Here is a 288,358-nt window from a genome sequence, read left to right as displayed (position 1 = left end):
TAACGTTACCATCTGCGTCTATGACCAGCAGGACCACGACGCCAACCTCTACCATTTTCTCCAGACGGCTCAGAAACTAAACCTCACCTATAACAAGGAGAAATGCGTTTTCCACACAACCAGACTAGCCATCCTCGGCTATGTCGTGGAAAACGGAGTCCTGGGTCCCGACCCGGACCGTATGCGCCCCCTCTTAGAACTCCCTCTCCCTCATTGTCCCAAGGCCCTCAAACGGTGCCTGGGATTCTTCTCGTATTATGCCCAGTGGGTCCCTCAGTATGTGGACAAAGCCCACCCACTATTTAAGGCCACACTATTTCCCCTGTCAGCTGAGGCGCGCCAGGCCTTCAACTGCATCAAGGAGGACATCGCCAAAGCGGCCATGCGGGCGGTGGATGAATCCGTCCCCTTTCAGGTTGAGAGCGATGCCTCAGAGGTAGCTCTTGCAGCCACTTTAAATCAGGCAGGGAGACCAGTCGCATTTTTCTCCCGAACCCTCTCCGCTTCGGAACTCCGACACTCGGCAGTCGAAAAAGAAGCACAAGCCATTGCGGAGGCTATTCGTCACTGGAAGCACTACCTCGCAGGTACGAGGTTCACCCTCATCACCGACCAAAGATCGGTTGCCTTCATGTTTGACAACTCGCAAAAGGGCAAAATTAAAAACGATAAGATTCTGCGGTGGAGGATCGAACTCACCACCTATAGCTACGATATTAAGTATCGACCGGGGAAGCTTAACGAGCCCCCAGATGCCCTATCCCGGGGGACATGCATCAGCGTGCAGAACGACCGCCTGAAAGTCATCCACAACGTCCTCCGCCACCCGGGGGTCACCCCGGCTCGCCCACTACATCAAAGCCCAAAATCTGCCTTTCTCCACTGAGGAGGTAAAAGCCATCACCAGGGATTGCCCGATCTGCGCGGAGTGCAAACCGCACTTCTATAGACCAGACAGGGCCCACCTGGTCAAGGCTTCTAGGCCCTTTGAACGCCTTGCGATCGATTTCAAAGGGCCACTCCCCTCAACTAACAGGAACGTTTACTTCCTAAACGTTATAGATGAGTTTTCCCACTTCCCCTTTGCTATCCCGTGCCCCGATATGACCTCCCACACAGTCATTAGGGCCCTGCATAGTATCTTCACCCTGTTTGGTTTCCCCAGCTACGTGCACAGCGACCGGGGTTCGTCCTTCATGAGCGACGAGCTGCATCAGTACCTGCTCGACAAGGGCATTGCCTCGAGCAGGGCTACCAGCTACAACCCCAGGGCGAACGGGCAGGTGGAGAAAGAGAATGCGATGGTCTGGAAGACTGTCCTACTGACCGTCCGGTCCAGGAATCTCCCAGTCTCCCATTGGCAGGATGTCCTCCCAGACGCGCTCCATGCTATTAGGTTACTCTTATGCACCGCGACCAACCAGACCCCTCACGAGAGGCTCTTTATCTTTTCCAGGGGCACTACCACGCGGGTCTCACTCCCGGCATGGCTGAAGACACCGGGCCCTGTACTCCTGAGGAAGCACGTCAGGACGCACAAAACTGACCCCCTTGTAGAGAAGGTGCGCCTACTTAACTCAAACCCCCAGTACGCCTTCGTAGAGTTCCCTGACGGCCGTCAGGACACCGTATCTCTCCGGGACCTAGCACCCGCTGGATCCAGCATCCCCACTAACACTGCAGAAGTACCCCTCACTCTACACCCCACCCAGCCGCCCCCTCGCGCTCCTGAGCCCACTAGCTCACTACATTTCTTTCGCGCACCCGCACTGGCTAACCCCCAGCGCCCCCAGTCCCCAGTTGAACCAGACGGGTATGGAGCTCGGACGGAATCACCCCTGGAGTCCGCCATCGTACCCCAACCCACAACATCCATCCAGCCACCACAAGAGGCTGCAGCCCCGGTGCTCCGCAGATCGCAGCAGACGACTCGACCACCGGACAAACTCAATTTATGAACCACCACCCTCCCCGGACCTGATTTTTTTGGAGGGGTGAATGTGGTGAATGTAACTCTGTAATTCACACTGTGATATATATATGAGACCGTACGATTGTAAGCGCAGTTGCGTTGCCCGACCACTAGGGGGAGTAGCTCTGGGAATGCTTAGGAGTTTGTACAGAGCTTCACCCTTGGCTCCGCCCATGGCTCCTCCCCCTGGACTGCTGTATAAATATCGATGCCCAGAGCCAGCCGACCAGTTCATCGAGAGTTCAATGTGTAAGAGGCTGGCTCTGTAGTAAGTCGATTAAAACCACTGTTCATATCTCAAAGCACGTGTCTAGTGAATTCATGGTCTCATCACCCCCTCCCCCCAACTAACGTTCAATGTTATCCAGTTCTTGAAAGTGCATAATAAATAGTGCCCATGACTTGTAGAACCCCTTCCAGCTCCCTCAATCCTGCAAATCGACCCCGAAGAAACAAATCTTTTAGAGTCTTACTCCCCTTCTCTTCCCATTTCCGAAAGCTTCCGTCCCACCTCCCTGGCTCAAATCTGTGGTTCTCCCGGATCGGCATTTCCCTCGACCCTGCCCCCAACCTGAAGTGTTGGCGAAACTGCCTCCAGATTTTCAATGAAGCTATTACTACCGGACTCCCTGAATATTTCCCCGGAGCTATCGGGAGCGGGGCCGTTGCTGGTGGCTTCAGCCCCGACCCCCTGCACGAACTCTCCTCCATTCTGACCCACTGGGAATCAACCCCCCTGACCCAGCTCCGCACCTTCTCCACATTCGCTGCCCAGTGGTAGTACATCAGGTTCGGGAGACCCAAACCCCCTGCATGCCTTCCCCTCTGCAGCAGCATCTTCCTCACTCTGGCCACCTTCCCTCCCCATATAAACGAGGTAATCCTTCCCTCAACCTCCCTGAAAAAAGACTTTGGCAGGAAAATTGGTAGGCATTGAAAAATAAACAGAAATCGCGGCAGCACATTCATTTTAACCGCCTGCACCCGACCCGCCAGTGACAGAGGGAGACCATCCCACCTCACCAGGTCAGCTTTCACTCTCCCCACCATACTAGTGATGTTGTATCTGCGAAGCCTTCCCCACTCCCGGGCAACTTGCACCCCCAAATACCTAAAGTGGGTCCCTGCCCTACGGAATGGCAGCCCCCCACCCCTGCCCCCACCCCCCGGCCGAGACTCCACAAAATACTCACTCTTGTCCAAGTTCAGCTTGTACCCCGAGAAAGACCCAAATACCCGTAGTAACTCCAATATTCCTCTTATCGACGCACGCGGCTCCGACACATACAGCAGCAAGTCGTTGGCATACAAGGACACCCTATGCTCTATCCCCACCCTCACTATTCCTTTCCATGCTCCCGAACTTCTTAATGCGATGGCCAACGGCTCAATCGCAAGCGCAAAAAGCTGGTGGGACATAGGACATCCCTGCCTCGTCCCACGATGGAGAGAAAAGTATCTTGAAATGATATTGTTCGTGCGGGCACTCACCTTCGACCCCTTATATAATAACTTTACCCAGTTCACAAATCTTGGCCCAATCCCAAACCGCTCTAACACTGTCATCAGGTACCCCCATTTCACCCGATCAAATGCCTTCTCGGCATCCAATGCCACAGCCACCTCTGTTTCCTTCCCTTCCGCCTCTGCCATAACGACGTTCAAAACCCTCCTAATATTCGAAAACAGCTGCCTCCCTTTCACGAACCCTGTCTGATCCTCACCTATCATCTTCGGGAGGCACCCCTCCAGCCTACCTGCCAGTACCTTCGCCAATACCTTTGAGTCCACATTCAGAAGTGATATGGGCCTATACCACTCCGTCGGATCCTTATCCTTTTTAAGCAACAATGAAATCGATGCCTGCTCCAAGGTTTGCGGCAGCACTCCCTTCCCTATCATCCCTACCATCAGGGGTGCCAACTTATCCTTAAATTTTTTATAATATTCCACCAGAAACCCATCTGTCCCTGCCACCTTCCCTGACTGCATCCTCTCAATCGCATCCTTTATCTCCTGCTCCAGTATTGCTCCTTCTAATGTAGCCTTGTCTCCCTCCCCTAGCCTCGGGTGCTCCAACCCAGCTAGAAATTCCAGCATCTCACGGTCTCCCCAGGGTGGCTCTGATCTTTACAACCTCTTGTAAAATTCCTCAAAAACCTTGTTAATCAGCTCCGGAGCCAACACCAACTTCCCGGCCCTATCCCTTACCTGAAGAATTTCCCTTGCTGCTGCTTCCCTCTGGAGCTGACCTGCTAACATTCGCCCCACCTTGTCTCCATGTTCATAAACTGTACCCCTCACTCGTCTCAGTTGGCACACCGCCTTCCTGGTGGATAGTCGACCGAAGCTCGCCTGTAGTTTCTTCCTCTTTCCCAGCATCGCTGGGTCCCCATCCTCTGCATAACTCCTATCTGCCTCCAACATCTCATCTATTGGCCTCTGCTGCTCCAACCTCTCCTCTTTGTCCACCCTGGCCATAAACAAAATTACCTCACCCCTCACCACCGCCTTTAGAACCTCCCAGGCGACTGCCTTCGACACCTCACCCGTACAGTTGAATTTTACATATTCCTTAATTACCTTTTCAATTTTTTCACAGAATACTTGGTTCCCCAAAAGCCCCACATCCAGTTTCCACCCCGGCCTCTGCGCTACCCCCTTCTCCAGCACCATATCCACCCAATGTGGCGCGTGATCTGACACTGCAATTGCAGAGTATTCCGACCCCTTGACTCCAGCCAGCAAAGCCTTTCCCACCACAAAACAGTCAATCCGCGAGTATACCTTATGGACTGCTGAGAAAAACGAGTATTCCCGTTCCCTTGGGTGCAGGAACCTCCAAGGGTCTACCCCTCCCATTTCCACCATTAGCCCAGCCAGCGCCTTTGCCCCCCCCATGATGGGACCAGCAAGCGCGGCCGTGATCTGTCCACCCTTGGCCCCTGCACCAAGTTCCAGTCCGCCCCCCACAATCAGCTCGTGTATGTCCAAGTCGGGAATGGCCCCAAACACCTTCCTCGCAAATCCCGCATTGCCCCAGTTGGGACCATATACACTTACCAATGCCACTAATCTCTCCTCCAGCGCCCCTGCCACAATCACATATCTACCCTCCTGATCTGCCACCACCTTCTCCATCTGGAAGCGTACCCTTTTGCTGACCAACACCACTACCCCTCGAGCCCTTCCAGGCTCCAACGTCCGCAGCCCTCCTCTCCCCTCACCTCCGTTCACTTGCTGACTTTAGCTAGTGGGGGTGCCCCCCCCCCCCCCCCCCCCACAAGACATATCATCCCCTTCCACCCAGTCCCAGAGAAAGAAACAAAACAAACCCAACAATCCAACCCCTACAATTCACTAACATAAAAATTATCCGTCGCAACCCAGAACACCAATCAACCCGCCATTAACGTGAACTCTATAACAGTGCAAAGAGAAGTAAATTACAATACAAATCCGTAAAAAGAAAGTTATAAACATTTATACATTTTCGGCTGTTCAAACACAGTCCACAGTCTCTCTTCCATCTCCGCTCTTCATGTCTGTCCCAAGCCTTCTGCCTTCACGAATGCCTCAGCCGCATCCGCTGTCTCAAAGTAAAAGTCTTTGCCGTTATACGTTACCCTCAACTTTGCTGGGTACACCATACCAAACCGTAACCTCTTCTTGTACAACGTCGCCTTCACTCGCCCAAACGCCGCTCGTCTTTTTGCCAACTCCACCGTCAAGTCCTGGTAGATCCAAACCTCAGTACCATCCCATAGCACCTCGTGCATCTGCTTCGCCCAACTTAACACCTTCTCCTTCATGCAAAACTGATGGAAGCAGATAATTACTGCCCTTGGCAACTCGTTCACTTTGGGCTTCGGCCTTAATGCCCGTGGGCTCGGTCTAGCTCGTACCGGGAGGGGTTCTCACCCTCCCCCATCAGCTCCGCCAACTTCTTAACGAAGTACCGTGTTGGCCTTGGGCCTCTGTCCCTTCGGGCAAGCCCACAATTCTCAAATTATGCCGCCTTGAGAATTATTTCCGAATTTTCCAGCTTTGCTCGGAGTCCTCTCTTAACCTCCACAGCCCTCCACAACTCATCTCCCATCGAGGTGACCTGGTCGCTGTGTCATGACACGGCTTCCTCCACTTCCTTCATCTTCTCGCCCTGCTCTCTCACCTCGGCCAATGCCTTTGCCACCGCCACCTCTATCGGGGCGATTGCCTCCTCCACCAGTGACTTCAGTACGACCGCCGTCTCCTTCCTCAAGGCCTCCATGTGCCTCGCAAACTGTTTTTCCAGCTCCACCGCCATCACCTCGGTCATCTTCTCCACCGTAAGTAGTGCGGCCCTGCTTTGCAGTTCGGCTTCCGCCATCCTGTATTCGTCTTCTCCTTCAGTGGCGGCGACCCCGCGTTTCCTCCTTTCTTCGACTCTGCTTTTCGCATCCTTTAACGGCTTATTGTCTTTTACTTTCTTTCTCCTCTCCTCTCTCTCCTTCCACCCTTCTGTCCTTCATCAATCTGAATTATTCAATTTTTAAAAAAACAGTGGGGGAGGAGAAGAAAAAAAAACTTCACCAAACATCTTTAAATCTTCCAACTTTCTTCCTCCTCTGTATTTATCCAGAGCTCCCCGGGGACCAGGCTTCAGCCTTCTTTCTTCCTCCTAGGTCGGAGCCATCCGATGTGGGACGCCCCACTTACATGGTGCCCTGGACCCGGGGCTGCCTCCTCGTGGCTCCGCCCCCGCTGCTCTGGCCCCGACGCCGCGCTGGACCCAGGGCCTCAGCCTCCGCCGGCCGACACCCTCGCGGGGTTCTTCACCGGTTTTTAAACCGGCCCCGCTGGCTGCTCGTGACGCCCCCAAAGGCCAACGATAGTCGGGGGGTGCGTTCCCCAAAAACGCCGCGAATCGTGGCCCCGGCGGGAGCTCTTCGCACTGCGGCCGACCTGCATGCCCACGCCACCGGAAGTCCCAATTCATTTTTCTTTATTATTACTATTATGTTTTTTGTTGTTTTCTTTCAGTAGTGGTTTGTTAAATTTTGTAAAAATGTTGAATAAAAACAAATTTTTTAAAAATACCGCCCCCATCTCCTTCCTCATCGCTTCCATGCACTTTGTGAACTGGTTTTCAAGTTCCGCGGCCATCGCCTCAGTCATATTTCCTGCCGTGAGCAGTGTGGCCTCACCTGGCGACCCAGCCTTCACCTTCCTTCCAGTTACTGAGCCGACCTTTCCACTCGACAACGAACCTTCATTAGCTCCCTTCTTCACAGCCGCTTTCCTTTAGGTTTTGGACATCTTTCTTCTTTATATCTGTGGTGGTCACCACTAGCTGTATTATATGTATTACGGTAGGACACATATACTAGAGGTACATGGGTAAATCCCTGCCTGCTGGCTCCGCCCAGAAAGCGGTGTATAAATGTGTGTGCTCGCCAGTGCTGCAGCCATTCTGGTTCCAGCTACAGGAGGCACAACATCTTTGATCAATAAAGCCTCGATTATTCCACTACTCTCGTCTTTGTGGTAATTGATAGTGCATCAATGTCTTCCTGCACTTATTTAATCAAAAATTGCCCCTGGGACCAGGCATCAAACTCAAAAATATTAAGTCTCGGACAGGAGCCGCGACCTCCTCCTCCTACATGCCGCCACCGGAAGTCGTCATATATTTTTTCACTTTAACACAATAATCATTTCTTCTTCTTCAACATAACGGTTCTGTAGTCTTTCTGTAAGTAGCAGAGGAAGGGGAGGGAAAGGAGGTGTGATGAATTCATACTGTATTGTAATTCACACTGTATTGCATTACATAGTATTATGTCCTTGTGGGCTCTGTATGTGAGCCGTTGCTCGGCTCTGCCCATAGGGGGAGATGAGGAGCTTGTACAGGGCTCCACCCTTGGCTCCGCCCATGGCTCCACCCATGACACCTCCCACTACCGGAAGTATAAAGTGCTGCAGCCGTGAGCCTGCTCTCAGTTCTTCTGGTCGCAGGCAGGGTCAGTTGTAAGACTATTAAAACCAGTTTACTTCCAATCGTGTCTCTAGTGAATTGATGGTCACATCAGGAGGCTAGGGGAGGAAGGGATGGGGGAAGGAAGGAGGGAGGGTTCAATGTCCAGCAACAGCTGCCAGGCAAACTTGAACTTTTCTTGCGCCACCTGAAGTCTGGGCTTGGACATCTGCACAGGGGGTACATCTGCATCAGATTCCATATTGCTGTCCTCCAGCTCCTCCATTTCTGGAGGCAAATCATCTTCTGGGTGAATACTCAGTCCATGCTGAAGGGCAAGGTTGTACAATGCATGACACACTAGAACATTTTTTTGACTATCTCTGGTGTATACTGTAATGTGGCCTCTGACCTGCCCAGACATCGAAAACGTAATTTCAAAACACCAATTGTCCTCTCCACTACCTGACGTGTTGTTAAATGCACACGGTTAAATCGTTCCTGTGTTTAATTGTTGGTCCTCCGGAACGGTGTCATAAGCCATGTTCTCAATGAGTAACCCTTATCGCCCAGTAACCATCCTTTAATTTCTGGTGTTGTCATGACATTGGGCTGTCAAGGACGAATGAGTCATGGACACTTCCCCAGTTTGCATTTACAGTGAAGATCCTCATTTGTGGATTACACATTATCATCATATTTAAAGAATAGAACCACTTCCTGTTGATAAATAAAACAATGTCATTTCCCAGCACATTCATTGCAATATGTGCTCAATCAACAGCCCCGATTACTTTTGGGAAGCCAGCAATCCTGTGGAGTGCAATGGGACTTTCCTTCATCTTCACAGGGGGTGAGTCAAAGATACTAATCTCCCAAGCCCTACAATCAATTGCATTCATTACCTGGTGAATTCAGGTCCTCACAGCATTCTGTGACATGATACGGATGTCACTAATACCATGTTGAAAGAACCAGACTCAAAAGAATCCAACGCTGTCGTGAGTTTCATTTCCACTGTTAAGGCACTACGGCAGTTCGAGTTGGCTTCAGGTCTTCCTTCAACATTTCACAAAGGCGCCCATGGCTTCCTTGCAGAAACGCGGTCTCCTAGCACACATCTCCTCTGACATCATTTCATAAGATGTCCTTTGTTTGTACGATCTCACGGGTAATTGATTCGCTTCCTCACCAGAACTTCAATGATTTTAAGAAGCCAGGCTTCTTACTTTTACTTGGAGCATGACTCCAGGGGTTGGATTCTGCATTCAGGAGTCTAAGCGCTCCCACCGGAGTAGAATCGCTCCTGGTCTCCATTAGCACTCGGAGCGGCGCCCAGGAAGGATGCTCCATTCTTTTTCATGCACGTTATGCAGGGAGCGAGGTTTGCGACATTCTGTAGGAATCCCAGTATCGCCCACCATTTCGAGTGGGTGGCCCAATACCAGTGTTCAGTAGTAACAGTATTTGCTGATGGGAGGATGTGGGCCTTCCAATGGACTTTGGAGGGCACCTTGGTTACACACTGGCCCCTTTGACCCAACATGGGGTCCTCCGCATCAGGGACATGTTCCAAAATACCTGCACTAATCCACACTCATATGAACCCCGCCTGAGAGACACCTGAAGAATCAGGCATCCAGCCTGTTAATCAGATACAAATGGGTAAAAATGACCCTTTGCATCTTCCTGCTAATGTCGAGCATGTAACTTGCTGCCACTGCTGTTGGGTGACCAAAGCATCGGAAAAGTGCCAATCCCGTTTTTAGCTCAATGCTCGATTCTCCGCTGGATTGGGAACCCCGCTACCAGTGGTAGGTGGTGGAGAATCCACCTCCAGATTTTGAATCTGCATTGGATTCTGCAATACCTGTCAGAGAGATAGTTCACATTAGCTTACAGGAGGCTTGCATACATCAGCTGTGGCATTAAAGTTTTCTTAAGTATTTGAAGTATTCGAAAGGCTTGGAAGGATCAACATTACATCAGGGAAACTCTTAGACAACACAGTTTCAAATAAATTGCAATGTCCAAATGTACTTTAGCTGAATTTTTTTTTATTTAGAATACCCAATTCTTTTTTTTTTCCAATTAAGGGGCAATTTAGCGTGGCCAATCCACCTACCTTGCACATCTTAGGGTTGTGGATGTGAGACCCACGTAGACATAGGGAGAATGTGCAAACTCCACATGGACAGTGACCCAGGGCCGGGGTCGAACCTGGGGCCTCGGCACCATGAGACAGCAGTGCTAACCACTGAACCACTGTGCCGCCCACAGTTGAAGAATATTATATACACTCCAAACCCACTCTATCCATTATGGTTCCTTTAATGGAATTAACAGCCTCATGACAAAATAAAGTTTCAAAAAAATAAAAATATATTTTTCATTAATTTTTTGTGCATTTTAAACATCTTATAAACACTATTATAAAAGATGAACACACTCTAAAAACCTCTCCGATGTGCCTGCCTCCGCTCACTGATTGTGGACGAGAAAAAAAGGTGTTAAGAAATAAACATCGAGGCAAGGAGGCCTAGTTAGCGCTGGCTCGAGATTTCACATTCAGCTGCTTCAGTGGGAAACGACCTTCAAAGAACCATTTCAGAAGTTTGAACTTGGCGTGCCTTCAACGCGCATGTCCGTGCGTTGGGAATTCCGCATCGCCCCGAGGTGCATGTGAGCCAGGTGCTCTCCAAACGGCAGCATGGTAGCACAGTGGCGAGTACAGTTGCTTCACAGCTCCAGGGTCCCAGGTTCGATTCCTGGCTTGGGTGGCTGTCTGTGCGGAGTCTGCACGCTCTCCCCGTGTGCGCGTGGGTTTCCTCCGGGTGCACCAATTTACTCCCACAGTCCAAAGATGTGCAGGTTAGGTGGATTGTCCATGATAAATTGCCCTTTGTGTCCAAAAAAAAGGTTAGGTGGAGTTACTGGGTACGGGGATAGGGTGGAGGCATGGGGTTAAGTGGATTGCTCTTTCCAAGAGCTGGTGCAGACTCGATGGGCCCAATGACCTCCTTCTGCACTATAAATTCTATGATGATTCCATGAAAATTCAACGGACGTTATGAAGCCATAAGATACTGAGAGGTCTTGACAGGGTGGATGTGGAGAGGATGCTTCCTCTTGTGGGACTAGGGATCATTGTTTAAAGGTAAGGGGTCCCCCATTTATGGTCTTATTTAAAACAGAGATGAGGTAAAACTTTTTCTCTCAGAGGATTTTGAGTTTTTGGAACTCTCTTCCTGAAAAGGCAGCGGAAGCAGAGTCTTTGAATATTTTTAAGGCAGAGGTGGACAGATTTTCGGTAAGTGTGACAACCCTCATGAGATCACGGGGGAAGGAGGGCCGGGAATCGCTGATTGATCTCTTCGTGGGCTTCGTAGATTACAAATTCCCGTGGTAAGCGGGCAGAGGCCTACCCAGCAGGGGCTTGTTAGCGGGACCTGTAAATGTTTCACCCAGACCAGGACTGGTAGCTCCTGTTCGTCCTGGGCAGGGACGTTTATTTTGTGCTGTGGTAGCGGCTTTACTTTCAGTTTAAAATAAATCCGTATTGGCTTTAACTCCGCGCCTCCGGGAATTATTCCATTGGAAAGGAACATCAATTATATCCATTCCAGCACGGGATTCTGAGCAGCATTTTCGAAACTCCCCGGTGACAACTCCGGTAAGAAACAAAGTAAGAAGAAAAACTGGAAATGTTCCTGTTTGGGAAGCTCGAGCCTCATCACTGGAAATGTTCCTGTTTGGGAAGCTCGAGCCTTATCACGCGGACATGGAGGATTGGACCCAATATGTCGAACGCTACTTCAACCACACCAATGTCAGAGAAGAGAATGACAGATATAAAGTCATTCTTTTTCCAGCAGGTGGAGCCCCGACGTTCAGCATTATTAAGAGTTTAATCTATTCTGCAGTCCCTGACACGAAAACATCCAACAAGGTTGTGGATCTACTAAAGAACTGGTTTTTTAAATAAACATTTTATTGAGGTTTTTTTTGGCATTGAAACAGCTGTGATATAAACAATGTACATGAAAATATGAACATAGTGCAAATACTACCTCCCTCCCTCCTAACACCCCCCCCCCCCCCCCCCCCCCCACTCTGCTGAGGATTAATTTTCCGTGAAGAAGTCGACAAACGGCTGCCACCTTCGGGCAAACCCTAACAGTGCCCCTCTCAAGGCAAACTTGATTTTCTCCAGGCAGAGAAAGCTAGCCACGTCCGATAGCCAGGTCTCCGACTTCGGGGGCTTTGAGTCCCTCCAAGCTAATAGTATCCGTCTCCGGGCTACCAGGGAAGCAAAGGTCAGAACGTCTGCCTTTCTCCTCCTAGATTCCCGGATCCTGCGAAACCCCGAAAATTGCCACCTCTGGACTCAGTGCCATCCTTGTTTTAATACCTTGGACATGACGTCAGCAAACCCCTGCCAAAATCCCCTCAGCTTTGGACATGCCCAGAACATGTGGACATGGTTCACTGGTCCTCCCGCACATTTTGCGCACCTATCCTCCACCCCAAAGAATCTGCTCATCCGGGCCACTGTATGTGAGCCCAGTGAACGACCTTGAATTGAAACGGGCTGAGTCTGGCAAAAGTTGCGAACACATTGACTCTACTCAACGCGTCTGCCCATAGACCATCCTCTATCTCTCCTCCCAGCTCCTCCTCCCACTTTCGCTTCAGCTCCTCGGTCTGTGTCTCCTCTGATCCCATAAGTTCCTTGTAAATGTCAAAAACGCTCCCCTCTCTTATCCATCCTCTGGAAGCTATCATGTCCTGAATCCCCCTTAGGGCAGGAGTGGGAAGGTTGACACCTGTCTACGCAGAAAGTCCCGCACCTGCAGATATCTAAATTTGTTTCCTCCCACCAATGCAAACTTCTCCTCCAGCGCCCTCATACTCGGAAAGCTCCCCTCTATAAACAACTCCCCCATCCTCTCAATCCCCGCTCTCCGCCATATTTGGAACCCCCCCATCCATCCTCCTCGGGGAAAACCGGTGATTATTACAGATTGGGGACCAGACCGATGCTCCCACATGTCTCCTCCATTGCCCCCAGACTCTCAGGGCTGCCACCACCACAGGGCTGGTGGAGTACCGTGCCGGCGGGAACGGCAGAGGCGCAGTTACCAGCTCCCACAAACTTGTGCCCTTACAAGAAGCCCCCCTCCCCCCCCCCCCCCCCCCGCGTGCGCCCCCCCCCCCCCCTTTATTGTCCCGCTTAAAAAAGAACTGCGGAATAAAGATGGGGAGACATTGAAATACGAACAGGAATCTCGGGAGGACCATTATTTTCACCGTTTGGACTCTCCCAGGTAGAGACAACGGGAGCGCATCCCATCTCCGGAAATTATCTTTCATCTGATCCACCAACCGGGCCAAGTTCAATTTATATAACCGGTCCCAATCCCGCGCCACTTGAATACCCAGGTACCTGAAACTATCCCCGACCAATCTGAACGGCAGTTCCCCCAGTCGCCTCTCCTAACCCCTCGCCTGGACCGCAAACATCTTGCTCTTCCCCATATTAAGCTTATACCCCGAAAACCGGCCGAATTCCCCAAAAAGTCCCATGATTTCTTCCATCCCCGCAATTGAACCTGAAACATACAGAAGCAGATCATCCACATACAGCGAGTCTCTGTGCTCCACCCACCCTCGGACCAGCCCCTTGAAGCCTCTATAGCCAGCGCAGACAGCATGTGGGGAGAGGGGGCATCCCTGTCTCGTCCCCCGGTGCAGTCTAAAATAGTCCGAAGTCATCCTGTTCGTCCGTACACTTGCCACAGGAGACTGGTACAGCAACCTGACCCAGTCAATAAAGCCCCTCCCGAATCCGACCCGTCCCAGTACTTCCCATAAATAATCCCACTCAACCCGGTCAAAAGCTTTTCCGCATCCCTCGCGACCACTACCTCCACCTACCTACTTTCTGGTGGCATCATGATCACATTTAGCAGCCTTCTTACATTGACCACCAGCTGCCTGCCCTTGACTAACCCTTCCCACCCTCCCACCCACCCCCCCGCCCCTCCCCACCCCCCCACCAACCCCTCCCCATCTTCCCAACCAACCCCTCCCCACCCCCACCCCCAACCAGTAGTCTGATCCTCCACAATAACGTCCGGTACACAATCCTCATTCCTGGAGGACAAAGTTTTGTCCAACAGTTTGGCGTCTACATTCAACAGGGATATCGACCTGTATGACCCACACAGCTCCGGGTTCTTGTCCCATTTTAGGATATGCGAAATCGTGGCCTGTGACATCGTCTGGGGCAGAACCCCCTTTCCCTTGCCTTGTTAAACACCTTCATCAGCACCGGTCCCAATATCCCGGAGACCTTTTTATAGAACTCCACTGGGTACCCGTCCGGGCCCGTGGCCTTACCCGAATGCATGGCCTTCAGACCCTTCCCTATCTCTTCCAACCCAATTGGGGCCCCCGGCCCTTTTACCAGCTCCCCGTCCACCTTCGGAAAAGTCAGCCCCTCCAGGAAGCGTCTCATCCCCTCCGGCCCCGTAGGGGGTTCACACCTGTACAGCCTACTGTAGAAATCCCTAAACGCCTTATTCACCCCTGCCGAATCCCCAACCAAGTTCCCAGCCCTGTAAATAACTTTCCCTATTTCTCTAGCTGCCTCCCTCTTTCTGAGCTGCTGTGCAAGCATCCTGCTGGCCTTCTCACCGTGCTCGTAGATCGCCCCCCTCGCCTTTCTGAGCTGTTCCACTGCCCTCCCAGTGGTTAACATGCCGAACTCCACCTGTAGCCTCCGCCACTCCCTTAAAAGCCCTGCCTCTGGAGTCTCTGCGTACCTCCTATGGACTTGTAGAATCTCTTTCACCAGTCAGTCCATCTCTGCCCTGTCCGTCCTGTCCCTGTGAGCCCAGATCGAGATCAGCTCTCCTCTCACCACTGCCTTCAGTGCTTCCCAGACCACCGCTGCTGAGACTTCCCCCGTACCTGCAGGTAATTTTGTATGCATTTCCTCAGTCTCTCGCACACCATTTCGTCCGTCAACAGCCCTACATCTAATCTCCAGTGCGGGCTCTGGTTACTGTCTTTACTAACCTGCAGGCCAACCCAGTGTGGAGCAGGGTCTGAGATTGTGATCGCCGAGTATCCCGTGTCCACCACCCCTGCCAGCAAGACCCTACCCAAAATAAAGAAATCGATCCGAGAATATGCCTTATGCACGTAGGAGTAGAAGGAGAACTCCTTCACCCTCGGCTGCCTAAGTCTCCATGGATCCACCCCCCCATCTGCTCCTTTCAGGAAGCGCCTCAACCCCTCCGACCCCGTAGGGGGTTCACACCTGTACAGCCTACTGTAGAAATCCCTAAACACCTTATTCACCCCTGCCGAATCCCCAACCAAGTTCCCATCCCTGTCAATAACTTTCCCTATTTCTCTAGCTGCCTCCCTCTTTCTGAGCTGCTGTGCAAGCATCCTGCTGGCCTTCTCACCGTGCTCAGTTCCTTTGCCATTGCTGGCACCCTGCCCGTTTTCGAGCATGACCGATCCAGACCAGGATCAATAACTGTATTAAAGTCCCCTGCCATGACCAGCGTGTACGAGTCCCCCCACCCCTCCCCACCCCCCACCCCTCCCCCCAACCAACCCCTCCCCACCTCCCCCTCCCCACCCCTCCCACTCCTCCCCACCCCCAACCAACCAACCCCTCCCCACCCCCACCCCCCGAACCAACCCCTCCCCACCCCCCCATCCCCCAACCAACCCCTCCCCACCCCCAACCAACCTCACCCCACCCCCCCCACCCCATCCACCCCCCATCCAACACCCATCAACCCCCCCCCCCCCATCCCCCCATCCACCCCCCCCCCCCCACATCACCATCGGGACTTCGGCCTATCCGGGCTGGAGAATAGCGGGGGCCTGTGAGAAGCACATCAATTGCCCTCTTGGCGGATTCTCTGACGTGTGCGGCGCAGATCCCGATGAAGCCGTGCCCGCTGGTTGGGAGAATTGCGGGATGGCGTCGGACCGGCATAGCGCGGGAAAATGGCGTAAACATCAATTCTCCGGTACGGCGCAGCATGGGAGAATCGTGCCCTAGGTCTGAAAACTACCTAGATGTACTGAACTAACCTGATTTGCCCGTGTTAATTCACCTATCTCTGTCCATGTCTGCTTTTGCTTGCTCAATAAAACAGGCCACCCTGATTTTGCAGGCCACTTTAAATGTAATTGCTGCTCAGACCAAAAGAAAAGACAGACCATCCTGATTTTGGGGGCCATGTTAAATAAGGTAGTTTCCGACCACTCCAAACCTCGTGGCTTCTCAAACAAAAAGGGGTTCATGCATACAGTAAATATAGATGCATCAAATATTTAACAGAATAAGAACAGAAATTATGCTTAATCTCCTCAGGACAATGATGGACAATGGTGAAGATGCCACCTGGAATCTACCTCATCACATTCATCATCGAGATTAACACACAGGATGCCCCAAACAACATGAACCTTTTTGGCAAAACATAGGACCCGTGCTTGAAGCGTGGTCCCCTCTAATTCTGTAAAAACAGGAAACCCACCGAGATTGATATTTGCACTAATGTACTGTTAATACTCAATTACCTCAGACCCACGAATGTTTACTGTATTACCCGTAATATTTCTAAGAGTAGGAGTGGAACGTTTTGTGTTTGCAATTTTAAAGTTAGTATTAGAATGTTTGTCAATAATGTTATAGAATTTATTATGTAAATGCACTGGGCCCTACTTGACTGCTGAGTGACTGCGGAATGCCTGGCAGATACTGCTCCTGAGTCTGTGATCCACACGCTTCGTGTTCAGGATCAAGAGGAGGGTTATGTGGCCGAACGGCCACCTAAGATGGTGTCCTGAAAAGGATGCTGGGAGAATTTGCCAAGTATAAGGATAAGCAGGCTGCAGTTTAAATAAACATTGATGAGCAAGTTGCAGCCTAGACATCGCAATACACGGGGAAAATACTCCAGGCCATCCCAGGGACAAAGAAACACACTATCAATCACAAATGTCTCCCAGAAACTACGGCAGCTATATTCCTTATTTGGAAAGCCTACATGTCCCTAACATCTACAGACATGGCTGGCGAGTGCACATCCCGAAATCGATGTGGCAGCTCCTGATTGGACTTGATCGATCAGGGTGATCAAACCCTGATCAATTGATTGGTAATGACCCAGGAACCGCCCAAAAGGGTGCAAAATCCAGGAAGGTTAAAAGGTGCCACACCACCTTACAATCTCTCTCTGGAGCAGCCAGCAACAGAAATGGAACAAACGTGATCTTCACAGGCCACCACGAGGAGGGTCATCACGTCACCAACAGAAGGAAGACCAGAGACAGAGCATCAGACCAGACTGAGGACCGAGCATCAAGGACAATCGGAGTCAGCACACAGATAAAGGCCAATGTCTGTCGGAGTACTTGCTAGTCACTCAAAAGTTAAGTTAAGATCTAGTATGAACTTTTAGTACTCTGTAGAATAACATCTTCTTCAGAATTGTAAATAAGACTCTAATTGTTGTTTGTTTTCTTCATTTGCTTTGGAGGCCTTTGCTTCTAAGGAAGTGGAGATGGGGGATAAAAGCTCTTTGTCTTGTTTGGGTGATTGAAAGTGAGACACGAGGTGTAATTAAACGTGGAGTATATCCAATGAGATTTAGCCTGAAAATGAAAAAGCCCGTGGGAAATCCCCAGTCAAATGTCTGGAAATTATAGTAGATGGTGAAGGGTGTGCAGTGATGTGGGAAAACTGTCAGTATAGTCCCACCAGACGAATGCCCTCAAATTGCTGCAAAATGTTTCAAATAACTTTGAATTTTGTTTGCATCTCCAGGGATATATAAAAAGTATTATTAAGTTGCGATGAATCATGCCCACTAGCTACAAGCCAACATCTGCCTTCTGCGGGAAAAAGCTTCATACTGCAGTGTCCTTAATATATTTATAATTGTGAGTCGGTGATTAGTCTAATTCTGAATATAATCTAATTTTCAGACTGTTCTCCTTGTGCCTCCCCATCAGATGAAACAATGATCTCATCATTCCAATTATGGGTCCACGGGTCAAAAATAAGAAAATAAAAGAAATGGGAACAAAGGAAACAAACAGGAAGGATTCTAACATACCTCCCTCTTAGAGAGATGAAACATCATCACAAAGACATTTCATCGCAAGGTATGTGACACAAAACACATATCTATTCATCCTTCCTTTCCCACGACCTAAATTCCCCCAATTCTTATATCTGCCACTCACCAACATTTAAATCCTTTGACAAAGCATCTGCAATAATATTGCCCCTTCCAGGAATATGTACAATTTTTACATTGAACTGTTGAAACAATAAACTCCAACGGAACAACCTTACATTCCGAGGTTTAAATTTTTCTTCAAATACAAGCGGATGATGGTCGGTACAGACCTTATTATCCATATTTCCTCATTATCATATCGGACATGAACCTCAAAATGCTGAAGGGTTGGTAGCTTCCTTCTCATGGTGGAGTATTTTATTTGGCATAGACTTGGTTTTTTTGAGAAGTATCCCACTGGCCTCTCTATTCCTGACTCGTCATCCTGTAGTATCACTGCTTCTAGCCCCATCTCACTGGCGTCCAACACCTTTTTATAGGGTTTATAAAAATCAGGGGTTCACTTACCAATATGGCCCTCAATTTCGCAAAAGCTGTTTGCCATTGTGTGGTACAATACCATTTTTGTTTGCTTCCACAATACATTAGTTAAAAGCACCACTATGGAACTGAAGTTAGGTACAAATTTCCTATAGAACCTGCACATTCCTAGATACCTCATAATCTCCCCTTTCATTTTGGGACCGGGGAAATTTAGTAATGTCCTTACCTTGGCTGTTCTGGGTACCACTCGCCCCTGTCCCACAATGTGCCCTGGGTAGATCACTTTTGCTTTGGCAAACTCGCATTTGGCCAGATTGATGACGAAATCGGCCAACAGCAAGTGTTTAAATAATTCCTCCACGTGCTGCTTCCACGTGTTACTGTAAACTACCACGTCGTCCAAATCGACCACATAGTTAGACATCCAAACCACTACTTGATGCATGAGTCGTCGAAATGTAACTGGTGCATTTTAAAATCACTTTAACCTGATACAATCCCTTGGAGCCCTGTACTTTCTTAATACCCCCACTCTCTGCACACACAGACACAAAACACAGAAGGAAAAGGATGGTTGAGAGGTAAAGTAAAAATTAATAAAATAAAAGGATAAAGGATCTTTGATTCAGATTGATGTCTTCCAGTTAGTTTCTTTCTCAAGGTTAGGCCTTCAGTTGGGTGCTGTCTTTACCCTCAGCTTGTGATGATCTTCACTGCAGACAGCACTGGAGACTTCACTGGGGCAGCACGGTAGCATTGTGGATAGCACAATCGCTTCACAGCTCCAGGGTCCCAGGTTCGATTCCAGCTTGGGTCACTGTTTGTGCGGAGTCTGCACATTCTCCCCGTGTGTGCGTGGGTTTCCTCCGGGTGCTCCGGTTTCGTCCCACAGTCCAAAGATGTGCAGGTTAGGTGGATTGGCCATGATAAATTGCCCTTAGTGTCCAAAATTGCCCTTAGTGTTGGGTGGGGTTACTGGGTTATGGGGATAGGGTGGAGTTGTTGACCTTGGGTAGGGTGCTCTTTCCAAGAGCCGGTGCAGACTCGATGGGCTGAATGGCCTCCTTCTGCACTGTAAATTCTATGATTCTATGACTCACAGAGACAACAGGCAACCAGCAGCAGAGAAAGGGAGAAAACACAGTTCCTTCAAGGGTCTAGAGGCTTCAAGATGTCTTTTCTGGCAAGGTTGTTTACTTCTTCTGTAGGTTCAGGATCCTTTCAAGTTTGCGTCAAAGTTGTGCCAGGCACACACTGGTTTTTGAAAGAAAGCAGTTCTTTCAGAAAAAGTGAGAGGGAGAGCATTCCTTCTCTTACCAAGGTTTAAACTTCTGCCAAGTTCTCTTAGAAAGCATCACACAGGAACCAATTGTTGACCGCTGTCAGGCAGAACACAGTACCTGGCCAACTCATCAGTTGCCAGTTAGCCAATCGAACCGACTTCTTCCAAAACTGTTTCTTAAGATCCACCTGACACCAATGAGTCAGGGTTCTCCTCTCCAAAATACAAAACTTTGCCCTGACAAGCGTGCTAATAAATAATGATGATGACATGCACCCTTATCTCGAATAGGCTGTTGAGCCACTGCACACCTAGCCAGAGGACCCTGGTACATACGAGGTTAGCACAAAATGTATCAGGCCTGCATTTTATAAAGGCAAGGTGCTAGAGCCAGGGCCAGATGAACAGGAGGAATTTTAAGAATGCACAATAGGCCAGATCAGTGATTTTGCAATGGAAACTTGAGGGTGTGGTGCAGGAGGTGCAAGGAAGGAGAAAGATTCTCTTCACTCAGAGGGGTCGAGAGGCCCACTAGATTGAAACTAAAAAGGCAGTCAGACCAGATAGTCAATGCTGGCAGTCCAACTGTAATGACCTAGCTGCAGTGGCACAGATATACACCAGGATTTTCTGGCCCCCTCGCTATGTGTTTTACCGTGGGCAGAGACGGCTCGCCACAGGCCACCGGCGGGATCTTCCAGTCATGCTGAGGTCTATGGCATTTTGCATGGCTCGCCCATCCCATGATGACGGATTGGCTTCGGCAGGTCCGGAAGATCCTGCCAGCGGGATCGGCGGGAAGATCCCGCCCTTACTCAAGCTCAGTGAATCTTCACACGCAGTCTCCTTACAATTTGCCCCACACACGGCTGCATTCACCATTTTCACTCAGCGATCCCCATCAATCAAAACTCAAACCTCGCATTCAAAAGTTCGGCCCATCTGAACAAACAACTCATTAGAATGAAATAAATCATGTCAATAAAACAAAATACTGCCAATGCAGGAAACCCGAGATAAATAACAGACAATGCTGGAAACACTCAGCAGGTCAGGCAGCACCTGTGGAGAGACAGAGTTACCGTTTTGAGTTGAATATGACATCTTCTTCGGAACTGTAAATAAGACGCTAAATCGTTGTTTGTTTTCTTCGTTTGCTTTGGAGACCGGTGTATCTAAGGAAGTGGAGATGGGGCATAAAAGTTGTTTGGGTGGTTGAAAGTGAGACGCGAGGTGTTGTGATTAAACTGGGAGTACATCCAATCAGATTTAGCCTGAAATGTAAGAGGCCCGAGGGAAATCCCGAGTTAAATGGCAGGAAACAACAGTGGATTATGAACACCCTGCAGTGATGTGGGAAATTCCCACCAGACAAATGTCTTCAGATTGTTGCTAAATGTGTTTGAATCTACAGGGATACATTAAAAACATTATATTTGGTGCGATGAATCATGCCCTCTGGCTGCAAGGCAATGTCTCCCTTCGACAGAATAAGCTTCATATTGCAGTGCGCTGAAGGTATTTATAATGAGTCAAATTCCAAGGATTGGAATACATAATTTAGTTTTCAGGCTGTACTTGCGCGTCCCAAAAAATGAAAGAGTTTCTCTACCTCATCATTGTCAATTTATTTCATTTTCTTAACACCCCAAATAGTTCAGCCCTTAATAATCCATACCCAAAGAAATACACATGCGCAAACCTGGTTTAATGCAATATAAGCAGGAAACTGTGGGAAAACTCAGCAGCTCTGCTTGCTTCTGCGGTGAAAGAAACACGATTTAAGGTTTCCTGTCCTGTCTGTATGACTCTTCTAAATTGTATAACCTGCCCCCATAGTTCAACTCTTTTAGTCTCAGTATAATTCTGGTGCATCCGGGCCCTTCCTGAGTTGCGGTCACCTGGTATCCCAGGCAAGAGCTTTGCACAATCTGCTCAACCTTCCACGTTTGTCCCGTTTTAAAGGGGCAATTGCTGTTGTATGTTGCTGCAGTATAAAGGGGCAATTCAAAAACATCCCCAAATTGGCCATTACTATGCTTAACCCTTTGAGTGTTTACTTAGTATTGCTGAAATTTCAACAACCAATTATTGTGTTAGGATGTCCATGTAGGGAACTTCCTCGTACAGTGCATCTTCACATTAAGGTGGGCCTCTGTTCACCATGGCAACTCCGCTCTAAACTCTGTAATCCTCTCTTTGCACTCCCCACCTCCCCCGCTCCCGCCAAACCTCATTTTCCTTCTTTAAACTCTACCTCTTTGAGCACGCTTTTGGTCATCTGACTTAATAATCGGTGCAGACTGGATGGGCCAAAAAGCCACCTTCTGCACTGTAGGAATTCTATATCTCCTTATGTGACTCAGCATCTATATTTTGTTCAGTGGTACTTCTGTAAAATGCTTCGGGATATTTTATAAATCGTGCTACTTGTTTCCCAAATTTGAGCCACCAATTTTCCATCTAATTTTCCTGACTTGCTTGCCCATTTTATTTTAATTTCTTTTTATAAATTTAGAGTACCCAATTCATTTTTTACAATTGAGGGGCAATTTAGCGTGGTGAATCCACCCAGCCTGCACATCTTTTGGTTGTGGGGGCAAAACCCACGCAAATATGGGGAGAATGTGCAAACTTCGCATGGGCAGTGACCCAGAGGCGGGTTCGAACCTGGGACCTCGGCGCGGTGAGGGAGCAGTGCTAGCCACTATGCCGCCGTGCTGCCCCCCTGCTCGCCCATTCTAGTAAATTACCGTACGTGGGATTATTTACCTAGGGTTGGAATCCCTGCATAAGTAACCTGACCCTGTAATGTCGCATTGAAGTCCTCGCAATAAATTGATTTTCATCTAGAATACAGTGAGCCTGCTTTGTGGTTTATCTCCTCTGTATCTGGAGATCACTATTTCTGTTGCACCTGCAGCTGCCATCTCGTGCGCTCCTCTGCATTCTCCTGCAAGGAAGGAAATGGGTGGGGCTGAAAGCCTTTTCTGGTCTGAATAACAGCCAACAATAATGAAATTCTTACAGATCTTAGACGCAGATAACAGTTGTGAATATACTTTAAAACACATGTTGATGCTTTCACCACATCAAAAGCTCTGGACTTACGGGAAACCTTCTGCCACTTAGTTTGCTGTGCTGGTAAGTTTGCAAGTTGTATTCCTTTTGATGTAATTTTTTTTAAATTCCATTTTTAGTCCCTGTAGCTTTAAGCTTATATTTTAGCATTTTTTTTTTCATAATTACCTGCTATCATTTCTTTGTCACCTCTCTGCCTTTTGCCAGCTAGACTCTCAGCCAATGGCCATCTCTCTTGAATTTTGCTGAAGGGAGTTGGTTGCTACCAGAAAGGAGACTAATTATTAACAGGACTCTTACTGAATGGCGGAGGATGCCGAGAGGCTGAATGACCTACTCCTAATATGCATGTATGTTCGTATGGCCCCCTTTCTTCACTGATGAATATCGACCATAGTAATGAAATTTAAAAATTGACCCCACTCAAAGTTTTTGAAATAACTATTTTTCAAATATTCCTGATTTTTAAAAAAATGCCATGAAATTTTCATTGCATTGTGGACTCATCTTTGGTACTACCATTGCTGCTTCGGGTCCAAAATGGTTTCTGCGCCCTGGTGGTGTTGGCTGTTGAACACCATTTTGAGTAGGTTCTCAGTGCAGGTGTCAGAGGTATGCAGAGTAGCAGATCGTGACATGCTCCTTTAGACTCCCATTTAATGAATGAAAATGAAATGAAAATCGCCTATTGTCACGAGTAGGCTTCAATGAAGTTACTGTGAAAAGCCCCTAGTCTCCACATTCCGGCGCCTGTTCGGGGAGGCTGATACGGGAATCGAACCGTGCTGCTGGCCAGCTTGGTCTGCTTTAAAAGCCAGCGATTTAGCCCTGTGAGCCAAACCAGCCCAATGGCAGACTGCCATTGATTTTCTGATCTTCCACTGCTGAGCTCAGGTGTCGGATTTATTCTGTTTGTGCTTCAATGTAGTTGAGGCATCAACCATCAGACGATATACATCGTAGTTGCATTTACAAGTGTTCACATGGAAAAGAGTTGGTCATCACTTGCCTGCTGGGAAGGATGAGCTCCAAAGCTCTGCACAGACCCCATGTGCAAGGTCGGCACCTGCATTACCTTTCACCATGCTCTGAATGTAGGCCATTCATGCCCAGTGCCCCACCATTTGCAGAGTCCACCTCTAAGTTACTCTCTGAGTTAAAGTGGCTTCGAGTATGAGATCAAGTGATGGTGTTTCTTCAGACGTCAGCCTCTTTTTCCTCTTCTTACTCCTGTACCTGCACCACTATCTGACCAGTTGACAGTTCGTGCGTATCTGAAAGAGTACAAGGACGTGTTGTGCAGGGTGCGAAAGTGAGAGTGTAGATCATCTGCAGTTTGTAAATAAGAGATTATGGCGGGGGGAGTGGGATGTGAGAAGAGGGTGTAGGAGCACATGAGCATCTTTACCGGTTTCAGTTTCGCTAATATTGGCAGCTCTGATGATCGCCTCCTTCCATCGGTTCAAGGGCAGCACGGTAGCATGGTGGCTAGCATAAATGCTTCACAGCTCCAGGGTCCCAGGTTCGGTTCCCGGCTGGGTCACTGTCTGTGCGGAGTCTGCACGTCCTCCCCGTGTGTGCGTGGGTTTCCTCCGGGTGCTCCAGTTTCCTCCCACAGTCCAAAGATGTGCGGGTTAGGTGGATTGGCCATGCTAAATTGCCCGTAGTATCCTGAAAAGTAAGGTTAAGGGGGGGGGGGTTGTTGGGTTACGGGTATAGAGTGGATACGTGGGTTTGAGTAGGGTGATCATTGCTCGGCACAACATTGAGGGCCGAAGGGCCTGTACTGTTCTATGTTCTATGTCTATGACTCACAACAGTGTGCCCGATTTCTTGTTATGCCCCACCTTGTCCTGTAAGAGAGAGAGGGAAATGTGCCAATGAGTGTGATGTAATGTGAGTGGCATGCATCATTTAAAAAGCTGGCAATGTATGCAGGCTGTGAGATGTTTTGTTCACAGCAATGACTCGTTCACAGTGTGTGATGATGAGGTGAAGCTAGAATGAAAGAGGTCAGTCACGCTTCATCAAGATTGTTGGTACATGAGTGAAGGAGGCTGTACTTTTTTTTAAAAAAAGCAAAGTCATCAGACCTGAATTAATAAGCTGTGTTATTTCTTGACATAGAATTTTACATGTCCCTTAGTTACACTAAGGTTTGGGTGTTACATGTACCAATAATGTTACAATGGTGGAAGTTACAACTGAACCGACATAATGGGGGGAGAAAAGGTCCCAGTGTTTCTGGGGAAGTAAATGAGAAAAGCACAAGGCTTGATCTTGCACAAACATGAGTTGTTTTGATTTTAGAAGTGGCAATCTGATTGAAGATGCTGTTAAGATAGGTAATGGAGAACTACTACCTCTCACGGGACAAACCCACAACAAGGAAACCTAATCGTAAAGTTTGAGCCACTCAGGAGCGAGCTATAGGGAGAGGATTTTCCCTTGAGTGGAGTAGTGGAAATCCTCGTGCCCCCTCCCCCACCCACCCACCCTCCAGAGCAAATGTCTACATAGGACTACAGAGGATGGAGGGGAGAGAAACAGGCCATTCAGCCCAACCAGTCCATGCTGGTGTACATGCCCCACTTAAGTCTCCTCCCACTTTTCTTCATTTAAATCTATCATCGTAACCCTCTGTTCTCTTTTGCCCAAAAATGTGCATCTCGCTTCCCCTTAAACGTGGCTTTACTATTCACCCATGATAGCGTGGTCCACATTCTCTCCACTCTTTGGGTAAAGAGGTTTCTTCTGAATTCCCTATTGGACTTCTTGGTGATTATCTTATTTTGATCTTTGGTTTTGCTCACTCCCACACGAGGACACATTCACTCGATCGAAGCCTTTCATCATTTTCAAGGCCTCAACCAGGCCATCCTTCAGCTTTCTTATATAAAAGACCCAAACTTCTCACCGTTTCCGGATGGTCATATACTCACGCCAGGACACTTTGGCCAGTGCTGTAAGAGCAGAGGGGGCCAGACTTTTCAGGCTACAGGAGGAGGAAAGGAGAGTGCCGTGCACTGGTGTGTCCTGCACACACATAAAACTCGAACATCGCAATGATGGGAAAAACACTATTCGGTTCTAAAACAACCTGTGATGCGGGACAACCAAGCCAATTACACGATGATCTGGGGATGGTTGGTCACCCTAACCCACAGATTTCTGGTATTACCCCTGGAAGTCTCAGCACTCACACTGGACACTGGCCTGTTGCTGAGCATGCTGGAGTGTGGGTCAGCTTTGGGGGACACATAGCTCATTGTCAACACCTTCTTAATTGGATTTTTACTAAGTTCATACTAAATGCTATTGCATGTATTCAAACTTATTCTAAATCCCATTCAACCATCACCCCTGTGTATGCAAACCCATATTGACTGCTGGTACAGCAGTGCCTCAAATCTCAATATAAAAATCTCTTTAACTCAGACAAATAGGGCTTGCCTCAACAAAGAGAAAATTAGGTGGTGGATATGTGGCATTCAGCTGGAACTTTCCAAGAGCCTGCCAGCTTCTTTGGAAACTCTCATGATAACCTCTCCATCCTCATTTGAAGGGGAGATGTGGAGCAGAGGCTGTCACCAGGGAGACCCAAACTACCAAGTACGTAACCATGGTTTATGACAGCCAAACGCTAATAATGGATCGAAACCAGGGGCAAACTGGAAAGAAGCTCATACTGTCAGCCAGGGACATTTTCTAACATGGCTTGGGTTCCTGAAGTGGTGCTCCGGATTGATGAGAAGCAGCCCATTCCCTGCCACTCACTCCCATCAAATGTTCAGTCATAGCTGATGTCTACTTCCAGACATATCTCTGAAAAAATGTTTTGGTGTGGATATCACATGGCAAAGTAAAGGAGTAAAGTGTGGCAGTGAGGTAGCAAGACAGAATGCTGTGCAAGGAGCTGATGGCAGATGCCTCAGGGAAATTCTAATTCACAAAACAGCAAAGCAGATTTGGCAAGTACTATTATAGTCAAACATCGTCCTCCGACTTTCAAATTACACCTACTGTCATTTAAAATGGATTGCTGTTCAACTGCTACTAATAAAAGTTTTGATTCTACAGTCATTTTGCAAGTGATTAATGGAGGCAACGGAGGGGCGATGGTGGTGTAACGTCAGTATGTTAACAATCCAGGGGCCCAGACTAATGGGTTCAATTCTCTCCAGGGAAGCTGGGGGCTTTTAAAATTCAATTAATAGCACTTCTGGTGGTTGTAATGAGCTAAGTGGCCGCACACAAGGTGGCTCCAGCTTGGCAAAGTGGCTTTTGCCACTTGTTACCCGGCTGATGGGTGCATCTGTGGGAAGAAAGGGGAAGTAAGTGAAGCTTGTTGGCTTCTCCTCCAGTGTGGGATGCAGGGTATAACACCAGGCAGAGGTGGGGTACAGGCACCTCACCAGATTCCACAGTCCCTCACAGCGAAGTGGAAAAAAAATGGCGGAGCCCTCCGTGCCGTTGATGCCCCCCTAATGGCCAATGGAGAAATTGGTGGAATTCCTTATGGGGGAATTCCAGAAGCAAAGGCGGTCCATGATAGAGGATCTCTCCAAGGCAATTGAGGTGGCAGTAGCAGAGGTTGGAGGCGCAGGGCACGGCGATCCGGGAGGTGGAGGAGGTGGTCTTGGACCACAGTGACCGGATTGCCTCTTTGGAGGCTGAGGGAGCGCTAATGGCAGTGTCCCAAAACGTTTTGAAAACCAAGGTGGATGACCAGGAGAACCGGTCCAGGTGCCGGAACCTGAGGATTGTCAGGCTACTGGAGGGTATTGAAGATAAGAGTGCCACAGAATATGTGGCAAAGATATTCGGGAAGTTGGTGTGGGTCTTTGCAAACCCTCTCAAGGTGGGCCGGGCCCACCAATCACTGCGACAGAAGCAACAATCTGGGGATCAGCCACGAGCGGTCATAGTCCATCTTCATAGATACCTGGACAAGGAACGTATCTTAAAGTGGGCAAAGACTATGTGAGAGAGTTATTGGGAGGGACACTCCATTCGAATCTACCAAGATATCGGGGCAGAACAAGATCAAGCCTGTACTCTACAAGAACAAGGTGGGGTTCAGAATGTACCCGACTTGATTGTGGGTCACATTTATAGAGAGGTCTGATTGTGATTATGGGATGTTTTGGAGGTTTTGAATTTTGTATGTTCATATTTATGGTTCTTGCCTCTTTCTGTGGTTTAGCTGTTTTGTGCTCTGTTTTCTCTTGGACACAGTAGTATGGGACCATTTGTGTTGTTGAAGGCAGGTGCGGGCTCTTTCTGCCCTGTATGTACTGTTTTGGATGAGAGATTGGGGTAAGGGGGTGTTCGGTTTCTTGTTTTTTTTTCTGGTTCCAAAGTGTTTAGCCGTTATTCTAGTTAACGGGAGCAAAGTGGGGGAGGGAGCTGCGGCTAATTGCCTGCGTGGGGGTGGTTTCTGTTTTACGGGGTATGCGTCTTACAGGCCGATTTTACTATTGAATACTGATGCTAAGATATTAGCTAAGGTTCTGGCGAAGCGCCTGGAGGGGTGCTTACCAGAGGTGATCCCTAAGGACCAAACAGGGTTTGTGACGGGCTGACAGTTGTCGACCAATATCAGGAGACTTTTGAATATGGTTTTGTCACCCTCTATGGGGCAGGTGCCTGAGGTAATCACCTCCATGGATGCGGAGAAGGCTTTTGATAAGGTGGAGTGGAGGTACCTCTTCGTGGTCTTGGGGCGATTTGGGTTTGGACCAACATTTATCCCCTGAGTGAGACTTTTATTGTGCCTCTATGGCTAGTGTCCGGACCAATGCAGTGAGCTCAGGTTATTTCCAGCTACATTGGGGCACGAAGCAGGGATGCCCGCTGTCCCTATTGCTGTTTGCGCTAGTGATTGAGCTAGTGGCCATTGCGCATAGATCATCTGGGAGTGGAGAGATATTGAGAGGGAGGCGAGGAGCATAAAGTGTCCCTTTATGCAGACGATTTGTTGTTGTGTGTTTCTGATCCTCTCGCTGGTGTGGGAGTAATAGTGGAGCTGTTGATGAAGTTTGAGTTCTTGTCAAGGTACAAATTGAATGTAAGAAAGGGCAAAATCTTCCCGGTGAATCACCTGGGGAGGGGGACAGATTTAGGGAGGCTGTCATTCAACCTTCAGAGGACAAAGTTTAGATATTTAGGGATTCAGGTTGCACATGAATGGGTCGTTACACAAACTGAACTTGGTCAGTCTGGTAGAGCGTGAAAGGGACTTGAAAAGGTCCTCATGCTTTCCCTGGCAGCTACAGTGCAGACAGTGAGAATGAATGTTCTGCTGAGGTTCTTATTTGTGCTCCAGTGTTTCCTGATCTTCCTCCATAAATCTTTTTTTTTGTTATGGCTGCTAAGTTAATCTCGGCCTTTGTTTGAGTGGGTAAGATCCCAGGATCTGAAGAACCCTCCTGCAGAGAAGAGCGACAGTCGGGTGGGCTGGCACTACCAAATTTAATGTTCTAATACTGGGCGGCGAACATCAGGAAATTGCGAGGGTGGTTTGAGGAGCTGGGGCCAAGGTAGGGGAGGATGGAGGAGGCCTTTTGTGTCGGGTTGTGTCTAAGGGCCTCGGTTACGGCCACTCTTCCGTTTTCTCTGGCCAGGTTCGTGACGGGCCCGATGGTGGTGGCATCTCCGAGAGTCTGGAACCAATTTAGGCTGCATTTTAGATTAGGGGCCATGTCATTACTGTCACCAATTTGAGGGAATCATAGGATTCTGCCAACAGGGATGGATGCATCCAATGTACAAGATTTGAGGAGGGGGGGGATCGAGAGGTTTACGGATTTGTTTGTGGAAGATAGGTTTGCAGGACTGGAGGAGATAGTGGAGAAATTTCAACTCCAGAGGGGGAGTGTGTTTAGGTATCTGCAAGTGAGGAACTTTATTCGTAAAGAATTGTCTTCGTTCCTCCAGTTGCCAAAACCTACATTGATGGACAGGATGCGATCTTGGGATGAGATTATGGAAGGTAAGATTTCCGATATATATGGGTAGTTGCTAAACTGGGTAGAACATCATTGGAGGAGGTACAGGGGAAGTGGGAAGAGGAACTGGAACTGGGGCGAGAGGGAGTGGTGTGGAGTGAGATTTTGTACAGAGTGAATTCCATCTCTTCTTGGGCCAGGCTGAGTCTGTTACAGTTTAAAGTAGTACATAGGGTGCACTTGACAAGTGTGTGCATGAGTGGGGTTTTCCCCAGATTGGAGGATGTGTGAGTGTTTTTCAAGAGGGCCGGTGAACTACTCAGGCATGCTCTGGTCCTGCTGGTTGGGTTCTGGCTCTCATTTTTTAAGACCATGTCGAAGTTTGCAGAGGTTAGGCTGGAGCTGTGTCCATTGGTGGCGGTCTTTGGGGTGTCAGACTCGCTGGAGCCTCTTGAGGAAGGCTGATGTCTTGGTCTCTGTCTCTCTGGTAGCCCGGAGATGAGTCCTGTTTGGATGGAGGTCGGTGGTGCCACCTAAGGCCTTGGCATGGTTAGGGGGCGGCTGAGTTCCTGAAATTGGAAAAGATTAAATATGCCTTGAGAGGGTTGGAGGAAGGGTTCTATTCCAGGTGGAAGCAGTTCATCACCCTCTTTAAAGACTTGTCCGTGGTGGCAGCTAGGGGGTGTGGGGAGTAGGAACAGGGGAGTCGGGGGAGGGGGGAGGGAGTGGGAGTGGTCTGCCCCGGAGACAGGGGGGGGGGGGGGAGTGGGAGGGGGGCACGGTTGCGGGTTTTAGGGTTGTGCTACTTTTATTTTGTTAAAATTAAAATGACAAATTGTCTGTATAGTATTGAAATGCCTTTGTATGTGAGAAGTTAACATTGTTGGAATAAAAATATATTTCAAAGAAAATTCAATGAATAAATCTGGAATGTGAAGCTAGTCTGTGTAAAGGTGACCATGACAACCATCCTCAAAATTCCAAATGGTTCACTCATGCCCTTCAGGGAAGGAAATCTGCTGTCATACCTGGGTCTGAATTCTCCGATAGTCGAGATTCTCTTTCCCTGCTGGCAGGGCACCCCTGCTAAGCCGATTTTGCAGCGGCGTGGGGTGGTTTCAATGGGAAATCCCATTGACAAGTGGCAGGAGGATAGACTCACACCGCCAGCGAACAACGAGATGACGACAAACACAGGGCCGGGGGACCAGAGAATCCAGCCCCTGGTGTGACCTCCACATCCATATCAATGCGGTTAACTCCTATCTGCCCTCTGTAATGGCTTAACAAACCACTCATAGAATAGATCCATAGAATCCCTACAGTGCAAAAGGAGGCCATTAGGCCCATCAAGTCTGCACTGACCCTCTGAAAGATCACTCTATCTAGGCCCACTCTCCAGCCCTATCCCCAATATGTGCTTAAATTCCGATATACAGTATTTAGTGATTTCACAAGTAGCTATTGTGTTGACCACATTATAGCAGGTCGAGGGAAAATCATTGAATTTATATAGTTTTCCATGACATCACTTTTGAAAAGGTGCAAGTGCTAATCAGCTGCCAAGATATTGAGTTAGTTTGGTTGTTTGTTGAATCCCCATAATACCACCTAACATGCACATCTTTAGACATTAAGGGACAATTTTATTGTGGCCAACCCACTGAACCTGCACATCTTTGGACTGTGGGAGGGAACCGGAGCGCCAAGAGGAAATCCACGCAGACACGGGGAGAAAGTGCTAACCACTCTGCCGTCCAGTGCACTCAGTTCAAGGGCAATTGATAAAGACCCAGACAGCAACACCTATGTCACTGAATAAAAAAATATCAAGCCTACAGGAAGGCCTCTAAACAGAATTAGCATCCCTATTCTCAAGGCCTCAAGACCGTAGAGGAAGGGAAGAATTGTGAGGCTTGTGAGTTCAGGCAACAGGGTAAGACAGGGGAAGGAAAGTATCATAGAGTGGCTATAGCACAGGAAACCATTCAGCCTCTCATCCCTGTGCTAGCTCTCTGTCCCACTCCCCTGTCTTTTAGGACAATTATCTAATTTTGATAGCCACATTTGAATCTGCCTCCAGCACACTCTCAGGCTGTGCATTCCGGATCCTCACCACGCACTGTAAGGTTTCTACTCAGGTTTCATAATTTCTGTATTTTTGGAAGATAAGAGTCACAGATGATGTGACGATTCCAAATTGCCATATAATCAGGGTTACAGAACACAACAAAAGGTCCATCATTTGAAGTTTAACAAGACAAGAGAAAAGTGTATAAGGACAATAATGGTGATAAGGCAAATAAGGATCGGAATGAGTGTCATTAACATGGCACCATTAGTTTCAGGGTGTTTAGTTTATTATGACGAGGACATATGTAACGTCATGGAAAGATTTGCACGTTCAAAGAATATCTCTCAAACCATAATGTAGTCAAAAGTTCACAGTGGTTACTTATTGAATCGTTCAAGTGCTTTCAGGCTCCAAAATGGCTCATTCAAGTTGGTGCTTAAATTCCAATGTACAGTATTTAGTGATTTAACAAGTAGCTATTGCGTTGACCACATTATAGCAGGTCGAGGGAAAATAATTGAACTTGTATAGATTTCCAAGACATTACTTTTGAAAAAAATTGCAGGTGCTAATCAGCTGCCAAGATATCGAGTTAGTTTGGTTGATTGTTGAATATTCAAATTAGTTCCAAAAAAAGAAACTGGGTTAAAAATAGCTTTGTGTTCTGGTCATAATAAACTGCACATCCTGAATTAACCATTGGTATAGATTGTTTTACAACAGTGGTTATCATGTTTAATTCCATCGTCTGCTGTGGTGGGATTCAAAACCCAGATCCCCAGAGCTTCTTGGATAACTAGCCCAGTGATATTGCAACTGTGCCACCTTCCACCACCACCACCATCCCCCCCTACCCCACTATCATACAAGCAGACTTTAATATGATCATGACTTATTTTCTGTCTCAACCCCTCTCTCCCACCCATTCCCCATATCTCTCAATTTCCAGGGAGACCAAAAATTTATATATCCTAGCCGTATGTGTGGTGATTTTCGCGAGGTTGACTTCAGGATGGAAGACGTAGTGATCCTAAAGACACTTGAAGCTCTTTTCATGAACTAAACTAATTTTATTTATACTACTTGATTTAGAGTTCAACACTTATTCCTATGGGAAACAAATAGCTTATTAAACTACACTCACTTACACTTTCTCTATATTCTAACAATAACTATATTCTTTCTTCTCTAGCTCTACAATGCACTTTACTCCAGTCTCTTCTACCTCTACCCCACTCTCTCCAGCTTACTCTCCCAGAAGCCGAACAATAAGTGCCTTTTATAGTACTATCCCTTAGCTCCATCTCGTGGCTAGTTTTAACATAATATTAACTCTTCACATGCTGTACATTTGCATAATGTCACAATACGTACATGATGGAATAACCACAACCCTTTAGGGTAGAAAATTACAAAGATTTGCACTAATCTGAGTGAAGGAATTTCTCCTCATATCTGTCCTAAATGATCAACCCCTTATCCTGCCTCCATGTTCTAGTTCCCCACTCATGGTGGACAAATTCTCAGTGTTTACCCTGTTAAACTCCTTCAGAATCTAGAACATTTCAATGAGATCACCTTATTCTTCTATAATCAGAGAATTTTGACCCAATTTGCTCAGTTTCGGATCAGAAACCTAGTGAACTCTCAGTGTAACAGCTCCAAGGCAAGTATATCAATCCTTAAATATGGAGACCAGGGGAGGGATTCTCTGGACTCCCAGCCACATATTTCTCAGCAGCGGGAGTCGGCGCACCATTCACTGGAAGCAGGTTTCTATGTTCCCGCCGCTGTTGATGGGATTTCCCATTGAAGCCACTCCATTTGCCTACTCTCTATATTTTGTTGCATTCTCTCTGTGCCCTCCTCATAGCTTGCATTCCAACTATCTTTGTATCATTGGCAAACGACTGGACGGAGAATCCCGCCCAAAATCTTTCTTAATGCTTATGTAATTAAGTTTAACATCAGAACACTAGTGTGGAACCAGTTTATTGCCCTCAAACTGAATTTGAAATTCAAGCATGTAATGATCACTCTTCCCCAGAGGATCCTTTACTTCAAGATCATAAATTAATCCCATTTTATTACACAATACTAAATCCAGAATAGTCCATTCCCTCGTTGGTTCAACAATAAATTGTTCCAAGAAACAATGTCTAATACATTCTATGAACTCTCCCTCGAGACTACCCTTGCCAGTTTAATTAATCCAGATTATACGCATGTTAAAATCACACAACATTATTGTTGCAATTTGCTTACAAACCGCCAGTATTTCCTGGTTTATCCTATGTCGTACCGGGGAACTACTATTCTGCAGTATGTTCTTCCGCCGGAGCTGAATAGCACCAGTTTTACGATCCCCTTGCAACCGTAAAGCGGGATGCAATTCAGTGTGCCATGCCATGCAAATTTATGCATGGCGTGGAATACAGGGGATTCCCAACGGATCCGCTTTTGGACTGCCACCTTGAGCGGGTGGCCCGATAACGGTATCTTGCAGCTGGTACCGCCTCCCCCCCCCCCCCCCCCCCACATCACAAATCGACCGTAACCGCCTCCCCCCCACACTACAAATTGGCCCCAACTCCCCCCACAGTGCGGAAGCAGCCCCGACCGCCCACCCCCACCCTCGATTTCCAGGGTTCCCCCCCTTACTCCAAGTATGAGGGTGACCTGACCCGCCCCCCCCCCCCCCCCCCCCCCCCGGAGGGACCTCTGTAATCGGGAGACGTCACCAAGGGACGCCTTGTGGGCCCCCTTTAATAGGGGGCCCACAAGGACCACTGCAATAGGGGTACGCCCCACAGGGACCCCTGCCTAAAGGAACCCCCTTCACAGACCCCCCACACACACACAACCCCCCATATCCAGACCCCCCCCCCCCCCCCCCCATCCCCCAGATAAAAGAGTCCCCTGTCTGGAAGCTGGAGAGCAGTCCATCATGACTGGATCGTTCTTACGAGTTTTTGTTTTTCAATGGAATGCATTTTTGTTGAACATTTTACTGTCGTTCATTTACCACCATACCTTTTAGTCTATTTTCCCAATCAATCTTAGCCAGCCCTCACCTCATAACGATATAAATGGCTTGGTTTCTGCCTCACGGCGCCGAGGTCTCGGGTTTGATCCCGGCTCTGGGTCACTGTCCGTGTGGAGTTTGCACATTCTCCCCGTGTTTGTGTGGGTTTCGCCCCCACAACTTAAACGGTAGGTGAATTGGCCATGTTAAATTGCCTCTTAATTGGAAAAAATTAATTGGGTACACTAAATTTATTTTTAAAATAAATAAATATATAAATGGCTTAGTTTATGTTTCAGATTCTTGTTTTGGGTTCAGCAGTTTCACCCTCGAACTTTACATGGATTTAAATTGTATTTTGATCACCTTTTTGTAATGGAGATTTTACTACAAAATTATTGATGAACCCTGCCTCTTTGCACAACTCTAGATCTAAAATAGCTTTAATGCTCGTTGCCTCCACAGTTCCAGTTCCAGGAAAACAACAAAAAAAACAATTTACAGTATCATCTTTCAGATCACCTTTGCCAATTTGATTTGCCTGGTCAATGTGCAGCTGACCGTCTTCCATGATTATTACATTGTCTTTGTTGCGAACTTCATTCATTTCTTATTTAATGTTCTGTCCAATGGCTTGACTATTATTATGGGGCCTACAAACTACTCCCAACAACATTTTATCTTATTCCTAATCCCACCCATATTTATCCACTTATTGATCTTTGAAGACAAGATCCATTCTCTTAAGAAATTTATGTGACCCTTTATTATCTGGATATTTCTCTTCCATTTCCATAATGCCTATCTTGTTGAAAATGTTATTTCCCAATATTCATTTCCCAGCTTTGGTCACCGTGTAACCATGTCTCTGGAATGGCAGTTATTTCAAACACATTTATCTCTATTTGTGCCGCTAGTATACCTACCTATTTAAGAATACTTTGTGCCTTCAGATAAAGAGCCATTAATTTAAAAACATTTTCCACTCTGCTTTGCATGACGTCATTTCCCAATACACCATCAAACTGCCTCACTCCCTCCTAACCATTACCAGAATTGTTACACAGCTCAAATGTCTCAACTTTTCTACTTCTTCAACCCCCTTCAACCAACACATTCATGGCTCTATCCCTTTCAGTTGAAAGCCTTATCCACAGCCTTAGTTATATGATTCATAGTTATAGGATTATATGATTAGTTATATGATTCATCAGTATTCTGAGCCCACTATGGCATTTCCCCCACGAATTGGAACACCATTTCCCCATATCACTCATTGAGCAACATGTTTTATTTTCAGAAAATATCCAACAGGTTGGGTAGCATTTGTGGAGAGAGAAACGGATTTTACCTGGTGTCGGGACGAGGCTGTTGAATCTCGCGAGAGGCATCTCACAGGACTTGCGAAATCCGAAACGCCTAGTCCCGCGAGGCTTCTCGGTCTGGATCTCACCCTCACTGGGCGTGATCCAAGTAAGCATTTCTAAATGAGCCATTAGGCTCCTTTAAATATACGTTTGCGGGATTTAGGGGCAGCACGGTAGCACAGTGGCTAGCACAGTTGCTTCACAGCTCCGGGGTGCCAGGTTCGATTGCCGGCTTGGGTCACTGTCTGTGCAGAGTCTGCACGTTCTCCTCGTGTCTGCGTGGGTTTCCTCCGGGTGCTCCGGTTTCCTCCCACAATCCAAAGATGTGCAAGTTAGGTGGATTGGCCATAATAAATTGTGTTCAAAAAGGTTAGGTGGGGTACTGGGTTACGGGGACGATGGAGGTGTGGGCTTGGGTAGGGTGCTCTTTCTAAGGGCCAGTGCAGACTTGCTGGGCCGAATGGCCTCCTTCAGCACTGTAAATTCTGTGATTTATTTATTTCTGTGATTCTCCCGCCTCCCGGGGCCTAACAGATGCGCATGGGAGTCCCAACCATGGTGCTGTTTAGTTAGTACTGGCTTGCAGAAACGCGGACCAGTCGTAATGGCACCTGGGGGGAGGGGGGATGGTCTAGGACAGGGCAGGGTGGAACCCTGGCACTCTCTGTGGCTCCCGGGCATCTTTGAACTGCCAGTTGGCACCCCAGAAGTGCCACACTGGCACTGCCAGCGTGCCCAGGTGGCACTTCCAGGTTGGCAAATACACTGCAAGATAACAGTGCCAGGGTGCCCAGGTGCCTGGTTGGTACTGCCAGGGATCGGGCTCAGGAGGGCCTTACCGGGGAAGAGGGTGTGAGTTGGGGGGGTCAGAAATGGGAGGGGGAGGGGGGGGGTGCTGAAAGTGGGGAAAGATTTGGGCAGCCAGATAAAATGGTGGCCCGATCTGCAAGGAGCTAGCACTTGGCAACCGGCAATGATTATAAGTATAGCCTCAGCAGAAAGAGAGTCCACAAGGCCAAAAAAACCCGATAAAGTTCCGTTGAATAGCGGGGTGTTTCTTAGCGCTGCAGCCACCGAGAAACATTCCACTAAACGCACTCAAAACCGGACATCGATTTCTCCAGTTAAATAGTGCCCAACATTCCAGGTCTGTGACCTTTTCATCAAAGTTAGAGATGTAATACATTTTGAGCAAGGGGTGTGTGGGCAAGCACATAATGATATGTATAGTCCAAGTATAGTAAAGGGTTAACAAGAGAGACTACATGCATATCAGCACTAGATGGCATCACTGAATGATCATATAAAATCTCTAGACATGCTGGTAAAAGTTGATGGAGATTTTGATGTAGAAGGGTAGTGTGAGGTTGAGTTAGAGTGTAGTTTATATATTAGAGAAATTCTTAATTACTGTATCATAGATTCAGTTCTATTATTTTATTATCTGTTACTCAGTAATGTGTGCGAACCTAATCAAGTTAAGTCGTGTAAAGAAAAGTTCAGATTTAAACGTTTAGTTTTATGTTCTTTGTCAACACTACATCTGTGGCTATCTTAGGAGAAGACAAGGAATATAACAGGAAGGTTTGTGATAGGGTGACAGGCAGGAGAGATTCAAAGAAGTCTTGCAGGGCCAAAGGGAATGATGATGGGACAACAAAGAAAAACAAAAGAATGTCGAGATCATTTTACTGACTGAAATCAAACATAAGAGAAAAACCCAAACATGCAAAGAAAAGGATACAAAATGGGGCCAAAATCATGGCTTGGAATTGTTGAACTTAATGTTAAGTCCAAAAGTCTGTTAAGTACTTAACTGCTAGATGAGGTGATGTGCATAAGGAGTGCATTCGGCCCGAGTCAGCACTGACTCTCTGAAAGAGCACGCTACCTAGGCCTTCTCCTCCGCTTTATCCCCGTAACTCCATCTAACCTGAACATCTTTGGACACTAAGGGGCAATTAGCATGGCCAATCCACCGAGCCTGCACATTTTTGGACTGTGGGAAGAAACCATAGGATCCAGAGGAAACCCATGCAGATATGGGCAGAACATGCAAAACTCCACACAGTCAGTGACCCATGGCCGGAAATGAACCTGGCGCAGTGAGACAGCAGTGCCAGCACCGACAGTTGGTGGGGGTAGAAGGTGAGGACAAGACGAACACTGTCATGCATCTGGGAGGGAACAGGTGAGGGCAGATGAAAATGTGGCCTGCCACCACCGGATGGGCAGGGGGTGGGGGTGGGGGGTGGGGGGGTGATATCCTCAGCTGAGGGAAAGAAACAACATCTTAGAAGCACTTGTGTGGAGTTTCGTATTTTCTGAAGAGATGCGACAGAAATCGAGGAACTAGAAGCCTCTTCATTCAATCCGAAGTGTGATTCGGAACTTCAGGTAGCCTGTCATTTTAATTCTCTATCTAACTCTCATGCTCGGTCCTCAGCCTGCTGCACTGTTCCAGTTAGGCTCAATGCAAGCTCGGGAAGCAGTCCCCCATCTTTCAGGTATGTGATTTGCAGTCTTCAGACTCAACGTTTTATTTTAAATTTAGACTACTCAATTATTTTTTTTCTCCAATTAAGGGGCAATTTAGCGCGGCCAACCCAGCTAACCTGCACAACTTTGGGTTGACACGGGGAGAATGTGCAAACTCCACACGGACAGTGACCCAGGGCCGGGATTCGAACCCGGGCCCTCAGCACCGCTTCAGACTCAACACTGAGTTCAACTGTTTCAGCCATCATTTCTGACCCCATTTATTTTGTTACCTCAATAAGACTTGAAGGAAACCTAAACTACCTACATCAGGTTTCATTATTTTTTGTTGCTGTTTTTAAAATTGATTTTCTGCTGAACCCAACATGGTGACTGTTACAAATCATGTGATGATGAACTCACCTGCACTGAACTCTACTTCAAAGGAAATACCCTCCGGGCTTTAACTTTCAGGACTCTGAAAATCACATGAACTGATAGTTGTCTCTGTGGTTCTCATTTGTAAAAACTCCCTCTTTTCTATCTTCCTTGATGTGCTTGTGTGTGAGGCTGCAGACATCTCGACACTGCTGCCACTGTGCATCAATGATAAAGGAAGTGGATGGTGGATGTGGTGGATGTGGTGCCAATCACGTAGGCTGCATTGTCCTGGATGGTGTCGTGCTTCTTGAGTGTCGATGGAGCTGCACTCATCCAGGCACTCCTGACTTGTGCACTGTAGATGGGGGACAGGATTTGAGGAGTCAGGAAGTGAGTTATTTGCAGAATTCCAAGCCGGTGGCCATAAGACGATACGATATAGGATATGAATTAGGCCATTCAGCCCATCGGGTCTGCTCTGCCATTCGATCGTGGCTGATATGTTCCTCATCTCCATTCTCCTGCCTTCTCCCCATAGCCCCTGATCCCCTTATTAATCAAGAACACCAGATGTGTGCTTGGGGTGCTGTTCTACAGGGTTACAGACCAAGAGCTGGAAAGTGGAATTAGACAGAAAAGTTATTTCTTAGAACATAAGAACTAGGAGCACGTGTAGGTCTTTTAACCTCTCGAACCTGCCCCATCATTCAATACAATCATGGCTGATCTCATCATGGCCTCAACTCCAGTGTTCTGCCCGTTCTCCGTAACCCTTCAACCCATTACTAAATCTGCCTAACTCCTCCTTAACTCAGGGTGTGGTCTCATTAATGTGGGGTAGCACGGTAGCATTGTGGATAGCCCAAATGCTTCACAGCTCCAGGGTCCCAGGTTCGAATCCCGGCTTGGGTCACTATTTGTGTGGAGTCTGCCCTTTCTCCCCGTGTGTGCGTGGGTTTCCTCCGGGTGCTCCGGTTTCCTCCCACAGTCCAAAGATGTGCAGGTTAGGTGGATTGGCCGTGATAAATTGCCCTTAGGGTCCAAATTGCCCATAGTGTTAGGTGGGGTTACTGGGTTATGGGGATAGGGTGGAGGTATGGGCTTGGGTAGGGTGCTCTTTCCAAGAGCCGGTGCAGACTCGATGGGCCGAATGGCCTCCTTCTGCACTGTAAATTCTATGAAAATGTCTTGTATAGTTGCAACACATCCTTACCTTTATACTCTATTCCTTTAGCTATAAATGCCGACATTCCATTCACTATCTTTATTACCTGCTGCACCTACATACTAGTTTTATGCGACTCATGAGCAAGGACACCCAGATCCCTCTGCACCGGAGCATCCCAAAGTATAAAATCCCTTTTAGATAATAGGTTGCCTTTCTATTTTTCCGACCAAAATGGATGACCTCCGTTATAACCGCAATGGAGGTTACAGGACCAAGATCATACAGTTTTCCATGACTTTCCCGGAATATGAACTATCTCTTTAACAGGGGGGAGGGTGGGAGGGGTGGGCTTCCCCTTAAAAAAGAGAACCCCAGCTTTTATTAAAAACCCCTGCCTGGGTGCAGGTCAGAAGTCTTACAACACCAGGTTAAAGTCCAACAGGTTTGTTTCGAATCACTAGCTTTCGGTGCACTGCTCCTTCCTCAGGTGAATGAGGAGGTATGTTCCAGAAACATATATATAGACAAATTCAAAGATGCCAGACAATGCTCAGAATGTGAGCATTTGCAGATAGTTAAATCTTTACAGATCCAAATATAGGGGTAACCCCAGGTTAAAGAGGTGTGAATTGTCTCAAGCCAGGACAGTTGGTACATCTTACTGTGCTCACTCCAGTCCAACGCCGGCATCTCCACATCATGGGTGAAGGTCAAGGAAGGAGATCCTTAGGGGAGTGGAGGAGTTTTGGATTTTTATTCTAATAAACCTTGTTTATTAGGGGCTGCTTTAGCTCACTGGGCTAAATCGCTGACTTTTAAAGCAGACCAAGCAGGCCAGCAGCACGGTTCGATTCCTGTACCAGCCTCCCCGGACAGGCGCCGGAATGTGGCTTTTCACAGTAACTTCATTGAAGCCTACTCGTGACAATAAGCGATTTTCATTTCATTTTTTCATTGTTAATTTCTACTTATCGTCTATGTGTTCTGCTCACCACGGGTTAAACACTGGCGACGTGGATTCAGTGGAGCTGCCATTAACACCGGTTGCTGCACGTCTTGTTCACCTCATCTAGGCTTCGGGAGGCCCCACTACTAATCGCTGGAATGTCTCACATTTTAACGCAGGTACAGACGAACGTGATTAATGGCGATGAGAGGCAAACTGTGGTATTGCTAATGGCTTGTGGAGGGCCATCTATAATGTGATAAAGAGCCTGACTCAGCCAGAACCCCCAGATATCCGGTTGTTCGCCACCCTGGTGGTCCTAGTGGGGGAGCATTTTGACCCAAAACCACTGCTTATCGTCTGCCGTTTCCAGTTCCACACGGCTTCTCAGGCCCAGATTGAGGCAGTGAGTGCATTCCTGGCCTGCCTCTGAAAACTGGCTAAGGCTTGTGAATTTGGAGCAACATTAAATAAGATATTCCGGGGCCGCTTTGTGTGTGGACTTCACGATGTGGCCATGCAACGTGAATTACTAGCTGAGGCCCACTTGCACCTGCAATTCACAGTGGAAAGAGCCACCTCCCCAGAAAGTGCCGAGCAAGGGGTCCAGGAACTCCAGGCGATGGCGGTGCTCAGTCTGGGATGCCAAAGCGAGCATCAATCACCCAATCACATTCAGCTGGACCCCGGCAGTGGGACACCTACCGGAGGAACACGGGCCACCATTATAGAGGCCGGGAACACCGCCGGACATTCTCCCGTGACTGTGAGGAACAGGAATGACACCACCGACCAGCAGGGACTGCAACAGGCCGCAAGACCAGAGGAACAGGAGGTTCTGTGAGGATTTACCCATCCACCGACCTGCCTGGCACGATCACCCCACTCGCGACAGGGCTTACTATGTGGGAGACGGCCACAGCACCTACCAGCAGTTCCACTGCGTTGCTGCACCAAGAGTGGCGCCCACCCAGATCTCTCAGCAAATTAATGGACACTCAATTTGCATGGAGCTCGACACAGGGGCGGCAGTGCTTGTAGTTAGTCGCTGGACGTTCGGCAACATCTGGTCTGGCCTTCATTCACTGACCCTGTTGGACACCAACACAAGACTGGCCACCTACAGGGGGGAATCTGCTGGCAATAGCGGGCACATCGACTGTCCCAGTCGGGTATGGTCAAATCTTACTCTAGTGGTGGTCCACGGGAGCAGTCCAAGCTTGCTACGGTATGACTGGTTATGCCACCTGTGATTATATTGGCAGCAGGTGTGCCACATGCACCCACATGGCCCTGAAGGGGTTCTGACTAGATTTCCGTCGGTATTCCAGGATGGCTTGGGCTGTGGCCCGAATAAGGGTGGATCTGATGGCTCAGCCGTGATACCTCCATGCCTGACCCATTCCGTATGCTTTGAATTGAACCGGATGGAGAGTTTGGGCATCATACATCGGGTGCAGTTCTCCGACTGGTCAGCGGCAGTCATCCCAGTTGTGGTGATATGCCTGTGCACAGTTTTGTATATAGTTATCTATCAATGTATATAGCTATCAATACGGCCTCCAACCAACAGGTAACAATAGATATCTATCATGTGGCTCGTGATATGCGGCAGTTGGTGGTAAGTCATACAAGAGGATAGCCGCACTAGAAGTAGCTCCAGGAGAATTCACTGAATTAATTTATTTTGTTACCATTTGTATCATAGTTGGTTAGTTATCTTTTCACATGTTCATTCTGTTAATAAAGTTTCCTTCGCATCAAAGAACTAGATGTTCTGTGTTGATCTTTACCACAGCTGTAGCACAGAACATAGCACCGGTCATGAAGCTGGACGGATCAGTGTGCTTATGTTGTGACTATAAGATGATGGTCAATCATGTGTCTCGACTGAGCCATTATCCGGTCCCTGGGTTCAAGGATCTTTGCGCGAAGGTCACATGTTTATAAAATTCAACATGAATCATGCTTACCTCCAGTTGGTCCTGGACCCTCAAGTCCAGATGCTTTGTAACCATGAACACGCACATGGGGCTAAATGAATACATCCACCTGTGTTTTGGGGTTTCCTCCACATGCGTAATATTCCAGAGTGTAATAGAGAATATCCTGCGAGGCCTACCTTGCGTGGCGGTCTATCTGGACAACGTCCTGATCACGGGCTCGTCTGTCTAGGAACACCCGCAAAACCTGGTCGAGGTACTGAGGTGTTTTCAGGATGCTGCCATCCTCCTCCAGTGGGAGAAATGTGCCTTCAATGCCGCCGAAGTAACATACCTAGCCTACCGTGCAGACCGCCATGGGTTGCACCCGGCTGGCTCCCATACCAGGTGGCCCAATGGAACTCTGACCATTCCTGGGCCTGGTAAATTATTATGGCAAGTTCCTCCCGAACCTGGCCACCACCTTAGCCCCCCCTCCACCGCCTGTTAAAGAAGAGGCAACACGGGGAGTGGGCCCGAGAACAGCAGGCCGCTTTCACAAAGGTGAAATAACAGATCTCTTCGTCAAGTTTGCTAACCCACTTCGACCTATCACGACCATTCCTGTTGACCTGTGACACTTCTCCATACAGCGTCGGGGCCATGGTGGTCCACACCATGGAAGATGGATCTGAGAGTCCCATCACCTTCACCTCACAAACGTTGGCCGATGCAGAGATGTGATATGCTCAGATCAAGAAGGAGGGTTTGGCCGTCATGTTCGGGGTCAAGAAATTTCATTATATGGACCACAAGCCCCTTCTCGGGCTCTTCAAGGAAGATCGAGTGATTCCCCCCCCCCCCCCCCCCCCCCCCCCAACAAACCCCCCCCCATTGCTTCCGCCCGCATCCAGTGATGGGCATTGCTGCGTGCAGTATGTTTGGAACACTGCTCCGGGCCAAGATTCCTCATGCCGACCCGTTGAGCTGTCTGCCCCCCCATCTACACCAGCAGCAGCAGGCAAAGTCATTGCTGCCCTCCATTTTAAGGACTTGTCACTGGTCACAGCGTCCTGCATCCATGGGTGGACCCATACTAACCGTCTGCTATCCCGTGTCTACCGTATGGTGCAGTGTGGGGCTCAACATCGGGCTTTACCGCAGGGCCTGAAGGCCTAAACCACAAAGATGCAGGAGCTAAGCAGAAACTAAGTGCTCCTTTGGGGGATCCACGTGGTAGTCCCAAAACATGGACACGGCCCGATCCTGATGGGCCTTCACAATGGACACCCAAATGTGACCAAGATGAAAATGTTAGCTGGCAGCTATGTTTGGTGGCCTGGCATCGATGCAGACATTGAGCGGATGGCCCAGGGCTGCCTCACCAGAAGTTGCCTCCTGCAGCTTTATTTATGTTTGAAAATTTCCCAATCTTCCAGCCTGCCATTGGTCTTTGCAACATGGTATACCTCAGTTTTTGTCTTTAACCGCCTTCCTTGGCCATAGATGATTTTACCCCTCTTACCGTCTTTCTTCCTCTCTGGATTACATTTTAGTTATGAGGAATTGAGTATCTCCTTAAACAATTGCCACTGCTTATCAGTCGTTCTACCTTTTAGCCTTCCTGCTCTTATAACCATGGTATTTATATGGCTGGTCCAGTTAGTTTCTGATCAATGGCAACCTCCAAGTTACCATTGATAGTGGAGGATTTAACAATGGTAATGCCATTGAATGTCAAGGGGAGATGGTTGGATTCTGCCTTGTTGGATATGATCATTGCCTGGCACTTCTGTAGAGGAATGTTACTTGCCACTTATCAGTCCAAGCCTGAATGATGTCCATATCTTGCTGCATGTGGACGTGGACTCCTTCAGTGTCTGAGGAGTCCACGAATAGTGCTAAACATTGTGTAGTCTTCAGCGAACATTCCCACTTCTGACCTTATGATGGAGGGAAGGTCATTGATGAAACAGTTGAAGATGGTCAGGCCTAGGACACTAACCTGAGGAACCTCTACAGCGATGTCCTGGGGCTGAGAAGCTTTACCTCCAACAACCACAACCATCTTGCTTTGTGCCAGGTACAACTCCAACCAGTGGAGGAGTTTCCCCCTGATTCCCATTGATTCCAGTTTTGCTAGGGCTCCTTGAAGCCACATTTGATCAAATTCATCCTTGATGTCAAGGGTCACTCTTAAGTCACGACTTGAGTTCAGCTCGTTTGTCCATTTTTGGACTAGGAATGTAATGAGGTCAGGAGCTGAACGTCCTGAGAACCCAAACTGAGTATCAGTGAGCAAGTTATTTCTGAGTAAGTATGCTTGATAGCACTGTCGACAATATTTTGCTGATGATTGAGATTAAACTGATGTGGCAATAATTGGCCGGATTGGATTTGTCCTCCTTTTTGGGGACAGGACCTACCTGGACAGTGTTCCACATTGCTGGGTAGATGCCAGTGTGGTAGCTGCACTGGAACAACTTGGCTAAGGGTGTAGCTACATCTGCAGCAAAAGTCTCCAATACAACTGCTGGAATATTGTCAGGCCCTATGGCCTTTGCAGTATCCAGTGACTTCAGCCATTTCTTGATATCACATGGAGTGAATCGAACTGGCTGAAGACTGAAATCTGTGATGCTGTGGACAGCCAGAGGAGGTTGAGATGGATCTTCTGGCTGAAGATTGTTTCGCATGTTTCAGCTTTGTGTTTTGCACCGATGTGCTGGGCTCCTCCATCATTGTGGTAGGAATATATGTGAATCCTCCTCTTCCAGTCAATTATCCACCACCATTCACGACTGGATGTGGCAGGATTGCATAGGTTAAATCTGATCCGTTCAATGTGGGATCACTTAGCTCTGCCTATCACTTGCTGCTTATGTTGTCTGTTACGCATTAGTCCTGTGTTGTTGCTTCACCAGGTTGATACCTTGTTTTTGCATGTGCTCGTGGTATGCCCTCCTGCACTCCTCATTAAACCACGGTTGATCAGTTGGCCTGGCAGTAATGGTAGAGTGGGGGATATGATGGGTCATTAGATTACAGATTGTGATTGAGTACAATTCAGCTGCCTTTGATGGACTACAGCGCCTCATGGTTGCCCAGTCTTGGATTGGATTTGTATTATTGTCACATGTACCGAGGTACAGTGAAAAGTATTGTTCTGTGTACAGTCCAGACAGATAATTCTATACATGAAAAAAACATAGGGCATACATAAATACACAATGTAAATACATACATTGTATGTATGTATGGGGGCAGCAGGGTAGCATGGTGGTTAGCATAAATGCTTCACAGCTCCAGGGTCCCAGGTTCGATTCCCGGCTGGGTCACTGTCTGTGTGGAGTCTGCACGTCCTCCCCCTGTGTGCGTGAGTTTCCTCCGGGTGCTCCGGTTTCCTCCCACAGTCCAAAGATGTGCGGGTTAGGTGGATTGGCCATGCTAAATTGCCCGTAGTGTCCTAATAAAAGTAAGGTTAAGGGGGGGGTTGTTGGGTTACGGGTACAGGGCGGATACGTGGGTTTGAGTAGGGTGATCATGGCTCGGCACAACATTGAGGGTCGAAGGGCCTGTTCTGTGCTGTACTGTTCTATTCTATAGGCACAGTCATCGGGTGAAGTACTACTCATTAGAGAAGATGTTTAAAGAGATCAGATCAGTCCATACAAGGGTCATTCAGGAATCTGTTAACAGTGGGGAAGACGCTGTTTTTGAATCTGTTAGTACGTATTCTCAGACTTTTGTATCTCCTGCCGATGGAAGAAGTTGGAAGAGTGAATACCCTGGGTGGGAGGGGTCTTTGATTATGCTGCTCACTTTTCCAAGGCAGCAGGAGGTGTAGACACAGTCAATGGATGGGAGGCGGATCCATGTGATGGACTGAGCTGTGTTCCCAATTCTCTGTAGTTTCTTATGGTCTTGGGCCGAGCAGTTGCTACCAGGCTGTGATAGGATGCTTTCTATGGTGCATCTGTAAAAATTGGTGAGTCGATGTTAATATGCCGAATTTCCTTAGCTTCCTGAGAAATTATAGGACTGTTGTGCTTTCTTGGTTGTAGCATTGACTTGGATGAACTAGGACAGATTGTTGGTGATGTGCACACCTAGGAATTTGAAGCTATCAATCATCTTCACCTTGGCACCATTGATACAGACAGGAGTGTGTACGATACTTCGCTTCCTGAAGTCAATGGCTGGCTCTTTAGTCTTTCTGACATTGAGGGAGAGATTGTTGTCATTGCACCACTCCACTAGGTGCTCTATCTCCCTCCTGTACTCTGACTCATCGTGGTTCGAGATCCAGTCTACTACGGTCGTGTCATCAGCAAACTTGTAGATGGAGTTGGAGCCAAATTTTGCCACACAGTCATGTGTGTATAGGGAGTATAGTGGGGGACTAAGTACGCAGCCTTACGGGGCCTTTGGTATGAGTTTGGTTGGGATTATGGTCTTGAAGGTGGAGCTGTAGTCAATGAATAGGAGTCCTTGTTGTCGAGATGCTCTATGGGTGCCTGTAGGGCCAGGGAGATAACGTCTGCTGTGGACTGGCTGTGGCAGTATGCGAATTGCAGTTGATCAAGGCATTCTGGGAGTATGGAGTTGATGTGTCTCATGACCAACCTCTCAAAGCACTTCATAATGATTGATGTCAAGGCCACCGGACGGTAGTCATTGAGGCACGTTGCCGGATTCAACTTTCTTGAGTTGCTAGATCTGTTCAAAATCTTTCCCATTTATCACAGTGGTAGTGCCACACAACATGATGGAGAGTATCCTCAATGTGAAGGCAGTGCTTCATCTCCACAAGGACTGTGCAGTGGTCATTCCCACCAGCATTTTCATGGACACATGCATCAGCGACAGGTAGATTGGTGAGGATGAAGTCAAGTAGGTTTTCCGCTCTTGTTGGTTCCCTCACCATCTGCTGCACACCCAGTCTAGCAGCTATGTCCTTCAGGACTTGGCCTGTTGTAGCGCTACTGAGCCACTGTTGATGATGGAAATTAAAGTTCCCCACACCCAGAGGGCATCAGTGCCCTGGCCACACGTGGTGCATCCTCCCAGTGATGTTCAACATGGAGGAGTACTGATTCATCAGCTGAGGGAGGGTTGCGTTGGTGAGCAGGAGGTCTCCTTATCCTTGTTTGACCTGATGCCATTAGATTTCAAGGGGTCTGATATAGATGTTGAGGACTCCCAGGGCAACTGCCTTCCTGTTTATCACTGCATCGCTACCTCTGCTATATCCGTCCTGTCAGTAGGACAGGACATAGACAATGATGTGATGGTGGTGATTGGGACATTATCTGTCAGGTATGATTCCATGAGTATGATTATGAGAGGCTGTTGCTTGACTAGTCTGTGGGAAAATGTTCCCATTTTACCTACAGCCACCAGGTGTTGGTAAAGAGGACTTTGTCGGATTGACAGGGCTGGGTTTGCCATTGTCATTTCTTGTGCCTCGGTCGATGCTGGGTGATGTACCATCAATTCGACTCAAGACACATTTAGGATCCGAACTGTGGCTTTAATCAGCTAGTTGTTAGCCCGTTGTCGACTACAGAGAATGACCGACCGCCGGAAACTCTGGGTACTTATACCCCGCCTCGGAGGTGGGGCCTACTTGCTTCTTGACCAATTGGAGAGCAGTCACATGGCTAGTCCCAACCAATCGGACGAGAGGCACATGACCAGCCAGAGCCAATGGGAAGCCAGTGTTCTGCACCTATGGCAGTACTCATATCCATACCACCACACTGGGTGATCCTCCATCCGGTTTCAAAGAACAAAGAAAAGTACAGCACAGGAACAGGTCCTTCAGTCCTCCAAGCCTGCGCCGACCATACTACCTATTTAAACTAAAACCTTCACACCTCTGGGGTCTGTATCCCTCCATTCCCATTCTATTCATGTATTTGTCAAGACGTCCTTAAACATAAGAACTAAATAATAATAATAATAATCTTTATTGTCACAAGTAGCTTACATGAACACTGAAATGAAGTTACTGTGAAAAGCCTCTCGTCGCCACATTCTGGCGCCTGTTCGGTTACACTGAGGGAGAATTCAGAATATCCAAATTACCTAACAGCACATCTTTTGGGACTTGTGGGAGGAAACCGGAGCACCCGGAGGAAACCCACACAGACACTGGGAGAACGTGCAGACTCCACACAGACAGTGACCCAAACTGGGAATCGAACCTGGGATCCTGGAGCTGTGAAGCAGCAGTGCTACCCACTGTGCTACCGTGCAGCCCGAGGCATTAGAACTAGGAGCAGAAATAAGCCATCTGGCATCTCGAGCCTACTCCGCCGTTCAATAAAATCATGGCTGATCCTTTTGTGGACTCAGCTCCACTTACCCACCTGCTCACTTATGACCCTTAATTCCTTTGCTGTTCAAAAATATACCTACCTTTGCCTTAAAAATATTCAACAAGTTAGCCTCAACTGTTTGACTGGGCAGGGAATTCCACAGATTCACAACGCTTTGGGTGAAGAAGTTTCTCCTCAACTCAGTCCTAAACCTGCTCGCCCTTACTTTGAGGCTATGCCCCCTAGTTCTCATTCTAAACATCACTATTGTACCTGCTGCCACCACCTCCTTTGGCAGTGTGTTCCAGGCACCCACTACCCTCTGTGTAAAAGACGTCCCTCACACATCTCCTCTAAACTTTGCCCCTCACACCTTAAACCTATGTCCCCTAGTAATTGACTCTTCCACCCTGGGAAAAAGCTTCTGACTATCCACTCTGTCCATACCCTCATAATTTTGTAGACTTCTATCAGGTCGCCCCTCAACCTTCATCATTCCAGTGAGAACAAAACAAGTTTATCCAACCTCTCCTCATAGCTAATGCCTTCCATACTAGGCAATATCCTGGTAAACCTTTTCTGTACCCTCTCCAAAGCCTCCACATCGTTCTGATAGTGCAGCGACCAGAATTGAACACAATATTCCAAATGTGGCCTAACCAAGATTCGATACACCTGCAGCATGACTTGCCAATTTTTATACTCAATGCCCCGGCTGATGAAGGCAAGCATGCCGTATGCCTTCTTAACCTTCTCCACCTGTGTTGCCACTTTCAGTGACCTGCGGACCTGTACACCAAGATCTCTCTGACTGTCAATATTCTTAAGGGTATTTACTGCATATTTCCCACCTGTACTAGACCTTCCAAAATGCATTACCACACATTTGTCCGGATTAAACTCCATCTGCCATCTCTCCGCCGAAGTTGGAGGGGCTGGTTTAGCTCACTCGGCTAAATCGCTGGCTTTTAAAGCAGGCCAGCAGCACGGTTCGATTCCCGTACCAGCCTCCCCGGACAGGCGCCGAAATGTGGTGACTAGGGGCTTTTCACAGTAACTTCATTGAAGCCTACTCGTGACAATAAGAGATTTTCATTTCATTTCAAGTTTTCAACTAATCTGCTGTATCCTCTGATAGTCCCCATCGCAGATAAGTAAATCAGCAGATAAGACTAGATTCGAGAAAAATAACAAAATGCCCAAACTAAAGGTTCTGTACCTAAACAAGTCTCTCACCATCCGGCAAGTTCCCGGACAGGGGCTGCAGTGGCTGGTTTATTACTATACCTCATCAGACAAGCTTTCTCTTATTTTATAATTTGCCCGACCCTGCAGTTACAATTAGCACGGCGGCATACGAGTGCTGTGTGTGACCTCTTGCCTCCTCATATTTCATCTTAACGCTAACTGTAATAGTGGTCTCCTTAACATCTGTCTCATCTGAGTAATGCGTTAAAATAAGCATCAAGTAACAGAGTCACCCCTCCATATGTTCCCTATTTTCTATCCTTCCTAAATTCTACAAACCGTTAACTGTTAAGGTCCCAATGCTTGTCGCTCTGTAGATATGTTCCTGTAATGGCTGTCAGTTCGTACTTGCTAATTTGTATTAGCAACTTTTTTAATGCCTTGGTGTGTGCTGAGGTACAGAACCTTTAGTTTGGGCATTTTGTTATTTTTCCCGAATCTAGTCTTATCTGCTGATTTACTATTTGATCTACTCTACATATTAACGTATGTACATTACCGCTATACGTATTTTACTGGTGCCTTACACGATAAACGGTGCTACAATATAAAATTACATCAACCTACCTATGGAGGTTTTAAAGCAAATAATGACACACTTAGTCAACGTTATACGATTGAAGCAGTCTCTTTTAATATGAAATCGAAATTGATTCGAGCTGTCAGAGAAGTACAGAACATAAGAACCCGAGGGCTAAAGATAATAGCAAATTCGTAAGGAAACAATATCAGACAGATCATGACGTCTGTAACAGAGCAGTGTATGAGTTTGCGGGAACTTGCCGGATGGTGAGAGACTTGGACAATAAAAACTACTCACGGGATAAGAAAGTCAGCAACAAACTGAGAGAAATGAACTCAGTAAACAAACCAGCTCCCGGACTGTTGGATTCCTGTTGGCGGCGCCAAAAAGGCCAACGGCAAAACAGAGCGCCAAAAGATCAGCGCCAAAACGTACCCGACCCCATTAGTGAACCAGATGAGTTTTACAGCAATTGACACTGATTCACACATGTTTGCCTGTGTGTTACGCGTGTGACCGCACATTTGTGTGTGCACGTGAATGCAATGTTTGTATGTGTTAATATGGATATGTGCATATACGTGCTTCATTTTTTTCCCCACACCAATCTCAGTATGGAATACTCCCCTTTCTTTCTCTCTCTCTCTAATTTTCTCATGCTCTCTCACTTCTTTTAGTGCTTTATCTATTGTGTTATCTTCTGCCTAACTGGAAAATCCCTACAAACCACCAGTTGCAGTTCCCCTTTGAACAGCCCTGTTAGCAGCACAACAGAGATGACACAGCATTGAGAGAAATGTTAACCTGCATTGTCCAATCAAAGTTAGTACCGCAATTGCAAAGTCTGAAGCAGTTCCATTGACCTCAGAGTGCTGAGGAATTCCCATTGATATCAATGGTACTGGGGGAGAAACATTCGCTAACTTCCCTGAATTGACACGGTGACACGTGGGGATTTAAACGCGAAGAGTGAAAGTTCATATCGTTCAGAATAGCTAACTAAAACACTCTTCATATTGATGTATCCATTCCAGAATGTCCTGGACTTCTGAAAACCCCCAAAAAACATTTAATATAGGTGGGATCAGTCACTCTGTTTTCCAAATAGACAGAAACTGGCCTGGCATTGTCTAATTAGATATTCAAAACAGATGCTTCACAATCGTATGTTGCTGATCCCACGAGAGGAAATCATACCGGCAACTAAACCTTGAACTTTCCCAGTGGGACCAAGACTTCTTCCTGTTCCAGATGTCCCAAGCCTGCCCAAAATCTCTGGCTGTCAAAGCTGAGGACAGTCCTTCCCCCTCCAGCTCGTATAAATGTCTGTTTGATGGTGCCCATTTATTGATTTGATTTTTAAGCTTTTAGTCAATTTTCAGCTCTCGACAGTGGTGACTTTAATTTTGTTCGGCAAGGGCGTTGAAGGTTACAGGGTGGGTGGGGGCATAGATAGGAAAGTGGAGCTGGGACTACGGCCAGATCAGCCATCATTAGTCATATCGTACTGTCCCTTAGTCCCCTCTAGTGCCTACTTGTAACATAACATTAACTCTTCACATGCTGTATATTTGTATAATGTCACACCCCTTAGTGTCCAAAAGGTTAGGTGAGGTCACTGGGTTACGGGAATAGGGTGAAGGTGTAAGCTTAAGCAGGGTGCTCTTTCCAGGCCGGTGCAGACTCAATGGGCTGAATGGCCTCCTTCTGCACTGTAGGGATTCTTATGATATTCTATGAATGGTGGAGGAGGCTCGAAGGGGCTACTCCTGCATTCCTATCTTCCTAATCAGTGATCCAGAGTCCCAAGTACAACCCCAATTGTCGACACACTTACTAGAACATGCAAACCTAGCAAGACATGTGGAAGGTGTGGGATCCTGCACGCACAGAGGAAATGCGCAGCTTTCATCAGTTTTGCCAAATATGTGGCAGAAAGGCAGCACCAGTACACTAGAGCAGACTGATGTAGCTATGATGAGCCTTGCACTGATCCAAACAGACCTTACACAACAGCCACCTTCAAAAAAAGTGAGCATCCGGCAACATAGATGTGAGATGTCTGACAAACAAAGAAAATAACCATGATGTGTATGACAAGACAAAAGGCGGTTAACAAATATTTCACACCATCAATCTGATGGTAAACATAAATATCACCACACCATCTAAAATGTTTGTCAAGAGTAAAATGATATGAACTAAGAAAGTTGCCAACAACTCGTTATAGGCTAATTTTGCAAATTAATAACCTGGGGGCATGGGTTCAAATCCCACCATGATAGATGATGGAACTTAAATTTAATTCCTAAAAAAATATCTGGAATTGAAAGCTTGTCAGTAATCGTGTCCATGGTGACCTCCACTGGATGTTGTAAAAACCCCTCTGCTTCACTGATGCTCTTTCGGCATGGGGGTAAAGGTTCTGGTCCCTCCCACTGCAGGAATCGTCCTGGGCTGGACAGAAGGCTTGGCGGACTACTTAAAGGCCCGTTGATCTCGGGTGGGAATTTCAGGGTGGGAGCGACTGGAAAATCCCGCATCTGGTCTGGCCTTACCCAGTCTGGACCACAAGCCATCTGAAATGGCCAAGCAAGCCACTCACTTCAAGGGCAATTAGAGATTTCCAGCAATGCCCACATCCTAATAAAGAGCTTAAAAAACCTTCTTTGATGTGGGAAGGTGAGTAACAATCACGAGTATTTTGCTGCAGTTTCCGCAGTGCTCCTGGATCAACCTGCAACAGCTGATCATTGCAAATTCTGATTCTGGATGCAAAGTGCAAAGAGGCCCATTCATATCAATAACTGCAGCTGAACAATAACAAAACAAAACCATCCAAAATAGCTATTTTTTCACTCTTGTGATTTCTCACTTTTTCATTCACTAAACCCCAAACTTCCTTCCTTGCGCTTATTTTCACTTGTCAGTTGACAGAATCACAGATTTGTTACAGCGCCATTTGGCCCATCGTGTGAGGACTGGCTCTCCGAATGAGCATTTCACCGAGTGCCATTCTCCTTCTCGCCATATCCCGTCACATTGCTATTTTTCATATAACCACCTAATTGCCTCTCGAATGCCTCGCTTGAACCTGCGCTCATCACACTCTCAGGCAACACATATCAGAGCCAAACCACCCGCTGTGCAAAAACAGTTTTTCTCACATCGCATTTGCTTCTTTTACCTAATACCTTAACTCTTTGCCCTCTGATACTCTGGCCGGGATTCTCCCCTACCCGGCGGAGCGGGTGATCCCGGCGTAGCGGAGTGGCGCCAACCACTCCGGCGTCGGGCCTCCCCAAAGGTGCGGAATTCTCCACACCTTTGGGGGCTAGGCCCGCACCGGAGTGGTTGGCGCTACACTGACTGGTGCCAAAACCGGCGCCAATGGCCTTTGACGCCCGCCGCCTGGCGTCGGGGCTGGCCGAAAGGCCTTCGCCGGTGCGAGCATGCGCCGGTGTGTCAGCTGCCGCTGACGTCACTACCGGTAGGGGGGTTCTCTTCCGCATCCGTCATGGTGGAGGCCGTGGCGGCAGCGGACGAAAAAGAGTGCCCCACATGGCACTGGCCTGCACGTCGATCGGTGGGCCCCGATCGCGGGCCTGGCCACCGTGGGGACACACATCTGGATCCGATCACCCTCGGGGGCCCGCTCGCGCCGCCAATCCCACCGCCACCAGAGGTGGTTGAAATCACGACGGCAGGAGAGGCCTCTCTGCGGCGGGACTTCGGCCCATCGCAGGCCGGAGAATCACTGCAGGGGGTTCGCCGATTGGCGCGGAGGGCACGCCGATCGGCACGGCGCGATTCCCGCCCCCGCCAATTCCCAGGTGGCGGAGAATTCCGGCCACGGCGGAGGCGGGATTATCGCCGGGCCCGGGCAATTCTCCGACCCTGCGGGGGGTCGGAGAAGTTCACCCTCTGTCTTTCACTTCTAAGTTTTGATGTGAATTTACTGTCCTGAGCCAATCACTTCAAAATTCAAATGCTTGCCAACTTGCTAATTTAGTCAATTTCGATATCAGAAAGCAAGTTTCAACCTGTCTCTCTTCACAAATATTACATTTATCGCTATATCTGATTCTACAGATTGCTCTGTCATTTTAGATTGGGGTGGAGGACTAAAATTAACTTGTAGGTTTCATATTACAGATGATAAGATAAACAAAAAGCTTGTCTGCCTTCCTAATTGTGGGTGGAAAGGATCCCGCTCCAATATTTCAAAGGAGCTATCCACAATGTGCTGGTGGTTATTAATCCTTCAATCAACACCATAAAGACAGATTATCTGATTAATATCTCATTGCGTGGGCAGCACGGTAGCACAAGTGATTAGCACTGTGGCTTCACAGTGCCAGGGTCCCAGGTTCGATTCCCTGCTGGGTCACTGCTGTCTGTGCGGAGTCTGCACGTTCTCCCGTGTCTGCGTGGGTTTCCTCTGGGTGCTCTGGTTTCCTCCTACAGTCCAAAGATGTGCAAGTTAGGTGGATTGGCCATGTTAAACTGCCCTTAGTGTCCAAAAAGGTTTGGTGGGGTTACTGGGTTACGGGGATAGGGTGGTGGTGTGGGCTGCGGTGGGATGCTCTTTCCATCACTGTCCAAAACGTTGCAAGACAGGCTGGTTTGCGGCAAGTACAATGCAGCAACCCAGGGAAAACTGTTGTCCGAATCAGAATTAGGCCTGAAGAAGGTCGTCAAAATAGCTCTATCACTGTGTTGGTTAGTTATTTATTATGTGATTTCATGTGCGTTTTCTTTTTAGTTTCGGTTGTATATATATATATAAATGTCTTAATAGAAACATTTTTAAAAGCTCTACCCGCAAGAACGCAGAACAGGAACTACAGTATATAGAAAAGGTAAGAGAGAGGCAAGAATAGAAATTGGACCACTGGAAAATAAGGCTGGGGAAGTAGTAATAGGAAACAAAGACATGGCAAGGAACTGAATAGTTACTTTGCATCAGTCTTCACAGTGGAAGACACCAGTGGGATACCAGATATTCAGGAGAATCAGGGGGCAGAGGTGAGTGTAGTTGTCATCACTAAGGAGAAGGTTCTGGGGAAACTGAAAGGTCTGAAGGTGGATAAATCACCTGGACCGGATGGACAACACCCCAGGGTTCTAAAAGAGATGGCTGAGGAGATTGTGGAGACGTTGATGGTGATCTTTCAGGAATCACTGGAGGCAGGGAAGGTCCCAGAGGACTGGAAAATGGCTAATGTAACAACCCTGTTTAAGAAGGGAGGGAGGCAGAAGACAGTAAATCTTTTTTTTTAAATAATTTTTATTGAAATGTTTACAAAATATAAACATCTCAACTCTATTAACAAAACAACCGCGGTAACACCCCAAGAACAATATCCACCCAACTTCAAAAGCAACTACAAACAAAAGAAAAAAACAAAAGAACACCCAAACATCAAAAGGGAAAGTGATAACACCCGCCACATCCCACAAACCCATGTACACAGTTCTCCCTCCCACCGATCCAAACCCCCCCCCCCCCCAACTCCCTCCATCCCCCCCCCTCCCCGGGTTGCTGCTGCTGCCGGCCTATTTCCCTACCGTTCCGCCAGGAAGTCCAGGAAAGGCTGCCACCGCCTAAAGAACCCTTGTACTGATCCCCTCAGGGCAAATTTCACCTTCTCCAATTTAATGAACCCCGCCATATCATTGATCCAGGCCTCGATGCCTGGGGGCCTCGCATCCTTCCATTGGAGCAAGATCCTCCGCCGGGCTACTAGGGACGCAAAGGCCAGAACACCGGCCTCTTTCGCCTCCTGCACTCCCGGCTCCACTGCCACCCCAAAAATTGCGAGTCCCCAGCCTGGCTTGACCCTGGATCCCACCACCCTCGACACCGTCCTTGCTACCCCCTTCCAAAACTCCCCCAGCGCTGGGAACGCCCAAAACATATGGGCGTGGTTCGCTGGGCTCCCCGAGCACCTAGCACACCTGTCCTCGCCCCCGAAAAACCTACTCATCCTCGTCCCAGTCATGTGGGCCCTATGCAGCACCTTGAACTATATGAGGCTAAGCCTCGCACAGGAAGAGGAGGAATTCATTCTCTCCAGGGCATCCGCCCACGTCCCCTCCTCAATCTCCTCACCCAGCTCCTCTTCCCATTTACCCTTCAGTTCCTCCACCGAGGACTCGTCTACCTCCTGCATCACCCAGTATATGTCCGAAATTCTCCCTCCTCCAACCCACACCCCCGAGAGCAACCGATCCCACACCCCACGTGGGGGCAGCAAGGGGAACCCCTCCACCTATTGCCTGGCAAACGCCCTCACCTGCATGTACCTAAACATGTTCCCCGGGGGGGAGCCCAACAAACTTCCCCTCTAACTCCCCCAAGCTCGCGAACCTCCCCTCCACAAACAGGTCCCTCAACCTCCTAACCCCTGCCCTGTGCCAGCCCAGAAATCCGCCATCAATGCTCCCTGGGACAAACCGATGGTTCCCCCGTATCGGGGCCTCCATCGAGCCCCCCACTTCTCCCCTATGCCGTCTCCATTGCCCCCAAATTTTGAGGGTAGCCGCCACCACCGGGCTCGTGGTATACCTCGTTGGAGGGAGCGGCAACAGTGCCATTACCAGCGCCTCCAGGCTTGTGCCCACACATGACGCCGCCTCCATCCTCTTCCATGCTGCCCCTTCCTCGTCCATTACCCACTTACGCACCATCGCTGCGTTAGCAGCCCAATAGTACCCACAGAGGTTGGGCAACGCCAGCCCCCCCCCCCCCCTTCCCCATCCCTGCCTCATTCCAGGAACACTCTTCTCACCCTCGGAGTCCCATGCGCCCACACAAATCCCGTGATAGTCCTGTTGACCCTCCTAAAAAAGGCCTTCGGGATAAGGATGGGGAGGCACTGGAACAGGAACAAAAACCTCAGGAGCACCGTCATCTTAACGGACTGCACCCTTCCCGCCAGTGACAGCGGTAACATATCCCACCTCTTAAACTCCTCCTCCATCTGCTCCACCAACCTTGTGAGGTTGAGCTTGTGCAGGGCCCCCCAGCTCCCCGCCACCTGGACCCCTAGGTACCTGAAACTCTTCCCTGCCTGCTTCAGTGGGAGCCTACCAATCCCCTCCTCCTGATCCCCCGGATGCACCACAAACAACTCACTCTTGCCAAGGTTCAACTTGTACCCAGAGAAACCGCCGAATTCACTAAGAATCCTCATTACCTCCGGCATCCCCCCCCACCGGGTCCGCCACATACAGCAACAGGTCATTCGCGTACAGCGACACTCGATGCTCCTCCCCACCCTGCAACAGGCCCTTCCAGTTCCCTGACTCCCTCAATGCCATGGCCAGGGGCCCAATCGCCAACGCGAAGAGCAAGGGGGACAGGGAGCACCCCTGTCTCGTCCCCCGGTACAGTCGAAAGTACTCGGACTTCCTCCTATTTGTGGCTACACTCGCCATCGGGGCCTCATAGAGCAGCCTCACCCACCGGATAAACCCCTCCCCAAATCCAAACCTCTCCAACACCTCCAACAAATTCTCCCACTCAACCCTATCAAAGGCCTTCTCCGCATCCAATGCCACCACTATCTCCGCCTCCCCTTCCACAGCCGGCATCATAATAACGTTGAGGAGCCTTTGTACGTTTGTAGTCAGCTGCCTTCCCTTCACAAACCCCGTCTGGTCCTCATGAATGACCCCGGGCACGCAATCCTCTATTCTAGTGGCCAGGATCTTTGCCAGCAGCTTAGCGTCGGCATTTAGCAGCGAAATCGGCCTACATGACCCGCACTGCAGAGGGTCCTTGTCCCGCTTCAGAATCAAGTAAATCAGCGCCCGTGACATAGTTGGGGGCAAAGCCCCCCCCTCCCTTGCCTCGTTAAAGGTCCGGACCAACAGGGGGCCCAACAGGTCCAAATACCTTTTATACAATTCCGCCGGAAACCCGTCCGGCCCCGGCGCCTTCCCCGACTGCATGCTCCCTATCCCTTTGACCACCGCCTCCAGCTCGATCGACGCCCCCAGTCCCTCCACCTGCTCATCCTCCACCCTCGGGAATCGCAGCTTGACCAAGAAGCGCCCCATTCCACACCCCTCCACCGGGGGTTCCGACCGGTACAGTTCCCCATAGAAGTCTCTGAAGACTCCATTAACATCTACTCCCCTCCGCACCACCTTCCCAGCCTTATCCATCACTCCCCCAATCTCCCTGGCCGCATCCCGCTTTCGGAGCTGGTGTGCCAGCATCCTGCTCGCCTTCTCCCCATACTCATACACCGCCCCCTGTGCCTTCCTCCACTGAGCTTCCGCCTTTCTGGTAGTCAATAGGTCGAATCTGGCCTGAAGGCTACGCCTTCCCCCAGCAATCCCTCCTCTGGAGCCTCCGCATATCTCCTATCCACCCGCATCATCTCCCCTATCAGTCTCTCCCTCTCCCTCTGCTCCCCCCTCTCCCTATGGGTTCGGATGGAGATCAATTCCCCCCTCATCACCGCCTTCAATGCCTCCCAGACCGTCCCCACTCGGACCTCCCCGTTGTCATTGGCCTCAAGGTACCTCTCGATACACCCCCGAACCCCCTCGGCCACCTCCTCATCTGCCAGCAGCCCCACCTCCAAGCGCCAGAGCGGACGTTGGTCCCTCTCTTCCCCCAGCCCGAGGTCCACCCAGTGCGGGGCATGATCCGAAATGGCAATGGCGGAATATTCCACATCCTCCACCCTCGAAACCAACCACCTGCTCAGGACAAAAAAATCAATCCTCGAGTAGGCCTTATGTACGTGGGAGAAAAACGAGTATTCCCTGGCCCTTGGCCTCGCAAACCTCCAGGGATCCACCCCCCTCCCCATCTGGTCCATAAATCCCCTCAACACCTTAGCCGCCGCCGGCCTCCTACCCGTCCGGGACTTGGATCGATCCAATGGGGGATCCAGTACCGTGTTGAAGTCCCGCCCCCATGATCAGGCCCCCCCACCTCCAGGTCCGGAATGCGGCCCAACATACGCCGCATAAACCCCGCATCGTCCCAATTTGGGGCGTAAACATTCACCAACACCACCCGCTCCCCCTGCAGCTTACCACTCACCATCACATATCTCCCGCCACTGTCAGCCACCACATTTAACGCCTCAAATGACACCTTCTTCCCCACCAGGATCGCCACCCCCCCTACTCTTCTCATCCAGCCCCGAGTGAAATACTTGGCCCACCCATCCCTTCCTCAGCCGAACCTGGTCCGCCACTCTCAGGTGTGTCTCCTGGAGCATGGCCACATCCGCCATCAGCCCCTTCAGGTGCGCAAATACCCGGGCCCGTTTGACCGGCCCATTCAGCCCCCTCACATTCCAGGTTATCAGCCGGATCAGAGGGCTCCCTGCCCCCCTCCCCTGTCGATTAGCCATACCCCATCCCTTGCCCACCACCGGCCAGCGTCCCCCACTCTGCCAGTTTCCCATGGCGGCAACTCCCCCCCTCCAGCACCCCCTGCGTCCTCCAGCTCCTTCTTGACCGTTTCAGCAGCAACCCGGTACCCCCCCCCCCCCCCCCCCCCCCCCAGGCTAGGACCCCTCCTAGCCGCGCCCCTCACTCCATAGCACTCCCGTGAGCCAGCTAACTTCTGCTGACCCCGGCGACTCCCGCCCTACCTCCTACTCCTCCCCACGTGGGACTACCCCTCCTCCATCGTGCCCGTCAATGGGTCCTCCTCCCCTCCCCCCCTGCTCTTGCGCGGGAAAAGAAAACAGCCAGCAACGACCCGCGCTTCTCAGCCCCGACCCCGCCCCCACCATCTCCCAGCGCGGGAAACCCGCAGAAAGCCCGCGCTTTCGCCCTGCCCGGCCCCGCCTCCTTTAGGGCAACTCCCATTGTCAGTCCCCCCCACCAGCTCCCCGAACCCGTCCACCAAACCCCTACAGAAAAACCCATACAGAAAAACCCATACAGAAAAGACAAATCGACATCACCCCACCCACCCTAAGGCCAACCCACATCTTACATTAAACCAAGCAAATGCAAATACAGTATAATACAGCATCCCCCATCTTAGACCCTCAGTTTGAGTCCAATTTCTCGGCCTGCACAAAGGCCCACGCCTCCTCCGGGGACTCAAAATAATGGTGCCGATCCTTATAGGTGACCCACAGACGCGCCGGCTGCAACATGCCGAACTTCACACTCTGTCTATGGAGCACCGCCTTCGTCCGGTTAAACCCGGCCCTCCACCTCGCCACCTCCGCACTCCAATCCTGAAAGATCCGCACCTCCGTGTTCTCCCACTTGCTGCTCTGCTCCTTCTTGGCCCACCGGAGCGCACACTCACGATCCACGAACCGATGAAACCGCACCGCCCGCGGCGGCTCGTTCGGCTTGGGCCTCCTAGCCAGAATTCTGTGGGCCCCCTCTAACTCCAGGGGCCCCTGGAAGGGCCCAGCTCCCATCAGCGAGTTTAACATAACCGCCACATAGGCCGCCAGGTCCGACCCCTCCAGCCCCTCCGTGAGGCCCAGGATCCGCAAATTCTTCCTCCTCGACCAGTTGTCCAGCTCCTCGAACCGCTCCTGCCATCTTTTATGGAGCGCCTCGTGCATCTCCACCTTCCCCGCCACGGCCACGGCCTCATCCGTCCCTTTCGGAGGCCTGCTGCTGCAGCTCCCGGATCACAGCCCCCTGGGCTGTCTGGGTCTCCATCAGCTCCCTGGTGGTTACCTTCAGCGACTCCAGCAGCTCCAACTTAAGCTCCTGGAAGCAGCGCAGCAGAGTCGCCTGCTGCTCCTGCGCCCACTGCCTCAGCTCCTCAAGGCCTCCGCCGGCCGCCATTTTGTCTTCCTTCCCCCGCTTTTTCAGGGGTGCTTTCTCTGTTTTTCTCCTTACCCCACTCTTGGTCCGGACCATAGGACCGTTGGGGTCGACTCCTGTCCTCTTCCCACGTCGGGATTTGCCAACACAGCTCCGTTGGGGGCCCTGAAAAGAGCTCCAAAGTCCGTTTTCAGCGGGAGCTGCCGAATGTGCGGCTTAGCTCCGCATTGCCGCCACCGGAAGTCCCCAGAAGACAGGAAATTATAGGCCGGTTAGCCTGACTTCGGTAATTGGTAAGATTTTAGAGTCCATTATTAAAGATAAGATTGTGGCGTACCTGGAAGCGCATGGTAACATAGGACTGAGTCAGCACGGCTTCGTCAAGGGGAGGTAGAGTTCTTTGAGAAGGTAACAAAGGAGTTAGACAAAGAGGAACCAGTGGACGTGATTTATTTAGATTTCCAGAAGGCCTTTCATAAGGTGCTGTGTAGAAGGTTGTTAAATATGTTAAGAGCCCATGGTGTTAAGGGTTAGATACTGGCATGGTGACTGGCAGAAGGCAGAGAGTGGGGATAAAGGGATCTTTTTCGGGATGGCAGCCGGTGACCAGTGGTGCGCCTCAGGGGTCGATGTTGGCACCACACCTTTTCACAATATTCATGAATGATCTGGAAGAAGGAACTGTTTGGATTGGATTTGTTTATTGTCACGTGTACCTAGGTACAGTGAAAAGTATTTTTCTGCGTGCAGCTCAAACAAATCATTTAAGAACAAAGAAAAGAACAAAGAAAATTACAGCACAGGAACAGGCCCTTCGGCCCTCCCAGCCTGCGCCGATCCAGATCCTTTATCTAAACCTGTCTCCTATTTTCCAAGGTCTACTTCCCTCTGTTCCCGCCCATTCATATACCTGTCTAGATCAGGGGTGGGCAAACTTTTCCGTGCAAGGGCCACATTCAGAAATTCACAATTCACAAAGGGCCGCATAGTATATTAAGTAAAATAATTACTCCACCCGGTTATGATTCTGGGCGCCTCATATAGAACATAGAACAGTACAGCACAGAACAGGCCCTTCAGCCCTCGACGTTGTGTCGAGCAATGATCACCCTACTCAAGTCAACGTATCCACCCTATACCAGTAAGTAAACCAACAGCCCCCCCCATTAACTTTAAAAAAAAATTAAAAAAAAAAAAAAAAAAAAATTTTTTTAAAAAAAATTTTTTTTTTTTTTAATGACTTGGTGGGCCGCAGAAATACCTTTGGCGGGCCGCATGCGGCCCGCGGGCCGTAGTTTGCCCACCCCTGGTCTAGATGCTTCTTAAATGATGCTATCGTGCCCGCCTCTACCACCTCCGCTGGTAAAGTGTTCCAGGAACCCACCACCCTCTGCGTAAAAAGCTTTCCACGCACATGTCCCTTAAACTTTCCCCCCTCCCACCTTGAAATCGTGACCCCTTGTAACTGACACCCCCACTCTTGGGAAAAGCTTGTTGCTGTCCACCCTGTCCATACCTCTCATAATTTTGTAGACCTCAATCAGGTCCCCCCTCAACCTCCGTCTTTCCAACGAAAACAATCCTAATCTACTCAACCTTTCTTCATAGCTAGCACCCACCATACCAGGCAACATCCTGGTGAACCTCCTCTGCACCCTCTCCAAGGCATCCACATCCTTCTGGTAATGTGGCGACCAGAACTGCACGCAGTATTCCAAATGTGGCCGAACCAAAGTCCTATACAACTGTAACATTACCTGACAACTCTTGTTGGCAGTACATGAAAAGAAAATACATAATAGGGCAACACAAGGTACACAATGCAGATATTGTGATTTGGCCTCCACAGCCTTCTGCGGCAAAGAGTTCCACAGATTCACCACCCTCTGGCTGAAGACGTTCCTCCTCATCTCTGTTGTAAGGCGATCAGGGCAACCTTTCAAAATGGTGACTCGATCTCTGAGGAGCTGGTCTGGCCAGTGAGTTCAGCTCCCCAGTGATGGAAATAATTCAATGGATTTGATTTACTGGAAAGGTTTCTAAGTGTGGTCGTGAGCATGAAATGCCGCAAGCTTCCCGACGCTCGACCCGGTGACGTTTTCACCTGTATCAAATGTTGATTGGTCCACTTAGTGAGGCCCCATGGGTTTTACGCTGCAAATTATGGCTGTGCCGGCTGAGTTGCTGCGGGACCAGGCCCGCCAGATTCCCGCTAACAATGGGGAGCTGTACTTAAACTGAACCTGCAGATTAAACCCCACACAGTTCGCAGCCATGCCACAACTGGGGGTTGCCGCCTGGCCAGATTATTGGATGTGGTTCCCATGAGAGGCTCGCAGGGTCAGCCACAGGATAGCCAGTGCAGCCTGGGGAGCATCACCAGGAGGACCAGCACCCATTGCTGTAAGAAGATCAATGACCACCACAGTGCCACATGGTTGAGTTGGCACCAGCCCCTGGCACCACCGACGCCCGCCCCCCCCCTTCCCCTTCCCCCTCCAAGACCATGCACCTGGCACCACCTCCCCTCAGCACCATACCATGCCCCGATCCACCCATGTCCAGCAGTTCCTCCCAGAACCCCCGCCCTCCCCTCCCTCCATCGCCCCCAAATACACCGCATCCCTCAATACTCCCTTTCCCCCCGCACACCCACGATGAATGAAGCATGCGGTTCATGCAAGAGAGCATCCAGATGGTCGGTGCGGTGTGGCGCTGGACATCAGAGTCCTCACCCCCCTATGAGGAACAGGTCCTAGAGGCTGCGGGAGTGGCTGAGGTCAGATCGGTCACCGATGTAGAGGTTGGCATACGGCTCAAAGGTGAGGTTACACCGGCCACCACCAGATGACCTGTCACACGTGAGTTATTAATGCCATGCATACTGACCCATCCCTCCCACTGACCACATGTCCATTCTCCCGGAGAATCTCCATCCGAAGTGATAGCCCATCCGTGGTGAACCCTCATGCCTCCCATGAGAACACGTCGTAGGAGAGCTCCAAAGAGACCGCCATAATCGCAGCACAGCTGTCATCCCCATCCTTCACCAGCGCAGAAACACACATCCCGGCTTGGGTCACTGTCTGTGAGGAGTCTGCATGTTCTCTCCGTGTCTGGGTGGGTTTCATCCGGGTGCTCCGGTTTCCTCCCACAGTCCAAAGATGTGCAGGTTAGGTGGATTGGCCATGCTAAATTGCCCTTAGTGTTCAAAAAATGTTAGCTTGTGTTACGGGGATGTGGTGGAAGTGTGTGGATAGAGTGGAGGTATGGGCTTAGGTAGGATGCTCTTTCCAAGGGCCGGTGCAGACTCGATGGGCCGAATGGCCTCCTTCTACACTGTAAATTCTATGATCTATGATATGCAGAGGGACAGGTAGTATTGAGGAAGCAGGGGGGCTACATGATGACTTGGACTGGCTAGGAGAGTGGGCGAAGAAGTGGCTGATGGAATACAATGTGGAAAAGTAAGGCTATGCACCTTTTTTAGGCATATACTATTTTCTAAATGGGAAAAGGCTTAGGAAATCAGAAGCATAAAAAACCTTAGGAATCCTAGTTCAAGATTCTCCAAAGGTTAACGTGCAGGTTCAGTCGGCAGAAAGGCAAATGCAACATTAGCATTCATGTCAAGAGGGCTAGAATACAAGAGCAGGGATGTACTTCTGAGGCTGGATAAGGCTCCGTTTGGAGTATTGTGAGCTGTTTTGGGTCCCATATCTGAGGAAGGATGTGCTGGCCTTGGAAAGAGTAGAGCCTTATACAGCCTCTGAAATGAAGAGCTTGTCGTATGAGGAGTCTGGATCTGTACTCGTTGGAGTTTAGAAGGGTGAGGGGGATCTTATTGAAACTCACAGTATGCTGAGGCCTAGATAGGGTGGACATGTTAGAGGTTGTTTCCAGGAAAAACGAGAACTCGAGCCACAGCCTCAGACTGAAAGGACAATCGTTTAAAACTGACATGAGGAGCTCTTTGCCACAGAAGGCTGTGAAGGCTAAATTACTGAGCATCTTTAAGATAGAGATAGATAGGTTCTTGAGGGGGCAGTTAAGAGACATCCACATTGCTGTGGGCCTGGAGTCACATGTGGGCCAGACCAGATTTCTTTCCCTGAAAGACGTCAGGGAACTCGATGGGTTTTTATGACAATCGAGAATGGTTTCATAGTCATCATTAGATTTCCAGACTTTTATTGAATTCAAATTTCACCATCTGCAGTGATGGGATTTGAACTTGGGTCCCCAGCACATTACTCTGGGTCTCTAGTCCAGTGACAATACCACTACACCAGTGCCCCCCCCCCCCCCCCCAGCAGTGACCTAATAGATTAACATTTATGAAAAGGTTTACTTGGGGAGGTGTAATGCATTTGTTTCCACTTTTGAGACCAAAACACTCGGCTATAAAAATAAAAGACAGTCACTAAAATAAAACAGTAGGGAATTCAGAAGAAACTTGTTTCTTGTAGTCGAGGAGATAAGGAATGAAAGGTTTATGCTGAAATAGGATTGGAAGGATGATTGTGAGGAGCATAAACACCAGTTAGGCAGAATGGTCTGTTTTTGCACTTTGAATTCTAGGGCTCCGAATTTCATGCTCCGATTACTGGGCGACCAAAAATAAACTGGCAGGGTTATGGGAAGCGAGCGGGGAGTCGGCTGACTGGATTGCTCCATGAGGAGCCACATACACTTGATCGGATGAATGGCTGCATTTCCCTACCCTATCCTGGCTTTCAACTCTCCATCTATCCTGGCCAATTTAAAGGATCAGATTCATCTCCTTCTTTTGAAAAATCATTCACAGATGGCAGCTACAGCAATGGCTACTGAGCTGGGTCAGAACGTGGCCTGCTTCCTTGGAGTCCTGCCTCCATTCCCACTCACCCTCCTCCTCGCCCCTGCCTCTTACCGTTAATAGACCATCACTCTCACCAATTAGGTTTCCACCTTGACGAAAATGCCAAGCAGTTTCCGGTTCATGTCGAATGCAGGTTTATGTACCCCGGGGAGGGGAGGGGAGGGTGGCGGCGTAGCGGCATTGTCATTGAATTAGTAATCCAGGCAAATGCTCTGGGGACTTGGGTTCAAATCCCGCCATGGTAGATGGTGAAATGTGAGTTTGATAAAAATATGGAATTAAAAGTCGTGAAACCATTGTCGATTTTGTAAAAACCCATCTCCTTCACTAATGTCTTTTGGGATTAGAATAGTCGGTGATCGATGGCTGGTGCTAGGCACGATGGGTTGACAGGCCTCTTTTTGTGCTGTGAATGCCTACGACTAAACCTGCTTCTCAATTCCTACGTCCCCAGTGGAAATCCTGCTCTACGTGCTTTTGCTACGTGTCTCCGTAATTAACATGGCCCATGAAGACTCCTGTGGACACGACCACCGAGATTCTTTTAGGATCAGGAAATCAGACACCTTGTTTTTTCAGGCCCACGGATATTGCTGGGACCGTTACCATTTCTAATCTGCATCAATGATTTGGAACCTGATACCAAACATCGAGATTTTTGGAATAGCTGTATCAGAAAATCTAAAGAACAATTACAAACATGATATACAAGACAGGGAATGATATGGAACAGGTAAATTCCGTAAATGCTTGTGAGAGTAGTTTTAAATTAGACGTGGCAAGAATTTCCCCTTTTCCATTCTCATATCGCTGTTAAATCCCCTTTTTAAAGTTACACCCTGCTCAATCAGACACAACTGGGTCTTAAATAATGAGCTGAGTAACAAATAGCTCTGAAATTTTTTTTTACATTTGAGTTGTGTTGTTTAACGTCTCTGTATGATGTTTAAATGAAGTTATTTTGAATTTTGTTTTCCAAAATTTTCAGCTTTGATCTTCATCCCATATAAATATCACAATCTTTATTTTCACTATTCAACATTTTTTTGAAGTAATTTGTTCATTTAGTGTCTCATATTGCCTGGTTATCTATCTGTGAGAATTCCTTTTTAAAAAGTATTTTATTCAAGAAAAATTATCATCATATCAAACCCACCAACAATACAATCCCAACCCAATCCTTAAACTACACCCAGCTGCCCCCCGAACCCCTTTCCCCCCATTAAGAGAACACTTAACGCGACTAAGAAGACAAATCTCTTCCCCTCACCAACTCTCTTAAAATAAAATGAAAGGCTGCCACCTCGAGTAGAACCCTACCACCGACCCCCCTCTTGGTATACTTAATCTTCTCCAGGTCCAGAAATTCTATCAAATCCCCCAACCAAACTGAGGACTTAGGTGGCACCTGGGACCTCCAACCAAATAGAATTTGCCTCTGGGCTATTAGCAAGGCAAAGGCTAAGACATCGTACCCGTCTGCAGCCCTGGCAAGCCAGACAGTCCAAAGATGGCCACCAACGGGCATGGCTCCAACTGAACGTCCAAAATTCTTGATTACATCTCAAAAAGGACACCCAGAAGCTGACAAGCGTAGCGCAAGACCAAAACCTGGATGCGTGTGATTTGCCGGTCCGCTAGAACACTGACTGTTCACACCTATCCTCCACCCTGGAAAGAATCCACTCAAATGCACCCTAGCCAGATGCACCATGCACACCAACTGCAACTGGATCAGACTCAACCTCTCAAACAAGTACGTAAAGTTGATCCTATGCAGAGTCTCGCTCCACATCCCGTCCCCCCTCGAGGAACAAACCCTCCTTTAATGTGATTGGCTGCTTTGGCAGCTTGACGACATCACTGAAGCTCCAAACTGGAATGCTCCGATCCACTCAATGGAGGAAGAGGGCAAGCTTTCACCACAGTGATCACCGGGTTTCCCAGAAAGGCTTTCTACGGGGTCAATGACAAGCATCGTTGCTGTGCCATTGACCACAAAGTCTGGCCCAACATACATAAAATTGATATCAGGAAGTTTATTTTCCCACATAACGGGGGTTTCCAAACAGTGTAAAGGGAATTCCCAAACAGTGTCACTTTATTTTTTTCCATGTCTAATGGCTGTAACATGCTGTTTTCAACTTCCAGCAGCTCATACTCTGAGTTGTTTCCCTCAGAACAATGTTTCTTTGTGGATAGGTCGTTAGCTTGCAAGAAACCAACCTGCCAAAGGGACGGATGAGATAGGATGGGGAGGTATCTCTTAGACACCAGTATCCCACCTGATGTCAACCCAATGGTCAAAGACAAGAGTTCATGTTTTCATTCATGGTGCAGTATTGTGGTAATGTCACTAAACTAGTCATCTAGGAGCCCAGGCTAAGTCCCTGGGATCAACAGTTCAAATCCCACCATGGCACCATTAAATTAAGAAATCTGTAATTATAAAGCTAGTCTCATTAGCGGTGACCGTGTCAACAATCATTGGTTGTTGTGAAAATCCATCTGGTTCACTAATGTCCTTAAGAAATGGAGCTCTGCCAATTTTACCGAACCAGATGGTGCTCTGTCCCAGCCACACAAATTCTGGAGACAAGCATTGAGGGATAAGGAGTCAGCCTGGAGGGGCCTCCAGAGATAGAGCTCTCCCCAGTGTGTGACCCTCTCCCCCGCAAATGGCGTCATTCCAGGTTCTTTTCCAGAGATGTCACGTCCAGTCCCCGAAAGAAAAGAGGTGGGGGGATGGTGAGGAAATCCCAGCAGCTGCCGCTGTCCCCCGAGCAGGGTGCTTCAGGGTCGGATGGGACCCTGGAGGGCCCGTTCCACCCAGTACAATTTAGCAGCCCAGACTTGTTCAATTTCTCAGGGGAGGGAGTCAGCGATAACCCCCTGCTTCTCAGGTTCTTACAGTTTTATTGTTTGGAAGACCATCTGTCCCAACCGCTGTCTTCGGGCACCTCTGCCACCATCCCAGACCTGTTTCCGAGTTATTTGCGGGACCTTCCGGAGATCAGGCCGCTGGGGCGGAGCAGGCATCTGCACCACCCCCTCCCGCTGGCACGGGGCCCCGGGAGAAGACTGAGGAAATCCCATATGTCGATGATCCCGATGGTGGGATCAAGGCAGGCACTGGGTTAGTTGGTGGTCCCGTGTGGCCCGCCGCGGTCAGTGTGATAGAGGCTTCGGGCCCGGAGGGCAACAATCCGAAGGCAGTCAGCCGCCCAGTGTCGGGAGCAGAGGGTGCACATGAGGGTCTCTGCAGTGGGGTGCAGGGTTCACTCGTGCCTGACACTGTGTTGCCCTTCAACCCCTTTGGGGGACTCCCGGAATCTGGCACATCATAACAGAAGGTTCTTTTGTTTTTCTGCCTCCGTAGATAGTTCAGGCAGTGTCCTATTGTACCCCCCCCCCCCCCCCCCCCTCCACCTCCACCAACACCCCGACTCCCTCCCCACCACCCCCTTCCTTTCCCTTCTGTTGGTATAGAGGCGAGGGTATCTGGTCTCTCCAGTGCAAAGTTCAGTGCTTGTACCGTTGTTTTTTGTACAACTATGTTGTGAATTGTTTTAATAATAAGAGTATCCGGGCAGCACGGTGGCCTAGTGGTTAGCACAACTGCCTCACGGCGCTGAGGTCCCAGGTTCGATCCCGGCTCTGGGTCATTGTCTGTGTGGAGTTTGCACATTCTCCCCGTGTCTGCGTGGGTTTCACCCCCACAACCCAAAAATGTGCAGAGTAGGTGGATTGGCCATGGTAAATTGCCCCTTAATTGGAAAAAATAATTGGGTAATCTAAATTTTTAAAAAAATAAAATTAAAAAAAAAAATAATAAGAGTATCCTATCCCCCTCCCCGTATGTTGGTACTGAGGGGAGGGCACCCTGTTTCTCCAACACAAAATTAGTGTTCGTACCATTGGGCCTTGTATATATTTTTTGCTGTTTTAATAAAAAGATATGGTCTGGGTGCATGTGACTCCAGACCCACAGCAATGTGGCTCTTAATTGCCCTCCGAAATAGCCGAGCCACTCAGTTCAAATTCTGCCCTTCTTGTGAATGACACCCACACCCCAATAATAATAATAGCTTATTGTCACAAGTAGGCTTCAATGATGTGACTGTGAAAAGGCTCTGGTCGGCACATTCCTGCGCCTGTTCGGGGAGGTTGGTATGGGAATTGAACCCATGCTGCTGCCTTGCTCTGCATTACAAGCCAGCAGTTTAGCCCACTGTGCTAAACCAGCCCCTGTAAACAAATTAAAAACTCCAAGAGAATGGAGTGAAAAACCTGGAATCATTTTAAGAATCAACTGAACAATTCAATGTGGGGATTTTATTTAGGGACATTCTGGATGGTAGAACAAAAATAGCCTCAATTACCTTCCTCATTTGTATTAATTTTGTCAACATGATAGCTGTGTTGAGTAACTATTTGTCACAAGCCAGTTAAATACAGATGGTTTCACTTTCTAATTGCTGCTAGGCTTTCCTAATTGTTCTGTATTTGTTGAAATGTAATTGCATATCTTCCCTCTTTAATCCTGCCATTATCAGGGGAGTGCTGTAATATAGATTATGAAAGCATTTATTGGCATGATAATATCTGATAATAACCTTCAAAGCAATCTTATTGTTGCTGCATTCAAATAGTACAAAGCGAGGCATTTAAAATGGCTCTTCTTACCTTGTATCCATAATATAGAGCGCAGTTAAATTATGGAATAATCTTATAACTGGTTGTTAATCGCAGAATCAAGTTTGTATTTAATTTTCATGCCCAGAGAACAGGTAGGCAATCCGGAGCTCATCACATGAGCAGCTCCTAATTTTGATTAATCAATGTTCACATTTAGAATTCCTTCAGTGCAGAAGGAGGCCATTTGGCCCATTGAGTCTGCACCGACCCTCTGAAAGAGCACCCTACCTAGGCCTACTTCCCCACCCTATAACCGTAACCCCACATCTTTGGACATCAAGAGGCAATTTAGCATGGCCAATCCACCTAACCTGCACATCTTTGGACTGCAGGTATGATACACCATCAATAATAGACGACGAGTGATAAATGTAACTAAGGCTTTAATACTCTAAACAGCACCCAACTGGGTCCAGAGGCGGAGACTTGCCACTTTTACACAGATGCCCCAAGGGGAGGAGCCACAGCAGAGCCAGCCTGGTCAAGCCCAGACATGTATGTACGATACAGTGCAATGTATATAATACAATAACCTGGTTTATCACATTCATCCCCTGTTTAAAAAAAGGAGTCCAGCAGGGGTGGAGTGGTCTTAAAGGTCAAGTCTGTCGGGGGCCTTGACCTTCTGCCGTGATCGCCTCAGTCCCGGCTGTGGTGTGGGCGCGGCGTCGAGACCTGCGTATCCGGGAGCGTGTTGTCATCACATCCTCTTCACCCAGATGTTGAGTCGGCGAGGGGGGGGGGGGGGGGCGGTGTACGGGCGGGGGTGGTGGCTTGGCGCCGGTGGGTCTGCGGGTGTCAGTTCGCGAGGGAGGTAGGCGGAAGTGGGGGAAGATGGTGTAGGGTGGGGGGGTGGGGGGGGGGGGGGGGGTGATGGTCTCCGGGTGACAATCCTGATTCTTTTGCTGTCAGTCTGGTCTCAGTAAAATTTGAGACGGATTTGCAGGTATCAATTATTGTTTATTTTAACCAGCTAGCTGGGGTGACTCACTCTATTGGGAGAGCAGGACACAACCAGCCACCTGCCTCTCCAACAGCCAGAGTGCACAACGGGACAAAACATTTCTGTGCAGATACATTCAAGTTGCATCAAATTTCACATACATACGACTGAATAAGGCAACAGTAATGAATGCAACATTCCCATAGGCTATCCCTATACATTGCCTGACCTGGCCATTTATCCTGATTGGCTCATTTCACATTCCTCAGCCCTGGGCTCACTTCACATTCTTCAGCCCTTGGGGGGCCCCTTTCACTCCGCATTCTCGTTCTAGCAATTACCCATTTTGTATCACATTCGTTTGTTCAATTCCTCACGGGGAGCTTGCAGGAGACAAATCCCGAAGGGAGACCGTGTCCTGCTGCCCGTCCTGGCATGCCACGTAGGCATATTGGAGGTTTGCATGGAGCAGACGGACTTTCTCGACGAGGTGGTCAGTTTTATGACTGCTCGCATGCCGCCGGAGAAGGACGGGCCCTGGGACTGTCAGCCAGGACGGAAGCGAGACCCCGGAGGTGGACTTCCTGGGAAGGCAAACATACGTTCATGAGGAGTCTCGTGAGTAGCTGTACATAGGAGCAGCCGGATGGAGTGAAGTGCATCGGAGAGGACCTCCTGCGAGCGAGAGACTGGGAGACTTTTCGACCGTAGGGCCAGAAGGAGGCCTTCCAGACCGTCGCATTCTCCCTCTGGGTTATAGCTGGTTGTACTGCTGGAGGCGATGCCTTTGCTGAGCAAGAACTGAAGCAACTCGTCGCTCATAAAGGAGAAGCCCTGACCACTGTGGATGTAGGCGGGGAACCCAAACAGGGTGAAAAGGCTGTGCAGGGCCTTGATGACGGTGGCGGAGGTCATGTCAGAGCAGGGGATGGCAAAGGGGAATCTGGAGTACTCGTCAACGATGTTGAGGAAGTACACGTTATGGTCAGAGGAGGGGAGGGGCCCTTTGAAGTCCAAGCTGAGGCGCTCAAAAGGGCGGGAGGCCTTTACCAGATGTGCTCTGGCTGCCCGATAGAAGTGCGGTTTGCACTCCGCGCAGACCTGGCAGTCCCTGGTCATGGACCTGACCTCCTCGATGGAGTAGGGCAGGTTGCGATAAAGTGGAAAAAGTGGGTGACCCCCCCCCCCCGGGTGACAGAGGTCGTTGTGGAGGGCACGGAGTCAGTCTACTTGTGCGCTGGCACATGTACCGCGGGATAGGGTAACTGGAGGGTCATTGAGCTTCCCGGGTCGATACAAGATATCGTAGCTGTAGGTGGAGAGCTCGATCCTCCACCACAGAATCTTGTCATTCTTAATCTTGCCCCGCTGTGTATTGTTGAACATGAAGGCAACCGACCGTTGGTCAGTGAGGAGAGTGAATTACCTGCCGGCCAGGTAATGCCTCCAATGTCTCACAGCTTCTACGATGGCTTGGGCCTCCTTTTCAACGGAGGAGAGTCTAATTTCGGAGGCATCGAAGGTATGGGAGAAGAAAGCCACTGGCCTGCCCGTCTGGTTGAGTGTAGCGGCCATAGAAAAGTCTGACGCAGCGCTCTCCACTTGGAAAGGGATGGACTCGCCGATAGCGTGCATCGCGGCTTTGGCGATGTCTGCTTTGATGCAATTGTAGGCCAGTCGGACCTCAGGCATCAGGGGAAAATTGGTGGACTTGATCAGTGGGCGGGCGGGTCTTGTCCACATAGTTGGGGACTCACTGGGCATAGTAAGAGAAGAACCCCAGGCATCTCTTCAGGGCCTTGGGGCAGTGGGGGAGGGGGAGTTCCAGGAGGGGGCGCATGCAGTCGGGGTCGGGCCCTGGGACTCCGTGTTCCACGATGTAGCCGAGGATGGCGAAGCGGGTTGTGCGAAAGACGCATTTTTCTCTATTATAAGTTAGGTTTAGGAGTTTTGCGGTGTGGAGGAAGTGTCGGAGGTTCTCGTCATGGTCCTGCTGGACATGGCCGCAGATGGTGACGTTGTCTAGGTATGGGAACGTGGCCCACAGCCCGTACCTGTCAACCATTCGGTCCATTTCTTTTTGGAAGACCGAGACCCTGTTGGTGACGCCGAAGGGAACCCTGAGGAAGTGATAGAGGCAGCCATCTGCCTCGAAGTCAGTGTATTGGCGGTCCTCCAGGCGGATAGGGAGCTGGTGGTGCGCAGACTTCAAGTCGACTGTCGAGAAGACTCGATACTGCGCAATCTGATTGACCACGTGAATGAAATTAAATTAAAATCGCTTATTGTCACGAGTAGGCTTCAATGAAGTTACTGTGAAAAGCCCCTAGTCGCCACGTTCCGGCGCCTGTCCAGGGAGGCTGGTACGGGAATCGAACCGTGCTGCTGGCCTGCTTGGTCTGCTTTAAAAGCCAGCGATTTAGCCCAGTGAGCTAAACCAGCCCCTGAAGTTACTGTGAAAAGCCCCTAGTTGCCACATTCCGGCGCCTGTCCGGGGAGGCTGGTACAGGAATCGAAACGTGCTGCTGGCCTGCTTGGTCTGCTTTAAAAGCCAGCATTTAGCCAAGTGGTGGTAATTAAATACACGGTTTAGTTTTAGAAAATGTATATTAACATTATGCTTGTGAGAATGTGCCGTTCAATTAACAAGCCTTTTGAAGCTGTAAAATGTTCACTGATATCAGTATATGTGCGTCTATGAGCATCAATGAAAAAAATACACAGAAATCCATAGATGGGTCCCTTTTTGTTTTTCCCTATTATTGACATTTCATACATTGCAACTCTTATTGCAAATTTTGACTAAATTGGACCAGAAATGGCTCTTCTTGTTATTTTGAATCAATGACACTAGCTTTTCACAGAACCCACACAAAAGATCATTGAATTTTATGCACAAGCTACATTCAGTGTAACTGACATTTTTGTGATCTTTTGCACTAGATTAAAAGACATTGCACTCGAAGCAGGCCCTGCCGACAAAACTGGCCACATTCACAGGGTGAATGAATCACCATTAGAAGTTTCTGCTAAGTGTGCTGTTTTTTGGTCCTTTGGTTTAGGAAGCTCCAGTATTTAAACTGGAAAGTTTGACTCCCATCGGAACATTTTAAACACTTTTCATGATAATATTTTTTCTTCAATTTACTCAGAAATTACCCATTGTACCAGTAAACCATTATTACCCATATAACCAGTAAATGAGTCTGCATATTTTTAACACTGACTTTCACAATCTCACATCAGGGGCGGGATTCTCCGACCCCACGCAGGGTCGGAGAATTGGCGGGAAGCGGCGTTATTTCCGCTCCCGCAGGTTTTCGAATTCTCCCGCCGGTAAAAAACCGGCGTTGTGCAAATCCCGCCGGCAGCCTGTGAAAACAGCTGGCGCCAGCGGGATTTCATTTTATTTGCACTGACCTTAAATCTCCGACCCGGATGGGCCGAAGTCCCGCCGACGTGGCCACGGGTCACGTCGGCGAAAATCACAGTTGATTTAAAACGGCGTCAACCATTGATGATGGTTGACGCCGTTCAGTGTCGGGGGTGGGTTGCGGCATCAGGGGGGGGGTGGGTTGCGGCATGGGGGGGGGGGGGTGGGTTGCGGCATGGGGGGGGGTGGGTTGCGGCCATCGGGGGGGGGTGGGTTGCGGCCATCGGGGGGGGTGGGTTGCGGCCATCGGGGGGTTGCGTTGCGGCCATCGGGGGGTTGCGGCCATCGGGGGAGTGGGTTGCGGCATGGGGGGGGCATCGGGGGGGGGGTGGGTTGCGGCCATCGGGGGGGTGGGTTGCGGCCATTGGGGGGTTGCGGCCATCGGGGGGGTGGGTTGCGGCCATCGGGGGGGTGGGTTGCGGCCATCGGGGGGTTGCGGCCATCGGGGGAGTGGGTTGCGGCATCGGGGGAGTGGGTTGCGGCATCGGGGGAGTGGGTTGCGGCATGGGGGGGGCATCGGGGGGGGGGGGTGGGTTGCGGCCATCGGGGGGTTGTGGCCATCGGGGGGTTGCGGCCATCGGGGGGGTGGGTTGCGGCCATCGGGGGGGTGGGTTGCGGCCATCGGGGGGGGGGTGGGTTGCGGCATCGGGGGGGTTTGGGGGCAGCGGCGGGCAGAGAGGGGGGGCGACGGATGCCCGGGGCCAACGCACCGTCGCCCCCCCCCCCTCTGTACGCCGCTGCCCCCTACCCTAACCACCCCCCCTCACCACCCCTACCTCCCTCCAACGCCCCTACCCCCCTCCCCACCACCCCTACCCCCCTCCAACGGCGCCCCCCATCTCTCGCAACGCCGCAACCCCCCCCCCCTCACGCCGGCCCCCCCCCTCAACGCCGGGTCCCCCCCCCTCAACGCCGGGTCCCCCCCCCCAACGCCGGGTCCCCCCCCCCTCAACGCCGGGTCCCACCCCCCCCCCTCAACGCCGGGTCCCCCCCCCCTCAACGCCGGGTCCCCCCCCCTCAACGCCGCAACCCCCCACCCTCAACGCCGCAACCCCCCACCCTCAACGCCGCAACCCACACCCCGTCCCCCTCCCTCTGAAGGCCGGTACCCACACCCCCCCCTCTCTCCTCCTCCCCCCCTTCCTTCCTCCTCCCCCCTCCTCCCCCCTTCCTTCCTCCTCCCCCCTCCTCCCCCCCTTCCTTCCTCCTCCCCCCCTTCCTTCCTCCGTTAGTGGGGGGGGGGTGCGGCGTTAGTGGGGGGTGGGTGCGGCGTTGGAGTGGGGTAGGGGTGGTGAAGGGGGTAGGGGTGGTGAGGGGAGGGGGTTGGGGTAGGGGCAGCGGCGTGCAGAGGAGGGGGGCGACGGATGCCCGGGGCCAACGCACCGTCGCCCCCCCTCTGAACGCAGCTGCCCCTACCCCAAACCCCTCCCTTCACCACCCCTACCCCCTTCACCACCCCTACCCCCCTCCAACGCCGCACCCCCACACCCCCACTAATGCCGCACCCCCCCCCCCCCCCACTAACAGAGGAAGGAAGGGGGGGGAGGAGGAGAGAGGGAGGGGGGGGAGGAGGAGAGAGGGAGGGGGGGAGGAGGAGAGAGGGGGGGGGAGGAGGAGAGAGGGAGGGGGGGGAGGAGGAGAGAGGGAGGGGGGGGAGGAGGAGAGAGGGAGGGGGGGAGGAGGAGAGAGGGAGGGGGGGAAGGGGGAGAGAGGGAGGGGGGGAGGAGGAGAGAGAGGGAGGGGGGGGAGGAGGAGAGAGGGAGGGGGGGAGGAGGAGAGAGGGAGGGGGGGAGGAGGAGAGAGGGAGGGGGGGAGGAGGAGAGAGGGAGGGGGGGAGGAGGAGAGAGGGAGGGGGGAGGAGGAGAGAGGGAGGGGGGAGGAGGAGAGAGGGAGGGGGGGAGGAGGAGAGAGGGAGGGGGGGAGGAGGAGAGAGGGAGGGGGGGGAGGAGGAGAGAGGGGGGGTGTGGGTACCGGCCTTCAGAGGGAGGGGGACGGGGTGTGGTACCGGCATTGAGGGGGGGGACCCGGCATTGAGGGGGGGGGGGACCCGGCATTGAGGGGGGGGACCCGGCATTGAGGGGGGGGACCCGGCATTGAGGGGGGGGGACCCGGCGTGGGGGGAGGGGGGGGACCCGGCGTTGGGGGGGGGGGGGGGGACCCGGCGTTGGGGGGAGGGTGGGGGGACCCGGCGTGAGGGGGGGGGGAGACCGGTGTTGGAGGGGGGTAGGGGTGGTGGGGAGGGAGGTAGGGGTGGTGGGGAGGGGGGTAGGTGTGGTGGGGGGGGAGGTAGGGGTGGTGAGGGGGGGGGGTTGGGGTAGGGGGCAGCGGTGTACAGAGGGGGGGGCGACGGTGCGTTGGCCCCCGGGCATCCGTCGCCCCCCCTCTCTGCCCGCCGCTGCCCCCAAACCCCCCCCCCCCCAAATGCCGGAACACACCCCCCCCCCCAAATGCCGGAACACACCCCTCCCCCGAAATGCCGGAACACACACCCCCCCCCCCCAAATGCCGGAACACACACCCCCCCCCCCCCCAAATGCCGGAACACACACCCCCCCCCCCCCCCAAATGCCGGAAACACACACACCCCCCCCCCCCACCAAATGCCGGAACACACACCCCCCCCCCACCACCAAATGCCGGAACACACCCCCCCCCCCCCCCCCCCCAATGCCGGAACACACCCCCCCCCCCAAATGCCGGAACACACCCCCCCCCAAATGCCGGAACCACACACACACCCCCCCACCCCACCCACCCACCCAAATGCCGGAACACCCCCCCCCCAAATGCCGGAACACACACACCCCCCCCCCCCCCCCCCCCACCCACCCACCCACCCACCCACCCAAATGCCGGAACACACACACACCCCCCCCACCCACCCACCCAAATGCCGGAACACCCCCCCCCCCCAAATGCCGGAACCACACACACACACCCTCCCACCCAAATGCCGGAACACCCCCCCCCCCCCCCCCCAAAAGCCGGGTCTGTCTCTCTCCTCCTTATCCTCCAAAAAACGCCGGGTCTCACCACTTCCACAGCTGGTGAAACTGACGCGTATCGCGTCAGTCAGCTGCTAGCCCCTCCGGGAACGGAGAATAGCGGCCTTAAAGAAGGCCCCGACGCCGGAGTCATTAACACCGATTTTTCTCGCAGGCAACCCGCGTTACGAAGGGCTACGGAGAATCCCGCCCCTGGTCATTTATAGACGGGGTGGATTGACACTAAAATTGAGAATGTTTACTTTTTGTGCTAATCCCATTTTCAGAATGACTAATTAAACTTCACCAGGTTACCCTTCAGAAATATATTATCAGTCATTCTTTAAAACAAATTTGGAAAGAAGTGGCACTTTAAAATATTTCTTAATGGCACTGGCTTTCGATTTTGTATTTAATATAAATGACTGAAAATTTTGGGATCAATTTAGGCACGTTTTTATGATTGTTGCTTCTACTTTCACGCATTCTTTGGTAAATATCCCAATCTGCATTATTAGACATTGAGGGATTCCCTCAATAACCTTCTGCTCCAGCAAGAGTTCAAAGGTCAGAGTAATCCCAGATAAACAATTCCTGGTTTTTATTGGGATAGTTTCAGTTGGACAAGATTGAAAATCTCCTGTTCATGTCACACATTCCTGAACTGAATTTTGAAAAGAATTTCAAATTCAATTCCAACTTTTGGCCCGGTGTAAAACAGGCAAAAGCTAATTGGCCACTGGTTACACACAGCCAATGATAGCACAGGGAGGCCCATGGCTGACAACATTAATACTCTGGGATAACACAGGCTACAACTGGATGCAGCTTTAACCAAAAGTTACTCCAGACCTTGAAGTTAGTTCAATCGGATTTATTGAACCAGAAGCACAGTTAGCACAGTTCTTTATGAGTTCGACTCTCTGCTAACCTAAGTGTGGTTACTCTGTCTGACTGAACCAGACTAGCTCTTACCCACGTGCTGGAGGCTTGATACTGTACATACACCCTGACTCACTCTGTAGATGTTCATCAGCGGAAAGAGGCGGAGTGTGAGGCCTCGTGACTTTTATAGTGAGATACCATCCCTTAGTGTCCTGCCTGCTCATTGGTCATGTCCTGTTCTCTGTGTTCATTTTCTGCATGTCTGCATACCATGACAAATACAGTTAATCTGGTCATCATCTCATACCGGTGGGAGTTTGCTGTGTGCAAATGAGTACTTCCGATTTTCTATGTCACAGCAGTGACATGGGAAAGTGTTCAAAAATACTTCAGTGATTGTGAAGGGATTCGGGATGGCCTTTATGATGGTCTTGAAGATGCACAAAATAGTTCCTTCTTTCTTTCCTTACCTCCTCCCTTCCTTCCTTCCTTCTTTCACCCTGCTCCCACATCTTATTATCTCTATTGCCGATACTACTATACATTGACCTCCACAGTGGCACGGCGGCTCAGCGGTTAGCACTGCTGCCTCACAGTGCCAGTACCCAGGTTCAATCCTGACTTTGGGTGACTTTCTGTGTGGATTTTGCACATTCTCCTCATGTCTGGGTGGGTTTCCTCCGGGTGCTCTGGTTTCCTCCCACAGTCCAAAGGTGTGTAGGTTAGATGAATTGGCCATGCTAACTTGCCCCTTAGTGTCCACAGGTTAGATGTGTTTACAGGATGTGGTGGGATGTAGGCCTGGGTAGGGTGGACACTTGATGGACCAAATGACCTCCTTCTGCACTGTAAGATTCTATGGAAAGCCCAGGAATCTGGCCCCTAGCTGCAGATCCTGACAACACTCTCCCAGATAAGATCCTCCACTTGGTCTAAAATAATTATGCCTATTTGGTATCAACGGCACTTAACAACTTGGATGTTGTTCCACTAAATGTGGCAACACCTTTATTATCACCACTAAGCAATAGTATACGCTCACAATACTGGTTACTTAGTAGCCCTATAAATCGCAACTTGTCTACATGAGTAACCTGCCGATGAGGTCTTTGTGCTCGACTTTGGAGCGGCTGACCAAATTCTTTAACCCACTGCAGCAGTGATGTCATTGTCTCTCTTACTTCATACTGGTTTTGGCTCTGACCTTGCGCCATATTACCTGTTTTTAGCACATTTAGTTGGTTTTGAATTTCCAGTAAGAAGTCTTGCAACACCAGGTTAAAATCCAACAGGTTTGTTTCAGATCACTAGCTTTTGGAGCACTGCTCCTTCCTCAGGTGAATGAAGAGGTATGCTCCAGAAACATATATACGCACATAGTCAAAGATGCCAGACAATGCTTTGAATGCGAGCATTTGTAGGTAATTAAGTCTTTACAGATCCAGAGATCCTACCAACCATCCTGGCTTGAGACAATTCACACCTCTTTAACCTGGGGTTACCTCTGTCTGTGGATCTGAGGTACCGATGAGGTCATGCCCACCACGAGGGCACAATTGTCAAAGGGTGGATAGGCCCTCCCTCTTCCTGGTCTGGGACCAGGACATGTGTGCCACACACAGCCCTGTAACATGGAACGCAATGGCCCAGGATTGTCTCTGCTTTCTGGCCCCAACCAATTGCAACCCCGCCTCCCCCCACTGCCCCAGTCATGTGTCTTTGTCCTCTCTTTGCCTGGATTCAATCACACCCCACAACCTCAGCACCAGTCACGCATGTGCCTTCCAATCCATTCCCTTGCCTCTCATCTCATGATCCCCTTCCCTTGAGTTAAACCCTTGCCTTCCAAAGCCCCCGTTTCCCACTGGTCTTGCCTGAGGCACGGAGTCAGAGCAGCCACGGGCGCAGTGCAATGAAAGGTGAGCGCTGTGCGCACAAACCTCGAGATTACCAAATGTTGGCTGTTTTATCTGGTTGTGATTCACATCTGTCTAATTGGCCACCAGCGTGGCCAGTTGATTTGAGAGGGAGGTGGGGCTCTGTGGGGAGGGTCATGATTCTGGCCACTTGGGAGCGGAAAATGACAAACCATTTTTAGGCTGGCGGGAAACAGACTTTTGGCCGCACTCCAAATTTGCTGCTCCACCCGCCATGATACCTGCCGCTGGCAAGACATGGAAATTCCAATCTTGGCACGAGTGTTGGTAATAATAGCCGGTGGACCATTTTACCATGGAAAAGCATCATGGACAAACTGCTCCCTCCTCTCGCTCTGAATGTGTCCTTACTTTCCAGCATGATGGTGCACTATCAATTGTACTAAAGACTCGGATTGGTACAACAGAGGCTTTATTACAGTCAGATGCGTGGCCTCCTAATGCAGCTGGCAGAATGGCTGATCAGGAGGAGTCATGCATATTTATACGGCTCCTTGTGGGGGGAGCTAGCTGGCAGGGGCTACTGGTGAACCTGTAGTATAGGTACTACCGTACATCCCCTAATGGGCGTCCCGCCCGTTCAAAGGGGCGGGACGCATTCACCAGGCACGCACAGTCTGGCCGGTAGAAGTGCGGCTTGCACTCCGCACAGACCTGGCAGTCTCTGGTGACTGTCCGTACTTCCTCGACGGAGTAGGGCAGATTACGGGCTTTGACGAGGTGATACAAACGAGTGACCCCTGGGTGACAAAGGCTGTCGTGAAGGGCACGGAGCTGGTCTACTTGTGCGCTGGCTCATGTACCTTGAGAGAGGGCGTCTGGGGGCTCGTTGAGCTTGCCGGGGCGATACAAGATCTCGTAATTATAGGTGGAGAGCTCGATTCTCCACCGCAAGATTTTATCATTTTTGATCTTGCCCCGCTGCGTGTTGTTGAACATGAAGGCTACCGACCGTTGGTCAGTGAGGAGAGTGAATCTCCTGCCGGCCAGGTGGTCAGTGAGGAGAGTGAATCTCCTGCCGGCCAGGTAATGCCTCCAATGCCGCACCGCTTCTACGATAGCCTGGGCCTCCTTTTCAACAGACGAATGTCGAATTTCAGAGGCATGGAGGGTGCGGGAAAAGAATGCCACGGGTCTGCCAGCCTGGTTTAGAGTGGCGGCAAGGGTGACATCTGAAGCGTCGCTCTCTACTTGAAAGGATCTGCCAGCCTGGTTTAGAGTGGCGGCGAGGGCGACATCTGAAGCGTCGCTCTCTACTTGAAAGGGCAGTGTCTCATCTACTGCGTGCATCCCAGCCTTGGCTATGTCTGCTCTAATACGGGTGAAGGCATGTTGTGCCTCGGCCGTGAGGGGAAATTGAGTGGACTGTATAAGTGGGTGGGCCTTGTCCGTGTAGTTTGGGACTCACTGGGCGTAATAGGAGAAGAACCCAAGGCATTGGGGCAGTGGGGGAGAGGAAGCTCCATGAGGCGGTGCATGCGGTCGGGGTCGGGCCCCAGGAGTTCGCTTTGGACTACGTAGCCGAGGATGGCCAGGCGGTTAGTGCTGAACACGCACTTCTACTTGTTGTAAGTGAGGTTGAGGAGAGAGGCGGTGTGGAGAAATTTGCCAAGGTCGGCGTCGTGGTCCTGCTGGTCATGGCCGCAGATGGTGACCAGGTACGGAAACGTGGCCCGCAGTCCGTACCGGTCAACTATTCGGTCCATTTCTCTTTGGAATACTGAGACCCTGTTAGTGATGCCGAAGGGAACCCTAAGAAATTGATAGTGGCGACCGTCCGCCTCGAAGGCAGTGTATGGACGGGCCGATTTATGGATGGGGAGCTGGTGGTAGGCGGATTTAAGGTCAATCATCGAGAAGACCTGGTACTGTGCAATCTGATTGACCATATCAGATATGCGAGGGAGGGGGTGCGCGTCGAGCTGCGTGTACCGGTTGATGGTCTGGCTGTAGTCCACGATCATCCTGTGTTTCTCCCCAGTTTTAATCACTACCACGTGGGCTCTCCAGGGGCTATTGCTGGCCTCGATAACTCCCTCCCAAAGCAGCCACTGGACTTCGGACCTGATGAAGGCCTTGTCCTGGGCGCTGTACCGTCTGCTCCTGGTGGCGACGGGCTTGCAATCCACAGTTAGATTGGCAAAGAAGGAGGGAGGGTCAACCTTGAGGGTCGTGAGGCCGCAAACGGTGAGTGGGGGTAGGGGCCCGCCGAATTTGAGGGTGAGACTCTGGAGGTTACATTGAAAATCCAGACCCAGCAATAGTGCAGCACAGAGGTTGGGGAGGACGTAGAGGCGGAAACCGCTGAATTCTACACCTTGGACAGTGAGATTGACCATACAGAAACCTCGGATCGGGACAGCGTGGGACCCGAAGGCCAGGGAGATCCGTTGGTTGGTGGCATGGACCGCGAGGGAGCAGCGCCTTAGCCTTACCGTGTCCGGGTGGATGAAGCTTTCGGTGCTCCCGGAGTCCAGTAGGCAGGAGGTCGCGTGGCCGTTGATTAGCACTGTGGTCGAAGCGGTGGCCAGGTTGTGAGGACGGGACTGGTCCAGCGTCATAGAGGCAAGCAGCGGGTGGTCGTCCGAGGAGTCAGATGGGGAGCGACGGCGACCCAGGTCCAGTTTTCCAGTCCCGAGGGGGAGACAAAATGGCGGCGATGGCGACGTCAGGAGGACCTGTGGGGGGAGAGGATGGCGGCGCCCATGCAGCGCACGTTGTAGGGGCGGGGCAAGATGGCGGCATCCATGGAGCGCACGTTGCGGGCGCGGGGCTAGATGACGCCGCCCATGGTGCACATGTTGTGGGGGCGGGGCAAGATGGCGGCACCCACGAGCCGCACGTGGACCTGGGGGGAGAAGATGGCGGCGCCCATTGTGCGATCGGCTGGGGGAAGGGAGCGAATTCGGGCGCGATAGCGGCGTCTGCGCGGACCTGGCTCACCGCCGCAAAGTGGCCTTTCTTGCCGCAGGATTTTCAGGTGGCGGCGCGGGCTGGGCAGCGCTGGCGGGGGTGCTTCTGTTGGCCACAGAAGTAGCAGCGGGGACCCCCAGAGTGTGTGGTGTGGCGGGCAGCGCAGGCATACTGAGCAGGAGTGTCCCCAGTCGGGGGGGTCGTTTGCGGGGTCCAAGAGGAGTAGGAGGGGTGGACCGCGCGGCGAGTGGGGTAGACTGGACGTTGCGAGATGCGGCCGTCATGGAGAGCGCTAAAGCTTTCGACTCCGCTAGGTCGAATGGGCCACCCCTTCCAGCAATCGTTGTCCGACGGGGTCCGACGCAATCCCCGTCACGAATGCGTCACGCATGAGGAGATTGGAATGTTCCGTGGCCGTGACGGCCTGACAGTCACAGTCCCATACGAGTGGGATAAGAGCCCGCCAGAAGTCTTCGATTGAATCACCAGGTAGTTGTACGCGTGTGGCAAGAACGTGCCTTGCGAAGAGAGTGTTCGGCTTCTGAACGTAGTTCTCTTTAAGAAGTGCCATGGCGTCTGTGTAAGTCGGGGCATCCTGGATCAGCGGGAACACGCTGGAGCTCAACCTGGAGTATAGAACTTGGATCTTCTGAGCTTCCGTCGGCGCGGGGGTCGCTGAGGTGATGTAGGCCTCAAAGCAAGCCAGCCAGTGATTAAAGTCCTTTCTGGCGTCTGGTGAGTGCGGATCCAGCTGCAGGCGATCAGGTTTGATCCTGATGTCCATAATGCAGAAAATCTGACTGTAATAAATTGATGCACTATCAATTGTACTAAAGACTCGGATTGGTACAACAGAGGCTTTATTACAGTCAGATGCGTGGCCTCCTAATGCAGCTGGCAGAATGGCTGATCAGGAGGAGTCATGCATATTTATACGGCTCCTTGTGGGCGGAGCTAGCTGGCAGGGGCTACCGGTGAACCTGTAGTATAGGTACTACCGTACATCCCCTAATACAGGTGCACACAGTTAACACAGTGGATCACCACACATGAGTCACCATATTATGATCAGAACCAAAAGCTGCAAGCATGCCTCCAAACACCAACTAGGATTAACCAACATAACATTAGCCACAGGTTGAAGCCCCACCCTTCTTACTCTGCTTAGGAACATCACAAGACACCATATCACACAGACATCAATATCCGCCAAGAAAAAGAGGCATTGGAGAAACGAGACAGAACATTAGTTGGCAGAAACGTGGGGAACAACGCTTCATACTTCCAGATTCATATTAGGCAAGACGTATATTAGGTCAGCAGTTGAGTCACATTGAGGACACGCCCATGCCAGAATCCTACTTAAATGCTTACTGGATGTTTCATTTGACTGTGCTGTGCGAGTGGTTCAACAGCCTGCTTCTCTGTAAGTAATTTTTAAAGTGTGGTTTGCAAATGCGTGGTTAGGTTTCATTTTGTATAATCAAGCTCACATTTTAGAAAAATCGGCAATATTTTGCTGGGTAGGAGTGAGAAATATCTTGCCAGTGTCGATTGAACCGCCCGTCCGACCAAACACTTGCACAAGGTTCTCTATCTTTCCATCTTATTCTTGTGATGCAGAATATTGGCTATATAGTAAGATAGGTTGCAAGACCACAAGACAGGTTGAACATCAACTACCACCTTGCTGGTCTGAAGGATTTTTTCAAGAATTGTGCTGCTTTTTTGGAGTTTAGGTTGCTTGGTATAGTGCCTGGTCAGGATTTGGTGGAGTGCATTGTAAAGCCTTTGTGCAGGTCTGTAGAATATTCTCACAGGCACAGATCAGGAGAGCAAAATTCTTTCTCCTTGTACAAAATTTGCCACTCCCAGGGGCCTTACGCCAGCTGCAGACAAAATAGCTATGAAATCACTTCTATTCTCACTCAAGTCTTTGAGCTTGTTTGTCTTCCCTTTCATAAAACGTAACAGAGAGTTAGCCACATATAATACCAATGTACAGCAAGTATGGGGAAAGCTAGCTAATGAACAAACCATCATGAACAATTCTGTGGTCCCTCTTCAGTTAAATAGAGGGCTCCTCTATAACTGCGATGGGACATAACTGCAGAAACATCCGTGCCTGACTTGGGCTTTGTAGCCTTAGGGTTGTTCATTGTAGGCAATGTTATACACATGGATATGTTGCATTGTGATCTAACTCGCTCTGTGATTTTATTTTAAGATACAGGAGTATGACTCAATGATTTCTTAACTACCAAATTAAAAGTTACAGGTGCAATGTAAACGTTGTTGTATTTTCATTTTGAAGAAAAATAAATCCTAAGTTTCCATGGAGATTGTCTGTGTTAACTTTCTCCTACTTCCGAATCACTCCTCGTGGCAGCATTGTGCCTTTGAGCAAGGTCACTCTCTCTTTTAAAGTCATCTCCAGAAAGTGTAGTCTTGCCACTTCTGGGGCACTGACACGTAATAGTTTGGTGGTTTCTGAGTGTTTGTCATGAAGGGAGGGAGGTACCATTTTAAAATGAACATGTACAGACACTGGGTGGCAGCAGGCACGTGGGAAGACCACACCCACCTGCAAGTTCCCAGCCAGGCTGCATCCAGATTTAGAACAATCACTGTTCTTTCCCACCTGCAAGTTCCCAGCCAGGCTGCATCCAGGTTTAGAACAATCACTGTTCTTTCCCACCTGCAAGTTCCCAGCCAGGCTGCATCCAGGTTTAGAACAATCACTGTTCTTTCACTGTCGCTAGGTCAAAATCCTGGAACCACCTTCCTGACACCTGTACTCCACATGGACTGCAGCGGTTGAAGAGGGGGACTCACCACTACCTTCCGGATGGGCAGTTAGGGGTAGTCAACAAATGCTGACCTTGCCAGTGACATTCACTTCCCATAAATGAATAAAAAATCAAATTGAGTAGGTTGGAGAGAAGCGACCGTTTCCAATCTGTGATCCTTTAAGAGTAGTCCCTCTGAGAGGACAGTGTCAGTGAATTTAAGCTTCAATGTTTCTGCAGGGTTGTCCTAAAGTTTGAAATGTCTCCCTCACAATAAAATGAAACAAAGATTTGAAGATCTCAACCTCTGTATCTTTACTCTCTTTCACTCTCCTCCTTATGCTCTCTTTTTATCTTCCCCATCTCTTTCTCCAATACTCACGTCCTTTGCAGTGTCTCTGCCACTCTGTTTTTGCTTTGTGGGGCTGAGTTTTTGTCACGGAGATGGGAAACATTAGCTGGGGGTTTGGTTTTGTTCCCGGTTAGAAATCTGCCTCCTGTGGGGAACTGATTAAAGTTCCGATTTAAATTATACCAGCTGCCATTGGCACGATTTGAACCTGGGTCCCCAGAGCATTTGTCTGGATTATTCTGGCCCAAAAATTCAGTCCCTGATCTTTGTGCGTCTCTCTCTCTCTCTGTCTCGCGCTCTTTCTGCCTGTGTGTCTCTCTCTCTCCGTGTCTCTCTCTCTCTGTCTCAATGTGTCTCTCTCTCTGCTTCTCTCACAGAATCACAGAAGATACAGTGCAGAAGAGGCTTTTCAGCCCATCGATTCTGCACCGACACATGAAAAACACCTGACCTACCTACCTAATCCTATTTGCCAGCACTTGGCCCATAGCTCTGAATGCTATCATAGATCATAGAATTTACAGTGCAGATGCTGGCTTGTGGAGCCTGTGTGCTGGGAGAGCTCCAGGGTCGGATGTATCTGGCAGTACTGAAAGCGATGTCATCCAGGTGACTTCTGGTGACAGTCGCGCAACGCTTTTGTCTGTTTCTGTTTGTGGCCCTTTCGTGATGCCGGCTTGCTGTGGCGGAATGGTTTACTGGGGAATCCTTATTGGAGTTGACCGCTGCCCCTTTGGACTATTGTTAGGGGTCGTGAGTGTGATGTTGATTTTGAAAGACTGTTCCATGATGGTTGGGACTTTGAGATGGACTACAGCAGTATTTAACATGAGCACTAATGTTACTGCATGGCTGCAATTTTTGTACCTGCAGGCACAGTTGGGGTGTGTGAATGTTTTTTTTGGATCAGTACTGTATAAATTCTGAGGGTATGGTGCTCCCTGAGCATTCTGTGGGTGTGGTTCATTCCCCTTCTTTTTTTTGGTATGTTGATGCTGTGGTGAATGTTTGTGGGGTACATGGGGTGTAGTGTTGGGCTGATGATACCAGTCCCCTGGGATTAGTTATGTGGTGCTGGTAAGGCCTTGGGTTGATGGGTCAGATGCTATGGTGCGCTCACTGTCCCCAGATTCGGCTGTTAGCACCCTCGGCGTTTGTGGGGTGTTAGACCTGACGTAATGTTTGGCGGGGTGTAGGCTGGTCTGTCCCGTTCCTTGTTTTTTGGTGCCTTGTTGGGCCTGAAATGTTTTTTTTTTGTCGTCTGGCCATTGCAGTTTTGGTGTATTGTTCTTTTTTTGTTGTTGTTGTCCTCCATGGTCATTTGAGTGAGTTTATGGACTTGTGGAGGAGTTGGGGGTGTTATAACCCTGCATGGGACTCAACCAGCTGGGGATGATTGTTCCCTCGTGCTGATTGGACTGTGAGTTAACTAGCATTAGTATAACAGGTCAGCTGCTGTAGCAGCTAACAAAAAGGTGTGAGGACTCAGAGATGTGTAAGCACCACTGGTATGTTAAATGAATGATTTGGACTCTTTCCCCCTCCCCCTCCCCCCCTCCCCCCTCCCCCTCCCCCTCCCCCTCCCCCTCCCCCTCCCCCTCCCCCTCCCCCCTCCCCCTCCCCCTCCCCCTCCATCTCATCTCATCTCATACACCTCAAATCGGGTCACCCCTCAGTCTCCTCTCCTCTCCTCTCCTCTGCTCCACTCCAACGAAAACAACTGAAGCCTAAACAACCTCTCTTGATAACTTAAAGTTTCACCCAGGCAACATCCTGGTGAATCACCTCTGAACCCCCTCCAGTCCAATCACATCCTTCATACAATGTGGCAGCCAAAATTATGCACAAACTCCAGCTGTGGCCTCACCAACATTTGTGACCTTTATGCTTTTGTAATCCATGCCTTGATTGATAAAGGCAAATGACTCGTCTGCCTTTTTCACCACCCTCCTGCCTTCAGAGGTCTATGGACAAACACACAAGTCCCTTTGTTCCTTGGAGCTTCCAAATGTTAGTGCCTTTCTCTCTGTTTCTGTGTCTGTGTGTGTCTTCTCTCTCTCTCTTTCTCTCTCTTTTTTTCTCTTTCTCTTTTCTACTCTTTTTCTCTCCCTCTTTTTTTTCTCCCACTCCTTTTTTTAATCTCTCGCTCTCTGTCTCATTAGTCCAGTGACATTGCCACTATGCCATCACATACCCAGCTTAAGCCCCATTCCACTTTACCCCACTAAGCTTCTGCTGTGGTCAGACTGTTGAACCATAACTGGCTCCCCCAATCCATACCTGCTTGCTCAGAAATGGAAACACGTGCACAAACCCCTTAAATATTTCACCATCCCTTTCAATATGTTCCAAGCAAGCTAATTAATGAGTTTAATTGTCATCCATGGGGACGAGAGCAGGATTCCTGCCCCAACATCACTCCATCCTGGTGATTATTGTCGATGCTGGGGCTGGTGCTTTGAAATTGACACACTGCACAGAATTGGTTTTAATGTTCCTCCTTCTAGGGCCCTAAGATTCAGCCACGATCTCTGTCTCTGTCTGTCTCCCTTTATTACTCCTTTGTTCTCTTGTTCGCTCTCTCTCTCTTCCCTTGCTGCTTGAATATCTTTGTTTGGAATTTAAAAAATTACCATGTAAGGAAAGACCATGGGCCATCTCGTTCAGCCTCTAAAATCTAGTGTTGAGAAATCATAACAATACATGTCTATGATGTGGCCAGACACAAGAAAAATGACAGGCCCACCTTTTTCTCCTGGATGTAATCTTGTATTCTATCCCAACATATTATAGTGTTTTATCAGCACTCAGTGGTCAAGGGAAATGCAGGCCTGATGATTATTTTTGTCAGCTGCGTTCAGAGTGTGCACAAGAATATAAAACAGGCATTTTCCCAGGAGCAAAAGCCGTTTGGACCTGTAGAGGCCTCAAGATTTGCGATGCTCAAAGCGCCTCTTGAGATCTTGCGGGACCTTGCGATCTGGATCTCGGCCTCGCTGAGAGAGATCCAGAGTAATATATTTAAATGAGCCATTAGGCTCATTTAAATATGTCTGCATCTGATTCTCACGAGGCCCTGAATGAACCCCCGTGCCTGGGAGACCACAACATGGTGCCGTTTAAGTATTCATCCCCACAAATCTGGATCAACTGCACCTGGGCGAGGGGTCTCTGAGGCCATCGGCGGGCTCTGGGCATGGTCGTACCCTTAGCACTGCCACCCAGGCACCCTGGCAGTGCCACCTTTGCACATAGTCATTTTTCTGTTCCAAACAAAGATATTGCCTGGGGGCACTCAGAGTGCCAGGCTGGCTTGCCAAAGAGCAAGGTTGCCATGTCAGGAGTCGGGCCTGGGGGTGCCTTGCCCTCAAGAGGTGGGGTGAGGGCAGGGTGAAAAATAGGGTCGAGAGATCTGGGTTAAAATTAGTGACTATTCTGCCTGGACTGTGTGGTCTTTTAATGTTCTCAGAAATATAGAACTCCTTTTAGACTGGGTGTGATGCAAGAAAACACCTGAATGATTAAACGAGAGAGATGGAGGTTTGGCTTGGTTATGTGACAAACCCTGTGAGGAAGTGAAAAATACCCTCCAGGACTACCATGGCTGACTCATGAGAATTTGACAAGCTGTTGTTCAGACACAGCCGGGGAAGCATTTAAAAATGGTGCCCCGATCTTCCTGCACTAACTAACTGAGTTTGTCAGTGCGGGGAGTGAGGTAAGTGCAGCCTGGGTGAGGAACCAAAAACAAAAGGTCCCGTTTAGTGGGGTTGCAGTGCTGAGAAACACCCTACTAAACACATGGGACCCTGTTGGTGGGACGGGGGGAGGGGGAGATACCTGTGTGCGCGGACATGTGCTTGTCAGTACTGTGCTTATAGTGGCTGACATGCTGAGGGACCATGTGACTGAACTGCCCGGCCACTCTGGCTCCTATTCGTGTTCCGGTGAACAACGATATTTGACTGAATCTGCATGAATTCCATTTGTCTTCGACTGCCCGCCTAGCCAGTTGTCTATCGAAGGCTCCGTCCTCACCCCTGTGACCTCTCCTCGTCTCACCCCACCTTGCGGTGCAGGAGGACGGCCCCTGTCTGCTCAGCCATGACTGGTTATACAGGCTGTGCCTTGACTGACCACAGATACTCCAAGTGGAATCCGTGGGTTTGAAGGTTCTGTTATGGAGGTTCCCTGACGTTTTTGGGCTTGAAAATAAAATAGAACGCCAGGCCTTGAAAATAAAAAGGGCTGAAGAAAAGATCCGCAGGCTGAACTTCATTTTTTTTTTTGGTGGCCTGTCTCCTACGAGCTTGTGGCAAGGTCTAGGATGAATTGAGATGTTTGAAAGGCCTTGCAATCATTTGGCTGGTTCAGTTCGCCGACTGGGCAGTGCCGGTAAACAGCACCGGTGGAACCAGTCCATCTGTGGCAATTATAAGCTCACCGTTAATACAGCATCTTGTCTAGATCGTTATCCACTCCCCCCGTATTGAGGACATCTATGCCATGTTGGCAGGAGGTTCCGCCTTTACCAAACTGGATATGAGTAACGCGTACTTGGTTCGCACTGTTACTTCACAGGGCCAGGGACCTGGGTTCGATTCCCGGCTTGGGTCACTGTCTGTGCGGAGTCTGCACGTTCTCCCCGTGTCTGCGTGGGTTTCCTCTGGGTGCTCCGGTTTCCTCCTACAAGTCCCAAAAGATGTGCTTATTAGGGGAATTGGACATTCTGAATTCTCCCTCTGTGTACCCAAACAGGCGCCGGAATATGGCGACTAGGGGCTTTTCACAGTAACTTTGCAGTGTTAATGTAAGTCTACTTGTGACATTAATAAAGAGTATTATACTTGCAGCTAAGCTCCATGAAGCCTCCAGAAGGTTTGTCACAATCAATACCCACAAAGGTTTGTATGAATATACTCCTCTCCCATTCATCATCTCTTCAGCCTGCATCATCTTTCAGTGCGTGATGGAAGGGATTCTACGCGGCTTTTTCGAGTAGCAATCCCTTGACGATGTCCTCCTCGCAGGTGCAATGGAGGCTGAACATCTTCAGAATTTTGAGGTGGTGCTGCAATGCTTTTATGAGTATGGTGTCCCCCTCCTTAGGGAGAAATATGTGTTTCAAGCAAGGGACATTGTTTATTTGGGGTACCAGGTCAACCGCGATGCCCTCCACCCGATCCATGAATGCGATGCAGTTCCGTTCACTATTGGGCCTGGTTCATTATGATGGATGGCTCCAATTGAGTTTGATCCTTGCCGCCCGCCCCCCCCCCCCTTCCCCCCATTAATTGCTGCAAAGGGCAGGCCCTGATCGTGGGGCACAGCACAGGATTCTGCCTTCCAATTGGTGAAACGGGCATTGGCCTCCTCCAGTTATTGCGCATTCCATCGCCACCAGGCCCATATACTCGACAGGCGATGCCTCACCTTATGGGATTGGTGCACTATTCTCACACCATATGGGTGAGGGCCTCGATCGGCCCATCGCGGCACAGTGGTTAGCATTGCTGCCTCACAGCTCCAGGGACCTGGGTTCAATTCTGGCCTTGGGTGACTAACCTGTGTGGAACATAGAACATACAGTGCAGAAGGAAGCCATTCAGCCCATCGACCCACTTAAGCCCCCACTTTCACCCCATCCCCGCAATCCAATAACCCCTCCTAACCATTTTTGGTCACTAAGGGCAACTTATCATGACCAATCCACCTAACCTGCATGTCTGTGGACTGTGGGAGGAAACCGGAACACCCGGAGGAAACCCACGCAGACACGGGGAGAACGTGCAGACTCCGCACAGTTACCCAGCAGGGAATCAAACCTGGGACTCTGGCACTGTGAAGCCACAGTGCTAATCACATGTGCTACCGTGCTGCCGCGTGGAGTTTGCACTTTCTCCCGTGTCTGCGTGGGTATCCTCTGGGTGCTCTGGTTTCCTCCCACAGTCCGAAGATGTGCAGGTTAGATGAATTGGCCGTGTTAAATTGTGGTGTCCAAAGGTTAGGTGGGGTTACGGCTTTGTGTGGGGGGGGGGATGTCGAGATGGAGTGCTGTTTCAGAGGAATGGTACAGACTTGATAGGCCGAATGGCCTCGTTCTGCACTGAAGGCATTCTGTGATTCTATTCTATGATTGCTCATGTCTACAACACTGACAGTCCGGAGCGCAACTGTGCTCATCTTAAAAAAGAGGGCATGGTGGTTATATTCAGGGTCAAGCGCTTTCACCAGTATGTTTATGGTCATCATTTTCTTTTCTAACAGACCATAAACCACTGCTGGGCCTATTTTGGGAAGACAAAGCAGTAGCACCAATCGCCTCGGCCATCTTTCTGGGGGCATATCAGTACTTTTTTGAGCACTGTCCCAGAACTTCGATTTCGCGCACAGGTGCTTTTGAGTTGCCTTCTGTTGCCCGAACAGGCAGCCCCTCCAAGGTGGACAAAGTCACGATGGTCCTTAATTTCAAGGAGTCCCTGCAAGTAATGGCCACGTGCATCCACGACTGGATGCAGTATGATCCTATTTTATTCAAAATTCGACATTTGGTTTTGACTGGTGGCCCACGTCAACAACAACTCCCAGTAGAGCTGAAGGCTTTTTCAACAAAGATAGCAGAGCTGATTGTTTTGAGGACAGTGTCCTCCTCAGATGTCATCATGGGTTGTCATTCCCGAGATAGATCAGTTGCTGATCCTGAAGGGCCTTCATGCTGTGCATTTGGGAATTTGGCCTGGAGCGATGTCTGGTGGCCCGGCATAGATATGGACATAATGCTCGCTCACTTATAGGTATGGGCATATCATACCATTCCGCATGCAGTCACGGGAGTGGCCCAGGCCGAGCTGATAATGGGTCACTGTCTTTGCACTCGTTTGGGGTTATTGCTCCCCAACATAAGGGCAGTACGGTGGCGCAGTGGTTAGCGCTGCTGCCTTGCAGCGCTGAGGACCCAGGTTCGATCCCGGCCCTGGGTCACTCCCGTGTGGTGTTTGCACATTATCTCTATGTTTGCGTGGGTCTCACCCCCATAACCCAGATATGAAGGGTAGGTGAATTGACCACACTAAATTGCCCCTTAATTGGAAAAAAGAATTGGGTACTCCAAATTTATATATTTTATTAAATTGCCGACAACATCGGCACTAAGGTGCACAACTTGCCGAAAAAAGGCAGGGGCATTCCCCTCATTGGGCGTCGCCTGCTACGCTGTTTCACAGGTGACCAGGAGATCTCTGTTCAGAACTTTGATGAAGTCCTCCTGACTTCCAGAGGTCACCATTTGTCAGACCGATCCAGTCTCCTATCAGGTCCGTGTGTGCGGCCAACTAATGAAGCGCACCTTGATCACATCCTCCGTCCCCTTGACAGCCCTGTCCGCAGTCTGACAGACCACTGTCACGCCTCTTCATGAGCGATCCGCCCCGCTATTGCCAACTCCAGCACCTCCGCTGCCTGCTCTGCTACGCCCCTCATCTTCTCCTCAGGATACCAAAATGCCAGATGCATGGTCCTCTGATTCCGATAAGATAAGTAGACCTCTTGAGGTCTCCGACCTGGACATCGTCACCTGGACACCACCTGCAAGTTCTCCATCCTGACGTTCCAGCAAGTGTCATTCTCTGGCTCGCTATACTCCGTCTACTCCAGTTCCACCACAGGGGTGCAAAGTGCCTCATCCAAAGCGCCTGCGGGGCCAGCGCTGGATTCTTCTGTTCCTCCGTCATCGGTCTACCTGATTTCTTTGTCTTCTCGTCATCTTTATCGTCTCTTCCCCTGAGGGGTCTTTGGACTTTGAGGGCGGGATGGGGGGAGGGGGGAACTAACCATAGCATGCTCCCAGGGAGAAGGTCATTGATTTTTGATCTGGAGATAAATATTAGCTAGATCCTGGGGAAAGATCCCTTGTATGTCTTCCAGAACGTCCGCTGACCATCTGTTTGAGGGCAGATGGGGCCTCATTTTAATATTTCATCCAAAGCCACTACCTCTGACAGAGCAAATTCCCTCAGTACTTTCCCTGGTGGGAAGCTGCTGGTGCAGTGGTATTGCCCCTGGGTTGGTGATCTGGGTTCAAATCCAGCCACAGCAGATAGTGAAATTTGAATTCAATGAAAGCCTAATAATGACCATGAAGGAAATCAATCTGTGTGCAACTTCAGACCCACAGCAATGTGGTTGACTTTTAAATGGCCTAATGAGCCACTCACTTCAAGGGCAGTTGGGGATGGGCAACAAATGCTGGCCCAGCCATCGATGCATACATCCTGTAAATATAAAAACATTGTTTTTGGTCTCGAAACTGGGGTTTGACCTCCAACCTTTACGCTGCAGAAGCCAAGTGTGAATACAGAGACAAGCCACAAATTCTAATTGTCCTTGAATGATTCTCCGTTTTCTGCTGCAGATAAGTAGATTAAATCAGATCCACTGATTTTGATGCTCCTGCCAAAGGCGAACTCTCGTTCCCATTTATAATTGAACAACCCTAAAATTATTTTTGCAATCCCACATCACACATGGATTGCATGATAATTACAGTAATTAAACCACTCCACAAAAGTAACAACATGTTAAACAATCTTCCCCTATGATTTTCTAATTGATACATGTATGGTAGTTTGTGGTTTCAGGCAGTAGGAAGCCACTATATCCCATTACAATGATGGAAAAACAACATGAAGGCAAGGAACCCGTTTCTCTGGTCACAGCTACTGAGTTCCTCAGGAGTCAAATGCATTTTACCCAGAATATACAGCAGGAACAGACCAGCCGACACAGCTGGTCCATGCTGGTGTTTATACTCGACACAAGCCACTGCCCATCCTTTATCATCTCACCCTGAGGTAGCACACCCTCAGCGCTCTGAGTAAAGATGTTTCTCTTAAATCCTCTACTGTGATAAGTTGTGTTTATCTTATATTTGTGGCTCCTAGTTTTTAAACCCTTCACGTCACTGGAAAGGAACTACCTTCTCACATAGCCACTCTGTAATTTTTTTATTCTTTCATTGGATGTGAGCATCACGGGCCAGTACTTTTATTGCTCACCCCTAATTGTTCTTGGGAAGATGCCCTGCTGAACCACTGTAGCTCATGTGGTGTAGGTACATCCACAGTTATTGAACTGCTGCAGTACACGTTGTGTAGGTGCACCCAAAGTGCTATCGGGCTTAGACTTCCAGGATTTTGACCCAGCGACAATGAAGGAATGGCCGATATATTTCCAAGTCAGGATGGTGTGTGCTTGTAGGGGAAATTGCAGGTGGTGGTGTTTCCACCAGAGGCTACGGCGAGTCACTCACCTGCTGAATCTCTGAAGCTTGTCCACCACCGACAAGTCAGGAGTGTGGTGGAATATAGCACAGACTACAGGAGGGAGATAAATCACTTGGTTGCATGGTGTGCCGAAAATAACCTCTCTCTGTCGGAAAGAGCACGGAACTGATCATCGATTTCTGGAAGAGTAGCAAGACACACACTCCGCCTGCATCAATGGCTCCGAAGTGGAGATGAAAAAATGAAAATCGCTTATTGTCACGAGTAGTCTTCAATGAAGTTACTGTGAAAAGCCCCTAGTCGCCACATTCCGGCGCCAGTCCGGGGAGGCTGGTACGGGAATCGAGCCGTGCTGCTGGCCTGCTTGGTCTGCTTTAAAAGCCAGTGATTTAGCCCAGTAAGCTAAAGCAGCCCCAGATGGTCGATAGCTTTAAGTTCCTGGGGTCACCATCACCAACAGTCTGTCCTGGTCCACTCACGTTGCTGCAACAGTCATGAAAGCCCAACAATGTCTCTCGCTCCTACGGAAGCTAAAGAAATTTGGCATGTCTGCATCAACTCTCTCAAACTTTTACAGATTTGTGATAGAGAGCATCCTATCGGGTTGCATCACAGCCTGGTCTGGCAACTGCTCGGTCCAACATCGCAAGAAACTGCAGAGTGTGGTGAACTCCACTCAGCTCATCACACAAGCTTGCCACCCCCAGATTGATTCTGCATACACTTCCCGCTGCCTCAGGAAGGCAGGCAGCATTATCAGAGACCCTTCCCACCCAAGCATTGCCTTCTTCCAGACCCTTCCATCAGGCAGAAGGTGCAAAAGTCTGAAGACCCGCACGTTCGGACATAGGAACAGCTTCTTCCCCACAGCTACAAGACTCCTCAATGACTCCCCCTCGGACTGATCCCTGTAAGAACACTGTTCACGACGCCCTATGGTGCTCTTGCTCATGTATTTGCTTTATTTGGCCCCTTGTTCCGCACTGTAACCAATCACTGTTTGTCGATGTACCATTTGTCAATGTTCTGTTGATTATTCTCTTTGTCTACTATGTACGTACTGTGTACGTTTCCTCAGCCACAGAAAAATACTTTTCACTGTACTTCGTTATATGTGACAATAAATCAAATCAAATACTCTCCACTTGCCTGGATGAGCGCAGCACCAACAACACTCAAGAAACTTGGTACCGTCTAGGACAAAGCAGCCCGCTGGATTGGCACCCCACCCACTAACATTCACAGAGGTAGCAGTGTATATGATCTACAAGATATATTTTAGAAACTCTACATGGGTCCTTAGACAGCACTTTCCAAACCCACTACCATCTAGAAGGGAAGCACAATGGCTAGCGCTGCTGTCTTACAGCACCAAGGACTCGGGTTCAACTCTGACTTTGGGTGACTGCGTGGAGTTTACATGTTCTCCCCGTTTCTGTCTGTGTTTGCTCTGGTTTCCTCCCACTGTCCAGGAGGTTATGAGGGGATAGGGTGGAGGAGTGAGCCGAGGTAGTGTGATCTTTTGGAGGGTTGGTGCAGACCCGATGGGCCAAAAAAGCCTCTTTCTGCACTGTAGGGATTCTATGACCAGGGCAGCAGATACATGGGAACCCCACCACCTGGAGGTTCCCCTCCAAGTCACTCATCATCCTGACTTGGAATACATCGCCGTTCCTTCACTGTCACTGGATCAAATATCCTGAAACTCCCTCCCTAAAAATACTATGTAGCTGCACCACGTGGACTACAACAGTTCAAGAAGGCAGCTCAGCACCACCTTCTCAAGGGCAATCAGGGGTGGGAAATAAATGCTGGCCTAGCATTTTAAAAATATATCTTAAAAATTACAACTGTTTGAAGGTGTGCAAGAGAACGAGTGAACAATAAAATGTTTGAATTATCACCTCTGAAGTTGTGTGGTTCCACAGCCAGCACTAAGATCATTGCCTTGTTCATCTGTCACTGTTGAAGGTGTTGATCGAGATTATTTTTATCTTTATTTTTTCATGGCGTGTGGGCATCACTAGCCAGGTCAGCATTTATTGTTCATCCCTAATTGCCCTTGTACTGAGTGGCTTGTGTTAGGAAAATAAAGGTTTTAAGGGATTTATATTTGTATTGGTAAACATTAGAATATGGGGCGAGATTCTCCGCACTCCCGACGGTGCGGAGAATAGCATGGCTCGTAAAATTTTACGGCCACGCTGTTCCGACGCCCTCCCGCTATTCTCCCCCCCCCCCCCCACGCCCAACTCCCGACACGAATCGCTGCCGCCGTTTTTTTAAGGCCGGCAGCGATTCTCAGCTGATAGATGGGCCGAGTTCCCAGCCCTTTACGGCTGTTTTTACGAACGGCAAACACACCTGGTCTGGCCATTCGTAAAAACGGCCGTAAACACTCGCATTTTATAACCATGGCACCGATTGGCACGGCAGTACCACGGCCGTGCCAAGGGTGCCATGGGCCCGCGATCGGTGGGCACCGATCGCGGGCAGCGGGCCCAATGCCCGCGCACTATTTCTCCTTCCGCCGCCCCACAGTATCCATTCGCGGGGCGGCTGAGGGGCAACCCGGCCCGCGCATGCACGGGTTTCGCGCAAATGCGCGATGACGTCATCCGCGCATGCGCGGGTTGGAGTCTTCCAATCCGCGCATGCGCGGCTGACGTCATATGATGCGTCAGCCGGCGCTAACTCCGGCAAGCGGGCTTAACGAAATTCGTTAAGCCCGTGATGCCGGAGCTTACGGCGTCGGGCTGCTAGCCCCGACCGGGGACCAGAATCGGTTCCCGGTCGGGAAGGGGGGGGGGCTGGCGTCAAACCCGCCCGGGTTTGACACCAGCCTTACGATTTCTCCCGTTTTGGGAGAATCGCGCCCATGGTAACATTTCAAGTGGGTTTAATTTAATGTTTCTGTGCCTGGAAAGACAACCCATTAGATTCATGCTGGTATGTTGGGGGTTAGTTTCAATTCCAACTGTGATTCTGTTCTGCAGGTAACTGGGAAGACAAATGGAATGTAAGCCTTTATTTCAAAGGGACTGGAGTATAAAAATAAGGAATTCCTACTAAATCTATACAAGGCCCTAGTTAGACTACTCCTGGAATACAGATGGTGCGACTATATCTTAAAGACTTAATTACCTGCAACGACATTCAAAGTATCATCTTGTATCATTGAATTTGTCTATATATGTGTTTGTGGAACCCGCCTCTTCATTCACCTGAGGAAGGAGCTGCGCTCCGAAAGCTAGTGATTTGAAACAAGCCTGTTGGACTTTAACCTGGGTAAGACTTCTTACTGTATCTGCCTCAGTCCAACGCCGGCGGGGGGGGAGGCGGTGGCGCAGGGCGGGGGGGAGCGGTGGGAAGGTCCTTTATTTGGCCATTAGTGACATTAGGAACCTTAATTGGAGCTGGGGCTAGTTTCTGTTCCAAGTCCCTGCCCCATCCCAGCATAAAATCACTGAGGCGGAAATCTAGAGGAAGCCCAATCCATGCAATTTCACACTTGTCACCTTAAACACCCATTTCTTAAAGAAATTTACCTTTAGGAAATGGAGCTGCTCATGTTACTGGAGTGATGTCAGAGTGTGGGTGGAGCTGAGCTCTATTTCTGCTTTTTAGTTTCAGTTTTGAGAAAAAGCTTGGGTGTGTCTGTGTTTTTCAGTGAGCTGCATCTGATGTAGAGCTGTACTGTTGATCTCTGCCATCCAAAGACTATCTATGGATCATTTGATGAACCCAGAATTGTAAAAGGCCTCAGTATTGAATGTAAACCTAATGTGCTCCTGTTTGAAGGTTTGTTAAGTATTTTGGATGTTAAAAGGACAGCTTACTTAGGGTTGTAGTCTTTGGAGTTGTATTTGAATTAACGGTTGCTTAGATGTTTAGTGTTTGTTTTAAAAAAGGTTAACTTGCATTCATAGAATAAACATTGTTTTGCTTTAAAAAATACTTTCCCATTTCTGCTGTACCACACTTGTAGAGTGGGCCGTGTGCTCCCCATACCATAATCTATTAAAAGTTCTGGGTCAGGTGAACTCACGATACACTTTGGGGTTCTCTAAACCCTGACCATAACACACTTACCCAGTCTCCCTCAGAACCCGGAGTGTAAAATTCTGGTCTTTGTGTTCTGGGAGAGGCAACAAAACAAACAAGGAAAAAAAGCACCCAAGGTTATTTTTGTGTAACGATCTCTGAAACATTCCTCTCGGATGCCCTTGGGCAGTCAGAATTAATCTGGGTTTACATATGATTTGATTATTATTCCACCTATCTCTTTGTAGGTGGTCCCAATCTTAGCAATTTGTTCTCTTTTGTAACCAGCTTTTGAAGGTTTGCAGTGAATCAGCCAATAAGGGGTGGCACGGTGTTACAGTGGTTAGCATTTCTGCCTCGGCTCCAGGGACCCGCGTTTACTTCCACCCTCGGGTGACTGTCTGTGTGGAGTTTTCAATTTCTCCCCGTGTCTGCATGTGTTTCCTCCGGGTGCTCCGGATTCCTCCCACAGTCCAAAGACTGTTCTATGTTCTATGTGCAGGTTAGGTGGGTTGGTCATGCTAAATTGCCCTTAGTGTCCAAAAAGGTTAGGTGGGGTTACTGGGTTATGGGGATAGGGTGGAGGTGTGGGCTTAATTAGAGTGCTCTTTCCAAGGGCCGGTGCAGACTCGATGGGCCACATGGAATTCACGGAATGGAGGCGTGGCAGGCAGTGTCAGTAATTATTGTCCAACACCAGTTGCGAGTGACATTAATTCACACAGTCCTTTGGTGTGATCCAACTATTCCTTTGCATGCCTGTGGGATTGACTTGTGATCAATCAAGTGTGACTAGATGATCCGTAATTGTAATGAGTGTTGCTGCCAGCTGCTTAAAATTTGGATTCACCTCACTGACGGGCTACCCGGGAGGCTCAGCAGGCATATGAAGCACACTGGCCTCACCTAAATAAGGCCCGAGCTCCAATATCGGATGAGCCTGTTGCCAACCCAATTCAGGGACAGGGGTCCCAGGTTCGGGTGAACCAATTTCTAGGCCAATGTTCTGACTTCCAACCTCATGGTACATCAACTTTGACACTCACCAGATAAAAGCAATTATCCTTGGCACAGAAACTGTATTCATACATATATAAAATTCAGTGAATACTAATATGTTCTCTATTAGCGGAACACAACATACAATTGAATAACATAAACATATTGGACACAAATTATAGGTGCATATATATTATACTACTCAATATTTTAAACATACAAGTTAATCTGACATAACCCCATTTCTTTCCTCTACAATTATATAAAACTTTGCAACATACAATTTCATGTAGTTTTTGAAATTACTTTTATTTCAAATTCTGTGCATTTCTATCCAGAATTGATTCTACTTTCCATTCCAATTCTCTTCCCACTCTTGTGATGCACTAAGGCAGACTTTCATCTGTTTCCATGGCTAGTAATTCCTGGAACAGGTGACTAGCCTGTCGCTAGTGGCTTATAGCTTGAGGGGCACCACTCCACATCAAGCGTGGCTGACCAAGAGTGTCTCCTGCTCTTACCGCCAACCATTGGCGAGCTGGAAGGATTTGCAGGTTGACACATTCAACCTGTTTGAACACACCTTCCTTGCCCATCAGGTCCTGGGGTGGGACTCAAGGACTCAACCCCAGTTTTTCTGGCTCAGAGGCAGGGAACTACCCACTGCGTCATAAGACCTTCACAACCTACTTAATATTTATATTTATATTTACATGCCTCTCTTTTGCCTCCCCCCCCCCCCCCCCCCCCCCCCCCCCCCCCCCCCCCCCCCACTCCCCCAGCTAACTAAACTGTATATATTCACCATTGGCACATTCCATCTTTTCTCTTCTCAAACACATCATTCTACCTTCAATGTGTCACGGAGGCACAATATATAGATACACCAAATTTTTTTCCAAGACATGAGATGGAGTCTAGATGAAGTGACCGTGAATTGACACCATACCAGCTACCACTTCGTAGAGTTGATCTAAAGAATTTTTGATGGGGCCAACGGTGAGCAAAGTCCCGACCATAGAAGACCCCATCAAAAAGAAAGACTTGATGAAAAAAGATTTGCACCCTTTACAATTTCAGGAATCCCAAAGTTCTACAGCCAATGAAGTAACTGGAAATATTTTGTAGGAAATGCCATGGTCAACCTGTACATTGCAAGTTCCGGAGCAGCAATGTGATAATAAGAAGATCATTTTGTTTTGGGCAGTTTTACAATATATACAGAGACCCTTCGGCCCATTGTTTTTTTGAATTAATTTACAAGATGTAGTCGTCGCTGGATAGACCAGCATTCATTGTCCATCCCTAGTGGCCCTTCAGAAGATGATGGCGAGCTGCCTTCTTGAACCGCTGCCGTCCCTCAGGTGTAGGTACACCCACAGTGCTGTTAGGAGGGAGTGCCAGAATTTTGCCCCAGCAACAGTGAAGGGATGGCAATATATTTGGACAGGAATCTTGAGGTGGTGGAGTTCCCAGGTATCTGCTGCTCTTGTCCTTCTAGATGTTAGTAGTCGTGGGTTTGGAAGGTGCTGCCTAAGGAACTTTGGCGAGTATTATAGTGCATCTTGTTGATGCTAGGCATGGTGTTGGACGGTTTGAATGTTTGTGAAAGTGGGAGCATTCAATGGTGAATCCCAGGATGTTGATTGTAGGGGATTCAGCAATGGTAATGCCATTGAATGTCAAGGGGCTTTGGTTAGATCCTCTCTTGTAGGAGATAGCCATTGCCTGACACTTGTGTGATGCAAATGTAACTTGCCACTTGTGTCCACACTGGCATTCCCTCAGTTCTACACTGGAGTGTCAACCTAGATCTTTGTGTTAATTTCTTTGAAATGGGTATTGAATCCAGAGCCTTGTGACTGGGACCCATGAGAGTCCAGCAGCAGGGCGTAGAGTTGTCTCTCTGTAGGACCAAGAGGAGCATTCGTGACCCACAACTGTCAGGGCCACGCATCTCTTTCCAAAGTTTCAGAGCAGCCTCTTAAACTTTAAGAGCTATTGGATAAGCTGCCCTGCACAGTGGTGCAATAGACTGTGATACACGGCGTGTGTTCTCCATCTCTTGTATCACCAAAATGTTATTGTCATCTGAACAATTTTCATTTTTGAATAAGGCTCCCTCCCATGGACCTGTTATGGGCAATTTCAAGGTCCATCCAAATAAAAGCAAGCTGCAGATGCTGGAAATCTGAAATAAAAATTGAAAATGCTGGATAAACTCAGCAAGTCTGGGAACATCTGTGGAGAATAGAGTTACCGTTTCGGATCTAAATGACCCTTCTCCAGAGCCCAACCACTCTGTTTTCAGCAGGAATGATGAGAGACACATGGAAATTTTAGTCCTGTTCCCTGAATATTGCTTAAGGGCATAAGAAACCGGAGCCATTCAGCCCCTCAAAGCCTGCTTAATTAATCTTACTATTGACTATTTCAGTGTCACAGCAACTCTCGGATCGTGGCCGTGCGTGGCAAGGCCAATATTTATTGCCAATCCCTAATTGATCTGAAGCAGATTGTGTTAGAACATAGAACATAGAACAGTACAGCACAGAACAGGCCCTTCGGCCCTCAATGTTGTGCCGAGCCATGATCACCCTACTCAAACCCACATATCCACCCTATACCCGTAACCCAACAACCCCCCCCTAACCTTACTTTTATTAGGACACTACGGGCAATTTAGCATGGCCAATCCACCTAACCCGCACATCTTTGGACTGTGGGAGGAAACCGGAGCACCCGGAGGAAACCCACGCACACAGGGGGAGGACGTGCAGACTCCACACAGACAGTGACCCAGCCGGGAATCGAACCTGGGACCCTGGAGCTGTGAAGCATTTATGCTAACCACCATGCTACCCTGCTGCCCCTAAAAGGACATGGATAGCAAGTCCATAGGAGCACCATCACCTCCAGTCTCCCACCCACCAAGTCGCCACACCATTTCCATTTGGGCATGTGCCACCACTGCTGGTCAGAATCCTAGAACTTTTTTTGAACCTTTCTGGACAGTCCCTCAGGGTCGAGGATGACTTGTTTCCACTTCGGGATGTGGGTTGTGTGGTGACTGAATAGTTCAATCCTGGATGCGCCGGATCTGCCACAGTTTTGGCAGGTGGTGTTTGATGAAGTGGATGGGTGGGACGCTCAGGATTTTGCACACTCCTTCCACTGTTTCCACTTGGCCACCGAGTGCTTCACCCTGATGCTCAAGGTGATTGGCATCTTCGCGGATGCTTCTACTCTAAGGCAAATGATTCCCGTGTGTTGATGGAGGTGTTGCATTTATTTAGGGAGGCTTTCAGAGTGTACTTGTAGCATTTTCTCTGCCTTCCTAGTGATCGCTTGCCATTGCGGAGGTCCGAGTAGAGCACTTGGTTTGGGAGGTTTGTATTGGCCCTGTGGACAAGATGACCCACCCATCACAGCTGGTCAAGTGTGACCAGTGCCTCGATACTGGGGATATTGACCTGGGCTAGGACGCTCACTTTGGTACGCTCTCGGGATGTGGCTGTGCGTGGCAAGGCCGATATTTATTGCCAATTCCTAATTGCTCCTGAGCAGGTTGAGATCTTGAACCACTACATTCTGGATGGTGACGGTATTCTAATAGTGCTATCATTTAGGAAGTTCTAGGATTCTGACCAGCAGTGGTGGCACATGCCCAAATGGAAATGGTGTGGCGACTTGGTGGGTGGGAGACTTGAGGTGATGGTGCTCCTATGGACTTGCTATCCATGTCCTTCCTACCCATCTTTGGGTTGTGGGGGTGAGACCCACGCAGACACAGGGATAATGTGCGAGCTGCACACAGACAGTGACCCTGGGCTGGAATCGAACCTGGATCCTCAGCGCCGTAGGCAGCAGTGCTAACCACTGTGCCACCGTGCCGCCTGAAGTGCACATTCGCACATGTGAACATGGGGAGGCATGGCGTAGTGGTATTGTCACTAGACTAGTAATCCAGAAATCCAGAGTAATGTTCTGGGAACCCTGGTTTGAATCCCATGTCAGATGGTGAAATTTAAGTTCAATACAAATCTGGAATTAAAAGTCGAACGGTGGCCATGAAACCATTGTCGGTTGTTGGAAAAACTCATCTGGTTCCCTAACGTTCTTTAGGGAAGGAAATCTGCCATCCTTACTTGGTCTGGCCTACATGGGGCTGGTTAGGGGCATCACAAGTGGCCAGCACTGTGGCTCCACAGCGCAAGGGACCCAGGTTCGATTCCCAACTGGGTCACTGTCTCGGAGGAGTCTGCACATTCTCCCAGTGTGTGCATGGGTTTCGGTTTCCTCCCACAGTCCAAGACATGCAGGTTAGGTTGATTGGCCATGATAAATTGCCCTTAGTGTCCACAATGGTTAGCAGGGGTTATTGGGTTACGGGGATAGGGTGGAGGTGTGGGCTTAAGTGGGTCGGTGCAGACTCAATGGGCCGAATGGCCTCCTTCTGCACTGTATGTTCTATGTACATGTGACTCCAGACTTACAGCAATGTGATTGAGTCTTGATTGCCAGCAGGGATGGGCCAAAACCAGCGAAGTTCCCATCCCATGAACACATTTTTTAAAAAGCATCCATTCTCTCAGTGCAACTAAAAATGATGTTTAAAATAGTCAGTTGTGTGTAATTGCTGCAAGTCTGCAGATGTAATATTCTTATAGTACTTTATCCAAAAGTCTTTATTAGATTCAAATTGATTGCATCCAAAAAGGGACAGATTGCTCGTAGCCACAAGATTATACACCCCTCACCACCTACAAAGCAACAGAGGGTTGAATCACACCACCAATTTCCTCAATCTCTTCCAGCTCTATGTGCTTCTTGCAAAATAGACAGTACCTTGTACCCATTCTTCAGGAGCAGTAATGCATGTAGAATATCACAGAATTTCACAGTACAGAAGAGATCTTTCGGTCCATTGAGCCTGCACCGACATGTGAAAGACGCCTGACCTACCTTTTCTTTTTGCTGCTCCATGTTATTTAGATTAATTGGGCAGATTAGCAAATTTACAGACTCCATCATCAGAATGTGTTTGTTACAAGAGGCAATGCTCCATGTGGCTTCAGTGGTCAGGAAATGAATGACATATGTTAGGAAGTAGTCAAAAATAATTTACAAGACATGACTTTGATAAACAACATCACTGCAAACATAATGATTTATTTTTGTTCTTTTATCGAAAGAGTTTCAATTTATGACAAACAAACATTCACTAATATACTCTGACTATACAGTTGCACCTGCCAAGAAAAACAAAACAAAAATAATGATTTTTTAAAAACAAGAAAGTAACAGAAATAAATATCTTTGAATTTTTCACCATGCTGTTAAACTATACACTTGCACAATACATTTTGCCAGGATGGTCTACATTTGTGGATTGTCACCGGTATGGTAACTTTATGCTTGGGAAAACAAACAACCCTGATGTCACCTGTGTGAGGCGGGTAATCCCAATGCACTATACCCTCGGGCAGGATCCACCAAGGGTGGTGAGGGCTCGTCTGGAGATTTTGCCCTTCTTTTGGTCTCTTGCTTTCTCCCTTCCAGTCCCTCTTAGTTACTGGTCACAAACAGGTCCTCGAAGTGGTCCATTGCTGAATTGCCCCCATGTGTAGTGGAAGCCTTCCTCCAACCCCCGATGCCGAATTTTATAATCTCCAGTTTCGGGAATTCCGGTGGTCAGATAGCCAGTCCACGGCCTTCGGTGGTGCTACCAACCTCCATCCGAGCAGGAGTCTCTGGGGGGCAATCAGGGAGGCAAAAGCCAGAGCGTCTGCCCTTTCCGCATAAAGAGCTCTGGCTGCTTTGTCACCCTGAAGACCACTAAAGGGCATGGCTACATCCTCACCCCCACGACCTTGGACATGGCCTCTAGAATCCGATCAGCTTGTGCGTGTGGTTGGCCGTTCCCCCCCCCCCCCCCCCCCCGACCCTCACCTCCCACCCTTCGCACTTACCCTCCACCTCCGGGAAAAACACGGCTATGTGTGTCCTGGTTAGGTGCACCCTGTGCATCACCTTTAGCTGTGTTAGGCTCAGCCCTGTGCATGAGGAGGTGAAGTTCACCCTCTGCAGTGCTTCGATCCAGAGTCCTCACCCTATCTCTATGCCTAGCTCTTCTTCCCGTCTTTCTTGTGTCTTGTCCTGTGTGGCCCTTACCTCTTACAGTTGTCCATATATGTCAGCACATTTACCATCCCCTAATTTGTCCACCACAAACAGTCTGTCCAGTAGGCTGTATCCGGGTAGCTGGGGGAATGTTGCAGTCTCCTTGTGGAGGAAACCCCACAGTTGTAAGTACAAAGCTTGTTCCCTTTCAGATGTTGGAGCTATTCTACCATCTGTGTACAGGTCTTTACTGTCAGCACCCAATCGTCCTTTCTCCACTTCTGTAGGTGGTGTCTATTTTCGCCTGGATGAATCTATGGTATCTGCAGATGGGGGCCAGAGCAGACATGTCACTAAGTTTGACATGTGCATCACCTTTAGCTGTGTTAGGCTCAGCCCTGTGCACGACAGGTCGGAGAATAGCGGGAGGGCCTTCCCTACATTTTTCCCGATCTCCCGCTATTCTCCCTCCCTCCCCCCCCCGAAAATGAAATGAAAATCGCTTATTGTCACGAGTAGGCTTCAAATGAAGTTACTGTGAAAAGCCCCTAGTCGCCACATTCCGGCGCCTGTTCGGGGAGGCTGTTACGGGAATCGAACCGTGCTGCTGGCTTGCCTTGGTCTGCTTTCAAAGCCAGTGATTAGCCCTGTGAGCTAAACAGCCCCCCCCCCCCCCCCCACGGCCGCCCCATGACACGAATCGCTGCTCGCCGTTTTTTTTACGGCAAACAGCGATTCTCCCCTGGCCGATGGGCCGAGTTCCCAGGCCTTTACGGCCGTTTTCACGAACGCAAACACACCTGCTCTCACCGTTCGTGAAAACGGCCGCAAAGTGCCGTCCCGGACAACCATGGCACCGATTGGCACGGCCGCACCACGGCCGTGCCAAGGGTGGCATGGGCCCGCGATCGATACCCGCGCATGCTTTGTTCCTCCGCCGCCCCACAGGATCAGTCCGCGGGGCGGCTGAGGGGCATGATGGCCCGCGGCTGCGTGGGTTTGACGCATATGCGTGATGACATCATCCGCGCATGCGCAGGTTGAAGCCGTCCAACCCGCGCATGCGCGGCTGACGTCATCGTGCACGTCAGCCGCCGTGACGCTTGCCGCGCGGGCTTAGCGACGGTCGCTAAGCCCGCGATGCCGTTCTTCACGGGGCCGCACTGCTTGCCCCGACCGGGGGGGAGAATCGGGTCCCGGGAGGGGGCGCGGAGGCTGCCATGGAACACGGCCAGTTTCACGGCAGCCTTTACGACTCCGCATTTGCGGAGAATCGCGCCCTAGCTTTTGGAGCGCTGCTCCTTCCTCAGTCCCACCTCCGCAGGTCCCGCTTCACCTCCTCTACCAGGCTAGAAAAGTTCCACTTTTGGAGCCGTGCCCAGTGGGTGTTGTGTTATGTACTCTGGGATAACACAGGCTGAAACTCGATGCAGCTTTGACCAAAAGGTACTCCAGACTTTGAAGTACGTTCAATGTGATTTATTGAACCATTAGCACAGTTCTCTATGAGTTTGACTTTCCTGCTAATCTTGCTATAGTAACTCAGTCTAACTAACCAGTCTGCTCTAAGCCACGTGGTGGGTGTGATGCTTCTGATTTTCCCTGTCCTACTGTCTAATTGCTTATATATGGGTTGTGTAATGCCCCTTTGTGGTAGTGTCACCTCTGGGTGTCTTGACTGCCCATCGGTCGTGTCCTATTCTATGTGTTCATTAGCTGTATGTCTGCATGTCATGACATCTCTGGTGCTCCCTCTAGTGTTTAGTTAGTCATAGTGTATTTACATTAACCCCTTGTGTATTTACAGTGATGCATATCACGACATCACCCCCCCCCCTTTATTCGTGTTACATATTTTCTGTACAGTGTTAAAGAAAATTGAACAAAAACAGGTAAATAAATTACGACACGGGGCAGCACGGTAGCATGGTGGTTAGCATAAATGGTTCACAGCTCCAGGGTCCCAGGTTCGGTTCCCGGCTGGGTCACTGTCTGTGCGGAGTCTGCACGTCCTCCCCGTGTGTGCATGGGTTTCCTCCGGGTGCTCCGGTTTCCTCCCACAGTCCAAAGATGTGTGGGTTAGGTGGATTGGCCATGCTAAATTGCCCGTAGTGTCCTAAAAGGTAAGGTTGGGGGGGGGGGGGGGGGGGGGGTTTGTTGGGTTGCGGGTGTGGGGTGGATGCGTGGGTTTGAGTGGGGTGATCATTGCTCGGCACAACATCGAGGGCCGAAGGGCCTGTTCTGTGCTGTACTGTTCTATGTTCTATATGTACAAGTTATGATGACTGTGATGACGATACAAGATCAAAGAATAGTTATGATGACGTTGAGGATTATACAATACCAAATAATAGTTATGAGTCCAAAATTCATGAATGTACACGGTCGAGTGGCTTTCTTGTGCTGTTATGGAAGTGTTAATGTTGATGTTATCATTCCCTTGTGAACGCTGTCAGTGTCCTGGTGTTTACATAACCAAGAAGTCATCAGGAGGTGTTCAAATGGCCACTTCATTGTCTGAGGCGGACTCTTTTTTATGCTTGTGGTAGCAATTTTTCTTTTCATATTTTTTATTCTCTTTTTTTCACATTTTCTCCCAAATTTACACCCACCAATAATAAACAATAATCAGTAACAAATATGTCAATCCCCATATCAATAACAACAATCCCATCCTCCCACCAAACCCCAAACATTAGCCCGCATGTTCACATGAACAAATGACAAAAAGGAATCGGGAATCACCCATAGTCTCCATTAATACACGCAGCCCCCCTCCCACCCACCCCCGCCCCAACTAATGTTCGATGTTATCCAGTTCTTGAAAGTGCATAATGAATAATGCCCATAAATTGTAGAACTCCTCCATCCTTCCCCTCAGTTCAAACGTAACCTTCTCAAGAGTCAAGAATTCTAACAGATCCCCCCCGCCACACCAGGGCACAGGGTGGAGAGGCTGCTCTCCAACCCATCAGGATCCGCCTTCAGACGATCAACGAGGCAAAGGCTACAACATCTGCCTCCACACTCGTTTCCAACCCTGACTGGTCTGACACCCCGAATATGGCCTCCCGGGGACCCAGGTCCTGTTTCACATGCACCACTTTAGAGATTACCCTAAAAATCTCGTTCTGGTAATCCTCCATCTTTGGACAGGACCAAAATATATGAACGTGATTAGCGTTCCCCCCCCCCCCCCCCCCTCCCCTTCCCACCCCATCCCCCCACAACATTCACACACATCTTCTACTCATGGTAGAAATTCTTGATGACATCTTTCCTGAAAGCTGGTTTGCTTGCCCGTAGTATAGCAAACGTGAATTGGTAAGATGCGTTGACATGCCATGGTATGTTTCCACTCTCCCCATTGTTCTGAGCTGAACGGTGACATTGTCCTTCATGGGCAGAGTTGTACCATGTCATACCAGTTGTTCTATTGTTGTTGTTATTGACCATGATGTGGAGATGCCGGCGTTGGACTGGGGTGAGCACAGTAAGAAGTCTTACAACACCAGGTTAAAGTCCAACAGGTTTGTTTCAAACACGAGCTTTCGGAGCACTGCTCCTTCCTCAGGTGAATTGTTGTTCACCTGAGGAAGGAGCTGCGCTCCGAAAGCTCGTGTTTGAAACAAACCTGTTGGACTTTAACCTGGTGTTGTAAGACTTCTTACTGTTGTTATTGACGTGCTCGTTGTTGTGTTTGTTGCGCTCAATGACCACACCGAGTAGAGAATTCGAGTCCTTCACAAAGTTACTTGTATCAGTGTCCTTTGTAGCATCTGCTGTTTCATTGAGTGTGCCGACTCTGATTCCTCGGTGCTCCCCGTCTGGAGTCATGTCCGGTTCACTTGAATCATCTTTGGCTTGTAGATGCTCCTCGTCTGGAGCCCTTTCTGGTTCACCTTTGGTTTCTTGATGCTCCCCGTCTGGAGTCATTTCTAGTTCTTGTGGAGAGGCTCGAGTAGATGAGGTTTGAATTAACGTGGTGTCACTGGAGTCACTAGTAGCCTCACTTTGATTGTCAAGTCCCCCTGTACATACTAGCTGAGACCTGTCAGTCTCGCTGAGATGTCGCACATCTTGTATGGAAATTGTGAAGTCTTTGTCACTTGCCTCACATACAGTGGGTAGACATTCAGTGTCTTCTTAAAGGTCAGATGAGCTAGGTCAGGGGTGGGCAAACTTTTCCGTGCAAGGGCCACATTCAGAAATTCACAATTTTAAAGGGCCGCATAGTATATTAAGTAAAATAATTAATATTTAAAATAGCCAAAATAAAAGGTTTTTAAAGAAAAAAAAGCAATTAATTTTTATTAATTAATATTTTAAAGTAGAAACTTTACATGAAACACATTTATTTGAAAAACAAAGTAACTCAGTTTAAAGAAAAAAAAGCAATTAATTTTTATTAATTAATATTTTAAAGTAGAAACTTCACATGAAACACATGTTGTGCCGAGCAATGATCACCCTACTCAAGTCAACGTATCCACCCTATACCAGTAACCCAACAGCCCCCCCATAAAATTTAAAAAAAAATGGTTAAAAAAAATTGTTTTTTTATGACTTGATCTTGGTGGGCCGCATAAAGACCTTTGGCGGGCCGCATGCGGCCCGTGGGCCGTAGTTTGCCCACCCTTGAGGTAGGTAGACTGTCAGAGTCTTCTTCTAGTGGCTCAAATAATCTGGGTAGACTGTCATAGTCTTTTTGTTGTTCACGGGAGCATGGCAGACTGTCGTAATTGTCTTGCTGTGCACTTGAGCGTGGCAGACTTTCATCGTCGGCTGCTGGTTGCTCAGATAAGTTTGCTAGATCTTCATGGTCTTGTTCATGCAAGGATTGCGCTCTGGAGTCTTGCGTTGCTTCCATCGTGGAGTCTGTCAACGAGCTCGCTGTGGAAGCTTGTACTGCTCTCTGTCTCTTGGCGTCAGGCCGCAGTAGAATCCTGTACTCATGGGTCGGGATGTCGTCTATGCTGGGCTGAGGATCCTCAAATCCGAAGAATTCGCCCATGACTGTGTCGGATGCTGCAATGTACAACACAACTCGTTGTGGTTCGGATTTGGTACTGAGGTCGCCATATCCAATGGTGAAATCATCGTCTGAGTCGTAGTCTTCAAGGACTAAATCATCTCTTAGGGTGGTGCTAACTGCTTGTTGCAGGGTTCTGTGGAGGTTACTTTCAGCTACTGGTCGAAGTTCAGGCATTGTGCTGTCGTTACAGGTGAAAGAATCAGGTTTTCTGGCTTTCAAATTTTTTTTCACTATTTTCGGACATTTCCCCTTTAAGTGGGCGTGGTCCGGGGCCTCTGATGTCCTGACGCTTGTGACGTAGAGTGTAGGAATGGATTGCGCATGCGCAGATCGCTTTTCCTTCACTGCGCTCTTTTCGCAACTGCGCATGCGTGGCTTCTCGCGCATGCGCAAAACACTTTCGCCGGTTTGCGTCTTCTTGGGAACTGCGCATGTGCGGCTCCTTGCACAAGATGGCTGCCAATCAAAATTGCCGTTTGCTTCTGTTGCAAGCCTACCTTTGCCTTGTGGTACGTTTAGGCGCCAGTTTAACCGATTTCTGTTGTGTTCACCTCGCAGTGGGCGGTATTCTCCGCTAAGGCCAAAAATCGCGGAGGCCGTCGTGAACTCGGCCGTGGTTCACAATGGCCTCGGGGCCCGCTCCCCACACCTAATTCACCCCCACCCGGGGGGCTAGGAGCGGGCCCCCGTCGTTCCCGGCCGCGACCTCGGCCGCCAGAAATGACGCGCGAATGGCGCTTTTCATGATGTCATCCGCGCATGCGCGGGTTGCCGGTTCCAACCCGCGCATGCGCGGATGACATCACTGCACAGACGGCACGAACCCGTGCATGCGTGGTGCCGTCTTTCTCCACCTCCACCCAGCAAGACGTGGCGGCTTGATCTTGCCGGGCGGCGGAGGAGAAAGAGTGCGTCCGTTTTGGACGCTGGCCCGACGATCGGGGGCACTGTCGCGGTGCTCCTGTCTAAATCGGGCCGAGCATCTGGCGCCTGTTTCACGAATGCGGCGACCAGATGTGGTTGCTGCCGTGATGAAACGGGCGTGAAGGGCCAGCCGCTCGGCCCATCGGGCTCGGAGAATCGCCGTTCGCCGTGAAAAACGGCGAGTGCCGATTTGTACGAGGGGGGGGGGGGGAATCGCGGGGGTGCCGGCGGGCGTAAAAAATGTCAGGAGGCCCTCCCACGATTCTCCCACGCCACGTGGGGAGCGGAGAATTCCGCCCAGTAGTTTTCAAACTTGTCCTGGACTGACTGGAAGTCTCTCTTGTCCTTCCTTTTGGAGTAGTTGAAGATTTCTGTTGCACTTTTGCCTGCAATGGTGAGTAGAAGATCTATTTTCTCAGCATCGGCCACGCCATCTAGGTCGGATGCTACCATGTAAATCTCAAATCTCTGCTTGAAAGCATGGCAGTTGTCACTAAGATTGCCGTGGTACCTGAGCTGCTGAGGAACCGGAATCTCGATCATCTTGCCTGGGTGCTGTTGCTGGTAGTCACGGATCTTGCTGAGTTGAACTATATAGATTCAACAGGCACTACTGGTACCATGTTGCGTTATGTACTCTGGGATAACACAGACTGAAACTTGATGCAGCTTTGACCAAAAGATACTCCAGATGTTGAAGTAAGTTCAATGTGATTTATTGAACCATTAGCACAGTTCTCTATGAGTTCGACTTTCCTGCTAATCTTGCTGTAGTAACTCAGTCTAACTAACCAGTCTGCTCTAAGCCGCGTGGTGGGTGTGATGCTTCTGATCTGCCCCTGTCCTACTATTTAAGTGTCGCCTGTGGAAAGAGCATGTGTGCCCTGTCCTTACATATGGGTTGTGTAATGCCCCCTTGTGGTAGTGCCACCTCTGGGTGTCTTGACTGCCCATTGGTCATGTCCTATTCTATGTGTTCATTAGCTGTATGTCTGCATGTCATGACATCTCCGGTGCTCCCTCTGTTGTTTACTTAGTCATAGTGTATTTACATTCACCCCTTGTGTATTAACAGTGATGCATATCACTAGAGTGGGCTATCTGGATCTCCAGGTACTTGAATTTGGTTTGACCTGCTTGAACAGCAGTGTTCCCAGCTCTGCCCGCGCCCCCATCCCGGCTTCACCTGGGAGATATCGCTCTTGCTCAAGTTGAGTTTGTATCCCGAGATACTGCGAACTCCCTCAGGAGTTCCATTATCTTTTCCATGCTGGTTAGGGGATTTGAGACGTAGAGGAGCAGTTCATCTGCGTAGAGTGAGTCTCTGTGCTCGCTCCCTGCCCCCTCTGAATGCCTCTCCACCCCTTTTGCTGATCTGAGAGCAATAGCCAGTGGTTTGATTGCCAGAGCGAACAGCAACGGGGACAATGGGCATCCTTGCCTCCTGCTGGAATAGCCAGAGCTGATGGTGTTCGTTCGCACTCTCGCCATGGGAGCACTGTACAGCAGTTTCATCCATGAGTTGAAAGCTGGCCCAAACCCAAATTGTTCAAGCACCTCCATTAGGTACCTCCATTCAAAGACTTTCTCTGCATCCAGGGAGATGATCACTTCTGGTGTCTCCTCTCCGGGTGGGGACATGATCACATTGAGCAGGTGTCTGATGTTCGCCGTTAGTTTTTATCCTTGACAAAGCCGGTCTGATCTTACTTCTGGCAAGCAACTCTCCAATCACTTCAACAGGACTTTGGCATCAGTATTCAGGAGCGATATGGATCTGTTCGACCCAAACTCTGTCGGATCTTTGTCCTTAGGGGTCAATGAGATCGAGGCCTGTTCCAGCGTGGGTGGCAGGACCCCTTTCGACAGCAAGTCATTGAACATCTCCCGCAGATGCGCGGCCTGTTCTGCCGCGAACGTCTTGTAGAAGCCCACTGAGAATCCAGTCCTAACGGTGCTTCAGTTCCTGTCTCTTTTCCTCCCTCCACAGCCAATGGCCCGAATCTCCATCTGGGACTTGGTGTACCATCCCTGATAGGAAGTTGCGGCCCTGATGATCTCATCATGACCGACCTACCATTCCCGTCCCTCACCTGCCCTATCTCTCTTGTGGCTGCAGGCTGGCCTTGTCCCCATGCTCATAAAAGGTACAGCGTGTCTGGTGGTCCCGGTTCACTGCTTTCCAAGTGGCGAGCAGGTCAAATTCTAATTGTAGATTTTTCTCTCCAATACTGCCAGTCCACTTCCAAAATGGAGTCCATCAGCTGCTGCCTGGTCACCTTATCCTTCCTGTCCCTGAGAGCCGTATAGGCTATTATTTCCTCCCATGATCAGTGCCTCCCAGAATGTACAGGGGAGAGAACTCTCCATTCCGGTTGAGGGTTACAAACCCATCGATGGCCTGTGACATTTGTTCGCAGGATGCCTTGTCGCTGAGGAGACCTGTGTCCAGTCTCCATAAGGAGGTGCTGGACCCGGCCCCTCCAACTTCGCATCCACCTGGTATGGTGCGTGGTCCAACATTACTATTGCGGAATATTCCTTCCCTACCACCTCTGAAAGCAGCAACCTCCCCACTATGAAGAAGTCTATGCGGGAGTAGGCTTTGTGTACCTGGGAGAGGGAGTTTTCCCTCTCCCACAGATGTTTGAACCTTCACGGGTGACCCGACCCCCCCCCCCCCCCCCCCCCTCCCCACCATCTGCTCCGTGAAGGCGGTTAGCTCTCTTGCCATTCCTGATTTTAGCCCCCAATTTAGGGCTGGACTTGTCTGCTTGGGGACCTGCCAAACAACTGAAGTCTACGCGACCCTCTGGCTTTTTAAATGGTGAAGACTTTGCATCTTTTCACTAACACCTGACCTATCTACCTAATCCCATTTACCAGTACTTGGCCCAGTGCCTTGAATGTTATGACATGCCAAGTGCTCATCCAGATCCTTTATAAAGGGTGTGAGGTAACCAGCCTCTACGATCCTGCCAGGCACTGCATTCCAGATCACCGCCACCCTCTGGGTAAAAAGGTTTTTCCTCACACACCCCCCCCCCCTCCCGAAACCTCCAGCCCCTCACCTTGAACTTGCGTCCCCTCGTGACTGACCCTTCAACTAAGGGGAACGGCTGCTCCCTACCTACCCTATCCATACCCCTCATAATCAAAAGACAAAATTAAACCCACAGTTTAATTAATTGATTAACTTTTTATTTTATTGTGGAAAAATATTCAGCTGGATATTTAAGATGTTGATCAGATTATGTCATCCACATTTATTATAATAACTAGATCGCCTCAAGAAATTCTCACAGTTGGCCATCTGGGGGAAAAAAAAAGCACCTAGAGTGATGGCTGGTAGTGAGAGCGATATTCTGTTCAAAACAGCTTTTTAGCTTACCAGAGCTCGTTTTGATTCAGTAAGCATGACCAGTTATGTTCAATACAATAGATAAAATCTTGGGAGGGAGTTTAGTTTCTGCTATTTACAATTGGCCCATCACAGTTTACCAAAACTAACGGTTGTCTTGTGGGATGGTTGCAGACAATAATGTGTGAAATTCAGTTTTAAAAAGCAACCTCAAAAAACAATACGTCATCATCTAACCAATACTGACATCCTTCTGCTGCTTCAAACTATCGCAATTGAAAAATAAGGAACTAAATTGTAATTGAATTGAGAAGCTCAGATTGTGGCATCCAATACATTCACCACTTGCAACATGTGGCGAATTGATGCTGTGTTTTTAGAGCCACGCAGTACTAAGTTGTGTTAAAGTGGAAGTGGGGGGTTATGAGTGTTGTGCAGTAGCACTTCAGGCGTGGTCGAGATACTTCAGATTTCATTAGGAACAAACAAAATGTATTCATTAATAAAGAGAAATTATGTAAAGAGGTTTGCAGCCTCCGAATGCCTTGGAGGAGCAGCCCCTGCCTTCTCCAGTCTTTACCTGGCTTCCAGATGTATTCTGCCCAAGAGAGGACTCCACACTCTGGGGTGATCACTCGCTCTTGGTCCCCATTGGTCCCTCAAGCCAGGTGACCCTCTTCTGCTGTGCTGTCTTAAAGAGACAGACACTATAATCATTACATCTCTCACCATTTAACTTCTTTATGCAAGCTTCAAAATTAATCTACTCAAATTCTAAAGAAACGTGGTACACCCGATATGGTGATTGCTCAGTGATGAGTGATGTGTTGGGTAGGCTGGGTCTACGAGGATTGCGTTTACTGCAGTGGTGAGAGAGACAGGCTTCCAACACTTGAAGAAATGCAACTTGATTTTATTGAACACTTAACTATAATACATGCTTTAACTGTGGGTTGACACTATGCTGACTTGACCGGAGACCTGAGGCTAACCTGACCAGACTATCTTACTACCACATGGTGTTTGTTCTAGTTGCTGCTCACGAGCTCGGACTGTCTCAGATGCTGGATCCCGAGAGAGTGGGAAAACTAGTGCCCTCTGGCTTTATAGTGGTCGTGTCCTGTCTGGTGATTGGCTGCTGTGTTCTGTGTGTTCACTGGTCATCCTGTGTTTCAATCACTGCCTGTCTGCGCACCATCATATAACTGGATGTATATTATGACAATGAGATCTTCAGGTTTGCATTTAACATAACACTTATACTGGTAGGCTTCAACTATGCACACTTCCAATTATGAGGTGCGATTCACCCAAAATATAATTAAGGGTGCAATTCAGCTCCGCGCGCAATGTGTAAATCGTGGGAGATCCCCAAATTGGGCTTCGCGCCAGGCCGATTGCGAGTCACCTGACTCGCTCTGCCTGGCGCGATCTGGATCTCTACCTCGTTAGACAAGATCCAGATCTGCATATTTAAAAGTGTCTAATGGCTCATTTAAATACCTGGATGCCTATTCGTCGGGATTCAATGGCCGCGCCTGCGAGACCACGCCAGTGCGCCGTTTATTACTGGTCTAAACAACCATGGACCCGGCATAATGGCACCTCGCATCTCAGAGACCCCCAGTGGTCGGGAACAGGGGAAGGTGGTACCCTGGCACTGCAGCCTGGCACTGTGGCAGTGCCTCCCTGCCTGTCGGAGTGCTTGGGTCTCACTGCCAGGGGAAATTCCAGGGTGCCAGGCTGGTAGTACCTGGGTGCCTGAATGTCAGTTTGGCACTGCCAGGGCCAGGCCCGGAGGACCTCTCCAATTATAGGGGAGGGGTTCCCAGAGGCCTCGCCAAGTTTAGGGGGTGAGTAAGGCAGCACGGTGGCGCAGTGTTAGCACTGCAGTCTCTCAGCGCCGAGGTCCCAGGTTCGAACCCGGCTCTGGGTCACTGTCCGTGTGGAGTTTGCACATTCTCCCTGTGTTTGCGTGGGTTTTATCCCCACAACCCAAAGATGTGCAAGATTGGTGGATTGGCCACATTAAATTGCCCCTTAATTGGAAAAGTGAATTGGGTACTCTAAATTTATTTTTAAAAAAGGAAAAAAAAGAGGTTAGGGGGTGAGTGGAGGGCTCGATAAAGATGGGGAGGGGAAGACTGGGGCTGCCGATCAAAATAGAGCCCCAAATTTTGAATACTGCCAGGGTGTCAGATAGCTAAAACCAGGGTCACAGCCAAGGGTCTGGGCCTGAGCAGGGCCATGCTCATGAAGGGGGGGGGGGGGGGGGGGGGGGCGTGAAGGGGGATATGAAGGGCATTATAAAGGGGGATGCCTGAAGGTTGGGGGGGGGGGGACCCTCAATGACACCATTAAGGTGTTCTCACTTGGGGGGTAATGCCCATGTTTGTGGAGGGGTTGCACTGTACGTGGGTGGGGGGGGGGGGGGGGGGGAATCCTCAAGCTCACGTATAGGTCGGGGACCCTTTCAAAATGGTGCCCCAATCTCCTTTGGCGGTGCCAGGGAGAGTGCCAGGGCACTGCCATGCCCTTCTCTGTCCCCGACCACCTGGGGCTCCAATCCCTCCAAGACTCCGGGTGCGGCCATTTCACCTGGTCTCTGCTTATTGAAACCAGGGCTGAGGCTTCTCCGGTGTGGCCGGTGACCCCCGGGAGCCGGGAGAATGCCGCCTCAAACAGGCTACACATAGGTAAATTAGCCTAATTCTCTAACCATTGGGAGACTCTGTTCCCGCTGGCAGAGCACACATGCCGCTGGTTTCTGGCAGCGTGCGGTGGCTTTAATGGGAAATCCCATTGACAAGCGGCCAGAAGAGAGAATCTCACTGTCAGCGAACGCTGTGCCGCCGAAAAAGACGTGGCTGCGGGATCGGGGAATCCAGCCCCATATTAGTTCTTGTGCATTTCTATTCGTGTGACCATTTCTGCGATCTCTTACTCAATTGAGAGCTAAGAGCTAATTTTTTTGTATCCGATGATCACCCTGTTCTCCTTGGTTTCTGATTCTTCTCAGCTTGTGCAAGTTTTACTCCGAGTGCAATTGTCCCATCAGCATTCTAACCTTGACTTTGTGCTGTTTGTGAGAAATTCCCAATCCGCTGACAATTTTCACCAACTTAACACTGCTAGTGAACATTTTGGGGTACTTCCTCAATCACTGTAGCTTTCTTTCTGCCATAACAACTTTCTCTTGCCGAAAATAATCACAATCATTCTTTAGTCCATCACTCTGCTTTTGCAGTCTATTCAGCTTGCCCGTTTCTGAGTTGTACTGTTTCTTACTGGCCTTAATAGATTTCCGAGCTACTTCCACCTTCTTCACCGTGTTCTAAAAAAAAATTGTTGGTTTTGATGTAACAGGGCTGCTTCTCGTTTAGGCCCATAAACTTTTAACTCATTTTCCATTTGCTGCTTCTCATTGAGATTAAGGTTACAAACTAACTAAATTTCCATTTGCTGTAATTTTTGGTTAAGTTTATCCAACTCTTTCTTTTCACTGAGTTCTTCGGCTGTGGTTAGTTTTACTTTTTGACGAATTACTGTTTTATTGTTTGCTTGTAGTTCATTGCTAAAACTTTCAAGGCGTTTCTCATTACAATACAAAAGGATGGGATGCAACTGACTCTTGTTGCCATCAGCTTTTCATTTAGTCCATTAGGGTCCTCTGTTCTCATTCTGGTTTCTCTCCATGTCTTCCCTCTGGAGTCTTTCGGTACTCTCTCAGTGCCCTCTTTCTGGGTCTTTCTGTGCTCCTCCCTCTCCGAGTTTTAAAAAAAATGCCTATTTGGAGTCTGGTGTTGCCTCTTCCTTGAGGGTATATAACCTCCTCTGACTTCCTACGTTGCCTCTTCTTTTGAGGTCTTGCATTGCTTTTGAGAGTTGTCCTCTATCTGGGGTCTTCTCTGATTTTTCCAATCCCTTGTAGTTTGTTCCTTCTTGTGGTGGTTGTGGTAAATGTTGTACAACTTTAGAACAGTACAGCACAGAACAGGCCCTTCGGCCCTCGATGTTGTGCCGAGCAATGATCACCCCACTCAAACCCACGTATCCACCCTATACCCGCAACCCAACAACTCCCCCTGAACCCCACCCCTTTAGGACACTACGGGCAATTTACCATGGGCAATCCACCTAACCCGCACATCTTTGGACTGTGGGAGGAAACCGGAGCACCCGGAGGAAACCCACGCACACACGGGGAGGACGTGCAGACTCCACACAGACAGTGACCCAGCTGGGAATCGAACCTGGGACCCTGGAGCTGTGAAGCATTGATGCTAACCACTATGCTACCGTGCTGCCGCATTACCACTTTAAGACTGTCAACCTTTTCTAACTGTCCACAGCTGCTGCCTCTCTCTCTGGGCTGGTTTAGCTCATTCGGCTAAATCACTGGCTTTTAAAGCAGACTAAGCAGGTCAGCAGCACGGTTCGATTCCCGTACCAGCCTCCCCGGACAGGCGTCGGAATGTGACGACTAGGGACTTTTCACAGTAACTTCATTGACGCCTACTCGTGACAATAAGCAATTTTCATTTCATTTCATTTCTCTCTCTCTGTGCTTTTCCCGCGCTTCTGGAATTTTGCCGCAAAACTGGCAGGTCCTCCTTTGAATCTTTTTTTTAAGCTTCTGAAGATTTCTCCTTAACTGTTAGAAAACTCTCTCCGCGATCTCTGCAACTTTTCTTTCTTTTAGCTGCTTTGGAGAGTCCGCTTTTTCTTCTTTTTGATGTGCCCATTCCTTGTTTTGTTAATATCACTGCAATATCCGGCGTTGTCCATTTGGAATCTTTTTTTTTAAAGTTTTCAACTTCTTCACTTACAAACAGATGGAGGTCTTCTCCTCTTCCAAAATCTTCAAAACCTCGCTGCTCCCCCCCCCCCCCCCCCCTCTCCCAAGCACAAGGACCGCTACCAGGGACCCCCAGAGGCTCAGCTCAGATTGGGAGCCGAGAGTCTCAACCCCTTCATTTTCCCGTGCTTATTGGACATGTCCTGCAGCTCCCGAAGGCTTTTATTGCCCTTTGTTTGTTCTTTTTAGCCTCTGATCTTATCTAACTGCAGCAAATCTTTGCCTTCTATCCAAATTTATTTTTTTACTTCAAAACTGCTGTATCCTTTGTTTTCTTCTCTTCCAGGTGAAAAAATAAAACTGTAGCCACTCCTGTCCATTTCTCTTGAGCTCAAGTTTTATGTCTCTTGCTCCTGAAGGCTAATCTCTCTTCATTTAAATTTTCTTTATCTTGCCAAACATCTTGACTCGCTGGCCACCCATCTGCGCTTCATTTGCGCCTCAGGGTCTGGCACGACCTCGACAGCTCTCTCTGACTTTTTCGCCCCAAAACAGGCATTCTGGTGAGTATCCATCTTTGCCAAACATTAATTAAAATAGGATATTCATGGGTAAGCTGTGCCATTTATCCCATCCTCATCGCCAATATGTTATGCAGTGGCATTTCAGGAATCGGCAAGATCCCAAAATGTATGTATTAAGAAAGAAAATCTATGTACAAGGTTTTGCAGCCCAAGGCTCCCTTGGAACAGCATCGCCGGGCTCCTCCAGTTCTTACATGCTTGCTGCAAGGCTTCTAGATGTATTCGGCCCCGAGAGGACTCCACCCGCTGGGACAGACCCCACGATCATTACATTGAGTATGGGTACCACTCTGCAGACTGCTATTTGTTGTCCATCCCTAATTGAGTAATGAAGAATCAATCACGTTGCTGCTGGACAAGAGTCATGGAGACAGATTGTGACCATGTTTATCAGAATATACAATAGGTTTCTAGTGACCTGCAAGTTGTTCAAAGAAGCAAGAAAGATAGTCCGCCGTTTTTTACCTTCTCTTGTCCCAGTTCTATCTGGGTCTCTCTAAACAGTTAGATCTGCGGAACCGCTCTGTGAAGTGCTGTGAAAGCAGAGCCGACCTTTCAGACAGTGGTCCAGTTGGTCTCGAAATTCTCTTGGGGAAACTAGGTGACACAAGGGATACAAACTAAAAAGGTTGGTTTTGGTTAGCTGCTAGTTGGTGGTTAAGGCACATGAGTGATGGACAACCACTGCATGGCTGCCTATAAGGATTGAAATGTCTTGTTTTGCCGAGCTGAGATGGTGTAGCAATATCCAAACATATTTGGCCTTCACATTAGCGAGTCTATTGAAATGAGCGATTAAGAGGAATAGAGCGTGAATGATGTAAAAGGAGAGATTACAGGAGGCTTGTCACGAGCCAAAGACCTATAAAATAATTGGTCACTGTTTGGAAATGGGGGGTGACAGAGTGAGTAAGATTCAAAGTGCCAAAGCCACTGCATGGGGATCTGAGGATTTTATTTTCCCTCTTCTAGTCTCCTACTGATACAGTAGAGACCGTTTACTCTTGAAGAAATGTACTTTCAAAATAAGGAGCATTGTGTCAGAGACAGAACACTTCAGCTAACAACGGGACACAGTAGCACAATGTTCAGCAACGTTGCTTCACAGCTCTAGGGTCCGAGGCTCGATTCCTGGCTTGAGTCACTGTCTGTGCGGAGTCTGCACGTTCTCCCCGTGTCTGCGTGGGTTTCCTCCGGGTGCTCCGGTTTCCTCCCACAGTCCAAAGATGTGCAACTTGGGTGGATTGGCCATGTTAAACTGCCCTTAGTGTCCAAAAAGGTCAGGTGGGGTTACTGGGTTACGGGGATAGGGTGGTGGTGTGGGCTTAGGTGGGATGCTCTTTCCATGGGCAGGTGTAGACCCAATGGCTTCCTTCTGTGCTGTAAATTCTATGATTCTATGTTGACACAGCTCTTTAAGAGTCTATACAACTGGCTTGTTTTGTTGGTCAGTTGCAATACAAAACTCTTCTGAAGCTGTTCTCCTCGCTCAGTTAGTCAGCACATCAGTGTTGATTGCTCAGTTTTAAACTTGAAGCATCCTTTCAAAAGATTGTGCATTTGTTTTATTAATATTGCCTATATTTTGTATCCTGTATTACCATGCTTCAAAGAGAGCTGCAGAGAGTCTTTGAAGCATTTTCTTTCTCCTCCCCCAGAATATTGGTCACCATTAAACCTCGGATTTCTGGGAATCTGCACTGCACCCTTCCTCTGAGGTCAATATTTCCACCCTGGGGGGAGGGTTAGCCAGAGCTCTGTAAAGCTGCAATATAACTTCAAGTCCTTTGTAATCGTAGTCTCTCGAGAGTAATTTTGCATTAAATGATATTATAGTTGGCCAAGCAAGACTCATTGGATGACTAAACATTGTTTCATAGTTACGAACAAAACCGTTGCACGTAAAGAAAAGCAATAACAACACAGGGCAGATCACGATGCTAATGGTAATATTTCTAGTCCAGAAAAAAAGAAAGAGAAATCCACCAGAAGTGTAAGCATTATATGTTGAGGAAAACAACCTTCGGACAAAATAGGAATTAAAAAATATATTTCACAGGGTGTGGGCTTCGCTGGCTGGGCCTAATTGTCCTTGAGAAGGTAGAGGTAAGCTGCCTTGAACCGCATTTCTTTGATTTTGACCCAGTAAAAAATGAAGGTGCTGTCAAAGGAGCCTTGCTGAGTTGCAGCAGTGCATCTTGTAGATGTTCCACACTGCTGCTACTGGGTGTTGGTAGGAGAAGGAGTGAAAGTTAAAGGAGGTGGGTGGAGTGGCAGTCAAACGGGCTGCTTTGTCCTGGATGCTGTTGAGCTTCTTGAGTTTTGTTGGAGCTGCACTCATCCAGGCAAGTGGACAGTGCGTTGCAGATGGTGGGCAGGCTTTGAGAAGTCAGGAAGTGAGTTACTTTCCACAGACTTCCTAGCCTCTGACCTGCTTTTGTAACCACAGTATTTACATGGATGGTGTAGATTAGTTTCTGGTCAATGGTAACCCCCAGGATATTGATAGAGTTGCCCAAGTTCTCTATCCAAATACATGTCGAGTAAGGAACATTAATAAAAATTAGAAGTAGTAATCTATCCATGATGTAATGGATCTCGCTGGTTAGAAACTGGGTTTGAATGGAAGGTGAGTATTCCAGTTATATGCCTTTAGAAAGGAAAATTGGAAAAAGAGGGGTAATAATATTGATGAGGTTCTACTGCAGCATTAGAAATAATGATATCATGTTTACTTGCTGTAACCTGTTTTGATACATGTTTGTAATAAAATGCATTTAAAAAAAAAAAAGAAATAATGATATCAGACCAGCAAGGAGATACACTTTGGGCCAGATTTTCAAACGTCAGTGGAGTCAGGATCTGGTGTGGGGGCAATTTGAAAATGGGATCCCAGGGTTAATTTTGGGATCTAGATGCCTTTAAATTTTCAAAGTGCTGATGATGGGGAGGGAATGGGTAACCCACTTACGGCCAATTAATGGCCCATATAAGCCCCTTAAAGAGCTTCTTAATGGGCGTGCGCAACTGGGAATGCAAATTTTAAAGTTTATTTAAAGTATCTGGTGCAATTAGAGCCCACGTTGGTTTCGGTGTAGGGACATCAGAAAGATTTTCTACTTGTGAAAACAGGTTTGATGGTCAAACCATTGCCTTGTCCAGCACTGTACTTTTTCTTTGTTTTACCTTCTGGCCTTTTAAGGTTCTCCTTCCCCTGTCGAGCAAGACCTAACTTTCCTGACCCCGCTTTGAAAATCCGATCCTGTGGGGAGAATCGATGCACGACTTTGGTGCAAATTTACAGGCCACTTGACAGCAGTGATAAAGTGATGCATAAACACAAAGAGCAGCAGCTTATTGCAAAATACAACGTGGCTACAGAGGAAAGATTTCATTTTCAGACCAGTTCGAGTCCCAAATATAAGACATTTCTTGTGTTTGTGACTGTTTCCAGGGGAAAAAATATGAACCTAAATTATTTTTGATTGAATGATACTTAAGAGCAATTAATACTAACTACTAATTGCTAGATAAATACTAGCAATTAGTGACAATAACATGATTGAACTCAATATTAGTTTAGAGATGGGAGATTTTAAAATGAGGAAGTCTATATAAAGTACAGTCACATAAACCGATTTACATGTGTAATTAAAAAGAGAAGTGAGAACTAAAAGGGCTTAAATGAATGCAAATAACAGAACAGATACAAAGAGCAGCAAAAGGATATCATAGAGTTAGTAAGAACTGCAAAGGGGAATATGAAAAAAAGAATTGCGACGATTGTTAAAGGTGTTAACAATTTTTACAAGTATATTAAGAGAAAAGGATACGGAGTCCATAGGGACAGATACAGCTCTTGTAATTGGAGATCAGGAAATGTCAGATTTGTTTATGTTCTATTCACACAAGAGGAAGAGGATAAAATACTAAAGGCAACAAGAAAAACTAAAAATAAATCAGGAGGAAGTTTGTAGTTTTTAATATAACTATACTGGAGAAAATAGTAAGATTAATGATAGAAGTCTACAAAACCTTTTTGTTCCTACCCCAAGCTATTAAAAGGAGCAGATGAGGGAATGCTAAATATTTTAGTCATGATTTTTCACAAATTGCCTGAGTCAGAAATTGGCTGCATGAATTGGAACATTGTCAATGTTACTCCGTGATGCAATAAGATCCAGTTGTAGGGTTTTTGACTGGACATACTGTGCTGAGTGTCATTGGAGAAGGTTTGAAAGGTTTTTGGAAACAAAGAGTGTGGTGTTGGCCTTTGCCAATGTAATAAGGTCACCATAGTCCTAGATGACAATAGGCTGCTTTCCCCTTTGAGGGGGAAAGCTGGCTGGTGGTCATTTAATCTGAGGACTACCACACCTCAGGCGAGGGGCAAGGTACAAAAGGCGGGGCCCTCATGAATAACCTTAGCTGGTCGGGAGTTGATTCCGTGCTGTTGGCCTTGTTGTGCATCCCAAACCTGCTGTCCTGCCAACTGAGCTAAACAAGCCTGAAATGTAATAACCCTCATGAGGCCCACGGGGGAACCATAACTGATCTCCCCGTGAGGCTCATGGAATTCGATCTTCTCCGCTAGTGGGCAGAGGTTCACCCATCTGGGGCTCATAAGATCCGGCCCAAAAGCCGGCCCGGACAGGGACCGATATGTTGATTGTCCCAATAGGATTATGTTGTGTAAATAGTTACTGCTGTGGGCAGACTTTACGTTACCTGAATTAAACTCTTATGTTCTTCTTACCACTGGCTTCCTGGTCATTGAAGCCAAGAAGGTCAGAGGAGTTGGAAAGAGTGTCAAGAGAAAACTTGCTGTCAGGAATGGGGGCTGTGGTTGCAGGATTACAGGGACGTGGAGTACAGGCAGAAGAGACAGGAAGCCGAAGACAGAGGGAAGAGGAATGTAGGACCGTCTTCAAGGTCTAAAGTTCTTGACTCTTCTCTGGGTATCAATGACAAACAACTACTTAGTTATTGTTCCATTAAATGTGATACACTTTTATTAAACCTCTAGCACAGATTCACGGCAACAGCAGTTGCTTAGTTTCCCTGTGAGCCAGAGTTCATTACTGGTCAGTCTGCCAACATGCCTGTCATGTGAGAGTACCTTTGAGAAATGGGTGTTTATAAATGGATGTGTATATAAATATCTATAGTGAGAGTACCTTTAAGAAATGGGTGTTTATTACTGCAGTGATGTCAGAGACTGGGCTATCTGTCAGCTTTTTACTTTCATTTTAGGTTCTTTGCTGCAGAGTGTGTTTTAGTTACATTTTCAGTGTTGGAGCTGAAGCCAGGCAGAACAGGTGTACTGTTGATCTCTCTGCCATGAAAAGACTATCTCTTGATCATTTGGTGAATTCAGAAGTATAAATGTTCTCAGTAGTGACTTTAACCTGATGTGCTTCTGTTAAAGGTGTTTTAAGTCTTATGGATGTTAAAAGGAAAGCTTAAAGGATCACTTAGTGTTGTATTCTTTGGAGGTTGTATTTGAATTAATGGTTGCTAAGATGTTCACTGTATGTTTTAAAAAGGTTAACTTGAGTTCATAGAATAAACATTGTTTTGCTTTAAAAAATACTTTTCTATTTCTGCTGTACCGCACCTGTAGAGTGGGCCGTGTGCTCCCCATACCACAATCTATTAAAAGTTGTGGGTCAGGAGATCTCCATGATACACTTTGGGGTTCTCTAAACCCTGGCCCATAACACGCCTTCCATGTGACTGACTAGGTCATTCCAATGACTCTGGAAAAGATGCTCCTACAGGTTTTTTCTTTATATCTTTGCTATTTCCCTGCGCTACATCAGGTGAGAGCTGTTTTTAGTCCACTTAATTGGTTTTCAATTACATCACTGTCCTTTTCCAGGCCTTCTCCAGATATCTCCTGTGTCGGCTCCATTAATGTTCGTGCTTCAAGTGCCTTAACCATTCCCATGGTGCAATTTAATTCTGCGATAATAAACCTGCAAGCCAACTCACCAGGCTTTTCCATCCAGTTAGCTTTTTAAGGATGACAACCTTCCAGATAAGTCCCGATTCACTGTACATGGTAGGATACCATGATGTTGCACACAGTTCTAAAAATACAATATCCTGAACCCTATATACATGAGTAGTGTCACCCCGTGCAATCACCCTGTGCAGTATTACTAGAATGTACACCTATTTAATATTTTCCCTTTTTATAGGATATACCTGTACCAAATCTCGGGGCTGACACACAATGGCCTTGTTTTCATATTTAGCAGGTTTCAATGTACACCCAAAATGTGGATGACTAACCGATGTCTTTCACACATTGAATGCCCCTATTCCAGCCCGATAATGCTTTTAAAATGTAGCTACCGGTCGGAACCATCTGTTAATCTCCTGTATTAAGAATGGCACCTAAACCCAGTGTCTGTAGCTACACCTGGTGCTGTCTGCAAATCCTACATTAACTTGACAAAAGCAACCTAACACGCTTCATCCGGGCAGCACGGTAGCATTGTGGATAGCACAATCGCTTAACAGCTCCAGGGTCCCAGGTTCGGTTCCGGCCTAGGTCACTGTCTGTGCGGAGTCTGCACATCCTCCCCGTGTGTGCGTGGCTTTCCTCCGGGTGCTCAGGTTTCCTCCCACAGTCCAAAGATGTGCAGGTTAGGTGGATTGGCCATGATAAATTGCCCTTAGTGTCCAAAATTGCCCTTAGTGTTGGGTGGGGTTACTGGGTTATGGGGATAGGGTGGAGGTGTTAACCTTGGGTAGGGTGCTCTTTCCAGGAGCCGGTGCAGACTCGATGGGCCGAATGGCCTCCTTCTGCACTGTAAATTCTATGATAATCCCAATCCCACTTCACCCCCATTTGTAGGAGTCTCAACAGATGTAACTGCATATCCTCCAATAAATTCTCTGTAACATCTCGTCAGTCCCAAGAATTATTTTAGGGCCGTCACTGATGCTGGTCGGTTTAACTCCTTTCCTTCCTCTCCCCATGCCTGATCATCAGAAACAAAAACTGTTTCCTTTGGATATATGTAGTGCTGCTGCCGTTTGACATGGGATCAATATCAACCAGGTTTAGCACACTGGGCTAAATCACTGGCTTTTAAAGCAGACCCGGGCAGGCCAGCAGCACGGTTCAATTCCCGTACCAGCCTCCCCGAACAGGTGCCGGAATGTGGCGACTAGGGGCTTTCCACAGTAACTTTATTGAAGCCTACTTGTGACAATAAGCGATTTTCATTTCATTTTCAACCTGCACCTCTGTCTTTACCCATATGCCCACAATCATGTGGCTGGGATGCTGTGCAATATATTGCAGTATGGAATCAACTTGAAAGTTCCCAGTTTGCACTTCTACCTCAATGATCACCCCACTCGTAACATGTACATGTAACATGTACATGGGCGAGGTTCAGTCCCGCCAGTTTTTGTCACTTTGCCCTGCAATCACCTTGTGGAATTTCCCCTGCAAAACTGCAAGCTCTTTTAATCACTTAGTCAGACATTGTACCAGTTACATTCCACAGTGCTCAGGCTCCTTCAAGTTGTCATTTCTAAAGGGCATGTTTTCAATTTCACATATTTGCCTTTTTGGCATGCTGTCATAACCCGCACAGGACTTACCAAGTGGCAATGATTAAACTCCCTGTGAGTCTCGTTAAATACAAGCTCCCCCATTAAAGGGGACGAGGACCCCCAAACCATGTACAGCTACACTTCTGTATAAAGTCGACCACATTCAGTACCGACAGACAAGAGACCTGGCTGGGACCTTTTGTGTCGTGCAAATAATAGTTACTGTAAATAAAATTTTATTTCTTTCTGCAAGCCAGTGTGAACTCCCTTCATGGTCTACTAAACTGGCAACTAGGATTTTTGTCGACGCTACAACTCTGTCAGTTAAGCCACCTTATTAACCCTGCTGGATACAGGTCGGACTTTCATTTACCATGTCGCTGTTCGGAAGATTAGATGTATTTGATGCCAATGTGGAGGACTGGACTCCGTATACGGAAATAATGCGCTACCTTTCACCTCCAATAGTTTCACGGAAATGCTCATCAGACAGTCATTTTGTTAACTGCCTGTGGCACTCATACCCACAGTGTGATTATGGAGCTTCACCTACCCTGCAGTGCCTGGCACTCATACTTTCAAGCAGCTAGTAACGCTAGTGGGGCAACAAATTTTTTTTTAAAATAATTTTTATTGAAATTTTTACAAAATATAAACATCTTAACTCTAGTAACAAAACAACCGCGGTAACACCCAAGAACAATACCCACCCAACTTCAAGAACAACTACAAACAAAAGAAAAAAAAACAAAAGAGCTCCCAAACAACAAAAGGGAAAGAGATAGCACCCGCCACATCCCACAGACCCATGTACACAGTTCTCCCTCCCGCCAATCCAAACCACCCCCCCCCCCCCCCCCCTCCCCACCCCTGGTTGCTGCTGCCGGCGGCCTATTTCCCTACCGTTCCGCTAGGAAGTCCAGGAAAGGCTGCCACCGCCTAAAAAACACTTGTACTGATCCCCTCAGGGCAAATTTCACCTTCTCCAATTTAATGAACCCTGCCATATCATTGATCCAGGTCTCCACGCTTCCTTCCATTGGAGCAAGATACTCCGCCTGGCTACTAGGGACGCAAAGGCCAGAACACCGGCCTCTTTCGCCTCCTGCACTCCCGGCTCCACTGCAACCCAAAAAATTGTCCCCAGCCTGGCTTGACCCTGGATCCCACCACCCTCGACACCGTCCCTGCTACCCCCTTCCAAAACTACCCCAGCGCTGGGCACGCCCAAAACATATGGGCGTGGTTCGCTGGGCTCCCCGAGCACCTAGCACACCTGTCCTCGCCCCGAAAAATCTACTCATCCTTTTCCCAGTCACGTGGGCCCGAAGCAGCACCTTGAACTGTATGAGGCTAAGCCTCGCACAGGAAGAGGAGGAATTCACTCTCTCCAGGGCATCCGCCCACGTCCCCTCCTCAATCTCCTCACCCAGCTCCTCTTCCCATTTACCCTTCAGTTCCTCCACCGAGGCCTCTTCTACCTCCTGCATTACCCGGTATATGTCCGAAATCCTCCCTCCTCCACCCAACACCCCCGAGAGCAACCGATCCCGCACCCCACGTGGGGGCAGCAAGGGGAACCCCTCCACCTGCTGCCTGGCAAACACCCTCACCTGCATGAACCTAAACATGTTCCCCGGGGGGAGCCCAAACTTCCCCTCTAACTTTCCCAAGCTCGCGAACCTCTCCTCCACAAACAGGTCCCTCAACCTCCTAACCCCTGCCCTGTGCCAGCCCAGAAATCCGCCATCAATGCTCCCTGGGACAAACCGATGGTTCCCCCGTATCGGGGCCTCCATCGAGCCCCCCATTTCTCCCCTGTGCCATCTCCATTGCCCCCACATTTTAAGGGTAGCCGCCACCACCAGGCTCGTGGTATACCTCATTGGAGGGAGCGGAAACTGCGCCGTTACCAGCGCCTCCAGGCTCGTACCCACACACGACGCCGCCTCCATCCTCTTCCATGCTCCCCTTCCTCGTCCATTACCCACTTACGCACCATCGCTGTGTTGGCAGCCCAATAGTACCCACAGAGGTTGGGCAACGCCAGCCCCCCCCCCATCCCTGCCTCATTCCAGGAACACCCTTCTAACCCTCGGAGTCCCATGCACCCACACAAATCCCGTGATACTCCTGTTGACCCTCCTAAAAAAGGCCTTCGGGATAAGGATGGGAAGGCACTGGAACAGGAACAAAAACCTCGGGAGCACCGTCATCTTAACGGACTGCACCCTCCCCGCCAGTGACAGCGGTAACATATTCCACCTCTTAAACTCCTCCTCCATCTGCTCCACCAACCTTGTGAGGTTGAGCTTGTGCAGGGCCCCCCAGCTCCCCGCCACCTGGACCCCTAGGTACCTGAAGCTCTTCCCACCTGCTTCAATGGGAGCCTACCAATCCCCTCCTCTTGATCCCCCGGATGCACCACAAACACCTCACTCTTGCCCGGGTTCAACTTATACCCAGAGAAACCCCCAAATTCACTAAGAATCCTCATCATCTCCGGCATCCCCCCCACCGGGTCCGCCACATACAGCAACAGGTCGTCCGCATACAGCAACACTCGATGCTCCTCCCCACCCCGCACCAGGCCCCTCCAGTTCCCTGACTCCCTCAATGCCATGGCCAGGGGCTCAATCGCCAACGCAAAGAGCAAGGGGGACAGGTGCCCCGGTACAACCGAAAGTACTCCGACCTCCTCCTATTTGTGGCTACACTCGCCATCGGGGCCTCGTAGAGCAGCCTCACCCACCGGATAAACCCCTCCCCAAACCCAAACCTCTCCAACACCTCCCACAAGTACTCCCACTCAACCCTATCAAAGGCCTTCTCCGCATCTAATGCCACCACTATCTCCACCTCCCCTTCCACAGCCGGCATCATAATAACGTTGAGGAGCCTTCGTACATTTGTATTCAACTGCCTTCCCTTCACAAACCCCGTCTGGTCCTCATGAATGATCCCGGGCACGCAATCCTCTATTCTAGTGGCCAGGATCTTTGCCAGCAGCTTAGCGTCGGCGTTCAGCAGCGAAATCGGCCTATATGACCCGCACTGCAGAGGGTCCTTGTCCCACTTCAAGATCAAGGAAATCTGCGCACGTGTCATAGTTGGGGGCAAAGTCCCCCCCCCCCCCCCCCCCCCCCCCCTTGCCTCGTTAAAGGTCCGGACCAACAGGGGGCCCAACAGGTCCAAAAACCTTTTAAAAAATTCCGCCGGAAACCCGTCTGGCCCCGGCGCCTTCCCCTACTGCATGCTCCCTATCCCTTTGACCACCTCCTCCAGCTCGATCGGCACCCCCAGTCCCTCCACCTGCTCCTCCTCCACCCTCGGGAATCGCAGCTTGTCCAAGAAGCGCCCCATTCCACCCCCCTCCACCGGGGGCTCCGACCGGTACAGTTCCCCATAGAAGTCTCTGAAGACCCCATTAACATCTACTCCCCTCCGCACCACCTTCCCAGCCTTATCCGTCACTCTCCCAATCTCCCTGGCCGCGTCCCGCTTTCGGAGCTGGTGTGCCAGCATCCTGCTCGCCTTCTCCCCATACTCATACACCGCCCCCTGTGCTTTCCTCCACTGAGCTTCCGCCTTTCTGGTGGTCAATAGGTTGAATCTGGCCTGAAGGCTACGCCTCTCCCCCAGCAATCCCTCCTCTGGGGCCTCCGCATATCTCCTATCCACCCGCACCATCTCCCCTATCAGTTTCTCCCTCTCCCTCTGCTCCCCCCTCTCCCTATGGGTTCGGATGGAGATCAATTCCCCCCTCATCACCGCCTTCAATGCCTCCCAGACCGTCCTCACTCGGACCTCCCCGTTATCATTGGCCTCAAGGTACCTCTCGATACACCCCCGAACCCTCTCGGCCACCTCCTCAGCTGCCAGCAGCCCCACCTCCAAGCGCCAGAGCGGACGTTGGTCCCTCTCTTCCCCCAGCCCGAGGTCCACCCAGTGTGGGGGCATGATCTGAAATGGCAATGGCGGAGTATTCCACATCCTCCACCCTCGAAACCAACCCCCTGCTTAGGACAAAAAAATCAATCCTCGAGTAGGCCTTATGTACGTGGGAGAAAAACGAGTATTCCCTGGCCCTTGGCCTCGCAAACCTCCAGGGATCCACGCCCCCCCCCCCCCCCCCCCCCCAAAAATCTGGTCCATGAATCCCCTCAGCACCTTAGCCGCCGCCAGCCTCCTATCCGTCCGGGACTTGGATCGATCCAATGGGAGATCCAGTACTGTGTTGAAGTCCCCCCCCCATGATCAGGCCCCCCGCCTCCAGGTCCGGAATGCGGCCCAGCATACGCCGCATAAACCCTGCATCGTCCCAATTTGGGGCATAAACATTCACCAACACCACCCACACCCCCTGCAGCTTGCCACTCACCATCACATATCTCCGGCCACCACATTTAATGCCTCAAACGACACCTTCTTCCCCACCAGGATCGCCACCCCCCTACTCTTCTCATCCAGCCCTGAGTGAAATACTGGGCCCACCCATCCCTTCCTCAGCCGAACCTGGTCTACCACTTTCAGGTGTGTCTCGTGGAGCATGGCCACATCTGCCCCCAGCCCCCTCAGGTGCGCAAATACCCGGGCCCGTTTAACCGGCCCATTCAGCCCCCTCACATTCCAGATTATCAGCCGGATCAGAGGGCTCCCTGCCCCCTCCCCTGCCGATTAGTCATACCCCATCCCTTCCCCACCCCTGACCAGCGTCCCCCGCTCTGCCAGTTTCCCACGGCGACAACTCCCCCCCCCTCAAGCACCCCTCCAGCTCTTTCCTGACCATTTCAGCAGCAACCCGGTACCCCCCCCCCCCCCCCCCCCCCCCCAAGGCTAGGACACCTCCTAGCCGCACCCCTCCCTCCATAGCACTCCTGTGAGCCAGCTAACTTCTGCTGACCACGGCAACTCCCGCCCTACCTCCGACTCCTCCCCATGTGGGACTACCCTTCCTCCATTGTGCCCGTCAATGGGTCCTCCTCCCCCCACCCCGCGGGAAAAGAAAACAGCCAGCAATGACCCGCGCTTCTCAGCCCCACCATCTCCCAGCGCGGGAAACCCGCAGAAAGTCCGCACTTTCGCCCTGCCCGGCCCCGCCTCCTCCAGGGCTACTCCCATTGTCAGTCCCCCCCACCAGCTCCCCGAACTCCCCGTTTACCCCTCTGCCCGAACCCGTCCACCCGACTCCTGCAGAAAAACCCATATAGAAAAGACAAATCGACATCACCCCACCCACCCTAAGGCCAATCCACATCTTACATTAAACCAAGCAAATACAAATACAGTATTATACAGCATCCCCCATCTTAGACCCTCAGTTTGAGTCCAATTTCTCGGCCTGCACAAAGGCCCACGCCTCTTCTGGGGACTCAAAATGATGGTGCCGATCCTTATAGGTGACCCACAGACGCGCCGGCTGCAACATGCTGAACTTCACACTCCGTTTATGGAGCACCGCCTTCATCCGGTTAAACCTGGCCCTCCGCCTCGCCACCTCCGTACTCCAGTCCTGGAAGATCCGCACCACCGTGTTCTCCCACTTGCTGCTCCGCTCCTTCTTGGCCCACCGGAGCACACACTCACGATCCACGAACCGATGAAACCTCACTAACACAGCCCGCGGCAGCTCATTCGGCTTGGGCCTCCTAGCCAGAATTCTGTGGGCCCCCTCTAACTCCAGGGGCCCCTGGAAGGACCCAGCCCCCATCAGCGAGTTTAACATAGTCACCACATAGGCCGCCAGGTCCGACCCCTCCAGCCCCTCCGGGAGGCCCAGGATCCGCAAATTTTTCCTCCTCGACCGGTTGTCCAGTTCCTCAAACCGCTCCTGCCATCTTTTATGGAGCGCCTCGTGCATCTCCACCTTCCCCGCCACGGCCACGACCTCATCCTCCCTTTCGGAGGCCTGCTGCTGCAGCTCCCGGATCGCAGCCCCCTGGGCTGTCTGGGTCTCCATCAGCTCCCTGGTGGTTACCTTCAGCGACTCCAGCAGCTCCAGCTTAAGCTCCTGGAAGCAGCGCAGCAGAGTCACCTGCTGCTCCTGAGCCCACTGCCTCAGCTCCTCGAGGCCTCCGTCGGCCGCCATTTTGTCTTCCTTCCCCCGTTTTTTCAGGGGTGCTTTCTCCGGTTTTTTTCCTTACCCCACTCCTGGTCCGGACCATAGGACCGTTGGGGTCAACTCCTGACCTCTTCCCCCGTCGGGATTTGCCGCTACAGCTCCGTTGGGGGCCCTGAAAAGAGCCCCAAAGTCCGTTCTCAGCGGGAGCTGCCGAATGTGCGGCTTGGCTCCTCATTGCCGCCACCGGAAGTCCCGTGGGGCAACTAATTTTAACCCGACAACATCTGTAAGGGTGCAGAGATATCGCTTTAAAACAACGGGAAGGACCCTGGGTGAGTCGGTCACTGATGTTTTCGTCGAGATTACGAAAAATAGCCGAATTCTGTAAATATTGTGCATCCCTGTCAGAAATGCAGCACGATCGCTTGGTATGTGGCATCAATAATGTGGCCACTTAAAGAAATTGTTGGCCGAATCATCCTTAAACCTGCCTGCAGCAAGCTGTGCAAATTTCCCAATCACGTGAAAGCGGCGAACGAAGGGTGCAGGAAATCCAGGGAACACCTTAGGGTGTCCAAACCTCCCCCTACCCCCCCCCCCCCCCCCCCCCCCCCCCCCCCCCCCCCCCCCCCCCCCCCCACCATCCCTTCCAGCCCAGATTGGGGAAAATTTAAGGGTGCTGTGGCCAAATTCCATGTCGACACAGCTGCGCAGAAAAGATATTTCAGGGCCTGACCAGTTCCTTATGCATTGATGGCAAAAATGGAGATTGAGCTCAGTCGGCTTGAAGACTTTGATGGTCACGTTTGACTTTGCTTTGTTATATCTAATACTGTCAATCTCCCAAACTGGGAGAAGGGGGTGTGTTTATTATCCCTTAATGAAGCACAGTCTGTTTTTCTTCGGTGGTCAGTTTAATTCATTTTTCGGAACTTGCTAATTTTATCAAGGCTCAGTCTTGGCTAAGTTTCCCATCCTGCCTTGCATCCTCATGCCCATAGAACAGTTCAGTTCTTTAGATATCTTTGGTCTGGGTTCTCCTTTCATCTTGATGTTATCACCATGAGACAGACTCCACGACATTAATTAATATAAACATAGGAACATAGGAATTAGGAGCAGAAGTGGGCAATTCAACCCTTTTGAGTGTGCTCCGCCATTCGATCTTATCTCTTCCTGGTCTCAAATCCACCTTCCTGCCTGATCTCCTATCCCTTTAACCCGTAATAATATGTTGGTTTACAGGGGGAGATCTCAGGAGATGACTATTCCCACTAATGGTCTTCAGGGAACACTGCTCCTATATTCACTTCAGGCAGTAGTGTCCAATATCCAAGGTGACAAGGCTCACCATGGAGGTGGTCACCATGATGTACAAGGTTCAAACTCCTGTTTCCCCTTTACTGATGGTTCTTGATGTTAGGATTTTATAAAAGACCAAATTACACAGACACGATGTTTGGCTCACCCACAAATATATTGCTTATACAACTCCTAACACCATAATACAAGGAGCTCAAACTATTTTAAATGACTCAACACTTAATCGGTTAGTCTGACTGAAATAGATTTAACCTCGGCTTCCACTTAAACACTTAATAACACCATGATTTATTAGAAAGCCTCTACTTATAAAGCGTAGACAACAGCTCACGCTTCAGCCCAAACCATCCTCAATTCAAACCCAAATCCTCCCAGGAGTTGGTTGTTACCCTTGAGTTACTTTAAAAGCCTCAACCCCAATACCCCTCGGCATAGCCGGATTTACAGTTAGTGAGGCCCGTGCTCAGGTTCATTTCAGAAAGCAAAGGCGGTAGCCACAAAAATACACAAATGATCACTGCTTTTTCACTTGTACAAACATGCCTGTATGAATAATTGCTGAGTTACTGAAATCCAAGCATGCCACTTGTCAGAATGATGGTAAAGGTAGTCAATATTGCAATGTGAATTTTGAAGTGAGCAAACATGGAACTTGCCGATGAACAACATGATGGAAAAAAAAAATCAGCCAAGGACATCTCTGCAGCCCAGGTCAGCGCAGGACAAGATAAGCTAGTCTAGTGCAGGAGCAAATACTCCAATGAACAAGGGGCATGCGCTGCCATTCCGTATGGGTGCGATCTACCGGCCATGTTGCAGCTGACCAGAAGCACGACATGGCTGGTAGATGCCTCCAGCGGGCTTCCCAGCAGCAAAGACGCCTCGCGGGATCTACCCAAGTCCAACTAGGCGGCTCGACCAGAATCCCGTCCCAGGCCGCGCGTGGTAAGCGTACTTACCCATGATCCAAGGGCCTCCCAAGATTTACCGGCCTCACCAGGGAGGTCACAGCTGGGCACCATTCAGTACTGATCCACACAAATGTGAACCAGGTGGAATGGTACCCAGGGGGGTCTCCCGGGCTATCGGAGACCCCTGTATTGTATTGTATGGTATTGTATCCTTGTGGGCTCTGTCTGTGAGCCGTTGCGCGGCTCTGCCCATAGGGGGAGATGAGGAGCTTGTACAGGGCTCCACCCTCGGCTCCGCCCATGGCTCCGCCCATGGCCCCATCCACTACCAGAAGTATAAAGTGCTGCAGCCGTGTGAGCCTGCCCTCAGTTCTTCTGGTCGCAGGCAGGCTCAGTTGTAAGACTATTAAAACCACAGTTTACTTCCAATCGTGTTCCGAGTGAATTGATGGTCACATCAATGTAATAGTCTTAGAAAACTTGAAGAAACCTACTATGGAATCAGCCCTCAAACCTGATCGACTAGAACTCGACCCGCTGGCTGCAGAGGCGAAGGAAATCTTCCTACACTGGCTTCGGTGTTTCAAGGCCTACCTGGCTGAATCGAGCATCTCTGAGGCTACAGAGGAGCAGAAACTCAGCCTACTGCACGCACGGGTGAGCCATCGCATCTCTACGCAACTTAATTGTACCAACTCCTATACTGAAGCCCTTGCTATGCTCGATCGATTGTACGTACGGCCGATAAACGAGGTCTACGCGCGGCACATTTTCACTACCCGCCGCCAGCGCCCCGCAGAGTCGCTAGAGGACTTCCTGCGCGATTTAAAAGCCTTTGCTCGGGACTGCAAATTTCAGGCTGTAACCACCTCCCAGCATATGGAACTCGCTGTCCGTGATGTATACGTTGCCGGGCTCCGGTCTAACTATGTGCGGCAGCGATTACTCGAGAAAGGGGCCCAGAACTTGGAGGACATGGTAGAGCTGGCAACTACCATGGAGGTCGCGTTCCGAAATCTAAACTTATTCCCCGCGGACCAAGCGACCCCATCGTGGGCCCCCGACCAGCGACTGCCCCAGGCCTGCGCCGGGCGGCCACCCACTCACTATGGAGTGCCAGCGTGCCATTTTTGTAGCCAGCCCCAACACCCACGGCAGCACTGCCCGGCCCGCAATGCGACCTGCAACAGCTGCGGTCGCAAAGGACATTATGCCAGAGTATGCCTGGCGAAATCAAAACCCTCTAACTCCCCCGCAGTCCAGAACAACCGCTCCCCCAACTCGCAGGCCCGCAGACCCCGTAATGTTGCAGCGTGTCTGCCGACTCCGCCTCCGCCCAACATGTGCGACTCATGGGGGCCACCATCTTGGCAATCCTCCCCCATGCGGCCGGCCATGTGCGAGTCATGGGGGCCGCCATCTTGGACGCCATCTTCCTCGCCACCCGCCACGTGCGATCCACGGGGGCGGCCATCTTGGACGCCATCTTCTTCATCACCCGCCATGTGCGATCAACGGGGGCCGCCATCTTGGCCATCACCCGATGTTCACCTTGACGACTACGACCTCAGCGGACAGTCATCACGGGGCCACAACAGCACTGCTGATCGAGCCGCCGACTACCCGCAACTCAACGCAGTCACGTTGGACCAGTTGCGTCCAAAGCACCTCCAGAACTCGATGTCCTGTCAAATCAACGGGTACAGGACACCGTGCCTCTTTGACTCCGGGAGCACCGAGAGCCGTACATCCTGACCTGGTAAGACGCTGTTCGCTCCCTATCTTCCCTGCGTGGCAAACTATCTCCCTCGCCCCGGGCTCATACTCAGTCCAAATACAAGGGCGCACCTTCGTGACTCTAACGATTCAGGGCGCCAGCTACTCTAATTTCCAGCTGTACGTACTCCCCGACCTCTGCGCCCCACTCTTACTCGGGCTCGATTTCCAATGCCACCTCAAGAGCCTCACACTCAGCTTCGGCGGACCACTACCTCCACTCCCTATATGCAGCTTAGCGACTCTAAAAATTGACCCCCCTCCACTCTTCGCTAACCTAACGGCTAACTGTAAACCAGTAGCCACTCGTAGCAGGCGGTACAGCCTGCAGGATAGAGTATTCATCAGAGCCGAAGTCCAGCGGCTCCTACGTGAGGGAGACATAGAGGCCAGTAACAGCCCCTGGAGAGCTCAGGTGGTGGTCGACAAGACCGGGGAGAAGTTCCGGGTGGTGGTTGATTACAGGCAAACCATTAACCAGTTCACGCACCTCGATGCGTAACCCCTCCCCAGATTTGCAGACATGGTCAACCAGATCGCCCAGTACCGCATATTCTCCACGGTGGATCTGAAGTCTGCTAACCACCAGCTCCCAATCCGCCCGGAGGACCGCCACTACACGGCGTTCGAGGCAGATGGTCGCCTCTTCCATTTCCCCCGAGTTCCCGTTGGCGTCACGAATGGGGTCTCGGTGTTTCAACGAGCAATGGACTGAATGGTGGACCAGTACGGGCTGCGGGCCACGTTTCTGTATCTGGATAACATCACCATCTGCGGCCATGACAGCAGGATCACGACGCCAACCTCCCCCGATTTCTCCAAACCGCCCAGAAACTCAATCTCACCTATAATAAGAAGAAATGCGTTTTCCGCACTATCAGACTAGCCATCCTCAGCTCCCTCTCCCTCATTGTCCCAAGGCCCTCAAGAGGTGCCTGGGATTCTTCTCTTATTATGCCCAGTGGGTCCCCCAGTATGCGGACAAAGCCCGCCCACTATTTAAGACCACACTCTTCCCACTGTTAGCTGAGGCCCGCCAGGCCTTCAACTGCATCAAGGAGGACATCGTCAAAGCCGCCATGCGGGCGGTGGATGAATCCGTCCCCTTCCAGGTGGAGAGCGACGCCTCAGCGGTCGCTCTCGCCGCCACTCTGAACCAGGCAGGTAGGCCAGTAGCTTTCTTCTCCCAGACCCTCTCCACTTCGGAACTTCGACACTCCTCAGTTGAAAAAGAAGCTCAAGCCATTGTGGAAGCTGTACGGCACTGGAGGCACTACCTCGCAGGTAGGAGGTTTACCCTCATCACTGACCAAAGATCGGTTGCCTTCATGTTCGACAACTCGCAAAGGGGCAAAATAAAAAACGATAAAATCTTGCGGTGGAGGATCAAACTCTCCACCTATAATTATGACGTCATATATCGACCGGGGAAGCTCAACGAGCCCCCAGATGCCCTGTCCCGCGGCACATGCGCCAGTGCACAAGACGACCACCTGAAGGCTATCCACAACGACCTCTGCCACCTAGGGGTCACCCGGCTCGCCCACTACGTCAAAGCCCGAAATCTGCCTTTCTCCACTGAGGAGGTAAAAGCCATCACCAGGGATTGCCCGATCTGCGCGGAGTGCAAACCGCACTTCTACCAGACAAGGCCCACCTGGTAACGTCATCCCGGCCCTTTGAATGCCTAAGCATCGATTTCAAAGGGCCACTCCCCTCAACCAATCGAAATGTGTACTTTCTCAACGTCATAGACGAATTCTCCCGCTTTCCCTTTGCCATCCCATGCCCCGATATGACCTCCCATACAGTCATCAGAGCCCTGCACAGTGTCTTCACCCTGTTCGGTTTCCCCAGCTACGTACACAGCGACAGGGGTTCGTCCTTCATGAGCGACGAGCTGCGTCAGTACCTGCTCGACAAGGGCATCGCCTCGAGCAGGACTACCAGCTACAACCCCAGGGGGAACGGGCAGGTGGAGAAGGAGAACGCGACGGTCTGGAAGACCGTCCTACTGACCCTCCGGTCCAGGAATCTCCCGACCTCCCACTGGCAGGAGGTCCTCCCCGACGCGCTCCATGCAATTAGGTCCCTCCTGGGCACCGCCATCAACCAGACCCCTCACGAACGATTATTTGTTTTCCCTAGGGGCACTACCACGGGGGCGTCGCTCCCATCTTGGTTGAGGACACCAGCCCGGTTCTCCTCTGGAAGCACGTCCGGACACACAAAACAGACCCCCTAGTAGAGAGGGTACTACTGCTCCATTCGAACCCACACTAGGCCTTTATTGAATACCCCGACGGCCGTCAGGATACCGATTCCCTCCGGGACCTGGCGCCTGCTGGATCCACCACTATCACCATCACCACCACCGCCGAGGTACCCCTCACACTACACCCCACCCAACCCCCCACGACCTGCGTCCCCGCGCCTATAGGTTTCCTGCCCACGCCCCGCGCCCCCGCGCCTATAGGTTTCCCGTTGCACCCTTTCCCGTCGCACCGGTCAGGAACGGAGCTCGGACTGAAACAACCCCGGAGTCCACACCCATACCCACACCGACCGTCACCACCCAGCCACCCGAAGAGGCTGCATCCCAAAAGACGACTCGGCCACTGGACCGGCTCAACCTGTAGACCCGTCACCCCCGCTGGACTTGATTTTTTTTACAGGGGGTGAATGTGGTGAATGTGATTCACACTGTATTGTATTGTATGGTATTGTGTCCTTGTGGGCTCTGTCTGTGAGCCGTTGTGCGGCTCTGCCCATAGGGGGAGATGAGGAGCTTGTACAGGGCTCCACTCTCGGCTCCGCCCATGGCCCCATCCACTACCAGAAGTATAAAGTGCTGCAGCCGTGTGAGCCTGCCCTCAGTTCTTCTGGTTGCAGGCAGGCTCAGTTGTAAGACTATTAAAACCACAGTTTACTTCCAATCATGTTCCGAGTGAATTGATGGTCACATCAGTGCCCTGATCCAGACAGACTCATTCAGCCTGATGCTGTTTCCTTAACTGAAAATAACAGACTCCTTTAAAATCTCTGGCTCCAAAGTTGGTATACCCCTTCCTCGAGTGTTGTGAATGCTTGTGTGATGACTGTTGTCGCCAGCAATTGTAACAATGGTGTCCTCAGATTCTTAATTGGGTTATCTGATGGCCGCTATCTTGTGCCATGATTGTGATAATGTCTCAATGTCCTTTCACAGTATCAGTTCGGCTTCGATATTGGAATGCTTGAAATTAGCTCCTCACGGTATAGCCCGCCTCTTTTTTTTTTGTTGAGGTTTAGCTTTTTTATTTACGGTACTTATGTACATGAGTTTTGGGTCTTTTCATGTTTCATAAAGTTCATCTGGAGCAGTTTTTGATCCTCCAATATTTACCAGATCGGTTAACTGCATTGTAGGGCAAGGACAATGGCACTGCCAGTTTCTGTGACGATCATCATGGCTTTCAATTTCTGCCCCAGTGGATGCTTCCAGACAGGAGCAGTCGATAGTGCCAACACTTAACAGTTTTTCATGTATCATTGCATGAGGGAGGTGACAGATGCCAGGAGAGGGGGCTCAACGCATTACACAAGCTTCCACTCCCACATTGATTCTGTTTACACCTCCCGCTGCCTCAGGAAGGCAGACAACATTGTCAGAGACCCCTCCCACCCAGGCTTTGCCCCCTTCCATCAGGCAGAGGTTACAGAATCATAGAATTAACAGTGCAGAAGGAGGCCATTCAGCCCATTGAGTCTGCACTGGCTCTTGGAAAGAGCACCCCACTTAAGCCCACGCCTCCACCCTATCTCCGTAACCCCACATCACCTTTTTTGGACACTGAGGGTAATTTATCATGGCCAATCTACCTGACCCGCACAGCTTTGGACTGTGGGAGGAAACCGGGGCACCCGGAGGAAACCCACGCACACACGGGGAGAACGTGCAAACTCTGCACAGACAGTGACCCAAGCTGGAAATCGAACCTGGGACCCTGGAGCTGTGAAGCAACTGTGCTACCATGCTGCCCTGTGTTTCAGAAGTCTGAAGACTTGCATATCCAGACATAGTAGCAGCTTCTTCCCCACAGCTACAAGACTCCTCAATGACTCTCCCTTGAACTGATCTGTTCCCTGCAAGAGCACGAGTATTGCGTGCAGTTCTGGTCGCCACATTATAGGAAGGATGTGGAAGCATTGGAAAGGGTACAGAGGAGATTTACAAGGATGTTGCCTGGTATGGAGGGAAGATCTTATAAGGAAAGGCTGAGGGGCTTGAGGCTGTTTTCGTTAGAGAGAAGGAGGTTAAGAGGTGACTTAATTGAGAAATACAAGATGATCAGAGAATTAGATAGGGTGGACATTGAGAGCCTTTTTCCTCGGATGGTGATGTCCAATACGAGGGGACATAGCATTAAATTGAGGGGAGATAGATATAGGACAGATGTCAGAGGTAGATTCTTTACTCAGAGAGTAGTAAGGGCGTGGAATGCTCTGCTTGCAACAGTAGTGGACTCGCCAATACTAAACGCATTCAAATGGTCATTGGATAGGCATATGGACGATAAGGGAATAGTGTAGAGGGACTTTAGAGGGGTTTCACAGGTCGGCGCAACATCAAGGGCCGAAGGGCCTGTACTGCGCTGTAATGTTCTAACACTATTCATGACACCCTATGCTGCTCTTGCTCATATATTTGCTTTGTTTGGCCCCTTGTTTTGCATTGTAACCAATCACTGTTTGTCGATGTACCATTTGTCAATATTCTCTGTTGATTATTCTTTTTGTCTACTATGCACATACTGTGTATGTTCCCTCGGCCGCAGAAAAATACTTTTCACTGTATTTCAGTACATGTGACAATAAATCAAATCAAATCTTATCCCTGACCAAGGCCTCCAGTGCCACATCGGGGACAGGCTCCTTGGCTTGTTGCTCCATTACCTACCTTCTTCCTTCCACTCAATACATTTTCAGACTTTTCCACCGGATTCTGTAGCCGAAGTGCACCACCCATTTAAGAGCGGCAGGTTATCTAAGAGGTGCAGGCTTGTTGTACATTTCGCTAGCCCTGCACGCACCTGGACCCTCTGCTGAGCATGTAGCCAGTCATTGGCGTGTTTCACAGGGACGCGCACTACAGTCATGTTGCTGAGCTGTCAGAATAAAGTTTGTGAGATTCCTGCCTTAACTGAACCAAGTACAGGGTGAATGTGCATCATACTCCTCACAGCCGCTAACAATCCAACCAAATTCTTCCTCGAGAGAGGTGGAATGATGAGACAGTTGATAACAGTGACGAATGGTAATCTTTCGAGGATTAGAACAGGGGTATCAGATTTCTATTATATTTCGAGGCTGCAACATGGGGGCGTGGGCACCATCATCTTGAGGCACCCAGGAGGACCCAAGGTTTTGGGGGGAATCCAGGGTTAGACAGGTAGATCCTAGTGATTGTCGGAGGAGAGTCTGTGGGGCAACAGCAGCAAGTTGGATGCAGGAGTGGCCATTGCAGCTGAGGGGTCCGTCCATGGGCCATGAAGCACCCCACCAAGATGGAGACCCCCCCCCCCCCCCCCGCATCCCAGGAACATGCTGGGAAGCCATCATGTTTTACCGCTAATCCCTCACACGGTGAGGGTGGTCCCTCCTAACACAGGCGAAAGACACACAGGGCAGAAAGCACCTAGTAATTGGGCCCTTAAATGGTTCAGTTGGCCGATTCTCCTCACTGGCAACATGCCACCAGGAAGACAATAAGCTCCCTCCCCGATGCCAACTATCGCCCACCATTATGTGGTCAATCCTCTCAACTCCCAGCCCTGACCAAAGGGCTGAGAAACTTCAGCCCATGGAGTATGAGAGTGAGAGATCATTCACTTTGGACCAAAGGAAGATATATCAGAATATTTTCAAAATGGCACAGTTGTACAGAGCTCAGGTTCCACCCCATCTGGGATAACTGCATTCAGTTCTGGGCACCGCATCTCAGGGAGGAAAAACTGACGTCAGAGTGGCTACAGCACAGATTGACCAGAATGACGCTGGGGCTACAAAGCATTAAATATAAGGTAGAGAAGCTTTCAAATTTTACTTTAGCTAATTTCATTGCAGATGAAGATGCGTATTGAGAGAGAAGGCATCGCTCAAAGCTCTACCAGAAACAATTGGTTTAGAAGGCTAGAGAGAGGGATCATCTCTCAGTTTTGCTGGAAGAAAAGCCATACCAGGGAGCAATGATTGAAAAAACAACCACAGAGATTTGAAGAGCAGATAGTTAAGGAAACTAGAGAAATTAAGAGATGTTTCCAAGATATCTGAGGTTAAAGGTACTACAACAGAGAACTGTTCAGTAAAGACAGACAGAGTTGAAAAGAAACCTGATATGCCAGAAAGATACCTGAAGTGATTTTCAGGTTTGAGAGATTTTACTACAGCCTGTGGAACTTGAGTTTGTGATGAATGTTGAAATGTGTATATCGATTGTATTATATATCTGGTGCAGTAGTGTTATTAAAAACCAGGGTTAAGGAATATTAGTAGGGTGGCACAGTGGTTAGCACTGCTGCCTCACAGGGACCCGGATTCAATTCCGGCCTTGGGTGACTGTGTGGAGTTTGCACATTCTCCCCATGTCTGCATAGGTTTCCTCTGGGTGCTTCTGTTTCCTCCCACAGTCCAAAGATGTATAGGTTAGATGGATTGGTCAGGATAAAATTGCCCCTTAGTGTCAAAAGGTATGCAGGTTCGGTGGGGATATGGGGGGTGGGTGAGGGTGTGGGCTTAGACAGGGTGCTCTTTCAGAGCAGTAGTGCAGACCAGATGGATTGAATGGCCTTCTTCTGCACTGCAGAAATTCTATTCTATTCTGCATATATCTGTTGCAACAAAATAAATCCTGGTTTAACATACGGACAGGCTCAATGCCTGCAAAAGGTACAATTAAGATGTGGTAAAGGAATGATCATTAATTTTTCCAACTGTGTGTGTATACCTACAGAAGGCTTAATTGAATTTTATTATGATTACTGGAGATTCCCTTGGAGTAGATAATTTGACACACTGCGTTTAAACTTAGATAGAGCGACACAGTGGCGCAGTTGTTAGCACTTTGCCTCACAGCGCCAGACACCCGAGTTCGATTCCGACCTTGGATGACTGTTTGTGTGGAGTTTGCATGTTCTCCCCATGCCTGCTTGTGTTTCCTCCAGGTGTTCTGGCTTCCCTCCACAGTCCAAAAATGTACAGGTTAGGTGGATTGGATATGCCAAATTGCCCTTTAGGGCGAGGTTACAGGGTGGGGAGAGGGCCTAGGTAGAGTGGTCTTTCAAAGAGTCGGTGCAGACTCAATTGGCCACATGGCCTCTTTCTGTACTGTAGGGATTCTATGATTCTAAGCAGGTCAGGGGATATGAGTGGGATAAAGATGAAGTAATTAATATAAGGAGCCAAATCTGTAGTGGGCAGTTTAGTTTTCGACTGCCAAAAGACAGCAAGGCTTTCAACCAGTGTCTGAAAGGATTTCTCTCTCTTCAGTCTTTGTAAGTGTTTGCTAACTTTATTTATATATGGCTTTTGCCTTGTGATGTGCTTTGCTTAATTGGAGATAGGGAAGCCATAGTTAGAACTTAAAGTGTTTCCTTTTATTGTTAAGAATTGTTTTACTGTTAATTATAAAATATTTTCTGTGATAATGTAATTTAATACCGTGTTAATAATGTTTGTTTTAATATAAAAGATACCTTTTGGTCACTGGAATCACCCCTGGAGCGAAGAATGCTTTTCTCACTGTTTTACAAATTTTAAAAAATGTTTGAGGTTCTTGTCCGGTAGCCTAACAATTGTTGTGGTCTGGTCTGAGAGCTTAACAAGTGAAATAACTATGGAAATCAATGACTGGGTCTAGGAGTTTGTGTAAAAGCAGTTAAGTAGTTAGGTGAGGTTACTGGGTTACGGGGATGGAGGTGTGAGTTTAAGTGGGTGCTAATTCCAAGGGCCAGTGCAGACACGATGGGCCGAATGGCCTCCTTCTGCACTGTAAATTCTAAATTCTAACATCTGAGGATTAATCGACAAACGCTAACTTGGGTTAAGAACGGAGTGCGTGTATTTGACTACAGTTACCTTGTGTGCTTAAAGGGGACTTTTTGTGTTAATGAGACCATTGTAGCTTAAGATATACTTTGTAATCCATGTTAATCTTGATTATTTGTTAAACTAAGGGGGAAAGTAAAGGAATATATAATAATCCAATTTTTCATGTTTATACGTTTATAAAATCCCTACAGTGCAGAAGGAGGCCTTTCAGCCATTGGGTCTGCACCGACCCTCTGAAAGAGCACCCTACCTAGACCCACTTCTCTACCCTATCCCCGTAACCCCACCCATCCTTTGGTCACTAACGGGCAATTTATCACGGCCAACCCACCTAACCTGCACTTCTTTGGACCGTGGGAGGAAACCGTAGCACGCGGGAAAACCCACGCAGACATGGGAGAGAACATACAAACTCCACACAGTCACCCTAGGCCGGAATTGAATCCGGGTCCCTGGCCCTGATGCAGCAGTGCTAACCACTGTGCCACCATGCCACCTAAAATGTTTTTACTAAATGTTAATATAAAGGTACTGAATGTACTGGTTTGCGAGTAAAGTCTGTCGTCACTCTACTATTAATCCAGTTGCCCAATGTCCTTAAATTTTAACTCCTGGTTGAATAATTTTTGAGTGTTTATCTTTTTTTTTTATCTGTCAGAAAGAGAATCAAAATGGAAATGTCGAAATCTGACAAGGTAAGAATATGACAGATATCTTTGACAATGTGTTCCACAGACTTTGACTTACTTGTTTAAAATCAAAATTGTGTTGAAAACTGGCAAGTGAAATAATTTGCGAGCCTTTTCCCTTCTTAGATAGTGTTCTGGGTAGTTTCTTTTCAGTCAAAAGCAAAATGTTGGGCAAATCGGAAATAAAAAGAGGAAGTTCCATAAATACTCAGCAGGTCAGGCAGCAGCTGTGGAGAGAGAAGCAGAGTTGACTTTTCAGGGTTGGTGACTTTTCATCGGAAGTGGAAAAGGAAGTGAGGGCCGGGGGAAGTTGAGAAACAAACAAAAGGAAAGATGGAAGACAGGAGAAAGATTAAATGACAAAAGCAGCTCGAGGTTCAGGACCAAAGGGACAATGGGCAAGGAAAGGAAAGATGTGTACCCCGGATGTGGACTTCCTGGGGAAGGTAAAAACACGTTCATGGGGTGTGTTATTTGTGGCGGTGCAGAGTAGAGACCGTATGGAGTGTAGTGCATCAGGGAGGACCTGCTGCCAGCGAGAGGCTGGGAGGTTTCTGGACCGTAGGGCCAGCTGGACGGCCCTCCAAACCATCCCGTTCTCCCTCTCTACCTGCCCGTTTCCCCGGGGGTTTGTCGTCCTGCTAGAGGCGATACTCCTGCTGAGCAGGAACTGACGCAGCTCATCGCTCATGAATGAGGATCCCCTGTTGCTATGGACGTATAGTCGGGGAAACCGAACAGAGCGAAGATGGTGTTGAGGGCCTTGATGACGGTGGCAGACGTCATATCGGGCCATGGGATGGCGAAGGGGAACCTGGAGAATTCATCAACCCCACTGAGGATAGATGTGTTGCGGTCGGTGGAGGGGAGGGGGGCCCTTTGAAATCCACGCTGAGGCATTCAAAGGGGCGGGACGCTTTCACCAGGCGCGCGCGGTCCAGCCGGTAGAAGTGCGGCTTGCACTCCGCACAGACCTGGCAGTCTCTGGTGACTGTCCGTACTTCCTCGACGGAGTAGGGCAGGTTGCGAGCCTTGACGAGGTGGTACAACCGAGTGACTCCCGGGTGACAAAGGCTGTCTTGCAGGGCCCAGAGTTGGTCTACTTGTGCGCTGGCACATGTACCTCGGGAGAGGGCGTCCGGGGGCTCGTTGAGCTTGCCAGGGCGATACAAGATCTCGTAATTATAGGTGGAGAGCTCGATTCTCCACCGCAAGATTTTATCATTTTTGATCTCGCCCCGCTGCGTGTTGTTGAACATGAAAGCTACCGATCGTTAGTCAGTGAGGAGAGCAAATCTCCTGCCGGCCAGGTAATGCCTCCAATGCCGCACAGCTTCAACGATAGCCTGGGCCTCTTTTTCAACGGATGAGTGCCGAATTTCAGAGGCATGAAGGGTGGGGGAAAAGAATGCCACGGGTCTGCCTGCCTGGTTTAGAGGGCGGCGAAGGCGACATCTGAAGCGTCGCTTTCTACTTAAAAGGGCAGTGTGTCATCTACTGCATGCATCCCGGCTTTGGCTATGTCTGCTCGAAAACGGGTGAATGCATGTTGTGCCTCGGCCATGAGGGGAAATTGGGTGGACCATATGAGTGGGTGGGCCTTGTCCGCGTAGTTTGGGACCCACTGGTCGTAGTAGGAGAAGAACCCAAGGCAGCGTTTGAGGGCCTTGGGGCAGTGGGGGAGGGGGAGCTCCATGAGGGGGCGCATGCAGTCGGGATCGGGTCCCAGGAGTCCGTTTTGGACAACATAGCCGAGGATGGCTAGACGGGTCGTGCGGAACACACACTTCTCCTTGTTGTATGTAAGATTGAGGAGAGTGTCGGTGCGGAGAAATTTAGAGAGGTTGGCGTCGTGGTCCTGCTGGTCATGACCGCAGATGGTGACGTCCAGGTACGGAAACGTGGCCCGCAGACCATACCGGTCGACCATTTGGTCCATCTCCCTTTGGAAGATCAAGACACCGTTAGTGACGCCGAAGGGAACCCTAAGGAATTGATAGAGCCGACCGTTCATCTCGAAGCCAGTGTATGGACGGTGGTAGGCGGATTTCAAGTCAATTGTTGAGAAGACCTGGTACTGTGCAATCTGATTGACCATATCAGATATGCGAGGGTGGAGATACGCATCGAGCTGCGTGTACCGATTGATGGTCTGGCTGTAGTCCACGACCATTCTGTGTTTCTCTGTGTTTCTCCCCAGTTTTAAGCACTACCACTTGGGCTCTCCAGGCACTATTGATGGCCTCGATAATACCCTCCCGAAGCAGCCGCTGGACCTCGGACCTGATGAAGGCCTTGTACTGGGCGCTGTACCGTCTGCTCCTGGTGGCGACGGGCTTGCAATCCGCGGTTAGATTGGCAAAGAGGGAGGGGGGGGTCAACCTTGAGGGTCGTGAGGCCGCAAATGGTGAGCGGAGATAGGGGCCCGCCGAATTTGAGGGTGAGGCTCTGGAGATTACACTGGAAATCCAGACCCAGCAATAGTGCAGCACAGAGGTTGGGGAGGACGTAGAGGCGGAAACCGCTGAATTCTACGCCCTGGACAGTGAGATTGACCACACAGAACCCTCAGATCGAGACAGAGTGAGATCCGGAGGCCAGGGATATCCGTTGGTTGGCGGGGTGGACCGAGAGGGAGCAGCACCTTACCGTGTCTGGGTGAATGAAGCTTTAAGTGTTCCCGGAGTCCAGCAGGTAAGACGTCACATGGCCGTTGATTTTCTCTGTCATCGAAGCGGTGGCCAGGTTGTGAGGACGGGACTGGTCCAGTGTCATCGAGGCGAGCTGCGGGTGGTCATCCGCGGATTCAGGTGGAGAGCGTCGGCGACTCGGATCCAGTGTTCCAGTCCCGTGGGGGAGACAAAATGGCGGCGTCCGGAGGACCTGTTGGGAACAAGATGGCAGCATCCGTGGAGAGCACGTTGTGAGGGTGGGGCAAGATGGCGGCACCCACGGGCCGCCCGTGGCCCGGGGAGGAGAAGATGGCGGTGCTCATTGTGCATTCGGCTGGCGGGAGGGGGCGATTGCGGGCACGATAGCAGCGACTGCGCGGGCCTGGCACACAGCTGCGAAGTGGCCCTTTTTAACTGCAGGATTTGCAAGTGTCGGTGCGGGCTGGGCAGCATTGGCAGGGGTGCTTCTGCTGGCCGCAGAAGTAGCAGCGGGGACCCCCAGGGTGCGTGGCATGGCGGGCGGCGCAGGTGTATTGATTAGGAGGGGCCCCAGCCGGGGGGGGTCATTTGCGGGGTCCAGGAGGGGCAGGAGGGCTGGGCTTCGCGGCGAGTGGGGTAGGCTTGGACATTTCGAGATGCGACCGTCATGGAGAGCGCTAAAGTTTTCGTCTCCGTTAGGTCGAGCGTGGCCCCTTCCAGCAGTCGTTGTCGGATGGGGTCCGACGCAATCCCCGTCACGAATGCGTCACGCATGAGGAGATTGGAATGTTCAGTGGCCGTGACGGCCTGACAGTCACAGTCCCGTACGAGTGGGATAAGAGCCCGCCAGAAGTCTTCGATTGAATCACCAGGTAGTTGTACGCGTGTGGCGAGTACATGCCTTGCGAAGAGTGTGTTTGTCTTCTGAGCGAAGTTCTCTTTTAGGAGTGTCATTGCTTACGCGTAACTTGGGGCGTCTTGGATCAACAGGAATACGCTGGAGCTCAACCTGGAGTATGGTACTTGGATCTTCTGAGCTTCCGTCGGCGGGGGCCGCAACATTGATGTAGGCCTCAAAACAAGCCAACCAGTGATTAAAGTCCTTTCTGGCATCGGGCGAGTGCAGATCCAGCTGCAGTCGATCTGGTTTGATCCTGATGTCCATAATGTAGAAACATCTGACTGTAATAAATTGATGCACGATCAATTGCACGAAAGACTCAGATTGATACAACTGTGACTCACCACATAGAGGAGGTGTGAGTGACAGAATGATAAACAGCTGCCATCCAAAATGCAAAACAAGAGCGAGATAAGAATAACACTGAAACCTGCAAGGTGCAAGGAAACAAAATGGGGCAAACACGACGGTCTGAAATTGCTAAATTCACCATTAGTCTTGAAGGCTGCAAGGTGCCTAATTTTGTTTTTAATATGGTGCCATTTCCAAAGCTTATACCAATCTTTAATGAGCACTTTAAAAGGTTGAGGGCAGAGCCTGAGAGACAGGTGGCGAATGAAAATGACAGGTGACTGCAAGTTTAGCATCATTGCTGACTGGAGGTGTTCGGCAGCGTGGTCACACAATCCACGTTTGGTCTCCACAGTGTAGCATATGGACCGCATCGTGAAAAGCAAATACAGTTCTCTCATTCTTTGTTATAGCATATGATCTTTCGTGCCTGAAAGTAGGACAAAAAGTTTTTGTTAAATCATCCAAGGCCCCAAACACTCCTTCCAGGTGAAATATCCATGTACTTTGTTCAATTTTGTGTCGGGGTGTGGAACAGGGAACCCTTGGTGTGAGGGGGTTCAGTTCATTTCCTGTTCCAGCTAAGACAGACCTATAACCTGCCTCCCCCCCCCCCTGCTCGATGCTTGATGCACAACGGTCCCACTCAAACTGTTTGACTCAAACTTTTCCTCTCTCAAAAGAGAGACACAGTGGCTAATTACCTTCCTACCTTTCTATTTAGTATACTGTATTCACTATTCACAATGCAGTCTGTTCTACACCAGGACGTCCAAACATAGATTGGGTGACCTTCATTCAGTCCGCAAGCGTGACCCCCATCTGTCATTATAAATCTCCATCTTACAGTCTCACGCTGACCTTTCTGCCCTAGGCCTGCTGCAGTGTTGCAATGAAACACAACCTAAGCTCAGTGAGCAGTAAGGCATCTTTTACTTAGGCATTTTATAACCTTCCAGACTCACCATAAAGTTTCAGGTTGTAATCTCCGCCCCCCATTTTGTTGCATTTTCATTACAGCTTTCAGGCGGCAACTGTGCTGCCAATCACACCTCCTTTCGACACATCTTTTGTGTCTTTATTTATCCAATTTCCACTCCCATTGGCTTCGTACCGCGAATGTGTTTGTCATGCAGTCTCCCCCATCTCCCACCCTGTCACAGAATTTCCAGTTTGTTGTTTGTTCAACTGTCCCCTCTGACTTGTTTAAAAACGGCTGCATTTCTAAGTTTCCGAGCTTTGATCAACCGAACGTGTGTGGTCATTGCTGACTGGAGGTGTTCGGCAGTGTGGTCACCCAACCTACGTTTGATCTCAACATGTATAGCATATTTCTCTCTCCAAAGATACTGCCAGATCTGCTGAGTTTTTCCAGCATTTTCTGTTTTTAATCCTTTTTTAAGTGTCATGACCCCCTGGGTTAGTGTGCAGTCAATTCCAGCCACAGAGTCACAACACAAGTTAAATTAGATGTTATTTTTTAAATCCCTGAGGTCCTTGGTTGAGCCCAATAAACTGCAGTCACCAGGTCTGTCAATTTAACTCAAATAACCTTTTATTATTTAACAGTAAAATATTAAGCTGACTAAAAAGATAACTGCCGACCTAATACTCCTTTCCCAACACATTCCCTCCGTTCTACAACTTTCCCCACTCTACAGACACGTACACACAGACATATACACACACACATACAAACACACACGTAAAACATAGAAAAAAGGATGCGCAGCTGTGCATGTGCCGCCAGCAAGTGCACCGGGGCCCCATCCGGTCCCAGAGCTCCCAGAGGACATCTGCCAGGGACATCGAAGGCCACAGGATGAGGTACGTAGCTTGCCACCTCCACCTCTGATGTGCGTCCTGGGGAGACACCTAGAAGTAATAGTAGGGCTACGAAAGCCAAGATCATTGAGAATCACTCAGGGCACCGGGGGAGGGGAAAGCAGAGTGGGGGAGGGGGGAGGGGGTGAGGGGAGTAGAGGTTAGTAGGATGGGGGGGGGAGCACCATTGGGAGAGTGGGGAATTATATTACACATTCAACAACCCGTGTGCACAACCATTATGACGTCTCTGTCACTTTTGTCCGCAATGTGGGCCGATCTCCGAAACATTGGTCTATCTCTCCAGACAACCTCCCCTTCCCTGGGCACAACGCGTACAGGCAAGGGTCAGACTGTTGCATAGATTGAGGAGCACTGCCCTTCAGTTCTCTGCAGGTTACCATCACCCTCCTGCCCTCGACAGTGACCAGCTGACGGTGCTGACACAATCCCAGGACCCTGGAGTGATGTGACACATACCCTGGGAGGGTGGGAATTGGAAGTGAGGGGTGATGGCCCAGGCCACGTTCTAACTGAATCGGGCAAGTGTGAGCGCCTGGCCCTAAGGGCTTGTCGAACCCTCACCTCTGCCGCCTGTCCTGTCGCCTCCGGCTGGTCCTCTGGTTCCTCCCTGGCCTCCTCCTCCAGCCCCTTCTGGTCCAGCACCACCTCATCATCCTCGTCCACCTTGTTCTTGGAGTTGGCCATATGTTCTTCATCACCAACCTCGAGCTTGTCGCCCCGCTGTGTGCGAGGTTGTGAAGGGCACAGCAGACCACCACAAAGCAGGCGACTCTCCAGGCACCACCGGTGCTGTCGTGGCATCGGGATCACATCTTGCAAAGTCCGATGCACCGCTTGATCACAGCCACATGGCCCTCATTGTACTGGGTCTCTGCTTTGGTCACCCGCCTCCGTACTGGCATCATTAGCCAGGTCCTCAGTGGATACACCTTATCTTCCAAGAGCCAGCTGCCTATCCTGGGTGGTCCTCGAAGAGGTGAGGGATGACCGATTGCCCCAGGATGTAGCTGTCATGCACACTCGCTAGGAAGCGTGCACACATGTGCATTATCTTCATCTGGTGATCGCATACGAGCTGTATGTTGAAGGAATGGAACCCCTTTCAGTTCACAGAGGGCACCCCCAGGTGGCCCAGTGAGCACAGGACAACATGCGTGGCATCTATGTGCCCCCTGGACCTGGGGCATCCTGGCAATGGCAGGGAAACCTGTTACCTGGGCTTTTTGTTGGGCCTGGTCCATGTCAAAGACGATGTAGTTTTCCGCCCGGGCATACAGGGCATACGTTACCTGTTGGATGCAGCTGTGGTGTGTCGCCTGCGAGATACCACAAGGGTCCCCACTCGAGCCCTGGAATGATCCTGAGGCATAAAAGTTCAGGGTTACGGTGACCTTGATGGCCACCGGGAGCGGGTTTCCTACTCCTCCATGTGGTGCCATGGCACAGTTTACTCACTGTCTCCTTGTTGAGGCGGAGCTTCCTGCGGCTTGCGCTGTCTGATATCTGTTCAAACAATCAGCTACGCCTGTACGCACTGGGCCGTCCTTCCCTGGCCTAATAGGCAGCCGGGTCCTCAGGATGTTGAGCCGGATCTGGCACCTAGGCCGCTGCCTCAAGCATCTGCAGACGCTGCTGCCGCCGCTTGGCCGCCCGACATGGAAGCAGCACCACTGGGGCAACAAAGGATCCCACAGCGTCCCCGGGCTCTTTACCTGTGAGGAAAGATGGCTACTCACCTTCTCAGCTCCCCACCGAAGCCCTTCCGCCAGGTTCATGTTTTGCAAAAGGAGTACTAATCGGCGCCGGCGTGACCACTTGCTGGGGAGGCCAATGAATGACAGGAGACCATTGGATATGGGGTGGCTCTCGTTCATTGTATGGTAATGGGGCTTAAGTGATGATAATTTGTTTGTCACCACGCTATTCACCAGATCCCCATTTCGGCTATGGACCGATTCCGTGGGCCAGTTGCATCGCAAACTGTTTGGATTGGATTTGTTTATTGTCACATGTACCGAGATACAGTGAAAAGTATTTTTCTGCGAGCAGCTCAACAGATCATTCAGTGTATGGAAGAAAAGGGAATTAAACAAAATTTAAGAAAATACATGAGAATACATAATAGGGCAACACAAGATATACAATGTAACTACATCAGCATTGGCATCGGATGAAGCATACAGGGTGTAGTGTTAATGAGGTCAGTCCATAAGAGGGTCATTTAGGAGTCTGGTGACAGTGGGGAAGAAGCTGTTTTTGAGTCTGTTCGTGCGTGTTCTCAGACTTCTGTATCTCCTGCCCGATGGAAGAAGTTGGAAAAGTGAGTAAGCCGGGTGGGAGGGATCCTTGATTATGCTGCCCGCTTTCCCCCGGCAGCGGGAGGTGTAGATGGAGTCCATGGATGGGAGGCAGGTTTGTGAGATGGACTGGGCGGTATTCACAACTCTCTGAAGTTCCTTGCGGTCCTGGGCCGAGCAGTTACCATACCAGGCTGTGATGCAGCCCGATAGGATGCTTTCTATCTTGCATCTGTAAAAGTTGGTAAGGGTTAATGTGGACATGCCGAATTTCCTTAGTTTCCTGAGGAAGTGTAGGCGCTGTTGTGCTTTCTTGGTGATAGCGTCGACGTGAGTGGACCAGGACAGATTTTTGGTGATGTGCACCCCTAGGAATTTGAAACTGCTCACCATCTCTACCTCGGCTCCGTTGATGCTGACAGGGGTGTGTACAGTACTTTGCTTCCTGAAGTCGATGACCAGCTCTTTAGTTTTGCTGGCATTGAGGGAGAGATTGTTGTCGTTACACCACTCCACTAGGTTCTCTATCTCCCTCCTGTATTTGGACTCATCGTTATTCGTGATCCGGCCCACTATGGTCGTATCGTCAGCAAACTTGTAGATGGAGTTGGAACCAAGTTTTGCCACGCAGTCGTGTGTGTACAGGGAGTAGAGTAGGGGGCTAAGTACGCAGCCTTGCGGGGCACCGGTATTGAGGACTATTGTGGAGGAGGTGTTGGTGTTCATTCATACTGATTGTGGTCTGTTGGTCAGAAAGTCAAGGATCCAGTTGCAGAGTGGAGAGCCAAGTCCTAGGTTTTGGAGCTTTGATACGAGAACGAGTATAAGTTAAGTTAAAAGTGGATCTGTTGGGGAGAGCTTGCAGAGAGTCGCCTCGCTCCGGCGCCATCTTTGGTCAATTCGGCGTCTGGCACGGTTCTTGTTTTTAGCCTCTCCCACTATTCGCCGGCCTCCACCCCATCCCCGTAACCCAGTAACCCCACACAACCTTTTTGGACACTAAGGGGCAGTTTGTCATGGCCAATCCACCTAACCTGCACATCTTTGGATTGCGGGAGGAAACCGGAGCACCCGGAGGAAACCCACGCAGACACGGAGAGAAAGTGCAAACTTCACACAGACAAGTCACCCGAAGCCGGAATTGAACCTTGGAGCTGTGAGACAGCAGTGCTAACCACTATGCTACCATGCCACAACTGTGAAGGCAGACTTCAGTTAGGTCATTCAGATTTCCTGCAAAGCCGAGAAGTGTTGTTGCCCTCCGCGGAGGCCCCTGCCCATGCCCCTGAGTTATATCCACTGGCCAACCAGACAAATGTTACTGAGGCAAAAGTTAATGAAGTTTTCTCTCAAGGCAAATGGAACAACTGTTAATGAGTAGGAACCAAAATCAGATTGTCATGAGTCTCTCCTGGGAATTGGCATAGAATATAAGGGGGCCAGCCTCAATAGGTTATGTCTGGTTTGCATGTTCTGTCCAAAATGAAGTTCAGTTGAATTAACAGATAGTCTGTTCTGTTGTAACCGACACAAAATGGAGGAACAATTCAAAATGTAGGAAAACCCAAATTCATAATCCTTCACTGGGAAGCCATTCGGTTGCACCACTCTTGGGCAAGTGTGGATGAGAAATGATAGTGGCCCTGGCAATCCAGAAAGCCACAATTTCTCAGTTCTATATTTAAACTTCTCTCAGCGCCACCACCTCTCCAGTTACCATTGGACCACTGGAAAATATGCCTGCAGAATTAATAATAGGAAGCAAAGTAATGGCAGAGGAACTGAATAGTAACTTTGCATCAGTCTTCATGGTGGAAGACACCAGTGGGATTCCAGAGCTCCAGGAGAATCAGGGGCCAAAGGTGAGTGGAGTGGCCATCACTAAGGAGAAGGTTCTTGGGGAAACTGAAAGGTCAGAGGTGGATAAATTACCCGAACCAGATCGATGACACCCCAGGGACCCCAGGGTTCTGAAGGAGATAGCTGAGGAGATTGTGGAGGCATTGGTGGTGATCTTTCAGGAATGACTGGAGGCAGGGAGGGTCCCAGAGGACTGGAAAGTAGCTAATGTAACACCACTGTTTAGGAAGGGAGGGAGGCAGAAGACGGGAAATCATAGGCCCATTAGCCTGACTTCGGTCATTGGCAAGATTTTAGAGTCCATTATTAAAGATGAGATTGCGGAATACTTGGAAGTGCACGATAAAATAGGACTGAGTCAGCACAGTTTCATCAAGGGGAGATCATGTCTGACAAATCTGATACAGTTCTTTGAGGGAGTAACAAAGAAGTTAGACAAAGGAGAACCAGTGGACATAATTTTTTTTGATTTCCAGAAGGCCTTTGACAAGGTGCCGCATAGGAGACTGTTAAATAAGTTAACAGCCCATGGTGTAAAGGGTAAGGTCCTGGCACGTATAGAGGATTGGCTGACTGGCAGAAGGCAGAGAGTGGGGATAAAGGGATCATTTTCAGGATGGCAGTCGGTGACTAGGGGTGTGCCTCAGGGATCTGTGCTAGGACCAAAACATTTCACAATATACATTAATAATTTGGAACAAGGAACTGAAAGCACTGTTGCTAAGTTTGCAGCTGATACAATGATAAAAAGATTATTATTATTATGACATGTAGAGAGACAGGTAGCATTGAGGAAGCAGGGGGGCTGCTGAAGGATTTGAACAGGCTAGGAGAGGGGGCAAAGAAGTGGCACATGGAATACAATGTGGAAAAGTGTGAGGTTATGCCCTTTGGAAGGAGGAATGGAGGCACAGACTACTTTCTAAATGGGAAATGCTTCGGAAAGCAGAAGCAGAAAGGGACTTGGGAGTCCTTGTTCAAGGTTCTCTTCAGGTTAACATGCAGGTTCAGTCGACAGTTAAGAAGACAAATACAATGTTACCATTCATGTCGAGAGGGCTAGAATACAAGACCAGGGATGTACTTCTGAGGCTATATAAGGCTCTGGTCAGACCCCATAATGGAGTATTGTGAGTGGTTTTGGCCCCGTATCTAAGGAAAGATGTGCTGGCCTTGGACAGAGTCCAGAGGAGATTCAGAAGAACGATCCCTGGAATTAACAGGGATGAGGAATGGTTAAAAACTCTGGGTCTGTACTCGTTGGAATTTAGAAGGATGAGGGGGACCAATTGAAACTTACAGGATACTGCGGGACCTGGATAGAGTGGACGTGGAGATGATGTTTCCCCTGGTAGGAAAAACTAGAACAAGAGGGCACAATCTCAGAGTAAAGGGACAATCCTTTAAACAGGGATGAGGAGGAATTCCTTCAGCCAGAGGGTGGTGAATCTGTGGAACTCTTGCCGCAGAAGGCTGTGGAGGCCAAATCACTAAGTGTTTTTTAAGACAGAGATAGATAGGTTCTTGATTACTAAGGGGATCAGGGGTTATGGGGAAAAGCCAGGAGAATGGAGATAAGAAAAATATCAGCCATGATTGAGTGGCGGAGCAGACTCGATGGGCCGAGTGGCCTAATTCTGCTCCTACGTCATGGTCTTATCATGGGCTCTCTGAGCTGGGTCACCACCACTTTCGCCTTGTTACTCTGTCATTCACAATGCAGTGTCATCTGGTGGTCTACTGCCTTGCACTTCAACCTAGCTATGAACCAGGTGGATTTTTAAAAAATCATTTTTGTGGCGTGTGGCTGTCACTGGCTGGGCACAGTAAGAAGTCTTACAACACCAGGTTAAAGTCCAACAGGTTTGTTTCAAACACGAGCTTTCGGAGCACGGCTCCTTCTTCAGGTGAATGGAAAGGCTTGTTCCAGAAATGTTTATATAGACACAGTCAGAGATGCCCCGGAATGCGAGCACCTGCAGGCAATCAAATCATCAAAGATGCAGAGAGAGAGGTAACTCCAGGTTAAAGAGGTGTGAATTGTCCCAAGCCAGTTCAGTCGGTAGGCCTCTGCAAGTCCAGGCTTGTTGGTGGGGGCCGAATGTAATGCGACATGAATCCCAGATCCCGGTTGAGTCCGCATTCATGCGTGCGGAACTTAGCTATAAGTTTTTGCTCAGCAATTTTGCGTTGTCGCGTCTCCTGAAGGCCTCCTTGTAGAATGCTGACCCGGAGATCAGAGGCTGAATGTCCTTGACTGCTGAAGTGTTCCCCAACTGGAAGGGAACAGTCCTGCCTGTTGATAGTCGCACGATGCCCGTTTATTCGTTGTCGCAGTGTCTGCATGGTCTCGCCAATGTACCACGCTTCGGGACATCCTTTCCTGCAGCGTATGAGGTAGACTACATTGGTCGAGTCGCACGGGTATGCGCCGCGTACCTGGTGGGTGGTGTTTCCACGTGTAATGGTGGTGTCCATGTCGATGATCTGGCATGTCTTGCAGAGATTACCCTGGCAGGGTTTTGTGGTGTTGTGGTTGCTGTTCTGAAGGCTGGGTAATTTGCTGCAAACAATGGTTTGTTTGAGGTTGCGCGGTTGTTTGAAGGCCAGTAGTGGGGGTGTGGGGATGACCTTGGCAAGATGTCCATCCTCGCTGATGATGTGTTGGAGGCTGCGAAGAAGATGTCGTAGTTTCTCCGCCCCAGGAAAGTACTGGACGACGAAGGGTACTCTGTCAGTGGTGTCCCGTGTTTGTCTTCTGAGGAGGTCGGTGCGGTTTTTTGCTGTGGCGCGGTGGAACTGTCGATCAATGAGTCGAGCGCCATATCCCGTTCGTACGAGGGCATCTTTCAGCATCTGTAGGTGTCTGTTGCGCTCCTCCTTGTCTGAGAAGATCCTGTGTATACGGAGGGCTTGTCCATAGGGGATGGCTTCTTTAATGTGTTTCGGGTGAAAGCTGGAGAAGTGGAGCATCGTGAGATTATCTGTGGGCTTGCGGTAAAGCGAGGTGCTGAGGTGACCGTCCTTGATGGAGACGAATGGAACTGAATTTGGAGAATAGTCCATGGTGAGTTTGATGGTGGGATGGAACTTATTGATGTCATCGTGTAGTCCTACTCATTGATCGACAGCATCTTTGATGATTTGATTGCCTGCAGGTGCTCGCATTCCGGGGCATCTCTGACTGTGTCTATATAAACATTTCTGGAACAAGCCTTTCCATTCACCTGAAGAAGGAGCCGTGCTCCGAAAGCTCGTGTTTGAAACAAACCTGTTGGACTTTAACCTGGTGTTGTAAGACTTCTTACTGTGCTCACCCCAGTCCAACGCCGGCATCTCCACATCCTGGCTGGGCCAGCATTTATTGTCCATCCCAAATTGCCATTGAGAAGGTGGTAGTGAGCTGCATTCTTGATCTGCTGCAGTCGATGTGATGTAGGCACACCCACTGTACTGTTCGGGAGGGAATTGCAAAATTTTGACCCAGCAACAGTGAAGGAATGACGATATATTTCCAAGTCAGGATGGTGAGTTGTTTGGAGGGAACTTCCAGGTGGTGGCGTTTCCAGAAATCTGCTGTACTTGTCCTTCTAGGTGTAAGTAGTCAAGTGTTTGGAAGGTGCTGCCTAAGGAGCCTTGATGAGTTCCTGCAGTGCATCTTGTAAATGGTACACACGGCTGTTACTGTGCGTCGATGGTGGACGGAGTGAATGTATATGGAAATAGTGCCAATCAAGCGGGTTGCTTTGTCCTGGATGGTGTTGAGCTTCTTGAAGTGTTATTGGAGCTGCATTCATCAAGGCAACAAGAGAGTATTCCATTATATTCCTGACTTGTGCCTTGTAGGTGGTGGACACGCTTTGGGGGATCAGGAGGCGAGTCATTTACCATAGGATTCCTAGTCTCTAATTTGCTACTGCTAGCCACAGTATTTATATAGATTGTCCAGTTCAGTTTCTGGCCAAATATACCTAAGGATGTTGATGTGGGGGATTCAGTGATGGTAAAGCCATTGAATGTCATGGGGTGATGGTTTGATTCTCTCTTATTGGAGTTGGTCATTGCTTGTAACTTGTGTGGCACAAATGTTACTTGCCACTTGTCAGCCCAAACCTGGATATTGTCCAGATCTTGCTACATTTGCACGTGGACTACTTCAGTGCCCAAGAGTCAGGAATGGTGCTAAACATTGTGCAATCATCAGCAAACATCGCCACACCTGACCTTATGTTGGAAGGAAGGTAATTGATGAAGCAGCTGAAGATAGTTAGGTCTAAGACACTACCCTGTATAATGCCTGCAGTGACGTCCCAGGACTGAGATGACAGACCTCCAATAACCATGAGCTTTGTGCCAGGTATGACTCCAACCAGTGCCGAGGTTTCCCCCTGATTCCCATTGACTCTAGTTTTGCTCAGGCTTCTTTATGCCAAACGCGATCAAATGCTGCCTTGATGTTACGGGCAGTCACTCTCACCTTAACTCTGGAGTTGAACTCTTTGTCTGTGTCTGTCGCCTTTGGCGAAACCCAAACTGAGTGTCAATGAGCAGGTTATTGCCACTTGTTGATGACCCCTTCCATCACTTTGCTGATGATTGAGAATAGGTTGATCGGGCAGTAATTAGTCAGGTTAAATTTGTCCTGCTTTTTATGTGCAGGATATACCTGGGCAAGTTTTTACATTGCTGGGTGGATGCCAGCATTGCAGCTGTACTGGAACAGTATCCAGTGCCTTCAGCCATTTCTCGATATCACGCGTGGTGAATTGACTTGGCTGAAGACTGCCATCTATGATGCTGGAGACCTCCGGAGGAGACCGAGATGGATCATCCACTTGGCACTTCTGGCTGAAAATCTTTGCGAATGCTTCAGCCTTGTCTTTTGCACTTAAGTGCTAGGCTCCTCCATCATTGGGGATGGGGATATTCTGGAGCCTCCTCCTCCAGCGAGTTGTTTAATTGTCGACCACCATTCAAGGCGGGAGGACTACAGAGCTTAGATCTGACCTGTTGGTTGTGGGGTTGCTTAGCTCTAACTCACTGCTTGTTGTCTGGCATGCAAGTAGTCCTGTGTTGCAGCTTCATCAGGTTGACACCCCATTTATTTCTCTGGTACTGCTCCTGGCACGCTCTCCACTCTTCATTGAATTAGTGTTGATCCACTGGCTTGATGGCAATGGTAGAGTGGGGGATATGCTGGGCCATGAGGTAACAGATTGTAGCTGAATACAATTCTGCTGTTGGCCCACATGAATGTCCAGTCTTGAGCTGCTAGATTTGTTCTGAATCTAACCCATTTAGCATGATGGTAGTGCCCACACAACACGATGGAGGGTATCCTCACTGTGAAGACAGGACTTTGTTCCCACAAGGACTGTGCGGTGGGTACTCTTACCGATACTATCATGGACAGATGCATTTGCGGCAGGCAGATTGGTGAGGATGAGGTCAAGTATGTTTTCCCCTCTTGCTGGTTCCCTCACCACCTGATGCAGACAGTCTAGCAGCTATGTTGTTAGGACTTGGCCAGCTCGTTGAGTAACGGTGCTACTGAGCCACTCTTGTTAATGGACATTGAAATTCCCCCACCCAGAGTACATTCTGTGCCCTTGCACCCTCAGTACTTTCTACAAATAGTGTTCAACATGGAGGAGTACTAATTCATTGGCTGTTGGTCGATGGTACGTGGTAATCAGCAGGAGGTTTTCTTGCCCATGTACGACCTGAAACCATGAGACTTCATGGGGCCTCTGACCTGAGGAAGGAGCAGTGCTCCGAAAGCTAGTGATTTGAAACAAACCTGTTGGACTTTAACCTGGTGTTGTAAGACTTTGTATATAATAGGATTGAGGGGCTGAATGGTCTAGCCCAGCTCCTGACATCTAACCTACTCCTGGCCTGACATATCTTAGGATTGCGATCTCAAGTGATTCCGAACCTATTCATTATTTACAGAAAGACAACTTTCAGCATCTTGTTAATCTCAATGAAATCATCAACACGTGCTTCTCTAGAATATAGAGGCCTGGCTCGGTGAGCCATCGAAGATGTTTATACTGGGAATTGACCTTGTCCTCATCTGAACCTATTCTAAAGCTTCAGTATCACATATAGTGTAAAATCTGAAAGTGTATAAAATATTCACAAACATCAGACATTTGTAACAATGATTCCAGCAGCTACCTGCATTAGCATTCTCTATCGGAGCACTATCGGCAAGGTGACTCATCATGAAATATGTGGCAACAGTTATCAATGTGCAGGTTCAGATTTACTTATAAAGAATAGATTTGGCATACTCTACATGTTTAAACACACCTTCAGGAGTTCACTGTGGTAATTGGCTGTCTGCTTATTGGTTTGGATTTTGCTGCAGTGTATGCAAAACCCTTCAGCCCCAGGCTTACGAAATTGACAAGGCAGAAATCGATGATTTCTGAAGCCTACAACACACTGGTGATGGTTGGAACTTTACGACTAAACACTTCTTAGCCACCATGCCCTTCCTGGACTTTAACCTGGATTCCCGCCTTGGGCAGCACAACTGGATAGCACTGTGGCTTCACAGTCCCAGGTTCGATTCCCCGCTGGGTCACTGTCTGTGTGGAGTCTGCATGTTCTCCTCGTGTCTGCGCGGGTTTCCTCCGGGTGCTCCGGTTTCCTCCCACAGTCCAAAGATGTACAGGTTAGGTGGATTGGCCATGATAAATTGCCTTTAGTGACCAAAAAGGTTAGGAGGGGTTATTGGGTTACGGGATAGGGTGGAAGTGAGGGCTTAAGTGGGTCGATGCAGACTCGATGGGCCAAACGGCCTCCTTCTGCACTGTATGTTCTATGTTTGTCTGCAGCTTCCAAGACCACCCCTCCACACCATCCCCACCATCCCCACCACCCCTTCCTCGAGCATCCAGTTACTCTAGCATCCATGGGTGGCAAGGTAGCACAGTGGTTAGCACTCTTACTTCACAACACCAGGGTCCCAGGTTCGATTCCCGCCTTGGGTCACTGTCTGCACGGTCTCCCCCTGTCTGAGTGGGTTTCCTCCCACAAGTCCTGAAAGATGTGCTTGTTAGGTGAATTGGACATTCTGAGTTATCCCTCAGTGTAGCCGAACAGACGCCGGAGTGTGGCGCCTCGGGGATTTGCACAGTAACTTCATTGCAGTGTTAATGTAAGCCTACTTGTGACAATAAAGATTATTATTATTATCTAAACTCCTGGGAGTGGTAATCCAACTGAGAAGTCATGGCCAATAAGGAGAAAGTAATTCTGGAAAGTTCCTCTCCAACCGCCTCAGCAGATCAAAACTGTCCAGGACACCATGCAGATCATGGGGCTGTACGGCAGGAGGCAAGAGCCCAGACTGTTTCTCAATCCTGAACTTGCCCTTGGGCGGGAAACTATCACTGATTGAAATTTTTGACTCGGGTGTCCCTTTAATTGCCCTGCACAATTAAGTGGGCTCTCAAAGCCAAAGAGCCAATCAGAGACCTTTGAGTTTAAGAGAAGCAACCTGTTGCAGTTGAGTTTGAGTAACTGGCAGGACACTTGGGGGGGGGGGGGGGGGGGGGGGGCAGAATGGAATCACTGTACAGGGTGGCCTTTGGCTGCACCCCCACCTAACCCAGTTGGACAGGGAGGTTCCCGTGTTCTTTTACGTTCATTTGACATATTTGTACTCAAAAGCAATCATCTGGCCATTATTATCATCTGGCCATTATTTTATATAATTTGTGCCCAAAAGTAATCATTTAGCTATCTTCCACACCCCAATCTCGACCAACTGACCTTGCTTCTATTTTTGGGCCCTGTTCTCTGTTCCCAGCCTCAGTGGTGCCTGAGAATCCTGTCCTAAGGATTATCCATAAAGCTTCTTTCTAATTGTGCTAATATTTGACTCTGTTGTCCTGGTGACCTGTCAGGAATGAGAAAGCAATCGGAAATATTATTAGTTATTTGTTCATAACTTTCCTCTCTCCTAGGGAAGGCATTTTGAAGAGGATTCCAATGCAAGGTACCTTACCATTATTATTATTGAATCAATAAGATTTCAAGAACAATGCAGATTTAGATTGAGTTTTTTAATGAATTATCAGTGCATAGAATTAAATTAACATCATGTAGGAAACGGAACTGGTGTCAGCAAGCCGTAAGATAAAGATAATTGCATTATAGCACCTTCCATGACCCCTAGAAATCCATAAGCACTTCACAGAATCACTGAATTGTGAGGATGCAGAAGGAGGCCATTCAGCCCATCTTGTCTGCACCGCTCAGCAAATGAGCATTATGATTTAACACCATTCCCTTGCCTTTTCCCCGGACCCCTGCATATTGTTTCTATTCAATGTCTAATTAATAATCTAATGTCCTCTTGAATGCCTCAATTAAACCTGCCTCCACCATACTTCCAGCCAGTGCATTCCAGACCCGAACCACTCGCTGTGTGAAAAGGTTTTTCTTCACATTACCTTTGCTTCTTTTGCAAATCACCTTAGATCTGTGCCCTCTCTGTTCTTGATCCTTTTACGGGTGGGAACAGTTTCTCCCCATCTACTTTAAGAATAGGAAGCACGTTTTGAAGTGTGGTCACTGCTTGAATGTAGAAAGTGCAGCAGCCACTTTGTGCTTTGCAAGCTACCAAAAAACAGCAATGACCTGTAGAGACCCTAGGGAACCATATGTTAAGTGTCTTGTTCTCATTAAAACTCAAGTAAATCCAACAGACAGAAAAGTTTCCATTGGGCTGTTCCCACAGTTGAATATAAACCTCACAAAGAGGCAAACACATTGTTTCTTACTTTGAGATTGAGCAAATTTGCTTCTTAACTAACAAAATCCCATAATTGGTGGGTTTTAAGAGGTTGCCAAGCGCGGCCAGTTGATATGTCAAGATGTTGGCATCAATATGAAGGGTAGGCCCCAGCCTGTTTCCTGGTTTGAGGCCTGACTCTACTATAGTTTGATTTTATCAATTTTACAGGATTCCTGTGCAAGAACAAGGCTGTTTGGCCAATCCTAGTGGAACTGCCGGTCCTAACCAGTAAGTAAAGGCCTTTTACTTTGTTACCATAGTCAAATAGAGTCAATCTTAGGGTTGCCAACTCTGATTGGATGGTATTCTTGGACATCCCATCGCATCGGCTCATACCTTCTGAGCTTCCAGGAGTCGTAACTGAGGGGTACCCCAAAGATGCCCTTCCTCCCCCACCCTCTCGATCCGCAGGAAAGGATTACCTGGCAATTGTCCAGGAAGTTAAAGACTTTCGGAAGGCAATTGCCTGCAGTTGGAATCAATTGAAAGTATACGTCAAATTGTAAACTTCAGATGGTTCTGACTGTCCTACAATAATAGTACCCAGGAAAAGTTAGAAGAATTAAAACCTGAGTATCTATAGTACTTACACACAGGATTTCCTCTGCACTAACCCCCAATCTTCTGCAATCCCCTGACCTCCCCACACCTCCCATGACCACCGACCACTCCCCTGAACCCCACTGACCGGCTGACCCCCCTGAACATTTGACTCACCCCCATGCCAAACAACCGACCCTCCCTCCCGAACATGACCCCCCCCCCCCCCCGCCCCGCACATACTGGACACCCGACCCCCAATCTCTCTCATATGCGGGGGGGGGGGGGGGGGGGTAGAATGGTGGTAAACCAATATTTTTCTGATTGGGACGAAGCAAAGGCAAAGCAGCCTCTGGTCATCTGGGTCTATGGTGACTTTACCTATTACTTATTCACAAGCATTTTGAAGATGGTAGGGCAAGTTGATGGGGTGGTTAAACAAGCAGATGAGATGCTTAGCTTAGTAAATACGGGAATTGAATATAAACAATGGGATTTTCTGGGCGTTCCTGCCGGTGGGAATGCCCAGTTCCATAGTTCCCCAATGGGAAGCCCTGTTGATAGCAGCAGGATGGGGTGACTAATGGTGGACTGCCTCTGCTGTTGCAAAACATGCCTGGAGGGCGGTGGGGGTGCAGAAAATCCCGCCCATAGACAAGAAAGAAATGGTAATATTTGGAAGTCTCTAGATAGGCATCAAATGGAATGTTGGCCGGAATTTTCCATTGCAGGTGTGGGCACCTGACAACCCAAATGAGCACAAAATGGCATGAGTTTTAATTGGGCAGGCGTCATAATATCATTATGATGTCCTCCGATATTATAGTCAGCAGGCACACACGTGTTCCCCACATGCACAGTATCGACTATATCGTATGGCCATCAAAGCACCATTGGATGAGTCAGGTGCCTTCGGGATCAGAAAGGTATGCCACTCCATGATGGTACAGATAGTTTGCGATTACACGACACAGATTATAGAAGTCTGTGCAAGATACCCTGGCAGCTTCTATGATGCCTACCTCCTGTGAGAGTCCCAGATGTAAAGGCTGTTCGTCGGTCCAGCTCATTTGGATGTTTGGCTCCTGCGTGACAGAGGTTATCCCATGAAGAGGTGGTTCATGATGCCACTCCAGCACCCAAGGACAGAAGTAGAGGAGAGGTACAACAGAGTAAGTCATGCCACCACAAGGGCAGTGATTCGGACGACCATTGGGCCTCTGAAGATGAGGTTCAGATACCTGGACTGGGCAAGGGGTGAACTGCAGTATCATACAAAACGTGCGTTGCTCATAGTCATCATGCAGAATGCTCACCAGGATTATGGTTCCTCTTCTCCCATATGGGCAGAAAAAATTCATTAGTGCACCTCTACCTGCAGCACCATTCCAGCCCATCTGACCACCTGCTGAGAACCAGGTAGCAGAGCACGTCAGAGTAGCAAACCTCACCCTTCATTACACCCAGACCAAGGGAACAGATTTCCCAGCTTTGGCCAGCACAGGTTTCAGTGCCAGTACACACATACACCCCTGAGCACCACGAGGAATGGCCTTAACACATCCACGCAGTCTCACACTAATTCGATACTCACCCTTGCGGAGCACAGAAGATTGTTGAACCTTTTGTGGCACTGCGCCCATGTCATAGATTATCATAGAATTTACAGTGCAGAAGGAGGCCATTCGGCCCATCGAGTCTGCACCGGCTCTTGGAAAGAGCACCCTACCAAAGGTCAACACCTCCACCCTATCCCCATAATCCAGGAACCCCATCCAACACTAAGGGCAATTTATCATGGCCAATCCACCTAACCTGCACATCTTTGGACTATGGGAGGAAATCGGAGCACCCGGCGGAAACCCACGCACACACAGGGAGGATGTGCAGACTCCGCGACAGTGACCAAAGCCGGAATTGTACCTGGGACCCTGGAGCTGTGAAGCAATTGTGCTATCCACAATGCTACCGTGCTGCCCTTAAGAGCAAATTAATCCACACCCCATCATTCTACCATAATCCATGTACCTATCCAATTGCCGCTTGAAGGTCCCTAATGTTTCCGACTCAACTACTTCCACAGGCAGTGCATTCCATGCCCCCACTACTCTCTGGGTAAAGAACCTACCTCTGACATCCCCCCTATATCTTCCACCATTCACCTTAAATTTATGTCCCCTTGTAATGGTTTGTTCCGCCCGGGGAAAAAGTCTCTGACTCACTACTCTATCTATTCCCCTGATCATCTTATAAACCTCTATCAAGTCGCCCCTCATGTGCGCCAGACCGCGTCATGCCCGCTCACCTCGGATGCCACCTCCATCCAGGTCAAGTGCAGTGGCTCCTCTTGCCATCCCTGGATATTACAATGTATTACCTGGCACTTACTGCCTGGACAAGAATGCCCACCAGCCTTGCCATCCTAGCTGGAATTCCCAGCAGGTGCAGATGCCAATTTTTCAGCACAGCCAGTAGGTGCCTTGTTTGAAGCTCCCTCCATTGAAGGTCCCAGCCTTTGGGAAGCTGGCTTTGTGCCCTTTGAATCCGCTGCCTGGTCGCCATAGTACCCAGCGCCTGACACAATTTATGGACACAATTTATGTTGGCCTTAATTGGGCAGCGTAAAATCCTGTTCCCACATCCGCTTCTGCCCCTCCCTCCCCAGGTTCACGTGCACCAAACAGGCACAAAGTACGGGCCTTCATATCTAATTCTAGAGTCCGCACTTCAGGAAGCACCAACTCGGTCTTGGAGAGGACCGAAAGGAAGGAAGATACCAGATCTGAGGGAGTTTAATTATGAGGAAAGACTGAAGAGCAGAGAAGCTTTTTAAAAAAAATTTAAAGTGCCTAATTTTCTTTCCCGATCGAGGGGCAATTTAGCATGGCCAAACCACCTACCCTGCATATCTTTGGGTTGTGCAGGTGAGACCCAAGCAGACACGGGGATAATGTGCAAACTCCACACAAACAGTGACCCGGGTCCTCAGCACCATGAGGCAGCAGTGCTAACGTGTGTAGCACCGTGCCACCCCAGAGCAGAGCAGGTTAAGGGGAGGCCTAATAGATGTATTCAATGAAGAGGGCTTTTGATAGAGCAATGGGAAGCAGTGGCATTGTGGTATTGTCACTGGACCAGTAATCTGGGCTCCGGGTATTGCTCTGGGGGCCCACTATCCCACTACAGCAGAGGGTGAAACATGAATTCAATGAAAATCAGGAATTAAAATCGAATGATGACCATGGAACCATTGTCGATTGTTGCAAAAAACCATCTGGTTCACTAATGTCCTTTTAGAGAAGGAAATCTACCGTCCTTACCTGGTCTGGCCTACATATGACTCTAGAGTCACAGCAATGTGGTTGACTCTTAAATGCCCTCAGGAATGTGCAATAAATGCTTCCCTAGCCAGCAATGCCCACACCCCATGAACAAATTTTTAAAAATAGGTAAAAACTCTTTCCTCTGGAAAATGGGCAATAACCAAAGGTCATAGAATTAAAATAATTGGCAAAGAAATTGTGGAAAAGTAAGAAGAAATGTTTCACACACAGGTTTATTAAGATGTAAAACTACATGAAACATAATCATGTTATGTTAAAAGTATTTTTGCTGCTCATTCTTAAATTAATCTCCTAATTAACTATAGGGACCCAATGGCCCGTACTCAAGGAAGCATGGAAATATTTGCCAACTGCCTCCGTATTGCACTCCAGTAAGTACAATATATTTTGGGTGATTAAGACTACCCTTAGATGTTTTACAATTACTGCTGTTCTGATCTTGGATTATGGGGTCTGCAAATCCAGACAGATCAACATACAGAAGAACCCACATATTTGCCTTGGCTTGGTGGGTAGTGTAATGTTCTTGTTGGATGGCCCAAGTTATTGCAAGAACATTTGTAGTTAAAATTATAAATGATTTATTAACACTAACCAAGGGTAAACAAGACAACAGATGGACAACCGCAAAATCATGCACAGCCAAGCTTCCTCTTTTACTTCCTCCAGCCAGTATCTGGTCAACTGATTTTGCATTTACTTATATACTTGTGAGACTCCTAGTGGTCAGTCAGTGAATTAAAACACAACCATGATATCATTACAGGTAGCTCTCACATCTGAATCAAAAGGTTGAGACTTTATAGCCTGTTTGCTAGACATCAGCACACAAGCTAAGTTGATGCCTCAATGCGGTACCGGTGAAGTGCTATGGTGTTGGAGGTGCCACATTTCAGATTAGACCAAGGCTCAATGGCTCTCACACAGGCAAGTGAAAGATACCCAAGGCACAATGGAATCCTAAAAAACAGAGCAGAGGCCATTCAGCCCATCACACTTTTGTCCACTCTCTGTAACACTGCAAATTTCTGAAATGCAGTTGCTTATCCAATCCCTTTTTGAAAGCCACAAATGAATCAGTCTCTACCATGAATCTGTCTCATGCATTCCACATGCTAACCACTCCCTGAATTTAATTTTTAAAATCCCCATGTAGTCATTGGCTCACCTTGAGTTGGTTTCCCCTGGTTCTTAACTGTCTACCAATTCTCTCTCACACTTTGCTCTTGAATAACAGTGGTGCATTTGCTGCCCTCCAACCCACTGTGGGCATTCCACAAGATAGAAAATTTTGGAAGATCCCAATCACTGAATCTACTATCTCTGCAACTAACGCTTTCAAAACCCCAGGTTTTAGGTCGATAGTAACAGGGGATTCATTGGTTTTCCACCTCCAGGACTTTGTCTTCACTAATATTAATTACTTTAAGATCTTCACTCTTGGAGTCTTTCTTTCTCATTATTTTAGTTTAGTGACTAGTACTGTGAAGACAAACACAAAATATTTATTTAACAATGCTGCCATTTCCAATCTCGAGATTTAGCACATAATCCATGTCGGCACTTTAATACTGAGGGAGTACTGCACTACTGCAGATATGCTGTTTTGGATGTTAAGTTAATCAATGATAGAGACGTTCTTTGCTGGAGTCTTGGCAAATATGCATCCCTCAACCAACCTGAAACAAATTATGTCATCATTTATCCCTTCAGTGTTTGTGGGAACTTGCTGTGCACAAATTGGCTATTAAAGTTCCTACCTTACAACAGTGACTGAATTTCAAAAATACTTCACTGTCTGCAAAATGTTTTAGGACAACCCGAGGGCAAGCGAGATGCTATAAAATGCAAGTCTTTCTTAAATAATTCATTACTATGATTCCCAATAAAATCTCTCTTTCTCGCAGCAGCATATCAGCTGTGAAGGACATGCTTGGTGGGTAGATGGATTAACCTATTTGCAGGTCTCTTTATTGAATAAACCTGACTGCTTACTCGGCGCAGGTGACGATTTCACTATCTGATCCACCAGTAGCCCAGTGAGTAACTCAGTTGCTCAGTGTAAAGTTCAACCAGCAAAATCCCAGATTCAATCCCTAATTTGTCCTCAGTTAGCTAATAGAACATAGAACGTACAGTGCTGAAGGAGGCCATTCAGCCCATCGAGTCTGAACCGACCAACTTAAGCCCTCACTTCCACCCATCGAAGGGAATCGAACCTGGGACCCTGGCGCTATGAAGCCACAGTGCTAATCACTTGTGCTACCGTGCTGCCCTCTAATCTTAGCCAAGGGGATGTAGCTAGTACATTACAGTGTTCAGTGATTTGAAATTACAGAAAAATTCTCTTCTGGAACATTATTTATAGAGGTTTACAGCCAGGGGAAAGTTATTTGCCCACGATATCTGTGTCAGCATTTTATTACATCAAACCCATATCAACTGTGAAGGAGATGTGAAGGAAAAGTCAGCACGGTAGCACAAGTGGATAGCACTGTGGCTTCACAGCACCAGGGTCCCAGGTTCGATTCCCCGCTGGGTCACTGTCTGTGCGGAGTCTGCACGTTCTCCCCGTATCTTACGTGGGTTTCCTCCGGGTGCTCCGGTTTGCTCCCACAGTCCAAAGATGTGCAGGTTAGGTGGATTGGCTATGATAAATTGCCCTTAGTGACCAAAAAGGTTAGATGGGGTTATTGGGTTATGGGGATGGGGTGGAAGTCAGGGCTTAAGTGGGTCGGTGCAGACTCGATGGGCTGAATGGCTTCCTTCTGCACTGTATGTTCTATGTTCTAATCCCATTGCCATATTCTCACTTTGAAGCCTTACTCCAATTTGAATATTTATTCCTTAACAGATGCAGGAGATCGCTGACTCATACTTGGCTCGACCACACACACTGCAATGACATAGTAACAAATTTTCCTCACTCTCTTCATAATAAGTGTCTCTTACAGGAAAGTGCATACAGATAGAAACTGGGTGCAAGCGGGTCGGTTCTGGTTCATGGTAATCCCAACAAGACAGAATAGTTTGTTAGTACTCTAACCAGGCCATGGAGCACTTGAGCAAGATTGGAGGCAGCTAACACCTGTACAAAAGCATCACAGAATGAGAGTCCAGAGGAATAGAGAGAAGTAAATTTAGGACTGGGACAGCATCCCTCCTTCCCAACTTTCCCACTCTCCTCCACCCCCACGCCCGGCTCCCCCACTGACAGCAAACTGAACCTACCACCCCCAAATACAGTCCGCTCTGCAACAGCACTGTTGAGGTCAGGAGACAGCGATATTGTCTGTGGGGGGTGGGGGGTGGGGTAGGAAGGCATTGTCTGCCTTGGAACACCGTAACCATCTTACTATTCATTCTGAAAGGACTGACTCTTTGCAGTGGTCAAAAGGCTCAAATAAAATGTTTCACCTCCCCCCACTTGTCTTTAAATAGAGTAACGAACCAGCAAGACAAAGAAGTGGGCGTTCCCAATGATCGTCAGGCAGAGTTCTACATGTCTGTGCTGATTCAGTCCATTAGGTATGTTTTGCAAAATTTGTGCTCAACTAATGTATCTCTATGTGCTTCCTTCTGACTCATCTTTCTGTAACAGTGAGGCTGGCTTGTGAGTGCTTCCTGTTTCGTGGTGATACTTTAATTACTTTGCAGGAGAGTGCCAATTAAACCATTTTACTTTTACAGTTTATACCTCTTGTCATTGTGAATAGGCAACAGTTCCGAGTTAGTTTCACGATTTAATGTCAGTTCATTCACTCAACAACATTCTCCTCACCACCCGATCAGATGAGCTCTGTGACCTTCTCTTAATTACTCTGCCATTTTACTTTTGCTACAGAGGTGTGCGAAAGCCTGATATTAAATTGCAATTTCATTGTGCTGGATTCACTCATGGAACTTTTTTGTAAAAGGCAGTTACAACAGTTTGAAACAAGGACACTGACTTACGATGGCTGTCAGAGGTCCCCTGACCTGCAAGTTGGTCAAGCTTCTGGAAGCTTCCACCTTTTGATTATGACTGGACAGATGTAGACAGCCTTCTCATGGAATTTCACACCTAATGTCAATGGACTGAAACCTAGATTGGCTGCCTCAATTTTCATTGCTATGCAGCAGTATTATATTTTGTCAGGATGGAGCTAGAGCCTTTCGAGACATTGGTTCCCTTGAGGTGTTGATATGCTTTTCCTACCTTACCAAATAGAAGAATGGACTATACAGAAATGACTGCATGCACGTTAAAAAAAAAAATAACTTGCTCCAAGTGTCCAGACATGAGCTTATCAACTACCTTCTGTGGATGCACCATCGTCATGGATAGATCGTGTGATCGAAATCACCCCCAATTAGACTCTGCTTGCTCTGCAGAAGTGGCCTCTAGAAAGCAGACATAACATCAGAAAGCTGCTGGCCTCTCTCTCTCTGTGACATTTTATCCTGCGGGAAGCAGAAGAGAAATTCTAAAGAAGACACTGATTTCCACAGCAGCAATCCAGGAAAGAAGAAATAACAGCTACAGCTTTAAGATTTACCCTAGGCGAAACCAAAACTTTTGGGTTGCAGCCAACCACTTACAATTCTATGTACCTTATCATTTAAAAAAAAAAAATTTAGATTACCCAATTATTTTTTCCAATTAAGGGCCAATTTAGCGTGGCCAATCCACCTACTCTGCACATCTTTGGGTTGTGGGGGCGAAATCCACGCAGACACGGGGAGAATGTGCAAACTCCACACGGACAGTGACCCAGAGCCGGGATCGAACCTGGGACCTCAGCGCCGTGAGGCAGTTGTGCTAACCACTAGGTCACCGTGCTGCCCTGTACCTTATCATTTCTGATTGAAACTTAATTTGGCTAAAAGTTAACCTCCCTTACTTTTTGCGTGTGTGTGTCTGCATGTAAGCGTGTGTGCACGTGTGTGTTGCAGCCTTTTAAATATTTTTTGATAACTTTACCTTTTAGCACAATTAAAACTAACCTTTACATGTTTCAACTGAAGAAAGACTATGTGACTGAGTTCTTTGTAATCAATGTGCACCATCTACAAGATTCATTGCAGTACCCGCCGAGGTTCCTTAGGAAGCACCTTCCAAATCCATGATTGCTGCCATCCAGAAGGACAAGAGCAGCTGATATCTGGGGACCCCACCACCTGGACGCTTCCCTCCCAAGTCACTCACCACCCTGACTTGGAAATGTATTGCTGTTCCTTCACTGTCACTGGGTCAAAATCTGGATCTCTCCTTCTTCTCTCCCTAACAGCATTGTGGGTGTACCTACACCACATGGACTGCAGCAGTTCAAGACGGCAACTCACTCCCACCTTCTGAAGGACAACTAGGAATGGGCAATAAATGCTGGCCCAACCAGCGACGTCCACATCCCGTAAATGAATTTTAACAAGCATGTAGACAGTTAAATAGATACGCTGAATTGCATCTTTCTAAATTTCAATGCCCTGTTATGATCGGTTGTGAAGTGGGAGAAAGAGGGTATTCCTCCTGTTTTTCCTCATCACAGGATAACCTATTGGACTATCATTCAGTCATGGGCCAAGATCAGAAGATGTGAAGGAGTTTTGGAACTCCAGCAGGTTTGGAGCACAGCCAGATTCAAAGTTCCAAACTGGTTTATATTTGCTTTCCCTCCAGCATTTCCCTTCCCCCTTCCATTTCAATCAAGAGATGCCTTTACCTCTGTACTAGCATCAGCAGCTTCCTTCAAAGCGACTGCATCTCCTGTGTTATATTACGCTTTATGGTAATATGCCTTTGACTTGTGATCCAGAATGGTCGGATAAGTTGATGATAAAGAAACCACCAATCGTTAGATTGAAGCAAAACTGATTTATTGAATAGCACTTAAATTAAATAGTTTGCACACTTTACAGATCTATAACTGCCAATAAAGTAAGATTGAGTCTGTTAAACTGATCTAGAATCTAGAATTAACTAATAATGCCCTTGAGCTGCTTCCCTCTAATCTAAACTATTCCTTGAGCTGTGATCAATACTTCTGCTCTGCTAACACACTACCCAAGATTCCCTGAGGTCTGATATTTATACTGGGAACTGGTGGTGCCCTCCAGTGTTTGAATTACACTGAGATGCAATAATTAACTTTTCACTGATATATACATATCATTACATCCCCCTTTTTTAATAATTTCTTTTCTATGTACAACAAAGGAAATATATATAATATTATTACAATACATGATATGTATATAATTTTGTAAAGTAGTGAAAAATCAATAATGATAACAAAGTCCAATGTAAATGATTCACAAATCTAGTCGTTCGACTTTCTACTTCTCCTGGTAGATCTTCTTAAAATGGTGGGACCCTGCGGTGGCTGGTGTCTGTGGGCAGAAACTGGGATAGAGAGTAAAGCTAGGATGGTGATAAAATTGGGATAATTGGGAGGCAATGGCGTAGTGGTATTGTCACTGGACTAGTAACCTAGAGTAATGATCTGGGTTCATATCCCATCGGGTCAAATGATGGAATTTGAATTCAATACAAATCTGGAATTAAAAGTCTAAAGCTGACTGTGAAACCGTTGTTGATTGTCGTAAAAACCCATCTGGTCCACTAATGTCCTTTAGGGAAGGAAATCTGTCATCCTTACCTGATCTGGCCTACATGTGACTCCAGACCCGCTGCAATATGGTTGATTCTTAAATGCCCTCAGGGATGGGCAATAAATGCTGGCCCGGCCAGCGATGCCCATATCCCATGAACAAATTTTTTAAAAATTGGGAGAGAGGGGGCAAAGCTGAGGAGAGGTCAAATCTGGTGGAAGGCCAAATTAGGTGGGGCCAAAGCTGGAGTGGGGGTTGGGGTGGCAAAGCTGGAAGGAGCATTCCTAAAAGTTAAAAAGCATTTAAGCCAGGGGTGGGCAAACTTTTCCGTGCAAGGGCCACATTCAGAAATTCACAATTCACAAAGGGCCGCATAGTATATTAAGTAAAATAATTACTTCACCCGGTTATGATTCTGGGCGCCTCATATAGAACATAGAACAGTACAGCACAGAACAGGCCCTTCGGCCCTCGACGTTGTGCCGAGCAATGATCACCCTACTCAAGTCAACGTATCCACCCTATACCAGTAAGTAACCCAACAGCCCCCCCCCCCCCCCCATTAACCTTAAAAAAAAATTTAAAAAAAAAAAAAAAGTTTAAAAAAAAATTTTTTTTTTTTTTAATGACTTGGTGGGCCGCAGAAATACCTTTGGCGGGCCGCATGCGGCCCGCGGGCCGTAGTTTGCCCACCCCTGATTTAAGCAGTTATCAATTTGTGTATTTTTGTGGCCGGGAGGGCGAGGGGCGTGATGTTATTGGGGGATGGATATGATATCATTGGTGGTGGTCTCAGAAATGAAGGTGTGCATGGTGCCCCACAAAGTAAGTTCGCCAATGTCTGAAAAAGAGGCTTTGAAGTTGTCTGTGGTCAAATTCTACATTACTCTCTGCTCGAAACAAGTACTGACTGAAATATTCGCAAGCAAAGACACAAGCCAGACACCTAATCTGTGTGTAACGTCATTCAATTTGTATAAATGCTGTGGGTGCAATTGTCTTGCTGCGTGAGGGATGCTCCACGTCCTCATTCACAGGCATCAAACTGCACGATAATCTCATTGTTAATATCGTAATACCTCAGAACTGGCGAATATTATAGTATCTCAGATCAAGTGTTGTCGTCCCTACTTGTTTGATGAAAGTTTCTTGTTCTGTGCCCCAATACCACTGAACATCTTTTGCGTTGAACTTAGATAGAGGTTCACACTCCAGTGACACAGTCGCCAGTAACTTGGCTAGGTAGTTCACACATGTAGCACATCATTGCACCATCTTCATATCTGTTGGTTGCTGCACCTTATCAGGGTCAGGGAATAGTCCTTTCATTATCAATACATGAGTGTACTTGACATCAGTCAACTTCAGTTTCTGTGTCTTTTCATTCAGCTTCAGGTTCACCTGGTGGCCTCTGACTAGCAGACCCACTAGACTTTGTTCAATGTCTGCGATAGCTTCTTTCATCGTGTCCCTGCATCTGGAGACTGGTGGATCATCCACACTCCTGGATAATCATTGACTATTTCAGGAAGAGGAAGATAACATTGGTCTTTATGTAACTGCACAGATACGTCTGGCTGAACCTTGTGAGTTTGAGCAGCTGAAGGATGATCTGATCTGACTTGGGTTGTCTTTAGAACAAGAGATCCCACCACAACAGCACGCCTTCTGACGTCAGAGAAACTTATTCCCAAGGAAGATATCGATACGTACAGAAAGTTTGAGGCTGTCAATTATCAATTGGAAATATTTGGCGAGCGATCTGACAAGGCTTTGCGCTAGGCTGAGAGGGAATCCTGGCCCTCCAACTGCAAGACAATGGAGAAAAGGGAGAAGTATTTACAGAAAAGCCAGCAGAAAGATCAAGGCCAGAGTATTGGATATAAATATTACAGAGGACACCATGCCAAGGAAAGGTATGAATGTGTAGCGAGGGGAGACAGTGCTCTAACTGCAGGAATCTGGATCACTTTTCACACAAGTGTTTGGCTGGAAAGCAGCAAAGCAAAGCTATAAAGATTGTTGGTGGAGAGATGTCAGACGATTATACTGACAAATCCCTCTACACCCGAGGGCAGACTGGTGTAGTCAAGTCTCAAAGTTAAAAACTGATTTGTGACTGTTGGAATGGTGATTTCAGAAGGAGAGCATCATGTTTTTTTTATGAATTTAGAGTACATACTTCTTTTATTTCCAATTAAGGGACAATTAAACGTGGCCACTCCACATACCTGCACATCTTTGGGTTGTGGGGGTGAGACCCACGGAGAGAATGTGCAAACTCCAGCCAGCAGTGAGCTGGGGCCTGGATCGAACCCGGGTCCTCAGCACAACAGCAAGTTTATATGAAGTATCAAATAGACACGGGTGCCTAATGCAACATCATGAGCTTCGGAAATCTGTGTGAGGTGGAGCATGATGGTGACTCAAAGGAAAGGTTGAGGCTATTTGATGGAACACACAGGCCGGGATTCCCCATCCGTTTACGGCAACGGAATTCTCCGGTCCCACTGCAGTGAATGAAAGATTTGGCTGAGCACCAAAATCTCAGCCCTCGCTAGCAGTGGGACCGACTCGCAATGGATAATCCCAGCATCAGTGTTCAGTCCTGTCCTCAATGTGGTGAACTCTAAAAATTAAATTCTTGTTCTCGGAGCAGAAGGAGTCAAGTTCAGAAGGGGGAGAATAGTTTCCTATCAACTCTAAAGACAATCTGAGTCCAGTCCAAACTGCTCAAATCCTTATTTATTCCACTGTCTCATTGGTAAAGATAACCTCGCTCCTATTCCGGGCTGTCACTAATTGTCACCACTCAGTTATTGTCGACTAATATTCCCTCCGGGCAGCTCATTCTCCTGTTCCTGTGTGTAATAGATATCTTGTCTGTTTCTTTAAGGCTGGCTCAGTTGTGTCGTCACACTCACCAGGAAGAGTACAGAGCTCACTTTGTGCAACTTCTCCAAATAACTATGAGGTAAGTGGTGGAAATTGTTCACAATTCATTCCTACCCACTTCCAATATGCATTATTGGCAACAATAATGGTGAGAGCAACTTGTATGAGTCAACGGGCAGGAGTGACCTGCAAACAGAACAGGTACAAAAGGATGGTTTGTTTGCCCCCTCACTGGAGTGGAGTGGCAGACCGGTTCTGTTGCTGAGGACTCAGGTGAGGGTGGGGCAGCAAACAGGAGAATGCTACTGCACATTGAGATGTTGGGCACATTGTCTGGTCTACCAGGCAGACCAGTGAGCTTTATGGACCTCCCGTGACTTCTGTCCTGTCTCTCTGACGTACCATAGAATAGAATAGAATCCATTGAATTCCTACATGCAGAAGGAGGGCATTTGGCCCATTAAGCCTGCACAGACCCTCTGAAAGTATCCTACCTATGCCCCTCCCCTGCCCTATCCCCGTAACCCCACCTAACCTGCACATCCTTGGACATAAGAGGCATTTTATCATGGCCAATATACCAAATCTGCACATCTTTGGACCGTGGGAGGAAACCCACACAGACACATAGAGAAAAAATGTTAAGTCCACACAGACAGTCACCTCCAGGCTGGAATAGAACTTGGGACCCTGGCCCTGTGGGGCAACAGTACTAACCACTGTTTCACCGTGCCATCCCGTGCCAGTTGCAGTCTTTGTGCGCAGGTCACCTACTCCTCTGCCATCTCCCTGTGCAGTTGCAGCAACATTCGGGAGAATGCTGGACCAAAACACCTCGGAAAACCACTCGTCATCATACCGTATCATCACATCACTTTGTAATAAAAAATAAGGTGCAAACGATTAACCTGCCAACAATTGGAGTATCTGGCTCTTTAAACAATACTAATGCCAGGGCTTTACACTGGTAGTGTTACTTCGGATTTCTCCTTCAAGAGTAAATAACACAGGCATCGCTAGGACCTACGCTACCCAGATTTGAAATCCTGGTATCATATCAACCGGTTGTGCTATGTGGCATGAGGAGAGCACCAATTCAGTGTATTCAGGCGCATACGGAGGGTGCAACTACTTTCACTCATATCCTCTGAGAATGCCACATGGGCTGCACAGGAACATAGGAATTCTGCTATTCAATCAGATCATGGCTGATTTCTTCCTGGTCTCAATTACACCTCCTCACCTGTTCCCCATATCCCTTTAACCCATTTTAAAAATCCGAAATATATCTCTCTCCTTCTTGAAACCACACTATGGGGCAGCGAGTTCCACAAATTCAGCACCCTCTGCGAGTAGTTCCTCCTCATCTCAGTTCTAAATCTACCGCCTCTCAATCTATATCTGTGACCTCTCGTTCGAGATTGTCCCACAAGGGGGAATGTTCAGTCTATGTTCCTTTATCAATCCTTTTGGTATATTATACACTCAATCTGATCCCCTTCTCATCCTTCTAAACTCCAGCGAGTAAAATCCCAAGCTATTTAATCTCTCCTTATAAATCACCCCTTTCATCCACGGAATCAATCTGGTGAGCCTCCTCTGAACTGCCTCCAAAGCCACCACATCCTTCGTCAAATAAGGAGACCAAAACTGGACATAATACCCCAGATGTGGTCTCACCAACAGCCTATACAATTGCAACAACACTTCTCTACTCATGTTGGCCTGGGAAAGCCATGTTGGCCATTGTAGTTATGTAGGCAAATTTTATATCCATAGGCCAAAGTTTTCCAGCTGCTTCTGTCGGTGGGATCTCCCGCCGACGGCAAACACCCGCCATGAGTTCCGCGGCAGTGGGAGGGTGCGAACAACAGGAAAACCTGTTGATAGCGGTGAGAACGGAAGATCCTGCCACTGGCCAATGGCAGGTCGCCTTTGCTGCCACGAAACACGCCATGAGAGGGTGGGTGGGAGGGTAAACCCACCAGTACATTTCATTCTTTATTTCCTCTTCGCAATAGCAATTACGTTTAAGATCATTTGACTTTGAGAAACCAAGCACAGTTGCAATGTCAGGCAGCACCTGTGGAGATGAAACAGAGTCGATGATGACCCTTGATCAGAGCTAAGGAAGGATGGAAATAATAGATATTTAAATATCTCTCCACAGACATTGCCTGGCCCGAGTATTTCTGGCATATTTTGTTTTTATTTCAGATTTCCAGCATCTGCAGTATTTTGCTCTGCTGCTGGTCCAATCTCATTGTTTTTCCTGCATTAAAACAGTGTCTACACACTGGTTGAAACATTTTGAGATGTCTGCGAGCTGCCAAAGGTGCTAATAAATGCATTTTGTATCTTCACACTTCGCCTAATGCAATGTCTGAGCAGCGGACATCCAGAAAAAAAATGCAATTATCCTATTTTCTCCTGGGTAGCAGCATAACTTTCATCAATCCTGACCAAAAACCTTGATCATGTGAGATTAAAGCAAATCCTAACCCTACATATGTAGAAATGATTAGCGGACATCAATCTCATCCATTGCTATTTTCTCCACTGTTTTTTCTGATTGATTTTATATTTTCTGCCATCATCTTGTTTAAATGATTCAACATTTCCCTATTTTGCAAGTACATTTCATGTTCATATGTAAGCACAGTTTAAGCTCTGGCGCTGTCGTCCCTAGTACTCGAAAGGTGAATATCCATTTACTGAATTAGACGGCAGCAGACATTCTGATGATTCACTCCTGTTCTATTGTGATAGTATAGTTCAGTGCAGATGCTAGCTTCCACTCTTTCCTTCTGGATCCCCTACCTGTCTAGAAGCAAACCCTCCCCCGCAGAAATTGGGCCCAGAACAAAGCCCTCAGGAAACCTGTTGGATTGTTTCCCTCAAGCGCTTTTCTCATCACCCATATGCACCCTGGACTGTCTACCTCGGAGTAATAGTTCGATGGCATCAGTAACCCCTGGAGGAAGGACTACTCTTGACAAGGAGGCTGATGTGCCAGATCATGTCATGTGCTGCAGTGAGATTAAGAATGGCAGCACCTTTTTGAGGTTATTTTCGAAACCAGTTTCAATGAAGGTGGTCAGAGCAAGGACCTGGTCGCATGTGCTTCAGCCTCACCGAAAACCAGCTTGTTCGGCTTTCAAGATTCGTAGGCCTCAGGAGAGCCAGCGCTCCAGACACCCTGGTTGAGGTAGGCCTCAGGAGAGCCAACGCTTCAGACACCCTGGTTGAGGTAGGTGTCAGGAGAGCCGGCACCCCAGTTGAGGTAGGCCTCAGGAGAGCCGGCACTCCAGGCACCCTGGTTGAGGTAGGCCTCAGGAGAGCCGGCACTCCAGGCACCCTGGTTGAGGTAGGTGTCAGGAGAGCCGGCACTCCAGGCACCCTGGTTGAGGTAGGCCTCAAGAGAGCCGGCACCCCAGACACCCTGGTTGAGGTAGGTGTCAGGAGAGCCGGCACTCCAGGCACCCTGGTTGAGGTAGGTGTCAGCCCTGGAGCAGGGCCTTGCATCTGGATGACCCAGAAGAAGCCTGAGGCTGAGATGCAGCTGACCTGTTTGGTAGCGTCCCACATGGCCCCTATTCATGTTCCAATACAAGCAAATGGTCAAAAGCTCCATATGGAGCTGGACATGGGAGCAGCTGTTTCTGTGGTGGCACATAGCACTTTTGATTTTACCAAGCAAGGAGTGCATACTTTGTCTGGCATGGCTTCTCATTTAGCCTCTTGCACAGGGGAGCGACTAAATATCATTGGGGTCCACCCTTAGTTCAGTAGTTTATGTGCAACAATCAGTTTGGCTGCCACTCATGGCTGTGCAAGGAAACAGCCCGAGCCTGTTGGGGTGCGATTGCCTACACCAGCTGCAGCTGGTTTGGCAGCATATCCTCCAAATGGGGTCTGACAGTCTGTGTACCGTATTGAGTAAATTCCTGGAGGTTTTCCAGCCTGGTTTGGGTACCATTAAAAGGCCGTGGCCAAAATCCAGGCGGACCCGGAAGCCCAACCCCAATATTTTCATGCCCATCTGGTTCTCCAATACTATAGTGGAGACGGTTGAGAACGAACCTCAGCGTTTTGAAAGTTTGGTCAGCATTAGGCCTGTACGCTTTGCTGATTGGGCGGCGTCGGCGACCCCTGTAATGAAGCCAGATAAGAACCCTGCATTGAGAATTTGTGGGTAACATTGGCTGGTGGCTGTACATACATGAAATTGGACATCAGCTACGCTCATCCACAGCTGGAGCTCGATAAATCCTCGCAGAGGTTCATCGCAATTAATACACACATCCGGCTTCCGTTCGGGGTATCCTCGGCGTGCGCAGCCCTCCAGCGCACCACGGAGAACATCCTGCGTGGTTTGCCACCTGTGACGGTTTACTCAGACAACGTGATAGTCACAGGGGTCACCCACAGGGCATGAACGTCTGCCGAACCTCGAGGTGTTGTTGAAGCGGTTTTTCGAATATGGGGTCCGCCTGCACCGCGTGAAGTGTGTGTTTCACATGAAAGAAGTGGTATATTTAGGTTATCAGGGGAGCCGAGACAGCTTATACCCGGTCCCTGAGAGGTAAGGGCAATCAAAATGGTCACTGCTCCGCGAGACACCAAAGAGCTTTGATCTTTTCTATGGACAATTTAATCCGATCTGGATTTAGCCACCATCCTAGCAGCCCCCCCCCCCCCCCCCACCACACACACTCTCTCTTGGGGAAGCGCCAGCCCCGTGTAGGTTTGGGAAGCTGAGGGCGAAGGAATTCTCGTTCTCCCATGTGCGCAGGATTGATTATTTTGTGGTGGACAGGACGCTGCTGGCGGGGCGTCAACTTTGGGGTATTCGGCGATCGTTGTTTCAGACCACGCCTCGCACTGGGTGGACTTGCAAGGAGGGGGGGTTTCGGCGCCCAGCACCCGCAGTGGGGTTTCGGCGCCCAGCACCCGCAGTGGGGTTTCGGCAGCCACGCTATGGGTGGCGCTGAAGGCAGTGGCCGGGGGGAAGTTCATATCGATCCGGGCACATAGGGAAAAGGTGGGATGAGCAGAGTTGGCAAGACTGGTGGACGAGATTTTGCGGGTGGTTGGGAGGTATTCGGAGGCACCGGAGGCGGTACTGTTGAAGGAGAGGCAGAAGCTCCAGGTGTAGTTTGGGTTGGTGTCGACGAGGAAGGCAGCGGGGCAGTTATGGAGGGCCAGAGGGGCAGCGTACGAGCACGGGGAGAAAGTGAGCAGGATGCTGGCCCACCAATTTAGGAAGCAGGAGGCAGCGAGGGAGATTGGATGTGTGAAGGACGGGGGGGAGGAGGTGGGGGGGGGGACCAAAGTGAAAATGGACCCGATGGGGGCGAATAGGGTTTTTTGAGGGGTTTTATAAGATGCTCCACGAATCGGAGCCCCCGGCCGGGGGGGGGGGGGGGGGGAGGGAATGTGACGATTGCTAGATGAGTTCCCCAAGGTGGAGATGACCTGGTAGAGGGGCTGGGTGTCCCCATTGGACTGGTGGAGGTGATGGAAGGCACATGGTCGATGCAGGCAGGGATGGCCCCGGGCCTGGATGGGTTTCCTGTAGAATTTTATAAGACATTTGCTGGGGATCTGGGGCCCCTGCTGGTAAGGGCATATAATGAGGCAAGGGATAAGGGGGAGCTCCCCCTTACATTATCACAGGTGTCCATATACCTAATATTAAAGAAGGATAAAGACCCGGAGCAGTGTGGGTCCTAATGCCCGATGTCGTTGTTCAATGTGGACGCCACATTGTTGGCAAAGATCTTGCAGCTGGTGGAAGGAATGACATTAGAGAAAGATGAGGTGATCAATTGTGTCAATGGCTGCAGGCAGGTCGCGGCAGATAGCTTCATGAAAAGAGCAGTACCAGGCATACCTAAAAATGAAGTGAAGGGACTGCCAGTGGCAGCCGTGGAGTGAGAAGTCACATATTGGGCAGCTCCTGCTCATGGTGGTCTTTTTGTGGCCTTTACGCCAGTTTGTTGTAGGAATTTTATAAGAAATAGGTGCAGTAGTGAGAGCAAAAGAGAGTGACCCCTAGTTAATGGAGCTGCGGTCCAAAGGTGCCTGGAAAAATGCGGACCAGTGGGTTGAGGCGAGCGAGAAGCAGGCACCACATGCAGAGATGGCGGATGTGCAGGGTATGGCCCATCCGGCTCAGTGGTCTATGAACCAGTTGGTGAGCTTCCTGAATGAGAAGTTCACCCAACAGCAGAAGGAAAGTTCGGAGGACCTGGCCCAAGCTATAGACTCGATCAAGGTGGTGGTTGACCACATGGAGACGAGACTGGCAGCCCAGGGACAGGCGATCGAGATTGGAGGAGCAGGCAGAGGAGCAGGAGGAACTGTCCACCTCGATGGCACAGTAAGAAGTCTTACAACACCAGGTTAAAGTCCAACAGGTTTGTTTCAAACACGAGCTTTCGGAGCGCAGCTCCTTCAGGTGAATGAAGAGCATGTCAGGCTGGGAATTCGGTGGCGAGTAATCCCTCTCCTGACTTCCTAAAGCCTTTTCACCATCCAGAAAACACAAGTCAGAAGTGTGCTGCAATACTCTCCATTTTTCTGGATGAGTGCAGCTCATCAACACTCTGAACTCTGCACCATCATTCACCTGAGGAAGGAGCAGTGCTCCGAAAGCTAGTATTTGAAACAAACCTGTTGGACTTTAACCTGGTGTTGTAAGACTTCTTACTGTGCTCACCCCAGTCCAACGCCAGCATCTCCACATCATGGCTACCTTGATGGCAGCAGAAGCGACTGATGGAGAAAGTGGAGGACCTGGAGACCGTTCTCGAAGGCAGAACATCAGGATCGTGCGCCTGCTGGAGGGAGTCGAAGGATCGGATGCAGGTGCGTACATTGAGAAGATGCTGGAGAAGCTGCTTGGGGAAGGTGCGTTCGACCAGCCTTTGGAGGTGGATTGGGTCCACAGGGCACTCATGCACAAGCCCCAGGTTGGGGGAAGGTGGGGGGGTGGGGGGGGGGGGGGGGGGGGGGGGGGGGGGGGGGTCGCTGAGGGCGATGGTGGTGTGACTGCATCGGTTCCTGGACAGGAAGCACATCATGAGGTGGGCTAGGCAGATGAGGCGATACACCTGGGAGGACATCGAGATTTGGGTGTACAAGGACCTGGTGGCCGAGCTGGCAAAGAGGAGGGCAAGCTTTAATAAGGTCAAGTCGGCCCTGTACAAGAAGGGCATAAAGTTTGGACTCCTGTACTCGGCCCGCCTATAGGTGACCTATGGGGGCCGGGAGTTGTACTTTGGATCGGCAGAGGAGGCAGCGGACTTTATGAAGGGGAATAGACTGGCAGGAGAAGGATAACCTTGAACTTTGATTGAGGAGAGCTGAACTATACTGTGAAAAACTTTGGGTTTATGTGTGGATTTCTTTCGTTTTTTTTTTCTCCGTTATTTGGTTCTGGTTGGGGTTTGGCCGGTATACTGTGCTTTGTTAAGGAAAGAGGGGTGGGCCTTTGTGTTTGGACCTTGGGAGGGATTGTTTTTTTTTTACTTCTTCCATTTGTTTTGACTGTTTGCACTAAGAGCGGGGGTGGGGAATCAGTGGGGGGGGGGGGGGGGGGGGGGATGCTAGGTGCCATGGGGCGGGGGCTGCCAGGCAAGCTGGGCAGGCTAGTTCACGGAAGCAAAGTGGAGGGTGAGCTGAAGGACGAAGTGGGCGGGGATTGGGGGGGGGGGTTGGGTTGGGGAGGGATTACACTGCTGATTGGGTGGGGAGGGACTTTCGAAGTGGGAGGAGGGTTGAGACGTTAGTTGCCCGAGGGCGGGCCAGGGGAGGTGCGGGACAAGGGCTGCAGACTGGCCTAGGAGAGTTTATGGTTGATCAGCAGGCGAGGGGAGCAGTGTGTACCCAGGACCAGGCTGGTCACGTGGAACAATTGTGGCTAATAGCAGATGGCATTCAAGGTGGGGAATATAGAAGCGGGCCCGGGTGTGGAGGGGGAGGGGGGGGGGGGGGGGGGGGGGGGATCGTAAATTGTATAAATCGGAAACCCCAACCTGCTTTTAGAAGAGGAGGGAATTAAGCGATTACTGGGAGGGCTGGAGTTCCCAAGGATAGTTCAGGATTGGTGGAGGATCTGGGAGCCCCAATTGGGCTTGGGGAGGTTAGAGACGGATTGGGGGAGATACAATCGGGCAAAGCCCCGGGACCAGACGGATACCCGGTGGAGTTTTATAAAAGGTTTTCCGGGCTGTTGGTAAAGGCTTTTAATGAGTCAAAGGAGCTGGGAGTGCTCACCCCAATGTTATCGCGGGCATCGATTTCCCTTATTTTGAAGAGGGTTAAGGATCAGGAGAGCTGTGGCTCATATAGGCCAATCTCCCTGCTAAATGTAGATGCAAAATTGCTGGCAAAGATCCTGGCCACACACATAGAGGATTGTGTTCTGGCAGTAATAGGGGAGAACCAGATGGGATTTGTGAAGGGACGACACCTGACGTCCAACATTAGGTGGCTCCTAAATGTAATAATGATGCCTGCGGAGGGGTGCAAGGTTGAGGTGGAGTGGAAGTACCTGTGGGATGTTCTCGGAAGGTTTAGGTTTGGGCAGGGGTTTGTGGATTGGGTCTGGTTGCCATATCAGGTACTGGTGGTGAATGTGAGGACAAACTGGGTTCGATCAGAATACTTTAGTTTGTGCCGGGGGACGAGACAGGGGTGTCCACACTCCCCACTACTGTTTGCCCTGGCCATGGAGCCTTTGGCAATGGCGCTGAGAGCATCGAACATTTGGTGGGCGATAGTGAGAAGGGGATGGAACATAGGGTCTCGCTCTATGTGGATGATTTGGTCCTTTATATAACAGACCTGTTGGGGGGAATTGCAGGAATTATGGGGATACTGGAGGAATTTGGCCGGTTCTCCGGTTACAAACTGAATATGGGCAAGAGTGAGGTTTTTGGAATCCAGGCAAGGGGGCAGGAGAGGAGACTGAGAGAGATGCGGTTCAAAGTGGTGGGAAGGTGTTTTAGGTACCTGGGGATTCAAGTGGCAAAGGACTGGGGTCAGCTTGATAAACTAAATTTGGGCAGGTTGATTGAGCAAATGAAAGGGGACTTCTGTAGGTCGGACGGGGAAGGTACTGACTGTGAAAATGATAGTCCTCCCGAGATTGCTATTCGTGTTTCAGTGTGTTCCATTCTTCATACCCAAGGCATTTTTTCGGAAAATGAATAAGACAATCTTGGGTTTTATATGGGCCGGGAAAACCCTGCGGGTGAAGAAGGTCCTTCTTGAACGGGGACGTGGGGAGGAGGGCCTGGCCTTTCCGAACTTTATTAACTACTACTGGGCGGCTAATATATCGGTGGTTAGGAAATGGGTAGTGGAGGAGGGTCCGGTGTGGGAGCGATTAGAGGTGGCATCTTGCAAGGGCACGAATCTGAAGGCTTGTTAACGGCAGCTCTGCCATTCTCACCGGCTCAGCACTCCAGAAGCCCGGTGGTAGCGGCAGCCCTGAGAGTGTGGGGACAATGGAGGCAGCATCGGTGTGGTCACTGATCTGTGATAACCACCGGTTCGTTCCGGGGGAGGGGGGGGAGGAGGAGGGAGGGGGGAGGGGAGGGCTGGGGGGCGGGCTTCAGGAGGTGGATGCGAGCAGGGATTTATAGATTTGGGGACCTCTTCATTGAGGAGGGTTTCCCGAGCCTGGAGGAGCTAGAGGTAGAGTTTGAGTTACCGGGAGAGAATGGGTACTGGTACCTGCAGGTACGGGATTTTGTCCAGAGGCAGGTCCTGGGCTTTCCTTGCCTCCCACTAAGGGGGCTACAGGATAAGGTGATGTCTAAAATAGGGGTTGGGGAGGGGTGGGTCTCGGAAATATACAAGGAACTGATGGAGTGGGAAGAGGTCCCAATCGGAGAGGTGAAGAGGAAGTGGGAGGAAGAGCTGGGAGGGGAGTTGGAAGTCGGGTTATGGGAGGAGCCCCTGAGGAGAGTCGATGAATCCTCGTCATGTGCCAGGCTCAGTCTGATCCAGTTCAAGGTGGTCCACAGGGCTCATATGACTGTGGCCCAGATGAGTAGGTTTTTTGAGGAGGTGGAGGACAGGTGTGACCGGTGTAGGGGGGGGGGGGGGTCCTGTGAATCATGTACATATGTTCTGGGCGTGTCCGAGGCTGAGGCGATTCTGGCAGGGGTCCTGGAAGGAAGGGTGACTCCGAGTCCAGAGGTGGCAATATTTGGAGTGTCGGAAGATCTGGGAGCCCAGGGTGGCGGAAGAGAGGCCGACATTTTGGCCTTTGCCTCCCCCTGGTGGCCCGGAGGCGGATTTTGCTGGGATGCAGGGACTCCGAGCCTCCAAAGTCGGGGGTTTGGGTCAGTGACATGGCAGGGTTTCTTAGGCTAGAGAAAATTAAGTTTGCCTTCAGGGGTTCGTTACATTCGTTCGCTCGGAGGTGGCAGCCGTTCATCGACTTCTTCAAGGAGAATTGACCGTCAGCAGGGGGCGGGGGTGGGTGGAGGGGGCGAAGGAGAGGCATGGAAGGGACAGTTAGGGGCAGGGAATCTAATATATGGGTAGTTAAGGTTTAGGCATGGGAGGAGTTGGGTGTGTTATTGCAGGGTTCTTGCGTGTGTTGCATCTCTGTTTAAAATGTTAAAAATGTTAAAATTCTAAATGTCACAAAATATTTTCTAAAAAGAAAAATGAGGTGAAGCTAAAACACAGGATTTACTTGCGTGCCAAACAACATTTAAGAAGCATTTAAATGAGCAATTGAAACACCATAGCATACGAGTCAAGTGCTGAGAAATGTGATTAGAATAGATAGGTACTTGTTGGCATTCGTGGACACAGTGGGCCGAGGAGCTGGGTGTACAACTGCAGAACACAGGATCATTGGTCGACAGTCCTATATTGCAGCATCTTTCTCAGCTGCTTCCAACACCCACATTCCACATGTTAACACTCTGTCTGCGCACCTCACTGAATTAATTGAGTATTGGTGTTGAGTATTGAATCAAGACTTGGCAGGTTATAAATAACTCACGGAACATTAGGCTCTGATTTGTCTTACATTCCTCCTCAATGGGGACTCCAGGCCATTTAATGGCGTCTCTGTATCTGGCAATGTTCAGCAGAAATTCTGACACTGGAGATTAAGGATAAAATTCTCTAAACTCTCATCTAGTTCCAGGTTTCTTAATGACCATGGCAGAATCATTTACTATATCGCAGTGATGAGCCATCAATTGCACGAGAGATGAGTTGCTATACAAAAGTTAGGCTTTAATAAGCTAGAACTTAGCCATGCTGTCGACTACAATAAAATGGACGACCGCTCTGACTATTTATACCTCGGTATGGAGGCGTGGTTAACTCAGCCTCTCGACCAATCGTAGAGCCGTCACATGACTGGTCTCAACCAATCGGTCGAGAGGCACATGACCAACCAGGGCCAATGGTAAGCTGGTGTTCTGCACCAATGGCAGACAGCTATGCAAATCATACCACCACACGCAGCAGTATTGAAATTCTGAGAAATGTAAGTGACAATCCCAAGATCTCTGACCTCAAAATATACCCACACTTTTGCCTCCTTCATCTTGGTGTACCAACTGTTAAGGAATTCTTACTTTTAAAAATGTATAAGTTATCCCACAAGTTAGTAAAATGATATGGGGTAGAATGAGGCTATTCAGTGCATTATGCCTGTATCAGTAGTTTAAGAGGCCAACAAATAAATCCCACTCTCCCGTTCTTTCCCCAAAGCCCTGCAAATTTTGCCCTTCCCAGAGATGCTGTTGAACCTGTTTTCAATGCTCTATCATGCAGCACATTCCAGATCAGAACAGGCAGCGGCACAATGGTATTGTCACTCAACTGATAGGCCCAGAGTAATGCTCTGGGGGCCCGTGTTCGAATCCCACAGATGATGAAATGTAAATTAAATAAAAATCTGGAATTGAAAGTGACGCCCATGAAACCATTGTTAATATGTGACTCTCCAGTTGCACAAACCAGTTTTGTCTCCCGATATTGAGCCCCTGAGTGGAAAAAATGAGTGGGTGTGGTTTACGCCGTCACTCCGGTGGTAGGGGGCCTCATAGAGCCCCCAACCAGTGCCACAGAGATCGGGGCACCATCTTTAAAGGGCACCCCAATCAGCACTGCAGCCAATGGCTCCCTGCCCCCATCACCAGATATCAGGGGCTCTCCCACCAACAATATTCCATCAACCCCCACCAACACCACGGAAATATTGCCGGCACTCTCTGTCTGTCCTCCTCACCCCCAACCTGCACAAATGCAGCAACCCCCCCCCCCCCCCCCCCCCACACACACACAATGGGGCTCCCACCTAGGCCTGCCTCTGGCTCTGCCCCCAGGCACAGGTTGGCAGTGTCAGGTTGGTACTGCCAGCTCGACACTGACAATCTATGCCAGGGGACCGGACGTCCCTCTATCTCGGGGGCTATACTTACCTTTGCACCCCTGGAGGAATCCTTTTTACCGTTTCTCATTTTGCCAAACCTATTGTGAGCCCCATGTCAGTGAGGCATGAATATTTAGTGAGGAGGGATCGTGCGGCAGGTCCCCCTAATAATATTGAAATACATGGAAATCTATTAAAATGAGGTTCATGCCCTTTGTGGGAATGAACTGAATGACGTTTCCGGTAAGGGGCGGAAAAATTGAGAAACTTGATCTCTCTGGCGAGAAGTGCGTTTCCCAATTCTCGTGAGATATTTTGCCCATGTTGCCCATCCCGCACACGGCTGGTGGGGGCTCAAAATCACCCCCCCCCCCCCAGCATTCTGCTCTTGAGGCAGAGACTGTACACCCTATCAAAGGGGAAGCGGATAGCAACAATGAGAGTAAGAACCTGCATTTCTATAACACCTCTAATGTAGCAAAACATCCCAAGGTGCTTCATTGTGACACTAGGAAACAAGATATGAAGAATAGAGTATTAAAGAAAAAGCAGAATAAACAGCTGTAGAATTCAGAGGTGCAAAGGTGATCTTGTGTATTACAAGAAGAATTGAACATAAAAGTAAGGATGTTCTGCTTTAGTTACACAGAGCATTGATAAAATCACTTCTCAAATATTGGTGGTGATTTTGGACCCACTTTAGTCGTGAGCGCAAATGATGAGGTTGTTGCAAAATCTTGCGTGATTTTCCCTGCCCTTACCAGTGACATAACGAGGTTCCCACCCTCCTTCCCATGAATTCTAATGCAATTGAAGGACTTCCCGCCATATGTTCCCCCATATAAGAAACTCCCCCATGGCAATCATGATGTCATATCGGTGACATTTACAACAGCTTTGAAGAATGAGAGCCAGATGAAGGGAACCAGCCAGGGGCGCAAAGGTAAATATAGCTCCGAAGAACATGCCCTATCACTGATCCCTAGCACTGTGCCCGGCTCTGCTGTACTAGGGGACAGTGCTGGGAGGGGGGGTTCTCCTTATGTGTTGTGGAGGGGTTGTGTTGTTCCAGTGCTATCATAGAATTTACAGTGCAGAAGGAGGCCATTCGGCCCATCGAGTCTGCACCGGATCTTGGAAAGAGCACCTTACCCAAGATCAACACCTCCACCCTATCCCCATAACCCAGTAACCCCACCCAACACTAAGGAAAATTTTGGACACTAAGGGCAATTTATCATGGCCAATCCACCTCACCTGCACATCTTTGGACTGTGGAAGGAAACCGGAGCACCCGGAGGGGTGCTTGTGTGAGGATACTTCCCCTTATCTGTGGGTTGGGCATCAAGTTCCCTCTAGTGCGCGTGGAAGGAGGTTCCCGGTGGCCTATTGGGGGGGGGGGGGGGGGGGGGGTTGCCCCAGTATGTGTGTGTGCGGGGGGGGGTGATTGTGTGTGTGTGCGAGGAGATGGTTTATTGGAGTTGGTTCAGAGGAGGTTTACTAGATTGATGCCTGGAATGAGCAGGTTGGCTTATGAGGAAAGGTTGGCCAGTCTAGGCCTGTTTTCACTGGAGTTTAGAAGAGTGAGGGGTGACTTGATTAAGTTTATAAGATCCTGAACGGTCTTGACAAGGTGGACATGTAAAGTATGTCTCCTGTTGTGGGTGAGTCCAGAACTAGGGGGTACTGTTTTAAACTTAGCTATTTCCCTTTATCGGACTGAGATGGGGAGAAATGTGTTTCACTCAGACGATTGTGCAACTTTGGAACTCTCTGCCTCAGAAGCCAGTGTCAGCAGCATCGCTGAATATTTTTAAAGACTGATGTTAAGCTTCGATGGTAACTTCAAAATAAGAATTAGGGAACAAGTCTGACTTCTTCAACTCCAAGTTTATTGTGTTCAGTAATCACTTCTCCAACAACAAAACAGTGTCACCTGTATCCCCTTTATGTATTGGTGCAGCCTATTAAACAATAAGTGCAATCTATTAAACTGTTAAAACCCCAATTCCAAATTTAAATACTAGGGAACATTGACTCTTTCCTCACAGATTCTCTATCTTAAAAATAAAAACAATCAACATAAATTACAGTGTACCATAACACTAATATGTTTATATTTTTTTCTTTAATAAATGCACCCTATTTACCCCAGCATCTCTCAATTTGCATTGCCAAGTTAGCAGCTTCCCCCCACCCCAAAACTACATGCCCCCCCATCCTGTAACACAATGCCCTCCCATGTAACACACATCCCCTCCCCCGTAACACACATCCCCTCCCCCGTAACACACATCCCGTCCCCCGCAACATATATCCGCTCCCCCTAATGCACATACCCTCCCCCCTTTAACACACTTTGCCCCTTTCCCTTCCTGCCTTCCCATAAATATTGCAGCCTGTGTAATTCAAAGTATTTTGTAGAGAGGGTGATCTTCTGACCTGTGACACAAATTATCAGGAAAATATAAGAACCAATTTACCAGTTGCTCTGACCAAGCCTGTGTTTGACAAAATGTAAGTCGTTCCAATCCACAGCACTGCTATTATTGTCAAGCCCATAATCAACACCAATTCTTGATTTTTTTTTATTGGTTAATCTTTATTCTTCAGAAAATGTAGTTGTTCATTCATATTGTACGTGTTTTCCTAACATATGTTTATTTTCTTTCCAAGGACACTGAATTACTTGAATCAACGCAGACGGCGAGTTTGGTGAGTTAAAAAAGTATTTTTAAAATCCCTTCATTGAAAGAGGCCATTTGTCCCATTGAGTCTGCACTGACCCTGCCGTAATAGCACCTTACCTGGTCCCACTCCCTGCAACCCCGTAACCTCACCTAACCTTTGGACACTAAGAGGCAATTTAATATGACCAATCCACCTAACTTGCAAATCTTTGGACTGTGGAAGGAAACCGGAACACTCGGAAGAAGCCCACGCAGACACGGGGAGAATGTGCAAACTCCACACAGACAGTCACCCAAGGTCAGAATGGAACCAGGGTCCCTGGTGCTGTGAGGTAGCAGTGTTAACCACTGCATCACCATGCCGCCTGATCTTCAAAAATCAGAGCCGTGGAAGTTTCTCAGAGGTACTCAGAGGGGCATAGGAACAGGAATAGGCCAACTGGCCAAAACCACAATTCAATAAAATAATGGCTGATCTATAACCTCACTCCAATTCACCAGCTTTGCCCCATATTCTTGGATAACGTTGGATAAAGCCGATCAATCAATCACAGATTTAAAATTTGCAATTCCTCCATTACCAATTGTCATTTTCAGAAAAGCATTCCAAACTTTGAGCACCCTTTGTGCATTTATTTCACTCCTGAAAGGTCGGGCTCTATATTTGCCCTCCGTCCCAGACTGGGATTTTGCAGAACCAGGTGGCAAGTTTTCCCACAGTGAATGTGCTGAGCCATTGGACAGTCCCACCAAAGTTCCCAGGCTTCCTCATGACCCTCGCTGCTGGGGAATTGCCACAGTAGGGGGTTGACTTTGGTGTGACTAGAAGATCCCGTGGTCTGAAGGGTTGGAAAATCTCACCCCTAGTCTCCCCGACCAACAAAACGTATTTCTCGATCTGCCCTATCTATTCTCCTGAGCATTTTGAAAACTTCAGTCAAGTCACCCCACAGCTTTTGCTATTCGAAGGAATTCAATAGTAGTTGTGTGGTGTTTTCCCGAATTTTAACTCTTGGAATCCTGGTATCATTTTGGTAACGATACATCATACTCCTTCTGCGGGCGGCACATTAGCATAGTGGTTAGCACTGTTGCTTCATTGCACCAGGGTCCCAGGTTTGATTCCCAGCTTGGGTCACTGTCTGTATGGAGTCTGCACGTTCTCCCCATGTCTGCGTGGGTTTCCTCCCACAGGTCCCAAAAGATGTGCTGTTAGGTAATTTGGACATTCTGAATTCTCCCTCAGTGTACCCGATTAGGCTCCAGAATGTGGCGACTAGGGGCTTTTCACAGTAACTTCATTGCAGTGTTAATGTAAGTCTACTTGTGACAATAATAAAGATTATTTTATTAATAATAAAGATTATAACGGTGCCAAGTAGGCCCAGCCAACCACGCCCACATGTTCTGGTCTTGCCCCAGACTTGTGGAGTACTGGACAGCCTTCTTTGAGGCTATGTCCAAAGTGGTGGGTGTGAGGGTGGAGCCATGCCCAAAAGTAGCGGTCTTCGGGGTCTCGGACCAGCCAGATCTATTCCTGAGGAGGAGGGCGGACGCCCTTGCCTTTGCCTCCCTGATCGGCCGCCGTAGAATCCTGTTTGGCTGGCGGTCAGCAGCACCACCCAGAGCTGCAGACCGGCTGTCCGACCTCTCGGAATCTCTCCAAATGGAGAAAATCAAATTCGCCATCCGAGGGTCAGACGACGGCTTCCACAGAACGTGGGAGCCATTCACGTGACTGTTCTGGGACCTGTTTGTGGCCAACGAGCAAAAGGAAGAATAGCCAGGTAGCCAAGAATCAGGGGAAAGTAGCCAAGGCATGAAGGGGAGCGATAGACTGGGAGGGAGGGAGTGGGGGGTGAGACAGCTAAACCTGAGGAAAGAAAGGCGAACCGTGGAGGGGGGGGGGGGGGGGGAGGGAGGGGGCAGGGAAATGGTAGCCGGAAGGAAAGCACGGGATACCAAAATGTACATGACATCTCCAGGAACGGGGAACAAGGAAAATAAAGACGGAGGACGGGAGGAGCAGCAGAAGCGGAGGCGAGCGCGAGACGGCAGCGAGATCCGTCCGGGAGAAGCAGGCGACAACAACACGAAACACAGCCAAGTATCGCACGCTGTAATTATCTTATCTCCCCGGCACTCAAACGTACATTTGCCTCCCAAATCCCCCCCCCCCCCCCCCCCCCCCCCCACCCCACCGCAAACAGTTGCCTACTTACATGGTGTAAATAATTTTGCCAGGTGCACAGAGCTGCCGCTGTCGAGCTGGTGCTCAATACCCTACCAGTTATTCTACTTCATATTTTATTGTATTTTTTTTTTACTATGTACTATTTTCTTCTCTTTGGTATGTTGGGGTGTGCCCTTCTCTTCTATATATGTGTGTGTATATATATATATATATATATATATATATGTTTCTTATCCTGTGTACATAACGGTAATTATACCTTGTTCAAAAACCCAATAAAAAAACATTTATAAAAAAATAATAAAGGTTATTGTTGGATTGGATAGGATTTGTTCATTGTCACGTGTACCGAGGGACAGTGGAAAGTATTTTTCTGCGTGCAATTCAAACATATCATTTAGTACATGAAAAGAAAATACATAATAGGGCAACAATACCTAAACACTGGCATTGGTAGGGCATACAGGAGTGTAGTATTAATCAGGTCAGTCCATAAGAGGGTCGTTTAGGAGTCTGGTAACAGCGGGGAAGAAGCTGTTTTTGAATCTGTTTGTGCGTGTTCTCAGACTTTTGTATCTCCTGCCCGATGGAAGAAGTTGGAAGAGTGAGTAAGCTGGGTGGGAGGGGTCTTTGATTAATAATAAAGATTATTATTATTCCCCGAGAAACCTCTCGTGAGATTCACCAGCCGTGTCATGCCCCAGTTCGGGGAAGGCGCAGCCATTAGATTTCGCCCTTTATCAGGTTAATAATTTACCTTCAATTTCTTTACTTTAAGTTTAGCTATCAATCTCTTCTGAAAGACTTAATCAACTGCCTTCTAGAACTTCATTAAGGAACATCTATTGACATTCTGCTGCCCACTGCTTTAATCACCTCTTCAAAAAAATTTCAATCAAGTTTGACCAGCTTTGAAACGCTAACTTCATCATCACCAGGGCACAAACCCTTTTAAACGACGACATCGTACATTTGTAGAGCACCTTTAATGTAGCAAAGCACCACAAGGTGCTTCACAACCTTTAATCAAACCAAAAACAGATACGAGGGTAAAGAAGGAGACATTAGGAGCAGTGACCAAAAGAAACAGGCAGGTTTTATGAAGCATCATAATAGGTATTATGGGCCAGGGTTTAGAGAACATCAAAGTATATAATGGAGTTCACCTGATCCACAATTTTAAATAGATTTTGGTTATGGGGAGCACAAGGGCCCACTTTACAGGTGTGATGCGACAGAGAGATAAAGTATATTTAAAACAAAACAATGTTTATTCTATGAATCCAGTTCACATTTTATAAACGCACAGTAATCAGTTTATCAATTACCAACCCGCACAAACCCCCCAAAAGATACAGTACTCTATAGATAACCCTTAATAACCTTCCAAACAACATCCACAAATTAAACCCTTTTTAAATAAAGACAATAAGTTTAAATGCTCTACAGAAACAGGTATTACTTTGAAATCATAAATGATCTGGAGACATTCTTTAGCTTGTACAGAGAGAGATCATTGCACAGTTGCTTTCTTTGAATGCAGCTCTCCACCTCTGAAAACTAAACCAAAAACACACTGCAGCTCCCAGCTCAAAATAAAAGTGAAAGACAGACAGCCCAGCTCCACCCACACACTGACATCACTGCTGCTATTTGATAAACACCATTTCTGAAAGGTACATCCACCTGACTTGGGAAGGTTCAGGGAGGCAATCAAAAACTTAAGACCTAGATATAAAAATAGAAAATGCTGGTAATTGCAGCAGGCCTGGCATCATCTGTGGAGAGAGAAACAGAGTTAACGTTTTGAGTCCATTTGACTCTTCTATAGATCTGAAGAGGGATTGAAATGTGATGGATTGTATAGTTGGAAAGGGGAGGGTGGAGGAGGGGGATGCAGAATTGAATTTCAGGGATAGGTTGGAGCTAAGGAGCGATTGACAAAAATGTCATTGGCGCAAGATAAAGGGAGAAGGACTAAAGAAGTGCTAATAGCCGTCCATGTCCAAAACTTCCCTTACCTTTCTTTCCTTGACCTCTCTGTCTCCATTTATGGTGACTGGGCATCAATATTCATTATAAACCCACCAACTCCCACAGCCACCTTGACTATAGTTCTTCACACCCTGCTCCCTGTAAGGACTCCATCCGATTTTCCCAAATTCTTCACCTCCACCTTAGAAAACAGCTCTTCTGACATGTCAGCCTTTTCTTTCAACCAAGGATTCCACCCCCACTGTAGTTGAGAGGGCTGTCAATCATGACCGACCCATCTCCTGCACCTCTGCCCTCACATCTTCCCCTCACCCCCAGAGACATGACTTGGTCCCCCTTGTCCTCAATGTACAGCCCTCCAGTCTTCACATTCAAAGTATCACCCTCTACTATTTCCGTCAATCCAGCAAGATGCTACCACTTAAACACATCTTCCCCTCAACCACCACCACCCCATCATATTCCATAGAGACCACTCCCTCCGTGACACCCCCCAACACCTTCCACACTTCATCTCCTTCCCATATAATCGCAGAAGGTGCAACACCTCCTTTACCTCCTTCCTCCTCACTGTCCAAGGCACCAAACACTCATTTCAGGTCATGCAACGTTTCACTTGCACCTCCTTTAGTCTACTGTATTTTCTGCTCCCAATGCAGTCTCCTCTACATTGAGGAAACTAAACACAGACTGGTGACTGCTTTGCAGAATACTTTCACTCAGCCCTTAAGCATGATCCCAACCTTCCTGTCAGTTGCCTTTTCAACTCAGCTTGTATAATTGGAAGAACAACACCCCATCTTCCCATTGGGCACGTTACAAACCTTCGGATTTAACAGTGAGTTCAACAACTTTAGTTTGTGAACTTTCTCCTCTATCTTAACCCCCTTTTGATTTTGATTCCCTTGGTTAGTCCCAATGCAAACACGACGTGTCTCTCTCTCTCTGTCCCCCTCCTCCTTCCCCGCCCCTCCAGGCCATCTGTCACTTCTACTTGGGTTTTGCTTTCACTTAGCACTGCCTTTTGTTCTACCGACACATTCTGCTATCTTATCTTTATGTCACTATTTGCAGCTCCAGGCTAGGAGATATTTACTTTGGCTGTCTAATGATTTTTACTCACCTTGTCTTTCAGGAACAATTCACATCCCTCTTCAAGATAGAACATGAAGCTAAAATCAAGAAACAGTACTTCCTACTTCTCGAACACTTTTGGAGTACTGAATAGCAACTGTGAAGGTTGACTTTGCTTATTGATCATGAACTTCAGAAACTGGATCTTCCGTCCTGTCAACGTCAATGGATGTTTGAATGGCTTCACAAGTCCAACAAGGTCAACCTCCCATGGCATGGCCAGAAGATCTAGGCCATGGTATGACTGATGATAGATGTGAAAAAGAACAAGAAGTTCATGAATCATCAGCTACCCAACACTAGAAAAAGTGTCCTTAAGCTGTGCTAATAATACAACTTTATAATTTGTCCCATGATAAATAAGGAAATGCACTGACATTTACATTTGTGTAAATTATGGAATATCCAATCTTGCACAACACTAATTGACTGAGAAAGGATATTAGGTTATGTATCAGTCCAATATTCCACAAATCCTATTGGCTTCCTAACAAATAAAAAGAAAATAGGAGCAGGAGTAGGCCATTTGGTCCTTCGATCCTGTTCCATCATTTATTATGATCATGGTTGATACTTTATGCCAACACCATACTCCCACCCCAAACATCCTACCTCATATCCTGATAATGTGATTTCCTTGTTCCAACAACCCCCCCCCCCCCCCCCCCCCCGCCCTCCACCCCTCTGTTGGCCAGAGCAAACAACAAATCTACTTCCAACAATTTAACATAAAAAAATTAAACAAACTGAAGGGGGCCAGTGGGGGGTCTTCCCACTTGACTGCCAACTGAGGCACTTAAGTGTCTGATGCAAGCCATTAGCCAACACACTTGTTGCCTCCAGCAGACATATGGGAGCACCACCACCTTGAAGTTCCCCTCAAAAGTCACTCACCATCCTGACTTTGAAATATATCGCTGTTCCTTCATTGTCACTGGGTCAAAGCCCTGGAACTCCCTCCCTAACAGCATTGTGGGTGATACCACACCGCATGGACTGCAGTGATTCAAGAAGGCGACTCACCACCACCTTCCAAGGGGCAATTAGGTACAGGCAATAGACAGTCAAGCCCATGACCATTAAATTAATAAACAAAAAACATCCATTTTGCATTACAAAAAGCACTTTGTAAAATATAATTTGTCTAACTCTAAATCCTGTCCACTGCAGCATACAAAACACAGAGCATTCCTATGTGAAGGTTTAAATTTTCTCACTGGCATTACAAACACAAAAAACCTTCACAAAAATTGCACAGTAGGAACAGATGAATGCCTGCTGATGGCAGGAATTTCCTGGAAACACCCAAGGATACATAGCCAATGTAACTGAAGTTCTTAGTTGATAATGAAAGCCTACTTTTCTCTCTGTTTTTTAACCTTTAAGCTTTGGCCATAGTGTAGTTTGCAGGTACTGTCCTGGCATTGTTAGATGCTCTCTGTCTGTTGGGTATGAGCCTCCACCAATTGTGTGCGTTCTGTGAAACCCATGGACTCTGTCTTGGTTGCATCTGTCATTTAGTTTGTAGCACTGTGTATTCGACCACAGTTCAACTGTTGTCATCAGATGCACCTCATACCTATCCCAAATGTTACAGTATAAAATGTATATGATAAATTATTTTACTTTCTGAACTTGTATAGGGACGTTTGTTTTTTGTTTGTTCAAAACCCATGGAATTGAGTGGATTTAAAGCAGATATCATGAATCCCCACCTTTATCTATTTAAAACAAAGCATTAGTGGTCCCGTCTTGACCTCTGGAGTGCCCCAGTATGACAGATGTCGGGCTGGATTCTCCGTTATTGGAACTATGTTCCCACGTCGGCATCAAAACTATGGAGTTTCATACCAGAAAAACTGACATGAAAGGGTTACATATTCCTAGCGCTGCAGGGGGCTCGCAGGGACCCGGCATAAATCTAGTAGCTTTTGCTGAAGATACGGGCCCCAGCACTTCCGGGTCGGTGGCCGTGCATGCACAAGGTGGTGGCCTCCAGCGGATGCGCCATGCTCCATGGCGGACTCAGACCGTGGAGCTGGACCCTAAAAATAAAACCCCCCGATCGGCCACGCGTCCGACCCTGTCCGCCTGCACAAACATTTCCTGGCCGCCTATAAAGCCCCCCATGCCCTCTGATCGGCCCGCCCCCAACCAGTGTGGCTGCAGACTGAGTCTGCAGTCGCCAAGCGAGCATCCCGATTGGCTGGACCACATTAGATCCACGCCATTGGTACTTCGGCCGTTCGAGGGTGGAGAATGGTGGCGCGGGCCTCTGGCAATGGCCCCAGGTTAGTCCTAGGTGGCGCAGCGTACTCCCCGTGTATGCGCTTTTTGGGGCCCGCAGAATCAGGAGAACCACCGCCTGTCCCAATTCCGTGTGGGAAAATGGATTCTCCGCCCCGCGCCAGCCACGATTTTGGCATCGGGGTGCGGAGAATCCAGCCCGTCATTCTTCAGCCAATTTGACTCACTCCGCCTGATATCTAGAAATGGCTGAAGGCACTCGATACTGCAAAGGCATGGGGCCCTGACAATATTCTGGAAATGGCACTGTAGACTTGTGCTCCAGAACTTTCCGTGCCCGAGCCAAGTTGGTCCCGTGCAGCTGCAAAATCAGCATTTACCCGGCAATGTGGAAAATTTGCCATGTATGTCCCATACACAAGATACACGACAAATCCAACCCAATCAATTATCACCCCATCAATCTACTCTCAATCATCAGTAAAGTGATGGAAGGGGTCATCAACAGGAGTATCAAGCTGCACTTCCTTAGCAAAGAACCTGCTTACTGATGCTCAGTTTGTGTTCCGCCAGAGTCACTCAGCTCCTGACCTTACAGCCTTGGTTCAACATGGCCAAAAGACCTGAACCCCAGAGGTAAGGTGATAATGATTGTCCTTGACATTACAGTAACATTTGACTGAGTATGGCATCAGGGAACTCTGGCTTTAATGGGATTAGGGGCGAAAACTTTCCACTGTTTGAAGTCTCACCCAGCACAAGGGTAAATGGTTGTGGTTGTTGCAGGTCAGTCATCTCAGTTCCAAGACATAACGACAGGAGTTCCTCTGGGTAGTGTTTTGGCCGTACCATTCGCAACTTCCATCAAAGGGTCAGGCAATTGCTTTGCATTCAGCGCCATTTAGATACTGAAGCAGTCCATGTCCAAACGCAGCAAGACCTGGACAAGAGGTAAGTGAGGTTGGCATCACACAAGTGCCAGGCATGGCCATCTCCAACAAGAGAGGAGCTAACCATCATCCCTTGACATTCAATGACATTACCGTCACTAAATTCCCCACTCTCAACATCCTGGGAGGTATCATTGACCAAAAACTGAACTCGACCGGCCATATAAAATACTGTGGCTATGAGAGCAGGACAGAGACAAAACATCCTGTGGCAAGTAACTTCCTAAACCCTGTCCACCACCTACAATAATAATAATCTTTATTAGGGTCACAAGTAGGCTTACAGTAACACTGCAATGAAGTTACTGTGTACATTGGGTACATTGGGTACATTGAGGGAAAATTCATGAATGTCCAATTCACCTAACAACACATCTTTCGGGATTTGTGGGAGGTAACCGGAGGAAACCCACACAGACACGGGGATAACTTTCAGACTCCGCTCGGACAGTGACCCAAGCTGTGAATTGAACCTGGGTACATGGTGCTGTGAAGCAACAATGCAAAACACAATGCAACCGTGCCGCCCAAGGCATAAGTCAGGAGTGTGATGGAATTCTCTCCACTTGCCTGGATGAGTGCAACTCCAACAACACTCAAGAAGCTTAACACCATCCAGGACAAAGTAGCCTGCTTGATTTCACCCCATCCGCAAAGGCAGAACCTTCCAAACCACAACTTCGACCATCTAGAAGGAGAAGGGTAACAGGTGCATGGGAACACCACCAGCTACAAGTTCCCCTCCAAGCCACATACCATCCTGACTTGGAACTATATCTCCGTGTATCACTCCCACCTTAACAGCACTATGGGTCCACATAAACCCCAGGAATTGCAGCAGTTCAAGAAGGAAGCTTACCACCACATTCTCGGGACAACCAGGGATGTTCAATATATTTTGGGCTGGCCAGCAATGCCCACATCCCATGAAGGAGTTCTTAAAAATCTGTATCTCTCCCACGTCCCGGGGTCTAGTCAAGGTATGCATCACTTTCATATTCTGAACATTGAACTATTTTTCTTGTTTAAAACGATCCAATAAAGTGCGACGCGGTGATGCAGTGGTTAGCACTGCTACTTCACGTCGCTGAGGACCTGGATTCGCTCCCGGCCCTGGGTCACTGTCCGTGTGGAGTTTGCACGTTCTCCCCCGTGTCTGCATGAGTCTCACCTCTACAACCCAAAGAGGTGCAGGGTAGGTGGATTGGCCACGCTAAATTGCCCCATAGGAAAAAAAATGAATTGGGTACTCTAATTTCATATTTTTTTTAAATGACGCAAAAAGGCTGAAAAGGAGGGCCATTCAAGTCACCTGATTTATTTTTGTGGGTTAGAGCTGCTCCCCTCAAGAGGAAACAAAAAGCACGTTCCAAACTAATGTGAGTCGGTGCCCTTCCCTGAAACCAATCAGAAGGGCATTATCTGATTTGAATGGAGCATTCTAAAGCAAAGACACAACGCGATTCTCCACTGGTGGGATGCTCCATTTTGCCGGCAGCCAGGGGGTTTCCCAACGTCGTTGGGTTGCCCCACACCCACAATAGGAAACCCCATTGACGAGCTGGCATAACGGAGCATCCCGTTGAGGGATGCTTTACTGATCACCGAGCCCTTGACTTGTGGTAATCGTCTGTGACGGTTGTTCCCAGAGTTTTGGCTGATAACGCTTCAGATCCCTGGTTCTTTATATGAATTCTTCCAGCTTTTCAAAGGTTCTATGTGGTCAGTTTTACGATCCTCTGGCTGTTGAGGTTGTGTTTCATAGATCCAGTAAACAGGATCCATTTGTTCCAGTCTGCCAGAAAACAGTTTCCAGATTAACAGTTTCTGTCAATACCGAGGTTATATGCCCCTTTGCTCAATATCTACGAATGGCTGCAGTCATCTGGTTTCATCTATCCGCCTGCTTTCGTTACCACATAGCTGTTATTTTTTGCTTTAGCACATAGCTGCTATTGATCCCCTTTTGAAGCCAGGGCCAGCTGCTGTCATAGAATCTCAACAGTTCACAAAGAGGCCATTCGGCCCATTGAGTCTGCACCGACCCTCGGAAACAGCTCCCTACCCATGCCCAATCCCTCACCCTATCCCCCTAACCCCACCTAGGGGCAATTTAGCATAGCTGGGCAGCACGGTGGTTAGCACTGCTGCCTCACGGCGCCGAGGTTCGATCCCGGCTCTGGGTCACTGTCCGTGTGGAGTTTGCACATTCTCCCCGTGTTTGCATGGGTTTTGCCCCCACAACCCAAAAGATGTGCAGGGTAGGTGGATTGGCCATGCTAAATTGCCCCTTAATTGGTAAAAATGAATAGGGTACTCTAAATTTATATATTTTTTAATTTTAGCATAGCAAATTCACCTCATCTGCATACCTTTGGACTGTGATGGAAACCGGAGCACCTGGAGGAAACTCACGCAAACACGAGGAAAATGTAGAAACTCCACACAGACAATCACCCAAGATCAGAATCGAACCCGGGTCTCTAGCACTGTGAGGCAGCAGTGCTAACCACTGTGCCACTAACTTTCCAGAATGTCTCCAGGAAGCCTCTGTGATACCTTTAGCATCTTTGTAACTTGGCCACATTTCCCATCAGGCTACAGTGCCTCTTGTAACTTGGCTATATTTTTCCCAGTAGGCTGAGGACCAGGCATAACTGGTCCCTCCTTTCAAACAAATTTCAATTTCCAATATTCGCGACTGCCCCAGATTTGAAAGAAAAAGTTTTTAAAAGTGTCATTAATATGAATTTTAGCAGTCCAATTCATATTTTTGGAAATGTCTAGATGGGATTACTGCCAAACTTTGTCAAGGCCTCAGGCATTTCCTTATATTTTGATGACAAATCCTATTGCTTTGTTGAATTCAGCACAGAAACTCATTTCTAATATTATTAGCTTCTTCCTTGATCTTTTAAAAATCTTTGAAGTTTGCGAATAGCAGTCTGCTTAACAACAAATTGACTCAAATGTATTCCCTCAAATGGGTAATGGTCCTCCTTCATAGGGTCAGGGTAAGGATCGTGGTTGACAACAGTGAAGGAGTCAGATATCTCTGCAAATACACTCAGGCTTTTGGTAGGGACCTGTTTGATGCCAACCAGGACCTCATAAAAAAATCAATGTTCCCTTCCCTTCAAGCCCAAACCCCACTGAGGTTGTGACCTCTTCAGTTGCCATGGAGGGTGGTTCTTCACTATTCCCCTCCCCCTCTGTCCTTGCCCTGGCTTGGGTAACCCCGTGCATATTCCCTCATCACATAGGAGAAGTGGAGCAGAGGAGGAAGTGCTTTCAACTATATTATTGCAGCAAAGCCTGGATTTACCCGCCCTGGTTTTGGAGACAGAAGCTACAACTTCTCACTGTTCACCTGTCTGTGTCGAACATATGTGTGGTAGTATCCACTGCTGTATATATTAGGGTATGTATGGTAAGGCCCTGTACTACAGGTACGGGTGTAGTCCCTGCCTGCTGGCTCCGCCCAGTAGGCGGAGTATAAATATGTGTGTTCCTCGGAGAGCCGTCATTTCGCCAGCTGCTGTAGGAGGCCACACACCTTAGTGTAATAAAGCCTCAGTTGTATTCAACTCTCGTCTTTGTGCAATTGATCGTGCATCAATATGTACGTGAAATAGGAACAAAAGTAGGCCGATCGGGCTCTCAAACCTGCTCCGTCATTCAAACAGATCATGGCCTGTTTGTATTTTGAATTCCACATTCCCCATCTAAACCCCCCCCCCAATAATCTTCGATCCCGTTGCCTAACAAGAATCTATCTACCACTGCCTTAAAAATATTCAATGATCCCGCTTCCATCGCCTTCTGAGACAGCGAGTTCCAAAGGTGCACAACCTTCTGAGGCAACATTTCTCTTCATCTCTTACCTGAAAATATGACCCCTAATTTTAAAACAGTGCCCTCTGGTGCTAGACTCACCCAGGAGAGGAAACATCCTATCAACGTCCACCTTATCAATATCGATCAGAGTCTTATAAACATCAATCAGGTTTACCCTCACTCTTCTACACTCCAGTGGAAACAAGCACAGTTCATCTAACTTTTCCTCATAAGTCAACCTGCTCAATCCAGAGGCCTGGTGTTGTTTGATGTTAGCTAAACAGAGGAGTGGTCTGTTTCAGGGACAGCGACACTTTGTGGCCGAATTAACTTCTTCAAAGTCTCTCCCTCTCCCCCACCTTCCTTCATCTTCGAATTCCTCACTGACCCTGGTATTTTCTGACTGTACATAAATGTTTTGTTCCAGCGTTTGGTCATGTGGAAGATTTTTCTTAGCATAACGCACTATATTATGTGTCTCCTGTTCCCAGCATAACCAATTATTCAGCATATCGTGGCACTCCTCTCCTCCTTTATGTAACCAACCTATCAGGTCCCTTAATTTTTGCACTTTTTACTCAACCATATGGCACACAGATGCTCACTGTCAGCTGACTCATTCCAGACTGTCTCCAACTTACTGTTCTTTTCTGAACTTCATTAGAAGCCCTATCAATTTCCAGCACACTGGTCTACAGTTCCCAGGTTGCTCATGAAGATCCTGCCTCCTGTGTGAAATTGGCTATTATTTGTATTCTAGCTTATGCCAACGCCATTGTGACTTCACTTAATATCTACACCATGCGTTTAACTGATAACTAAGAGATCTGCTGCCAACTCTCCTGTTTGCAGAAACAGAATGTTAGCAATCAGCCTGAATTTACAGGGTGCTCAGCCCCCTCCCCCATCTGAAGAGTCAGCAGGAAACACATCCCCACCAGCCCCAGCAGCCTCTAACAAGCGTTGATTGGCAGATGACAAGACTTCCACCCAGCATCAGGAGGAAGTCATGTCATGGAGAGCTTCCAGCCAATCTGACAGCTTTCAGTCATTCCCAGAGCATTCCTGCAGTGACCAGAAGAGGCACTGAAGCCAGCTACCTGGGAGCAAGTACCAGGAACTGGAAGAAAGTTGAATGCCAGGGGTCAAGGCGGTTGGTGGGGAGTGTGGGTTGTAGGAAAGGCCTGTCGGGTTGCGAGCAAAGACGATCACAGTCTTGGTCGATAGGTCGAGGGCTGGGGCCCTGTGGGTAGGGTGCACCCAGTCAGAAGACTTCCTGCCCGAGAGCTGATGTGTTATCTGTGTGGGTCTAACATCGACTGCAACTGGATGCAGTAAAATGAGAAATAGGCTTCCGACACAGGAGATGGTCCAACACTATTTTATTGAACCTGTTGATCGCTGTACATAATCTGCTGTGGGTTGACACTCTATTAACCAAACTGATAAACTCCTACTGGCTTGACCAGACTAGCTCTCTATCACATGGTGATGATGTTCATTGGCCTGTGCACTGCGACTATCTCCCTAGCCGTGTCCTGTGAGAGAGGGAGGGTCTTAATGCCCTGTGGGCTTTATAGTGGTGGTGTCCTGTCTGGTGATTGGTTGTTCTGTGTCGTGCGTGTTCATTGGTTATTCTGTGTGTCAATCACTGCCTGTCTGCATCTCATGATATACATGAGTGGATAATATGACAAGAGCAACATTGAAAACCCTGATACTGATTGGTTGGTGTGTTTACATCTGATCACCACGTTCCCAGGCCTGAATCATTGAGGTCAAGTTTCTGAAGCCTTTATGGTGTGCTTCAGTTTGAACAACTGTTGGGTTCACTTGGAGATGGAAACCATCATCTTTTCTTTTAAAAAAAACACAAACAAGCAACTGCAGCTCTAACTAGGAGGGTTTAAACGCCCAATCCTATCTGTAAATTCTGAATCTTAAAATCTAATAATACCCGATATACATTTAGCAACCCGAAGGTTGTGTGATGAATCGAAAAGGAAGCAGCTGTGAGCACTGTGTGTTTGAGGGGGCGGGCATTATTGCATCACTTTACATACTTTCTCAAAATCCTTCCATCGCGAAGTCCAATCAAAACCAAACTTTCTTTTAGACTTGCTTTATTAAATTATTTTATTATCTTTACTTCAGCTTACTCCAAATTCCAGTTTAAATGCCAACCGTTTTGAAACCTTTGAGTATTTTGATTATTTTGAGTATTGTGAGTACTTTAACACTGCTGCCTCACAGTGCCAAGGACCTGGATGGCAAATATTCAGCCTAGAGCCCAGTTACCAGTGGCGTACTGCAGGGATCAGTTCTGGGTCCTCTGCTGTTTGTGATTTTCATTAATGACTTGGATGAGGGAGTTGAAGGGTGGGTCAGTAAATTTGCAGATGATACGAAGATTGGTGGAGTTGTGGATAGTGAGGAGGGCTGTTGTTGGCTGCAAAGAGACGTAGATAGGATGCAGAGTTGGGCTGAGAAGTGGCAGATGGAGTTTAACCCTGACAAGTGTGAGGTTGTCCATTTTGGAAGGACAAATATGAATGCGGAATACAGGGTTAACGGTAGGGTTCTTGGCAATGTGGAGGAGCAGAGAGATCTTGGGGTCTATGTTCATAGATCTTTGAAAGTTGCCACTCCAGGGGATAGAGCTGTGAAGAAGGCCTATGGTGTGCTACCGTTCATTAGCAGAGGGATTGAATTTAAGAGCCGTGAGGTGATGATGCAGCTGTACAAAACCTTGGTAAAGCCACATTTGGAGTACTGTGTGCAGTTCTGGTCACCTCATTTTTGGAAGGATGTGGAAGCTTTGGAAAAGGTGCAAAGGAGATTTACCAGGATGTTGCCTGGAATGGGGAGTAGGTCATACGAGGAAAGGTTGAGGTTGCTCGGCCTTTTCTCATTAGAAGGGAGAAGGATGAGAGGCGACTTGATAGAGGTTTATAAGATGATCAGGGGACTAGATAGAGTAGACAGTCAGAGACTTTTTCCCCGGGTGGAACAAACCATTACAAGGGGATATAAATTTAAGGTGAATGGTGGAAGATATAGGGGGGGATGTCAGAGGTAGGTTCTTTACCCAGAGAGTAGTGGGGGCATGGAATGCACTGCCTGTGGAAGTAGTTGAGTCGGAAACATTAGGGACCTTCAAGCGGCTATTGGATAGGTACATGGATTATGGTAGAATAATGGAGTGTAGATTAATTTATTCTTAAGGGCAGCACGGTAGCATTGCGGATAGCACAATGGCTTCACAGCTCCAGGGTCCCAGGTTCGATTCCGGCTTGGGTCACTGTCTGTGTGGAGTCTGCACATCCTCCCCGTGTGTGCGTGGGTTTCCTCCGGGTGCTCTGGTTTCCTTCCACAGTCCAAAGATGTGCAGGTTGGGTGGATTGGCCATGCTAAATTGCCCTTAGTGTCCAAAATTCTATGATAATCTATGATTAACCTAGGACAAATGTTCGGCACAACGATGTGGGCCGAAGGGCCTGTTCTGTGCTGTATAGAAATATGTTCTTTTTCCAGCCTCGGGTGACTGACCGCATGGAGTTTGTACATTCTCCCCAGGTCTGCATGGGTTTCGTCCCACAGGCCAAAGATGTGCCAGTTAACTGCATTGGTTATAGTAAATTGCTCCTCGTGTCCAAAAGGATAGGTTGGGTTACGGGTATAGGGTAGGGATGTGAGCCTAGGTAGGGTGCCCTTTCGGTGCAGATTTAATGGGCAGAATGGCCTCCTTCTGCACTGGAGGGATTCTATGATTCTTCTCATCCACTATCACTTGTGTTTATATATTTTTTCCTTTCAAACAGATTTCAATTTCTGATATTCGCTACTTCACCACTTTTCTGCAATTTATTCACTTTTAACTCTTTGCACTTTTCATTCATCTGTGTTACAACCAGTCCCAAGACTGGGTTCCCCAAGTTTAACCTCGATGAAATCCCTCGATTTGTTAACTTTCGTCTGGGATATCCCCAAATTGTTTTGCCCCAGGTGAGGAGAGGCCGAACTGACTCCCTTTCTTTATTCACATCCCTTCATTGGTCATTAGAACATAGAACATAGAACAGTAGAGCACAGAACAGGCCCTTCGGCCCTCAATGTTGTGCCGAGCTTTGTCCAAAAGCAAGATCAAGCTATCCCACTCCCTGTCATTCTGGTGTGCTCCATGTGCCTATCCAATAATTGCTTGAAAGTTCCTAAAGTGTCCGACTCCATTATCACAGCAGGCAGTCCATTCCACACCCTAACCACTCTCTGAGTAAAGAACCTACCTCGGACATCCCTCCTCCATCTCCCACCCCAAACCTTATTGTTATGCCCCCCTGTAACAGCTACATCCACCCGAGGAAATAGTCTCTGAACGTCCGCTCTATCTATCCCACTCATCATTTTATAAACCTCTGTTAAGTCGCCTCTCATCCACCTTCGCTCTAATGAGAAAAGCCCTAGCTCCCTCAACCTCTCCTCATAAGACCTACCCTCCAATCCAGGCAGCATCCTGGTAAATCTCCTTTGCACCCTTTCCAATGCTTCCACATCCTTCCTATAGTGAGGTGACCAGAACTGCAGACAATAAACCAGAACTGCACACAATTGTAACCGGCTAGAGAGAAGACCATTAGCGAACTACTGATGCTGTGCAAATATTAGTGTAAATAAAGTGAAGTTTTGTTTGACTCACAAACTCATGTAGGACTCTTTACAACCTTCACAAAAGTCGCAACAAGATGAATCTAACAAAAAAGGGTCACTTTTGGCGCACCTGGAACCGTGGGAATATTACGCCAAGGGGTCCTTCCAGGCACTGAGTGGGGACCTGTGTGGGTTCTCGCAGACCTCAGTGCATAGGTCCATCCGTGCCATCACTTAGGCCCTGTATGCCCAGTCAGCACAATATATCAAATTCAATGTGGACCGAGCCCACCAGGATGCCTGGGCAGTGGGATTCGGCATCATCGCTGGGATGCCTCAGGTCCAGGGGGTGATCAATGGGATGCATGTCTCCCTCCGACCACCGGCTCATGACAGGCCGGTCTTCACAAACCGAAAGGGGTTCCACTCGATGAGCGTGCAGCTGGTGTGTGACCATGAGGCTGCACAGCATGCAGTCTGCGCGTGATACCCTAGCAGTGTGCACAACACCATCATCCTGGCACACTCGACAGTTCCTGACACCTTCGAGGCGCACCCTAGGGTGAGGAGTTGGCTATTGGGCAACAGGGGTTATCTGCTGCGGTTGTGGCTGATGGCGTCTATCCAGGGGGCACAGGCTGGCGCAGAGACCTGTTACAACGATGCTTATGCTGTGACCAGGGGTATGATCGAACGGTGCTTCAGCATCATGAAGATGCAGTTCAGGAGCCTGAACCACTTTGGAGGGTCCTCCAGGATAGCGCTAGGAGAGTCTCCCACATCATGGCGGCCTACTGCTTCCTCCACAACATCGCGCAGCAGAGGGGCAATGTGCCGGAGGAGGGAGATGAATACCAGACCTCATCCGATGAGGATGCGGGGAGGGCAAGGATTGGCAGGACATGGGTCCCGGACAGGACTCGGCCGTCGCACATCGGACGCTCTAATCGCCTCCAGGTTCAGCGGGTAGGGAGCCTGGCCAGCAGCATCATGGCAACCAACCCCTCCCATGACCACCCTCTCTGCTCCCCCCCCCTCCCACCCGCATGCCCCCCCCCCCCCCCCCTTGCAACCTGCTCCGTGATTCCTACATGCCTCGCTACAGGCTGCGGTCCCTGGCTTGGCAGTATCAGCGGGCCTGATCCATGGGATGGAGGATGATGACGGGCCGCTCTGTGATGAGCTCTGATGCTCCGCATCATTTGAGAACTCTGACTCCTGTCCATTTTAGCACTTTCCATCGTCCACCTGGGTGATTGATGCCTGCGAGGTGGCCATTCCATCACATGGTCCCAGCGACCCTTGGGATCGCGGAGGTGGGACAGTGGGGTGGGGTGGTGTTAGACTGGAGAGGGATTGGGGTTGGGAAGGGTACCAGGGCGGTGAGCGGTGGATGAAATGGGATTCCTGGCTTGTGTTTATCTCCAACATTGATAGGACTCATCCAACTGTATCTGCAGGTTCTGGATGGTTGCTGGCACTCCCTCATGTAGTTCCTGGCTCTGCGTCTGCATCTCCAGAAGGGTCCGCCTCATCACCAGTTCATCCTGCAAGACACAAGACAAGGCACATGATTAGGTCACATGTTGGAGTGGTGGGGGGTGTGGGGGCGGTGTGGGGACCGAGTCACACGTGCCACGGATACCGCAACTCAGTGGGGACTTATTTGCTCGCCCAATGCCTACCTCTGCCCCAGTGACTGCCCTCTTTCCAGGCCCACCAGCGAAGTCCACTGCCCAGCTACTCCAATGCGGGGAGGTGCTGCAGATCTGGCGGTCCCCCTCTGGTTTTCTCTCTCTCCCGGCGGTTATGCGCTGCCTTCTTCTGGGGAGGGGTGTCAGACAGGGCAAAGTATTAGGAAGTCGGATGCACGCAGCACAGTGGATGGGCAGCTTGTGGCCAGGGCACCAGGCCATGGCGATCAGTACTGGTGCTGGCATGTGGGCAGCACGGTAGCATGGTGGTTAGCATAAATGCTTCACAGCTCCAGGGTCCCAGGTTCGATTCCCGGCTGGGTCACTGTCTGTGCGGAGTCTGCACGTCCTCCCCGTGTGTGCGTGGGTTTCCTCCGGGTGCTCCGGTTTCCTCCCACAGTCCAAAGATGTGCGGGTTAGGTGGATTGGCCATGCTAAATTGCCCTTAGTGTCCTAAAAAATAAGGTTAATGGGGGGGTTGTTGGGTTACTGGTATAGGGTGGATACGTTGGCTTGAGTAGGGTGATCATTGCTCGGCACAACATCGAGGGCCGAAGGGCCTGTTCTGTGCTGTACTGTTCTAAGTTCTAAGGGTGAGTTGGGGTGCGTGCATACTGCCAGCGGCTGGGGGAGTCCAGTCCCCTTCTGGGGTGTGGCGGGTGGGGAGGAGTGGGTGGGGGGGGTGGGATGTGGCTTAATGCCATGGGCACGATGCTGCCTACTCACCCTGGCCGCACTGAGGAGGTTGGGCAGCTTTTTGCGAAACTGCTAGCCGTTCCTGGCGATGGGCCCCAAATGCTCACGGCCTCAGCCATTTGTGCACCCAGGCTTGGTTGTGCCCAGGTATGGTGGGTGGCAGCCTCCTTCCCATGCCCGAAGTACAGAGTAACCCGCCTCTCCTCCACGGCATCCAACAGGGTCTCTAGATCGGCATCTGCAAACAGGGTGCTGTCTCCGTGCTGCCATTTTCTTGGCTGGAATGTGTGTTTGCGAGGGGTGGAGTGCTAATGTGTGGCTGCAGCTTGTCAGCCTCTCGAATTGCAATCCTGACCCTGGCAAATCGGACACAGTTTTTCATTGGATCTAGGTGGTCCTAGTGCTAACCACTGCGCCACCATGCCCCCGTGGCTGACATTTTTCTTGTAAATGTCTTGGACTGGGGTCAAGTGGCTGATTTACAAATGATTCTTTCAATATTTGAGTTCCATCTTCTTTAATCTAAATCAGTGTTCTTCAAAGTCGGGGGCGCGACCTGCAGGTGGGTCGCGGACGGGTGTCTAGAGGGTTGCGGAGCCGTTGTCCGCGGCGCTCCCGATCGCGCAAATCCCCGCGCACCAGCCGGGCTGCAAGGGACCGCGAACATGTTTTTTAAAATCGGCCGCATTGCGCATGCATGCCCGATCATCTGCACTGCGGCAAATTCTTTTTTAAACATGTTCGCAGAATGCGCAGCGCGCCGATAATCTGGCATGCATGCGCAGTGCGGCCGCTATTTTTTAGACGGTTGCAACTTTTTGGTTTACAAATTCTGTAGTGGTTTTTATTCATTTATTCATTTATTTTATTCATAAATTTTTTTTTTCATTTATTTTATTCATTTTTTTACAAGTTCAGGGAGGGGGTTTATTCATTTTTTTTCATTTATTTTACTCATTTTATTTTTTATTTTTTTACCAGTTCGAAGGGGGGGGTTTATTTGATAAAAATTTACAGGAAAAATATGCAGAACTTTGGACAGATGGAGACTCTATGCTTTCCGACACCGGAAGGCTTCACCTTCATCCAACTGGTTCCATTGGAGGAGTGTGTACGAGGGCCAAAGGGACCCAAAACCACTTCCTCCATTTTTGTCAGCAGCAAACAAGGTAAGAGAAAATTGGTGGGTCGCGCAGGTCGGCCGGCGTGGGTCGCGAAGGTCGTCCGGCGTGGGTCGCGAAGGTCGGCCGGCGTGGGTCGCGAAGGTCGGTCGGCGTGGTTCGCGTCGGTCGGCCAGGTTGGATCCTGAAGGTTGGCTGGTTGGTAAAAATGGTTCCCCGGAAAAAAAGTTTGAAGAATACTGAACTAAATGACTGCCAAGGTAATGTCAGAATCCACATCTTCCACAAAAAAACAAAATACCGCAGGTGCTGGAATCTAAAATTAGAACAAGGATACTAGAAAATCCTTCTGGGCGGGCCCATCGCAGCCCTCGGGAGTCAACGTTCCATTTGGCAGAGTAAGTATGTGACCTTTTTCCCCATCTTAAAACCCTTCTTGTGCATATCCCATATGTGTATTGCCTCAATGCAAACCACCAAGCCCCACCCCACAATACACACACACACACACACTCATACCAGGTCACCTGTCATTTGTTCTTAAAGTTACTCCATTTCGCTGCAACCTCTCACGGCTTCACTTTAAAATCCAACACATTCTGCCTCTTTTCAATTCTGACGAAGAGCCGAAAGGACTCGAAATGTTGGATCATAACTTCTGCTGAAAATTCTAGAGTATGAAGAGCACACACCGCACTTGCACACCGGGACGATGTGGAATTCCCGACGCACTGAAAACGTGGCAAGTTCAAATTTGCGACCCGATTCTTTGAAAGTCTTTTGCGCTGAAGCAGCCAAAAGCGAAATCTCAGGACGGCGCTAACTAGGCCGGCTTGTCCCCAATCCAGGTCAATATTTATGCTTTTCTTCTCAAATCAGCGAGTGGAGGCAGGGGTCATCGGAGAGGGAGTTTTAGGTGGATTAATCTTTTACAATGGTGTTTATAAAATGTTTAAAATGGACAGAATGTGAGAGATATACATATTTTTAAAACTTTGGTTTGTTGATGTTGCTAATTCCATGAACTCCATTACTGGATGAAATGGGTTTGGAGAGAATGTAGTAAGCTTCAGCTGAAGCACATTTTGGAAGTGCATTGTTTCAGAGTCTCCCTGATGTAATGTTGATCCTTAGAAGCCTCAGTGATTACTTCAAATGCTTTAGGAAGGTTTGATGCCGTTGCTAACATATGCACACCTCCTGCAATGTGAACTATCTATCTGACAGGTATTGCAGAAGCCAGTGCAGATTCAAAATCTGGAGTCATGCTCCATCACAGCTGGTGCACCAAACTTTTAGCTTGGTTTCTTCAAAGTTATTTTGTGGCTCCTGGTACAGGTTGCAGGCCCAGGCTCCAGGTGACACAAGGATAGTTCAGGTTTGCTTGGCAGCTGCTACCTTTGGACACTGAACTCTCCCTCCTTCCCCTCCCCCCACCCCCTTCAGTACCTTTTGCTCCCCCTCCCCAAGACCCTAAGACATAGGAACAGAATTAAGCCATTTGGCCCATCAAGCCAGCTCCGCCATTCAGTCGTGGCTGATATGTTTCTCATCCCCATTTCCTGACTTCTCCCCATAACCCCTGATCACCTTATTAATCAAGAACCTATCTACGTCTGTCTTAAAGGCACTCTGTGACTTGGCCCCCACAGTCTTTTGCAGCAAAAAGCTCCACAGATTCAACACCCTCTGGCTGAAGAAATGCCTCCTAATCTCAGTTTTTAAGGATCGTCCCTTCAGTCTGAGGCTGTGCCCTTGGGTTCTATTTTTTCCTACTAATGGAAACATCCTCTCCGTATCCACGTTATCTTCCTCCCCTCCCTGTGCTCTCTACCCCCCTCCCCTCCCTCCCCTATCTACGGAAAGACAAAAGAACCATTGTGTTCAAGTAAAAAATATATTTTATTGATCGCTGTGTTAAAGTGAAAAAATATACTTTATTGAAAGAAATTTGGAAAAGTTGAGGTAGTTATTAAACAAAATGCTATACAGCAGCTGCTAATGTTAACCATTAAGTTAAAAGTTTTGTATTTCTAATGGTATTTGTGTTCATAAATGTTTTCTATTAACCTTTACAAGCTTCTACAGATATATTATTGAAACATCAAAACACTCTGGATGTGATCTTCTGGGATTTACCCAGCTCGCCACGCCTTGCAAGATCTTTAAAAAAAAAAAAATTTAGAGTACCCAATTCATGTCTTCCCATTAGGGGGCAATTTAGCGTGGCTAATCCACCGAGCCTGCACATCTTTGGGTTGTGAGGGTGAAACCCACACAAACATGGGGATAACGTGCAAACTCCAAACGGACAGTGGACCCAGAGCCGGGATCGAACCTGGGACCTCGGCGCCATGAGGCAGTAGTGCTACCCACTGCGCCACCATACTGACCCTCGCCTCACAAGATCTAACGGGATCTCATGCGATGTTGTGATCTGAATCCCACCCACAAATCAGTATCCGGCATATCTGCATATTAGAGTGAGGCAGCTAGTCTCAATCTAATAAGCAGCTCACCTGATCTACCCAAGACATTGGATCCACAAAGGGGGACAAGATGAAACAGCACTTGGGGTGTCTCCCAGTGGATTAGAGACCCCTAGGTAGTTGCTCTCTGGGCACAGTGGCACTCTGGCACTACGGATGCCACCCAGGCACCTTGGCACTGCCAGGCTGGTACCCTGACAGTGCCACCTAGGTGCTAGCCTGGCAGGGCACTGACAGGCTTGCAATACCAGAGTGCCAGGCTGGCATTTTCCCCGCACTAGGCATCAGGCCCAGGGTGTCCTGCCCATGTGAGGTGGGGTTCGGTTGGCCCTGAGGACCCCCTGATAGGTGAGCTAGGGCTTTTGGGGTTCCAGGGGTTGCATCCGGGAGGGTCGAGAGATTAGGATACATGCCGTCTGATCTCCTCTTGCTCTGAGGAGTTCTGGGGAGTGGAACTCCTCAGTGCAGGAAATGGGGCTAAGCACGGCCTCGGTTGGGCGTTCCCCACTGAGGCCCCAAACTGCAACAAAGTCCTATTCGGTAGCGTGGATTTTTCAGTGCTACAAGCCTCGCAAAACACCCAGCTAAATACACGCGAGACAGAACTCTGTTGAAACAGTTAGGTCGTGCCCTATAATTAATTGTGAGATAATTATAAACGAATAAGAAAATTTAAGTAAACAAGGCTGAAATATAATAATGATAAACACAAATCCCCAAAAATTCAGGGGTGCAATTAACTGGCCTGAACATGCCCGGCTTGGTGACAGCATGAGGCCATTGGATCTCACAAAAGGCTTCATGCGAGATTCGTGATGCTTGAGATGACTCATGAGATTCAACCAAACCTCGTGAGACTTTGCGGCCTAGATCTCGCTGCGCTAGCTGAGATCCAGATCAGCATATTTAAATGAGCCATTAGGCTCATGTAAATATACCTGTGCCGGATTCCCCTGGCAAGCAGGAACTAACGGCCTCTCCGGCAAAGCTTGGACCGGGTGCCGTTTAGTACTGGTCCACAAAAATGTGGACCAGGCATACCGGCAGCTGGGGAAGCTCCCAGGCCATTGAGATGCCTGGGAATTCGGAGACAGGGCAGGGTGGCACCCTGCCTCTCCCTCTGGCACCCAGGCATCCTGGCATCTAACGAGGTCTTCTGGAGTTAATGTTTCCAGCTGAATTGCATGCATATCATAGTATGTCTGTTGACGAGTACGTTGCTGTTCCATTTTCTTCAACACTGGCAAGTGATCTGGATATTGCAGTTGATGGGATGGTAATGTCGTTCTGAGATACCAATTTATCAACATTTGTGCCGGTGAAAGTCCAGTTGTTAGTGGAGTAGCTCTGTAGGATAAAAGCGCAAGTTGGATGTCTGACGCAGAATCCACAGCTTTATTAATTAGTTGCTTCATGATGTGTACACCCTTCTCTGCCTTGCCATTGGACTGTGGGTAGTGCGGACTTGATGTCACATGTGTGAAATTGTACTGTCTTGAGAACTCGGCTCATTTGTTGCTGTCAAAACATGGTCCATTGTCTGACATGACAGTAGTGGATATCCCATGTCTTGCAAAAGTTTCTTTGCTGGCTTTTATGACTAATTTGGATGTTAGATCTTGTAGCTTCATGACCTCTGGATAGTTGGAGTAGTAATCGATAATTATACATAGTCGCGACCATTCGAGTGAAATAGGTCAATACCAACTTTGGCCCAAGGAGAGGTGACTAACTCATGGTGTAGTTATTAACTCTGTATATATCTATATATATACATATCACTACAGGGTACATCCTGGGAATGGGTTCTCCCGGTTTCTAACGGCCACATTTCTTTTCAGGCACAGCATGGCCGTTCGATCGCGCCCTGAGTGTGGGTGAATACAAAAGCTGGCGGGAAACACTTCACCAAACTCACCCAAAATGGCACTTAGAAAATATTTTGTTAAATCGCGCCCCAGATGTTACAAGGACAGTGAGAGCTAAGAGTAAAAAGTCCTGGGGGACACCCAGGTCAGAACCATCTTGTAACCACATTTTATGACCCCTTCTGCCCGTCTGTGAGGAGATGGCGTTATTTACATTTTGTCCTGCTTCCAGAACCTCCATTATTAGTCATCCACGAAATTCTGACTTCTCTTCTTCCCAACTAAATTTTCAGGTGCCATATTCTAAATTAAAACGTAAGTACACTTTTAAGCATACCACACGTAAAGTTATATAATAATATAGTGCACACTATAATGGTTTCGCAGAATTTAAACAAATAACCTAACCAATGTTCATTTATGAATGGTTAAATAAAGGGCAGCATGGTGGCGCAGTGGGTTAGCCCTGCTGCCTCACGGCGCCGAGGTCCCAGGTTCGATCCTGGCTCTGGGTCACTGTCCGTGTGGAGTTTGCACATTCTCCCCGTGTTTGTGTGGGTTTCGCCTCCACAACCCAAAGATGTGCAGGGTAGGTCAATTGGCCACATTAAATTGCCCCTTAATTGGAGAAAATGAATTGGGTACTCTAAATTTTTTTTAAAATGTTAAATAATAATCATCTTCTATTATAAAAAGTAAAATTTAAAATTCTCAGACTAAACTTACTGAATAAAATAAAGTGGTCAAAGGAAGTTATTTTTGAAGTAACGTGTGCTTCCTTGAAAGGATTCGCTTTATATATCATTATACTGACAATGAGATAGACAAGCCGCAACAGCGGGTTTTAAGATAGTAAACCTCAATTAATTTTAATTGAAGATATTTGGCGAATTAAGCTATTTTAAAATATTTGACTAGGTCCCCTTTGAAAAGAAGTATTTTGATAAAATACGTGACACTGCAATTTTGAAACACTTCTTTCAAGTCCAACATAGTTATACAATGTATAATTGTGCACTGAAAGGTGAACCAGTAGCATCAAATATACGAGCAGTATGCCTATTAATGCCAATCAAAGATTTAATCCTTGGTCAGTAAAAAGATGCAGGATGTCACAGAAGATAAATCAATGTAGGTTTATTTAGGTCTAACGTGAGTTGTACAGTCATCTATTAACATAACATCCCGTGGTGCTAAATGACTGGGGTAGTTTCTCCATGGTAGTCCTCCAGATAGTAGTGGACATCCAGAGTGTACGTCCAGCCATTTCGAGTGGGCATCAATGAGGGCAGGAAACAGCGACTCCATGAAAGGCCCATTGATCTGCAAACACACCCAGGGGCACCCTGGCCATTCCCAGGGGTGGAGCAAAGGCGATGGAGGGAGCTTCTGGTGTTCCGGGCATGCTGAGCACCATTTTGGCATGCTCTCAATGTCGTCATCGATTCAAGGCCACCACACATCACGAAGATCTGCATCTTCGAGATCCCAGGATGTCCACGATACAAGTCCTGCAGGATTGTGAGCCAACCCAGTTGGGGAACAATCATGCAAGCTCCCCACAGGGGGATATCATCCTCCAACTGAGCTCTTGATGCTTCGTGAGGTAGGGCTGCAGCTCCTTTGGGGGGGGGGGGGGGGGGGGGGGGGTCTTCCTTGTGACCCGCCGTGCAGGACAATGTGGCATTGTTTCGCCAGGAAAGGATCCCTCTGAGTCTACATACAGATCTGCGAGGACGTCATGGGCAGAGTGACCATAAAGTTCAGAGTCGCCACGGCTCTGTCTGTTACTGGTAGAGAGGAGGGACTCACAGGCAGTGGAATTCAACTGAGGGTGTCTTCATTTGCTCTCTGCACCCCCGGGAATTTCCCAAACTTGTAAGCCGCTAATAACAGCACCCAGTGTTGAGTCTGGGCCAAGGCTATTGGAGGAATCCCCTTGTCCTCCTTGAAGAGTCCCAATAGGGTTCATGGTCTGTGATGATTAAAAAATGCCACCCATAGACATACTGGTGGAACTGTGTATCACGGCCAATCCCTTTTTGTCTATTTGGACGTAGCAAGGCTCTGCGTTGGATTTAATTAATTTGATGGACATTAGTGAATTTTAAGTAATGACCAATGCTTGGATAACAAATCATGTTCTAATTGACAGACATTTGTTGGAATAAATCTGAAAGCCTCAGCTGAGAATTAGAAACCAATGAGAGTAAATAAGGGGTTAGACCATAGATATGGATTCATTTAAAAGTAAGACCTCGAGGGTGAGATTTCACTCTTGAATTCCTGCCTTCCTGAGTTCTTGAATCATCTATTTCTTTATACTTTTCTTATGCTTTTATGTTTTCCGCTTTTTGCTATGTTCGGACTAGCTAATGTATTATTTGATCTATGTTTTGATTTACTTCTAATGCCATTGCATTAAAGTGAATAATTGGCAATAAAGTTGTATTTTGGACATCTCCTGTCAACCGTATGTTGACTCTTATTTGTAAGATTAATAAGAGATCCTACAGGCAGGATGCCCATGTGAAGCCGACAGAAGCTTTGTTGACCAATGACGGAGAAAGCAGTCCCTGTATCAGTCTTCATTACCAGGGGGTGATCGTTAACTTGGATACTAATTCAAACTGGTGCCACTTTCGGAGCAGTGATGCAATTCAGCTGCATCAGATCATCCTCTTTCGGCTGGGCCATGAGCAAGGCCCCGGTTTGGGGCGGCCTTGCCATCTGCTCTGGACGGTGCATTCTCTGCCAATTCTGGTGACCTTGGCTGCCGCTCGTTCTGTGACAGCAAGTGCAGCAACTCTGCGGGTACTCCCCGTCGTTCTCTGGGGAGGCGTCCGTTGGTCAGTGGTGACCTTTGGCCATTGTGTCCAGACGCGACATTGTAAACTTGGTTGCTGCTTTAGTGCCGATTGGGTCACGCGAGCACTGCCCTTAGAGGATGCCACACTATTGTACGAGGGCCACCAACGCTATGGATGCTGTAATCAGGGGAACCCTGGATCTCCTGGTCTCCTTTCTTAGCATTCTCACGTGGCAGGGCCAGTTTAACAGCTCTTTCCAGGTCTAAGGTTGTCTCTGCCAATAACTTCCAAATAGTCCCTTCGCACTTCGGAGAGAGATGGACCAAACTCACAGTGGTCTGCCAGCCTTCAGAGCCATGTCATAAAGTCTGTCACCAACTCCCCAGAATCGGTACAGCTGTGTTAAACCAATACCGTTGCATTATCACTGATGTTTTGGGTCGTAATGATTCCCCACTAACTGCATGAATTCATCAAACTATTTTGAGTCCAGGGCTGCTGGATTGGGCCCTGCAGGCCGTCAGGAGAATTATTTCCTTCGGTCTTCTCCATCGATATCATTCACCCAGAAGAAATACTCGGCTTCGCTCGGCTTATTAGGCCCAATCCTCCAAGCCTGCATCAGAGGCCTCTAATTTTCCAAAGAGCGGCACTTTCAAAACCCCTTCGACCTCCAGTATTCTGGTATGGCTGCGACGTCCAGAATTGCACCTATTATTTTGCCTCATCGCCTGGAGGCACGAGAAGGTAAGTTAACTGGAGTTTATCTAAGGTCAAAGGAACAGCCACTGAGGCAGCACACAACACAATAGGTCCTAGTCAGGACTACAAGGATGCCAGTCCCTGACCAGGAGCAAGGTAACGAGTCCTAGCTGGGTGGGCCTCTACCCATAGCAGGGAAGCTCGAATTCCACCGAGTCCCACGGATATCAATTGGTGTATCCCAGTGGGCCTCATAACGGTTATCACAATCAGTAAGAGAACTGGCATTATTAGTTTACCTTAGCAAGCTACATTTGTTTTTATATTTAAATTAAGATAACTCGCTAGAATTTTGTAGTTTAAAACAAACAAGATAAATCTACACTGATAGAATATACGTGGCCATGGAAACAACGGGTAAGAACCATTAGCAGCTGAGACCGAGATTAATGAACTCCTATGGATAGTTTTGCCCCAGTCCAGAAGTTAAAGGCACAATTCTGGTTTTGAGTATGTTTGGCGGGGAGTTTTTCGGTGGCTGCACTGCCAAGATTCACACCGATATTCAATGCCACTTAACGATTTTTTGGGGCCTATGGAGTTTCTACACTTTGAGGCCACACGTAGGCACTTTTCCTGCATCCATCCCCCTGCCCCCATTTTTAGGACTCCCTACTTTTAGGACCAACCCCCTCCTTCCCTCCCAACCATTCTGCGGCCCCCATAAACTTCCCCTTACCCCCCATTCATGGGCATGGCCCCAACCCATAGTGGTGCCAACATAGTACCCAGACACCTTGGCACTGCAGGTCCTGCACCCGGACAGTGCCAACATGGCACCCTGGAAGTGCCCCTGACACCATGGCAGTGTCAGCTGGGCAACCTGGCAATGTAATGGTGCCCAGGTGCCAAAGGGAGTTCCAGGGTACAGTATTAGCCTGCCTTGTCTCTGGCCACTGATGGGGCTCTAATGGCATGCGAAACCCCCCAATGTGCCATCGCTGCCTGATACACATTTGTGGAATCCAGTGCTAAATGGCACCTGGTTGAGGCATCGTAGACACGTCCATTGACTCCAAGCCACTGGTGAACACGGTGTCCTGATATTTAAATATTATTATCTTGCGTGATCCAGATCATGCCGTGGGTAGCGAGTCGTGTGACTTGCAATTGGCCAGGCGCCCAGCGTGATGCCCTATTTAGGGCTCTCCCAGGATTCACCCATTGCCCCCGGCTCCACACTGGGCAGAACACAGTGGCTGAATCACGTCCGAAGAGTGAGTATCAGTTATAATTGAATAACAGTTAATTAATTTGTCGCTTTATCACAAGATTGATTTTTAGATTAATACGAGGTATGTTCCTAAAGAGATTAGGGGCGAGATTCTCCGCACTCCCGACGGTGCGGAGAATAGCATGGCTCGTAAAATTTTACGGCCACGCTGTTCCGACGCCCTCCCGCTATTCTCCCCCCCCCCCCCCCCCCCCCCCCCCCCCACGCCCAACTCCCGACACGAATCGCTGCCGCCGTTTTTTTACGGCCGGCAGCGATTCACAGCTGATGGATGGGCCGAGTTCCCAGCCCTTTACGGCTGTTTTTACGAACGGCAAACACACCTGGTCTGGCCGTTCGTAAAAACGGCCGTAAACTCTCGCTTTTTATAACCATGGCACCGATTGGCACGGCAGTACCACGGCCGTGCCAAGGGTGCCATGGGCCCGCGATCGGTGCCCACCGATCGCGGGCAGCGGGCCCGATGCCCACGCACTATTTGTCCTTCCGCCGCCCCGCAGTATCCATTCGCGGGGCGGCTGAGGGGCATCCCGGCCCGCGCATGCGCGGGTTTCGCGCAAATACGCGATGACGTCATCCGCGTATGCGCGGGTTGGAGTCTTCCAATCCGCGCATGCGCGGCTGACCTCATATGACGCGTCAGCCGGCGCTAACTCTGGCAAGCGGGCTTAACGAATTTCGTTAAGCCCGTGATGCCGGAGTTTACGGCGTCGGGCTGCTAGCCCCGACCGGGGACCAGAATCGGTTCCCGGTCGGGAAGGGGGAGGGCTGGCGTCAAACCCACCCGGATTTGACGCCAGCCTTACGATTTCTCCCCATATGGGAGAATCTCGCCCTAAATGTTTGATATAAAGCCTTCTTACAGGTGGGTAATGTGGTTTGTTCCTAGGGTCTTCAGTTGGGTTCTACACAGTCGTTTGTAAGGAGGCGGACACCCTTTTTAACAGCACAAACTGCATAAAGCAGGTAAACTTTAAATGTCCAGCCACCTTCGTGCCAGGGAGGAGGTAGGTTTGTGGGAATGTTGGATGGTCCAATGGGGGAATTGCAGGATATGGGGAGTCAACAGGCCCCAACAAATGACTAAGGAATTGAACTAGCCTTACTTCAGTGGTTGAAAACTGAGAGTTAAAAATAATTTGCTCGATTCCTTTTGGAAGCCATCCAGTTTCTTGTACTTTTTTTTAATAAACATTTTATTAAGGTATTTTTTGGTATTATAACAATACAATAAACAATGTACATGAAACTATAAACATAGTGCAAAAGCCGTCTCCCTCCCTTACAGGTCCCACCTTTATTAACCCCCTACTCTAAGCTCAACGAACCACCCACCCCCCCCCCCTTCTGCTGACGATGAATTTTCCGCGAAGAAGTCGACAAACGGCTGCCACCTCCGGGCGAACCCTAACAGTGACCCTCTCAAAGCGAACTTGATTTTCTCCAAACAGAGAAAGCTAGCCATGTCTGATAGTCAGGTCTCCAACTTCGGGGGCTTTGAGTCCCTCCAAGCTAATAGCATCTGTCTCCGGGCTACCAGGGAAGCAAAGGCCAGAACGTCTGTCTCTTTCTCATCCTGGATTCCTGGGTCTTCTGACACCCTGAAAATCGCCACCTCTGGACTCAGCGCCACCCTTGTTTTTAACACCGTGGACATGACATCTGCAAACCCCTGCCAAAATCCCCTAAGCTTCGGACATGCCCAGAACATGTGGACATGGTTCGCTGGTCCTCCCACACATTTTTCACACCTGTCTTCCACCACAAAGAATCTGCTCATCCGGGCCACTGTCATGTGAGCCCAGTGAACGACCTTAGATTGTATCAGGCCGAGACTGTCACATGTTTCAGACGTGTTGACTCTACTCAACACGTCTGCCCATAGACCATCCTCTATCTCTCCTCCCAGCTCCTCCTCCCACTTGCGCTTCAGCTCCTCGGTCTGCGTCTCCTCTGACCCCATAAGTTCCTTGTAAATGTCCGAGACGCTCCCTTCTCCTACCCATCCTCTGGAAACTACCCTGTCCTGAATCCCCTTTAGCGGTAGGAATGGGAAGTTTGACACACGTTTATGTAGGATGCCCCGCACCTGCAGATACCTGAATTTGTTTCCCTTCGCCAACCCAAACTTCTCTTCCAGCGCCCTCATACTCGGAAAGCTCCCCTCTATAAACATATCCCCCATCCTCTCAATCCCTGCTCTCTGCCATATCTGGAACCCCCCATCCATACTTCCCAGGGGCAAACCGGTGATTATTACAGATTGGGAACCAGACCGATGCTCCCTCTTCTCCCACATGTCTCCTCCATTGCCCCCAGACTCTCAGGGCTGCCATCACCACAGGGCTGGTGGAGTACCGTGCCGGCAGAGACGCAGTTACCAACGCCCCCAAACTGGTGCCCTTGCATGAAGCCGCCTCCATACGCTCCCATGCCGATCCCTCCCCCACCACCCACTTCCTGATCATGGCTATATTCGCCGCCCAGTATTGTTACTAAAATTTGGCAGAGCCACCCCACCCTCTCCCCGACTCCGCTCAAGCATTACCTTCCTTACTCACGGGGTCTTGCCCGCCCAAACAAAGCCAGAGATCACTTTGTTGACCCATTTAAAAAGGACCGCGGAATAAAGATGGAGAGACATTGAAACACGAACAGGAACCTTGGGAGGACCGTCATCTTCACCGTCTGCACCCTCCCAGCTAATGACAATGGGAGTGCGCCCCATCTCCGAAAATTATCCTTCATTTAACCTACTAGTCGGGCCAGTTTTCATTTATGCAGCCGGTCCCATTCCCGCGCCACTTGAATGCCTCGGTACCTAAAGCTTCCCCCTACTAATCTCAATGGCAGCTCCCCCAATCGCCTTTCCTGTCCCCTTGCAAGGACTGCAAACATCTCACTTTTCCCCATATTTAACTTATACCCTGAAAACCAGCCAAATTCCCCATGAATCCTCATAATTTCTTCGATCCCCTCTAATGGGTCCGATACATACAGAAGCAGGTCGTCTGTGCTCCACCCCCCCCCCCCCCCCCCCCCCCCCCGGATCAGCCCCTTGAGGCTCTCAGAGCCATTGCCAACAGCTCTATAGCCAGCGCAAACAACAGTGGGGAGAGGGGGCATCCCTGTCTCGTCCCCCGGAGCTGGCTAAAAAATCTAAAAAATGTTGTCCAATTCATCCGTACACTTGCCACAGGAGCCTGATACAGCAATCTGACCCAATCAACAAAGCCCCGCCCAGGGCAGCAAGGTGGTGCAGTGGTTAGCATTGTGGCCTCACGGCGCTGAGGTCCCAGGTTCGATCCCGGCTCTGGGTCACTGTCCGTGTGGAGTCTGCACATTCTCCCCGTGTTTGCGTGGGTTTCACCCCCACAACCCAAAGATGTGTAGGGTAGGTGGATTGGCCCCTTAATTGGAACAAAATAATTGGGTACTCTAAATTTTTTTAAAAATAAAATAAAATAAAGCCCCGCCCAAATCCAAACCATCCCGGTACCTCCCGCAGATAATCCCATTCTAACCGATCAAAAGCCTTCTCTGCATCCATTGCGATCACTACCTCAACCTCCCTACCTTCTTACAACCTTCATTTAACAACCTTCTTACATTGACCTACCCTTAACAAACCCCGTCTGGTCCTCCCCAATAACATCCAGAACACAATCCTCAATCCTGGAGGACAACATTTTGGCCAGCAATTTGGCGTCTACATACAATAGGGATATCGGCCTGCAGGACCCACAAAGCTCCGGGTACTTGTCCCGCTTCAGAATCAGCGAACTTGTGTCCTGTGACATCGTCGGGGGCAGCACCCCTCTTTCCCTTGCCTCATTGAACATCCTCATAAACACCAGCCCCAATATCCCAGAAAACATTTTATAAAACTCCACTGGGTACCCGTCCGGCCCCGGGGCTTTACCCGCCTGCATGGCCTTCAGACCCTCCACTATCTCTTCCAACCCGATCGGGGCCCCCAGCCCTTCTACCAGCTCCCTGTCCACTTTTGGGAAGTTCAGCCCCCCCAAAAAATGCCTCATCCCCACCGGCCCCGAAGGGGTTCCCACCTGTACAGCCTACTGTAGAAATCCCTAAACGCCTTATTCACCTCTGCTGAATCTCCAACTAGGTTCCCATCTCCGTCATTTACTTTCCCTATCTCCCTGGCTGCCTCCCTCTTTCTAAGCTTCTGTGCAAGCATTCTGCTGGCCTTCTCTCCATACTCCTAGATCGCCCCCCTCTCACCTTTCTCAGCTGCTCCACCGCCCTCCCTGTGGTTAACAAGCCAAACTCCGTCTGAAGCCTCAGCCATTCCCTTAAAAGCCCTGCCTCTGGGGTCTCCCTATACCTCCTATCAATCTGTCGTATATCCTTATCCAGTCAGTCCATCTCTGCCCTGTCCATTTTCTCCCTCTGGTCCCGTATCGGGATCAGCTCCCCTCTGACCACCGCCTTCAGTGCTTCCCAGACCACCGCTGCTGACATTTCCCCCGTGTCATTGACCTGTAGATAGTTCTGAATACATTTCCTCAGCCCTTCGACAGCCAAAAGTCCCACATCTAATCTCCAGTGCGGGTGCTGGTTACTGTCTTTACTAACCTGTAGGTCAACCCAGTGCGGAGCATGGTCTGAGATTGTGATCGCCGAGTACCCCGCGTCCACCACCATTGTCAGTAAGGCCCTGCTCAAAATGAAGAAATCAATCCGGGAGTACACTTTATGCACATGTGAGTAGAAGGAGAACTCCTTCACCCTCGGCTGCCAAAATCTCCATGGATCCACCCCCCCCCCCCCCCCCCCCCCCCCAACCATCTGCTCCATGAACCCTTTTAGTTCCTTTGTCATTGCTGGCACCCTGCCAGGTTTCGAGCTTGACCGGTCCAAGCCAGGGTCAATAACTGTGTTGAAATCCCCTCCCATGACCAACCTGTGCGAGTCCAGGTCCCGTATCTTCCCCAGCATCCTCTTTATAAACTCCACATCATCCCAATTTGGCGCATTCACATTTACTAATACCACCTGCACCCCCTCCAGTTTCTCACTAACCATTATGTACCGACCTCCCACAACCAAAACTATTCTTCCGTCTCAAACACCACCCGCTTATTGATCAGGATCGTGACCCCTTTAGTCTTTGAGTCTCGTCCCGAGTGAAAGACCTGACTGACCCAGCCTTTCCTCACTCTAATCTGGTCAGTTACTCTAAGGGCGTCTCCTGCAACATTACCACGTCCGCCTTCAGTTCCCTAAGATGCGTGAACACACGTGCCCTCTTGACCGGCCCAGTTAACCCTCGAACATTCCAGGTGATCAGCCTAGTTGGGGGGGGGGGGGGGGGGGGGGGCTCATTGCCCCCTGCCCTTCGCCGTTCAGCCATCCCATTTTTTGGGCCCGCTTCCAGCCCATACTCTGTGCCTCCACCGGCCTGCCCTCAGGCAGCCTCCGCCCCTAACCTCCTCTCTGTCCCTTGGCCCAAGTCCCTCCCTCGTCAGCAGAACATTCCTCCCCCCCCCCAGTGACAACACTCTGTAACCCAACCCCTATGATAAACCGAATATATGCACACCCCACACTGCGCTTCCATAAGCTAGCCCATCCCTAGTGCCGGATAGTCTCCCACCTATTGTTTCCCCCCCCCCCCCCCGCTCATACGAACATACTCCAACATCAAACAATCCCCACACAATTGCCCGACAAAAAAACACCAAAATCTAAACAACCACACCTCCATCCCCCAACAATGCAAATGAAAACCTTAACTCACTCAGCTCTGCCACTGGTCCCAAATCAATACAGAAGGCATTACAAACAGCTTCGACAAAACGAAAAGCGAGAAACTCTTTTTTTAAAGATCAGAGAAACAAAAAGAAAAAAAAAACAATGAACACTGCAGCAAAGTTCAAACTTTCTCAGTCCACCACCAGTCCTTTCCTTTTGATGAAGTCCGGCGCGTCCTCAGGCGACTCGAAATAAAAGTGCTGTTCCTCGTACGGGATCCAGAGACAGGCCAGATACAACAGTCCAAACTTCACCTTTTTCTTAAAAAGGATCGACCTAATCTGGTTGAAGCCTGGCCACCTCCTGGCCACCTCCACACTCAGATCTTGGTAAACCCGCAGGTTACTATTGTCCCACTTACAGCTCCGCGTCTGCTTGGCCCACTGTAGAATTTGCTCCTTATCCAAGTACCTGTGGAATCTCACCACCATTGCCCTCAGGACGTCTCCCATTCGCAGATTCCTCACCGGTGCTCTGTGAGCTCTGTCCACCTCCAAGGGCCAGGTTTCCCAGCATCCACACTTCCAACTCCACCGTAGTCTGATATTCCTCCTGCTCAGCCAGCACCTTCTCCACCTTCTGGAACGCCCGATCTTGGGCGTCCAATCTAAGCTCCAGCCGCTCAATCAACTCTTTTATTGGGTCCAAGCAGTCCCGTTTCTGCTTAGCAAAGCCTTCCTGAATAACTTGCATCAGCTGCTCTGTTGACCGCTGGGTCGACAAACCAGAGGTCTGGTCCTCCGCCATGCTGTCTCCCGCTGCAGCTTCAGCCCAAGCCTTCTCTATCTTTCTGTTTCTGCCTTTACGAGCTCTTCTAGTCCTTCTCTCCATGCAACGATGTGGGAATTCAGTACACAATTGTCTCTGTCTTCAGTTTGGGGGAAAAGGCCCAAAAGTCCGACCCAAGCGGGAGCCACCAAATGTGCGACTTACTCCTTCATAGCCGCCACCGGAAGTCCAGTTTCCGATACTGTTGACCTGCTAGATCTATTAAAACAGCAACATATAGTGTCAGTTGTGCATCAGCTGGTAGTACTCTCATCTCTGGGTCACACGCTTCTGCATTCAAGTCCCACTCCGGGACATGAGGACAAAAGTCACGGCTCAGACTTTTCAATGCATGATTTAGGAATGATGTGGAAGGGTGTGATGGTCAAGGAAGGAGTAAGGAAAGCAAACCACAACAGTGTCCTCTGCCTAACAAGGTGTCTGGGCCATCACCCTGTCATAACCAACATGCTCCTCCAGTATGACAGGTACAAGAGCTTATGGCAACACATGGCATTTGGTCAACTATACTGTTATCATGCAGTGGATTATAATTGTAGTTCTTTTTAGGACTATTCAGGTTGGGGCGTAAATCCTCGGATCATCACTCTCACTTGAGGTTGATAAAAACAGGCCGCACAGACACTTAATGGGCCTGAAGGCCTCATTCAACTCTTCCCAAAGGAAAGTAACAACTGGAGGATATTAATGTCCTCCAGATAGCCTTGTCAATGGGTTGGATTCTCCGGCCTCCCAGCTGCGTGTTTCCCGGTGACGAGAGATGCCACGCCATTCACTGGTGGCAGGATTCTCTGCTCCCATCATTATCAATGGGAATTTCCATTGAAGCCTCCCCACGCTGGGAAGAGAGCACAGTGGGTACAGCAAACAGCCAACAGGTTTCAGCCAGATTCTAAGGGTCTGAGCTCAAATTTTGATACAGAAGACTATATGACACGATACACTTGCTAAAGCTCGGGCAGTTTCATGCTCCTCCTGTAGGATGTGGGAGGTAAGGGAAACCACTAGTGTCCCCACTGACCACAACTGCGGGAAGTGCAGCCAACTCGAGCTCCTTGGAATCCGGGTTAATGAACTGGAGCTGGAGCTGGATGAACTTCAGATCATCTGGGAGGCAGAGGGGGGTGATAGAGAAGAGTTACGGGGAGGTAACCACACCCAAGGTACAGGACAAGAGTAGCTGGGTGACAGTCAGGGGAAGGAAAGGGAACAGGCAGACAGTACAGCGATCCTCTGTGGCCGTTCCCCTTTAAAACAAGTATACCGTTTTGGATGCTGTTGAGGGGAGAGGGCCTACCAGGGGAAGGCCATAACAGCCAGGTCTCTGGCACTGAGCCTGGCTCTGTGGCTCAGATGGGAACATGGGAAAATAGAAAAGCGATAGTGATAGGAGACTCAATGGTTAGGGGAACGGATAGGAGATTCTGTGGTTGCGAATGAGACTCCTGGAAGCCATGGTCAGGGATGACTCAGATCGAGTCTACAGGTTTCTTAAGGGGGAGGGGAAGCAACGAGAAGTTACGGTGCACATTGGCATCAGCGACATAGCTAAGAAAAGGGATGAGGATCTAAAAAGTGATTTTAGGAAGTTAGGTTGGAAACTAAAGAGTAGGACGAGCAGAGTAGTAATCTCAGGATTGTTACCAGTGCCACGTGCTAGTAAGGCAATGAACAGAGATTGAGTGCAGCTACGTGGCTACAGGGCTGGTGCAGGGCAAGCTTCAGATATTTAGATCATTGGGATACCTTCTGAGGAAGGTGAGACCTGTACATGAAGGATGGGTTGCACTGGAGGGGCACCAATATCCTGGGCAGGAGGTTTGTTAAAGCTCTTCGGGAGGGTTTAAACTAGTTTGGTAGGGGGGTGGGAACCAGAGCTACGGATCAGAGGATAGGGTAGCTGTTGAACAGGCAGAAATACTATGCAGCAAGTCTGTGAGGAAGGATAAACAGCTGATCGGGCAAAGTTGCACTCAGTGGGATGGGTTAATGTGTGTCTGTTTCAATGCAAGGAGTGTCAGGAATAAGGGAGGTGAACTTAGAGCATGGATCAGTACTTGGAACTAGGATGTTGTGGCCATTACAGAGACATGGATTTCACAGGAGCAGGAATGGTTGTTAGATGTTCTGTGTTTTAGATGTTTTAAGAAGAATAGGGAGGGAGGTAAAAGAGGAGGGGTGTGGCACTGTTAATTAGAGAATGCACCACAGCTGCCGAAAAGGAGGTAGTTGAAGAGGGTTTGTCTACTCAGTCAGCATGGATGGAAGTCAGAAACAAGAAAGGAGCAATCCCTTTACTGGGAGTTTTCTATAGACCCCCCAATAGCAGCAGAGAGGTAGAGGAACAGATTGGGTGGCAGATCTTGGAAAGGTGCAGAAGTAGCAGAGTTGTTGTCATGGGTGACTTCAACTTCCCTCATATTGACTGGAATCTCCTTAGTGCAAATGGTTTAGTGCAGATGTTGTCAGGTGTGTACAGGAAGGATTCCAGACTCAATATGCAGGTAGGCCGACTGAGGGGGAGGCTATATTGGATTTTGTGCTTGGCAACAAACCAGGCCAGGTGTCTGATGTCTCGGTGGGAGAGCATTTTGATGATAGTGACCACAACTCCTGGACTTTTACCATAGTTATGGAGAGGGATAGAAACAGATAGTATGGGAAGGTATTTAATTGTGGGAGGGGAAATTATACTATTAGACAGGAGCTGAGGAGCATAAATTGGGAACAGATGTTCTCAGGGAAATGCACAACAGTAATGTGGGGGTTGTTTAAGGAGCACTTGCTGCGAGTGCTGGATAGTTTTGTCCCATTGAGACAAAGAAGGAATGGGAAGGTGATGGAGCCTTGGATGACAAGAGAAGTGGAGTTTCTAGTCAAGACGAAGAAGGAAGCTTACTTAAGGTTGAGGAAGCAAGGATCTGACTTGGCTCTAGAGGATTACAAGGTAGCCAGGAAGGAACTCAAAAATGGACTTAGGAGAGCCAGAACGGGGCATGAAAAAGCCCTGGCGGGAAGGGTCAAGGAAAACCCCAAGGCTTTCTACACTTAAGTGAGAAATAAGAGGATGATCAGAGCGAGAGTAGGGCTGATCAGTAATAGTGGAGGGAACTTGTGCCTACAATCTGAGGAGGTAGGGGAGGCCCTAAATGAATACTTTAGCTTCAGTAGTCACTTGAGAGAGGGACCTTGTTGCTCGTGAGAACAGCCTTGATATTAAGAAGGAGGATGTGCTGGGAATTTTGAAAATGCATCAGGATAGACAAGTTCCCTGGGCCAGATGGAATATACCCAAGATTACTACAGAAAGTGAAGGAGGAGATTGATGCGCCATTGGCGAGGACCTTTGCGTCCTCACTCTCCACCAGAGTAGTCCCAGATGATTGGAGGGAGGCGAATGTTGTTCCCCTGCTTAAGAAAAGGAATAGGGAAATCCCTGGGAATTACAGACCAGCCAGTCTTACATCTGTGGAAAGGATTCTGAGAGATAGGATTTATGATATGTAGAAAAACATAGTTTGATTAAAGTATGGCTTTGTAAAGGGCAGGACATGCCTCACAAGCCTCATTGAATTCTTTGAGGGTGTGAAGAGACACATCGATGAAGGTTGGGCAATGGATGTGGTGCATATGGATTTCAGTAAGATATTTGATAAAGTTCCCCATGGCCGGCTCATTCAGAAAGTTAGGGGCCATAATACAGGCACGTTTGGCTGTTTAGATACAAAATTGGCTCACCAAAAGAAGACAGCGAATGGTAGTGGATGGAAAGTATTCTGCCTGGAGGTCGGTGACCAGTGGTGTTCCACAGGATTCTGTTCTGGGACCTCTGCTCTTTGTGGTTTTTATAAATAACTTGGATGAGGAAGGGAAAGGGTTGGTTAATAAGTTTGCCGATGACACAAAGGTTGATGGAGTTGTAGATAGTGTTGAGGGTTGTTGCAAGTTACAACAGGACATTGACAGGATGCAGAGCTGGGCTAAGAAGTGGCAGATGGAGTTCAACCTAGATAAATGTGAAGTAATTAATTTTGGAAGGTCGAATTTGAATGCTGAATACAGTGTTAAAGGCAAGGTTCTTGGAGTGTGGAGAAACAGAGGGATATTGGGGTCCACATACATAGATCCCTCAAAGTTGCCACCCAGGTTGAGAGGGTTGTTAAGAAGGCATATGGTGTGTTGGCTTTCATTAACAGGGGGGTTGAGTTTAAGAGCTGTGAGGTTTTGCTGCAGCTTTAGAAATCCCTGGAATATTGTGTCCAGTTCTGGTCGCCTCATTATAGGAAGGATGTGAATGCTTTGGAGAGGGTGCAGAGGAGATTTACCAGGATGCTTCCTGGACTGGAAGGCATGTCTTATGAAGAAAGGTTGATGGAACAGGGCTTTTCTCCCTGGAGTGAAGAAGGAAGAGAGGTGACTTGATAGGGGTTTACAAGGTGATGAGAGGCATGGATAGAGTGGATAGCCAGAGACTTTGCCCAGAGTGGAAATGGCTGTCACAAGGGGAGATGTCAGAGGTCGGTTCTTTACACAGAGAGTGGTGGGTGTGCGGAATGCACTGCCAGCGGAGATGGTGGAGTCAGAGTCATTAGGGACATTTAAACGCCTCTTGGACAGGCAAATGGATAGCAGTAAATTGAAGGAGTGCAGGTTAGGTTGATCTTAGATTAGGACAAATGGTCGGCACAACATGGTGGGCTGAAGGGCCTGTACTGTGCTGTACTGTTTCATGTTCTATAAACCAGAGAGAAGTTTATTAAAGAACCAAACATGCAATTCACTTTTAATGGTAATTCAATCGCAACATTGACAGTTCTTGGAAAGCTAAGTATAATCTTCTCTCTATTTGAGAATCCAGATCTTATTTATGTTACAGACAGAGTTATGAGATACTCCCAAGTAAAAATCTACTAGTCTAGCAAGATACCTCTATCTCAATTAAGAGAGAACTCTCATTACTACACACAGCCCGATACTTTTATCTGAGAGACGCTAAAATTAAACCAACAAATCTAAAAATCTTACTGTCAACCTCCAATATTTATTCTCACAAAGAATTAAACCAGCAGAAAGCCTGCTGAGCACTCAACTGGAAAACATCCTTTGTTTTTCATCATTATCCTTCAGCGACAGGATACTGAGGGGTGAATTTATTTGTTACTTCCTTGTAACGCCCTTTTTCTAAAATTCAGTTTACCCTTTTTCTAACGTCACCATCAGGTCTTCTATTGCGATATCTTAGAATTCATCAATGACTGACGTGACGTTACAATCAGTTTCCTGTTTGTCACAACTGCCTTGCTTTAGATGATATGTCACAGTGTCACCGAATATTATTGCATAATTATACCCAAGCATGTTTGCAAGCTTTTTCAAAATTTTTCCTTTATCCAGCAGACACGCTCTGCTTTTCATTTTCAATCCATACTTCACAGGAGAATCCCTCTTTTTAATTTCATAGCTCTAGATTTCTAGCTGGGTTTCCTTACAACTTCATATCTATAGCTGCATTACTGTACCATTTAAAAAATAAATTTAGAGTGCCCAATTCATTTCTTTTTCCAACTAAGGGGCAATTCAGCCTGGCCAATCCACCTACCGTGCACATAACAACATAAGAACTAGGAGCAGGAGTAGCCCATCTGGCCCCTCGAGCCTGCTCCGCCATTCAATGAGATCATGGCTGATCTTCTGTGGACTCAGCTCCACTTTCCGGCCCGAACACCGTAACTCTTAATACCTTTATTCTTCAAAAAACTATCTATCTTTATCTTTAAAATATTTAATGAAGGAGCATCAACTGCTTCACTGGGCAAGGTATTCCATAGATTCACAACCCTTTGGGTGAAGAAGTTCCTCCTAAGGTCAGTCCTAAATCTACTTCCCCTTATTTTGAGGCTATGACCCCTAGTTATGCTTTGACTCGCCAGTGGAAACAACCTGCCCGCATCTATCCTATCTATTGCCGTCATAATTTTATATGTTTCTATAAGATCCCCACTCCGCATCCTTCTAAATTCCAACGAGTACAGTCCCAGTCTACTCAACCTCTCCTCGTAATCCAACCCCTTCAGATCTGGGATTAACCTAGTGAATCTCCTCTTCACACCCTCCAGCACCAGTACGTCCTTTCTCAGGTAAGGAGACAAAAACTGAACACAATACTCCAGGTGTGGCCTCACTAACACCTTATACAATTGCAGCATAACCTCCCTAGTCTTAAACTCCATCCCTCTAGCAATGAAGGACAAAACTCAATTTGCCTTCTTAATCACCTGTTGCACCTATAAACCAAGTTTTTGTGACTCACGCACTAGCACACCCAGGTCTCTGCGCAGCAGCATGCTTTACTATTTTATCATTCAAATAATAATGCCTTTTGCTGTTATTCCTACCAAAATAGATAACCTCACATTTGTCAACATTGTATTCCATCTGCCAGACCCTAGCCCATTCACTTAACTTATCCAAATCCATCTGCAGACTTCCAGTATCCTCTGCACTTTTCACTTTACCACTCATCTTAGTGTCATCTGCAAACTTGGACACATTGCACTTGGTCCCCAACTCCAAATCATCTATGTAGATTGTGAACAATTGTGGGCCCAACACGGATCCCTGAGGGACACCACTATCTACTGATCGCCAACCAGAGAAACACCCATTAATCCCCACTCTTTGCTTTCTATTAATTATCCAATCCTCTATCCATGTTACTACTTTACCCTTAATGCCATGCATCTTTATCTTATGCAGCAACCTTTTGTGTGGCACATTGTCAAAAACTTTCTGGAAATCCAGATATACCACATCCATTGGCTCCCCGTTATCTACCGCACTGGTAATGTCCTCAAAAAATTCCACTAAATTAGTTCGGCATGACCTACCCTTTATGAACCCATGCTGCATCTGCCCAATGGGACAATTTCCATCCAGATGCCTCGCTATTTCTTCCTTGATGACAGATTCCAGCATCTTCCCTACTACCGAAGTTAAGCTAACTGGCCTATAATTACCCGCTCTCTGCCTACCTCCTTTTTTAAACAGCGGTGTCACGTTTGCTAATTTCCAATCCGCCAGGATCACCCCAGAGTCTAGTGAATTTTGGTAAATTATCACTAGTGCATTTGCAATTTCCCTAGCCATCTCTTTTAGCACTCTGGGATGCATTCCATCAGGGCCAGGAGACTTGTCTACCTTTAGCCCCATTAGCTTGCCCATCACTACCTCCCTAGTGATAACAATCATCTCAAGGTCCTCAGCTGTCATAGCGTCATTTCCATCAGTCACTGGCATGTTATTTGTGTCTTCCACTGTGAAGACCGACCCAAAAAACCTGTTCAGTTCCTCAGCCAATTCCTCATCTCCCATTATTAAATCTCCCTTCTCATCCTCTAAAGGACCAATATTTACCTTAGCCACCCTTCTTTGTTTTATATATTTGTAGAAACTTTTACTATCTGTTTTTATATTCTGAGCAAGTTTACTCTCATAATCTATCTTACTCTTCTTTCCAGCTTTTTTAGTAGCTTTCTGTTGCCCCCTAAAGATTTCCCAGCCCTCTAGTCCCCCACTAATCTTTGCCACTTTGTATGCTTTTTCCTTCAATCTGATACTCTCCCTTATTTACTTAGATATCCACGGTCGATTTTCCCTCTTTCTACCGTCCTTCCTTTTTGTTGGTATAAACCTTTGCTGAGCGCTGTGAAAAATCGCTTGGAAGGTTCTCCACTGTTCCTCATCTATTTCAACATACTATCTTTGCTCCCAGACTACCTTAGCTAGCTCTTCTCTCATCCAATTGGAATCTCCTTTGTTTGAGCACAAAACACCAGTGTTTGATTTTACCTTCTCACCCTCAATCTGTATTTTAAATTCCACCATATTGTGATCGCTCCTTCCGAGAAAATCCCTAACTATGAGATCATTAATCAATCCTGTCTCATTACACAGGACCAGATCTAGGACCGCTTGTTCCCTCGTAGGTTCCATTAATACTGTTCTCGGAAACTATCACGGATGAGTTCTATAAACTCCTACTCAAGGCTGCCTTGACCGACCTGGTTAAACCAATCGAGATGTAGATTAGAATCCCCCATGATAACTGCTGTACCATTTCTGCATGCATCAGTTATTTCTTTGTTTATTGCCTGCCCCACCATAATGTTACTATTTGGTGGTTTATAGACTACTCCTATTAGTGACCTTTTCGCCTTACTATTCCTGATTTTCACCCAAATGGATTCAACCTTATCCTCCATAGCACCGATGTCATCCCTTACTATTGCCCAGATGTCATCCTTAAATAACAGAGCTCCACCAACTCCCTTACCATCCACTCTGTCCTTCCGAATAGTTTGATACCCTTGAATATTTAACTCCCAGTTGTGACCATCCTTTAACCATGTTTCAGTAATCATAGTCATTCACGATAATTTGCGCCATCAACTCATTTACCTTATTGTGAATACTACGAGCATTCAGGTAAAGTACACTTATGTCGGCTTTTATACCTCTGTTTTGAATCTTAACACCTTGATCAGTAACCTCTCCTAAGTTATTTTTCCTCTTAACCTTTCTCCCAATTTTCCTTGTCGTTGAACCCATATGTCCATGTGACAACCTGCCGCGTTGCTTTCCATTTACATTTTTACTTCCCGTTTTATTCCTTTTAGTATTACTGGGCCTATTCACTGAGGTCCCCTCAGTCACTGAACCTTATACTGTCGCCCTTTTTGATTTTTGACCATGGCTTCTCTGCTTTACACTTTCCCCCCTTACTGCCTTTTGTTTCTGTCCCTATTTTACTACCTTCCGACTTCCTGCATCGGTTCCCATCCCCCTGCCAAATTAGTTTAAACACTTCCCAACTGCTCTAGCAAATAGCCCCCCGAGGAAATCAGTTCCAGTCCTGCCCAGGTGTAACCCGTCCAGTTTGTATAGGTCCAACCTCCCCCAGAACTGGTCCCCAATGGCCCATGAATCTGAAACCATCCCCCTGATACCATCCCTTAAGCCATGTATTCATCCTATATATCCTGTCATTTCTACTCTGACTAGCACGTGGCACCGGTAGTAATCCTGAGATCACTACCTTGGAGGTCCGATTTCTTAACTTCCTTCCTAGCTCCCTGTATTCTGCTTTTAGGACCTCATCCCTTTTTGTATCTATGTCGTTTGTACCGATGTGTAACACGATCACTGGCTGTTCACCCTCCCCCTCCAGAATGTCCTGTACCTGCTCCGAGACATCCTTGACCCTAGCACCAGGGAGGCAACATACCATCCTGGAGTCTCATTTGCGGCCACATAAACGCTTGTCTATTCCCCTTACAATTGAATTCCCTATAACTATTGCACTGTCACATTTATCACCCCTCCCCTCTGCAGCAGAACCAACCGTGGTGTCACGAGTTTGGCTGTTGCTGTTTTCCCCTGAGAGGCCATTCCCCTCGACAGTATCCAAAGCGGTATATCTGTTCTGCAGGGGAATGGCCACTCCTGCACTCCCTGTCTGATGGTCACCCATTCCCTTCCTGCCTGCAGAGTCTGAGCTTGTGGTGTGACCACGTCTCTATACGTGCTATCCATGATGCTCTCCGACTCGTGGATGCTCCGCAGTGCCTCCAGCCGCCGCTCCAGCTCTGAAACTCGAGCTTCCAGGAGCTGTAACTGGAGACACTTCCTGCATACATGCTGACCCTGGGGACTGGAGCTGTCCCCAGCCTGCCATATGAAGCAAGAGGAGCAGACCATGCCTTGGAACTGTCCTGTCATGATTTATTCCTTTAAACTTTTGAAATTAAACTTTAGACAGATGTTTTTTGTCGGTTTATATCCAATCTCCTGTATACTATTTAATTAGCTTTATCCCTGAGTATTTACCTTGCTTGATCTGACAACAAATTAAATAGTTATTTAACTAAAATTTATAAAGTTATTTCATTAAAATTAAAAAAGTTATTTAAATCAACTTAAAAATAGTAATTTAAGTGAGATTTAAAAATAAAAAAATAGTAATTCAAATCAACTTAAAAATAGTAATCTAAGTCAAATTTTAAAAATAGCAATTCAAATCGACTTAAAAATAGTAATTTAAATCAAATTAAAACTAGTAACTCCACAAATATTCAAATTTAGCCCTTTGGGTTGTGGGGCTGAGGCCCACGCAGACAGGGGGAGAATGTGCAAACTCCCCACAGACAGTGACCCAGAGTCGGGATCGAACCCGGGATCTCGGCACAGTGAGGCAGCAGCGCTAACCACTGCCCAACTGTGCCGCCCCTGCATTTCTTTACCATTTAAACAAGTGATACAGCATTAGTAGGGAAAATGCTAGAATCTATTAGAAAGGATGTGATAACTGGACACTTCGAAAATAATAGTAGGATTTGACAGAGTCAACATGGGTTTATGAAAGCGAAATCATGTTTAAAAAACCGATAGAAACTTCTTGAGGATGCATATAGCTGGATAGATAAAGGGGAACCAGTGGATGTGGGGCCTGACCTAACCGAATTGCAACAGAGTTCCGCACTGAGCACGTTTAGTCGAGTGTTTCCCAGCGCACACAGCACCGAGAACGACCACACAATCTAATGGGACTTTGTTGCAATCCGTGGCCTCAGCGGGGAATGCCCTGCCGGGACCACACTAAATCTCATTTCCTGCACTGAGGAGCTTGGCGTCCCGATCTCTCGACCCCACACCTCCCCGACGTGACCTCTGAACCCCCCCCCCCCCCACTCACCTATAAGGGGGTCCTCAGGCCCACCTACCCCTACCTCACATGGGCAGGGCACCCGCCAGGTCCACCCCCAGCAGTGCCAAGGTGCCACCCTGCCAAGAAGGCAATCACATGTGGGTCTCCAATCTCCTGGGACAGTCCCCCAATTGCCGTTGCATCTGGTCCCCGTTTGTGGGGACCAGTATAGAGGGATCTTCTGGCCTCTACTGGCCACGCCCCCGTTCACACAAATGGGGATGCAGCCGATAGATCTTGCCCATGGTGTATCTATAAGCAGTCTGGAAACAGCTTTTAAAATGAAGGTTTTCAAGAGGGTCCCACACAAGTGGTTAGGAAGGAGAATTAGAGCACATGGGATTGGGGTTAACATACGGGCATAGATTGAGAATTGGTTCATGGACAAAAAGCAGAGTATAACTGGGTGATTCTCAAGTTGGCAGGCTGTGACTAGTGGGGTACAGCAAGGAAGATTGTTTGGGCCCCAGCCATTCACGACCTATATCAATGACTGGGTCATGGGAACCAAATTTAATATTTTCACGTTTGCTGATGATACAAAAACTAGGTGGGAATGTGAGTTGTGAGGGTGATACAAAGAGCCTTTTCAAGGAAATGTAAACATTTTGAATTTAGAAGGGAATTTAAGTAGGTGGGCACGAACAGATGGAATATAACATTAAAAAATGTAAAGTTATCCACTTTGGAAGGAAAAACAGTAATGTAGAATATTACTTTTTAAATGGTGAGGCATTGGGAAGTGATGATGTCCAAAGAGCCCTGTGTGTGCTTGCTCATGAGTCACTAGCATGCAGGTGCAGCAAGCAATTAGGAAGGCAGATGATATGTTGGCCTTTATTGCAAGAGAATTTGAGTACATGAATAAAGATGTCTTGCTTCAATTGTATGTAGGATTGGTGAGACCACACCTGGTGTATTGTGTACAGATTTTGGTCTCCTTATCTAAGGAAGGATATACTTGTGGTGAGGGAGTGGAATGAGATTTTCCTGACTGATTCCTTGGATGGTGGGACAGCAGAAATGCTTATGGGGATGTCCTCAAAGAATTCATGGGAGGCCTTGGCCAACGACCGACCAAAGTGAACGCATCGGAAAACTTAATTCAGAATATGCAGGGGTGACGTTGTAGTATCAGAGGGAGATCACAAACCCCCTAACAATCCACCTACCCAATCGTACAAGCCCGCTTGCCCCACATGTGGCAGAGTCTGTAGATCACATATTGGACTTATCAGCCCTCTCAGAATTGTCATGGGAGTGTCCCTTTAAGAAATGCTTTTGTCTTATCGCATGGCTTCAGTAATGTCTTTTGTGGGTGGAGCTGGGCTGTGGCTCTGGGGGTTTTTACTTTTGTTTTGGTTTTGAACTGGTTTTGTACTGCACAGGTTGAAAAGGGGTTCTCTATCTTCATTTTAAAAGCTGTATTCAGACTGCTTATAGAACATAGAACATAGAACACACAGTGCAAAGGAGGCCATATGGCCCATCGAGTCTGTACCGACCCACTTAAGCTCTCACTTCCACCCTATCCCTGTAACCCAATCACCCCGCCCAACCTTTTTGGACACTAAGGGAAATTTATCCTGGCCAATCCACCTAACCTGCACATCTTTAGACTGTGGGAGAAAACCGAAGCACCTGGAGGAAACCCACGCAGACACGGGGAGAACATGCAGACTCCACACAGACAGTGACCCAGCAGGGAATCGAGCCTGGGACCCTGGCGCTGTGAAGCCACGTTACTAACCACTATGCTACCGTGCTGCCATGCTTGATAACTTTAAAGAGATAATTGCTTTCTAGAAGAAATTCAAACCTGCTGTTTTGGAAAGGAAACAAGGGTATCAATACCAAGTCTTAAATATCAGTAAGAAATGCCGTGTGCTGGGCCGCACCATTGAAAAGGGGTTTCTGGTTTATGGGATCTTGTTATTAAATTAGAACAATTAAAGGGGAAATTCATTAAGGGTTTTACATAGATTACTGGAGCTGAGTGGGTCTTTATGTTTGTAGTTGATTAAAGATGCTTACTGTGTGTGTTTATCAAAATGTTAACTAACTTTGTAGAATAAACTTTGTTTTTGATTAAAAGCACCTACGAACTCTAGTCTGAGGATAGTGAGCAAGAGCGTCATAGTCGAAGGCTTGGTGGGGATCTATTTAAATATGTCCAAACATTGCCAAGGTTTGATGAGAAGGATGTAGATGCCTTTTTCATTTCATTTGAGAAGGTAGCTAAACAAATGAAGTGGCCACATGACATGAGAGTATTGCTGATTCAAACAAAGTTGTTAGGTAGAGCCAGTTACGTTTTGCATCACTATCAGAGGAGGTATCTGGGACGTATGAGGAGGTAAACAAATCCACCTTAGGTGCATGAGAACTAGTGCCTGAAGCCTACAAAGTTTTAGAAATTTAATGAAAGAACCTGGTCAATCATGCATAGAGTTTGAAAGGATCAAACAGAGTAATTTTGATAGATGGATAAGGGCACTGAAAATAGACCAAACATATGAAGCTCTCAGAGAAATTATAATTTTGGAGGCGTTTAAAAATTCAATTCCTGATGTTGTGAGAACTCATGTGGAAGAGCAGAGGGTTAAAACGGCGAGATTAGCAGCAGAAATGGCAGATGATTATGAATTAGTTCAGAAATCAAAGTTTGGTTTCACACATTAGTTTCAGCCTGTGAGGGTTAGAAACTGGGGAAAGGAGTACCTCAGAGTAAAAAGGAAATCCAGGAGGGTGGAAGAGAAATGAAAAGTTTCAGATGTTTTTACTGTAATAACTAGGCCATGGAAAGTCACAGTGTTGGGGGTTGAAGAAAAACACTGGGAAGGTGGATGTGGCAAAACAGGAAAGCCAATGGGGTTTGTTAAAGTGGCAAAGGAAAGCCCAAGTGAAGCAAAGGAGGTGCAAAAGATTGTACAGCCTGATCAAAAGGTGATTGATAAGAAGGTGCCACATCTCTTTAAAGAATTTACTTGTGTGGGTAAAGTTTACTCATGTGAACCAGGAGGAGTAGGTAATGAAGTCAGAATTTTAAGAGATACGGGAGCTAGTCAATCTTTGATGGGAAGAGATGAGGAGTTATGTCATTTGGGAGGAATATTGCCAGAAAAAGTGATGATATGTGGAATTTGGGGTGAGAAGAGTATTGTTCCATTATATAACGTGAGGTTGGAAAGTCCAGTGAAGAGTGCTGAAGTGGTAGTAGGAGTAATAGAGAAACTATCTTGTCCAGGAATACAGTTTATTTTGGGTAATGATATAGCTGGATCGCAGGTGGGCATGATGCCTACGTGGTTAATAAGCCAGTGGAAAATCAAACAACTGACGTGTTGAAGGACAAATATCCTGGGATTTTTCCTGATTGTGTAGTAACAAGGTCACAAAGTCACAGGTTAAGACAAGAGGAGAAATCAAAGAGTGAAGATAAAGTTGAAGTTGAATTGCCAGAAACAATTTTTGATCAGATGGTTGGAAAAGAACAAGAACAGATGTAGGAGGAGGCGCATATTTTTTGTTCAGGAAAATTGGAGTTACAACAGAAAGATATAGAAATAAAACGGATGTATCAGTAAGCATACACGGAAGAGGAATCTGAGGGTATACTAGAATGTTATTACCTTAAAAATGATGTCTTAATGAGAAAATGGAAACCTTTACATATGCAACCAGATGAAAAGTGGGCAGAAGTTCTTCAAATGGTATTGCCAGTAGGGTATAGAAAGGAATTGTTGCAAGTAGCACATGAGGTACCAGTAGGAGGTCATTTGGGAGTAAGGAAAACTCAAGCTAAAATACAAAAACATTTTTATTGGCCTGGACCACATAAAGATGTATTTAACTTTTAACGATCATGTCACACATGTCAAGTGACAGGGAAACCTCAAACGGTGATAAAACCAGGGCCCTTAATACTCATTCTAGTATTTGAGGAACCTTTTACAAGGGTCTTAATTGATTGCGTATGACCGCTTCCTAACACGAAAAATGGGAATCAATGGGCGGAATTCTCCGCTCCCCACGTAGCGTGGGAGAATCGTGGGAGGGCCTCTCGACATTTTTTACCCCCACCCCCCGGCGTCCCCGCGATTCTCCCCTCTTCTCGGAAAAATCGCCGCTCGCCGTTTTTCACCACGGCAGCAACCACATCTAGTTGCTGCATTCGTGAAACGGGCGCCGGATGCTCGTTTGGGGCATCCAGGGGCCCGATTGGGACGGGAGCACCACGACTGTGCTCTGGAGCGGACAGGCCCGCGATCGGTGCCCACCGATCATCAGGCCGGCGTCCAAAACAGACGCACTCTTCCCCTCCGCCGCCCGGCAAGATCAAGCCGCCACGTCTTGCTGGGCGGCGGTGGAGAAAGACGGCACCGCACATGCGCGGGTTCGCATCGTCTGCGCGCTGATGTTATCCGCGCATGCGTGGGTTCCTACGCATGTGCGGATGACATCCGCGAAGTGCCGTTCGGGCGTCATTTCCGGCGGCCGAGGTCGCGGCCGGGAACGATGGCGGCCCGCTCCTAGCCCCCCGGGTGGGGGTGAATTAGGTGCGGGGAGCGGGCCTCGAGGCCGTCGTGAACCTCGGCCGAGTTCATGATGGCCTCCGCGATTTTTGGAGCCGGCGGAGAATTCCGCCCAATATCTTTTGACTATAATGGATGTGAGTACTAGGTTTCTAGAGGACATTCCAGTACGCAATATTACAGCTAAACAGATTGTGGGGAATTACTTAAATTATTTACTAGTTATAGACTACCCACAGAAATACAATCAGATCACAGATCAAATTTTACCTCGAGGTTATTCAAGGAGGTTCTGGATACCTCAGGAGTAAAGCAATTTAAATCAATTGCGTACCGTCCAGAATCACAGGGAGCATTAGAACAGAGGCATCAGACATTAAAGCCAATGTTGAGAGCATATTGTCAAGATTATCCAGAGGATTGGGATAAAGGAATTCCATTCGTACTGTTTGCAATTAGGGATGCACCTAATGAGTCAACCAAATTCAATCCCTTTTAACTAATTTTTGGTCAGAGGTAAGAGGACGACTTAAATTGATTAAGGAGAAATTGGTGAGCGAGCAGTCCGAAATTACATTATTGGATTATGTGTCAAATTTTAAGGAATGATTAAATAGAGCAAGTGAACTGGCTAGACAACATTTAAAAGTTGCACAGCATGTGTTGAAACAGGTAGCGGACAAGAAAACAAAAGTTTGTAGTTTTGCCAGTGGAGAAAAGTTTTAGTATTGTTATCAATGCTAGGTGAACATTTAAAAGCAAGGTTTGTAGGATGTGTAGGTTGGAGGAGTAGGCTGCAAGGGTTGGGCACACTGGATATGTGGAGCTTGTTCAAGGAACAGCTATTGCATGTTCTTGATAAGTACGTACCAGTCAGGCAGGGAGGAAGGGGTCGAGAGAGGGAACCGTGGTTTACCAAAGAAGTGGAATCTCTTGTTAAGAGGAAGAAGGAGGCCTATGTGAAGATGAGGCGTGAAGTTTCAGTTGGGGCGCTTGATAGTTACAAGGAAGCGAGGAAGGATCTAAAGAGAGAGCTGAGACGAGCAAGGAGGGGACATGAGAAGTCTTTGGCAGGTAGAATCAAGGAAAACCCAAAAGCTTTCTATAGGTATGTCAGGAATAAAAGAATGACTAGGGTAAGAGTAGGGCCAGTCAAGGACAGTGGTGGGGAGTTGTGTGTGGAGGCTGAGGAACTAAGCGAGATACTAAATGAATACTTTTCGTCAGTATTCACTCAAGAAAAAGATAATATTGTGGAGGAGAATGCTGAGACCCAGGCTATTAGAATAGATGGCATTGAGGTGCGTAGGGAAGAAGTGTTGGCAATTCTGGACAAGGTGAAAATAGATAAGTCCCCGGGGCCTGATGGGATTTATCCTAGGATTCTCTGGGAAGCCAGGGAAGAGATTGCTGAGCCTTTGGCTTTGATTTTTAGGTCATCATTGGCTCCAGGAATAGTGCCAGAGGACTGGAGGATAGCAAATGTGGTCCCTTTGTTCAAGAAGGGGAGTAGAGATAACCCCGGTAACTATAGGCCGGTGAGCCTAACGTCTGTGGTGGGTAAAGTCTTGGAGAGGATTATAAAAGATACGATTTATAATCATCTAGATAGGAATAATATGATTAGGGATAGTCAGCATGGTTTTGTGAAGGGAAGGTCATGCCTCACAAACCTTATCGAGTTCTTTGAGAAGGTGACTGAACAGGTAGACGAGGGTAGAGCAGTTGATGTGGTGTATATGAATTTCAGTAAAGCGTTTGATAAGGTTCCCCACGGTCGGCTATTGCAGAAAATATGGAGGCTGGGGATTGAGGGTGATTTAGAGATGTGGATCAGAAATTGGCTAGTTGAAAGAAGACAGAGAGTGGTAGTTGATGGGAAATGTTCAGAATGGAGTTCAGTTACGAGTGGCGTACCACAAGGATCTGTTCTGGGGCCGTTGCTGTTTGTCATTTTTATAAATGACCTAGAGGAGGGCGCAGAAGGATGGGTGAGTAAATTTGCAGACGACACTAAAGTCGGTGGAGTTGTAGACAGTGCGGAAGGATGTTGCAGGTTACAGAGGGACATAGATAAGCTGCAGAGCTGGGCTGAGAGGTGGCAAATGGAGTTTAATGTGGAGAAGTGTGAGGTGATTCACTTTGGAAAGAATAACAGGAATGCGGAATATTTGGCTAATGGTAAAATTCTTGGTAGTGTGGATGAGCAGAGGGATCTCGGTGTCCATGTACATAGATCCCTGAAAGTTGCCACCCAGGTTGATAGGGTTGTGAAGAAGGCCTATGGTGTGTTGGCCTTTATTGGTAGAGGGATTGAGTTCCGGAGCCATGAGGTCATGTTGCAGTTGTACAAAACTCTAGTACGGCCGCATTTGGAGTATTGCGTACAGTTCTGGTCGCCTCATTATAGGAAGGACGTGGAAGCTTTGGAACGGGTGCAGAGGAGATTTACCAGGATGTTGCCTGGTATGGAGGGAAAATCTTATGAGGAAAGGCTGATGGACTTGAGGTTGTTCTCGTTAGAGAGAAGAAGGTTAAGAGGTGACTTAATAGAGGCATACAAAATGATCAGAGGGTTAGATAGGGTGGACAGCGAGAGCCTTCTCCCGCGGATGGAGGTGGCTAGCACGAGGGGACATAGCCTTAAATTGAGGGGTAATAGATATAGGACAGAGGTCAGAGGTGGGTTTTTTACGCAAAGAGTGGTGAGGCCGTGGAATGCCCTACCTGCAACAGTAGTGAACTCGCCAACATTGAGGGCATTTAAAAGTTTATTGGATAAGCATATGGATGATAAGGGCATAGTGTAGGTTAGATGGCCTTTAGTTTTTTTTTCCATGTCGGTGCAACATCGAGGGCCGAAGGGCCTGTACTGTGCTGTATCGTTCTATGTTCTATGTTTTGTGGGCCTGATCAGATTTAAAGGAAATTGAGTGAGGTAAATTATTTTAAGAATGCCCGATGGAAGGAAAACTCACCGTGTGTCATATGAATATGCTTGAAAGGTACTTTGAAAGGGAAGGAGAGCAACAGGAGGAGGTTTTAGCGATTCTAACTCAAAGATAGAATCAAATCGAGGTGACTCTGAATTTCACATTCCTCAAATTAAATTGGATAACGTGGATGTTCTTAAAAATTGGGATTAAATTGTTGAATTACCTTCCAGGGGGAAAAAAAACTGACCTGAAAGAGTTATTAATATGACATGGGCAAGTTTGTGGAGGTAAGTTGGGAAGTACTAAAATGGCTATACATGATGTCAATGCGGGAAATATTGTTCCAATTAAACAACATCCATATAGACGTAACCCTTTAGAATTGGCACAGGTTCAAAAAGAAATTGAAAGTATGCTTAAAGATGGCATAATTAAAATGGTTTACAGCCAATGGAGCTCATCCATAGTGATGGTACTGAAACCAAATGGTTTGAGAAATGGATAGATTGTGCAGAGACTTTCTTGTCCAAAGAGGGATTCCTGTTGCAGGAAGCACTAAAATGGACTGCATTATTATCAATATTTGCCTGTTTTGTTTTTGTTTAAAACATATATGTTTATGATCAATTGATATTAATGGGCAAGTGAAAAGGTGAAAAATAAAACCATCTTTGAAGTTGATGGTTTATTTTTTTTCTTTGGAGAGGTGTTATGGGACTGTTCCTTTAAGAAATGTTTTTCTCTTAAAACATGGCTTCAGTGAAGTTATTGTGTGGGTGGATCTGGGCAGTGGCTCTGTGAGTTTTTATTTTCATTTTGGGTTGGGAGCTGGCTGTGGCCCTGAGTTTTTTGCTTTGAGTTTGAACTGGTCTTGTACTGCACAGGTTGAAAAGAAGGGGTTCTCTATCTTCATTTTCAAAGCTGTTTCCAGATTGCTTGACAATTTAAAAGAGATCATTGCTTTCTGGAAAATTTCAAACCTGCTGTTTTGGAAAGGAAATAACGGTATCAATACCAAGTCTTAAATATCAGTAAGAAGTGGCGTGTGCTGGGCCGCACCATTGAAAAGGGGTTTCTGGTTTATGGTATCTTGTTATTAAATTGGAACAATTAAAGGGGAAATTCATTAAGGGTTATACATAGATTACTGGAGCTGTGTGGGGTCTTTATGTTTGCAGTTGATACAAACTACATGTTTATAAAAATGTTAACTAAATTCGTAGAATAAAGTTTTGTTTTTGATTAAAAGCGCCTCAGACCTCTGTTGAGTAATACCGGATGGGTATCATCATAACCAAAATCAATAAACAGTTATAGGTCTGGTGAATTCCATGATATATTTTGGAGTTTTCTAAACCCTGGCCCATAACAGAATCAATCGAAGTGGGTGCAAGTGATCGTTGATCCCAAGGGACTGCCTATGAAGAAGGAGGCTGAAGGAAAGTCCAAGATGTGAAGTGGCTGAAAAACATTTCTGGATGTCTTTAAATTAGGAGCTCTAAATATAAATAACACAAGACTCATAAATTGTAATCCTTAAAGACTGAAACTGAAAATGTTGAATAAAATCAAGAGTGACAAAGTGCCTGTGGTGTACCACAGTAATATATACTGTTTAGAAACGGCAGTCAATCCTTGGGAATTTGAACACTTGGTGTTGGATTTTTGGCAATTGAAGTTTTGGCTTTGGTGCATAAGATGGAGGCCTGAGAATCACTGGGAATTAGGCCTTAAGCATCAGCCAGGCCAACACCTGCCTTAATTTCAAAAATAGCTCACATTTGCAGGAGGAAATCATTTTTGGTCATTTGCCTTGTCAACATCAGCCCTTTGTTGCACAGAGGGAGGGGATAAATTTAAACAACACTCAATTTTCCCCTGACTATCCATCCCTAAACAGAAAGGTATTAGTCTCCCCCCTTATAAGTGGTGGGAATATTTCCCAACCCCTCGGTTTTTTTGTGTGATCCAATTTTCTATTCATTACCCCACAGCAAACTTAAGATAGGCTAAACTTAAAGGGTTTAGTTTATTTGCACACACCCCAAATGTGAGAGGAGGGTTCGCAGCACTGCCTCTGCACTCAAACAAAGGGATGAAGAAAAGAAGGATTTACAGTACAGAGACCATGGAGTAAATAAATATTGCTTCACGTAGGTTCCAGAGTTCAGAATCAAAGTCCAATGAGATATTCCTTCACGGAGGTAAGGGGTTGAAAACCGAGGCTGCGTAATTCATTTTTCCAGTGGTCTTGACTTTGCAAAATGAGATAGGCACACGGAGATGAATCTGTCTTGTTGGCACTGACAGAGAACTTCCAACAGAAGCAGGGTAGCCAGGGCCAGTTCAACCAGGGCAGAGCCCCTTTCTGTGAGACTGCTGGTCACATTTAATCAGCAGGCTGAGTTATTCAGCCCTGCAAGGAAATAAACCATGCAGTGCAGATTCTGTGCAATGGTTTTGGATCTTTTCTCATGAGTTTGATTCCAGGTTTTCCATTCTTGAGCGCACCTTGGAAATGTCTGTGTCTGAGGTGAGAGTTTACTTAACTAAGCTACAGCTGACACTGTTTATGACTTCAATGTTGTACCATGCCGAGGAGCAGTGAACAGCCAGAGTGTGTCCCGGGGGCACCTACATGAACCAATAACGGATACGGGGGGAACATAGTGATGAGAGCAATACCCCTGCGTACACACGGGATGTTACTCCAATACAAAAAAAATGGGAACGCCCCAGCTTTAGGGCAGGATTTTCTGGCCCTTCCCGCTGGCAGGATCTTCTGGTCCTGCCAAAGTCAATGTGGATTTGAATGGTTCGCCTCACTCGGCATGGGAAAACTCACCACTCTAGGGGAAGAATGTCTTGCTGTTAGTCTCCAATTTGTGCTGTTTCGTGACCTCGACCAGACGTGTTGAAGCCACTACATCGGGAATCAGTAGGGTTCTCATTGAGAAGGCGGAAAGACCATTCTCCAATTGCTCGTCTAACACCCGCCATCGACAGTACAGCTATTGAATGAGGATGGGATTAGGTTCAGTGTGTTTTGCTGCTGGACAGGTTCCAGTGTTTGAGATTTATGTACAGACTCAAACCAGAAATCAATGCAGTTTCATTTTCAGAATGTCACCAGGGGAATTCAAAAATGTACTGTGAATGTATCAGTGGTTTGCACTTCTGCCTCACAGCGCAAGAGACCTGGGTTAAATTCCGGTCTTGGGTGACTGTGTGTAGTCTGCACCTTCTCCCCGTGTCTTTGTGTGTTTTCTCCGGGTGCTCCAGTTCCCTCCCACAGTCCAAAGATATGCAGGTACGGTTGTGGATTGACCATGCTAAATTTCCCCTTAGTGTAAAAAGATGTGCAGGGTGAGTGGGGTATTGGGGATGAGGTGGGGGAGTGGACCTAGGCAGGGTGCTCTTTCAGAGGGTCGGTGCAGACTCGATGGGCCGAATGGTTTTCTCCTGCACTGTAGGAATTCTATGGGACATCCCAACGGATGGTGATGATGGTGTTTGAGATATTGGCCGTCAGGGATGTGGGGCGGAATTCTCCGACCCCCTGCAAGGTCGGGGAATCGCACGGGGCCGGCGTAAATCCCGCCCCCGCCGTGGCCGGAATTCTCCCCCAACCGGGAAACGGCTGGAGCGGGAATCACGCCCCGCCGATCGGCGTGCCCCCCGCGGCGATTCTCCGGCCTGCGATGGGCCAAAGTCCCGCCGCTGACAGGCCAATCCCGCCGACGTAGTTTAAACCACCTCTGTGCCGGCGGGATTGGCAGTGTGAGCAGGCCCCCAGGGTCCTGGGGGGGCGCGGGGCGATTGGACCCCAGGGGGTGCCCCCACAGTGGCCTGGCCCGCGATCGGGGCCCACCAATCGGCGGGCAGGCCAGTGCCGTGGGGGCACTCTTTTTCTTCTACCGCCACCACGGCCTCCACCATGGCGGAGGAGGGAAGAGACCCCCTCCACCGCGCATGCGCCGGTGGTGATGGCAGCGGCTGCTGACGCTCCGGCACATGCACAGACCGGTGAAGGCCTTTCGGCCAGCCCCGACGCCGGGCGGCGTAGCGCCAAAGACCATTGGCACCGGTTTTGGCGCCATTGGCAGAGCGGGAGCCACTCCAATGTGGGCCTAGCCCCTAAAGGTGCGGAGAATTCCGCACCTTTGGGGAGGCCCGACGCCGGAGTGGTTGGCACCACTCCGCTACGCCGGGACCCCCCGCCCCACCGGGTAGGGGAGAATTTCGCCCAAGATCTTGATTGTTAATTATCTAGTCTATGGGGCTGCTTTCCCAATTTTGGCACAGGTCCCCAGATGTTAGTTAACAGGCCTTTGCAGTGTCACTAGACCTGGGTGTGCTAATAATAATAATCGCTTATTGTCACAAGTAGGCTTCAATGAAGTTACTGTGAAAAACCCCTAGTCACCACATTCCGGCCACTATTTGGGGAGGCTGTTTGGGAATTGAACCCACGCTGCTGGTCTTGTTCTGCATTACAAGCCAGCTGTGTAGCCCACTGTGCTAACCCAGCCCCAGCCCAGCTGTTGTCATTTCTGGGGCTTAGGTCACTACCGGGTAGTTTGTCTGGTTTTATTCCTTGTGAAATGACGCACTATTGAAGAACAAACATGACATCCAGCATGATCTACATGGAACTATTTTGAGGGGAATGCAAGAAACAAGGCACCTGGAGGCGCATGTGCACAAATCCGTGAAGTTGATAGTCAAGTTGAGAAGGATTTTAAGAAATTGAATGAGACACTTGGCTTTGTAAATAAGTTAATTGAATTATTTTTGTTTATTCAAGGGATGTGTGCTTCGCTGACTAGGCCAGCATTTATTGCCCATCCTTAATTGCCATTGAGAAGGTAGTGGTGAGCTGCCTTCTTAACCACTGACATGACAATAGGGTGATTATGGTAGTGGACTCCAGTATTAGATACAATATGGTACACGCCGGTCACGTGGGGTCACCTGAGCTAGGGACCGAAGGTCAGATAGCACATGTTAGGGAAGTTTGGTCAAGACTGTAGATGCCTTGTAATTGTGTGCTTGTGTTCTGAAAATGTGTTAGTAATAGTTAGTTTATAACAATGGTGTTGGCCACCCTGCATCATAAAAACAAGGCAATCGCTGCAGTCCATATGGTGTAGGTACACCCACAGAGCTGTTTGAGAGGGAGCTTCAGGATTTTGACCCGGTGACAGTGAAGCAACAAAAATACAGAGATACAGAATTGTTGCAGCACAGAAGGAGGCCATTTGGCCCATCGTGTCACCACTAGCTCTCCAAATGAGCATTGTAACGTAGTGCCATTCTTGTGCTTTCTCCCCCATACTCTGGCACATTGTTTCTATTCAAATAATCATCTAATGTCCTCTTTAACGCCTCAATTGAAGCTGCCTCCACCAAACTTCCAGGCCGTGCAGTCCAGGCCTGAACCACTCGCTGTGTGAAAAAGTTTTTCCTCACATCACATTTGCTTCATTTGCAAATCACTTTAAATCTGCGCCCTTCTGTTCTTGGTCCTTTCACAAAAGCAGGGACGTCAGGCTAAACTTTTACAAATCACTGCTTAGGCTTCAGCCGGAGAATTGTGTACAATTCTGAGCACCATACTTTAAAAGGATGTCAAGGCCCATGAGAGGGTACAGAGGGGCTTATGAGAATCATACTAGGGCTGGGTAGGTTCACCGATATCGAGAACCTGGAAAAACTGAGATTTGAGATGAGCGATGACTTGTAATCATTGCCTGATTTATGCATGTGAACTTTAACCATTTTGTGTTTGGTGGCGAAATGGGAAGACAAAAAGCAGATTGTCATTGAATCATTGGACTTAGAGTGGCACGGTGGCGCAGTGGTTAGCACTGCTGCCTCACGGTGCCAAGGACCCGGGTTCGATGCCGGCCCCGGATCATTGTCAGTGTGGAGATTGAATATTCTCCCCATATCTACTTGGGTCTCACCCCCACAACCCAAAGATGTGCAGGGTAGGTGGATTGGTCACGATAAAGTGCCCTTTAATTGGGAAAAAATAATAATTGGGCTGGATTCTCCGCCTCCCCACCATTCGTTGGTGGTGCAATTCTATCATCCCCCCGCTTGTCAATGGGATTTCCCATTGTACCCACCCAATGGTGCCAGGAACTCGGTGGGCGGGGTACACTGTTAGCAGGAAAAATGAATCGCAACAACCAGAGAATTCCAGCCATGATCTTGAAAACCTAGAACTTTCTTTCAGGCCTGTTGCGGTTGCAATATTGATAAATCCCAGTTTTATTGGAACTCAGGAATGAGAATGAGCCATTCAGCCCCTGGAATCTGTATTGCCATTCACCTGCCTTTGTCCAAGATCCCCTCTGGATAACAGAACTCTAACCATCTCACATTTATCATTTGCAGATCATCTAGCATCAATTGCCATTTATGGAAGAGAGTTTCAAACCTCTGCCTTCCTTGGTGTCTCGAAATGTTTTGAACTCTACACGTGAAAGGTCTGGCGTTAACTTTTAGATTGTGCCCTTTGCCCTAGACACACAAACAGCTGGAAATAGCCTTCCTTCATCCACATTTCCCTTAATATCTTAAAAACAGGTAGATACCCGATATAATGAGGCCCATGTTGCCATCTGTGATGTTGTTGAGTGGTGCATCAGACTGTTCAACATGCAGTTCCGATGTCTGGACCGCTCTTGTGGTGCACTGCAGATGGTCTCCCACTTTGTGGTGGTCTGCTGTGTCCTCCACAATCTGGCAGAGTAGCGGGCAATGTGTTGGAGGAGGAACAACATGCTGCATCGTCGTGGAGGAGGAGACAGACTAGTAGGGCATGGAGGTCAAAACTGATACCAGGGCAGAGGTGGTTACTTATCCTTGCAATGCATTGGAGATTGTTTGTCTTCTTCCTATATTGGATGGCGGTCCTCTTGGCCATTCTGCCAAAACTGACAGCTGCTGCCACTGCCTCCCAGGCGGTATTGGTAGTCCAGCTTCTGGTCCTCCAAACTCCTCGGGGGAACTGGATGTCCTGTCTCGCATCAACAGCGTCGAGAAGCCTGGTGAGGTCGGCATCCCCAAAGCGAGGAGCAGGTCTGTGTGCTGCCAGGCTTGTGTGTTGACTGGGAGTGAGTGGTGAGGAAGTGTTTAAAAGCAGCTCCCCCTTGTTAGCAGCCAGATGCTGAGACGCGAGTCTGACGAATCAGAAGTTGAGATAACCAGTAATGGCAAGAAGCTCAAGGGGGCTCATTTCTGGCATTGTTCAGTTAAATACGGAATGCGACCATCAAAAAACACCCCACCAATCGTGCCCAAAATGACACTTAGAAATGTTTCCGTTAAATCGTACCCAATGTCTCAAATTATCTACCTTTCATCGAATCTCTAGCAATCATAAATTCCATTAAGCCACTCGTTGTAACTGCATACTTGGTTGGGATAAACGATGATCTCACTTTTATGACATCTTAATTGTGCCTTTTGCAGCCACCGAGTGTGGATAACTTAACCTAGATTCTTTACTAATATTACTGCAACAGATATATAAAATTGACCTCAGGTTTTTAAAAACATTATATAATTTGTTGGAAATCTTTATATAATTTGTACTTCATACGTGTTGCAGTAAAGATTTCCAACATCTACCACCTCCTCCCTCAATCCACTGCAGATCCTAATACATGAGAACATGTGCCCACTCTGTGTCTCCTGACATAAGCAACTTGAGGAGGTAACAAGGAAATTACACAAAGGAGAACCAGTGGACATGATTTATTTAGATTTTCAGAAGGCCTTTGACAAGGTGCCACATAGGAGACTGTTAAATAAGTTAAAAGATATGGGGCGCAATTCTCCGCACTCACGACGGTGCGGAGAATAGCGGGGGTCGTAAAATTTTACGGCCACGCTCGTCCGACGCCCTCCCACTATTCTCCCCCCCCCCACGCCCGACTCCCGATACGAATCGCTGCCGCCGTTTTTTTACGGCCAGCAGCGATTCTCAGCTGTCCGATGGGCCGAGTTCCCAGCCCTTTACGGCTGTTTTTACGAACGGCAAACACACCTGGTCTGGCCGTTCGTAAAAACGGCCGTAAAGTCCCGATTTTTAAAACCATGGCACCGATTGGCACGGCAGTACCACGGCAGTACCATGGGCCCGCGATTGGTGCCCACCAATCGCGGGCAGCGGGTCCGATGCCCGCGCACTCTTTGTCCCTCCGCCGCCCCGCTGTATCACTTCGCGGGGCGGCTGAGGGGCATCCCGGCCCGCGCATGCGCGGGTTTCACGCAAATGCGCGATGACGTCATCCGCGCATGCGCGGGTTGGAGTCGTCCAATCCGCGCATGCGCGGCTGACGTCATATGAAATTCGTTAAGCCCGCGATGCCGGAGTTTACGGCGGCGGCATGCTAGCCCCGACCGGGGACCAGAATCGGTTCCCGGTCGGGGAGGGGGGGGGGGGGGGGCTGGCGTCAAACCCGCCCGGATTTGACGCCAGCCTTACGATTTCTCCCCCTCTGGGAGAATCGCGCCCATGGTGTTCAGGGTAAGATCCTGGCATGGATAGAGGATTGACTGACTGGCAGAAGGCAGAGAGTGGGGATAAAAGGTTTTTTTTCAGGATGGCAGCCGGTGACTAGTGGTGTGCCTCAGGGGTCTGTGCTGGGACCACAACATTTTACAATATACATTAATGATTTGGAAGAAGGAACTGAAGGCACTGCTGCTAAGTTTGCAGATGATATAAAGATCTATAGATGGACAGGTAGTATTGAGGAAGCAAGGGGGCTGCAGAAGGATTTGGACAAGTGAGGAGAGTGGGCAATGATGTGGTAACTGAAATACAATGTGGAAAAGTGTGAGGTATGCACTTTGGAGGAGGAATTTAGGCATAGACTATTTTCTGAATGGGGAAATGCTTAGGAAATCAGAAGCACAAAGGGACTTGGGAGTCCTTGGGCAAAATTCTCCCATCGGGAGACACTGGGCGGAATTCTCCGCTCCCCACACCGGGTGGGAGAATCGCGGTAGGGCCGGCGACTCACGACATGCCCCCCTGGCGCCCCCCCGCGACTCTCCCACCCCCCGCTCGGAAGAATCGTCGCTCGCCATTTTTCACGGCGACCGGTGATTCTCCGGCCCGAATGGGCCGAGCGGCCTGCCGTTCCCGACCAGTTCACGACGGCGGCAACCAAACTGGTCGCTGCCGTCGTGAACATGGCGCCAAAAGCTGGATTGAAGCTTGTGGGGGGGCGGAGAGGGTAGTGAGCACCACGGCCGTGCTTGGGAGGGGACTGTTCCGCGATCGGTGCCCACCGGTCATCGGGCTGGCGTCTCAAAGGGACGCACTCTTACCCCTCCGCCGCCCCGCAAGATCAAGCCGCCAAGTCTTGCAGGGCAGCGGAGGGGATGACGTCAGCCGCGCATGCGCGGGTTGGTGCCGGCCAACCTGTGCATGCGCGGCTGACGTCACATAGGCGCGCCGTCGCGTCACTCTCGGCAAGCCGCCCAGCGGCCGAGAGTCACGGAGCGCCGCTCCTAGCCCCCCGGGTGGGGGTGAATAAGGTGGTGGAGCGGCCTCCGAGGCCGTCGTGAAACTTGGCCGAGTTCACGACGGCCTTCCCGATTTTTCGCGGGAGCGGAGAATTTCGCCCTAAGTGCCGATGCCGGAGTGAAAACCAGAGTGTTTCACTCCGGCATCGGAGGCCGCTCCTCGACCCCTATTCTCCCACCCCCAGGGGGCTAGGAGCGGCGGCGCGTCACTTACACGCACCGGGCCTTGGCGCTGCGTGAAAGTACCGCCGCGTAAATTACGCGGTCGCGCCACATAAATGACGTCACCCGCGCATGCGCAGGTTTGCCGGCGCCAACCCGCGCATGCGCGGTAGCCGTCCTCCCTGCGAGCGCCCCGCAAGACATGGAGGATTGATCTTGCGGGGCGGCGGAGGAAAAGAGTGCGTCCTTCAGAGATGCCGGCCCGCTGATCGGTAGGTACCGATCGCGGGCCAGAAACCTACTGAGCGCCTCCTGGTGCTCGATCCACACTCCCACCCCCCCCCCCCCCCCCCCCCCCCCACAGGCCACACACGCAGCGTTCGCGCGCTGTTCACGCCGGCAGCGACCAGGTGTGGTTGGCGTCAGCGTGAACCCGCCGGATTGGGCAGGCCGCCCGGCCCATTCGGGCCAGAGAATCGCCGCTCGCCTGCTACAAACGGCGAGCGGCGATTCTCCAAGCGGCCTGTCGTGAAACGCGGCACGCTGTTTTGGGGGGGTGGGAGAATCGCGTGCGGGTGCCAGGGCAGCGTGGCGGGAATCGCCCGGCACTCCCGCGATTCTCCCACCCGGCGTGGGGGTCGGAGAATTGCGCTCCTTGTTCGCGATTCTTTTTTTAAAAAATATTTTTATTCTCCATTTTCACATTTTCTTCAAAATTTACATCCCACCAGCAAACAGAAAACGGTAACGAATACAATGTCAATCCCCCGACCAACAACAATGATCCCATCCTCCTACCACCCCCCAAATAAGGCCCACCTGACAATATCAGCAATGAATAAAACAAAACCTCCTGAGGAAAAAAAAAGAAAAAGGAATCAGGAATTGCCTATGGTCACCATTCACATATATAGTCGACCCACCACCGTAATATTCAACTCCATGAGGAACGGTTGAGGACTCGGGTCTGTACTCGGAGTTTTGAAGGATGAGGGGGGATCTTATTTTTTTTAAAATATTTTTATTCTCCTCCTTTTTCACAATTTTTCTCCCGCATTTACACCCACCAACAACAAACAATAATCAACAACAAATATATCAAACCCCATAACAATAACCACGATCCCATCCTCCCACCAACCCCCAAACCTCAGCCCGCATGTTAACATAAACAAATGACAAAAAAGGAATCAAGGATTACCCATAGCCATCTTTAATAAACACAGCCCCCATCTCGCACCTCACACCAGACCCCTCCTCTAAAACCTCTCCCAGCTCTTCCTCCCACGTTGCTTTGATCCAGTGGTGCCTTATCCTTTTCCAAAATAGCTCCGTACACCACTGACACTATCCCCTTGTCCAGTCCACTTGCCGCCAGCACCTCCTCCAGCAACGTGGAGGCCGGTTCCTCCGGGAGCTCTGTATCTCCTTCCTCGCAAAATCCCGAACCTGCATATATCTAAACACTTCTCCGTGCTCCAGTCCATACTTCGCTTCCAGCTCCCTCAATCCTGCAAAACGACCCCGAAGAAACAAATCTTTTAGCGTCTTAATCCCCTTTTTTTCCCATTTCCAAAAGCTTCCGTCCCACCTCCCTGGCTCAAATCTGATGTTCTCCCGAATTGACATTTCCCTTGACCCTGCCCCCAACCCAAAGTGTTGGCAAAACTGCCTCCAGATTTTCAATGAAGCTATTATTACTGGCCTCCCTGAGTATTTCCCCGGAGCTATCGGGAGCAGCGCTGTTGCTAGTGCTTTCAGTCCCGACCCCCTTCACAAACTCTCCTCCATTCTGACCCACTGGGAATCAACCCCTCTGACCCAGCTCCGCACCTTCTCCACATTCGCCGCCCAGTAGCAGTACATCAGGTTCGGGAGGCCCAAACTCCCTGCCTGCCTTCCCCTCTGTAGCAGCATCTTCCTCACTCTGCCCACCTTCCCTCCCCATATGAACAAGGTAATCCTTCCCTCAATCTTTGGCAGGAAAATCGGTAGGCATTGAAAGATAGACAGAAACCGTGGCAACATATTCATTTTGACCGCCTATAACCGACCGGCCAGTGACAGAGGGAGACCATCCCACCTCGCCAGGTTGGCTTTCACTCTCCCCACCCAACTAGTGATAGTCATGAACCCCCTTTTTCACGGTAGCATTGTGGATAGCACAATCGCTTCACAGCTCCAGGGTCCCAGGTTCGATTCCGGCTTGGGTCACTGTCTGTGCGGAGTCTGCACATCCTTCCCGTGTGGGCGTGGGTTTCCTCCGGGTGCTCCGGTTTCCTCCCACTGTCCAAAGATGTGCAGGTTAGGTGGATTGGCCATGATAAATTGACCTTACTGTTGGGTGGGGTTACTGGGTTATGGGGATAGGGTGGAGATGTTGACCTTGGGTAGGGTGCTCTTTCCAAGAGCCGGTGAAGACTCGATGGGCCGAATGGCCTCCTTCTGCACTGTAAATTCTATGATCTAGTGATGTTGTGATGGAACCATCAATTCACCAGACACATGTGTCCGATATGAATATAGGCTTTAATCGACTTACTACAGAGCCAGCCTGTTACCCATTGATGACTCTCAGTGAACTCTGGACAAGGGTATTTATACAGCAGCACTAGGGGGAGGCGTCGTGGGCGGAGCCAAGGGTGGAGCCCTGTACAAGCTCCTGAGCATTCCCAGAGCTACTCCCCCTAGTGGTCGGATAACGCTACTGCGCTTACAAAGATATAGTGTGAATTACCATGTTACATTCACCACATGTTGTATCGGCAAAGCCTTCCCCACTCCCAGGCAAACTGCACCCCCAAATACCTAAAGTGGGTCCCTGCCCTACGGATTGGCAGAACCCCACCACTGCCCCCAGCCCCGGCCGAGACACCACAAAATACTCATTCTTGTCCAAGTTCAGCTTGTACCCCGAGAAAGACCCAAATACCCGTAGTAACTCCAATATTCCTCCTATCGACGCACTCGGCTCCGACACATACAGCAGCAAGTTGTCGGCATACAAGGACACCCTATGCTCTATCCACAACCACCACCCCCCCCCCCCCCCCCCCACACTATTCCTTTCCATGCGCCCGAACTTCTTAATGCGATGGCCAACGGCTCAATCGCAAGTGCAAACAGCAGGGGGGACATAGGACATCCCTGCCTCGTCCCACGGTGCAGAGAAAAGTATCTCGAACTGATATTGTTTGTGCAGGCACTCACCTTCGACTCCTTATATAATAGCTTTACCCAGTTCACAAATCTTGGCCCAATCCCAAACTGCTCCAACACTGTCATCAGGTACCCCCATTCTCCCCGATCAAACACCTTCTCGGCATCCAATGCCACAACCACCTCTGTTTCCTTCCCTTCCGCCGGTGCCATAACAACATTGATAACCCTCCTAATATTCAAAAACAACTGCCTCCCTTTCACGAACCCCACCTGATCCTCACCTATCACCTTCGAGAGGGACTCCTCCAGCCTACCTGCCAGTACCTTCGCCAATACCTTTGCGTCCACATTCAGAAGTGATATGGGCCTATACCACTCCGTCGGATCCTTATCCTTTTTAAGCAACAGTGAAATTGATGCCTGTCCCAAGGTCTGCGGCAGCACTCTCTTCCCTATCGCCTCTTCAAACATCCCCACCATCAGGGGTGCCAACTTATCCTTACATTTTTTATAATATTCCACCGGAAACCCATCCGGCCCTGCCACCTTCACCGATTACATCCTTCAAATCGCATCTTTTATCTCCTGATCCAGTATTGTTCCTTCTAATGTTGCCCTGTCCCCCTCCCCTAGCCTCGGGTACTCCAACCCATCTAGAAATTCTAGCATCTCACGGTCTCTGACCTGTACAACCTCTCGTAAAATTCCTCAAACATCTTGTTAATCAGCTCCGGAGCCACCACCAACTTCCCGACCCTATCCCTTACCTGAAGAATTTCCCTTGCCGCTGCCTCCCCCCGGAGCTGACCTGCTAACATATCTCCATGTTCATAAACTGCACCCCCTGCTCATCTCAGTTGGCGCACCGCCTTCCTGGTGGATAGAGGCATCTAGACAGGTATATGAACGGGCGGGAACAGAGGGAAGTAGACCTTGGAAAATAGGAGACAGGTTTAGATAAAGGATCAGGATCAGCGCAGGCTGGGAGGGCCGAAGGGCCTGTTCCTGTGCTGTAATTTTCTTCGATAGTCGGTCGAAGGTCGCCTGTAGTTCCTTCCTCTTTTCCAGCTTCGCTGGGTTCCCATCCTCTGCACAACACCTATCTGCCTCCAACATCTCATCTATTAGCCTCTGCCGCTCCAACCTCTCCTCTTTGTCCACCCTGGCCTTGAACGAAATTACCTCACCCAAAGCCAATGCCTTTGCCCCCCCTGATGGGACCAGCGAGCGCGGCCGTGATCTGTCCAATCTTGGCTCCTGCACCAGGTTCCAGTCCCTCCCCCACAATCAGCTCATTTGTGTCCAAGTCGGGAATGGCTCCAAACACCTTTGTTGCGAATCCCACATCGTGCCAATTGGGACCGTATACACTTACCAACGCCACTAACCTCCCCTCCAGCGCCCCTGTCACAATCACATATCTACCCCCCTGATCTGCCACCACCTTCTCCATCTGGAAGCGTACCCTTTTGCTGACCAACAGCGCTACCCCTCGAGCCCTTCCATCAAATCCAGAGTGAAACACTTGGCTAACCCAGCCCTTTTTAAGTCTCACCTGGTCCTTCACCCTCAAGTGAGTCTCCTGCAGCATTGCCACATCGGCTTTCAAACTTTGAAGATGCGCAAGCACCCTTGGCCTCTTGACCGGACCTCCTAACCCTTCTCACGTTCCACGTGACTATCCTTACTGGGGGTCTCTCCCCCCCCCCCCCCACCTTTCTTATCCACCATCATCATACCCCCGGGCCCTGCCCCATAAGCCTGACCCGCCCCAGTCCATTGTTTTTTTTTGGAAATAATTTTTATTGAAAAATTATGAATTTATACAACAACAACAAACCATAATAAAATACCAAAAATAACAATAATATTAGCAATCATAAACATTCGCCCCACCTCCATGAACAACTTAGCATTTTGACAACAACGCAAATTAACACAATATTAAGTTACATAATAGAAACCCCCCTTCCTCCCCCCCCCCCCCCCCCCCCCCCCCCCCCCCGGGTTGCTGCTGCTATTGACTAAGGTACCTATCTTTGAGCCAGGAAGTCCAGAAAAGGCTGCCATCGTTTATAGAACCCTTGTATTGATCCTCTCAGGGCAAATTTGACCCTTTCCAATTTTATAAATCCCACCATGTCACTGATCCAGGTCTCCAGACTTGGGGGCCTCGCATCCTTCCACTGTAGCAAGATCCTTCGTCGGGCTACTAGGGACGCAAAGGCCAGGACACCGGCCTCTTTCGCCTCCTGCACTCCCGGCTCTACCGCAACTCCAAAGATCGCGAGTCCCCACCCTGGTTTGACCTTGGATCCAACCACCCTCGACACCGTCCCCACCACCCCCTTCCAGAATTCTTCCAGTGCTGGGCATGCCCAGAACATATGGGCGTGGTTCGCTGGACTCCCCGAACATCTGGTGCACCTGTCCTCACCCCCAAAGAACCTACTCATCCTAGTCCCGGACATGTGGGCCCGGTACAGCACCTTAAATTGGATGAGACTGAGCCTCACACACAGGGCCGGCTCAAGGTACCGGCAACTCGGGCAGTCGCCCGGGGCGCCATGTGCTAGGGGGCGCCATCAAGGAGTGCGGGTCCCGCGCATGCGCAGTTGGGCCGGTGCCAACCAGCGCTTGCGCGGTGGCCGCCCTCCCTCAGGCCGCCCCGCACAAACATGGCGGATGGATCCAGGGTTGCCGGTGGTCACTCCGGCCCCCCCCCCCTCGGGCCCCCTCCACCCCCCCGCCTCCCCCCTCCAGCCCCCCCCCCCCCCCTCCGCCCCCCCGCCGCCCCCCCCCCCCCCCCGAAAGCACTCTGTCCATCGTCCCCCGTGAGGGCAGCAAAGGGAATCCCTCTACCTGTCGCCTAGCAAACGCCTTTACCTGCAAGTATCTGAACACGTTCCCTTGGGGAAGCCCAAATTTATCTTCCAGTTCCCCCAGGCCCACAAACCTCCCGCCAATAAACAGGTCCCTCAATTTACTGATGCCCACCCTCTGCCACCCCCTAAATCCCCCATCCCTGTTCCCTGGGATGAACCGATGATTGCCACCCAATGGAGCCTCCATCAAGCTCCCTGTTTCCCCCCGATGCCGTCTCCACTGTCCCCAGATTTTTAGGGTCGCCGCCACCATCGGGCTCTTAGGGGAGAGCGGCAACGGCGCCGTTACCATGACACCCAGGCTCGTACCTCTACATGACGCCATCTCCATTCTTTTCCACGCCGCCCCTCCCCCCTCCATCACCCATTTACGCACCATTGACACATTGGCCGCCCAATAGTATCCCAGAAGGTTGGGCAGCGCCAGCCTGCCTCTATCCCTCCCTCGCTCCAGGAACACCCTCTTCACTCTCGGAGTCCCATGTGCCCACACAAAGCTCAAAATACTGCTAGTCACTCTCCTAAAGAAGGCCCTGGGGATAAAGATGGGCAGGCACTGAAAGAGGAACAAGAACCTCGGAAGCACCGTCATTTTGACGGACTGCACCCTCCCCGCCAACGACAATGGCAGCATGTCCCACCTCTTGAACTCCTCCTCCATATGATCTACAAGCCTGGTGAAATTATGTTTGTGGAGAGTCCCCCAGTCCCTGGCCACCTGCACCCCCAGGTACCTAAAGCTCTCCCCTGCCCGCCTAAGCGGGAGCCTACCAATTCCTTCCTCCTGGTCTCCACCTCACTCTTGCCTAAATTTAGCTTATAACCTGAAAAGGTCCCAAACTCAGCTAGCAGCTCCATCACCTCCGGCATCCCTCCCACCGGGTCCGCCACATACAGTAACAGGTCATCGGCATACAACGACACCCTATGTTCCTCCCCACCTCGCACCAAACCTCTCCACCTCTCTGAATCCCTCAACGCCATCGCCAGCGGCTCGATTGCCAGTGCAAACAACAAGGGGGACAGGGGGCAACCCTGCCTGGTCCCTCGGTAAAGCCGGAAGTACTCCGATCTCCTCCCATTCGTGGCCACACACGCCATCGGGGCCTCATATAGCAGCCGTACCCATCTAATGAGCCCTTCACCAATTCCAAACCTCCCCAACACCTCCCATAAGTACCCCCACTCCACTCTATCGAAGGCCTTCTCCGCATCCAGCGCCACCACTATCTCTGCCTCCCCCTCAATCGCCGGCATCATGATGACATTCAACAATCTCCGCACATTCGCGTTCAGCTGCCTTCCCTTCACAAAACCTGTCTGGTCCTCGTGCACAACACCTGGCACACAGTCCTCTATCCTGGTGGCCAGGATTTTTGCCAGCACCTTGGCATCTACGTTGAGGAGAGATATGGGCCTGTATGAACCATACTGCTGGGGGTCCTTGTCCCTCTTTAAAATTAACGAGATCAGCACCCGCAACATCGTCGGGGGCAAAGTCCCCCCTTCCCATGCTTCATTAAGTGTCCGCACCAGCAAGGGGCCCACTAGGTCCACAAACTTTTTATAAAATTCCACCGGGAACCCATCCGGCCCCGGTGCCTTCCCTGACTGCATCTGCCCGATCCCCTTAGCTAGCTACTCCAGCTCAATCGGCGCACCCAACCCCTCCACCTGCTCCTCCTGCACCTTCGGGAAAGAAAGCCCGTCGAGGAACCTCTCCATTCCCCTCCTCTCCCCCGTTGACTCCGACCGGTACAGTTCCCCGTAAAAGTCCTTGAAGACCTCATTTACCTCTACCCCCTTCCGCACCACATTCCCACTCTTGTCTCTCACTCCAGCAATTTCCTGAGCCAGCATCCTACTCGCCTTTTCACCATGTTCGTACACTGCCCCTTGTGCCTTCCTCCACTGTGCCTCCGCATTTCTAGTTGTCAGCAAATCAAATTTAGCCTGCAGGCTGAGCCTCTCCCCCAACAGTCCCTCCTCTGGTGCCTCTGCATACCTCCTGTCCACCTCCAGCATCTTTCCCACCTATCTATCCCTCTCATTCCTCTCGGTTCTCTCCCTGTGTGCCCGGATGGATATCAGCTCCCCACGAATCACTGCCTTCAGGGCTTCCCAGACCACCCCACCTGAACCTCGCTCCTGTCCATTGTTAACATGGAACCCCCTCCGCCCCCTCCTGAGAACCTCCCCTACATTTCCCCCTGAAACAACATCCCCCAACACCCATCCCTTCCCCCCCATCTCGCTCTCCTCGTAGGCCCATTGAAGCCTGCTATCTAGGCCCAAACATCCGCAGCCCTTCTCTCCCCTCACCTCATTCACTAGCTGACTTTAGCTAGCTAGTGCGGGTGGCACCCTCCCGCCAAGACATATCCCCTTCCACCCAGTCCCAGAGAAAAAAACAAAACAATCCAGCCCATACAATTCACTAACATAACATTTAACCATCGCAACCCAGAACGCCAATCAACCCGCCATTAACTTGAACTCTATAACAATGCAAAGAGAAGTAAATTCCAATCCAAATCCGTAAAAAGAAAGTTATAACATTTATACATTTTCCGGCTGTTCAAACACAGTCCACAGTCTCTCTTCCAGTTCCGCTCTTCATGCCTGTCTCAAACCTTCTGCCTTCACGAACGCCTCAACTGCATCCAGTGTCTCAAAATAAAAGTCTTTGCCATTATACGTTACCCTCAACTTTGCTGGGTACACCATACCAAACCATACCCCCTTCTTATACAACGTCGCCTTCACTCGGCCAAACGCCGCTTGTTTTTTTGAAAACTCCACCGTCAAGCCCTGGTAGATCCGGACCATAGTACCATCCCATAGCATCTCCCGCTTCTGCTTCGTCCAGCTTAATACCTTCTCCTTCATGCAAAACTTATGGAAGCAGATAATTACTGCCATTGGCGGCTCATTCTCTTTAGACTTCGGCCTTAATGACCGATGAGCTCGGTCTAGCTCGTACCGGGAGGGGTTCTCACCCTCCCCCATCAGCTCCGCCAACTCCTTAGCGAAGTACCGTGTTGGCCTTGGGCCCTCTGTCCCTTCGGGCAAGCCCACAATTCTCAAATTGTGCCACCTTGAGCAGTTCTCCAAATCTTCCAGCTTTGCTTGGAGTCCCCTATTAACCTCCACAACCCTCCGCAACTCATCTCCCATCGCTGTGTCGTGACACGGCTTCCTGCACTTCCTTCATCTTCTCGCCCTGCTCTCTCACCTCGGCCAATGCCCTTGCCACCGCCGCCTCCACCGGGGCGATTGCCTCCTCCACCAGTGACTTCAGTACGACCGCCGTCTCCTTCCTCAAGGCCTCCAAGTGCCTCGCAAACTGTTTTTCCAGCTCCACCGCCATCACCTCGGTCATCTTCTCCACCGTAAGTAGTGCGGCCCCGCTTTGCAGTTCGACTTCCGCCATCCTGTCAACACTTTTATTTGTCTTCTCCTTCAGTAGCGAACCCGCGTTTCCACCTTTCTTCGACGCTGCTTTTCGCATCCTTTAGCGGCTTATTGTTTTTTACTTTCTTTCTCTTCTCCTCTCTCCCCCTCCACCCTCCTGTCCTTCATCAATCTGAATAATTCTTTTTTTCTTAAATAAAAGGGATAAATAAAAACTTCACCAAACTTCCTTAAATCTTCTTTCTTTGTCCTCTGTACTCATCCAGAGCTCCCCTGGGACCAGGCTTTAGCCTTCTTTTTTCCTCATACTTGGCGCCATCCGATGTGGGACGCCCCACTTACATGGTGCCCTGGACTCGGAGCTGCCTTCTCGGCCTCCTCGTGGCTCCGCCCCCGCTGCTCTGGCCCCGACGCCGCGGTGAGCCCAGCGCCTCAGCCCCCGCCGCCCGACACCCACGCGAGGGTCTTCGCCGGTTTTTAAACCGGCCCCACTGGCTGCTCGCAACGGCCCCAAAGGCCGACGATAGTCGGAGAGGTGCGTAGAAACTCGGGATTTCCCCGAAATCGGCGCAACTCGTGGCCACCGGCGAGAGCCCTTCGCGCCGCGGTCGCACTGCGCGCCCACGCCACCGGAAGTCGAGGGGGGATCTTATTGAAACTTACAGGATATTGCAAGGCCTGGATAGAGTGGATGTGGAGAGAAAGGGGCAGCACGGTAGCATGGTGGTTAGCATAAATGCTTCACAGCTCCAGGGTCCCAGGTTCGATTCCCGGCTGGGTCACTGTCTGTGCGGAGTCTGCACGTCCTCCCCGTGTGTGCGTGGGTTTCCTCCGGGTCCTCCGGTTTCCTCCCACAGTCCAAAGATGTGCGGGTTAGGTGGATTGGCCATGCTAAATTGCCCGTAGTGTCCTAAAAAGTAAGGTTAGGGAGGTGTTGTTGGGTTACGGGTATAGGGTGGATACATGGGTTTGAGTAGGGTGATCATGGCTCGGCACAACATTGAGGGCCGAAGGGCCTGTTCTGTGCTGTACTGTTCTATGTTCTATGTTCTAATGTTTCCACTTGTAGGAAATCTAGGACAGAAGGGCACAATCTCAGATTAAAGGGACAATCCTTTAAAACAGAGATGAGCGTGAAGAATCTGTGGAACTCTTTGCCGCAGAAGGCTGTGGAGGCCAAATCACTGAGTGTCTTTAAGACAGAGATAGATAGGTTTTTAAGTAATAAGGGGATCAGGGGTTATGGGAAGAAGGCAGGAGAATGGGGATGAGAAAATATCACACATGATTGAATGGCGGAGCAGACTCGATGGGCCGAGTGGCCTAGTTCTGTGCCGATGTCTTATGGTCTTGTGGTGTGAATGGAGGAAATTTTAACTTGCAGCAGCGTGTGGTTTCACATGCAAGTGGAAATTAAGTCCGAATCCACAAAAGCCAGCTCCACCCATTGATTTCTGTGGAAACCCACTGTCAACCTTTTGCACGCAACTCCATTCGAGATATGTCACCGTACTTTCATGTTGAATGGTTGTAATTCACACATTTCATCAGCTTCTGAAATTCTTTGAACTATACATCAAATAATTGCAAATAATTTCTCATTACTGCTTTATCAACTTCTTAAGAATGTTTTATGACACAGATTTTGGTGAGAGATTAGTTTTCTATAGTTTTGACGCTTAATGCAAAGTTTTCTTTCGGATTTGGTACTTGGAAATCGAGGGACGTGGACACGGGGATGGGGGGGTGTAAGAACGGAAAAGCCTTTGGTTCAGAAGTCACAGAATACCCTAAGCACGTTAAGTTATTTTTAAAACAGTTTACTAAGAAGTGACATTATAGATATAATACATAAGCTAAATAGGCAGAAAAGCGATACCGTTACAGGTGAGAACAGTTCTCTGGTCCAGATAAGACAAATGACAGACAAAGCTAATATCCATGGCTGGAACCTGTTCTGTTCTTAGCGTTCTAGAGCTAGCCATAGAGTTAACGTTAGGCTGAAGTCAGCACGGATCACTTTGAAAAACAGCAAAAGTGATTTCTCTTGAGATCCTTATTTCTAGAGGATGGTGGGTTCCCGGGTGGCACAGCCAAGCCGGCAGGAGCACTACCTGGGTGTCAGGATGGCAGTGCCAAGGGCCAGGGAGCATGGGGGAAAGGGAGGGCCATGCCCAAAAAATAAGGGTGGATTTGAAGGGTGGGAGCGTGCAGGGCAGGTGGTAGCCCTCCGGGAGGTTGGGTGGGTGATGGGTGGGTGTCCCAGAAGGGACGAGGGGGCTGTAAGGGAGCATTGGGCGGTCTGAAGAGGGGGGACCCCAGTGATGCACCATCAATTGGACACGAGGCGAAGATGTGATCCAAACAAAAGGCTTTAATGAGCAAGATGTGTGCCCGGCAGCAGACGTACAGAAGAATGGCCGACTGCCGGGGAACACGGGTTCTTATATCCCGCCCTGTAGGCGGAGCTACCTACCTCTCAACCAATCGGCTGAGAGGCACATGACTTACCCGGGCCAATGGGCAGCGAGTCCTCTGCACCAATGGCAGCTCATCTCTGAGGTACCGTAATACCCCTAGTCATACTACCACACCCAGATACCCCATAACGGTGTGTTCTCACTTTGGGGTATGGGGTAGTGTCCATGTGTGTGGAGGATGACATTGCCCATGGGTGGGGGGTGCGGGGGATCCACAAGCTCACTTAGAGATCAGGGCACCCTTTCAAAATGGCGGCCGGATCTCTGAGTTCAGCTCCCCAGTGCTAAAAAAAATTCTAAGGGCGCGATTGTCCCCAAAATTAATTTGTGGCCGGTTTTTCAGGGAGTCTTCCGCCGGTTCTGCTGTGAGTTTCCCACCGCTATTCAGTGACACTTAGGGCTGGATTCTCCGATTCTGAGCCTATATCCGGAGCAAGTGTCTAGTTTTACGATGAAAGTGTTGGTGATGCCCCCACAGTGATGCTCCACCAGGTGGGGGGCTAGCAGCCGCACCACGTAAAACCCCTGGTGTTTGCGACAGAAACGGTGGAGAATTGCTGGGACTGTGGCCGCGCATGCACACGCCGACAACCTGTAGCGGTCGTGGAGTACGACATGGCGCCGGCCCCGCACAGACACGGCCTGCCAGGTAGTGCCCCCCTGCAAACCCCCTCACCACACCTGGGGGCTTGTGCCAAAATTGAGAGAGTTGTCTCACAAACTAGTCAAGTAACAGCCTGAGTCATACTCACAGATTCACACTTTACAGACAATGTCCCAGACACCACAGTCACTATTCCTGGGTATGTCCTGTCTCACTGGCAAGACAGACCCAGCAGATGTGGTGGGAGGATGTTGCCCTGGGATTCCTCAACATTGACTCTGGACCCCATGATGTCTCATGGCTTTAGGTTAAACATGGGCAAGGAAACCTCCTGCTGACTACCACGTAGCAGCCAGCATCATCTGATGAATCAGTACACCTCCATGTTGAACACCACTTGGAGGAAGCACTGAAGATGGCAAGGGCGCAGAATAAACTCTGGGGTGGGGGAATTCAAAGTCCATCACCAAGAGTGGCTCGGTAGTACCACCACAGACCGAGCTGGTTGGCTCCTAAAGGACATAGCTGCTGGTCTAGGACTTCAGCAGGTGGTAAGGAAACCAACAAGAAGGAAAAACAAACTTGTCCTCATCCTCACCAACCTACCTGCTGCAGATGCATCTGTCCATGACAGCATCGGTAGAAGTGACCACCACACAGTCCTTGTGCAGATAAAGTCCCTTATTCACACTGAGGATACCCTCCATCGAGTGGCGTGGCACTACCACCGTGCTAAATAGGATAGACTTCGAAGAGATCTATCAACTCAAGACTGGGCATCCATGAGGCGCGGTGGGTCATCAGCAGCAGCAGAATTGCACTTAACCACAATATGCAACCTCATGGCCCGGCATATCCCCCACTCTACCATTACCACCAAGCCAACGGGATCAACCCTGGTTCAATGAAGATTGCAGATGGTCTGCCAGGAGCAACATCAGGCCTACCTAAAAATGAGGTGCCATCATGGTGAAGTTACAACTCAGGACTACTTGTGTGCCAAACAGCATAAGCAGCAAGTAAAAGACAGAGCTAAGTGATTCCACAACAAACGCATCAGATCTAAGCTCTGCAGTCCTGCCGCATCCAGCCGAGAATGGTGGTGGACAATTAAACAACTCACTGGAGGAGGAGACTCCACAAATATCCCCATCCTCAACGATGGAGGATCCCAGCACATCTGTGCAAAAGACAAGGCTGAGGCATTTGCAACAATGGGTGATTCAACACAATGTCCTCCTGCATCACAGGTGTCAGTGTTCAGCCAATACGATTCATTCCATGAGATATCAAGGAATGGCTGAAGGCACTGGATACTGCAAAGGTGATGGGTCCTGATAATATTCCGGCAATAGTACTGAAGAGTTGTGCTCCAGAACCTGCTGCGCCCCGAGCCAAGCTGTTCCAATACAGCTACAACTCTGGCATCTATCTGGCAATGTGGAAAATTTCTGAGGTGTGTCCTGTACACCAAAAACAGAAATGCAAACTAGCCAATTATCGCCAGATCAGTCTACTCTTCATCCTGGAACGTGATGAAAGGGGTCATCAACAGCAATGTCAAGCGACACTTACTCAGCAATAACCTGCTCACAGACGCTAAGTTTGGGTTCCGCCAGGGTCACTGAGCTCCTGACTTCATTACAACCTTGCTTCAAAGATGGGCAAAAGAGCTGAATGCCAGAGGTGAGGTGTGAGTGACCTCCCTTGGCATCAAGGCGGCATTTGACCGAGTATGGCTTCAAGGACCCCTAGCTAAACTGAAGTCAATGGGAATCAGGGGGGAAACTCTCCACTGGTTGGAGTCTCACCCAGCACAAGGGAAGATGGTTGTGGTGGTTGCAGGTCAGTCATCTCAGTTCCAGGACATCACTGCAGGAGTTTACCTCGTTTGTAAGTCTTTGAAATGTCGCTACATTCTTCGTGCCAAAAGACATCATCTTGAACTGATAGAGCACATTGGGTGTCACAATGGCTGAGGTTGTCTTTGTCCTTTCGGGCAGAGGCACTTACCAAAACCCTTTAAGCAAGTCGACCTTGGTAATGAACGTAGAACATCCGATTCTGTCCAAAACACGGAATGTGTCACTTTTGGTGACAGCATTCACTTTTCTGTAGTCTACACACATTCTTTGCATTCCTTTGGGCTTTGGCACCATCTCTATAAGAGAGCTTCAATTGCTAGAACTAAACTTAATAATATAATTTTCCAGCATAAACTCAATCCCCTTCTGTACTTGTGCTAATTTAACAGGACTCAACCAATATGGATGTTGTCTGATTGGAATGGCCACATCTGCATCATGCACGGTTAGCTTTGTTCTACGCAATTTGTCTCCACAAATAGCTCTTTATGACTGCAGTAACTCTTTCAGCTTCATCCGATTCTTATCTGAAAGATAATTTAGCCAGTTGTTAACATTATCCTGGACTTCTTTATTACCCAATTGAATTCGAGGGAAGTCACTGTACGAATTTAACCCCTCATTTTCTTCTTTCTGTTCGTGACGACTCAGACTTCGCTTTTGCTCTCATCTTCTCTCTCCCAGTATATTTTAGTCATATTGATGTGACATACTCTTTACAATTTACATCTGTCTGGTGTGGATATCAAATAATTCACAACACTCAGTTTCTTTTCAATTCTATATGGCCCATTAAATCTGGCTTTCAGTGGTTCTCCTGATATTGGTAATAAGACAAGGAGCGGGATTCTCCGTCTCGCCAGCCCCATTTGCCGGCGGCCATGCCCCCCACCGGTAGCGGGATCCTCCATTCTGGCAGCCGGCCAATGGGGTTTCCCATTGTGACCATCCCATAGCGTTGGGAAATCTGCGGGCGTGAGTGCGCTGCCGGTGAAGAGGAGGATTCCGCCGATGGAGAATCCCACAGTAGTACTTTCTCTCTTAAACCTGTGTTTTTCTATCTGCTACTGTTTTCATTGCTGTCTCAGCTGTCTGTAAGTGTTCCTTTGCCAACTCAAGTGTCCAATTTCAGCTTTCCCTAAAAGTTGATGTGGTGATATGCCTGTAAGCAATACCTTAGATGGATGGCATGTGACCTCCAGCCTGTAGGTGGCAGTGCAGAGACACCATGTGGTCTTAAGACCGTGGTCATGTGACCAGGGACTCCCATATAAGAGGAGACACATCAGCAGATGATTGTAGGAGATAGTAGTAAGACTTACAGGTGAACAGTCTTGCTAGGTATGGTTCCAGAGGAGTACAAAGAAACTCCATGATAACTTGCTCTGTAACAGATCGCTATCTTACCAAGTTTGATTCAATAAAGATCCTAGTTTCGACAAGTCTAGGTGTTTGGTGGATTTCTTTGCAAGGCATAGAAGACCAAACACAACAGTTTAGACCTTGTAGCTTCTGGCTTTTTATCTAAAAGTTTTTCCTGAAATAATTTGAGTGTTACTTTAACTATATGTCCATAGACTTGTTCAGAAGGACTAAATTTAATAGATTCAGTTGGGGTATCATAGGTTGCAAACAGTAAAAATGGAATTTCTTTGTCCCGATCATGAGGGTAACCTTGACCATGTGCGTAACCTTGACCATGTGCGTAACCTTGACCATGTGTTTTATCAGAGATTTATTTAGAATTATTTAACTTTAACTTTATTAGAGTTTTCAGAGATGTCCAGTGACGTCATGTCAGAGCAAGTCGGGCAAAAGGTAGCTTCCACCAGAGTCCTGCTTTTTCTTTTTTTTAAAAATGTTTTTATTGAGGATTTTTTATAATATGCAGAACAAAGGTACGCATGGACATACATTGAAAACAAAAGAAAAGTAGAGAAATATATACACATCGGTCATCTTCTGTTATTTACATCTGTTGTCTTTCGTTATTTACAATGGTTCCAGCTTCTTGTTTTTCGTTTTCCGGTAAGCGTTTGGTTCGAGTTGGGTCCCCTGCTCCCCCCTTTCTTCCTGACCCCCTCCCCCTCTGGTCGTCTGGCGTGCCTTCTTCCCTCGTCAGCTCTTGGGTCCTGCTCCAGCTGGGTTGGCGTGATGCCGTGTCTTTTGTTATTTGCTGGGCATGGTTGGGCTCCATGCCCCCCCCTCTCCCGCGGTGCCCCTCTCATTATTATACCATGGCTACCCTCTCCCTTCCTTCGGCTTATTAGCTGGTGACGACAAACAAGTCTTGGAGCAACTGGGTGAATGGCTCCCATGTTTTATGGAAACCCTCTTCCAACCCCCGGACGGCAAATTTAATTTTCTCCATCTGGAGAAATTCCGATAGGTGGGCCAGCCAGTCTGCAGCTTTGGGTGGTGCTGCTAATCACCAGCCGAGGAGGATTCTCCAGCGGGGGATTAGGGATGCAAAGGCAAGGGCGTCGGCCCTCTTCCCCATGAAGAGATCTGGCTGCTCTGGTATCCCGAAGACTGCCACATTTGGGAAAGGCTTCACCCTCATCCCCACCACCTTGGACATTGCCTCGAAGAAGGCTGTCCAAAACCCAACAAGTCTGGAGCAAGACCAGAACATGTGGGCGTAGTTGGCTGGGCCTCCTTCTCATCTTTCGCATTTGTCCTCCAACTTCGGGAAGAACCTGCTCATTTGGGTTCTAGTTAAGTGGGCCCTGTGTCCCACTTTTAGCTGCATTAGGCTTAGCTTTGCGCATGTGGAGGTGGAGTTGATCCTGTGCAGTGCATTACTCCAGAGTCCCCATCCTATTTCAAACCCCAAGTCCTCCTCTCACTTTTCTCTTGTCTTGTCCAGTTGTGTGTTAGCCCTTCCCAGTAGTCGCCCATACATGTCGCTTCAATTCCCCTTCCCTAGGATTTCTGCGTCCCGAAGCACACCGCTGCCATTTTGCAATCCCCCCAAAACTAGCCAACGTGGGAAATCTGTTGTTCTTTAGTGGATGGTGATGCTATCTTGGAAGTCTATAAGCTCCAAAAGCTGTACCCACTCAGCAACATGGATCACAATTCCACACTTACAATTCCACTGGGACTCAGCTAAGGCCCCGGACAGTCACAAAATGGGAGGAAAACATTTTTAAGATAGAGCATTGGTTCAGGTCTGAATAAAACATCAGAAGTAGAACAAGCAAACAGTTCCTTACTCAATTGGGCCAATTGTAGATGACAGATGGCATAATTGCACAACAGAGTATTGATGCGCCATCCGCCAAATTTGAGGTTTTAAAATCCTTTGGCATTTATTTAAGTTTGAGATCCAGCAAAACATCGGAAATTTAAGAAGAGGGTCCAACAGTCTGGGAAACCTGTTGGTTCCTTCATAAATGATTTCTACAGTATGGCAGAATCACAGAATCTTTACAATGCAGAAGGAAGCCATTCAGCCATCGAGTGTGGACTGGCTCTCTGAAAGAGCATTCTTCCTCGTTCCACTCCCCTGCCTTATCTCTGCAACCTTGCACATTCCTTTTTTAAAGTCTGAGCTTATCTGAGATAGAATAGTGGTGGGTGTTAGAGGCGATTCACTCTCTGACCTACAAATCAAAGATGATCTTACCTTAGACCAGCAATCCAGCTGGTTAGACTGGCTAGGCAACGTGAACAAAATGGGACCAGACTAAAGGGAGAGACTACAACATGTGGCAGAACCTAATCCTCAGTTCAGCCTTCAGGTCACAAAAACACAGGGACAGCCCAAGTCATGGGAATCAATTCCTGAACCTCCTTGCCAACCTTGTAGTGCTAAGTGATGTACCATCAATTGGACGCGAGACACGATGAAGGTCCAAACTTAGGCTTTAATCAGCTAGATGTTAGCCCGGTGGTCGACTACAGTGAAAGGCCGACCGCCGGGACCTCTGGGTACTTATACCCTGCCTTGGAGGCGGGGTCTACTTGCCTCTCGACCAATTGGTGATCAGTCACATGACTAGTCTCAGCCAATCAGCCAGAGCCAATGGGAAACTGGTACTCTGCACCAATGGCAGCGTTCCAAGTCATACCACCACACTAAGCACCCACGCAGGAAAAGCTGAGTCCTCTGAGCTCTGCCCAATGCTTCCATCGCAACCAACAGGGACATTTTGGTAAACTGTGCAAGTCAAAATCCCAGCACTGCACAGACTTTCCAAAGGTCATTCACAAAGTCGAGACTGAAAACCCTGAAGACACACAGCTTGGGTGACATCAGGAAATGCGGCTCTTCATTTTCATAGAATCATAGAATTGACAGTGCCGAAGGCGGCCATTCGGCCCATCAAGTCTTCACCGGCCCTTGGAAAGAGCACCCCACTTAAGCCCACACCTCCACCCTATCCCCAAAACCCAGTAACTCCACCTAACCTTCAGGGCAGTAAGGGCAATTTAGCACGGCCAATCCACCTGACCTGCATATCTTTGGCAGTGGGAGGAAACCGGAGCACCAGGAAGAAACCTGTTCAGTCACAGGAATAAAGTGCAAACTCCACACAGACAGTAACCCGAGGCCGGAATTGAACCCGGGACCCTGGAGCTGTGAGGCAGCAGTGCTAACCACTATGCCACTGTGCCACCAAATGTTAACATCCCTGTAAATGGTCATCCAACAAATTTTGAATTAGATTCAGGTGGCATTGTGACAGTCCTGTTGGACCAGGAACCATGGCTCCAAGGCCTCTGGCTTCACACAATGGACACTCCACTTTATCGAGCCAGGGGAGTCCAGCTCCTTGCCACTGGCATGATCCTTGAACCACTGAAGTATGGCAACAAATAGATCTTTGAGCTGATGTTCATCATCCATATCTAGCCTTTCTCTCTCTCCTGAGCAGTTGCCAATGTAGCCCTGGACCTCCTTCAGACTGAGGAAGATGTAAAGACTGCCACTGTCATTACTCAGCCAGAAATGCACAGTCCTGAGTGCTCAAGCACTATAGAGTGTTCAGACTTGGATTTCACCTTCAATCTCTCTTCTCATTTTGTGGAGAAGGCTTGTCCATTGGCATTCCAGGCCTCGGAAGGACCAACCTACCACCAGGAGATTACCATGGCTCTTCTGGTGGAAGTGATACCAGAGAATGGTCAGCAGTTTGAGCAGACTCTACCTTCAACAGATGGTAGACACACCAAAGACTGTAATAATAATATTTTATCATCACATGTATGAAGTTACTGTGAAAATTTCCTAGTTACCACATTCCTGTGCCTGTTCAGGTAAGCTGGTACAGGAATTGAACCCGCACTGCTAGCCTTGTTCTGCATTACTAACCAGCTGTCTAGCCCACTGAGCCAAACACACACTGCAGCCTCCAGCAAGAAATGCCACAATCCCAATAGATGCTGGAACCTGGCTGCAGTCCTGTAGAACCATGAATAACAAGCAGAGGTGAGTATACCAGTCATCCTTCTTCTCTCTTCTTGCGGCCTACATGGATAAAGAAGAAAGTAAAGCAGGGCCAAGGAGACAAATAAAGAAGAGGGAAACAAGGGAATCAACAGGAAAGGCCTTTACAATAGGAATTAAGCATTCAATATTCAAAACAAATTGCATATATATATAGCGCCTTTATAATCTTAGTCATAACTCGAATACTTTATAAAAATTAAGCACTTTTGAAGTGTAAGGCTGAATTTTATCGATCAGATGGAAATGCGGCTCGCTGGTGCACACAGAACAACCCCCTCCATTTTATGGGCGACAGCCAAATAAGGATAGCAGCCCGAGAGGTTCCAGGCCAATCACAGGGCCAGCAGTTCCAGGAGCCTCAAGAGGAACACCAGGAACAATGGGATCCTTCGAGAGAGGAGGGAGCCCTGTAGCAGGGAGGCTGAAGACAATTCAAAAAGGAGGAGCAATCCCGAGGAAAATTCTGGAGTCACACAATGAGGGTGAGACGATCTTCTGCCAGCAAAACTTCCGACAGCCTGGTAAAATGGGCTTTTGAGTTTTTTAATTGGCCTCCAGGTGGCGGACCACATTCCTGATGTTGCTCCCACAGTTTGTAAAGTTTCCTGACAGCCGAATGAGACCAGGGTGCCGATCCCCGATATGGATCCAGCATGATTAGACCATTTGCAACTCCTCAGATACTGAAGCAGTTCATGTCCAAATGCAGCAAGACCTGGACAATATCTAATCATCACCTCATGACATTCAATGCCATTACTATCATTGGATCCCCCACTGCAAACATTCATGGGGTTACCATTAACCAGGAACTGAACTGGACTAGCCATATAAATACTGTGGCAACCTGAGTAGGTCAAAGGCTGGGAAGTGTGTGGGAGGTAACTCACCTCCTGACCCCCCAAAGCCTGCCCACCATCGACAGGCACAAGTCAGGAGTGTAATGGAATGCTCTTCACTTGCCTGGATGAGTGCAGTTCCAACAACACTCAAGAAGCTTTGATACCGTACAGGACAAAGCAACCCGCTTGATTGGCATCTCTCCCACAAACATTCACTCCCTTCTCCACCGACGCACAGTAGCAGCCGTGTGTACCATCTACAAGATGCACTATAGGAACTCACCAAGGTTCCCACGATCACTATCACCTAGAAGGACAAAGGCAGCAGATACATGGGAACACCACTAACTAGAGGTCATCCTGACTTGGAAATATATCGGCCGTTCCTTCATTGGTGCTGGGTCAAAGATCCTGGAATGCCCTCCCTAACAGCACTCTGGGTGTACCTACACCGCAGGGAATGCAGCAGTTGAATAAAGCAGCTCGCCACCAGCTTCTCAAGGGATGCGCAATAAATGCTGGCCTAGCCAGCGACTCCCACATCCCGTAGATTAATTTTTAAAAATGTTATACATCCCCCTCCTCCCATGTTCCCACTGGTGGTGGTGGGGAGAGAGACCCTGTTAAAGGATAGAGGGATAAATATTGTCCAGGACGCCAGGGAGAACTGGCCTGGCATGCGCTCCATTACATTAACATCAGAGAGTGGAAAGGGGCCTTCAATTTCACATCTGGGGCAAAATTCTCCGACCCCCGCAGGGACGGGGAATCGCCCGGGCCGCCGAAAATCCCGCCCCTGCCGTGGCAGAAATTCTCCACCACCCGGGAATTGGCAGGGGCGGGAAACACAACCCGCCGATCGACAAGCCCCCTGCAGCGATTCTCCGGCCCGCGATGGGCCGAAGTCCCGCCGTTGGGAGGCTTCTCCCGCCGCCGTGGTTTGAACCACCTCTGGTGGCGGCGGGATCGGTGGCACGAGTGGGCCCCAGGGTCCTGGGGGGGGCATGGGGCGATTGGACCCCGGGGGGTGCCCCACGGTGGCCTGGCCCGCGATCGGAGCCCACTGATTGGCGGGCGGGCCAGTGCCGTGGGGGCACTCTTTTTCTTCTGCCGACGCCACGGCCTCCACCCTGGCGGAGGCGGAAGAGAACCCCCCTACCACGCATGCGTCGGTGGTGACGTCAGCGGCAGCTGACCCACCGGCGCATGCGCGAACCGGCGAAGGCCTTTCAGCCAGCCCCGATGCCAACCGGCGGCCGTCAAAGGCCGTTGGTGCCGGTTTTGGCACCAGTCGGCGGAGCGGGAGCCACTCCGGCGCAGGCCTAGCCCGTCAATGTGAGGGCTTGGCCCCTAAAGGTGCGGAGAATTCCGCACCTGTTGCGGGATTCGCCGCTACCCGGCGGGGCAGGGGGTCCCGGAGTATCGGAGTGGCGCCAACCACTCCGGCGTCAGGCCTCCCCAAAGGTGCAGAATTCTCCGCACCTTCAGGGGCCAAGCCCTCACATTGAGGGGCTAGGCCCGCGCCGGAGCGGTTGCACCACACCAACTGGTGCCCAAACCGGCTCCAGCGGCCTTTGACGCCCGCCGCCCGGGCTGGCCGAAAGGCTGCTGCTGACGTCACCACCGGCGCATGCGCGCTGGGGGATTCTCTTCGGCCTCCGCCATGGTGGAGGCCGTGGCGGCGGTGGAAGAAAAAGAGTGCCCCCACGGCACTGGCCCGCTCGCTGATCGGTGGGCCCCGATCGCGGGCCAGGCCACCGTGGGGGCACCCCCCGGGGTCCGATCGCCCCGCGCACCCCCAGGACCCGGGGTCCCGCTCTGCTGCCGATCCCGCCGCCACCAGAGGTGGTTCAAACCACGGCGGCGGGAGAGGCCTCCCAGCGGCGGGACTTCGGCCCATCGCGGGCCGGAGAATCGCCGCAGGGGGCTCGCCGATCGGCGGGGCGTGATTCCCGCTCCCGCCAATTCCCGGGTGGCGGAGAATTCCTGCCACGGCGGGGCGGGTTTTTCGGCGGCCCCGGGCGATTCTCCGACCCTGCTGGGGGTCGGAGAATTTCGCCCCTGATCAGAAAGCCAGCAATTCCGCAGTGGCAGCCTAGAGTTCTGTGTTCCAGTCTCTGAAGTGAGATTTATTGCCGCAAGTTAATGGCTCAAAGCCAACAGAGCCACAAGTCATCAAACGCACCACTAAATAAGAAACATTACCTCTGATTTAGCACATTCATAACTGTTACTTTTAATAATGACTCATATAGAATCATAGAATCCCTACAGTGCACAAGGAGGTCATTTGGCCCATCGAGTCTGCACCCACCCTCTGAAAGAGCACTCTACCCAGGCATATCCACTGCTCTATCTACGTAACCCGACGGAGGGGCGATTTAGCATTACAAATCCACCTAACCTGCACAGCTTTGGACTGTGGAAGGCAACCGGAATACCCGGAGGCAATCCACACAGACACGGCGGGGGGTGCCAACCACTGTGCCACCGTGCCATCCACTTGAAACACAAACAACAACAAGTAATTACATAACTTAAAACCTCACAAATTTCTGTAATTTAGTAGTTTTCCATTCCCGGAATTGGTTTACCAACTGACCATCTTTTACAATGATTCAATGATGTATAATTATTGGCAACAATAGTTTCCACTGTTCTCCTAAATCTTTCAGTTAAGAAACTGTTTCACTATCTTCTTTATTAGTGTTACAAGTAAGTTTACATTAACACTGCAATGAGGTTGAGGGACTGTATGTTAATGGTGACTATGGGTGATTCCGGATTCCTTTTTGTTATTTGTTTATGTTAACATCCGGGCTAATGTTTGGGGGGTTGGGTGGGAGGATGGGATCGTTGTTATTGATATGGGGATTGACATTACATTCATTACTGATTATTGTTTATTGTTGGGTGTAAATCTGGGAGAAAATGTGAAAAAGTAGAAGAATAAAAATATTTTTTAATATTCAATTAAGTTACTGTGAAAATCCCCTAGTCTCCACACTCTGGCGCCTGTTCGGGTACACGGAGGGAGAATTCAGAATGTCCAATTCACCTAGCAAGCACGTCTTTTGGAGCTATCAGTTGCAACAGTCATTTTATTCTTCCCATGTCCGGAGATGTCCTCACTTCTGTGTGTCACACGCACACAGTGGGCGCGATTCTCCGAGGCCACGCCAGTTGGGAGAATCGCCGGCCGCGCCAGTTTTCCACACGACGCCGGTCCGACGCGCTCCCACGATTCTCCCAAGAGGCAAAATCGGTCCCGTCGTGTTCCGCGCGGCGCAAGCCGGAGAATCGCCGAGACACCCAAAATGGCGATTCTCCGGTACCCCCGCTATTCTCCAGCCTGGTTGGGCCGAAGTCCCGACGGCGTGACCCCAGTTCACGCCGTCGCCGTTCACACCTGCTATATACAGTCGTCAGCCAGTCGTGCTGGCTGACGCTGAGCACTGAGGAGGAGAGCGGACTGTCCCGGAGGCTCCGCAGACTGGGGAAGGCTTCCCCGAGAACGATGCGGCCAACGGGGGGTGGGGGGTGGGAGTGAGTGGAGGTGGGAGGGGAGATGGAGGGAGTGAGTGGAGGTGGGAGGGGGAGATGGAAGGAGGGAGTGGAGGTGGGAGGGGGAGAGGGAGGGAGGGAGTGGAGGTGGGAGGGGGAGATGGAGGGAGGGAGTGGAGGTGGGAGGGGGAGAGGGAGGGAGGGAGTGGAGGTGGGAGGGGGAGAGGGAGGGAGTGAGTGGAGGTGGGAGAGATGGAGGGAGTGAGTGGAGGTGGGAGGGGGAGATGGAGTGAGTGAGTGGAGGTGGGAGGGGGAGATGGAGGGAGTGAGTGGAGGTGGGAGGGGAGATGGAGGGAGTGAGTGGAGGTGGGAGGGGGAGATGGAGGGGGAGATGGAGGGAGTGAGTGGAGGTGGGAGGGGGGAGAGGGAGGGAGGGAGTGGAGGTGGGAGGGGGAGAGGGAGGGGGTGAGTGGAGGGGGGGGGGAGATGGAGGGAGTGAGTGGAGGTGGGAGGGGAGATGGAGGGAGTGAGTGGAGGTGGGAGGGGAGATGGAGGGAGTGAGTGGAGGTGGGAGGGGGAGATGGAGGGGGAGATGGAGGGAGTGAGTGGAGGTGGGAGGGGAAGAGGGAGGGAGTGGAGGGGGTCGTCCATCCGCAGAGTATCGACCAGGGTCCGAATATTCGCAGAGACGGAGCCCAGGGAGTGCGACATTCCTGCCAGTGACAATGCGACCTTAACCTGTGAGTGTGCTACGCCATCCAGCACGTGCATCAGGTGGTCGATACTCTGCGTGACTGACTGCTGGGACTGTGCCATGGCCTGGTGAGACTCGGCCAGGGCCCGGAGCGCGGCGGCAATGTCATGTTGGCTCTGGCACATGGCTGGCTGTGAGAGGGCAGCCCTGTCCTGGGCCATGGATGACGCGTGCACGTGAAGCCCGACACCTTGCAGAACCTGACCCATGGCCGAAACCGTTTCACCCATTGCCTCAACCGCGGACGCCATCCATGCGGTGTCGGACTGGGTGGCTGCGATGAGCGGCACCACTCCCTGCTCCTGGACACGGTTCGACTCCTCTAACTGCATCTGCAGCTGCTGGAAGATGGCCCTCATCCCGTCATTGTGTCCCTGGGTTTCCACATGCATCGGTTTTCCGGGTGGGTCAAGTACATCAAGGAACCTGGGAACCGTCTGGGCGGCAGCTGGATGCTGGGCCTGGGCTGCCCTCCGACCGTCCAGCCCCTCGGCTGCTCCGACCTCCACCTGCTGTACCGGCTCGGCTGTGTAGTGCACACCAGACCGTGACCCAGGAGCCACATCACTTATTTGCCCAACCGAGGGGAGTGTCTTAGGGATGGTGGATGGTGTGGGAGACAGCAGTGCTACAAGCTCTAGGTCCTCGTCCGTTAGGAAGTCCGGTGTGTCTTTTTCGTCTCTGTCCGTCCTCTGTGCGTCCCCCTCCAGAGTCCCGGAATGAGAGGATGGTCTTTCTGGCCGACCTCCTACCACCCTCTGGCGTGCGACCCTGGTTGCGGATGACGTTGCGGATGGTCGGTGCTGTGTTGGCCGAGACGGCCCTGGACATTCGGCGGCTGGCTCTGGGGAACACAATGATATGGGGTTCGTTAGACACGCTGGGCAGGGTGTACGGTGGTCCAGTGGGCAGAGTGTGAGGGAGGAAGAGGATGGGTGGTACAGTGGACAAAGTGTGAGGGGAGAGAGGATGGGCTGGGGGGGGGGGGGGGGGGCATTCAGGGTTGCCTCACTTGCTTCTGCACCTCCAATCTCGCGTTGCGCAACCTCCCAGGTGGCGGATCCCCCAGCGAGGCTCAGTGCCCTCTATTCGTAAACGGTTAGGGGGTGCAGCACAGGCGAACCCCCTCCGGTTCTCATAGGCTTGCGGTTGTTGTGAGCTGTCTTGTCCTGTTAGGGGGCGGGGGGCATGGATAGAGCCTCACAGTTAGGCAGGTATCATCAGGGCGTTCAGATATAGGCTACATTAATGCTGGGTGGGGGGAAAGTTGGAGCCACACCATGGCATCTCTCCAGGGGGTCACGGTGCTCATGTGGGTCGGGTACATCTTTGTTCACCCCCTCTACTCACCATAGCCCCCCCCTCCCCCTCATGCCCGGGGGTGGGGGGGGGGTGTTGATGAGGGACATGGGGGGGTTGGTTGTGACCCGGGGGCACACTCGTGGCACTTACCCTGGCAGCCCTGGTGAGGTCGTGGAGCTTCTTCCTGCACTGCTCCCCGGACCGAGGGGTGTGCCCCACAGCACTCACTGCCGAGCCAACCTCACGCCAGGCGGGCCTCACTGTGCTAGACGGCTGGCGATGCCCACGTCTTGGGCAGAGGATGGCCCTACGTAGCTCCACCTGATCGAGGAGGGTGTCCGTGTCCCGGAACCTCGGGGCGGCTCTTCAGGTCTCGGCCATCTCTCTTCCTTCATCTGCTTCCGGGTCCTTCCGTGCGCGGATCGCGCCCTTTAAGACGCGGCGCGGAGTCATTCGGGCGTCGAGTGCTGACGACGCGGATTTCGCGCCACGCCCCCCCCCCCCCCCCCCCCCCCCGGTGTTCCTCGCGGCCCTGAAACTAGCCCATTTCCGGGGCCAGAATCGATCGTGATCGGGGCCGTTTCGCGCCGTCGTGAAACTCGACGCACCCTCGGAGAATCACGCCCAGTGTCTTAATGTCCCAGAATAACAGTAGGTTTAACTGAGTTCACAGTTATTAATGTGTACATCATCTAGCAATTTGTGGTGAGAAAAAGATCTCACCAGACTGGCCAACCGTCTGGGATTTTCCAGGATCACCCCCAATCCGGGTTTTTGGCTCAGGTCCCGGGTCAGGCTTTCCCAAATCATATTTTGTCCTGGATTTCTGACTGTGCTGGGCCCGGAAAAATTCTTTCCTTATCTGGGTACATGAATCAGGTCCTGAACATTCCTTTGTTGACCCTTTTCTTATTCAATCAAGAGATGTGAGCTTTGCTGACTAGGCTAGCATTCATTGCAGTTAGGGACAATAAACTAATTAAACTAATATGAATATATATTTAAAGGGCTCAAGGTCAATATTCATGCACTTGGAGTAAAAGGCACCACTAGCTACTTCCTTACATATGCATGTCAACTTTACACCGCTAAACCTTCATATCCTGGATATGTTTCCCAAATGGGTCCGGTGTGTCGTGTTAGGTACACTGGTCTAACACTGGCTGCAACTCGATGCAGCTTAGATCAG

This window comes from Scyliorhinus canicula, chromosome 19 (genome assembly GCF_902713615.1).
Source record: "Scyliorhinus canicula chromosome 19, sScyCan1.1, whole genome shotgun sequence".
NCBI classification, from domain to species: domain Eukaryota; kingdom Metazoa; phylum Chordata; class Chondrichthyes; order Carcharhiniformes; family Scyliorhinidae; genus Scyliorhinus; species Scyliorhinus canicula.
This window is presented reverse-complemented; position numbering follows the sequence as displayed.